The sequence below is a fragment of the Melopsittacus undulatus genome, chromosome 4 (genome assembly GCF_012275295.1).
Source record: "Melopsittacus undulatus isolate bMelUnd1 chromosome 4, bMelUnd1.mat.Z, whole genome shotgun sequence".
NCBI classification, from domain to species: Eukaryota; Metazoa; Chordata; class Aves; order Psittaciformes; family Psittaculidae; genus Melopsittacus; species Melopsittacus undulatus.
The window spans coordinates 5,533,312-5,787,359 of NC_047530.1; the positions used below are offsets into that span (position 1 = coordinate 5,533,312).

General features: G+C 42.6%; 10 protein-coding genes across 21 annotated transcripts; 5 read left to right on the forward strand and 5 right to left on the reverse strand.

Moving 5' to 3' along the window:
• The first annotated feature begins 64,874 nt into the window (after positions 1-64,874).
• Positions 64,875-84,183, forward strand: C1QTNF4 (C1q and TNF related 4). The gene is made up of 2 exons (XM_034062120.1): positions 64,875-64,920; positions 82,647-84,183. The coding sequence occupies exon 2, from the start codon at positions 82,655-82,657 to the stop codon at positions 83,741-83,743; it is 1,089 nt and encodes a 362-aa protein (XP_033918011.1). The 5' UTR covers positions 64,875-64,920; positions 82,647-82,654; the 3' UTR covers positions 83,744-84,183.
• Positions 84,184-86,928: 2,745 nt separating this feature from the next.
• On the reverse strand, positions 86,929-90,358 carry FAM180B (family with sequence similarity 180 member B). Its single transcript, XM_005154263.3, has 3 exons — positions 90,238-90,358; positions 87,954-88,033; positions 86,929-87,372 (listed from the first exon to the last, which is right to left on the reverse strand). The coding sequence occupies exons 1-3, from the start codon at positions 90,323-90,325 to the stop codon at positions 86,929-86,931; spliced, it is 612 nt and encodes a 203-aa protein (XP_005154320.3). The 5' UTR covers positions 90,326-90,358.
• A 5,268-nt stretch (positions 90,359-95,626) lies between these two features.
• On the reverse strand, positions 95,627-99,921 carry NDUFS3 (NADH:ubiquinone oxidoreductase core subunit S3). Its single transcript, XM_005154197.3, has 7 exons — positions 99,834-99,921; positions 99,661-99,726; positions 98,677-98,774; positions 98,264-98,413; positions 97,219-97,344; positions 96,814-96,933; positions 95,627-95,875 (listed from the first exon to the last, which is right to left on the reverse strand). Exons 1-7 carry the CDS (start codon positions 99,877-99,879, stop codon positions 95,708-95,710), a joined length of 774 nt encoding a protein of 257 aa, XP_005154254.1. The 5' UTR covers positions 99,880-99,921; the 3' UTR covers positions 95,627-95,707.
• Positions 99,922-99,984: 63 nt separating this feature from the next.
• KBTBD4 (kelch repeat and BTB domain containing 4) lies at positions 99,985-107,783 on the forward strand. 2 transcript variants are annotated; one of them, XM_005154198.3, is made up of 4 exons: positions 99,985-100,065; positions 102,330-102,950; positions 105,442-105,548; positions 106,125-107,783. In XM_005154198.3, exons 1-4 carry the CDS (start codon positions 100,047-100,049, stop codon positions 106,983-106,985), a joined length of 1,608 nt encoding a protein of 535 aa, XP_005154255.2. In that variant the 5' UTR covers positions 99,985-100,046; the 3' UTR covers positions 106,986-107,783. The 2 variants fall into 2 exon arrangements, with proteins under 2 accessions (XP_005154255.2, XP_030909408.2); XM_031053548.2 differs by lacking the exon at positions 99,985-100,065 and adding an exon at positions 101,539-101,625.
• A 136-nt stretch (positions 107,784-107,919) lies between these two features.
• Positions 107,920-110,334, reverse strand: PTPMT1 (protein tyrosine phosphatase mitochondrial 1). 2 transcript variants are annotated; one of them, XM_034061652.1, is made up of 4 exons: positions 110,122-110,334; positions 109,970-110,050; positions 109,223-109,414; positions 107,920-108,167 (listed from the first exon to the last, which is right to left on the reverse strand). In XM_034061652.1, exons 1-4 carry the CDS (start codon positions 110,290-110,292, stop codon positions 108,036-108,038), a joined length of 576 nt encoding a protein of 191 aa, XP_033917543.1. In that variant the 5' UTR covers positions 110,293-110,334; the 3' UTR covers positions 107,920-108,035. The 2 variants fall into 2 exon arrangements, with proteins under 2 accessions (XP_033917543.1, XP_033917544.1); XM_034061653.1 differs by lacking the exon at positions 109,970-110,050.
• A 202-nt stretch (positions 110,335-110,536) lies between these two features.
• Positions 110,537-173,718, forward strand: CELF1 (CUGBP Elav-like family member 1). Of its 8 annotated transcripts, none has more exons than XM_034062682.1 (15): positions 110,537-110,665; positions 128,690-128,730; positions 145,499-145,686; positions 146,425-146,507; positions 146,899-146,947; positions 150,150-150,284; positions 150,449-150,528; positions 150,936-151,097; positions 152,860-152,941; positions 155,314-155,442; positions 162,652-162,765; positions 162,940-163,125; positions 163,982-164,125; positions 164,857-165,025; positions 170,672-173,718. In XM_034062682.1, the coding sequence occupies exons 3-14, from the start codon at positions 145,509-145,511 to the stop codon at positions 164,982-164,984; spliced, it is 1,470 nt and encodes a 489-aa protein (XP_033918573.1). In that variant the 5' UTR covers positions 110,537-110,665; positions 128,690-128,730; positions 145,499-145,508; the 3' UTR covers positions 164,985-165,025; positions 170,672-173,718. The 8 variants fall into 8 exon arrangements, with proteins under 8 accessions (XP_033918573.1, XP_033918576.1, XP_033918577.1 ...); XM_034062685.1 differs by having other exon boundaries at positions 152,872-152,941; XM_034062686.1 differs by having other exon boundaries at positions 152,872-152,941; positions 162,655-162,765.
• A 4,544-nt stretch (positions 173,719-178,262) lies between these two features.
• Positions 178,263-187,844, forward strand: RAPSN (receptor associated protein of the synapse). Of its 2 annotated transcripts, XM_005154203.3 has the most exons (8): positions 178,263-178,707; positions 181,130-181,468; positions 182,678-182,836; positions 183,132-183,230; positions 183,328-183,450; positions 186,095-186,148; positions 186,769-186,968; positions 187,739-187,844. In XM_005154203.3, the coding sequence occupies exons 1-8, from the start codon at positions 178,492-178,494 to the stop codon at positions 187,809-187,811; spliced, it is 1,263 nt and encodes a 420-aa protein (XP_005154260.1). In that variant the 5' UTR covers positions 178,263-178,491; the 3' UTR covers positions 187,812-187,844. The 2 variants fall into 2 exon arrangements, with proteins under 2 accessions (XP_005154260.1, XP_005154261.2); XM_005154204.3 differs by lacking the exons at positions 183,328-183,450; positions 186,095-186,148 and having other exon boundaries at positions 178,516-178,707.
• A 603-nt stretch (positions 187,845-188,447) lies between these two features.
• Positions 188,448-196,184, forward strand: PSMC3 (proteasome 26S subunit, ATPase 3). Its single transcript, XM_005154205.3, has 12 exons — positions 188,448-188,608; positions 188,730-188,810; positions 191,870-191,995; positions 192,124-192,228; positions 192,313-192,375; positions 193,366-193,503; positions 193,642-193,785; positions 194,006-194,154; positions 194,624-194,720; positions 194,869-195,014; positions 195,185-195,266; positions 195,381-196,184. Exons 1-12 carry the CDS (start codon positions 188,582-188,584, stop codon positions 195,489-195,491), a joined length of 1,269 nt encoding a protein of 422 aa, XP_005154262.1. The 5' UTR covers positions 188,448-188,581; the 3' UTR covers positions 195,492-196,184.
• Positions 196,185-196,990: 806 nt separating this feature from the next.
• LOC101879611 (transmembrane protein 178B-like) lies at positions 196,991-207,260 on the reverse strand. Its single transcript, XM_034061913.1, has 4 exons — positions 206,846-207,260; positions 200,353-200,466; positions 199,002-199,139; positions 196,991-197,667 (listed from the first exon to the last, which is right to left on the reverse strand). The coding sequence occupies exons 1-4, from the start codon at positions 207,228-207,230 to the stop codon at positions 197,423-197,425; spliced, it is 882 nt and encodes a 293-aa protein (XP_033917804.1). The 5' UTR covers positions 207,231-207,260; the 3' UTR covers positions 196,991-197,422.
• A 2,607-nt stretch (positions 207,261-209,867) lies between these two features.
• SLC39A13 (solute carrier family 39 member 13) lies at positions 209,868-231,006 on the reverse strand. Of its 2 annotated transcripts, none has more exons than XM_034062356.1 (10): positions 230,897-231,006; positions 223,820-224,119; positions 223,286-223,399; positions 221,612-221,727; positions 220,157-220,309; positions 215,006-215,095; positions 214,640-214,690; positions 214,132-214,264; positions 213,895-213,994; positions 209,868-212,583 (listed from the first exon to the last, which is right to left on the reverse strand). In XM_034062356.1, exons 2-10 carry the CDS (start codon positions 224,085-224,087, stop codon positions 212,508-212,510), a joined length of 1,101 nt encoding a protein of 366 aa, XP_033918247.1. In that variant the 5' UTR covers positions 224,088-224,119; positions 230,897-231,006; the 3' UTR covers positions 209,868-212,507. The 2 variants fall into 2 exon arrangements, with proteins under 2 accessions (XP_033918247.1, XP_033918246.1); XM_034062355.1 differs by having other exon boundaries at positions 221,612-221,730.
• Positions 231,007-254,048: the final 23,042 nt, after the last annotated feature.

A 254,048-nucleotide genomic window follows, 5' to 3' on the forward strand; every position in this document is an offset into this window, starting at 1 on the left:
ATGTGCATGAGATAATTCTGCAGGTGACAGATATACCTACAAACCTTGCCACCTTCTTCCCTTGGTTACCAAATGTGATCTTGATACTACTTCTAGTTTCTAGCCACTAGAAAATGCATTGCCTAATCATATAGCAGACAAATATATGCCCTCAAGTAATCTAACCTTGAGAGAAAAATGAAACAATTGAGAGCTTACTGAAATATACTCCAGCAGGGACAGGGAGCCATTCCCAGCAATTGGCAAAAATCACTCAGAAAAAAAGCAATGTTTACTTTCATCTCACACATATCATCTCTATCTGCACTTTCTGTGATTATTCTGCTTAATTGGGTCTCAGATTCAGCTCCACACAAGAAACCCTAATCATTCTCTGATAGCCATCGTCAGAATGCACAAGCCTCTTTAAAGCTAAGTTTCTCCTTAGCAACATTATTCTCTTTCCCAGAATCATGTAAGAGGCTTGGTTTACATTTCAGCTAGCTGATGCCTCAGGATTGACTTTCTCCTTTATCAAAACAGTAACATTTTCCTCTTACCCCATTTTGAAGCAATTCAGAAATCCATCCTCTCTTTCTCCTTCCTACCCTGTTTAACCCTCTTGTTCTCTTTCCAGTATGCAAGTTGCATTCAGAGTCCTGTAGCACAGGGCAAACAATTCTTGACCTGCTGCACTTTGCAGCAGCCTTTGAAGAAAGTCTTTTTTACCCAACAGAGCGATAGAAAGGGCCAAGTTGTGCTCATTCATAAACATAAACAACATCCACCCCTCCACAGCCCTGCCATGGGGCTGAGGAGGGCAGGACAGTACCATTTGGGTCTCTCATAACAGCTTGCAGGTTCAGTACAAGACGCCAGGGCTTGGGTTACATGCATCTGATCAGGAAAAGGTACCAACATTTAATCTCCCTGCTACCTGCCTCCTGCAGGAATGCTGAGATGAGCTGCAAATGCAGCATTGGTACTGGTGCGGAATTTTTCTTAACCTTTGTCTCATTGACATTATGCTGTGCTAGAAAGAATGTTGTATTTATTTTACAGTTTAATTCTAAAGGAAGTCAAGAAAATTTTCCTGGAGAAGCACAGATACTCCTTCATTTTAAAAACCTGTAAGAACAGTACATTGTTACTCGTTGGAACAAGTACTTCCTATACATCAAAGTGTTGTCTGTTTTTATTACTACTTTCATTGTGATGCTCACAGAAGATACGCTGATCTAGAAAGCAGATAAAATATTTCAGCCATTACAAAGTAGCAACCTCAATTCATTACTTTTGAAACAAATGCAGCTCTTTTATCAGATCACAGCAAATAGCAGGAGTAACAGAAGATGTTCATTAGTAGTCAAAATTCTGCAATTAACTTACTCCGAACTAGTTTTTGTTGTATTCAGTTTTCCTGAGGAGTATTTGCTGAAACTTGTAAGTTCACAAAAAGTGTTCTTTTGAAACGTGTTTCTGACAAACTGTTTTAATTGCACTTTCTGGCCAATTCTATACTTCTGTAAGCTTTTCTGGCATGTTACTTCACAGATACGTATGTGAAGAAATCCTCATTTAGGTTTCTATTGTAATGAAAGCAGCTGTCTCAAACTTATAAGTTAGGCAGTGCACTAGAAGCTTAACAGCATTTTTGCCCCTTAAAGGCAAATCATCAGTAGCAGCTCTTGTCTCATGCCAGGTTCAAATCCAAGTACTGGGAAGCACCTACTCCCTACAGACACTTCTCTGAAGATGGTGATGCTCCCAGCCCTTGGTCCTGTAGCAGCTCTGCTCTGTACCATTTGAAGTATGCCTCCACACTCCCATTAGTACCCATCTTAGAGGCAGGCAACCTGTACTGGAGGTAAACTGAAGCATGAAGTATTTATCCTTCTTAGGTGGTAAACAATATCCTGAAATTCCAGAAGTTTAACAATATTAATGTTCTGTCTGGATGAAGATTTCCAAATTTGCTATCCCTTGCAGCTGGAATAGAGATGCAATCTTTGTATGTTCTCTAAAAAGTGCACAAAAACTGTAAACAAGAGCCTAAATATCAGGACATGTGGCAGACAAGGTGGGATTCAAGAGACCTACTCCTGCCTACTCGTATCCGTCTTCTTGCCCCTTAATACCTGGTCAATATGAATGAAACAAGCCCCAGACATATGTGAGGTTTAAACACTGTCTCCAGCATGGGACAGCTCAGGTTCCTAACACTAGCAGTCTGACTGTCCCTTCTGGAGGGCAGCATTTTCTTTACAAAACAACATTTAAATTGAAAAATTGCCCTTCATTGATCCCCAAATAGTTGATTGTAAACATTTTAGGCTCTACAATTTATGTTTGGACTCAGAGGCTTTCAAGTGGCCTCAATGCTCCCAGATTCACAGGTATGGAAGCAGCAAGCTGGCATAGCTTGAGGCCATAGCTCAAGGTCTTAGGTCTCACAGTGGTCTCACAGGACAGACCAGAGATAGACCAACAGTCTGCAGGGTGGGTATCTGAAGAGCCATATGACCAAGAAGGGGAGCCCAGTCTTTTTAAGCCGTCGGCTGTTTTCAGGGAAGACAACCACAGCCTCAGCAGCCTTAGCAGTAGCTGAGTAGAACTGGCATCCTTGTCCCTTATAGAGAAGTTTATCACTATGAAGGTTTTCAGAGGCCCTGCTTCTTTGACTGGGATATATCTCTGAATTTTTGCACTTTTTGAGTAACTACTAGTTGTTTTAAAACCAAGTCTCACTCCAAGGCAAAATTAGACTGAAGTATCCCAAGAGGTCAAAGAACTCATTCACTGGATGACAGTTACCAAAGCCTCTGTGTGTGGCTGCTCTTTTACCATTTTTAGGCCGGTTCCCTTGCCTTCATAAAGATCACTGCAGCTTCTATTTAATGTAGTGACCTTTACAGAAACAATGGTGGAATTTCATAAGGGCACAGAGACATTTTTGCTTTTAACCATTTTGTGAGAGTCTTGTAATAGACAAACTCATCGACCTGGAAATTAAAGAGTAGGATGATGTAAAGTAATATTAGCATATTACAATATATAATATATAATACATAAAATACATAATATATATAGTATGTAAAATATATAACAGATAATATATATAAAATATATATTATATAATATGTAATATTAGCATTCTGTGTCCTCAGAACTATGTTAATATGCTAAGTAACATTTTTGCCAGGTCATGGTGGGCTAGGGAAAACTTTATCCTCACTATGAGAAGAGGAATATACAGTCACAAACAGCACTGAAGGGAACTTTTCCACAGTAAGTCTGTGATAAAAAATGACTGGTTGCCCTGAGATTTTATTCTCAGTCAGTGCACTACTAGTCTGCAACTTTACATTTAAAATAGGTTTGTGTTGTGTACCACTACGAGGTTGTTTAATGACATTGGTCAGGATTTGAGAGGGGCTCTATATAAACAGAAAAGAATTAGGCCAGCAACTCAAACGTCTCTCTCAGACCTATGAAATTTTCTTTTTGCTGATTTCTCATTCACCAAATTACTGTTTTCCATGCTATTTGACGTAGGAGAACAGGAAGAAACAAACCACAATTTTAAGACAGTCAATTATTCTTTATATATCTCATAATAACTGTACACAGATTAAGAATCTATTACACAGCTTCCGTACCAACATAATTTATCATTCGCTTGTTTGGGTTAAGAATTAACTGACTTTCAATTCATAACATCACTATTAAATTTACCAGTGTATGAAGATGGAAATGTTACTAAGACCTAGATGGACTGCCAGTTCCTGACACTTTGAGTCTTTGTTGTGGTAGGAACAGCAGCAGTACAACCACAGAGTCACCCTGTTGATATTCCAGTTTACTAAAGTACAAATATGAGTCAGACTTCCTTCAGTCAACAGTGCCCTTGGTCATCCACAGGGTTTTGCCCTCACAGGAGTGAGAGGTTGCTTTGTTGCCTGACTTCCTGCTGGGAGAGGATATCATCTTATGAACCAAAAGCCCACTGGAGAACGTCCTTCTTGGTTGCCCCAGCCCTGGCCCTGGTCAGATCCCAGGCACTGCAGCACTGGTCTTGTTTTTATGCCATGAAAGGCAGGGGTTGATGTAATTCATGCTACAACCACTTCCGCTCCTGGGTGAGGTTTAACTGTCTTTGCCTGGTTCTACAGCTTATGTTGACAGAAGCTGACTTAACCAAGGCTTAAATATAGTTGTGCCTCAGCATGACTATTCACACATGCAAGGAAGGTGATGAAAAATAAATGAAGAGTGCATTATAGTTATTTTACTTTGTAATATATTTAAAAGCTGTCTCCCACTGCTGTTCCCATTTTCCAAATTTGACTGGAAGCTGGGACCTAATTCTCCACTGCTTTGCATTTCACAAGGAAAAGAAAAGCTACTATCATGATAAGGTGGGATTCTGCAACTCGCAGTTTTAAATATGTAAATACAAGGGCATCAAGAGAATCAAACCTAGACACCAAGATTTTAAACTGAAGTTAAATGAACTCCTGTGATTTACCTAAACTGATTACCTAGATTTGGTCTTTACTAGAAACTTAATGTGCTTCATGTTTGAACTTCCCAAAGAAATCTGACAGTAACTGACTGACAAGCCCAGAGCTGCGCAACAAAGCAGCTTGTGTGTTCTATTTGAAATCATACTTAGTTAAGAAAAGCAAATTCTTCATTCATATGAGCTATCCTAAAGAGGTATAGAAAAGCTAATACAAAGAAAATCATGGATAGCTTTTGCCACATAATCATTCAACTGTCACTTGAAGACAGAATCATGTCTAATTATCTCTACAGTGACTAATGATTAGTGTTAAATATTTTCATTTCAGCCTTCTAGATCATTTTGGGCCTTTGTCAATTGTGACAACTGACTGGGACAATTGACAATTGACTGTGTCAATTGTCAATATTAACCAGATATTTGTTCCAAGATACCAGACAGCAGTGAAGTCAAGAGCTTCCAGTTCATAAATACTTTCTTTTCCTTGTCAGTGCTCACAAATTCAACTTAAACAAAGCTTAACCACAGCATCATATATAATGCTTCGGAAAAAAATAATTTAGTTGTCTGTATATAAGATCAATAATTTCTCAGGTAAACAGCATGGCTTAATTTTGACATCACATATAGTTGCATTTTGTATTGTTTTTTTTTTATCTTATCCCATTTACCTGCCCATGGGTTTGAACTGGGTGATATTTAAGGTCCTTTCCAACCCAAACCAGTTCGTGGTGCTATGATTTTGTTTCTCTGGCTGGGAATAAGTGCTTCTGATGACCTCCCAGTCCTCAGACTATAGCAAGGAGCAAGGATATTTACAACTCTAGACTATTTTAGGAAATAAGATGAACAAGCAAATCAAGGTTTGTTATGCTGTGACGGGTAGTATGAAACAGATTTCAGAATGCCCTGATTCTAGTACAATTAAAGAAGCATTAGGTGAACCTCAGCAAGACAATGAAATTGGTAAAAACAAAGGAGAGGAGACTCTGGAACAAATGAATATGTTGGTAAATGCTATACAATGTTTGAGATAGAATCAGCTCCCTGGTTGTAAGAACAATTCACTCTTTGGTGACAGAAGGTTTGCTGATCATCAGCTTGTCACAAAGATGCTATTTTTAAACTTAAACCAAACATGGATTTTTTAAATCCAGAGTCTTATAGACCTCCTCCTTCAATGTAAATGAGAGAGTCTAAAATGCTGCGATTGAGAATTGTACATAATAATACTGACATGGGTGAAACAGGACCTGAAAGGCTTTATGAAAGAAAGAAGCTCTTTGATTAGTATAAAAGAGGATTTCTCCATATGGAATGGCACACCTAGACAGTGAAGAAGAAAACATTAACTGTTTAGCTATCAGTGCTAGGTGCTTTCTATTTTTGAGAAATTATTTGAGGAGACATTTTCAAATGAGGATCAAAATTAACTACAAAAATCTTATCCTGGAGGGGAAAAAAGATGGAAAACCAAATAGAAATCATTGCGCAGGAGAACAAGGTAAAAATGATCCTTATTATCTCCATGGTTTGATTTAGTTACCCCACCATTATCATTAAAATTCAAAGATACTGAATAAAATCATGAAATAAGCACAATAAGCCCAGAAATTGATCTTAAAAGGTTGTAAGTAATAGTTGAGAAAAAAACCCCTCATCAGATGTATATTACAGTGCTCTAATGTTGAGTCCATGAAACTAAAAAGACTGAACACTTGCTGAATGTAGTCAATAATAAAATGAAATATTTTAGCAGCAGTTCACTGTTTAGAGTCAAGACTAACTTCAGTGAAATATTAAGCCATTCATTAGAACCCTGTGCAGAAGCTCAGGTGGGTGGAATTACCTGCTAAAATCCAGAGACTTTAAAATGAACTTTTTGTCCCTCTCTGGTCAAAGCAAACAAACTGAGCCAAAAAAGCAAAAGAAATGTTTCAGAAATATTCCAATGGGGAAGAATAAGACACAATAACCTAGAGCACATAAAAGCAGGGAGGATAGGATGGAAGACCCAGTGGTAGCAGATTTCAAATAATACATTAGGGTTCTGAGTATCAGATCTCTGTGGGATGAGGCATTAAGAGGCAGCTATGACTGGATTGTAAAACAGCAAACTGATTCTCATTATAACAATTACAAGGCTTTTCCTCCAAAATTCTGGCACCAATGAAATATCACCTGGTAATTAAAATTGTATTTACTAATTAGTTACAGAAGAGACAAGCTATTGAGTAAAAATATATAGGTATATATATATAAATACTTTTATATGTTGACTGAAAGAAACTGTATCAAACAGATGGTTTCTTATCAGGAGGGAAGGGAAAAGGCACGGGAAAGAGAAAGGGGGGCATTCAATATAAATGTATACTGTTTGCTTACGTTATTTATAATATTTCCAGACAAGAAGCAAACCAGGCTAGCTTCATTAGAAAGTATAATGCAAGGGCTGAAGCTTCCATGATCAAGATTATGTCTAGAACATATGATTCATAGCTGGTTTTAAAAGACAAACTGCATAAAAACTATTAAGTTATTTAGTCTAGACTGTAAATATGAAATAACAGCAAAAGACTGAGATGAGATCATGCAGATGATGAATACTTGCTTCCAAACTAACTGTCACACAGGATTCAGCACTATCTAGTTTACAGAATGTGCATGTCTCCATCGTTATTTCACAAAATACATAATATTGCCCCAGATGTCTATATGAAATGCAAAACAGTCTGGTTTTCCTTCTTACACACAATATGGGAATACTAGCTGGTAAAAATATTTTGAAAATCCATCTTGAAAGCAATATAAAATTGGTTGAGACAGAGCTTGCACAGGACTTATAGATGTGTGTATTGGGATTCAGCCCATTCAGGAGATTTAAGACGGGCATGATGAAGCTACTCTTTTTGTTGCTCTTTGTAGGAAAAAAACAAAAAAGCAATCTTAAAACCATGGACCCAGGCAACATCTCCCACTATATATTGCTGGAAAAAATATTAGGACAGCATCTAATAGAGGAAGACTTGACATATTCTGTGAGAACAGTGCCAAGCAAACTCTCCAAAATGGACAAAAATGGTAGTATAACTTGCACAGAAAAGACAGCACAGCAGAAACACTAAACTTGTGGAAAAGCTTTGATAGAGGTTGTATCAAACAAAAAGAAGCAAAGAACATTCCACGGAAAAAATAATTGAATTGGGTAGCCCTTCTTTAATCATCTATACTGACTCCCTTCCAAAGCATTTTCACCACCTCCATACTAGCAAATGGTCAGTTCCATAATAAAGGTCTCAGAAAGCTTAAAGAAAAGGTTATATACTCATACCAAGTTGTATTCATATAATTTGAAACAGAGGACGGCTATATTCAATATACAATTGTGTAGTCTTAATCATGTAGAAAGTTGTCTTAATGCCTATCCTAGTAACTACAACAGAAATGTTTTATTGCAAAAGACTAAAAAGATATACTTTTATTTTGAAAACATTTTCTTTTCATTTCTCAACTAAAGCATTTTTTACTTGGTATCTCTGTTTCTTCTTCCCGCTCAAGTGCTTCAATTTGCAGTTAAAATGCAAAGAGATGTGAAGAAAAATGAGCTTAGTGGGGCAGATCAAAACCAACTTCCTTCATTACCCTGGCTACTCAGATTAATTTAGGACTGTGTTATCACATGGGTAAAATTGTTCAGAGGCACGACATCCTTATTTATTCTGTGGTTTGCAGGTGTAAATTGCAGTTGTATATGTGCTTTCAAAGTAGCTACTACAAGTCAAGTCATAAAATCATAGAATGGTTTGGGTTGGAAAGGACCTTAAAATAATTCAGTTCCAAACCCCAGCCACGGGCAGGGATGCCTCACACTAGAGGCTCTGTCCAACCTGTCCTTGAACACTGCCAAGGATGGAGCATTTACCAGTTCTTTGGGCAACCCATTCCAGTGCCTCACCACCCTCACAGTAAAGAATTTCTTCCTTATATCTAACCTAAATCTCACTGTTGAAGTTTAAACCCATTGCCCTGTGTCTTATCACTACAGTCCCTGATGAGGAGTCCCTCCCCAGCATCCTTGTAGGCCCCTTCAGATACTGGAAGCTGCTCTGAGGTCTCCACGCACCCTTCTCTTCTCCAGGCTGAACAGCCCCTACTTTCTCAGCCTGTCTTCATACAGGAGGTGCTCCAGCCCCTGATCATCCTCGTGGCCTCCTCTGGACTTGTTCCAACAGTTCCATGTCCTTTTTATGTTGAGGACACCAGAACTGCACACAGTAATCCAAGTCAGTATGAGTTCTGTAATTATTTAAGAAATTGAAATGTTAGATGAAAAGAAAGAATCAAACAAAGCTAGAGACATGCCAGGAGAGAAAGGGCTCTAAGTTCTATCATTTGAAAGCACATTTTACAAAACCTTTTGCTAACTTTTATTGAAATCCTCACTTTAGAGCTGACCTTCCCCAGCAGTGATTTTGCCTTGTTTGAATCAAAAGAGGCAGAAGTCCACATCTGGGCTGGAATGAAAGCAGAGATGAGTGGAAGCCTATTGTACCAGATTCAACCTCTCTACCTGTGAATTTGCTTCACAGAAGCATAAAGAGGTATTAAAACAGGTGAGGCACCTCTGATCTGCAGCTCTGGTCCATGCAGGCTAAAGGCCATGCTACTAGGATGGCTGCAAAATCTTGTCACCAGTGAAACAAGGAATTGGTATCCTCTGCACATTTGGAGTCTAGTTTTCTATACAAGAATGAGCTGCACTGGGAATAACAATCCCACACAGTATCGATGTAACCTTCCAAATGCCTCCTGCTTTTACAGTCTACAAATCAAGCTTTGAAACCAGCTTTTAAATGTCTCTTTTCACACTGAAAGAAACTGAGAAGAAGTCAAAAATAGCAATACAGTGTGGGACTAGCCAACAAAATATTTATCAATTTCAGACAGTCTTGAAGTATTGTGTTTCAAAGCATTGCCGAAGGAGCGGTATTAATGGTAAGGCGAAAAATGTAACTCTGGCCAATAAGAAGTTCAGAATTAAACTGTTTATGTTATAGTTTATGTTATATTTTTGTTATATTTTATGTTATCATTTGTTATTTTTGTTATATTTATGTTATAACTGTTTATGTTACAGTTTATGTTATATTTTCTGCTGTTTCTTTCTGCTCAGACAAGGCCAAATGACCTTGGCATTAAGACTCCAAACTATATTTGTGAGATCAGGTTTCCATTCCTAGCCTCTGCTGAAGAACTGCTGTATCATCTTGAGCAAGTCACTCTCCCTCTTTGTGGCCTCAATTTCCATCTGTACACAAGAGGTAATATGACAGTCATACCCAACTTCATACAATTTATTACTTTCTAAATTGTAAAGCAGAGACTGAGTCTTGATGCTTATTCATGTAAGCACAAAACCAGTCCTATTTTTGTCTTGCTGCTACTCTGCTTGTGCCTCCGTATTTGTGCTTAGAGCCTGAACTCCAAGTGCCAATATACTAGGATGAAAGCTAATCTCTCAGCATTGCCAGCCTGTCTAGAACTAGATGATACCTAGAATCATATTAGAAACTCTGTTCTTCTCTTTCCTTCTCTCCCTTTCACATGCTTGCACATTAAGCCACCTGTCTGCACCAGTCTGACAGCCAAAGGAAGTTCCAAAAAAGCTTACAAATGCTTCTGGGATTATCTGAACCATATTTTGTGATAGCTTGGTTTCAATAGTTTTATTACAAGCACAAGGATTTATGAGTGCATAAAATGCCAAGTTGCCTGCTACACAGCCTATCAAAAATAAAAGAGGAATCAAAAAGGTTTATGAGATCACCATCCTGCAAGCATAGCGCATTCCCACCTAAGCACAGAACTATCTGTGCAAGCCAGGAGATGTGCTCTGACACCATGGAAATTGCATGTCTCCCACACAAGGGATCTGAACATGCGAAAGGGCTGAGGAAAATTGCTGCAAACAGCAAATCAGTGTCTTCACATGTTATATTGCATGGTATAACACTGCACACTATGCTTTGGAAAACAACCCTGCCCCACCAGCTGGAGTATGCCAGCATCTTTCGTGCCCAGCTCTGCTATTTTAATGATCAGTGAAGGAATCTAATGCTATTATCACTCTTCTACTGTGTCATCCTCAACTCTTGAGCTAAAGCCCATCCATCAGCATTGTTAAAGAGAGGTACCAGTAATCCTGTTCTACACATGTTCTTGATGTACAGAGCTAAACCAAATACATATACATTTTAGAAATATCTAGACTAATCCCTAATATAATTAATTCAGCACAAACGTCCCAGCTATACTCCCATGCAAGTTACCAGCAGAAGACCTCTTCACAAGATTGCTTTGAGACAATTGTTTGGCAAGAGGGTGTATATAGGACTGCTATAGGCCTAATATTAAGGCAATTAATATGACGGGAAAGAAACCCCTTCTATCCAATAAACAGTCAAAAATGAAACAGAAAACCATTTCTATTCTTTTTCCTGCGGCTCTTTTCTGTTTAGAAAAGGCTGACTGACCTTGACAACAAGGCTTCAGACCATATTTGCGAGATCGGGTTTCCATTCCCAGCCTCTGATGAGGAATTGGAAGACATAAGAAGCCTCTGCTGTTGCACAAAGATTGAATTTCATTAACATGAAACAAACAACCCAGGGTTCAGAATGCTGTAAAGTAGATCAAAAGGTTAATTCTTCCTTTGATGGAACAAGAAAGAGCTTTTAATACTTCAGCATACCCACAATGCTGACAGTAATACACGATTGTCAGTTTGTCAGTCACAGACTGAAAGGTGATAGCATTAGAGGAGAGCTGGGCCTGAGTCCTGCCGGGTGATAAACATGGGATGAAGCAGTTTCGCTGACAAACAGCAGAATGCATAAACCACATGAAGATTTCATTGACAGAGCACAACACTCCCAAACAGAAATAATAGCTCTTTGAAAGAAGCTTTGTCCCGAGAAAACAGCCCCACTGGGTTTGGGTTACGATGCTGGCGCTCCGTTGGTGTCTGCAAGATTTCATCCCGTGCAAAGCCAACAAAACCCAATTACAGACCTCTTTTTTCCTTTTTCCTTTCATCTTTTTTTATTCTGTTTTTTGGGGGGAGGAAAGAGGGAATGAAAAGTTTCCAGACTCTTTTCTGAGACCTGCCTATTAGTTCTGCAGGATTCCCCACAGTGCTTTTGTCCAAGTTGCAGAAACACTTTCTGAAGGCTGCAAACCCTTTTGCTCATCACTTACTTGAACACAATCTAACTTAACACTCTCCTATTGGAATAAAGGCTGGACAGAATATTGTTCCCTCTTTGGATAATCTTCTACAAACATACTGGGGGTTTGGGGTTTTTCTCATGGAGAACTGGGACTTTCAGAATTGCCAGACTAAGAACATTCCTGCTTCTTTCTCCTTAGAGATGCGAGTATGAAGCATTTCAGTGTTCCCCAAGTGAAATCTGAGATTCAAAAACATGAAGCTGAAGCAGAGTATTTTGCTTTGTCTCAGCACAATACCAGACCACAATTCCCCAGACTAGCAGATGCTTCATTCCCCCATTCTCCCCTGGAGGCTGAGCTCTCCATCAGCCTACACCTTCCCTGAGACATGGTGACCTCCCTTCTCACCCTTTTCCACAGTGCAGGTACCCTCAAGTTTGACAGACAAATCCATGGACCAAAAATAATTTTCTAAATCCATTTTATTGCTTGAAAAAATGTTCAGCCATTTGCTTTTTTCCCCTCAATGAAAACTGTCTGCAGAAATAGCAAATAAGCTTGGCTAAAAAATTCTTTCTCCATCAGGTGTTTCATTTAGACTTCCTACTGGAGTCCTAGATTTATTTGCTTATTTCAAGCAAAATAAATTTTACTATATCTAGGTTATGTTATATGAAACCTATTTAGATATGAGTCTTAACTGCTAAGCTGTCAGAACAGCTGGGGGACAGGACAGGACAGAGAGGAATTCTGCTTTACAAATACATCAAGCTATTGGCACACAGAATAGTTAGACCTCACGTGCTAGTTTGGAAACCAACATGCAAGCTTCCATTGGGGTTATTGAAAACGCGCTTTTGTACTTAATGTGTGGTGAATGTGGCTGCTCCTGCTTGGTTATACTCCAAGGACCCTTCACTTCAACATGTATGTGATGCCACTTATTGGGAACTGTCGTTCTTGCAAACTGCACTTCATAAACACAGTGGGTCTTGCCATCTGCTTTATTTTCATTAAAAGCACTAATTCTTGCAAAGTAAAATATTAGTGTATATGCTGTCTGCCAGTCTGTGAAAAGGTAGAGAAGAGGGAACTTCTCAGACAACAGCTTCCCACACCATCATCTTTTTTGAGTCTTTAAGTGGATGGTACTATCATGCAAAGAGTGATTGTATCTGCATTCTTCTTCATGCATGTCTGAATGATCTCCACCTGCAAAGTGAAATCAAGATTTACATGTTCATTTAAACTCCCTGATAGCAATGTAACAGATACAGTTTCTGATGCTATTCCCAGTCACTGCTGAATCTAGATTGTAAAAGACATTAGCAAACATTTTGAGTTTTATCATAACTTAGTCAGAAACTTTCATCTCAGTTCTCAGTCCAGACACAAAGAAAGGAAAAAAAATAGGAATTATATCACTGAGGAAATGATATACAAAAAAGAATACACTGGGTTCTATTAGAGGGAAAGCTCCGAAGAAGAGGTTTGTGGGTTTGTTTCATTGGTAGCAGATGTCAGTTGTTATTAAACCTGATGTTTTTAAAGCATATAAAGCTACGAGCTATCGCCTATCAGAATCAGTTTTTAAACAATCACTTCCACCCACTAGGCCCTTTAAGTGCCGTAATAGGAAAATACCATTTAGGAAATAACCTGGTTCTAGTTGATGGTACATTTATAGCCAAGTACAGGCAATGAGTCTCTGCCATTTTAGCCGAACTATTGACTCTGCAGGTGCTGTTCTGTGCAAAATAGGAACTGGTTCTGAAATTAAAGGCTCTGGCTGTGTGCATCAGCTTTCACTTTGGCATGGGAATCAAAGGCAGATAACGCCTTTTCTAGCTTTTAACCTTGGAGTGGGCAGGGGTCAGCTCCTCTTCAAAAAGCTTCAGGGCACTCCACCCACAGATTCCTTTCAAATCATTTTTCTAACCTTAGGCTGCTAGACTGCAGTTTGTCCTAGCTCCCCTCACTGCTATCTTCAATGTATTCCTCAAGCCAAAGGCAGAAATCAGAAATTAAGTCTATTGTGCTTATTCAGGCAGTGATGGCACAGGAACTGCAGCTAGCTGGTGTGGAGAGCACTTCCATGTCACTGCTCTTGTTCAAAGGGATTTTGCTAGGGACTGAAAATCTGGTCCTTCCTTTTCAGGTGTAATTCACATTTGAAATACAGTATTTCCCAGTGGAAAGATTTCTTACCTAGATCAACCTTCACATTGCTGTGATCAAACAAACAGGGATCAGAAGAAGAGCTTCTTACCATAAGAAGGGCTTAACTCAAGCACAGTATCTGATCATGCTCCAAACTGTGCTCAGCATCTTACAGTACTGACCCTGTGCACCACAGGTTTCAGCTGTACACCGCATCAGGTATAGCAAAGATGAAGGAATCAGTGGGGAGCAAATAAGACAGGAAACAACAAGAATACAACAACAACCTATCAGACGGGATGTGGGCAGGCTTGTTGTTGCTAATGAACCATAACAGAGCTCTTGTTGCCTCCTGTTTGTGGCAGATTCTGTTCTCATGGAGAGGTTTGAGCACGACAAGCAACAACAGGAAGGTTTCTTGCCACACTGATACAGCTATCCTACTGACTAATGTTTAGCACAGAGATATGTCCAGGTTTAAAATTAGCTATGCTGGGTACAGCATAGAGTATTGATCTCACAGAGTGGTCAGAATGGGAGAGAAACTCAGCTAAGGAGCTGAAGAGAATGAGCTTATACTAGGCTCTGTGCTGCACTGGAGCAATGGCAAAATGAGGTGGTTTAAACCTAGCTAGGATGCACCTATGAACGTGCCACTAGTTTGAGGGCAGTGTAGATGTATCCTGGCTGAGGTACAGAAAGACTTCACTTCTTCCCCCTCGCACAATGAGATGCCTATGTGATCTGAGAAATTTCCATCTTCCTTCCATATGTGGCTCCTCCTGGGTCACTCCACACCACTTACCCCATAGGACAGAGCTCTAGACCAAGTATGTCTGGAAAAATAGGTTTTCCTCATATGTTTGCAGAGAGGTATCTCTGAGACTGAGGAGCCTTGCAGGTTTTTTCCTTGGCAGGTTTGATTAGGAAGGGCATGGAGCTATACCACTTCCAATTCCAAGGTCAGTATGGTCGCTGTTATGAACCCTGGAAGTGTTCAAGACCAGGTTGGATGGGGCTTTGAGCAACCTGAATAAGTGGAAGGTGTCCATGCACTTGACAGGGGGTTGGAACTGGATGAGCTTCAACGATCCTTCCAACCCATCATTCTATAATTCTAAGAACTGGGGATCTCTGACCACAGTCTTTTGAGTACGAACATATCCTTAGAAGCTTATTAAACAGGACCTCACACAGTATATGGGATACTAGTATTCCTGGTGGGTTGTGTATTTGTTCAAAGAGATTCATCTTTGAGCCCCCAATATCCTTGAGTTGTCTGTGCCAGCATAGCAAGTTATTTCTGCAGCCCTAAATCTGCCCAAATGGCAATAATTCAAGTAATGTCATCATTAATCTGAGTGGATTTTGGGGAAAAAATTATTTTTGCCAATAACAGCTAAACCTTGGTACCCAGTGGTGGTCTTTAAATCTCTGCGAAAGGCTTCTATATAAAAACAGCAAGATTTCCATGCAGCAGACTTCTCAAAATACAAGTGTAGGTTGCTTCGTGTTAGTTTCTGACTTGAAAAATACTGACCTTAGACTGAAAACTTGGGGGCACAATCAAAGCTAAGAGCGCAGTATTCACGTCTGATGAAGTATTCATGTCTGGACATTTCCTCCTGGCTATGGTATAGAAGTATTCTCTAGACTCTCAAGCAGTAGGACTACAGGCTTTTCACTGATTAATCCTGCAGGGGTTTGAAGGACACTGTCAAATAGTCATAAAATTTACAATACCTATTAATTAACATCCCGCCTATATGTCTGCCAAAGCAGGGATTATTTTCTTCATTCCTTTTTCTGGAGTTTGACTCATCCAGTTTTAAAATGGATGAGGAGATCCCATTTTATTGCAAAGGAGCTCTAATTAATGTTCATTTACAGCTCTGGAGAGTTCACTCCAATTCTGAGCCGCATCTGCAGCATTGCAGCCGTGAACTGAAGTCCAGCAAAAGACATTTGATCTCATGAGCTGCTGTGCCTCTCTCCATGATATTCCCCTGCTTTTCTCATTGTCTTTTTTCCTTTCTGATACCATCTATAGGAAAACAGAATCTGTTTAGCACTTTGTCTGCTCCTGGTGCATAATCCTTTGCAACACACTGCTGGCAGTTACAGGGATAGTTATGTGACCAGGAAGGTTCTGGCAGCGGGCACAGTGGCAGGAATGAAAATAATAGTTTATTTCCATACAGAGTCCTTCTAGAAAGACAGAGGATGCTGAGAAATCAGCAGGAGGGAAATTCTTTCCAACAAAACAACAGAATTTGCAGGCGGTATCCCAAATCTGTCCACCCAGCATTGCCACAGCACTTTGACCAAGCATTTAACTTTGCAGTATCTCAGGCTTTTTTGGCTGCAGAAGAGGGACAAAGTACTTCTGACAAGGGTGGTCTGTTTCTATGTCAAGACAGGGCTTATAAGCTGAGCACTGCCAAAGCATTTTCAGACTCCCAGAACTAGGTTTAAACGTTATTAAATACAGAAGACAGCTGAGTCTTCTCAGCACACAATGTGCTTTCAGCAGGGTTCAGTGTTTTCTTAAAGGGTCTTTGTATGGTAATGTAACATTTTACAGCCTATGTGTAGGCAATTATCTTTGAAAGAAAATGACCATTTTTTTTTGTGAGAAGAGGCTTTGATTAAAACACATTTCTGGGGGAGCAGATATGCAAGGATGGAATGTGGATACAGAGCTGATTCAAGAGCTGGAGATGCTATTAAAGTCACTAGAATGAAGTTGCTTGAGGATGCCTTAGATAGCATTCAGACAGCATCAGTTTCTGACACCAACTGGAGCCAGTGTAGTCTGTTGTGTCTGTGAAGTATTCAGTATCTCCTAGAAGGTCTTCCATAACTAGACAGATGCACTCCCACATGATTCTAAGTGGATGACAGGAAAGAATAATTAAAAGGCTTGTTGTTGCTGCTTAGCATCTCAAAATTGTTTGGACTACTGTGTATACAAGACATGCAGCATTAAACATAAATAATATCTGGTTATATTGGTTTGAGTGCAAATTTACTACTAATTCTTGTTGTCCCCAGAAAGAAGCTGTTATTCCTTGCTCCTGCAGCAATGAAGTTATCGGAGTTTTTACCACAGCTGCAGTGGGAGCAGGAACAGGTCTTAATAGAAGCTTTGAAGCTGCAGTGCAAAATAGGCATATCATCTCCATCCAAGTAGTACCTCTGCTGTGTGTGAGCAGAAATACTTCTTTTGCTTTAACTCACAACCAGCACCAGAAAGTTGTCATGCACAAAGCATTTCCATGCACTTTGTGCATTATGTCAGTGCCTACTCTGGGTACAAGTAATCAGTTGCATTCCCACATTGTTTGGTCCCTGACCAAACAAGACTTCAGGATGCTTGGCAATCTCCAAGCCAGGAACATACAGCCTGTATTCACAACTGTTCCTACCAAACCCATTTGCTTTTCCACCTACATTCTTTAGGCTATAATTTGACATTCATCTACCCAAAGAATAAATTTAGGTCCCTTCATATGCTTCCTTTCATGACTCCTTCCTTCCATACTCTCTTTCACACATAACAGTCATGCATTTATGAGTTTATGGTTGAGAGTGTTTGCCACAGGGATGTAAGGAGGCAGGAAGACAGGTTGGGCAGCGAACTGAAAAAACACAAATGGGAATGTCTTCAGGATTCAACATTCCAGTGTCTGTGCTGGATATCAGTGCTTTTGAAGTAATGTTTTCTCCATCTGTTTCTCTTGGTGTAAAGTCCAGGAGATTTGAAATATAACAGAGGCTTCATTTAAAAGCACTAAAAATGACAATGAGCTTCTGTGGTGTAGGCTTAGGACCATGTGAACATGAATTGTAACCATGCATTTGTAAATTAAAGGGCAGTAAGAGAAAACAAACCCAGAAGTGATTTTTTTAAAGGAGTTATTTTTTATTCACAGTAAGAATGCAGCCAGCTTCTGGGCAGCTTATAGAATCATAGAAGCGTCTGAAGGGACCACCAAACCTCACCTAGTCCAACCCCCCTGCAATGAGCAGGGACAGCTTCAACCAGATCAGATTGCCCCGAACCATCTTCCGCCTGACCTTGAATGTCTCCAGGGATGGTGCATCTACCACCTCTCTGGGCAACCTGTGCCAGTGTTTTACAACCCTCACTGTAAAGAATTTCTTCCTCACATCCAGCCTGAATCTTCCCTTTTTTAGTTTAAAACTATCACTGCTTCTCCTATCACAATAAGTCCAGCTAAAAAAATCTCTCCCTATCTTTTGTATAGGCCCTTTTAAGAACTGGAATGCTGCAATAAGGTCTCCCCAGGATCTTCTCCAGGCTGAACACTCACAACTGTTTCAGCCTTAAGGCTTCATTTATGAGCCTTTCCTTATAAGTAATAACCCAAGTCAAGTACAGTGACTTGTCAATTCCTTCTCCTCCCACCTTGTATTTTCCGGATTTTGTGGTTTTAGCCCTGAAGATGAATCATGAGCCAAAGAACAACCAGTACCACACTTCCTCTGTCAAGAAGGTAAGCTACCCACCTTTGTTATGAAACCATTTGCTTCTTCCTGTGCATCTGAAGAGCAAACCAGGTTGTCAGAACAAGAACTCCAGTGGGGAGCAGTAGGTTGCTTACACAATTTCCCATTATGTGCAAGTCTATCAGCAGTGAAGTGTTTATTCTACTGGAAAGCAAATTGGGTCTGATGATGCTTAAGCCTTCCAGCTGAATCACCTCTAACATAAGAAATCTATTCCCACAACAGCTCTGGGGTTTTGGCCTGGTTTTCGAAGGAAATGAGTCAAAGTCTTCATACCCATCTCTTCCAAAAACCTGTTACCCAGTTCCAACCAAATTCATCAGAGGGTACAGATTTCTTAGGAGCATTGTGAAACCAGGCAGCTAGGTAGAGAAATGCAGGGATGCCCCTACTGGGGGATAGGCAGCCAGTTGCCTCTTTTCAGACATCAAAGGGTCTACAGGAGAGTCCTACCCCAAGACAAAAACCTCTGGGAAACCAGGTTTCATTGATTCCACTGCTGCTTGAAACACTTATTTGATGTTTTAATGTCAGGTGAGAGATAAAGATGTTGTTAATGGTCCGTGTTATTGCAATAACTATATAATACAGCCTTCCTCCAAACTGATCACAGGTCATCGTAAAACCATTTGTGTTTCTTATCCCACAAGTCCATTTGAAAGGCTGCTGCAAAATGTCACTGCTCTGATTGTCAGAAGTTTGGAAATTAGAAGGAATTTCAGTTTTCCTTGGTGAGTTTGTATTATCAGCTCTAAAGCCAACAATAACCCTTTAATTGGAAGACCCCTTCTCTCACATCTGCCTTCCCCATATTCCACTGCGGGTTTCCAGAAGCTCTGTCCTCTCGTCCTTGGCTTACTGAGGCTAAACCAAACTCTGTTAATCCCCTTTGTGTTATAAACTGTCCATTATCCTCATCATGTTCTGCTTTAATTCTTGCCTCTTAAACATGCTTGTTCAGTAGTCAAAAAAGTCATGCCTTGTACCCTACTGCTAATACTTTATTTTTTTTTTCACTTGCTTTTTTATGGTTCTATTATACTGACAACTCAGAGATATCCTTCATCCTTCTCCCTTTTTATTATTTCCAACACATAAGCTCCGAGGATGTCCCAAACTTTCTGGTTCTTAGTTCTATACATAATCTTAACACTTCGAAATAAAGTCAAAATCAACCTTTTCCTCAGACACAGATACTTAAAGTCATTTGATTCTTTCTGTACCATATCCTAGTTTGTTCACCTGATGGTATCTCCCTACTTAAGGCTACCAATAATTTTATCAGCATAATTTTGGGTTCGTGTCAGTATCTTAGAGAAAACTTCAAATCAGACAGATCCCAGAACTGATCCTTTGGAAGCTCTATCATTAACTTCCTTTTAAGATGATTCTTCCATTACAATAACTTTTAATCTTGGATTATTGGATAAACAGCCCAGTTAACCAGTCTTCCTCTCTTGCAAAATTTTGTACCCTTCAAATAGGGTGTCACCCACAGGATTTCAACTCTCATCACCTTTCCTGATGTCCCTATACACATACTGATAGAGAAGCAAGGCTTTCAGGCTACATGTACAAAAAGAGGGAAAATTTGTATTGGTTATAATTTTAAAGCTCTGAATCAGGATAGTGTTGCTACTGTAGCTCTGATCCTATGGAGTCTGAATAAGAATGGGCAGGGAACAAAACAGAGGCAGTGTAGACAACTATCCAAAATGAAAGGTGAAAGCAAACATAGGTAAAGGATATGGATAACAAACCAACTAAATAAAAGCAGCATTACTTTCAACATTCTTCAGTATCATTCAATTTTAAGAGCACTATAAATGCATACTAAAGATTGTTGATTCAGCCTCCTAAAAAGAGTAGTAACTTTTGAGGTTGTCATGTCTGCCACCCATAAGATCCATACCTTGCTGAGAAAGAGAATAAATAGTTGCTCTTCTCAAAATTCACTAGAGGGGGAAGACAAAAGGTTCATCAGACTTCTTTAGATAGCATTATCTTCTAGCTAAACATACACAAGCATTTCTCGCACAGTAGGTGTTCTTGGGAATTTGCACAAAAAGTTAATTAAAGAAGAGGATCTATCATTAATACTTTTGGACAAAACCAGACCACTCAGAGGCTGGGATTATAAGGCACTTTTTGCCAACACTGAGTTTTCACTGATTTCTCAGTAAATGCTCTTAGCCTCCAACCTCTATTTGAAACCACAGAAGCTGACTATTATCTCTCTATAAAATGGGAGCTACACATGCATTTAAGAATTAAAGGGGGACATTCCAGTAAACTACCGTTGGTACAGGTTTTCAATGATCAGTTCATTTGGGATCGCAATGAAAACAGTTGGGATTTTTTTTCTCTAATAGGAAAACACATTAAAAGATGCCCAACTCCTCTACCAAATATAGTTCTCCAAATCTTTTAAAGCCATTTATGGTCACCAGCTTCCTCCAAGCTCACTGGCCTTGTCTTTTGTCCTAAGTAGCACTTACTTGTGAGCACTGTTGAAGACAGGATGTTGATCTATGTGGACTATTGATCTGAGCAAGTATAGCTGGTTTTATGTTCTTACGTTTACATTATTAGACTCAATATTTTATAGTCAGGCACAGTAGGATACATCCCAGAGAAGCAGGACCAATATTAAAGCTGGAATGCTGTAATACACTACATCAGCAAAAAGCCTCTTTGAGAGGAAGCACAGCAGACTCACAAACTGGGTTTGGTCATGTTGACAGTTATACTGATTGTCTGAGAAATTAATACACTTTCAACTCAAATAAAACCCTCTAACTTATGTTCTGGAGAAAGTCTGATTAATATTTTATGGTTTATTACCATTTTTTTGGTAAATTATTCAAAAGCATAGCTTGGCAAAGCACACAGGAAGTCCAGAGTGTCAGGTCAATTAGTTGTTTAAGCATTATGTAGAATTTCAAGTATTTGTTTCTAATTATAGAGTATAAATGTTACGATTGGGGAACAAAAAGTAAGGTGGGTTAGACATCTTCTGTTTTTAAGAGTCCATTTAAATATCTGGGGACTAGTACCCCAGTGTTTGACTTCTCCCTATCACTACAGTTCTTGTAGCAGTAAAGAAGCAAAAACCTATGCTGCTGTGTGCTAGCTGGGAGAAATTAAGACATGTAACCAAGGATGTAATTTCTGCATGCCTTTATCATGATTAGATGAGCAAACTGAATAGCTACAGGAGCAACTGCTCTACTAGGGATCATTTAACAGTCTCTCCCAAAATTTGTGAGCAGCTTGTAATTTCAGACTGAGAAAACATTCATTTGCTGACGCTTTCCAGCTCCCTGCTATTGTGAAATTGTTCTCTATTGTATGTTTCCAATTGATCCCTCCAGACCACTGAAGCTTTTTAAGTCCTATATATAATGAACAATGGCTCTATTTGAAGGCTGCTTTCAACAAGGCAGAGCTCATCAGGAAAGACACCCAGCCCAAGTATTACTCTTCTTAATTGAGTCTAGCTTCTCCTTTATGTGTCTACTGCTCTGGAAATGGTTCTAGTCTTCTGAGCTGTATATACATATAATTCTGGTATGTAAACACCCTCAACATGCTTAGCTTTTAATTACTCCATCGGTTTCGCTATAACCCTGGGTGCTCCAGCTTAGAGACATGAAATGTTTCAGCATTTAATGGACAAGATCTACAATTGTTCACAGTTTTCCTTAGTGACTGTTCTGATAGTCCCCTCTCAGTCCTTGGCTACTTCTTTAACAGCATATGAACCCCTACCTACAACCCACACTGCAATGAAGATTTAATAAATAATCCCAAACAGTAAAAGGGAATAAGAAGGTTCAGATCCTCAGTGTCATCCTTCAAAGCTACAATTATGCTCCAAGTAATTCTTCTAAGTGTTACTTAATGTTTTGCTATGTAACACGTGTCTTTGTCATTGCCTTGTCCTGGAATGAGGCAACTTTGCTTTTCAAGCTGGAAATCTGCTAATTTGAGTCTGAAAATCCTGGAAATCTGGAAATTCAATATAGAAATCTGAAGAAGCCTGCTAATGCACGTTGGATACATTGAATTATCACATTTTAAAATAGCTGCTCACCCTCACACCATCACAATCATCCCAGCTGAGTCTAGGAACCCTCCTTTCAGGCTTGTCTTTGCAGTTTAACAGAAGTCAGGGCTAAATCAGTATGAATATTCAGCAGCATCCTGGAAACTCCTGGATCTCCCAGGCTTCAAAAGCAAGAACATCTTGATTCCTGTCCTCAGTGACAGCATTTCCTACAGCTTTCTGCTTCCTCTACAGAGATGAGGGATGGAAAGCATCAGTCCTATAATGATTCTCTCTGTGATTACACAGTTGCGTTAATGTAACCTAAATCCATGCCAGTGCTGAAGGGGATGGTCTTTCCTACCTGCATATCACTAAACACTCCCACTATGTCCCTTGTCTTGTTATAAGAGCCCAAGCAAGCACACAGTGAGTTAGATCAAGTACCTGGTGCAGCAGAAAAAATCATGGCAAGGCAAAACAAGGGAAAAGAAAGGAGACAGAAGAGAGGGGAGAGTGGGAAAGGGTGGAAAGGGGAAAGACTTTAACAAGATGACTTTCCTCATTTAATTTATGTGGCCACACAAATGCTAGTCCCTTATTGAGGGGGACAGAGAAACACTTCCAAAAGCAGAGGACATAGGGGGACTACCACTCTCTGTGACAAGCATGGACCTGTGCTAGCTTGAACCAGAGCTTATATATCACCAAAGTCCAGGCTTTCTGACCAAGTCAGGAAACCCATTACACAGGAGCATCCTGACTTCACAGCTGAATCACTTTGCCTTTACCTCAGTGTCAGAAATGAGCAGGCAAATGACATTTCAAGTAAGAAGCAGGGAATGCATTTAAGACAATGCTTATTATAGGAAAACCTGATGAAAAAGAGGAAAGAGTATCAAAAATGAATGCTTTAAGGTACATTAGCATAAAAGCAAGCTAGTAATACCATTCATCAACTAACTAAATAATTTCCAGACATATTTTGAGCAACAGAAGCATGCAGATTTCACACTGTTCTCCATTTCCATTTAACGGGAACATTATATCTTGTTCTCTAAAGCATTAGGCAGAGACCACAGCTAAAGACCAAATTGGCAGGGCAATGGTGTGATAAAGTTATTCACCTAAGTATTTCTAATACCTGACATCTCTTCAATTATTCCAAGAGACTATCAAAGCACACGAAGAATGAGTTACAGTTCACCACAAGCTGATAAAGTACAAAACAACCTTATTGCACAGCTGGAAAACAGAGGCACAGAGCATTAGTGTCTGTAACCACATAATAAAGTAGTAGCATCATGTGGGTTACCCATCTATATCCAAATGTAAAATCTTTAATGTCAGATTTAACACCAGTAGCAATCATTATGGCAGTTGCCACCACTGGCCGTTGCAGGCTTTGGATGGACAGAGTTCATGCCACTCTGAAATGGCTCATCCCATCTGTCACCTTTCAGTCTTAACATTTCAAATACGGGCAAGAAAGCATTATCTGTGAGGCATGCAAAGTAACTTTATGATCTAATCTTTATGCTTTCCCCAAAGGCAGGCCCTGAAGAGATACTTGGTTAGCTACAGAAATGTCACTGAAATATGGAGCTTTCCAGGCAGCCCCTGATTAGCTCAGAGAACAAGAAAAGAAAGATAACAAATGTTCTTATGAGAACCTGTATATTTTTCCTTCCCTACTTTCAGAGCAGTACAACAAGCCACACATCACTTGACAGGCTGCTTTCTGCTCTGCACCAGGGTGAAATACATACATTAGTATCTGCTCCTAGGGTGTCAGCATTTCAAATTGTGGAAACGTCTTGATGAGATTACCAAAGCTCAGCTCCACTCTTCTCTTTCCACCCACAAGCTGCAGGCAAATTTATACATTAAGAGATAGTGGAAAAAGTCAAATTTCAATCTCTTCTGAGGATCCTTGGAGAAACTGATAGGCCTGGTGGCTCTGATCAGGTGAGTTCTGGGTTTCCTTTTTTCCATTGCCTGGGACTGCAGCAAATTTAAGTCCTTTCTAATCAAATAATAATACTGTTCAGTATCTCGGAGGATTATCTATTCTTTTTGGAACATGCAAGGGAACCAACCTTCCCAATATGCCAGTTCAGCAGCCTGGCTGCTGTTGGATAACTGTCCTTTACATTTTCTGTCTTACTGCCTTTCAGTGTATGTGGCAGCTGGTTTAAGTGAAACTGTTCTTAAACCACAATGAAACATGAAACATCCCACGTGAATGCAGCAGGGCAGAGAACCAACGCATACAAAACCAAGCCTTTGCCTTGCTGCAAAACACAGCTACTGCAACGTGTACCACTGTGGCTGGAGCAGACCAAGCTGCAGTGTGTTACATCACTACAGAAACCACCATGTGCCAGAAATGCAGTGTGCAACACTGCAGAGGATCGTTTTACCTATCCCAAAATTTCCTCTAACTTCCCAAAAAGAAGGACACAACTTCCATGATTTACTTTCCCACATTAACATTTTCAGTTCATTTTACCCTATACAAAAATAGACCTCAAGTTTTTGAGAGACCTGTACACAGTTATTCTTGACAGTGACTCACTGCAGCTCCACAGGGATGCACACCTTTCCCCACGGAGTCAGAGCACGCTTCAGACATAATTTAAAAGCAAGAGATCTTGAAAGTGTAAACAGGGTCAGCAAAAAGAGATTTATATTCTGGAAAAAGAAATTTGTTGATTTGACCTTAGGTTTTCTAATTCCAGATGCTTAGCATTGCAATTCTAAAGTTATTATTTATGGCAAATGGACATTAAAACAAAGATTGCATACGTACAGACATGCGAGTGAAACTGTAGTAAACATGATGGCAGGGAGAAAATGTAAATTAAAGGGTCCAAAAACCAAACTGTAGTTTTAAAATAGTCTACCAGAAATCTTGAGGGCACCAATGCAAAGTTGCTCAGCTCCAAATTTTCACATGGTTTTCATTTCGCAAAAAATAAAACCAATTATGGTTCTGCAAAAAACCAAAAGCCACAATATCCTCTCTAACACAAAGTGTTTGAAGTGTTTCTTAAAGCCCTTAAAGGGAGATGGTCACCTTGAACAGTCAACATCATGTTGCAAGACCAGACACATTACAGCTACTTCACTGGTTCCTCAGTATTTTTGTCTGCCTTCTGGCTTTATGGTCATTCTTCTCAGTACTTTGAAGAGGCTCACATAAATGTGACTTTTTCAAGTAACAAACAGCTGTGTAGACCAACCAGTAAGTCTGTGTTTCAAGTGTTACCAAACTGGATAAGGAAAGGATTAGTGAGAGGAAGTATATTGTATTAATAATCTCCCATTCAGTTTATGCATTACTTTTAGCACCAGGTGAAAGTGTTCAGGTAGAATTGTATAGCCAGATGTTCTTGCAGTGGGAAACCCCAGATCACTGGGCTCCCACACACCAGAAAAAACCCTAATGAGCAGTCAGCAGATCTTCCAGTTTCAGACCAGGGCTGTATGTGGGGAAATGATGATATATAGATACCCTCTTCATAGTCTCCCTGCCAGTATCCCCTGTCAGGATTGGCATCAGCAGCATGTCACAGGCAAAGCACAGCACAGATTCTTACAGTCAAGGTTCTTATTCTATAAATTCCTCCTGGAGCACTTGCCAGCATGTTCTCTGTGCTACCAAAATCTTACAGCTTTGAAACATCTGTTAAGGACTTTCCCTGACAGGTATCCTAAGCATTTTGGTTTTTACCTTCACGCTGCTGCTAGTCATCCTTCCAAGTTTAGGGACTGTGAGCAACTCACTTGCATCTGTTGTTATGCCTTATCATGTATACGTCACTTTAAGCATATGTGGTAGTTTGAAAAACCATAAATGCAATCCTTTCTCCACGGTTACAAAGCACACACGTGAAGTTCTTGTTCAGGTATAACTTCATGTATCACAAATGAAGTGAAGGGAGTAGTGAAGCCTTCACCTTTGGGGAAATATGTCAATTTTAAGGAATAATTGAAAGATCACATTTCATACGTGCATATGATAATACATAAATATATAAAATATAACCATATGTAATATATATATGTACATATGTAACACAGACGTTGGGAACCCTGGGATGGGGAGAAATCCCAGCACAAAAAGTCTTGTGTGGGAGAGACACAAAAGGAGCAGCTGAAAGACAAGTTTGGCAAAAACAGCATGTGGGCTTGTGGGCAGAAAGATGTGTGGGCAGAGTTGTTTACAGCCTTGAAGGCAAGGGCAGGGAATATGAATTCCATGTGGATTTTCAATCAAACATATTGAGATTTTTACAATTATTTGGTTAGTGTTTCTGGACTGTTCTACCCTCTAATGCCTTCTAGACTGCTTAGCATCGTCTGAGTCCTTGGGCAAGGGACTGGTACAAGGGAAGCAATACTGCAGTGGGAAGCTAAAATGCCTGGTATGTACATGGAGAACTCCATCGGCAGAGATTTCCCAAGCAATATGTGTCAGCCCAGATGAGATCTTATTTGCTCAACTTATTATTTTCTAGCACAAATATCTGGATGCAATTTTTTTGTCACCCAACAGGCAGGTATCAGAAGGGTAAATGACAGCGTTATTCACCCTTAAGAAACACATTTGATAAAGTTCTGGAAATAGCGATTCAGGTTTGTGTCAGAACGGGTGAAGGACAGGCTGCTGACACATGGAGATGAGAATTAGTCAGGCAAAGAACAAGGATCACACTTCCTTTGCCATACTCACCTTATAGAAAGTAAATACTGCAAAAGGACGCCGTGTCTCCAATGCATTAAATCACCATGTCAGCAGGGTACCACAAGCCATCTATTAGCTGTACATGCTGCTTCCCTGGCTACCAGGTACCAGGGTCAGAAGCCTGAGTGCCACCCTAAGGTGGGCATGACCAGGTAAATGTGTGCTCGTGTCTTACTTCAGCTAAGCATGGAGGAGGTCTCTTCATACAAATTAGGTAAACAATCATATATGCCTGAAAATACAAAAAGCAGAAGAGAGATAAAGATCCCTTTCTGCTGATAGACATTCCATTACACTGGTGTCAGCTTTTCAAGTGTTACAGGGAAAGTCTTTGACACATGGAGCAGGATCAAAATCTCACAGATGGATTTTGTCTTCATCAAAAACAAAGACAGAAAACTAATCCACGTCTCTCAGATACCGTGGTAAAATGAGGAGACCACACTGCTTCTCTAAACTTTTCCATGCTGAGACTTGTAATGGGTGGAAACTATTACTCTTCAAGCTTTGGGACCTGCTGACAGCTGCAGCTTGTCTTTGGTGGGACCACAATGATGGGTGGAAGAAAAAGCCACAAAAATGCTTTCTGCATTAAAAGCCCCTATAACCAGTGTAAGCCCAGCCTGCTAAATCTTCACCAGCTCCCTTGACCTAAGTTGGGAGGCAGAATGTGGCCAAGGTTAGAGAAGAGAGTATTACAGCAACTGCCTATTCCTGCAGGCCTGCGGGAAGCTTAGTGTGGGTGACAGCAGCCTCAAAGCAGTGCTTATTTATATCTATGGAGGTATCATGATTTAACCCCAATCAGCAGCTAAACACCACACAGCCACTCACACATTCCTCCACAGTGGAATAGGGAAGAGAACCAGAAGAGTAAAAGTGAGGAAACTTGTGGGTTTAATAAGTAAAGTAAAAGCTGTGTATGGAAGCAAAGCAAAACAGAGAATTCATTCACCACTGCCCATCATCAGGCAAGTAAGAGTTCAAGCCATTTGCAGGAAAGCAATACAAACATCCCACCTTTCCTTCTTCTTCCCCCAACTTCATATGCTGTGCATGATGCCATATGGTGTGGAATATCCCTTTGGTCAGCTGGGGTGAGTGATCCTGGCTGTGTCCTCTCACAACTTCTTGTGCATCCCCAGCCTGCTCCCTGATGGGGAGAGAAGCAGAAAAGGCCTTGACTCAGTGTAAGCACTGCTCAGCAGTAACAAAACATCCCTGTATTACCAACACTGTTTGCAGCACAAATCCAAAACAGAGCCCCATACCAGCTACTGTGATGAAAATTAACTCTATCCCAGCCAAAACTAGCACAGAGAATAAAGGCAACTGAAGTCTCCCTGCCTGCACACAGAGCACCCTCATTGCTATCAACAACACAGGCATAAAATAATTGAGATTGCAGGTTTCTGGACAAAGCAGGAGGTACAGGAGTCTAAGTTTGTCCACCATTGAGAAGCCCACCTGTCATTTTGCATGGCTAGCTTCAATGGCAAAAAAGCCATCCACTCTCCACAGTGCCTCGAAGACTTTTCTTGAGATAATTCTAAATATTGGACTAAATTATCAGACCTGTAAGACATGCATGTCTATCAACTGAAGCTCAAATGAAGTCACAATCTACTTGCTCTTTGGAGGCACATGCTGTGCCTAAGCAGCACAATAGCTGAGACACACTAGTTTTTACAGCCAGCAGCACAGAAGGGACCATTTTAACCACCAGTTTGTCCAATCAACTTTAATTTCTCCTTCTCCCCCACAAATAATTAAATACATGTCTGCAGCTGGGCTGGCAGGAGAGCTGAAACCCGAAGATAAATGTAGACTCACACTATACATCCAGACACAAGAAGCTGTAACTGTATCGGGTCTTTTTGCTAAAACAGTGAAATTACCAGCATCTACCAATGGAAATCAATATAAAGCTCTCCCACCACTGGCTAGAAGCCAGTCTTCCTACAGCATGGACATCTCCAGCCCATTGAACACAGTCCAAAATACCCCATTCACATGACTAACATTTATGTCCATGTCCTTATGTGGTTTTGACCAGTGGGTACACACCTCCATAACATGATGTGGGGCACATGCCCATATCCAAGGGGTCTTCAGGAAGGAAATGTTAGGGATGGGATCACAAGCCAAGTAAATTGTACTGAAAGGCTGAATCTGGATTGTAAATCATAAATGGTTTTGCCAACGCAGTGCTGAGCATGTTTTTGCTTATCAGTGCCAATCAACTGCACAAAGCTTGCAATCAAACCTTCAACTCAGTCTAGAAACGTTTTTGCTTTGTACCATAACACTGCCATGTTTTCCTCTCTGTAGGAAAGCAGCAGAAAACAGATGACAACTATTTTTTTATAGAAACTCATTTAATAGGAAGCAGCTACCTCTGCTAATCTCAAATTATTTGGAACTACTCTTTTGCTAGGGTTTTATGCGCAGATTTGCAACAGCTTAACTAAGTCCATCTCAAAATATCTATCCACTCTTGGCCATTCAAAGCGTGTCCTTCTTAACACGGATTATTATAGTACACTTTCTGTGGTGTCTCTCTAATTATACTCCTCCTCATAGCTGGAGAAGGGATGCCTGCCACACCAAATCAATGAATCTCATTTAATCCTTGCCCAGTGCACTCAGTAGCATGCAGGGGAGGTTGACCTGTTTCAGTCAGACACTGCTAGCCTGCTACAAGGGCAGCAGAAGCAGTGGTGCTACTTTGGTTGCATTGTTATAGGGTTAGCAATGAAAAGACATGTCCTCAGGATTTGTGAAGTGAATATCCTAGAGCCCAGAAGTAATCTGTAAACCACTCGGAAAGGCAGGAGGGTGGCCAAGCACATTTTGTTTCAGGTTTTCCTTAGAGAAACCTGCTACAGGAGCATCGCAAAGAGAGGAGAAACAGTAATGAAACTTCAGCTGTGGTTTTATTGTGGTTTAAACCCAGCCAGCAACTAAGCATTGCATCTGTCTGCATCTTTCTCTGTGATTTTTGCAAAGGGAAAATGTGATTTCAAATCCACTAAGAAGGGGTCAGGAGGTGCAACAAGGCAGAGGGGCTGGATAGAAGGCTCTCTCCCCTTTTGCCACACCAGCCCCTTGAGGGAAGGGGCACATAGTGCATACACCCACTCTGTTGCATCTCCCCATAAACTAGACAGTGGTCTTATTATTCCCACCCTACTCCAGCCCTGCCCTGTCTCCACATTCCCCTGGATGGTGCCCATGGGGTGGATGAGTTTTTCAACCCAGTGGTGAGGGAAGGGGAGCAGAAACTGCTCCATTGTTTCAGGGGACCACTCCACTCTCAATCCCTTATGCAGATTAAGTGGTTGGCTCTTCTCTACCTGTCACTGCCCTCTTCCTTTTCATCCTCTCCTCTTCCTCCCCACACACTGCCACATGACTGAGAGAAGATGAAGCATCAGCTTTTCCCCTCCCTCCCCTCTTCTGCTCCAGCCACACCATGGACACTGAAGCAGATGATGGGGAGAAGAGAGGCAAAAATGTGCTTTAGCTTGGCAGCACATCATGAATGGCTGTGCTGAGTGAGCCATAGGATGTGGGAATAGCACAACATAAATTGGAGAGCTGGTAGGAGTATGAAAGGTCTGCTGTGAGGCAGTGGCATGGCTTGGTCTCAGATGGGCTCGTGGCAGGGGCTGACACTACATCAGTTGCTGCATTTTTTCTGATAGTAGCACCCTGCCTCTCTTATCCCTCACCAGTGTGCTCCAAATTGCACTGTTCCAGTGAGAATGTTTCCTCCTGGGTCTCACTTTTATGTTCCCCTGTGGACTGGCTTCCCTGATTTAGGTGCCTGAGGATTTTGCACTGAACTGATCATGAGGGTAGAAAGGTGATGTTTGCAGAAGAGGACCCTTGTTCTGTATTTCACCAAGGAGACATGAGTTAAACTCCATAAAGATGTAGCTCACCATCAGGCCAAGTCACACCCGTGACTTGTTTCAGTGTTTGTGTGTGGAGACTTTTCAGAACTCTCTGTTGCCCACACAATAGCAACTCTTTATCAACATTTGAGATCTAATCTGTTGCGGGGTTTTTACTATGCAGTTATTTCCCATGGGTGGGGAAATCCCATTTTCAGGTTCTGAACAATACAGTGGCCTTCATTTCCAAGCAGAGTCTCTCCCTAGCCAGCCCCAGCTGTGCTGTGTCAGCCTGGAATCCTTCTGTGCAGACTCAGGATGCTCCAAATGACTTTTAGGTTTGTTATACAGGATAAATTGATGCCCTGCTCTAACTTCTGATATTATAGATTTGAGCATCTCATGACAATTCTCCTATAGATTTACTGTTCTTCATAAAAGAGGAAAATGAAAAGTATCCCCTGCACTACTCAATCAGTTTTCAATGCAGTTTGCGTTCACTATATATAATGTAAGGTAGGCTGTTTCCTATCCCATGGTGGCTGTCATCTTTACTTCTCTCTGGCGATGACATGCAATGATTTACTAACACCTGTACAATTGCAGTGTCAAATTCCAGCTCTTGAAAGGCTTAGCTCTGTGATATACAACAAGATATCTAAAAGTACATTTATCACCTCTACAAGAGCTGCCATGGACCAGTCCTTTATCAACTTAGGTATCAGGGCCCTTCATTAGTACAAACGGCTAATGGCTGAAGTTTTAAATAAGATTTGCTCTCCATTGTATAATGTTAACCAGTTGTGAACTTCCTTTATTTCCATTGGTGATTCATCTGGCAAATCCTGAATCTTTTTCTTTTTGGAGAATTCAGGAGCAATAGAAAAGGCTTCTTCAGTTAACTAAAGTAAGAAACTGAATCAGCTGTAAAAGATATCAGAAGTACTGACCCGTGGGCTGTAGAATGACAATTTATTAATGTGATATTTGACATCCAGAAAATTCATGTAAATTGTAACAATCCTGGTATAACGGGAAGGTAAGCAACATAAAATCTTCTTAGTACAAGTTCTTGGTCAGTCAAGCAATGTTGTGAAAGGGTGATAGGAGGATACATCCCACTACAAAATTCCTTAAATTTCTGTAGGAGTACCAGCCAAGGCATTAACTGATTATGTTAAACTCTTTCTTTTCTGCTCTGCCTGTTCTTTGGAGCAGTAGCTGTAGGGACTTAGCATTCATAGTCAGCATTTTTCAGTAATGTCCTTGGAGTGAAAAATGATCTTTGGCAAGAATGCGAAAAGACAAACACAAACCATTGGCACTTATTATGGCTTTTTATATTGTTATGCAGTTTTATAGTAAGCATTTTCACTGCTGTTCCTACAATCTGTTCCAAGAATCTCAGGAATTTCCAAAGTAGGCTGTTGGGTTTTTTCCTACAGTCAGGAATCTGAGGAATCAATTCATATTCCCCATGTACCTAATAATCCTTGACGTTCCCAATTAACAACAGGAGCAATAGCTGATATTACAATATTTATGGTGATCAAAGATTTTTTCCAACTTCTTCTTTAAGCTCTTTGTTTGTCTTTCATTATATAAGCTAGGACTTCAGTTTGGTGTCATCTGAATTTCAAAGACTGGTGGAAGTATGAAGGGTAATTATATTTCTGCATGTCCCGTGCTAGGCAGGAGAAACCCAAGGGAGAGGCAGGAAGAACTGAACTATTACACATTCTATTTGTCAGCAAACCTCTCAAAGCCATCTACTCCGGACAAGACACAAAACTAGGACTATTGCTGGGAGGAAAAGGTAGTACCTAGAAGTATAAAGTGTACAGATTCATGAGAAATCAGATTTGTTCTACTTATTCTGTAGCTCTTGGAAAAAATGGTTCTACTATTGTGCTTTGCTAAAAGGTTCGTTGTATCTGCCAGATAAGACTTGCAGGACACCTTTTTCTACCATTTTTGTGTACACATCTAGTATTTGGAGGTCTCCAGAAAAATAAAATCCATATTCATCTTGCAGATCTACACAATCAGGAAATCTGAATTTTGTATTTGGAGTCATGCAGACTCTGACTTTATCTCAGAAATAAGCACTCAATAGTTCTAACAGCATTCAATAGTTCTAACAGCTTTATGACTTTAGAATTTAATTCAATTAGCCATAAATGCATTTTTTTGTCATCCTCAAAATAAGCCCCCCTCCAGATTTTGCTCTGATTTGTGCAGGTATTCATTACTATAGATCAGTTCTTTGTTTATTCTTTTCAGAAGCAATTATGTGTATCATATTGAATTGCCTTGTATCTTACCTGATTGCTCCTTCCAATTGGAATGAAATGCTGCTTCTCATTTCATTACATTTTTCTTTTCCTAGATGGCTAGTTTATACCTCAGCAGTTACTTCTTTTCTCTGTGCTGTAGGATAATCGCTCACTCTTCTTTTAGTAATATGCCCACTTAATTATTTCTTCCTTAAAGTGCTGACATCATTCCAGTTTGTGCTCTAAATCTCTGCTTTCTTTTGACCAACCTTGTAAAATTTCTCTTTATGCTAAATAAAATCTCCCTATATAAGTTCCAGTGTGAAATTCTGTTAATCTTGAAATTATAAAAGGAGCATGCTTCACTACATAAATTTCATACCCATCGATATCTCTTTCATGTAGTATTGATCTGTTTATCACCCTACTCAAGAAATCCATATTTCCTCCCTTATTTATATTCTACAGAAAAAGCTTTCCTCTGTAGCTTCAGCATCATCCATACAACTATAGCTGGTGGTAAACGAAAAAGTTTCTTCAGTGTGAGCAAATATGGAATTCTTGCAGGCTTGGTTGGTCCATTTCAAACCAGCAAATACAAACCAGCTCTTACGAATTCCTTTTCAAACTTGAAATAGCTCCTTTCACAGCAAAAGAGATCTCAGGGAATATAGTCTGAGTGAGAACACTCAGATCTGCATTTCTGGAAGATGCCTTTTCTGAAAGTATAACTGGCAGGGTCAGGTTCTTTGCCTTTGCTGTTTGCTAATGGGTAATGCAAATCCTCCATCTATCTTCCCAATATCAACAAAGCTCCAAATACGCTATGTGGTGCCTCCATTCTATTCAAGGATATGAAGAATTACTTTGTTAAATGTGCTTAATATACGCACATGAGATTAATCAGATAAGTGAAGCTTACCCCTTCCAGTAGCCTATATGGCAGAGAAAATATATGTTCTTGTCAGCGCTTTCATCACTGGCTTACAGGCCATGTGAGGTTGTTACTCTTGCTAAGATTGAAGACTGCCCCTGCACAGACAAATGTGCTTCAGTATTACTTTTGTGTTATTTTTACTTGCACAAGCAAAAGGTTTTGAACACCAGGGGGGTTTAGGTGCTGCTCAACTACACAGAAGCTTCTAAAAGTACTTTGGCTGCTTGGATTCCATGGACAGAGCGACTGTCATTGAATGGAGCTGACTGAAAATAATTTCTCTGGTGCTGTCCCTGTGGTGAGAGCCAACTCAGTTACAAAGACGTCAAGGCCAGCTGCAGGACAGGCAGGGAAGAAAGTGAGGAGATACGTTAAACTAACAAATCAGAGGATGAGATTTCAAGAGCAATCACTCCCTCTTATCTACAGCTCTCTATTATTTTTCCTTCACAGCATGTAGAGAGCAACCAGCAGACCTAAGAGAAGAGATGCTGCTCCCGTAAGCCCCTGACTTAGTTTTAGATCAAATCTATATCTACAACATCATCCTATGTCCCATCTTTTTGTTAAGATCACAAATGCATTTCAACACAGAGGTTTAGTTAGCCAGTTGTAATAGCCCAAACTGTGCGGGTGTTTTTGCCACGTTGGTTTAACTTGGCTGAATAAGCCCCTACTACACAGCCAAGTTGCTATCCAAAGTCTAGCAATTGCAAGAAAAATTGAAGATACAATTAATACCAACCTGTATTAAGGCAGAGATTATTCTGAATGAGATATAAGCTTGTACTCAGTAGTATCCAAAGGAAGTTGAACTTCTTATGTAGACACTCAAAGTTACAGTTCAGACACACACAGGAAGCCAGAGATAATGTTAAAATATATTTCACTTTACCTTTGTTTTCTTTCCTCTGGTACAGTGAAATATAATAGCTACAGGCAGCTGGCTACACCTTCTGGATGACAATATAAAGCTCAGTGTTCTGGTAGAACGCCAAAACTTTGGTTCTGTAAAACCTGAAATACATAGAACAGTGTTTGGGAACTTATTCTTACTCTGTAATTCCATGGAAAGCTAATGCGGATATAATTTTCCACTGTGTTTGCAGCTGGTCCTAAGTGGCCTTGTCCTAATGCAAAAGAATGAAAAAGTGAAGTCTTAAGCAGAAGTGAAACTCAGTGGTCTATTTTCAGCATTCACACCTGAAGATGAGCGAAAAAAGAAACACTGCTAATGATGAGAAGTAAATAATCACCATTCTTTTAGTGCTAGCTGGTAACTTTAACATTTTAGTGTGATTTTTATAGTGATGGTATCCTCTTAAAATAAAATAATAGCTTAATTAAGAAAGTTAATGTGTCCATAAATACATGCATAAAAATTAAATGGCCCCATATTTCTGCATAAGTAGGAAGCAAGGAGAAAAACGTGTACAGCAAGAGGTTGAGTTGGACCATTTTGGTAAGTTGCTGCAAGGGGAGGAAGAGGAAAGTGCAACATTTCTATAAAACCCAGTGGACAAAAAAAATGCTAGGAAAAGAGTTTGTTGAAGAAGATCCTCAAATAGCTGGGGCTTTCATCTATAATGGATATAAATGAATTTACCTGACGTGAGAGGAATGTTTGATGAGGGTGGAAAGCATGCAAGGACTTTTTGAGTAATCTGGGTTTAAACTTACAGGAAAAAAGTGTAAACTTGGTAGAGGTCACTTCACCTCCATATGACAGGCATTCATTGCAGAGGAGGCACAGTCTATGTTGGGGGTAGTGAATGTTGTAAACGAACGGAGGGTTCCTTCTATTAACCAGAACCCCAAGAATAATCTACATGATAATGCATAGCTTTTATCAGCAAACAAACAGAGGTGGTTTGCATATAAACAGGAATCTAAAGGGCTTGGAATTGGAAATAAAACATAAAAAGAATATAAATGAAAGTAAACCTGCACCATACATTTATCATAACAGAACTGGAGATGAGCTCTGAAAAGGTTTTTTGACAGCAGTGAATTTAGCTATAGAAGTTATCTACTTGTTAGGGAGAATAGAAAGGCTTACAGAAGAAGAAACCCTGGGAAGCAAATAGATGGGGCAGTTTTAGAGGTGGAAGGAAGACAACCTGACAAAACAGGGAACAAAGCTTTCAAGCACTAGCTAAGTAATCTTCCTTACACTCACAAAGAAACATAAAATTACTAGCAAAATAGAGATAGAAAACATTATGAGCTCACAGATTCCAACTAGGCCAGATTTGAGTGCACAACCAAGAGTCTCTGTCCGAACTCCTGTCCAGAGATAATGCTTCTTATTCCTGTTAAGCTTCTAAAAATAATTTCCAATGATTTCAAGGTATACCATTTAGAAGTAAGTTAGTGTCAAGAAAGGTCACAGCCAGAAAGCCTTGGAGTTCTTTGCTTTTCATGTATCTATACTGTGGATACAAGACAAGAAATGCCACAGCATGCTTCCTTGTCTCAGAGATAGGAAACTACTCATGAGTCATATTTAGTCTTAGCCATGGATACATTAAGTGCACAGACACAAAAAGTCCATTTACTGATCCAAAAACTCTCAGGTGTACTGTGGCATATCTTTACCCCAAAGATACCCATACCTCTGATGTGCTTCGCTGCCTTTGTACAGCTATGACAGCTAGTTGCAGAACAGTACCACCCCACAAGCTGTTCACACTCTGCTGTTTTCGTATGTTTCTCCACCACAGACATAGACAGAAGTGTTCCAAGGCTTTGAAAAGAATAGGGGATGGCATCTCCAGGGTGCCCCACCAGGAAATCCTCAGGCTTTCCCTGCCACTGAATTAGAGAATAGGGCTCTTGAGCTGCTGCCTCCCTGTCATACTCCTGTGATGCAGGGACAACTTCCCATTTCCTCCAAAGGGCAGAGAAGCAACTAGGAGATTCTTTTCTCACAGGGTAAAGACAGCACCTACGGCTCTTGTGAGAAGTACTGATGCCTTCTGATTCGGAGACAACTCCAGGAACAAACTTGCCAACAAAGTTTTCAAGCTGACAAGCAGGTATTCCTTATTGCAGCACTGGGAGACATGGGGGATAACTCCTTCTAACGTGTGTCTCCCTATTGCTACACAAGCCATCCTTATATAGTCCCTGGGCATACATACATATTCATGAGGCTACATATGGATTACATCATTTTCCAGAAAGCTCCCCGCATGCATACAGAATTGTGGTGGTGGTCTCTGAGGGTCGTTTACTTCCTCCAACAACCTTCATCACTCCTGGCAGCCTCTGAAGCACACGCAGTAGATGCTTATACCAGTTTAATTGGTTCGTTAGCACCAGAGACATAATAACCCTCCTATCCTCCTACTTATCAGTTAGTTTAACCGTAGCCTATCCTGGACACCTGCTATTCCCAGATACTCCTTATCCCTGCGTCCTGTTTTTCTAGGCTGTTTTTCTTAAGACTACATCAACTATAACGATTTATCTTGTTCCAGTATGTTCTTTATCTGTACTCTATTTTTTCTTCTATGTACTATGCACCTCAGTAATTTTCCACTGCTACTGTTACAAAGCCATTGAACTTAACATTGCTTAAAACTAATTCTAAAGGTTTATATATTCCATTTTGTGATTTTGTGTTCCCCTTGTTTCACTTCTGGATCCTCCCTTCCACCTTGGCATTGGGAAGGGTTGTTAATGTCTTCTGAGTTCCAAGACAAGATAATGGCATAGAGAACATCAAAGCAAATGCCTCCCAGCCAATTATTGTGGCTGCTCCTCCATGTGCTCCCAGAGGACCTAGCTTGAATCTCAGCTTTCCTTCAGGTGACTCTGCCCCTCAGGATGGCAGAGCACACATCCCATCTTCTTCAGCCTTTGCACTGATCTAGTGAGATCACCTATAAAAGCATGAAACTATTTGTTCTCCAAGACCTGTGAAACTTCTGGCCTGTGCCAGGGGCTGATGTCTGTCTAAATAAAACCAACCTTGAACTTAGAAACAGGGCAGTGACCTGTCAGAGGTGTGAAAATGAAACAGGAGTTTATCAGTCCTTCCTCTCTGTAAATATGGTCCCCTCAGAGGAAGTGAGCCCATGTGCCACAGTCTGTAATTATTACCAGAGGAAGAGCAGACAGCTTTTTAAAACCTCAAAAAGTTCCGTGAGTCATTTAAAACACCGACAGATTCGGTTGTGCTCTGGCATAAGAAGCTGGAAACAGAAAAACTTATTGTAACGCACATTGTCCTCCTCTGACGGTGGTGTTAAATTGTGCACAATGGCAAGAAAAGCAAAGATCTCAAACCTACCGACTGCTGTGATAAGAGAGAAAACTCTGAAGTGAACAGGACTGCAGCAGGATTGTGACTTTTTAATGCTAGTTTAGAGGTACAAAAAATCTGAAGTAGACATAGTCTTCTATTCATTCTTTTGCTCTGTGGAGAGCAGTCCTGATGGAAGCAGAAGGTGAAATTCATCCCCTAGCCCCTCAGGTTTGTAGACACAGATTTAAGAAACTATTTTTAATCAGAAACAATTTTTATCCAAATATAATGTAGTGATTTTTACTTTTGCTTCTACAAGTATCTGTCTATAACCAGTGATACAAATATATTGCACGTGGCCCTGCTTGCTTCTGCAGTTTTTTCCTCCCAAGTTCACACTATCTGAGCCAGACGTAATGACCCATTGACCCCCAAAATGATGTCTTCCTGAATTTGAAAGCTTTTCCAGTAGACCTCGTGATGTAAGGTGGGAAATGCTGTTAAATCTGACACAAAGCAGTTATAATAGTCTGCTCAAGACAAAATTGTAGCTATCTGGCTAAATTAGTAACTGTTGTTTTGCAATTGAAATTGATGGAGTTATGTAGGTCGATCAAGGTGGAGAGACAAGGAGAGAATCTGAGTATAGGTGAGGAAGGTTCAGGCTGGAGAGAAAGATCACAACCAAACAAAGGAAGTAAGTTCTGTTGAAAAAGTGTTGTTTTGGTCAGTGCAGCCTCTAGGCTAACTTCATGTCTCATTAAGAAACAGTTCTCCCCACTTCCATTAGACCTTTAGGAAGCTAAGTGTTCTGAAAAAGCTTGTTAAATATACATCTTGTATCCAGGCGAACTGTAGTTTTGAGAAAGTAGTGGAAGAAGAAACTGTGGAGTAGAGGGTATTTAACATAGTGCCAAAGGAAAGGAATTAAATATGTATGTAAGGGTTTTGTGGAAGGATCTGTAGCATAAAGGCCTATTTGTGGAATATTTTATTTGCCTCACACATGGCTGTATCACAAGACTATTCAGTTTAGCTCAAGAAATAAAAGGTTTTGTAATATCTGGTTGTCTGATACATTTGTGTCAAAATAGTAAAACTGAGATAGTGGTACCTGGCCTGCAAATATTAGAAGGAATTAGATGACTGGAACCATATCTGTCAATAGGTAAAATTCATCTGGTCAGGCCCAAATGGGTTGACTTTCACCAATGAAAAGAAGAAGTAACCCTTTGAACAACACATGTCCTGGTCCATGCTGAAGGACATGCAAACCAGAATACACAAGGGCAATACACCAGAAGCTGGAGGTCAGGACAAGATATCCACGTCAGTTCCAGCCTTCCTCATCTTAGAGAATCAGAGAATTATATTATGGTTTTGGGTTGGAAGGAACCTTAAAGACCACATAGTTCCAACCCTCCTGTCACCCTAAGGATCTTGAACTGCACCATTTCATGGTCACTGCAGCTAAGGTTGTCCTTGAGGTTTGCATTCCCACCAGCCTTCTCCCTGTTGGTCACCAAATAGCTCTCAATCCAGGCTATCTTCATCTTGAAAAATAAGAACCAAGACAATAGCCTTCAAGCCATAATCACACCATATTTGCAGTACTGTATTCTGTGGACTTATCTAACAGGTCTGATAAGGGCTTGAACTTCAGTTGTTAACAGAGGAACTAGTTTTATTTCTGAGACTTCACAGTACCTTGGTCTCACAGGTGCTTCCACTGTAGTGGCCTCAATTACATGTAGCAACAGATTAAGTTCTGAGGTTTTGGGGAAAATGGCTCCCATATTTAAAGAGATTGTGAGGGAACCTGTGCATATTTGCTTGATTTTGACAGATAAACTTTAGAGTTTGAAAGGGCCTTGGCCAGAAACCTGTACAACTTCATTAGAACAGAGGATCTTAGGAGCTGAGAGAAGTACATTTTCACCTGTACAACTCAGTGTAGCAGTAGTGCCTGATTGTGCAACTCAGTGTAGCAGGCAGTGGCCAGCAGCTTCCTGAGCTAACAAGTCATTCAAACATTAATGGAAATTCAATAGTGTAATAAATGTGACTGTCACTGATTACACCTCCCAGGAGAAATACCATCCCTATGTGTCAGAAGCTGTTGAGGTCTGCCCTCAGCTCTACTCCATTGTATCATGTTAACAACTGTTCCTCAAATCATTCTCTTGTTTTCCAAAACCTCCTGCATTCTCTTGCTAAAGCTAATAATGCTAATAATACACTGAAGCTCTAATACATTTATCATATGGGATTTAAACAAAATTCCTCTTCTCCCAACCCCGAAAAAGGTTAGAGGAGGAGTAATCATGGCTTTAAACATTCATCTTTTGTTCCCCTTTGCCTAGATGAAATATATTACAGCTTCTTTGTAGCATATGAATGAGAACAGGTACCTTTCTGTGTGACAAAGAATATAAATGAAATATGTTTCTGCCTTCAGCAGCTGAGCAACAAAATAACCAAAACAGTACTGGGATCCTGGTTGGAAAACAGTGCTGTCCAGGATTATTCTGTTTATCATGGAGATTTATCAGACTCAGTCTAAGATGAGCACTTGTAGCAGCTTCTCAAGTGCTTTATTAATACTGATTTGCTCTGGTACACTGCTGAAAGTATGTAGGTTATTAGGTACAAGTAACTACACTTCCTGTAACAGGGATTATATTTTCATTTCACTGTCTCCCTGGAAAAGACCCTTAGGAATTGGCTACAGTGACCTGGTGTGAGGGAGCAGCAGAAGAGATCTGCTCCATGAGGGAAGGTGAGCTGGGATCTGACAGTGACAGCAGGGCATTCAGGGCAATGCCGTCTACCCAAGCAGGCCCGGTGATGCTAAGAATGAGCCAACAATCAAATGGCTGCTAAACAAGATTCCAGGGATGTAATGGATCAAAGGTAACCCAGGGATTCAGATCAGTGGATCTGGCTCAGGAAGGTACATGGCCAGACTACATAGCCACAACATAGCTGAGGCATAGTCTGTAACCCAAGGTTACAGCTGCAAGTACCAAGGGCATGGACACAGGCAGCCAAAGCCTTTGAGGGGGGCAAAGGCTGTGTCTTAGGAGCTGATAGAGTGGGCTTGCTTATCTACAAGGCTGCAAGGGTGTTTAACAGAAAGGGTGTTTTAGAGCCTTGTACTTCGGGGTGGAAAAGGTTTCTTTTGTACTCCTTATTCACATTAAACTAAATTTATCAGTTAAGTTTGCATTGGCAAATTTACAGTAACAGTCAATAACCAGGTAATCCACTTGATGGGAACTTCTGTTTATTCACAGGAAAAAAAGGGATGGTGACAGCTCTTCCTTTTATCCAGATGTTTATGTGGGTCACACCTGAGATAATTCATAATCCAGACAGTGATAAGCTAGAAATAATGGCATTACAGGACTTCCAGATTCAGTTAAAATAGCATTAATTTTATTCCTTGCCTGATTCCATATCTACACATTTAACTGCCTGTTTTCTCATAGTTTAAATCACCAGTGTTCAACTCCCCAAGCAATAGATGGCAGTTTCACAGGCTACACAGGGGTTCTAAGCATCCTCACTCTCTTCTATGGATATTCAGTCTTAAAGCCCCTGACCTCGGCAAGGACAAGCTGAGATGTTCAGCTGGTTGGGCAAAGAGCTCACACTATCAAACACACACTCGTCTCCTGTCAGGAGGCAGAGAGGAGTTGGGTGTATTGCACAGTCCATGGGCTGCCAGCTGAACCATGGACTGCCAGCTGAACTCAAAGAACTTCTTATAATCCTTGTTTATGTTTCTCTGCTAGATCCCTTTGGGTTGCAAGATGTAAGGCGCAACTGATTCTGAGAATGAACTTTTACACTCGTCATAGTTACACGTTTGCACATCACTTAAATCTTTAGGAATCTGGATTACAGGAAATAGAACATTTTCTTTCTATTAAACTGGGGGCAGTTAATCCTTTGCAACCGAATATTTGGACTTGTGCTTACTATGGTTAGCTCTGATATGTTCTTTATTTCTTTTCTTGTAGTGCCTTAAGCATGTTTCCCTTCTGCTGTTTGTAGCGTGAGTGAAGGTATCAAATGCAAATAACATGGAAGTAAATGTTTCACACGTCATAGAACCAAAGCCTTAAGTGTAGTTTAAGTTAAGAAATCTATGAAACTTGTCTCATGAGTCTCAGAACTCGTCAAAACAAACCCCTGAAGTACCAACACAATTTTGAAAGATTAATCTTTTAATAATACAAGTTACATTAAAAAGAAATAAAACTTTACAAAAGAAATATTATGTGCATTAAGAATGCCCAAAATGTAAAAAGGCAGTTGTAAAATTGTTTTAAATTAAATATGAGAATCTAACAAAGGTAAGTATGAGCAGCTTATTTCTTTCTATGTAAATTGTAGTGAAATTTTTTGATTGGCTCCTGCCATCTACTGCGTGGTGTAGGAAATGCAGCATAGAAATGTGAAAACCGTGTCGAGTGCACTTGCTGACAGCTCTGCGTAGCAGAAAAAATACATATTTTCTAACACTTCCAAAGTTTAAATTCCCTACATGACATGCTTTCCCCATATCTGTGGATTCAGAAAATACCTCTCCAGTGTCTCATCCATTCAGTGCATTAGTCACTCTGGTACCAGGTTGAACAGAGTCTTGGGTGACGTGATCTAGTGTGAGGTGTCCCTGCCCATGGTAGGGGGTTGGAACTGGATGATCTTAAGGTCCTTTCCAACCCAAACCATTCTATGTGAGGTGCAGCTCAGTGAAACCATGTAAAGGCTGAGGAATGGTAAGAAACTCTACACAAGTCCTGAGGAGAACAGCAGTAATCTCAGGTTATGCTCATAGTTCAGACTGACTGCACCTGATCTGGTCCCACTCTGACTTAACAGTGTAGCCTGGATAAAGCTGTCTTGAAAGCAGAACACAGAGAGCCTTTGGTGTAGTGAGGCCTCTTAGAGCCACATCTCTTCTTTTTGCCACTGGAGACAGAGTACGCAGGGGAAGAAGGAGTCCACTTCTTTTGTTCAGCAAGCTGATGAAGTTTAATTCCAGGTATCAGGCTCTAAGCAAATTCTCATGCTGCACATGATCTGCCACAGAAATGCATCAACTATTAAGGGAAGCATCTGTAAAATCAGTTAAATTTCCTTTGTTCAGGAAGCTATTGCCCTAGTGAATTCTGGTTTTAGGGAAGAAGGCAACACTTGTGTGCTGTTTAGGCCTGCACTATCAAAGCAAATGGTGTTTGCTTTAGGCATCCAAGATTCAATTTATCAATTTTTAGTAATCTAGATAAGGGTGATCCAGCCTAATACCCTTCTTGTAAGCAGCCTTTCCATAATAGTCCTTATTTGACACCTGCTCACTTTCAACCAGCTTTAACTGATAGTGTCAAAGACAGAAGATAGCTCCCAAGGCTGGTAGACTGATAACCACATGCACATGCAGAAGGATGCAATAGAACCTCTGTTGCCTGTATGCAAAGTGCTGATAAAAGGACACTTGTTTCCAGGGAAATACACTATATGACTCCTGTGTTGATGAGGTTAGTTTTGGGTTGGCAAGGCCAGTGCGCTATTAGACCCAGAGCTCTGCAGGTCTGAGCTTGCATTTAATCTCAAGCTTGGGCTTTCATTCCTGGCCTGGCCTTTGTTATAGATACGTCTCTTCCCAGTTTTGCCATAGCTATGCCTACAGGTGCTGTTGTTCCAGGCCCTGACCCTGCAGACAAACTTTCCAGCTCAGCTTTGGAAGCTCTCTTGTTGCTGTGAGCTTGCCCAGTGCTCTGGGCTCTCAGCCATCGCTCAAGATCTGACTCTGACCCATTTCCCTTGGCTCTGCCTTGGTTGCTTGGCTTGAGGGCTGTGAGGCTGGGCTCTGGCTGGTGAGGACTCTGCCCCATGGGTCTGTACCTTGTCGCTGTCCCATGGCTGCTCCACTGGGTCTGGGTCAGCCTTGCTGGGCTGCACAGGTCCTTGGAAATCGCTGTGCCAAGTTCCTCTGCCCATTTCCGCCAGGAAACAGTTACAGGGATGAGAGAAACCAGCTTCTCCCTTTTAAAGTTCAACGAAAGAAATGAACCTTGATTTGCTCAGCTTGGAGCTCAGAGAATTCACAGCTAACCTTTGTTAAATTATGTTATGCACGATGGAAATGCTCAGTGGTGATGCCCCCCATTAACACCAACTGTTCTGCTGTAGGTACCTCCTCCAAAAGTTTCCTCTCTTTGGATGAAATAGTGAAATATTTTGGCTGACTCTATCCCCTAGACAACAGATTCAGTTAGGAAGGGCTACAGTCTGGAAACAAGTACCATCAAGGTTCTCCTCAGGCAGAGATTAGACTCAGTCGAAGGCTCCATGTTGTCCCCTGGCTCTGGCAGAATTAGATCCTTAAGAACATAGAACAAAAGAGGACTTAATATCTCATCAAGTCTTTGCTATTGTACATAGCCTTGTCAGAAAAATCACATAAATAAACTAAGTCCCTCAAAACTAAGGAAGAGGGAGAGGTTAGAATTTGACACCTCCTGATTTCCTCTATGATTTGAATTCTTTTTTGCCATGAAATGGCATTGTAAACTAAATTTTAAGTAGTTAATTAACAGCACACCTTTGCTAAGTGAGTTTCTAAATGAGGAATCTAATGCTGAATCTTTTCTAACTTCCAAACTTGCAGGGACTTCTCCAGGTTAAAAGTTGTTAGACGAAACTGTAGTAATTATAAGTTCCTTTTGTATACTGCTCTTAAAATGTCAGCATTTTAAGTATTTAATCAGCCTATAAACTCTGTAAATTCCATAACTGCTTAAAATTACCAGCAGTTCAAGAAGCATTGCTGTAGTTTGTCTTAAAACCTATTGATCAATCTTATATAATTATTAAATCTATAATTAGTTGGGGCTGTTCAGCCTGGAGAAGAGAAGGCTGCATGGAGACCTCAGAGCAGTTTCCGGTATCGGAAGGGGGCCTACAGTGATGCTGCTGAGGGACTATTTGTTAGGGACTGCAGTGACAGGACAAGGGGTAATGGGTTCAAACTTAAACAGGGGAAGTTTAGATTGGATATAAGGAAGAAATTCTTTACTGTGAGGGTGGTGACGCACTGGAATGGGTTGCCCAGGGGGGTTGTGAATGCTCCATCCCTCGCAGTGTTCAAGACCAGGTTGGATGAAGCCTTGGGTGCCATGGTTTAGTGTGAGGTGTCCCTGCCCATGGCAGAGGGGTTGGAACTGGATGATCTGAAGGTCTCTTCCAACCTAAACTATTCTATGATTCTAATTATACAAAATTATACGATTGTATATAATTGGGAGCTGGTCACTACTAGGAAAATCAGTTTAAAACTCACCAATATGATAAAAAATGTAATTTAGCTCAGAAGTTAGCTACTGCTTTGATTCAGTGTATTAAATTCAAGCAAAGCCAACTTCAAGCAGTCTAGATGTGTTAGTGGTGCAGTAGTGTGTGCATGTCTGTGCAAATCCACCTGCATGAATGTACTGCCGTCCTCTAATGATGGGAGATCAAGTCTCACGTATTTTCAACGTATTTACCCAAAGAACTGGAGGACTGAAAGGAACAAAACACAAGTTGCAATGCCAAAGGGAGTTCACAGTAATTGTCCTGCAGTTCAAGAGGTAATCTGATTGATTGCTTTGGATTTTCTATATGTTTCTGGAGGTCAGTAAGGGCCATCCATTAAGCGCAGAACATTCTTTGCATTTCTACTCACTTCTCTACAACAAAGAACTCTAAAATGTGAGGGAAGCACCAACAAGACACTTTGGCTTGCTATCTTTTCAGCAAATGAGTTGTTTTACCAGTAGCAGAAATAATGGGGCCTGTGACCTACAGAATTGTGTCTCTGATTTTCCTCCTTTCTTCCACTCCCTTTACTTCTAGATAGATTGTTCCCCTTCTTTCTACTTGCTTAGCTGAGCAAAGGGCAGTGTGGTTTGCTGGCTTAGTAGTTTGCAATTACATTCAAGCCTCTGCCTCTGCTAAGGACCTCCAGGCTGACTCCCTAGCCAGCTACTACCTCTGACTGGGGTAAGGGGATGCTCTGTTCTCGTGCCATGTACTTTGTTGCATAAGAAAAACTGATTAAAAGCACAAGAGCAGTCACTGATTTGGAAGCCTCTATCTGAATATCTACCTGGAATTTGGCCCTTTTGGGTCAAATGCAGAAAACTTCTAGTTCCTATTTCAGTTAAAGGGAAAATCACCACAGTTTTAGACGGGTGTGCTGGGGAGAATTCCAGTGAGGCGAACCTCACTTGAACCTCACTTGGAGTATTTTGTATAGGTCTGGTGTCCTCAATATAAAAAGGACATGGAACTGTTGGAACAAGTCCAGAGGAGGCCATGAGGATGATCAGGGACTGGAGCACCTCCTGTATAAAGACAGGCTGAGAAAGTTGGGGCTGTTCAGCCTGGAGAAGAGAAGGCTGCGTGGAGACCTCATAGCAGCTTCCAGTATCTGAAGGGGGCTATAGGGATGCTGCTGAGGGACTCTTCATTAGGGACTGTAGTGATAGCACAAGGGGTAACAGGTTAAAACTTAAACAGGGGAAGTTTAGATTGGATAAAAGGAAGAAATTCTTTACTGTGAGGGTGGTGAGGTACTGGAATGGGTTGCCCAGGGAAGTTGTGAATGCTCCATCTCTGGTGGTGTTCAAGGCCAGTTTGGACAGAGCCTTAGGTGTCATGGTTTAGTGTGAGGTGCCCTGTCCATGGCAGGGGGATAGGAACTAGATGATCTTAAGGTCCTTTGCAACCCTAACTATTCTATGATTCTATGAAACCCTCATTTCTGTCCTTCAGAACACTCATAATATGTGACTTGAGAAATGTTATTATACTGACTAACATTTACATAAATAGGATTTCCCCCTCAAAGTCACCACAATTCTAAAAGACAAAGGAAAAGCACCTATCTATTGGCTGGATAATTCTCTGGGAAACCCTCCTTTTCTTTTACATCACACTGTCATCTGGCCATATAGTTTGACAAGAAATATTCACTGAGGCAGACAATAGGTGGGAGGGATTGCAACAATTTTATGTGGCTGCACAGGGTAGGAAAAAGGCACAAACTGTCAGATTGTGTGAGAATCTTCACCTTTCATTTCTAATACACTTTGAATTATAAACACCTGACACGTTTCTCCAATATTCTTATAGGTTTCATTGGGAAAAGGTGGTCACAAAGGAAGTTTCACCCTAGGATCCCTTCCTGGTAATTGTGAACAGGTCTTGCATCACGTGCTGTGAACCTGGGAAGGATTGGGGGATTTCTAATTTTGCCTGGCAGCTCATCATCCCGCAGCATTAATCCTGCTCATTGTGTGAGGGAGCTGGAGAGATGAATTTTAATGCAAAATGACCTCTCCTTCACCCTTCAGGAACCTGAAACCAATGCTCGTTTTAGTTATCTGTCTTGAGGAGATGCTTCTTAGACTTTATTCCTAAGGAAACAGCATGTGTGTAGGCACTGGGACAATAAGCCATTGTACATCAGCTGCTCAAAGGTAACTGAACTTCCTTTGAGAATAGATGTGAGGAACTTTGAGACAGCTTACCCCAAACTGATTATGTTAATATTTTTAGGGGGAGATTTGCAAATATGAAAGATATTACCTATTTTTTCCTAACCTAATGCTGAAAATGAAGTTAGCAATTCAGAGCTGACCTGCTTGTGGGTGTATGCCATCATTTTCTTTTGAAAGAGCTCACATTTGAATACACTTCCTGCTTACAACTTTGGAGATCTTTCTTTTTTTAGACCTTTCCAGTATTATGATTTTTTGTAACCTATCCCACAGCTCACTCAGTGTCTGATCTCTGTCGCTGAGTCACTCCATAGTTTCTCTCAGTCTACTACTGTACGCCTACCTGTATTGTGATACCAAATTCCCTCACAGAAAGACACACTCATATAGAGACTCTTTCAAGGGAAACTATGCATGCATTTTGTATAGCTGTTCTCATTCCTGATACCTGTTTGCATGTTTGCTTATTAAGGAGAAAATACATCTTCGCTTTCAGAAAACTTACTGAGTTCCTCTTCATGATCCAGAAGGAGGGAGTAGCAACAAAAGGAGAAAGGAAATTACTGACCCCTTTTGCAGGTGAAACACATTGCTTTCTGATTTAACCACAAGCTCTTCAAAGGCATGATGTAGCAGCAAGAATCAAATTTGTATTGCCCAAGATAAGTTTATGTAAATGACTGAGTCATATTTTAAGAGGTTAAGAGCTTTGACTCCAACAGCTCTGTGTACCAGAAGCACTGCCTTCAGCTCTATTTTTAACTTGGTATTTTTATTCTCTCAAAGCAAAAGAGATTACGCATCAATTGTACATCCTTTTTTCATTTCTGTGTATGCTGATGGCAAGCATGAAAGTTTCTTTCTGCACCCGGTAACTCATAAAGTTGTTTCACTGGTCAGACTTTGGCTTGAGATTCCCAAGGTCAAGCCAAACAATAACTTCCTGGGTTTACACTCAACATTCTTTTTCTTCTTGTCTCTAACAAGCTGGTATTTCAATTGTCACACATTGATTGAGTTCTCAATCAATCAATGGTTTTGATCTTCCACTTGAGTGTGTTATTGGCCCTTCTAGATGCCCATGGTCATCCTACCTCTCCTCTTAAAAGAAAAATGAGAGGCATTCTGGTTTTACATTCTACGGAGCTATGTCAGATGGACAAGTGATCATCTGTACATTTCCAAATCTAAAATATCGTCTGGTTCTAACTATAATCCTGAAACTCTTCCCTAATGAATTTATCCCTTAGGGGAAGAAAAAGAGATGGTAAAAAAGAAGGAGGCAAAATGTGAGTTCTCAGAGTTGCTCTTTGTTAAACGTCATCTACGTTGAAACCAAACTGAAAATTGGCAAAACTTCCAGGAAAATTTAGCAAAGGAACAGCTTGCAGTAGTGTAGCAACCAGGGTTGCTATGGCAATAGCAGTACACTGTGAAATTTGGTAGATATGATGTTCCATGATTCACTGTGTATTTTTAGCTATTTTTCCTTTTGTTCTCTCATGCTAATTGCCTTTCTGAAGAAAAAGGGAAGGACTGAATGGTTAGGTCACACCCTCAGAAAAGATAGAGAGGTGTCAGCTGGTGCTTAAGGGGAGCTTTTGTGTTCTAGCCTCAAAAGATCAGCCATCCCAAGGAAATGTTAAGGTCCCAACTCCTACCCAATTCATCTTTTCTTAAGCTTCTAAGGAAACCACTGCTCCCTGCTTCCTGTAAACCTTCCATCCTCTGTCCACCTTAATTTACTCCTCTAATGCTTCTCCCAGCTTGTTCACAATCTGAACTGTTAGAATAATCTTTTCCTTTCTTTCTTTTTCAGCTATTATCCAGCACGATTATTATCCATAACTTCACCTCTTTTCTTTGTGACATGGTTTCAACTCAGAGAACCAAAAATCTAGCTCCCATCTCCTGACCCCAATCCTTCTATGCAGTCCTTTCTTTGGCCTCTCTGTAGCTTGCTCATAACCTGAGCTGATCAAGACTTCACTATCTTTTCCCTGTGAATCACATCGTTTCATTCACTTTCCTAGCCATTCAGATATGCAGTCATGATTTCATATGGCTCTGACATTCAAGCTATCATGCTTTATTTACCTTGATAATATCTCTAAGATCTGCCCTCCCATTCCTTAACTATATGTCAAAACCTGTCATACGAGTCCTTTTCTTTTTCCACTACAAATAGAATCTCTGCTCCTGGGCCACACATGCTCGGAGTCATTCAAAATGTTGATGACTTCATGTTCCTCACAGTTTGCTTCTTCAGCTGCTAATCTCCTGCTATTCTCCCTCTGCTATACCAGGTTTTACTTCTGTTCCTCAGCTGTGTAAACTTTGAACTAAGTGCCCTTCTCCATAATGATGCATTTATCATATACCATCACTGATCAGCCCCTTCACTTTACCATTGTCTCCAACTCTTGTTTTATTCCACAAATTGTACTGCTATCTCAGCGCTTTGTTACATTGATCTTGATATGTGATAGATGAGTCATGGAAAATGTAGAGTATCTCCTTTAGCTCCCTTTCTACAATTCACCTTTGCCACGTTATATGAAAAAGTAGCATCTAAGTACATTAGGCAACTAGAAAACTACACAATCACAGGCTCAGAAAGTGCTCATGCTATTATTACTTGACCCTCCTTACTCTTCACTTCTAATCATTTGTTTGTTGAGTTCATTTCTGTATTGTCATTCTGTATGGTCAATAGTGCTCTAGGTGTTTAAAGGCTGAGACTCTCTGCCTGCTGTATTGCCATATATAAACAGCTCAAATGAAATTAAGCTCTGTGAAGCTTTTGTGAACTTTGGCAGATAAGCATAAATGGAAAGAGTGGAAAAAATGCTGAGAAAGAGCAATTCTGTAAGTCAGTTGTGGCTGGGGAGGCTTACAAGGATCTTGGGGTGACATAATAAAGGACCAGAACTTGTGTGCCTCCAATTCTCAACTGCTACAGATTTTAGTCCTAGCTGTTAATGTCAGCATATGTACACACAAATAAACACATAAAAAATACAGAAACATTCATAGAAATTAAAAGTTTAAAACATGCAGAAAAATAATTTTATTAAAGCATAATATATTTATAAAGTCAAGCTTCTGGCTGCAAGATACAGAAAACGGCTCTGTATTTGTTTATGTATATTCATGAGCATTGAAGACCACAGTGCTTCATCTCAAGACACAGCTGATCACAGGCTGGGGCTGTGGTGCAGTGTTATATAATGCAAGTTTATGACTTTGTAAGGCATCATTTTCCTTTCCAGCATTTATGGGTTTGCTTTTTTCTGTGTTTAGAAAATAAAGTACTTCAAATAAATGCTTTCTGGGATTTTTATACCGTGTAGGACATACTAGATGCAATCACAGCATAAAATACAGTCATAATAATTGTTTTCTGAAACAGATGATAGTAGGCTAAGATGTCCTAATCTGTTCTGTGGTAGCATCTAGCTACCTGAAATGACATTTTAATTCTCTCTGAACCTCCATGAGCCATAACTGTATGGGTATAAGGAAAAGTCAAAGGATAAGCATCTCTATTCTGAGTAACTCTCTATGCATAAAGAAGAAAATGCCCGATCCCTCAGAATTAAACAGGGAAAAACTTAAAAAGGGGAAGTTTAGTTTGGATATAAGGCAGAAATTCTTTACTGTAAGGGTGGTGAGGTACTGGAATGGGCTGCCCAGGGAAGTTGTGAATGCTCCATCCCTGGCAGTGTTCAAGAACAGGTTGGATGAAGCCTTGGGTGACATGGTTGAGTGTGAGGTGTCCCTGCCCATGGCAGGGGGGTTGGAACTGGATGATCTTAAGGTCCTTTCCAACCCTAACTATTCTATGATTCTATAATTACCCAATTTTAGGCACGTGATTAATGCGAATCCCAAAGAATGAGAGTTCCTCTCACAAGAAACAGCAGCACTGAGGCTTCGATGGGTCCTCTGTAACATCAGAAGTGCCTCATGCTGCAGCAGGCTCAGTGTGGTACCCGAGTTACCCGAGCGTTGTAACTTGTTCAGTCCATAGCATCACTGACTGCCCCTCTGTGAGGCACAGAGCCTGCTGCTGAGAACAAAACCCTGACCTTGCAAACAATTACACCCAGTAATAAAACATTCACTGCTCTGTGTCTGTTATAGCTGTCCATGATTCTCAACATCTGTTCAGTTGTGCAGAGATTCAGAACAAACCTTGTAGAGTTCTGCTGATGTTATTTTTAACAGGCTTTTCCACACACATGAAGAGCATCCCTCTTTCAATCTGCCAGATTAATGCCTGACATCCCTCACAGCCAAGGCATTTAATTTCCCACCATATTTTATGTTTTCTGGCACAATCCAATTTCGCTTTTCCTCTTTAAAGTGACTTGGACTGCTGCCTTCTGACTCTGAACTGTTTTTTGGGGTTTCTTTGTAAAGATGCTCAAATTGTTCTACAGCTGAAGCAATCAAGTCCCTTTTAGTAAGAGTTACCTTTGTAAATCCCAATGTAATTTCAGAATGTCTCCTGCTCCTAGCTACCACACATCACTTTCTGCTACATGAAGTTAGGGCTTTTTAGGCAGAAAATCCCTATTTCATGCTAATGTTTTAGAGATAAAAAGTCCCATAAAGAAAAGCAAATGTGAGATGTTTAAAAATTAACGAGGAGTTTGAGCTGTTCTGCCTCTTCTGGACTTGTCAAATACAATAATGCTATATATCATATTTAGTCTTGCAGCATCCAAACTGTATTCCCTGGGCTATCCAGCAGATGATGCTAATGTATTACAAACTATTCTCTGTTCAATTTCAGTCAGAGGAAAGGCCAGCTGAAAGAGGTAGTTTTATCACATTCCAGACATTCTAAAAATTTCCTATTACCCTCTTTAGCTCTTCTCATTTCTAATGTGTGTGATTCTGAGTATCAGGCTGTGTTGTTCTTTCTGAAGCAGTTTTGTTACCAAAGGTTGAACTTTCAAGTGTCTACCTGGTAAGCTTTCATAAGCCTCTGACATTCCATTGAGCTTGAGATGTAAGTTTGTCCATCTCCAGAAGTCCTTTGGCTGCATTTACCATCTATTCACTCATACTTTGTGACACACGACAGTAGGTTTTGTGCTGTGTCAAGCATTTATTCCTGTTTCCAGTCTGCAGTAAATACGTAAAGCCAAATCATTGCACTAAAAAGACAAAAGCTAGAAGGGCGAATAATATGTACCATTCACATATGTAAAGAAAAGGCAGAACTGAGTTTCCATGAAACTTACAGCATCCTCAGCTTTATAATCTGTTTCTCTAGTATAATCATACCTTAATTATAGACTATGAAAGGAAGCTTTACAGTCATTTCTACTTTGGAATGGATTCTGATTTGCTTACTTTTGAAGGCTTGCTCCTAATTCCACAAGAAGCCTCCACAGAGGTCTTTGGAATTACTTGCACGATGAGCATTCTACTAATCACATATATCAGAGTCCAAGATCTTTCAGTGACAGTTCCTGCATGCCACTTACAAGCAGCATTTATGTTTTGCTGAAGAAAGGAAATCGGGATGTAAAGAACAGATTTTCCAAGGTGGGTGTAGAAAAATCTTGACTTTTCTCTGCTTGCCTCACTCAGTCTTGACCTCATTCTCTGTGGTGTGATCATAGAATCATAGCCAGCCCTCTCCAGAAGCTTGGCAGCTGGTGACTGAGTCTCCTGTGCTGACAGATAAGCACTTGCAGGCCTTCCAGCCACTGCATCCTGTTGCATCTGTTACCTGCTTGCTGCCTTGCTGCACTACTAGAAGGAGAGGAGCCAAGAGAAACAACTTCCAATTTCTGAGGAGAAAGGAAAAAGGACAAAAGAGGAAATTAAACTGTTTTCCTTTTTCCTTCCTTTTTTTCTCTCTTTTTTTTTACCTCCACTCCCTTGGGAAAAGTATGAGCCCCTGGGGAGATGGAGAAAGAACTTTTTTGCTTCCTGCAGCAAGCAGGTCTGATGCCTGTCCTTTCCAGCCTGTGAGGCTGAGGCTAATTAGACCATTTGGCTTTTCTTATACTTTTTTCCCCCAGGAGGCCTGTGTTATATGAGAAAGTTGAAGCTTCTAGTGTCACTCCGCAGCAGGCTCAAGGACAGGCAAAACCCATTACTGATAATTGTATTGCAAGTGTTGGCAGCATAGAGCAGATCTAAGAATAGGCTGCCCTGCCAGCAGCTGGGACATGAACTAGACAGGACATGCAGGATTTAAGGTATAGTCCCTAGGGCTTGTGTGCCTTAAGCTAACAGCTGAGGAAAAAGTTGCAGAACTTACAAGTAAATCATCACTAAACACTTCAGGAGAAGCATATTTAGCCACGTAAGTCATACATAGTTGTGTGGTTAGCTGTTGTGTACTCCTTAAAGCAAAGACAAACAAGCAATCAGTGGATTTGGCAAATGGTTTGAACAGGGAACAGAGAGGAGTCATCCAATGCTTTTCTGTTTCCCTGGCATCAGTCACCAACAAACACACCTTTGTCCCCGTGTGCAAGGAGAAAGGGGATGGAGAGGGAGGATAAGAGGTACAAAGAAAGCAGAGAACTCCAGCCAATAATACATGTCCTTTCACTTAAACGGAAACATCTTGCTTGCCCTGCCTCAAACCTGGTTTTGTGATGTGTAAATGCCTTTGAATGTGAACTTTATGTGAATGTATCAGCAAACACTATATTAATGTTAGAGATAAATCATACAATTACAGAATGAAGGTTGGAAAGGACCTTAAAGATCACACAGTTCCAGCCCCCTGCCATGGGCAGGGACATATTCCACTAGATCAGGTTGCTCAAAGCCCCATCCAGCCTGGCCTTGAAGTACATAATAGTATGTATTGGTAAGTGTTGAACATCTATCTTTAACAATCCAAGTAAGGTCCTACCACATGAAATGCATGCTTTTCTCCACAGTTATATAGAGAGCTGCAGGGCTCAACAGAAGTAGTACCTGGGTTCCTCTGCTCAGCAATTGCCTCTGTGAAGCAAGAGAGAGAAAAGCATTTTACAGAAGTCTTAAAGAAAGGGAAATTATTGAGAAAACACAGACCTCACAGGGAGGTTGCCTTTGGCCATGGAACTGGAGAGACAAATATTGCAGAACTGATGTGTTTTGGTTTATTTTGAACTTCGAAACACCCTGGAGAGGGACAGACTTTTTATGTAACTGACAGGAATTTTAACATAGCAGTACAGCTGGATGATGAGAAGGAAGCTGCTGGTTGCTGCAGCTTAACTTGATAGAACTCATCAAGAATGACTTTGCTTCCTGTGAGGAGTAGACACGGGAGACATGCGATTGCTACTGCGCAGGCTGTTTTTAATTCATTGGAGACATTTAGATAGGGAGGCTGAGCTTTATGGGCCATTGTATGTAGGTAATTTGGAACAATAGTTTCAAGCATTATAGGAGAAACTAGGTTTAGGGTATTTTGATGATCAGAAAGAAACACTGAATTCAGCCTGTGTAAAACTTTGGTCGGTGCAGTATGCACAGCTCTGCAGGTACGCTTCATTGCACACATCAAGATGGGTGTTTTTTAGTTTAGTAGAACAGATTTGCCTTAAAACCATTTAGCTTTAGGGTATACAAACATGAATTTCTGGGCTCAATGCTTTGGTCTGGAGAAACCTTATGTATAATAAAGACACATCCAAAGAAGGTAGATAATGGGGATGAAATTAGTTTCCAAACAATTAACAGGAGTGCACTTGTCCAAGAGATGCCATCTAGAATACCCATAATGGGAAAGAAGTTTCTCTCCAGGTATCAGTCGTTTCTTTGAGATAAACTGATTTTTTACTGCGAAAAATGGTTACAATAAACACCCAGTTCATTCAATATTAAGCACTTAGCATTCTGAAGGAATACCGTGTTCATTGTCATTTTAAACAGTGCACAGTGAAAGTACACACACTTTAATTTCTATCACTTCTTTGTATGCACCCTCTGTATGTCCCAATAGCGTAGAAAATTGTATAGTTGACAATCTGAGGCTGCATGATTTACATGTGAGATTTCAGCTGGATTGGAGAATACTGGGTAAGGCATTAAACATTTGAATGTAAAGATCTGGGACCTTGAGAAGACCAGTAAATGTTCTAAACAGCTTAATGCAGGGAAATATTAAGTACAGAGTTAGAAACTACCAAATACAGGAAATCTGATAAAGCCTCCTTTACCTGTGGAGAAGTGAATCAAAAACATGGTGGTATTTTGCAGGGAGCAGGAACAGGATTGCAAAGGAATCAGGGCATGATGATGGTTTCTGTCCAGTTACGTACGGTTTTTATAAGAAAATGGAATACATTTTGTAATTCAATATTTTTGTTTCAATGAGTAACAAGACAAGAAAGTTATTCATGAACTGTAATGAATGGAATGTTTTTTAAGTTCATCCTATAATTTCAATTAGAGATGTGAATATCAGGAAAATATTTTGATTCAGAAAGTGAAGCTTGTTGTTTGCACACAAAGGAGCTGGCACAGATGGAAAGACAAAAATACCTGCTTGTGCCTTTTGAGTTAAATAATAAGTTTTGTCAGAGCAATCCCAGGCACAGCTACAGGCTGGGCAGAGAAGAGATTCAGAGCAGCCCAAGGAGAAGGACTTGGGGGTATTGGTTGATGAGAAAATGAACACGAACCAGCAGTGTGCCGCGTGCAAAGAGTTGTGATCAAGGGCTCGATGTCCAGCTGGAGACCAGTACCGAGTGGTGTCCCTCAGGGATTGGTGCTGGGACCGGTCTTGTTTAACATCTTTGTCGGTGACATAACAGTGGGATTGAATGCACCCTCAGCAAGTTTGCCGATGACACCAAGCTGTGTGGTTCGGTTGATACACTGGAGGGAAGGAATGCCATCCAGAGGGACCTTGACACGCTTGTGAGGTGGGCTGATGCCAACCTCATGAAGTTTAACTATGCCAAGTGCAAGGTCCTACACCTGGGTTGGAGCAATCCCAGGCACAGCTATAGGCTGGGCAGAGAAGAGATTCAGAGCAGCCCTGCGGAGAAGGACTTGGGGGTGTTGGTCGATGAGAAAATGAACATGAGCCAGCTTCAGTGTGTGCTTGCAGCCCAGAAAGCAACCGTACCCTGGGCTGCATCAAAAGGAGCATGACCAGCAGGTCAAAGGAGGTGATCCTGCCCCTCTACTCTGCTCTCGTGAGACCTCACCTGGAGCATTGTGTGCAGTTCTGGTGTCCTCAACATAAAAAGGACATGGGGCTGTTGGAACAAGTCCAGAGGAGGCCATGAGGATGATCAGGGGACTGGAGCACCTCCCATATGAAGACAGGCTGAGAAAGTTGGGGCTGTTCAGCCTGGAGAAGAGAAGGCTGCATGGGGACCTCAGAGCAGATTCCAGTATCTGAAGGGGGCTTATAAGGATGCTGGTGAGGGACTCTTCATTAGGGACTGTAGTGATAGGACAAGGGGTAATGGGTTAAAACTTAAACAGGGGAAGTTTAGATTGGATATAAGGAAGAAATTCTTTACTGTGAGGGTGGTGAGGAACTGGAATGGGTTTCCCATGGAGGTTGTGAATGCTCCATCCCTGATAGTCTTCAAGACCAGTTTGGACAGAGCCTTGGGTGTCATGGTTTAGTGTGAGATGTCCCTGCCCATGGCAGGGGGGTTGGAACTAGATGATTTGAAGGTCCTTTCCAACCCTAACTATTCTATGATTCTATGAAATACATATAACTTCCCACAGATAGCAGTTGTGCAGGAAATCTTTTGAAGGAAAACTCTTTTTTGAGAGATAAAACTGACTTGGAACTATCTTGCATAGCGCCAAACTCTCAAGAATGACAGAGAAGGTGGTTTCCATATGTAGATGTCCTCAAAAAATATGCTGTTCTTTTTTGATGAGTTGAGGATGATGCTGCCCTCTGATCTCCGACTCTTCAGAAACATACATGTAGTGAATGCCTGGGACATTGTTACAAAGTTCTGCAGTCCAATCAAATTTAGCTTTAACAAAGAAGGGAAAGAGGAGTCTGCAATTTCACAGCACTGTTTGAAACCAAAAATAATGAAGAAATCATCACTCAAGAAATAAGACCTTATGGCTGTGTTCTGTTGAGTGGGCAGGGTAGTGTAGAGGGGTGATTTATTGCAGACACTTCTGTTGTGTCGTTATTCACTCAAAATAATGTGATTATCACACATGCAGACTGGTAGCTTATTTCAACAGACACAGTTAAGTGCTAAATTGGGAACTGTGGAAGTGGAACAGGCTATCTTGAAGAGCTGGAGTGTTTATGCATGTTGATCACTGGCCTGTGATCAGATTTAGGTGAAGGGGAGTTTCGCATCCATGCAAGACAGTTGAAGGAACTACCTAAGCACATCCAGAAGGATTGTATAAGCCTTTCGATGACCTAAAAGTATATTTGCAGGGGGCTGTGCATGTGTTGGAGGATGCTGGTTGAGAACTATTTCTTCTATTGGCAACACTGCCTCAGGCTGTCCTTGTCCATGCCTAATTTCTGACAGATGCCAGGACAACAGCTTGTGAAAATGCACAATGAAGAGGACCAGAGAACTCATCCAGGAGATGAATTGAATTCTTGTTCTTTTCTTGGACTACTTTCCAGACAAATACATTTCCTAATGTGAGTTGCCACATGACAGCCTGAATTTTCATCCTGAAACATTTAAGAACACATGTGATGGACAAGAAAACATTGCAAAAGATGAGAGTTTACTGCTCAGACCATCACTGCTTACTTTTTGTTCAGTTATATTTGCAGGGGCTCAGAAAGCCTTTTTTATCAGCAAAAGTAGCTTGGCAGGGTGTTTATTTTAGAATTTCACCTAGTAAGGAGAGGTCCCGAATCCCAACAATGCCTAAAGGAGAGTTGGTAGGAATAAAAACTCATCCGTTGACAGGATTTAAAAAACATGGAAAATGAAATCTTAACCCCACAGAGGTGTGAGGAATATGGTGCAGTCCTGATAATATGCAAATTGTCGAATTGAAATATTGAAGAACTTAGTTACTGAAAAGATTGGTCTCTTCTCAGCTTCTTTCACTCATGTTCCAGTTAGTCTCTTGGAGTGAGGATGAAGAGTTTAATATTCAGATCCTCAGGAAAACAGCTCAGAATTGAAAAGTCATTTTAGCTTATGTGGATAAATACATACATAATTCAGAATCTAATGTAATAAAAGAGACTTGCAGAAAAACTAAAGGGACATATATATATGTACATTTAAATATAGGTGTATATATAGGTACATGTATATATACATATATATAAGTACTCACTGAGGACAGGATAACTTCAATATGATGGTATACCTAAAATACAGAATTATATCTTCATTTGGATATAGAAGATAGTTTTGTAAAAAGATCTTTGAGTCCAGCTGATATTGAGACAATCCTGTAAAATATAAACATTTAAAATTTGGTTATGGTATTCACTTGTATCCTATTAATATTCAGTGCAGCCCTGCGGAGAAGGACTTGAGGGTGTTGGTCGATGAGAAAATGAACATGAGCCAGCTTCAGTGTGTGCTCACAGCCCAGAAAGCAACTGTGTCCTGGGCTGCATCAAAAGGAGCATGACCAGCAGGTCAAAGGAGGTGATCTTGCCCCTCTACTCTGCTCTCCTGAGACCTCACTTGGAGCATTGTGTGCAGTTCTGGTGTCCTCAACATAAAAAGGACATGGAACTGTTGGAACAAGTCCAGAGGAGGCCACGAGGATGATCAGGGACTGGAGCACCTCCTGTATGGAGACAGGCTGAGAAAGTTGGGGCTGTTGAGCCTGGAGAAGAGAAGGCTGCATGGAGACCTCAGAGCAGATTCCAGTATCTGAAGGGGGCTTATAAGGATGCTGGGGATGGACTATTCATTAGGGACAGTAGTGATAGGACAAAGGGTAATGGGTTAAAACTTTAACAGGGGAGGTTTAGATTGGATAAAAGAAAGAAATTCTTTACTGTTAGGATGATGAGGCACTGGAATGGGTTGCCCAGGGAAGTTGTGAATGCTCCATCCCTGGCAGTGTTCAAGGCCATGTTGTACAGAGCCTTGGGTAACATGGTCTAGTGTGAGATGTCCCTGCCTATGGGAGGGGGGTTGGAACTGGATGATCTTAAGGTCCTTTGCAACCCTAACCATTTTATGATTCTATGAATACGAAAAAGTATTAAATTATCCAGAACATTTGTAAGCAAAACAGACAAAGACTGAAAGAGGAAGGGGAAAGGAAATACCCAGAAAGCTTTTGTATTCTTCTTTGGAAGCTGGATAAGAATTAGTTGTTAAGCAAACTGTTTTAAAGCAATTGTTGTTTGGGTTTTTTTGTTTTCTTGCTTGCTTGCCAATTTCTCCCAACTGAGTTAGATAGATTTGGTTTTGGTGCCAGTTTATCTGTTGTTGAGTATATACAAAGCCTGTCCATGTGTCTGTAAGTGTCCAAGTGGAATTCAGAGCTGTACACCTTTCAGACATGTTAACTTCTTCAGATATAAGGGAAAATACTTGATTTCTTTCAGGAGAGGGTTTTTTTACATTCTTGTCACATTTTCTCAAATCGAAATGCTTGACAGAACCTTAAATTTCATGGAATTATACCACACCCTCCTTCCTACACAGGTTATGTGAGCACTCAACATTCCAGTCAGGAGAATCGTTTTGACATTTTGGTGTTGTCAGTTATAGCAAATTCCTTTTTATCATCAAAAATGTCTTATTTTTTACCCTTGTTTCTCAGGCTCTAGCATCAGGAGACAAACAAGTGAAATATTCCTTATCTTTTAATTCTTTGACACTTTCTATGTGCCATACACCAAGTTCAAACAGTATTCTTTTCTACCTCTTTCTTCTGTTGTCAATTTTGTGTTTCCCTGGCTGCTTCTCTGGTGAAAAAGACCAACATTCATGTCTATCAAATACAGCAAAATTGCAGCATGCTGCCCTGCTGTCACTGTGCTGTTGGCTTCATCTGCCTTTTTTTGTCATGGAGTCACCAGCAGCTATTGCTCACCCTCTTGCAAGAGCTCCCATCACATATCTCCAGCAATTTTCTCTTACCTTTTGCCAGACAAGTTCCTCTGTAGGTACCTTGCTGAGGGTCTAACACCTTTTTGATAAGCTGAATACTTTCCAGGTGTTTTTTCACCTCATGTGATAAGTTACCAGCCAGTTGCATGGATTTCTGCTTTTCTGTGGTTTCCTGTCACTGACCATTTGGCTGTGACCCCTGCCAGCGATTCCAAAACTAATCATTCAAGGAATATTAATTTGCTTCTGTTGTACCCAGGATTACACTTCAATCATGTGAGCAGAACTTCTGTTGGATTCCTGCTGACTTGCATCGCATGCATCCAAAATCTCTTTCAATTAGCAAAAGAAGGAAAACGGCACATCCAGCACTGGTCATAATTGTCATTCCCTCCTCAAGCATATGACATAGAGCAACTCCTCTGCAGATGTAATCATAGTTTCCCTCTGACCTACCTTTCCAAGTGGATCTACTCCAGATTTCAGCAAACTCAGAATATCTTCCCTCTTGGCTTTCTTCCATTGCAACACACTCCAGGTACCTGATATGATTAATGACCCCAAGGCTCAAGCTTTGAATGCAGATCTCCTAAGCAGACTATACAGAATCACAGAACCCCAGACCAGGAAAAGAAACAAACCAAACAAAAGCTCACCAGATCCCTTCATTTCCAAGAACAGGATTTGAAGGTGGGCTCTCAAAAAATCCTTTTAGTTATTCACCCACAACAGCCATTGATGATGTCTTTTCTCTGCTGTTGACACTTCAGTGTAAGTCAAGTGATGCCATCTGTTAACAGCTGATTATTCCATTTCCAACTTAGTAACAAATACATAAACCAGCAGCAGCCTAATACAGAATTTTGAGGCATCTCACTGCTGTTACATCAACAATGGACCATGGATTTGTTTCCTTTAGCCTTATACTGTAAGTTGTTTTCCCTATTAGTGAGTCTTTACATATTCTTACTGTATTCTTTTTAATCCTGAGTCTTGTTTCAATCACTACTTGCTTTGACATTTCTCATGTTGACAAATACAAATCAAGGTCTAAAAATATGGCATATATTGATTACCAAGAGTACGATCAACAGCAATAAAACTGGTAATAAGGAATATGTATGCGTCAAGACCAGTAGGTCTGCTCTCCAACAAGGCCACATCAGAGATGACTTAGCAGCAGAAAGCCTGTGGTCTGATAGCAGTAGGATGGGAACAAGGTTTAAATATGTCAGATGGGCTATTTCTTTTCTCTGATCAGGAAGGCAGCAGTAAAGATACTCAGAAGGAGAAAACAAAGCCAAAATCAGTTTCATTTAAATATGAGCATTCACTTCCATGAAGTTTTGAACCGTGGTTTGTAACGTTGATTCTTACAATTCCAAAGCTACCATTTATTAATGTGTTACACTGTGAGAATTTTCATTACCCTAACACTAAAAAAAGCATTCCAGTATACTCATGGGGCTTCAAGGGATGTGTCCTGGTGAGGAAGACTTTCACCTGCAGTGAAGGCAACAGTAAGAGATGGCACCAGGAGGTCTAGTGCTTTTCCTTCTTCCTTCTTCATTTTTGGGAAATGTAGTCCCTTCCCCTCACAAAACTCCTTCTCCTGCCTCATCCTAGGGACTCACAGATACGGCAGCTCTGCTCTGTTTCAACACTTTTCCAGGCAAAAGGAGTAAATCCACTGGCTGCTACTGGGTAGAGCCCTCTGCCTCCTGCCAGCTGGGTCAGAGAAGGTGTATGCAGCACTATAGCCCCAGCAACTGGCAGAGGCACATCTGATAGAGGAAGAGCAGAGCACAGCTCATCCGGATTACACAGAACAATGCAAAACATATGGCTAGCTTGTAATCCTGTAGTATTTTAGTACTCAATCCAAACACATATGTTACCCCAGTGGCAACAGATATTTAGAAGGGCAATTGTATCATACCGTTGTTAAATTACTCATTGCTGCTAGATGATTAAAAGCAATGCATTTGTATAGGCTATGCTCAGGATGAGCATTCTCATCTCCTGGGAATCAGTGGTCCATTTATTCCTCCAGGAGTGGTACATTGGGTACTGAGTAATCTGTCCTTTGAAATGTGCAAAGAAGCTGTTAAGGGAGCACAAAATATGTTTAGCCAGCAGCACCAGTTGGATGTGAGCCCATCCGGGATACACTGTTCAGCTGACAGCTGTTGCTAGAACCACATGAGTGTTAGTCTCCAACTCTCTCATGTCTCATTCTGTTTATCATCCCTGCTCCGTAGGAGGGGAGAAGGAGGAAGATACAGCATAGGGACAATGCAGCCATTGGTGGGTAGAGAGCTAGGCAGGATTTGTGTGGTGGCAGGTATTTAATGTGATGTACACACCACATTACACAAGCTATTGGGGAAAAGAGTGGAAGGAAGTTCTTACGCCATAAACTGCATCCCTGCACTAAAAAGCAAATTACTTTCTGCCGTTCCATCTGTTGGTCTTCTTCCTCTGAGAAAAGCTATTCCTTCCTCCTTTTGTTCATTCTGTCCTTGCCTATTGTGGGGATTAGCCTAGTGGCTGCTACAGGAGTGCACCTGAGCTCCAACACCACATGAGAAAAGGATGGGACTGGAAATGGGTTATGTGAAAACAGATTCAAACGCTGTCAGTATACAAGTACAGCACTTGCTGCAACAGTCCTCTGCAGGCCATGGTGCATCCTACAAGATAATAAATGGAGGTGGAGTTTGGAAAGCAGAACATGCCAACACAGGGCAACAAAGGCTGGACCATCCTCTAGAAGCCCCATCTCTAGTTGCCCCATCTATACTCAGAGAGGAGCACAGTGGCGTCTAGATTCCTCCCATAGCAGGTGAGTATAGTAAAATGAAAGACCTTTGGTGTTGGAGAGCTGTAACTTTTTTTAACATTAAGATCTCTACACCTTCTCCTTGAAAGTCAACATAAGATTTTACAGGGCTAACAAAAAGCATGCTTTACAAGCCCTCAAATTTGCTCTTCAACATAGAACGGCGATGTGAAAAGCCTGCTATTTTGCCGTCAGCAAAAATCAATGCCAACCTTCAAAGGCATAGCAGCCTTGTTGTTAGCTGATGATCAAGCCAAGCTTTCTAGAGAGAGGGATGACCTTTTGTTGGACCAAATAACACAGCTGGTCTATAGACAGGCTTTTGGACTCACAAATTTCCAGAGCAGGAGCAGGTCAGAGATGAACACGGTCTTGGGCAGCCAAAAGCATGTCTAACTAATGCCCTTACCTCTCCCCATCAACCTGCCCTTGGATCGCCCTGCTGGGAGCGCTGCCCCGCAGGTCGCTTCGCCCATGACCCCACCGCGGCCCAGCCGGTCCCACACTCATCCCCCTTCCCTGCGCGGTCCCCCGGTCAGTGCCAGCCTCGGGCGAGGAGCAGCGCAGGGCTCCCGTCCCGCCTCCCTTCGCCTCCGTTGGTGCATATCCCATCACGCCGGTTCCCAGCAAGGCAGCGGGAGCCGGGCCCGGTTGTCTCACGCCGCCGGTCGCACTCCAGCGCAGCCGCTTCCCATCACCGACCTGTGACAGGGACTCCGAACCCCCCCTTCCCTTCCCCTCTCCCGCCCGCCTCCGGGCCCTCCTCCCGTCACTGATTCGGCGCCGGAGCCCCGGGTGCCCGAACCCCCTCCCCAGCCCCGGCCCTCACCGCGGCTCCCGAGCTGTCAGTGCGCAGCCCCGCGCCTCCAACCGCCGCCGCGGAGCCGCCACCGCGGAGCGGCCGCAGGTACCGTGTGCGGGGAGCGGGTGCTGCCGGGGCCGGGCTGCACCTGCGGGGCCGGGGGTGAGGATCGTGGTTCCCCGGCCGGACAAGGGGCGGTGGGAGGGGGGCCGCGGGAGGGCCTGTCCCCGGCGGTGCGGAGCGGAGCCCCGGCGGCTGCAGAAGGGTCGTCGGGGGCTCTCACGGCGGCGGCCGCGGGTCGGGGCGGAGAAGGGCGCTCGGGACGTGCTGCGGTGTCCGAGCCCGTGGCCCTCGGGAGCGGCGGGCAGGGAGCGGGGTCCCCCGGGTGGGATGCGCTCCAGCTCCGTTCCCAGGAGAGGCTGGGCAATAGGGGGTTATGCCCCGTTTACCCTTCCCACCACCTCTTCGATTTCCAGCAGAGTTTATGTGGGAAATGGTATGAGATTTTGGCCTCGCTTAGGATGGAGCCGAGGTTGGAGAACCTCCCGAGGCCGGCCGTGGGCAAGGGCATAGTGCAAAATTCCCACAGGGGCAGTTTCTCGGGTGGGAAATAGCATTGATCTTCAGTTTCCTGAGGGAACTGAGTCCCAAGGGTTTTCCCAAGAGTAGTGTAGGCGACTGACTCTGTAATGTGCGATTTTCTGTCAGATAATGCAGCTTAATCCTTCTCTGTGTACTTGGCATTCCCACAGTCATCTCCTCAACCCACTCCCTAAGAGCTCCCAGGGAAGCGGTTCAGCATCTCCAGATGATGTTTCTGTCAGACACTCTTGAGTTTCTGCACTGCTGGCTGACTAGAAGGCAGCATTGTGACCCTTTGGTTTATGCACACACTGAATGAGCCGTGCCTGAATTATTCATTCTGATGCGATTGCAACCTTCTGCAGTTTCTCTTCTCCAGGGACATGATGTGTAACAAGACTTTGAAATGCTTTGCCAACGAGGCTGCAGTCCTATCAAGGCATATGGCAGCTGTTTGCTTTCTAATTGTTCTTAAGGGTTAATTTATAGCAGTAAAAGACATGTTAAGAATGAGGATTCCCAGTAGGGCAGCATTATCCTCTACCTTCCTTCTGTTTCTCTCTAAAAAGCTATAATTCAGAGTACTGAATGGTTAGTGGACTAGGCTCTACAATTGAGTTTTGTATTTTCCATCTGGAAGAAGCAATGCCTTCAAAGTACATTTCTTCTCTGTGTACAAAATGCCTCCTAAGTATGTATGTTGAACCTATGGCTTTGACATGAAATTGATTTAAATCTGATTATTTGTCAGTGTCATAGATGTTTCTTATTTTGTAGGTAAAGAAACAGATACAGAAATGAAACACATTGGAACAAGGGATTTGCCAGCAACACTTGGAATCCTATTTGTTGTTATTTATGTTTTGCAAGTGTGATCATCTGTCTGTTGTGCTGTGCTCTCCAAAGAGTGCTCATTGATACACTCAGGACCATTGATATTTCCCATAGGAGGTTGGGTGGATGCACAATGGCAGCAAGCTATACTTATGAAAATACAAGATAACCATACTATGACCTGTAGTCAAGTAGGTGCATGATAGCTTTTATAGTCTCCATTTTAATAATAGACATATTTCCAAAGAGCAGATAAGCTTACTGGTTTTGGAACACTCACTCTTGTATCAAATATTAATCTGGATGAACACAGGCACATAGAGACATACTGTATATCTAAAGTGTAAAGAGCCAAGATAGTTTGAACCTATTGTGCTTAGCACCCAGTAATATGAAGACCATGATACAACAAGGCAAGTGTTAGTGGAAAAAGAACATCAGTCAGGCTCCAAGTGATGACTGTCATTCTGCTAGAATTTCCACATTCCTATGGTTAGTTATAGGCAAAAAGCAATGAAATGAACTAATGTGATAGATTTCCAAGGTGGAAAGTACCTCTGAGAATATAATATTAAGAGCTGAGAAATGTCTCCCTCCAAGAGATACTTACCACTACACAGACTATAAGGCATGAGAAAAGAGCAAAAAATAGGGCTTAAAATTGCTAGAGTCTTTAAAATGCTGATGTCTAGGTCTTCATTACCAGCATCTAAGATCAGATGTTAGGATCTGGTGGGTTTTACTCCTGAACTCTTCCATTCACCTCTCCTTTTGAATGCTCAAAGTATGAAGTGTATGTTCCATTCCAAGGTGCACAGTTAAGGGAATTGATGTTCCACTTGCCTTAGAATTACAGCTTACTGACTAGCCTGTATGGATGAGGATCTTTGTACAGCCTTCAAAGGCACGTTAAGGCTTGGCAGTTTGATAGTTCATCATACAATATTTGAAAGACTGGCTCTGATTTACACCCAGTAGAGATTAAAAGCTTCTTTTACTTCTTGAATGACACCCAGAAATTTAGTATACATCCCATGGCCCAGCAGATTCAAGCTGAAGTCAGGACTTAATTTTTCCTCTCAGTTTTCCTTTATCTTTTCCTTTGCCCCTATCCCAGGAAAGGAAATTTGCCTGATGTTCAATGAGATAAGCCAGCAATACACAACTGCTGTGTTGGTGGCTGTTTTGTCAATCCCTTGTCTCCCCCCTGAATGCTTTCTTGTCCTTGTAAAGCCTCTCTCTAGCTGCATATTTCCTCCATACAGGTTAGAGAACAAAGAAGGAATTCCTGCTGCATTTAATCAAAGGTCTGAGGTTTCCGGCAGAGGTAACACTGCCAGAATCAGGAGATGATCACAGAGCAAGCAGTAAGTGGCTACTCCAGAGGCTAATAATTGATTACTAGGATCTCACTGGGAAACAGTATGAATTCACAAAGTCCTATTTCTCCCTCTTCAGTCTCCAGCTGCTTAATTTGTCCCATGCATGTTTTCTACTGTGCTACAGCCTCAGCCACAGTGCCAGGGAAACCAGCCATATTGGGTTAAGGAATCTGGGAAGACTAGAGTAATGGTTACTGGAATGAGAGCCAGAGGCAGATGAGACAGTGAAGCCACTGTTGTCAGGAGGAATACCACATCATCTTTATTCCTATGTACACAAAGGCTTTCTATTGCTTATGTGCCTGCTTGTGACCACCACAGCTGGCATTTGAACTCAGAGGAAAGGAGCCTGGAGTCCTTTAGTCAAGGACAAATGCAAAGAAGATATTTAGTTCACTTAACCAACTGATTGGGTGCATCCCTTCCAGTGTGTGCTGCCGGTGTAACTGCAGTGAATGTAATAAATTACAACATTCCTAATATATCCCTTAGTCTATGAAGAGAGCTGGTCATGTCTTTCCCTTTCTTTATTTCAGTATTCCAGCAGGTTCTAACAGAAACTGCTTTTGTTCATTTTACCTATTAAAATATATTTGAGTAAGAGATTTAATTCGAGTTTGGGGTTTTTTTTAAGTAAAAGTTAGGATTCTTGGCTGTGGTTGCACATTAGTTTAAATATTTGCTTTGGTGAGGCACGAGGCATAGCAGTGAAGGAGACTATAAACTGGGTAAACATAATTTTATGAACAGAAAGGTCTTCTTTAAATAATATCAGAAGATTCAGAGCTCATAATCCATGTGCCAGCCCCTCAGAGAAGCCACAAGCTGCTTAAAACTGATATGATAGCTGTGTCAGTGTGACTTGGATCTGCTCTTCTTCAGTGTTCTCTTAGGTGACCTGGATGGTAAATATAAAGTGTGGGTGTATCACATTTGCCAGGGATATCAGACTGTGAGATTTGAAATATGCTGGAGGAAAGATGGGAATTCAAAATTATTCAAACAAATTGGAAGAATTGCTAGGAAAAGAACTGGGTGAAATTCGGTAGGGATAAATGTGAGGTACTACAATAAGGCAGGAATAATCAACTGGATAAGCACAAGAGAGAAGTATATTATGAGCTTGCAACTCTGCAGAAGAGGATCTGAATGCTATGATAGATCACAAGCTGAATATGAGTCAATGTCATGCTGCTGAAATGAAGGCAAACATCTTGCTAGGATGTATAAAAGACATATATCCTGAAAGACATGTGAAGCAATCCTCCTGCTCTGTTGAGCATTGCTAAAGCCTCAGCTTGGAAGCTGTGTGAGGTTTTGGCTATTACACTTTGAGATAGGTGTGATTCATCGGAGAGTCCAGAAAAGGGCATCACAGGTCAGAAAAACATGACCTGCGAGATGATTTGAAATAACTGAAAGCATTTAGCCCAAAGACCAGAAAGCTGCAGGGGAATATTTCAGTCTTCAGACACAAAATAGAGGAGGGAACGATCTTTTCCTTGGGCTTATGGGAAATGGGGCAGAAAGCAAGAAGGAGCAGAAAGAAAGATTTATTTTAGAATGCAGAAGTAATTTTCTAGGACATAAGATAATAAAAACTGTTGAATATTTGGTCTGGGGAGGTTGCAAAGAGTCCATCATTATAAGTTAGACAATTATCTGTGAAGAATGAAATTAGGCTAGATCTGTCATGGGAATGCACCTTGAACTGTCTGACATCCGAAGTTCTCTTCTAGACCATTCTTTTATCATTTCATGAAGGCTCTCTGCTGGCCCCGTTTTGGTGTTTTTCTGTTATCCAAGGGTAGCACAGCACCAAGAACATAGTGTAGCTCTTTCTAAAGAGAGCCTGAAAGAAAAGAAAAAGCTTAGTAGAAGGTGGTTAAAAAAGGTTTCTCTTTTTTGGAGAAGACATAGAGAACAGGGCATTCTGCTTGGCTGAGTCTATAAATGCTGAAAACAATTATATGGAAGAAGAAAAATGAATGAGGATTAGCAGTCAGGAAAATGATCTGAGCTGAAAATACAAAATCTTCTAGTATTTTACTCCTTGAATGACTGTAGTCCAAAAGTACTTTCTTTAGAGATAAAGTGAAATAAAATACTGAAATCAAAATAGGAGTAAAATAAAGCATAGTCTACAACTGATGTTCCTAGGCATTTCTTCAGGAAGAGAAAATCTAGGTCCTGTAGTATTCATGGTATAGCATATATTGTTTAATATAAATGGAACAGACTGTCCCCTGTGCATAGTGAAAAAGTGATGGATCTCTGTGAGAAGACAGGTAGAAAGAAATGAGAGCAGTGATCATTTCTTTGGATGCTGCAGTGTAAAGCTGCACATAAGATCCTGAACAGAGCATATTTTGAGTCCAACCAAAGGAAATTTTAATCCTCTAAAGGGAGAAGGATTTTCCTCTCTCCCCAGGCTTTAGATCTATCCACACAGGCAAAAGGAAAAGGTCTTGGAGAAGTTAAAGACATACTGGGAGGAGTGGAAGTGGTTTTTATACCAACCAGTAGCAGGGGATTTTTTCTTTGGAAACAGGTACTCTCCGGGATTGCAAAGCTGCAAAGCAACTGTTAGAAAGAATCTGTGTTGAATGAACAATGCAAAGAGAAAATGAAGAATTAGGCTGTGATGTTTAGAAGGCTGTTTTCATGGAGCTATTGCTCAGTGACCTGTTATGTATTAACATTATAATCTGGTGTCATTTAAACACACACTTGAATTATCCATAAATAGATGGAAATCTTCATACTTTGATTTACTCTGGGACATGTGAGCACAAACTGTGACAACATAAGCTCTGACTGATTTTTTTCCCCTGCCCCCATCTTCCATTGCTGCTTGAACACTTTAGGGAAAGAAACAATTTGCTTGGAAAGCCAATGCCCCAGATATTCTAAAGTAAATTCGCATTCCTTCCACCCAAGGGCTGCCCAGTGCTTCACATTAGCTTGTATTTCTTTGCCTGAGTTTATTTGATTGCTCCTTCTCCCATCCTTCCCTTTGCTTTCTTTACTTCTCATATGAATATATGAAATCCAGCCTTTATTTGGGAGACAGGGTATCCAAAAGAAGGCTTACTGTGACCCAGTGCTAAAGGAGGTTCAGATTTGGAACAAGGTGGTTCTGGAAGGAGATAATGTAAAAAAAGATCTTCCTTTTACTAGTAGGAGGAAGCAGCAAAGGAAACATGGGAGGAAATCTGAGAGAGCCTAGGCAGAAAACTACTGGAGATGCTGGAGGGGATTCTGTAGATATTAATCTCCTTTTGGAAGCTGTTGATAATTGCCTTGAAAAGGAAAGGTGTTAGACAGAAGTAGCCAGAAGGAAGGTATTTGAGTAGAGGGAGCACTGGTTTGAAATATGAACTGAATGTGAACATTAGGGTGCCTGGCTGAAGTTTCTCAGTGTGGCTGTGAGGAAATTGTGTAGGCTACTGCAAATGGCACTTCTGTCAGGATGAGCTGCATATTTAATGCAGTGTAATGATATCCAAGCCTGCTTTAAAAAAGCATCTGCATGACAGTGTTCAGAGCAGCTGTATCCTTCATTTCTTCTTCTTTCCTCATTTATATTATGTCCAGCTAGAGTCTAAAAGTCCTATAAATCCTGCCAGTGGGTTCCTGCACTCGTCATTTCTAGATGTTGGAAAAATCCTGTTCCTATAACCAAAAATCAGAGGCAGCAGCTTCAAGCTGTCAAAGGCAATTTTGCCTAGGAGGAAACTGGCTGGTCACACAGATGAGCTTGGAATCTGTGAACACTTGACAGGCTCTGAGCAGTTTCTCACTGTGAATGAGGAGCTGATGAGTGAAGAGCAGTGTCCAGCAGCGCTTTTTGATGGTAATGCCAGAGCCTTTTACCAGCAGCTTCCCAGTGCAGATGGAGCTTTACAGAAATAGTCACACAAGGATTTCTACTGCCATTAGGAGGGGACTGGAGGGTTTTTTTCAGTATTGGAAACAATATAGAGCCAGAAAGCAGATATGGGAAAACTTTGTTAAACTGTGTGTGTATGGAGGAGAAGCACGTGCTTCTTTCTGTCCCCCCAGCCAGGGCAATAGATTCTGCACTAGGGACAGCAGCACCTCTCTGTCAGACTGACACAGAAAAATCCAAGTTCAAAAGCACAACTGTGAAACCTTGATTCGTACAGGGCTTAAAGGAGGCTAAAAAATTGCATGAGCCCAGATTCCAACTGCTATAGGCATTCCTCAGAAAGGTCTGATTACAAGGGATTTGTCAGGAAAGAGCACTGCACATTGGTGATTGTGAAGGGTCAGACTTAACAAACATGGGGGTTACATTAGATGGTCTCCAGAGGTCCCTTTCAACCCTACAATTCTGTGATCCTGTGACAATGAATAACTTTGCTAACTTACTTTTTCTACCTTTAACAGTGTATCTGTAGACATAAAAGAAAGAATGCTACTGGGATGAGAATTTGCTATATTTGATTCATGACAAGCAACCAGTATTGAAGAGCACTATTTCTATTGCAGAATTCATTATTAATTGAGAACTTCTGTACCACCCAGAGGAAGTCTGGATCTCAAGATACCAGTGACAAATATTGGGGTGGTCACATACAATGATCATTCTTTGTGTGATTGTTTCTTGATCTGTCTACCAACTTTTATTGTCATATTGGACAATAAAAGAACAGGAGCAGAAAAAAGAATCATTTGTTGATGTGGAGTCTGACACCTCTCTTTCCCCAGATAGAGTTTGGCAGAGTTTTCATTCTGGAATAATAATACTGGCCTCTGCTTTGGTGCTGAGTGCATGATGCTTGGTTCTCCCCAGTTCTGCAGCTCCAGACCTGTGTCCTGACCCAGAAAAAGGAGGAGCAGAAAGGAAGATGTCAAAGCAGAGATAGAAGATGCACAGATCTTAAAGCCTTTAATCACCTTCTTCACTAAAGCAGAGCTCAGTGAATTTCCAAATTGAGATGTTGCAGCATGTTGGCAGTGAAGAGCAGCTCTGCAGTGCGATTCGCGGTGTTCTCTGAACATCTTCACAGTAATAAAACAGCAGGACATGAACAGAAATTAATGTGATTTTTTGGCTGAGTGTGGTGGCAGATGTTAAAAGACAGCATGCTTTCCTGCCTTACCTGTCAAGGCAAAAACAAAACTCCCAAGGAAAGCAGCATTCCTGTAGGGAAGTGCCCCAGTACCGATAGAGGCTTTATTCCGATGGATTCACAAAGCCTACTGTCAGGAAATACCAGTCAATAGCAAGTGACATTTTCTGAGTATGTTATAGTGCAGCCTTTGATGGACAAAAAGACCAAAGCAATTATGTCTCCATTGATAAAACATAATGTTACAAGTTGATCTGTCGAGGAAAGGGGACTGAATCTCACCCTTTCTGCAGGTTTTCTGTTAACTGCAGATAATCAAGAGGGGGACCAGAGATACCCAGCTTGTGAACATCTTTGGCTGCATTGCTCAATCAACTCTTAGTGAGCTCAGACATGCCTCACAAATGAAAATGTTTGTAATCCCAGATGGCATTCAGCTATTCATTAATTCCCTTAGGGGATGACTGCTGGACTCCACAGGCTCATGCTTGTGATTTGATGGTCAACAAGCAAGAACCAGCATATCCCCTCTATCTTTTACCCAGGTGGATATGCAGCAGGTCTTAAAGTAATGACTGGAGGGCAGGATTCCAGAGAGTGGGGGAATGGATTAGAAGCAACAACTGCAGGCACATTCTTCCAGGGGAAGTGAGAATTATGTGGCCACTCAAGTGAGAGAGGGGAAGAGTAGGTGTGGGTATGTAGCTAGAGAAGAAAACAGACATGAAAGATATAAACATTGTTCCTTTTTCTTTATTAGGACCTTACGTAACAGTAAAATAAAAAGCGTACATTGGCTGATACAAAGTGCAGGAACACAGATTCAGAGAAAGGAAACTGAAGGTATAAAACCATTACAGAGAAGACAATGGGCACACCTTCAGAGTACACCACAGGTTCCATTATGTCTTATAACATCTCCATAATCTTGTGGACAGGAGTCTTCAACAGGACCAAAGTTGCAATTCCTGTAATGTACCTGTAATGTACCTGTAATGTATAGACAGTTAAAATGACTTTCCTATTTAGTGCACCTGCATGGGTGTGAGGTTCCACAGGTTCCTATGAATTCCTTGACAAATAAGCCTACTATTAAACTGCTGGTTTCGCTCTTAATGGGGAGATGGAAGGAGAACATGAAAGGATCACTGCAGGATGTTTCCCAACTGGTTGTGCTGTACCTGACAGGTCTGCTGAACAACTGGACATGTGAATGGAAGTGGCAGTATGGAACAGGGAGGAAAGGCAGTACAGCCTGTGTTTAACTGGAGCACTTATTCGCATCCTGGTGAAATTTCCTTCAATATCTATAAGTATTCATTGTAACTAAGGATGAAAAGAAAATGGACAAATAAGGCATCGACTCTGAGAACAGCATAGGAACCTCCTTTTCTAGTCTGTATGGCTGGAGGATGCAAATACTCATTCAGCTGCATTGAAGAAAACTGCTGCCTAGATACATAAATTATGGTTTTTAAAAACCCCAAACAACCAAGAGCTACCTATACTGTAGATACCTACCTAGAGTAAATACTGTCAATAACTACCAACAGTCTCTGAAGTGTTGCTAGACTTTCGTCTCTTTATCAGAAGGATTAGGGAATATCCTGAGATCTAAACTTCCCTTCACTGGAAGGAAGTGGGGTTGAAAACATGAGCCACAGTATGTAGCAATGAAACAGAAAGAATAAACAGGTTAGAATATGAGCTGATTCCAGAGTACTGATTCTAGTGTCATTCTGCCTACCTGGTGTTTCTACTTTGTCACTCACAGCTCAATTTATACTACTGACTATAATGCAGAGATGTGTTTATATAAGGAAGAAATTCTTTACTGTTAGGGTGGTGAGGCACTGGAATGGGTTGCCCAGGCAGGTTGTGAATGCTCGATCCCTGGCAGTGTTCAAGGCCAGGTTGGATGAAGCCTTGGGTGATATGGTTTAGTGTGAGGTGTCCCTGCCCATGGCAGGGGGGTTGGAACTGGGTGATCTTAAGGTCCTTTCCAACCCAAACTATTCCATGATTCTATGATTCTATTTGGGGTGGGGGGGGGAAACACCACATCCCTAAGGATGTGAGCTACACAACCACTTCAGGAAAACCTAAGAACAAGCTTGTGTTCAGTGGGGCTGTCTAGACAGCCTTTTTGTTCTTTACCAGCCCTTTAAAGCCCCCATGTTTCACTTGTTCTTGGGAAAAACCATCATCTTTTTCCTGCCCAAACTCTTACAGAAAGAGAAAAACTACAGGAGTAGCCTGTGATGCTGAACCCATCTGCATCTTCCTTAAGCTCCCAGTTTTTGTGTCCAACACTGTTTATATCTGCAGACACTTCTAAACTCTCTCCCTCATTGACTTTTCAAAGAGTCCCTCATAGTCTGTATAGCCATTACCATCCTCTTCACATTCTCCTTTTGTGCTACTGTGATACTCGTGGTACTGCGGTACTTTGCGTTCTGTGATAACACTGAATCTTGGTTGTTGATTCCAGATGGTCAGAAATGAACCATATCACAATGAAATTGTACCATTTTATTTGCTGACCCTTTCATTTTAGCACCTTTAGTCCTGCAGGGTTTGTTGGGTTTTCTTTTTCCCCAGACTTTATAACAGGATAGTAAAAGTAAGAAATCTTATGCTACATTTGCTTGTTATTACCCATGTCTCTATATGATGCCCACTGGGCTGTAAGCATCTTTTGAAAGCTCTCCTACAGAGTGCAGCAATGTGCAGTTCAGCAGCCTACCAGCTTCTTTGCAGACTGCCACAGTTTAAATATCTTAAGGCACGTGAAAATTTAAAAATCAATGAATCTCTGTAATTAATTCTTATTAATTTTAAACCAACAATTTCCCATTTGCCTTTAGAATAGCCTGAATTGCGCTGCTTGTGCTCAGCATCCTTCCTCGTCAGGCGTCTGTCACTCCAGTAGGTCTGTTGCTGGGGCTGTCTGTCTGGCAGTATCCTGCACTTCCTATGGTTTTACCTGCACAGACAAAACAAAAATACCCCAGGACTTCTGTGAATAAGTCCTCCTGCTACATGGCTTCCAGCCCAGCCACTTGGAACAATGAAAGAATCCTCTGCTCCCTTCTCTGTGCCTTTTTCTTTAGAGCTAGCTTTTGCACTGGCCAGCCTGCCCTTTGGGTCTCTGTCTCTGTCTTGAGATCCTTATGGTATATGCTGCCAAAGTGTCAGTTACTTTCTTTTACCTATCAAAAAACCTCCTGGTATTCCAGGCTGGACTATCTCTGTTAATCCTTTATGCCAGTGTAATTTGCCTTTTGGTGCAGCAATATGGTTCCTCCAGAGAGATGGGATGCTTCAACAAAGCCTTGTTCCATAGGCTCAGCATCTCTTGCTCACAGCAGGAGAAAGAAATGCACATATAAATCAGGCTAAAAAAGGAAATTAGGTTGGAGGTGGGAAAAGAGATGGCTTAACTTTGACATTACTGTAACTGTAACTGGATCCATGCAAAAAATACTGCTTTTGAAATGGTCTCAGTGTTTTATGTCTAAAGGTAACTGTGTTAAACACTGCACAGCAACAGACTTCCAGCTTTCTGAAGCTGTGGTGTACATTCTTCTCTGGCCTCTGCTTTCACAAAACTCATTTATCACTGAACTCATTCCCAGCACTTTTCACTCCTTATTTCAGGTGTGATTTCACTGACAGCTTATCAACAGTTTGTTTAACTGCATGTGAAGAACATCTTTCTAGTATTAAACACATTTGATGAACCACAGTTTAAATTCAAGTTTTCTATCAATGCTTCCTGTTCTTGATCAAGTATGCTTCTTTGCTTTGCAGTCTTGTTTTCTTGAGGAGTTCGTATGTGGTGGAGAGTTGGGCATTCGCACTTTGTTCATTTAGAAAAGAATGCAAAAAAATCTATTACATATTAAAGCATTAGTCTGTTAGAATAATGCTTTTCTCCCATCTAGGGTTTATTCATCCATCTTCTCTACTAAAACACCACTTTGACTAAATCAATGTATTTTTAAATACACACAGTAGCCAAAACAGAAGACGCGGTGTGTCAGCTTGGCACTTCAACTGTGCATAACAGATTTCCTTGAATGATGCTACAGGAAGAAAAATCTTAATGTCAGAGCCATTGTGTTTCCATTTTGATCAGTGAATATACATCCTGTCATGTGTCATCATTAAACAGAGTTGTTAGAGCTTCGGTTGAAATGCAGCAGGTTTAATTAATATTCTGAAGTGCAGGCTAACATTAGAGGTTTGTGCCAGAATTAAGCCTCTCCATTTCCTTTGCCTGATTATGGCTAGAGTTGATGCACTTCAAAAGATTTTTTATCTCTCCACAGATCTTTGAGTACACAGAAGCTGGTTTATTATGTTAAAGGACTGCTTTGGCTTAAGAAAACATTTTAAATTAAGTACTTTCTATATTAATACCATACAGTTCTGTCATTCAAAGCATGGCTTAGTTTCCAAAAAGCTCTCTGAACACTTCAGACAGTGTTTTACCTCTCAGGATTGTTCCAGAGTTCAAAAAATCCACATTCATCAAAAGCAGAGAACAGCCAAATCCGTACATGAATCCCTCATTTTGTCACACAGTCTCTTTATACAGATTGTGCTTTTGAGGATCTGCTACAATTAATTTCTGCTTGATGTTGGAAGAAGTGGTGCATTTGCATCATTATCTGATGCTTTCAATCTGTATCGGATGAGTGGAACAGGCAGTATGTGGTACCTGGGGAAAAAAAGTCTTGCTAACTATAGTCCAAGAAAGCTGTTCATTACAGAGGCTTTCACTGATTCGAATAATAGAAACATCTGCAGCTGTCTTTAAATGTTAGAGTTAGAGCTCGGAAGAACAGGGCTTTGCTCTGGCAGCTTACAGGATTCTAAGGACTTTTACTAACAGTTCATCCAACTGCACTGCTTCACTTTGGTTTCACACTTCATTCTTCTGGGTAAAGCTCCCACTGAAATTAAAGAACTCTTGCCTCAGGTAGGACTAGGGCATCTAGCTCATTAATATTTTGGAACAAAGAGAAAACCCTTGTGGGTTTTGCAGGAAGATCTGGCCTACAAGTCCAGAAATGGGGTGACCTTTCTGTTATTGAAAGGCCTTTTGTAAACCCATGGATTTCAGTAGAAGAGTAAAGGTCTTTCCACTGGTGGATTGATTGTGTTCCAGGACAGAAAAATCACCTCCAGCAAGCACAAAGATATTAAAGTTTCCTGGGTCATGCAAATGGTGAATTCTGCCTTTCTTTTCAAAATAGATTTGCAACTCCTGTTCTGCTATCAGTCACTGCCATTTTAGCCCCTTCTTTTCAGGTCATAAATTTAATATCAGTGCATGTGAGAGCTGTTTAGCTCCATTATGTGTTTTGTGCCCTCTATTCCAAAATTAGATCCTTGACTTCTTCTGTATGTGCTGCTGTCCCTGTTGGTGCTGCCTAGTATAAAGGCAGCAACATACCTTGTTTATCCCTTGCATCTGCTTAGCTTCATTGCATCCTTCTGTGGTGTTAGGACAATAAGAAATGGTAAGGTAGGGGTCAAAGGGCCTTGATTCATTCATAAATGCAATAAGAATAACACAGTTGTTGTGTTATTATGTATGGCAATGCAAGACCCACTTTTCACCTCTAACCTGTGTCTTTCACGTCACTCTGAAGTTTCAACACTTATACCATAGCATGAAGTGAATGCTGATCCCACAGTGTCCATGGTCAGCCTCACATCCCTGGTGCTCTCCTCCCTGCTGGAAGAAAGCTATTTCAGTAAAAGACTTGAGCATCAGAAGCATTTGCAGGGGGAGCAACAGAGCATTTTGAAAGCTTTATCTTTCAGACTTAATGCACTAATACCCAAGTCCAAGAGTTGTCATGAGCTGCCTCTGTTTATGGCAGCCCTGTGCTAGCTGAATCTTCCTAATGACTGGCAAATTATTCTTAGGCTGGTTTAGTGTGAAAGGCAGTTCTTAGATGCTTTCTAAATTATTTTAAAAGATAAAGAACTTAAATAGTCCTGAAAGTGGTGAGTGGGAGCCGTCAAGGAAACAACTTGCTAATGGAAGAACATCATACTGCCTTATTTAAATGACTTGCCAGTAAGTTACTGGGAAGAATTGATAAATAAGAGAATGAAGCAGCAGAGAGTCTTGTAACTGAGTGACCCGACCTTTAATAAATGACCTTGTTACAGAGAAACTAGCTTTGGCACAGAAACAAGGATAGTGGTGGTTTGAAGAAACATAAGGTCAGATTCACTACAGAGTTTATTAAACTCTTACTTGGTTTTAAACTCTTCTTGTGTTTTTTTGGCCAGCACTGATGTGCTTGCAGTATATTCATTGATTCCTGGATACACTGAGAGCTGTGAAGCAGAGGCAGTGCTTCAGAACCAGGCTTGATACTGTGACTAAAAATGCAAATGCCAAATCCTTTCTTGTCTTTTCTTGCCTCAAGAGAGTGCAGCCATGTCACAATGATCCTGGTTCTCCATGCAACCACACCACCGTGACCACTGGAATAGCAATGGATGAGTATGAATCAGAAACATCTAATAGCCCTTATAAGTTTGCCTCTAGGGCTTGTTTTTCTGTGCTGGAAGCTGAAATGAGCCTGCCGTGCTAAATGTAGCACTCTGCTCCCTGCAAAAACAATACTGCTGAAGCAGAAGCTGAGCTCGCAGTGTGACAGTTTGGGGTTTAGCTCTTGGTGAGATGTTAGGGCCTTTTAGCATTGTTTAAATGGCAGCAATAAATAGCCAAATGCTCTACTGACATGGGAAGAGAGTCTTTGCCCTGAGGAGCACACAACCTAAATGGCCAAGTGAGGAAAAATAAAGACAGCATGGAAGCAGACACATGGCAATTAGCTGTGGCTTAATGGTTCTATTGAAAATGCTCTCTTGAATTAGTTTCTGGGTGAAAGATAAGTCTGCCAGACCTGTTGTTAGCTGTTTTGTCCCATGTAAGTGTCATGACTAGGGTTAGTAGCAAGTGATTTTCAGCTGTGAGGAGGCAGCAGCTATAGGAATCAGTTATAGAATCAGGAATCATGACTTAGGAGGTCTCTATTCTGACCTGATGAAAGCAGGGCCAATACTGAATGCAGACCACATTGCTCAAAGCCTTATAAAGCCTGGTCTTGAAAACTTCCAAGCATGAAGATTTCACAACCTCTCTGGGCAGAGTGTTCCATTATTAATTGCCCTCAGCATGAAATTATTTTGCTATTTCTGGTGTGAACCAGAAGCCTTTGTATTTTATGACCATTCTCTGTTACTCTCTCACCATGCACATCAGTGATGAATAGAGCTCTGTCATCTCAGTAACCTCTTCATAGGTACTGGAAAGTTACTACTAGATCCACCCGAAGCTTTCCTTTCTCTAGGCTAAACAAGCCCAGTTCCTTCAGCCTTTCCTCACGGGGCAGGTGCTCCAGACCTCAATCATCTTGGATAGCCTCTTCTGGAGTTTGCACTCTTCAAGTGCAAACTAAAGTGGAATAATCACTGCCTGTGGTTACTGGCTGCATTCTGTTGATACAGCCCAGTGCACTGTTAGCCTTTATTACTTGTAGGGCACAGCACTAAGTCAGGTACAAATTGTTCTCCAGGACTTTTACATCCTTTGCAGTAATGTTGCTTCCCAGTGTTAATCACCAGCCTGTACCAACACACATGGTTAATCTGCCCCAGGTCTATGGATTTGCACTCATCCATGCTGAACTTCCATTCACTCCATTCTTCCAGCCTGCCTAGGTCCCTCTGAATAGCAGCTGTGCCTGCAAGTGTATTGACAAACCCTCTGTTTCAGGGTTATCTGCAACCTTGATGAGTGGGCACTCTGTCTCCTCCAGGTTGTTGCCAAAAACTACTAAAGAGGAATAAACACTAGCCCTTGAGCCTGAACCCAGCCAGTTTTTGACCCATTCAGTAGCCCAGTTATCTAGATTGTAACATCACAGCTTGGATACAGGAATGCTCTGGGAGACTGTAATAAAAGCCTTGCTAAAAAGTGTGTGACATCCACTGGTCTATTCTCACAAGAAGGCAACCAGTTTCATTAGACACAATCTATCCTCAGTTGATCAATGCACACTAAATGTCACATCCTTTGCCTAGAAATATGTTCCAAGGAATATACTCCATGAGCTCCCCAGGGAACAAGGTGAGGGGCTAACTGGCCAACTGGCCTGTATTTCCACAAGTCATCTCACTTGTCCTTTCTGAAGATGAGTTCAACATTTGCCTTTCTCCAGTCACCAGGGACCTCCTTTGATTTCCATGACCTTTCAAAGATGGAGAGGGGCCTCAATATGACGGGAGTCAACTGACTCAACACCCTTCAGTGCAGCCCAAGGGGTTTCATAGATGTTCAGGAGAAGCAGGTTAAGTCAGGAAAAAAAAATCTGGGGCATGGAGGAAAATACTGAGATGTTTGTGAGTGAAGTAATCTAATGCAAAACTGGCACATGGATGAACAGTTCTTTTTGTCTTTGCTAGTGCATCCCTTTCATGTAATTAAGTGAGAATCTAATTAATTCTTGAGTTCATATCTATTGGAGCTGAATTTTGATTCTATTCCCAAGCATGAAAGAACAGGGACTTTAGGTCAAGCTGGATTCATGTTGGTTTGATGAGCAATTCTAGGTATCACATCTTGTCAGAAGAGGACACCATTACCACCTCACAGTCTATGTGGATTCCATCTGCTTTACTTTATTCCTCGGCCAACCCAGTTGATTCAAGTATGCACTCCTTTATCTTTTTTAATTCAGGATTTGCCTTCACCCCTCCTCCCGATCAGTAGCACGTTTTGCTCCTGTTCTGCTGGTCTGTGGATTCATTGTTTGCAGGCTGGCAAGCCCCCAGTTCTGGGGTGACAGATGGAGCAGACTGCAAACCAGGCAGTTGCCTCCCAGCCTGAATGATATTTTAATAAGCACAGAGAGGTGACAGGGAGAGGAGCTTCTCACTGGAATGACTGGCAGGTTTGTTTTCAGCCTGAAAGCACTAATAGAGGATTTTGGCCTCAGTCCAGAAACAAAAAAAATCACAGAAACTGGAAGCAGAAAATCCCATTAGCTTCTTATTTATCCCTGTGTTTTAAGGGTCAAAGTTTCTTCTTTCTGGTCTATTATCCACATACAGATAGTTCTCCTGTTTTGGGGATTTTAGCTCTCTCAGGGATTCTATACTTCGAGAGACTTGCCATTTATTTATCTTGTTTTATTTTTTCTTTTCCTTCTTTTCTTTTTTCCATTTAATTCATTTTCTCCATTGTCTTCTTTCCTTCCTTCCCTAAATATTCTCTTTTCTTCTGGTTTCTTTACACTCTTCACAGTGTAAATCTTTGCAGATTCATGGTAAAGTCTGCCTGAATAATGGAGCCTACCAATTTACTTGGCTTCCAGCTTCCACATCCTATGAAAACAGCCAGTGCAGTGCTAGGCAATGGCATGTGCATGGGAATCTCTAGAGCATATGTCCTCTCCTCCTGCCCTTCAGCTGTGTCTCAGTTGTATAATAGAGGGTCTGTGTAGGGCTTTGTTTCATCCTTGGTCTTATGAATAAAAGCACTACAAAAAGGAGCTCTGGCAAAGTCCCAGCACACTCTGAGATCCCTCTGCATTGTGAGCAACACAGTGTTTTGCAGACAAGCTGTAGGATAGCCAGGCTTTCAAATGAGAAGATTGTTTTTCTTCCTACAAGTACAGGGAATAAAGGTCCAGCTCTTGCTAGGAAAATATCAGAATGGTGCTTGGATCTGAACTGAGGTATGGTCCTACACGCTGATCAGAGAATGCACAGGAAACTTCCTCAGTATCTGGACACAGACCTTCATGTTGTTTATCAAACTTGAGGTCTGGGTTTCAACTGGAGAATGAGCTTTAAATTAATGGGATTCCTGCTAAAATGTGCTTCTTTTTCCTTTCAGATACAACAATGGCACTGAAGGTTCAGATTCTCTTTGGCTTCCTTTGCTGCATGATTTTTCTGCCTACAGATGGCTTCCCAGCGGACACCAGTATGGAATTTCGCTCTGCTTTCTCTGTGGCCAGAACCAGCAGCATGGAAGGCAGCTCCGAGATGGTCATTACCTTCGACAAAGTGTATGTGAACATTGGCAATGACTTTGATCCCAAGTCCGGATTATTCCACTGTCGGATCCCTGGAGCCTACTACTTCTCCTTCACTGTTGGGAAATACCCAAAGAAGAATTTGTCGGTCATGCTGATGAGAAACAAGAATGAGGTGCAAGTGATTGTGTATGATGAGCATCACCGCAAGGAACGGAAGGTAGCAAGTCAGAGCGCTATGCTGCAGCTTGACTACGGTGACACTGTTTGGCTACGTTTACATGGAGATCCCAAGTATGCTCTTTACAGCAATGTGGGCCCCTATACAACTTTCAATGGCTACCTAATCTACCCAGACACTTCAGCCTTCTTCCAGAATGCTCTTAGCTCTCAAGAAGTGGGGCCACACCATCACACTATTCAGCAGCTTCCCAGGGAGCAGAATGAAGTTTCACAGCCACACATGTTATCTGATCAACCAAGCAGGGAGCAAGACCCCCGCTCTGCATTCTCTGTTGCCCGCTCACAGAGTCTCCTGGGGACAGATGACAAGCAAACCCAGCATGAGCCCATCACATTTGACACGGAGTTTGTGAACATTGGGAAAGATTTCAATTCCTCCACTGGCATCTTCTCATGCCGTATACCTGGTGCATACTATTTCTCCTTCACCATCGGCAAAATGCCCTTTAAGACTATGTCAGTGAAACTTATGAAGAACCACAATGAGGTGCAGGCCATGATCTATGATGACAACCACTCCAAGAGGCGCGAGATGCAGAGCCAGAGTATTATGCTGCCACTGCAATATGGGGACACTGTTTGGCTCTACAGCCACCAGCATGACGGCTATGGTGCCTACAGCAACCATGGCAAATACATCACCTTCACGGGCTTCCTGATCTATTCAGAGGCTCAGCCAAAGCATCTTCCAGGTGTCAGTTCAAATAATTAAGGGTCAAATAATTAATTACAGATGTGAAAGGAGCACAAAAAAAGCCAAGGTGCCATGAACTTGGGTATAGCTCCTCTTCAATTATTGTCCTGTACTTTGAGCATGCTATCATGTGTCCAGTGCTTTCCTTATGCTGCACGCTTGTGCCCTCTCTGCAGGGTCACTACTGTGTCTGCCATTCATCCACAGAGAGGTCTTTATAGTTTGTATGTGTGTGTCCCGTGTCAGTGTTTGATTTAAGCATAAAGCATGAGGTAGTCTTCTGGGGCAGGGGTGGGCCAGTGTAGTGACATGCCAAGGATCAAAGAACCACTGCAGTAATGTTCCTGCAGATCCCCAGCATCCAGAAAGCAAAGGATACGGTGACTTCCTTGCATATCTGGGGAGGGAATAGATGTAATGAAAATGAATGTAATAAAAATACAAAATATGTAAAATTTTCTCAGATTGGAATTTGTTGTTATTTGTGTGCTTGTCACCAGCTGAGGTACCAGTTCAGGAGAGAAAGCAGCGTGGTGATTGTACCAGCTGCATGCAGTATGGGCTACTGAGCCAGTTTGCGTACACACTTTTTTATCATCCATGTGTGTGAAGTGTTGGTAACTCTTATGATATTAACACAAATGTCACAATATTTGGTGCTTTTCTTAATCTGACATCAATGAAGTCAAGAAGCTGTTTGAGAATCTTAGCTTCCATCTAATGAAAATAATACATTTAGAAACAAACAAGAAAGTGGGTTCTTGGTCTTGTAATAAAGAATGAAGGCTCAAATCTATGAATGGAGCATCCTCTGAAAGCTCAGAAACAAGGTAAGTAAGAAGAATAAAATATGTATCTTTATATCCCTTCATATTTGGGTCAGAAGCAGGCTCATAATGATAAGTGTGAGTAGTATCATGCCAAGCAATGGCAGTGTTGACTCCATGGGCATTGTATTCCCCAGAAATTAGCTCCTTGAACACAAGAACACAAGGATATGGCTGATCTGCCATATGCTGTATTGGTAACCTAGTGCAAACCGGATCAAAGGCACCATTAGGTGATACTTTCAGCATCTGTATTCAGTGGTTTCTTACACACTGTGTTTGCCGAACCATAGTGCTGGTGTAGAGGGACTGTGGCTGTCGAGAGCCCTGGCGTGTTCCCATAGGGCAGTAAGGACTGACAGCAGGATCCAGGGGGGGAGTAGGAAAGCAGGAGGCTGGAGGCTTCATCACAGTGTGACTGATGCTGTTTCCATTGAACCAGACCCTGGTTTATCTCCCCAGATGCATAAACTGCAAAGTGCCAGGTTGGAAAAGGCTTAGAGCAACCTGGTCTAATGGAAGGTGTCTCTGCCCATAGCAGGGAGGTTGGAACTAGATAACCTTTAAGGTCCCTTCCAACCCAAACCATTCTATGATTCTATGATCTTGAGCACGCACAAAACTTTGTGACATGACTCAAGTTTAGTTTATAATCTGCTCAACAGATAGTAGTGCTCTTAGACTGATTCTAACAAAATCCTGAATTCAAAACAGTGTGTTTGCATCTGGGTCACCAAGCCAACCCCATCAGCTTTTATCTACACATTCACATAGCTCAGATTGTATATTCTCCAACCAGACAATATTCCTTTCTTCCAGTGCCATCCCTTCTCAGCTTTTTGATGACACTCTCTGCTCTAACTGAGCTTGTCTGTAGCCACTCCCTGCCTTCATCACTACATACATACCTTAGACATTAAAGACTGGGGTCATATGTGGGGACAGGGTGAAGGGTAGTGATTGGAGGTATGTGAAAAACAGCATAAGAAAGGAAGAACTTTAGGTGGGACACTGGTTTACTGGAAGTTATACTTCAAATATAATGCTGCATTCTTTGGGAAAAAAAAAAGCCCAACAACAAAACAACAACCAACCTGCTTTATGGACTGTGTAAATCTGTCTCCTCCTGTCATACCCCTAACCTGACCTCTAAAACTATTCTCTGTAACGTCTCGCTTCCAGGCTTCTTATTCCTGCCTCGCCAATTCTCCTCTCCATCTGTTGGGCAACAATGGCTTGGAAAAAGATTAATGAAGGCAAAATCCAGCAATTCCCACTTTGAATTTCACACATGCCTCCTTTGTTGAGCATGGAAAATTAAGAGTATATTGATAGAAAGAGAATTACGGATGCCATCATCTAAGCACATGCAATGAATGTGCAGAGTTAATGTACCTACAATGGCAGAAGGAAACCTAGCAGAAACAAACAAAAAAACCCAAACTCTTAATTACGTTTATTTAATTCCACATTACAGTGTGTAAGACAGAGAAAAGTTAATGATCTCTTTCTAGAAAATAATCGTATTTCTCATTTTGACAATGGAGATTGCATATTTATTATGTTTGGCTTGTAAAATGCCATAGCTGCACAAAATAAACTTCATAGAAGAGGTAAAATCTGCTCCAGAAATAACTAGGTCACAATCCTTAGGAATATAAATGAGCCTTAAGGAAGTATATTCCAGATATATTCCTGATAACTGGCAGAAAGCAGACTACATGTGTAAATATGATATGCAAATGCTAGAATGCTTCATGGAATACATGTATTTTCAGGTTTCTTTTTAAATAAAAGTGAATACTTGAGATGGGAAATTATTATGGACACATAAAATGTGATGCCACATGAGCAGAAAGCTGAAATTAAATAGGTGACCTATATCATGAAACACAACAAAATCTGGGTAGCTGGTTAAAAGAAAGGAGAAAAGGTGCTGTATCTGGCTGAGACCACAGGAGGAATATAAAGAGGCTGAACTGACTGATCTGAAATGAAGTCAGCTAGGACAGCAGTGTGACTTCCTGGAAAAACACTGTCAGGGCAGCTCTCCAGTAAGCATCAGAGATGAAGGCAGATAACACATCTGAATAGCACTGCCCCCTTCAGCACAGCCCACTTAAAACCAAAACACAAGCAGAACAAAAGCAAAAAAGGAGTGAAATGTGCTTTATAAGGAGAGAGTGAAATGCACTTTATGGTTTTGTCTTATTTAACTTAAGAATAAAAGCTTGTGCAGAAATCCTTATAGAGCTGGCAGTGCATCATAGAGAGCAGGACAAAAAGGTGTGACAAAGTCCTGAATAATGTGGAAAACAACATAACCAAGGATGCAGCTGAAGTCAGATGTGTCCTTTCCTATGGTAGTTTCCCTTACTAAGCGTCTCTCTTGGTCCTGGCCAGGTTAGAGCGATAGAAAGGTTTCAGGGATGCTAAATGTGAAGGTTTCTCCTTCCAGGGCCAGGAAGCCAGGAGCAGGGTGGTATTTGCAGGGCAGAGCCCCTTGCACAGATCACGAAAGATTTCATCCACCAGCTGGGAGAAAAAACGAATCCAGAGGTTTTTATCCAGACCCTGCGTGGAGCGAACCTGATAGGCACAGTAAACACTGGTGAAAAGCAGGCGGTCAAATCCCACTGGAGGCAAGGGGGTATCGGTCACTGAATAGTAGCTCAGGTGCTGCTCAATCTCTGCTGGTGTTTTGGGAACTTCCTCCTCTAAAACATGCATGAACCACCGTGCCGGGCGCAGGGAGGCCAGCTCTTCATCCCGCAGCCGGACTGTCCCATTGGCCTGAATATCCAGCCCTCCCCACAGCATCTGGAAGAGAAGAGCAGCACGTGAAGCCCAGCACAACCCCTCCGCCAGTTACAACCCAGCTGTAAAGCCATCTGCAGTGCTGCCAAATCTCAGGCCACACCGACAGGCGGCTGCTCCCTGACTCGCTGCCGACATCCCGCCTAATCCCACTCCATGTCCTTCTTTGCCAGCCCCACACCCCTTTTCTGACCGTCCCACACTTCAGTATCCCTATGGGACCCATCCAGCTCTCTCCTCCCTCCCTACCACATCTGCCTCATACCCACCCACAGCGGCTCCCTAGCACAGATGCCTTGAGAGGGGGGCTTGGCCACTTGGGGAAGTCACCCATTCCATTGGGAAGGTCCCTTGTCCCACCCCAGAGGTTTGAGGTGCCATGGAGTGGATAAGAGCCCCCCTCAGCTGCACCCCACAGTAGGAGGGAGCACAAATGCATTAGGGCATCGCTGAGGTGTTCTCAGGCATTCCCGAAATCCAGGAGGGTTGAGAACAAGCAGAACATGTGAGGTTTTACATGCAGGAAGGTGAGACCATGGACACTAACAGTGCCTTGGCCCAAGGGCCCCCAACACCCCGAAGACCTCTAACACGATGTCAGAATCCTCTGGGTTGCGACGGGGAGTGTTGGCACCGGCACCATCCCTGTTGTAAGGATGTTCATCTGGAAGACATGAGGCAGAGTTTGGCAGCGCACGATCAGGGCCCTTCCTGTTTATGTTTGTCATTTGGTTCTCAATAACATCTTCAATGTTTCTGAGCTGTCACTCATAGCTTGCCAAACATGACAGATGCTGACCACGGGATTTTGATAAGCAAACCATGCTTTTTAAGAGAAAAAAGCACTTCTTTTAGGACAAGCAGAAGTGTTTAAGGGAGGCAAGTGTAACTTTTGGATATGACAGCCCTTAATCCTGCCAACAGAGCTAAAGCGATGGCAGCAAAGGCATTTGCTTTGACAGGCAGGAAGGAAGCTTTTCACACTGAGAATGGGTGGGTTTTGAACTGATGGGGTTTGGTTGCTTGGCAGCTTTTGCTGGAGAAAGCAACACTTCCCAATGGAAGGAGGGTGCTGGGAGGCTCCTCAACCTGCTGGTGGATACACCCTGATGCTTATCCTGGTTTTATACTTTGCTGAGCATCTGCTGCCAGCAGAGGCAAAGCGTGAGGGGCAAAGAAACCTGGTCGGATGCATTATAGCTCTGGTGTCCAGCTAATTCCTTGCTGGGCCACCCCACATAATTAAAAAGGGGAAAAAATTATACAAGGTGAGAGGAATGGGAGTTTATTAATATGAAAGTCACATTAATCCTGAGAATTCTTAATTTTCCCTTAAATAACACTTCTAATGTTTTAACTTTTTTGCCTTTATTATTTCCTTCTTGGTGAAAAAGGAGACACAAGCAGCCTCAGTCCAGGACTGTGACAGGGAGGCTGCATCCCCTCTCTTCTCTGTGTTGCTCAGCATAGTCTTGTAGCCAAGACCCTCTTCTACTTCTTACAGACTCATCCTTAAGGTCAAGAAACACGAAATGGAAAAGGTTCATATAAAATATAAGCTTTCAGAAACCTTTTTAAATATTATTTGTATATGGATTAAAGCTTTTTTATATAAAAAAGAGGGAGAATTTATATTGAAAACTCCAGAGTGAAGGTCAGCAGGTGCTTATACCCTTATACATTATAGAAGGTAGAGAAATCACTGAACACTCTATGTGTGTGTGATGACCACTAACAAACTGCACTTCCAACTTTCCATCCTTGGTTAAAGCTTACCAGGGAGATGCACAAGCTGCCTGAAGAAGTGCACTGCCACCCCCAGAGCTGCAGAGATTTGTTTCTCTGCACAGCTGCAGGCTCCCTGATCCAAGCCAGCCGTGGCTTTGGAATGCGAGCAGGGATGTAGCTGCTCTTTTCTACTCCTCCATGGATGAGCCAGGAAGGCTTTTAGCTCAGGTAAAAATACTGCATCATCTGAATCTGTCTTTGCAGGGCTTCTCTCTGCTAACTGATCCTCTAGGTTCACAGATCTCTCTATTGTATGATTCCTCTGCATACGATTGGATTCAAAGTCAGTGTATTTGGTGATTAGCTGCCAAAATGCTGTCATTAGTAACTGTCTCATAAGTATGTGCACTGTTAGATTCCTGAGTAGAGCAAAACAAACATCAAACAAATCATAACAAATAATGTCTTGAAATAATAACATAAATATCCTCTGTAGATGGGAAAAAATGTCCCTCATTTACTTGAACATCCAACAATTGTTTGTTTGTTTTTCCCAAAAAGCATCTAAAAATCCACAAAAATTCTTGCACAAGCAGATTTTTTTCAGTGCAGACCCAAGAAAACCTTCCCCCTGCCACTGAACATCACAGCAGGTCTTTATCCTACAAGTAGGTACAGGTGCCTCCCCCGGTGATCTGGGACTCCAGATCTCTCCCATGTCAGCACAGCCAGCTGGAGCATTTGACCATATTTAGAATCATGGAATCACAGCATGGTTTGTGTTGGAAGGGACCTTAAAGCTCATCCAGTTCCAACCCCTGCCATGGACAGGGACACCTTCCACTGGAGCAGGTTGCTCCAAGCCCCTGTGTCCAACCTGGCCTTGAACACTGCCAGGGATGGAGCAGCCACAGCTTCTCTGGGCACCCTGTGCCAGCACCCCAGCACCTTCACAGGGAGGAGTTTTTCCCTAATGTCTAATCCAAATCTCCCCTCTGTCAGTTTAAAGCCATTCCCCTTTGTCCTGTCCCTATCTGCCCTTGTCAAAAAGCCTGAAGAAACAGGCAGTCTCACATCACTGGCATTGCAGGAACATTTCCCAAGCCAAGAAGCCACATCCCGAGCAGGTTCATTTCCTACCTGTGAGCCTCTGGGATCCAGCAAACACGCACAAGATCAGCCAGGCATTGACCTGCTCCAGGGCCATAGCAGCCCTGCTCCCATCCATGCACGGACAGTGCCGTGCTTGGAGTGAAGACTGTTCACAGTGGTGTCCTCCCTTGCTGCTTCTGGTCCCAGCAGGCTCTGTTGGAACAGATCCCTCTTTCTGTGTTTCTGGTTACAGTCCTGGGAAGGGCTTGCAGTTCAACTTGCTGACCCCGAAGGATATTTTCCATCGTATTTTGGAAACTTGGAAGACTTTGTTGTGAGGTTTTTGGCAGAATCGTTTAAGCTTCTTTTCCAAAGACTGGCTTCCCACTGCAGTGTACTGTAGGAAGCTATCATTTGCACTACACAAATGACTCTGAAGAAGGGAGGTCCCTTCCACATCCACACTGCACCTCTGTCACATCTCTGTGACACTTCGGCTCTTTGGCTTCATTTTCAGTTTTCCTTTTTCCTGAGTTTGAGAATCTGCAACCTGCCCTGAACTGTCACAAACAGATAAGGCCAGCAAGCTTATCCATGATTCATGGAAGCAGATTCATGGAAGAGCAATAGCAGCCAAAACATACAAACAGGCAGAAGAAACGTCATTTGCTCATTTCTGTATCAAACCTCCCAGAGGGAGAACTTGGTATAGCAAACAGCAAGGATCAGAGCCAGGCAGGCTTTAACACCTCATCGTCCTTTCCTGTGACAAGACTTGGGGGTTATGATAAGCACAGTTTTCCTTAGATGTTGTGAATTACGAGGCTGAAACTACATCTGATTTCCTTCATAGCAGATCTATGTTCTCTACACATCTTTGCACTTTTCTTAGGGCCCAATCCACAGTCAAGCTGTTCTATGTTTCTATTCTGTATGGCACAGTATGGTCCTGGCTTCTCCAACAGTTTCTGGGATGCCAGTGTTATGCAAATAAATATGTATTTAAAAGTAACATTACCATCTCCCTGAGGTTAAAGGGGGAAAGAAGTCAACCCAGAAAAGAGAGGAGGTGGAGCTGATACTCACACCTTTCTCAACAAGTTACAGGGTGTCAGTTTGTAGTGACTACTGTCACCATGTATTTTGCTAAGGGTAGGGATGATGCTCCAGTTGGTAAGCTGTGAGCATGCAAGGCAGCATGCTTCTGAACCTTCCAGGGTCTGTAGCTGTACCTGGCAATATGCAGACCCACACCAGCTGTGAAGAAATGCAACACATAACGGAAGAGTCTAAGATTTGACTCTTATATACCCAGACCCCTCAATACCCAGTGCCATTCTTACCCTCAGTTTGGATGAAAATAAGACCTGTGTTTCTGTCATAACCCTGGCTATCTTCGGATCAGACTACATTTCTTTCAGTTTTCCTTATTTTCTCTTGCCTATGCTTTAGTTGCATCCCTTTCTTCTGGGATATGGAATCATATCTTTTATCAGGCTGTGAATCACATGCTACTCAAGAGGCAGACAGTGGTGACCCATCTGTGCAGTGAGATGGATGTGCCTTCTGTTTTGTGTCAGAGTCCCTTATGATCCACAGCGTACACATGACTTTAGCAGTCACTGTGCAAAAAAGCCCCTGCACCTCATAGACCATGAAATCGCTTCCTTTTGGCGTGCACAAGGAGGAGTTCGGGATTTTGGCCATCATCTGCAAAGGCCATATATGATTTTGTCCCCAGGATCATTTCCTAGGAACAGCTTGCAGCTGAAGTGCCTAGAGGAGGATACCCATGGTGGTGACACAGATTAGAGAGGAGGTTCAGAGGCTGTGCTTGGTGGACTGATACAGAGGCAGGCAGGGGACAAGAATCAGTGGTAGATACTGCCTTGGGCTAGGGGAAGTTTGCAGAATTTCCTCACTATCCCACGTAGAAAAGCAATTGCAGAGTGCAAAGTTATCCTTTGTTTGCAAGCAGCAGTTACATGGCACACAGAAACAAGTGGAGTTTCTGACAGATGCACATGGTCCCTGCATGTACTATTTCAATGGCAGTCAGCCTGCTCCTCCTGATGGATCTTGTCCTTGCCAGGTATTCACAGCTGAGTGTGCACAACCCTGCCCCTCTGCACCCCACCTGGCCATACCATCTGTTGTAGGAGCAGTTTCAACACATCACATCAAGCTAGGTTTCTGCAGGGGCACCTTGACTGGTTTCATTCTTTCCACCATAACCTCGGAAAGGGGAACAAGACACGAAGGATTGTAAACTGCAGGAGCTGTCTGGATGCTGGCTGGGACACAAGGTGTGGTTAATACAGTACCTAAAAAGCCTCTTTGGGAAGAAGGTTCCTTTGAGATCGGACTGCAGGGAGATGGGCAGCATCTTCATGAAAGGGAAATTACAGAATGGGAGAAATCTCTTGCTTTGAACCTCTTGCCCAGAACTTAGGGAAGACCAAGGTCCCCAGCCTGGGTCTGTCTTCCTCAGGGGAGGAAGATGAGAAGATGGTTGAGGAAAGAAGGGAAGGAAGAAGGATGTACATGGCTAGCAGAGAAGGTGAGGTTTGAGTCACTGGCAGGGAAAAGGGAAGAAAACCTTGAGGTAAGCAGGAGTGAAGCACTGACGGTAAACAGACATGACCTCCACTGTCATTTTCCAGGTATGGTGCTTCTGGTTCTTATGCAAATACTTTCCCTGACTTTCAGTTTGTGAGTGACATCCACTGCTTGAAGGAGTAATGGGCTGTGCATCAGTGACAGGGAAGGCCCCATCCCACTGCACCTACTGCACAAAAGTTGCTCCCCAGAGGCCTCACACAACTTGGAAAGATCATGGGATACAGTGGCATGGGTGGTATGCAGCATGCTGTCACCCAGCCTGTCCCTCAGTAGTCCCATAAGCTCTGTTCTGCAGGAGTGCAAGGCCCAGCTGAAATCCCCATCTGAGTTTTGAGTAGAGATCAGTTATAAGGTCCCATACAGACTGTGTGGCTGTGATGCAGGCGGATACCCTGACACCATCAATAGCCACATCCTCAGGGAGGAGAGACTGCTCGCCTGGCTGGAGGGAGAAATGCCAGAGTTCTGGAAAACACCAGCAAAACCCACCCAGCTGGGGAAGCTCAACATGGTGACTGTGAGTCATCTCCTAAAGTCTATTTGTCCCCACAGCACCAGAAAATCTCTCTTCTAAATAGTGTGTCTGTAAACCCCTACATCTGACTTACATCTCATCCAACATCCTCCTACAGCTGGGAAATCCAGCCCAGGCAAACAAGCCTCATGGTGAGTGGCCGTGCAGATAAAGGATTTGGAAGGCAGTTCTATGCTTGACCAAGGTGACCACAGCCTTGCCTAGCATGAAGCAAGTACCCACCAGCCACAAAAAACCTAGAGCAAGCAGGATTTATAGGCAAGAATGCCTTACAACACCCTGGAGCAGCGGAGGAGGTAGCGTGCCAGCATTGGCAGTACTTTGCAAGGCTGTGCAACCTCTTGTGCCCTGGGATAATGCATCTGTGTGAGTAAATTGCACTCTTCGTAATCTCCCAGGCTTCACTAATGAGAAGAGATTTGGGTCCATTAGCAACTATGCCACATATTAAAGACCTGCTGGAGCCATGCCTGTCCCCACAGGGCTAGCTGGATCTCCAGTACACACATTCTTCAGCAAAGCTTACATGTTTAACTTGACGGGGCATTGTGTCTAACATTTCTTGACATCAATCAAATTCTCCTTCTGCACAAACATCATGTTTAAATGTCAATTTTCCTTCTGTTCCTGCCACCATCAGTCATCTGACTTCACATACTGGGAAACACATATCTTTTACATGATACAGACCATGAGTCTTAGCACGGTGCCTCAAACAACCTGGGATGAGGGAGGGAGAACATGGGGGGAAGTATGCTTTAAAAAGAATTTTTATAGCAACAGAAGTGGTGCCAAGAACTTTTCTGTCTTGTGCAATAGGCATCAGCATGCAAGAAGAGCCACCACCACACCAGAAAACAGAACCAGCTGTGGAACATGTCGCAGCAAGGACTAAAAGTACATTTCCTATCTAATCAGTTCAGTTGATGGCAAATCCAAAGTGAAGCTGAGAATTGTATAAACCCCCATACTTCTGCTGATCTGTGTTCCTCTCTCTTTCCTGTAGAGCTTTAACTTTGAAGGTGAGTGGCAAATGCTATTAATTTTAACTAGAGACCACTGTTGTGAGTCACATCCTAAATGTTGCCTGCCACAGCAGCCTGAAGCAAATTAAACAACAAAAAAGGAATTCAAGGAACCCATCCTTACAAGGCTAGGGTGGAAAGAGACAAACATGAGACCTGATTCTTACCATACAGTTCAGCTCTTTGCTCTTGAAAACAGATCCCATTCTAGTTACGAGTACTTGTCCTTTTTTTTCCTTAATTGAAGTGACTATTGTCCTACCCCTTGCTCCATCCCATACTCTAACCTCCCCAAACCCGCTTTTTTAATTAATGCTTTTAGAATTTAAAAGCTTAAGTAGTGATTCATGGAATCTCTACAAACAGATTGTGAATGGTTTTAATGAAACCTTTTATAGAAGTTTTGAGATCTTAATGAGATCAGTCAGCTTCCTAACACAGAACTGAGTTATGCATTTTCTGGACTAAGGACAAGGAACGTTATTAATTGATGACTGCTGTAATGTTATCCATTCAAACAGGTGGTGGGTGGACTGAGACAGTGTTTTTCCAACTTTTTTTGGAGAGAGCTGAGATTTTCCACGAGCACAGATCGTGGTAATGCTATTATATCATACAGCTCAAAATAATTGGAGTAGTGACAAAAAAAGGCAGAGACTCTCATCTATGGCACATGGGAAGAGAGGTTTTTTTGACTGCAGGAAAACGCACAGTCTGAAGATGCTGGAGGACTCCTGATTGTGAAGAATAAGCCAGGATGAGAGTTGCATGTGAGAAGTTACCTGCAACTCTTCCTTCTGCCAGAACAAGCACTGACCTTATTCCCATGGCAACAATGCAGAGATTTCCACAATTGTTTTGCTCTGTATCCAGGTACATCTTGTGTTGTCCTAATAACTGTATTAGAATCATTTACAAAAGTTTTGCCTGTTTGGTATATTATTAGCTTCTTCCCAACACCCATCTTGGAGCTGAGATACTGCTGTCTCACTGCTTAAGCTAAACAGCTGCTTTCCAGCAGGTTATGGTTTATCTCTGCAAGGACAGTTAGCAGAAGCAGTGCACATAAAGCAATTTAGCCACAGAGAATTCCTGGATTCCACTCAATTTGCAAACCAAACAGACAAATCAAGTGTCTTACAACTTGAAGCAGCAGATAAACATCTACCAGCTGGGTTATCAGGACTGTAAATTAGCATCCCTCACCCTGTGCTTTTCATTGAAAACAACATTATTCATGTGACCACAACAGCAGGACTCTCATATCAATTTTTATTATTATAAATACTATGTAAGAACAGAAAGGATGGTGCTGTGCATCCGCTCCATTCTGCTGCTATTTTGCATCTTCTTTCTTGGCTCCTGCTTCTATTTTCAGGGTTTCTGGAGCTGGACGATAGGCAGGAAATGCCTCCCAAGGACTATTCAGATCAAATTTGCGAAACTCCTGAGCTAGCTCCACAGGCTCTGCCACTACCCGTTTCACTTCATCGTCATACCGCACCTGGAATAGTGCAAAGGACACAGGCCAGTCATTTTCACGCAGTCCCCACAGCATCTCTGCTATTAGCTGTACACAGTAATGATCCACACCACCCTCCAGTACAGGGAATCCTACTTCTTATGCCATGGATAGGCCACAGGCCCCTGCCACAGACCTCTGGGCTCTCCAGGAAAAGCCTCCTCTTTGCTACCACATAGCTCAGGTGTCCTGACTAATGACCCTGAGTGCCCAGCCTACACTCCATATGAAGTCCACATAGAATAACACATTCAATTTGTCATATGACAAAGGAATTTCTCCTGAGTCACCGAAATAAAGGTGGCTCATCCACCTGGCATAGCTAGGGACTACTCTCATGAATCATTGTAACAGAGCTGTTGGGTTCTTATTGTAACTGTTGTTCTTATCATAACTGTTGTTCTTATCGTAACACTCGGCACATGGGACAAAAAGACAGGGTGAAACACAGGTGAGTACCAACACTAATGACTGGCTTGCTTTATCAGTGAGGATACCTCAACTAGTTTTGTAATCTGGGCCTACAAAAACCCAACAAAGTGAAGTTCAAAACTGCATTAAGATCAGTTCAGTCCTTTATTCCTCTGGGAATCTCCAGTTTTGCAGTGGAAAGTTTAGTCTTCCAGAAGACATGCCAGAAGCAGAAGCACTTCCCCTGCCTAACAATTGTCTTTGGTACACATTACATGAAATCCACTCAATGTCTCTGACTTTAGGCTGAGACAGATGATACAGATTATTACAAATCATACTTTATGACAACTTCAAATTTGCATGGAAGACATCTATACAACTTTTATGGAATACACACAAGTGAAATATCCCTAGTGCTTTTCAGAAAAGGATTTTATATTACTATGGTCAGTAATAGCACAGTATTGGAGAGATTTGATAAATTTAGGCATGGGCATTTCTCCTACCTCCACATAACCAGAGAGTGGAAAGTCCTTCCGGAAAGGATGGCCCTCAAACCCATAGTCTGTAAGGATTCGCCTTAAGTCAGGGTGGTTGGCAAAGAAAACACCAAACATGTCCCACACCTAAATGAAAGAGAGCCAAGTAAGTTGAATTAGAGTAAAAACACACCCAAAATATCATGTATTACATCTATAAAACTTCAGTTACATGCCTGGCTTCGTGTAGTGCCAACAAAACTGATGCAGAAACTCATTCCAAAGCAAAGCAAACACCCTTTTATCTCCTACTCTGAAAATGCAGCCAGGGAAACTCTTCCTTTTCTTCATCAGGGCCCTGGCAATCAGTTTAATCAAGAAAACACAGCCCCTCTCCACAAAGACTCTGCTCCCAAGCACAGTGACACTCACCTCTCTTTCATACCAGTTTGCTGCCTTGTGCACAGACACTGCTGAGTCAATGGGTGTCAGCTCATCAGTGTATGTCTTCACCCGGATCCGACTGTTGAACCGCAGAGACAGGAGATTGTACACAATCTGAAGCAGAGTAAGAGAAAACATTGGTCTTTATGGCATTTATGGCTCTCTTTGCAGCACAGAATTAGCTAAGGAAAGGCACACAAAGACTATTTCTGTCCTGGGTTCAGCAGTAGCAGTCATTTTTTCTCCTTAGTAACTGGTGCAGTGCTGTGGTTTTGTCTTTCTGGCTGGGAACAGCATTGATAACAGCAACGTTTTAAGTTACTGCTCAAATGTTTAGACTGGCCAAGGACTTTGTGAGTCTCATACTCTGCCAGGGAGGAGGGGAAGCCGGAAGGAAGCAGACAGGACACCTGACCCAAACTAGCCAAAGAGGTATTCCATACCACAGAACATCATGCCCGGGATGCAACTGAGAGTTACCCAGAAGGGTTACTTCACTGCAGGGTTGGACTAGGTATTGGTCAGTGCTCGGTTGGGCAGGGTACGGCGATTTATCAGCCGGCGAGTGGTGAGCGGTTGTATTCTCTTCCCTTGTTATTTCCTTTATCATTATTATTATTGGTGGTAGCAGTAGTAGTTTGTGTTATACCTTAGTTACTGGACTGTTCTTATCTCAACCTGTGGGATTGACATTCTTTTCGATTCTCCTCCCCATCCTCTGGGAGGAAGGGGGGGGAGTAAGAGAGTGACTGCATGATTTATGGCTGATTGGGTTTAAGCCATGACAATTTCAAATATTCTTTATCAGCAGAAACACATTCAGTGCTGGTCACTAAAAGACAGTATTATAACTGAGGTTCCAATAGCTTACGCTTTGGTTCTTAGAAGTGCAACAAAAATCATGTGAAACTTACCGAGTGGATTTTTTTCCCCACTGCCAGAAAGCAAAAAATGTGATCAGATTTGCAAGAGCACCCACAGCCATCAGCATCTGTGAAACTCTCCAAATCCTGTACCTACAAGCAATCCTTACCTCAAAGCGGTACTGCCGAGAAGGGACATCAACTGCAGTCAAGTCAGCCAAGGATTTGAACTGGGCATTAGTGTGGTCTCGAAGGAAGGTCAGAACTGGAATGATCCCATCTGGATGGATCAAAAGTTCCAGCTCATTGAAACACGTCACCTGATGAAAGAGTGGAAGGGACATGAGTACAAACACCAACAGGATTGAGTACTACGCTGAATCCAGCAGAACACCCAAAGAGAGTATATGGTACAGCAGACACATAATGACAGCAGATAAAGTGGCTTAATAATGGTGGTAACTTTACACAATTCTGAGAGTTTTTCTTCCCTGGAACACCTTCTGAAAACAGCTAACAAAAAATTAGTATGCTCACCAAGATCTGTCCCCCCTACAAAAAGAACTTCTCAAACAGCACCTACCTGTGCTTGCTGGATATACTTGGGCATAATCTCAGCCACATACTCCCCAAAAGCACATAGCTGCTTCTGTTCTACTTCATTTTTTGGTCTGACAGTAGCTAAGGAGAAAAATAAAGTTCCCAAGATTATGGCAGGGAATACAGAAGGCTACAGAAAGAAGAGCAGCAACTCCTATCCCTGACTTACAAATCCCTTGTAGCAGTCTAGCTGTCTGTTAGTAGTTCCGGCAGAAACCAAGCAGCTTCAGGTTTAGGCACCCTGCAATGTTTATTTATGGTAAATCTGAAGTTAATGACAACATATAGCAGAATATATAGGATGCTGCAACAGAGACAAGACTATAGCTACATATATGTGTTGTGGTACACAGAGCATGGAACTAGTGACTTTAAGGAAGGAAGTCTGTGTTAGTGCTGGACAATTTTGTCTTGTGCACTTTACAGAAAAAAGACAAGGGGTGATGGGCACAAGTTAGTCCTGGGGAGATTCCAACTGGACACAAGAGGAATCATAGAACAGTTTGGGTTGGAAGGGCCTTTCAAAGGTCATTTAGTCAAACCCAGCTGCAATGAGTAGGGATACCTTCATCCTGATCAGGTTGCCCAGAACCACATCCAGCCTGGCCTTGAATGCCTCCAGGGATGGCACATCCACCATCTCTCTGGGCAACCTGTGCCAGTGTTTTACAGCCCTCATTATAAACAATTTCTTCCTCATGTCCAGCCTGAATCTCCTCTCTTTTAAAACCTTTATCCCTCATCCTATTACAACAGACTCTGCTAAAAAGCTTTTCCCCAGGCGCTCGTTTTTCCCAATGAGAACAACCAAAAAGGTTCCACCACCCAAGAACGTCCTGAGGTCAGACAAGCGCCCCAAGGCCGAGCAGCGGGGAGGTGACAGGGCCATGACATGGCCTCTGTCACTGCTCCCAACTCAACCAACGGCTCCAACCGCAAGGCCCCCTCCTCGTTCCCCCTCACTCACGGCGAGTCTCTGTGGCGGAGCTCCCCGTCAGCCGGGCCTGCACCGCCGCCGCCGGGCCTGCGCCAGCTGCGGAGAGAAACGGACACGTCTCATGCACCAACCGCCCTGCAGGCCGGCCCGACCTGCGGCCATGGGCTGCCCCGGCCCCACAGCTACCCCCGGGGAGCCCTCACCTCGCAGCGCGGCCCGCGCCAGGCCCCGCGCCGCCGCCGCCAGCATCCCTCCGTGACACGGACGGGCAAGGGCACGGACCGGAAGCGGAAAGCACCGGGGGACGGAAGCGCGACAGGAACTTCTCGGAGGCGCTTCCGGCTGGGTGGGCGGAAGCGGCGGGTGGCGGAGGACGAGGGGTGTGGAGCGCGGAGCAGGCTCCCGGTGGCGGCGGCATGAAGGGAGGCGCCGCAGGTGGGTGACGGTGGGAGGGTGCGGAGGGCCCCGGGCTGGAGCAGGGTTGCGGGTTTGAGGCCTCTTGCGGACGGTTTCTATAGCGTTAATGTGGCTATAACGGGGGGGGGGGGGGGGGGGGGGGGGGGGGGGGGGGGGGGGGGGGGGGGGGGGGGGGGGGGGGGCTTTGCTTTCCTGGTAACTGGCTTTTCAAGCTGACCCCCTCGTCCGAGCCTCCGAAGCGCGAAGCCGCTGTCGGCTGTGTACGTGGGTTCGCTGCTAGGAGCGAGGGGAAAGGCAGTAGGTGTGCCTGGTGTTGGTTATACCGTCATTATCACACTCTTGTCAAGGCACGTCTGGAATACTGTGTTCAGTTTTGGTCCCCGCTATGAGAAAAAGATGTGGACAGGCTGGAGAGGGTCACCGAACGGCCACAGTGATGATCCAGGGACTGGGAAGCCACATGAGGAAGGGCTGAGAGAGCTGGGCTTGTTAGCATAAAGAAAAGAAGGCTTAGGAGAAACCTGATCACCATGTTCCAGTATTTAGAGGGTGGCTATAAAGAAGATGAAGACTCGCTTTTTACAAGGAGTTAAAGGGAAAAGACAAGGAGCGATGGGCACAAGTTACTCCTGGGGAGATTCCGGTTGGACACGAGGAAAATTATTCATAATATGATAATAAACAGCCATTGGAATAATGTCCCCAGGGAAGTGGTGACTCCCGATGGAGTGTAAGATTTTGCTTTATGGGACACTTTACTGTTCCTGCACCTCTCTTCCTTTATAGTGGAGATGCCATGGATGCAAAGGGGAGCTTTGTGTTTACAAAGAAGGGTGTGGGGTTTACAGTAGTCCTTAGCTGCTGCTGGCATTTCCTTAGTGACTTGGCACCAGCCCTCTGAAAATTGCATAAGGTGGTGGAGGAAGCTGGCTTTGTTATGTCAAGAGGAAAGAATGGTTCATCCATGCATATCCTGATGCTCTGAGTGGTCACTCTGGCATGCTGGGCTGCAAAGCACCTTGACTTACTGGGATTGAGAGTCTTAACTGAAGTGGGAGCCCGTCTGCAGCATAGGCTTGTACTTAGTACCTATGTGTTCTGTGCTAATTGCAGTTCCTCAATCTCTTACAGACTAATGTACAGGTACTTTTCAGACAGACCAGAATTATTGTAAATTCACACTAAAGGCAGGCCATCATCAAGGATGGGATGGACTTATAGGGATGTAGACTTCTGTGAACAGAGCTCAAGCAAAGAAGGAGGAGCTATTGTAAAAAATTGCATGTTTGACAAATAAAGCCTGGAAAAGTAACTGTGAATCTCCTGGAGAAAAATCCCACCTTTGGGAATCACTGTACTGGAAATCATGTTCAGTATTAATTGAAGAAGTTTGTGATATGAGTCACCGTGGCTGACAGTTGAGGTGTAAAAATAAGATTAAAGTGGTTGAAGGCAGGCATGTATTTGCTCATAATACTTCCAAGACCCATGTGAAAAAGGAGCTCTTTACAGCAGCCCTTCTCTGGTTCAGAAGCTTTTCAACCCACAGTCTTCTTGGAGCTCTGCAAACAATCTCTGGTACCTCCTAAGTGTTATCTTTTAAACTGAGTTCTCCTTGCCCCTTGGGAAACGGTGGCTAAGAACATTTAACAGGTTATTTTGCATGTTAAAGGTGTCTGGCACATTAACAAAATGAGTGTAACCATCAGTTATCTCATTTGTTTAGCTTGAAGGATTGGTGGTTATGTCCAGCAGACTTCTCATACATTGTTTGAGTAAAACCAAGTTCACCTTACGTGATACCACTGCATCGTGTTGGTTCTGGATGGTAATTAACGCCTCTTGATGATATGAAATGCTGTCTGTGGTCTCTGTTAGTATGATACTGTAACCCTTTTTCCATCTAGCTCAGCTATGGTGCTGCCACGTGTTTTTGGCTTCCCAAGTTGCCTAGGGTGGTTGCTGGTCTTTCCACTTGAATAACTATTGCTGCATTTCTTTGTGTTAGTGAAATGGGTTGTGAAAAACTATGCACGTCTCCCAGTTCTGCTGGGACATGATGCTCACTGTACTGGAAGTTTGGTATATATTATAATTTTAATCATGCCAACTTCTCATTTGTTGTTTGAGATTCTGAAGCTCAAGCAGAAGTTTCTGCCTGCACTATTTATATTCAGCATAAATATGCTGGCCTCTTACCAATAGGTTTGACTTTCCCGTGTACCCTGAAGTACTGCATAATCTTGTTAGTGGAGAAAGACATAATTATTGTGATTTTACAGATTGCTGGAGGTCTGATCTGTGCAGCACCATGGATTCATCAGAAGAGACTGGAGGCTCCTCCGCAGAAGAAAACTACTTTGTGAACTACACCTTCACCGACCGCTCCCACTCAGGCCGTGTGGCCCAGGGTATTATGAAATTATGCTTGGAGGATGAGCTCTTTGCTGATGTTACAATATCAGTGGAAGGCAAAGAATTCCAGCTGCACCGCTTGGTCCTCTCAGCTCAGAGCTGCTTTTTTCGTTCCATGTTCACTTCCAACTTAAAGGAGGCCCACAACCGGGTGATAGAACTGCAGGACGTTAGTGAGAGTGTCTTTCAGCTCCTTGTGGACTATATTTACCATGGGACTGTAAAGCTGAGGGCAGAGGAGTTGCAGGAAACCTACGAAGTGGCAGACATGTATCAGCTGACTGCCCTTTTTGAAGAGTGCTCCCGTTTTCTGGCCCGTACGGTGCAGGTTAGGAACTGTCTGCAGGTCATGTGGTTGGCAGATCAACACAGTGACATGGAGCTCTACACAGCTGCCAAACACTGTGCAAAGTCACATTTGTCTCAACTGCAAGACACAGAGGAGTTCCTACACCTGCCTCTCCGCCTACTGACAGACATCCTTACAGGTAAGGAGTGCTTGGGACTAGCCAGGATGTGGATGTAGAAAGAGAGTGTATTAGATGGAAAGATCCAAGCTTTCATAATCACCGTCTATTCAGAGGCTTGGCCAAACAAAGCAAAGCAAAACATTCTGGATAACCTGATGAGAAAAAAACCTGTATTCATTGTTACTGGACATGAAGCAGCTAAGCTATAGAAAAGGGACACAGAGGATGCTGGTAATTCCCAGCAGTTCCTGAGTCAACAGGTCAGATGAATTACAGGCTTTTTAAACATAACTTAGTGACTTTCAACAATTTGTTGTATTTTGGTTTGCATTAAAAGTAAACTAAAGAAGCATTACCAGAAATTGACATTTTATTAAAGTATCATTCTTTAGTTTGTAATAATTTAACATAATAATGCAACAACTCAGCATTTGTAAGAAGGCTCAAGGACAAGCTATATTTTTAAGACTATGTTAATGTTATTAGCATTGTATATAATTCTTAGGATTCTTCAGGCTAGGCAGTCAGCTGCCTGAAATAGAGGCATTGTAACATCTTAGGTAATACGGTAATTACCCTTCTTGTCAAGGTAATAGCCTTCCCCAGTAATGATGCAGTGACTCAGTGCTGTGAAGAATGTGTTAATACATCAAAAACAGTCCAACTGCCACCAGTCCTTATAGTTTCTCTACTGCCACAGCAGGTACAGCAAGTGCTTGAAAAACTCTTTATGATGCTGCAGTTACAACTTCATTTTTGTGCATTTATGTATCATTGTTAGAGGAAGCAAGAATGTAGAAGAAGCTCAGACATTCAGATGTGCTGGACTTGCGAAGAGAGGTTGCCCCTTTCTTGCTTAAATAACTTTCTAAATGAGTAAACAGTTTGTGTATCATGTGTTTTATATGTTGTTATGACAATAAACCTGCCATGACTGGCTGCTTTGGAATACTGGCAGATCTGTCTGCAAGACTTAAAGTAGCCTGTAAAGTTGATGCTATGCATATGAAAGTCTTTACAGACACAGCATTGTATTATCCCTCTTGCATTTAAAGAAATTCACGGTCAGAAGCCTACTGAGAACATGTACTGATAGCTCAAAAAAACTATTTATAAAATTAGAGTAATTCTGATGACTAGCTGAATTTTTTGAACAATGTTGTGAGTTTATTAAGAAAAACTATAAATCCTAAAATCATGGAATAAAGCTATAGTTGTCAGTTACATTTTCATCCTAGAAATTCCATGTAGCAACCATAGTTTTAGGACTATGGCCTTTAGTTTTTGTAGTCCTAACTTAAAGTAATTGCTCAATAAAACTTCTTTCATGCATCATCTATTTCCATATACAGAATAACATTACTCACTATTTATGCCAAAACTTAGCTCATAAAATGGATTAAAAATGGATTGAAATATACTCCTACTGCTGGTAGGGAAAATTTTTCTTTCACAGTTCCTGCATCTTTGTTTAGTTAATGGTGAACTAAATAGAGGAAGCTATTAGTGGCAAGGATTAAAATTAATGAAGTAGTAATTTATTAAGCTTTTGTTGCACTCTAGGACCCATTACAAAATCAGAGTTTTTCCATTTAGCCACTACGTGTAATGGATAGCTTATGGAAATCCTGTTTACTAATAGAGTTGAAATACCTGCTTTTGTTCCACACTTTGTTCTCCTCCCTGACAGTATAAAGAAAAGTGTTGGAATTTGTCTGATGCCTTCAGCATCATTGAATTCAAGGTTTATTGTGAGAGCAGATTGCAAAATCAGAAAGCCATCATAGGGAAACCTTTCAATGAATAAAATATAATTGCTGGCTTTCAAGCTGGAAGTAAATACCTAAAATCTTCTAGGTAACATAATGATGACAATGATGCAATAGTTTGTGGCATGACCAAAGCTCCAGTTATGTCTGGAAAGACTGAAATCTGATGCAGTCTGTTGAGTGTTTTCTACAGTCATGCTGCTAAGGAAAGCTACAGTAGCTCATTGGGGATTTCCAAACGTTAAGAGGATAGCAGCAACAGCAGATGTTCAGTCTTGATGGTCAGCTGTCTGACTGCTCAGAGGAGGAAAATTTGTGCAGATGACTTGCTAGTTAGGTTTCTAGGACCAGCCAGAAAGAAAGGCAGCTGCTGAGATTCTCAAATAAGAGAATATTTTTGCTTAAATGCTTAAATAAGAAAGTATTTTTCATTATTGCAAAACATCTAAGTTCTCTTTCGTGCCTTTCCTCTTGGACACAGGTTCTTTTGTTGAAGCCCATTCGAAGTTTAAGATCTGGCAGCTCCATCTTCTGATACTTATTCAAACTAATTTCATGTAGACAGGCTAGCAGTGCGGATCATGCTTGCCAAAATCTATAGGTCTCTATATCCTTTTTCCCTCTCTAGAAAGCAGGGTTTGGGGTGGGAGTGGGGGAAGGGAGTCACAGGAAAAGGATGTTCCTGAGTACATACACCTTTGTCTAGATATCATAAATGCCTTTCTGTCCCCAAACCGCAGATGGCGTTCCATGTTCTCAGAATCCAACAGTTGCCATAGAAACCTGGATCAACTTCAACAAGGAGGAGCGAGCGGGCTTTTCAGAGACACTGCGATCAAGTCTGAAGGTATAAAAAGCTCTTCTGTTCTGGGGCTGGTGTAGCACTTGCTGGTTTCACACTTCCCAAGGCAGGGTATTCTGCTCACAGGTGTGACTTGAAAGTCCCAAAACACAAATGCCATTGAAATTTGTGGTGCTGTGTGAGGAATACTTTGATTGTCACAGATAGTAACCCCGCTGACAGCTTTTTTAGTATAACCTGAGGCTTTCAGTAGTGACTGAAGCAATGCCACAAATAACTTATTTCACCAGATGCTCAGTTACCAGAGAGACCATTCAGAAATCCTAATTGAGCATTCCCCTCATAACTGCACTCCCTCACTGATGTAACCAGCCGTTACCTAAACCACAGACGCTTGAGTTCCAGTGAAGTCTGTTGCTGTTTTGCTATGTCAGATATGACTGGTATATTGAAAAGACTTTGAGGCTCTGAATCCCAGAGCTGTTGTGTAGCAGGACTTGGGAAGTAGATCACACACCGCAGGCCCACAGGTGGGTCCTAAGCTGAAAAATTGTGTCTTTCCATCACTGTTGTTTGTGTAAACAGGTCAAGTTTTGCTGACACACTCCTTCTTTCTCTCAGGTGATAGGAGAAAATGTTCACATCTACCTGATTGGAAAGGAGTCATCACGTACACATTCACTTGCTGTCTCACTGCACTGTGCTGATGATGACTCCATAAGCGTGAGTGGCCAGAACAGCCTGTGTCACCAGATCACCGCAGCCTGCAAACATGGTAGTGACCTGTATGTCGTCGGTGGCTCCATTCCACGACGCATGTGGAAATGCAACAATGCAACCATAGACTGGGAATGGTGTGCTCCTCTGCCCCGTGACAGGCTCCAACACACACTCGTCTCTGTGCCAAGCAAGGATGCAATATATTCACTGGGGGGAAAAACTCTGCAGGACACTCTCTCTAATGCTGTCATATATTACAGAGTACGAGACAATGTCTGGACAGAGACCAGCCAGTTGGAAGTGGCTGTTTCTGGAGCTGCAGGTGTAAACCTTAATGGTGTCATTTACCTGCTGGGTGGGGAGGAAAATGACTTGGACTTCTTCACCAAGCCGTCTCGGCTAATTCAGTGCTATGATACCAACACAGAGAAATGCCACGTGAAGCCATATGTACTGCCTTTTGCAGGCCGGATGCATGCTGCTGTACACAAGGATGTGGTGTTCATTGTAGCCGAGGGGGATTCACTGCTGTGCTATAATCCCCTTCTGGATAGCTTTACCCGGCTATGCTTGCCAGATGCCTGGAGCTCAGTACCATCCCTCTGGAAAATCGCCAGCTGCAATGGCAGCATCTATGTCTTTCGTGATCGTTATAAAAAGGGTGACGCAAATACTTTTAAACTTAACCCAGCCACCTCTGTTGTAACAGTCACAAGTGGCATCAAAGTGTTGCTCACTAACCTGCAGTTTGTCTTGGCCTGAGCAGGAAAAACAGGCCCAGTGATAGAAAGGGCAGCAATGGTATTCTGCTGGGCAGCTCAGAGGCACCTACCACACTCAACACCAGTCCTGATTACTATGAGCTCACAACATCCAATAAAGACCCCATCCTCTAATACCATACAGAGGAAGTACAGGCTTTCTGGCTGTGGATCTCTTTTGTTAAGTAGCACTGTTAAAGTTAAATGGCTGCATCGTAGATTTCAGGTGGACTAAATGCCATTACTTTGATCCTTTGATGATAAGCTGCTTGTGTTTGAGGCCCAAACGGCAGCAAATGGCCTTTTTAGCCAGGAACCAATCTGCCAATACCAAATCCTATGGCATATGGACAATGTCTTCCTTGGCCCAGACTGCTGGTTTTAACTGCCTGGGAGGCTGTGTCTTGCTGCCATGTCAGTCACAGTTAGGCATCCACTGTGTCCTCCAGGGATGTCCCCATTTAAGCATTCCTCCCTATTTCAGAAGGAGGGACTGCAGAAATATTTACAGCAGATACCAGAGCTGACCCCAAGTAGGTTTCATTATTCAGCACTTCTCCTAGAGGAGTAGTAACAAACTGGTAACTTGCTTACTGCTCTGTCATCACCTAGCATAAAGACAGAGATGGTTTTTATGAGCACTGGCATCTTTTATTGTACAGGGAATCCCCACCTCTAATGATAATGTAGTGTTGATTAAAGACAGAATTAAGACCACTTTCTCATACCCCTCTGTTGGCACTGTAACCCTTTGGGTAGGAATCTGAATAAAGTCTCTGCTGAGACAAATTTGCATATTCCTTTGCTGCAGATATAGAACTTTCTGTGGATTGCAGATCAGCTCAGCACTGATACTGTGTGTGGAAGAGAACTATGGGGCTCCAAGAGAAAGATGGTATTTGCCATGAGGAAAGAAGACTTTCATGAAACTTTACTGTAATATATGTAAAAACTTCTTTATTGGTGGTCAAGAAGTTCAATGCATAAATCATTAGAACGTAAGTTTCTTTTAAAGCAGTCAAACCAGAGATTTTGGTAGATCTTACTGACACTATGAAGTTGTCCCAGTGATCACATTCCTGTGAAATGCCTCCAGGACCTGGACTTGCTTGTGCCGAATGAGGATGTGGGGACGGATCTTGGCAATAGCCTCTATTGCTTCCTGAGGGCTCCAGTGATGCAGCTGAAAAGGCAGAAACCCTGCAAGTGAAAATACACTCTCTCCCTGCATGAGTTAATGGAGCTTTTCTGGAGGCTACAGGCTGCTTTGCCCCTTCTGTTTACTTCACATTCCTCATAAGGGGGACATCAATGCAAGTTCATGAAATAAGTCACTTAAAAAGAGACAGTACAGGAACTCAGAAAACCAAATTCACTTCTCTTAATCCTGATTCCTATTTATTGAAAAGCTTAGAAGGGGTCACCATTTCAGCTAACCAAGGAGAAAATCTGAACAAAAATTGATGTTTATCTGCTCAGTGAACCTACCCTCACAGGTAAATTGCTATTCTCATCTCAATCTGTTCCTCCATAGAATTAGGAACAGAAGTATCGTTCAAAACCTCCATTTGCCACATTCTACAAATCATCAGTCCAAGTCTGGACATCTAAACTGGGCCTCCAGTCCAAACTCTATAAAATCATGGTACCTAGAGGGGAGGGAAGAAATGTAATATGTATAGGGCTGTAGATACGTATGTGCCTGTGCACACATGTAATTGAGCACCTCTCTGATGAGGAAAGGCTGAGAGTGTTGGGGTTGTTCAGCCTGGAGAAGACTCTGGAGAGACCTTACTGCAGCCTTTCAGTTCTTATAAGAAAAGTAGGGAGAGACTTTTTTAGCAGGTCCTGTTAGGATGAGGGGTGATGGTTTTCAATGAAAAGAGAGGAGATTCAGGCTGAATGTGAAGAAGAAATTCTTTACAATGAGGGTGGTAAAATCCTGGCACAGGCTGCACAGAGGTGGATGCGCCATCCCTGGAGACAGCCAAGGCCAGGCTGGATGTGGTTCTGGGCAACCTGATATAGACGAAGGTGCCCTTGCTCATTGCAGGGGGGGTGGAACTAGATGACCTTTGAAAGTCCCTTACAATCCAAACTGTTCTATGATTCTATGGAACATTAATGCACCTGCTTATTAATGGTCAGGCTTCTTAAGCAAAAGCAAACTGTAATGGTTGGCTGTATTTGCTGAGACTGTACAAAAATAAACCCCATTTAGCACTGAATGCTTCTTACGTGAATTAAATACGCTGCCACCATGGTGGCACTGCGGGAGCGTCCCGCCTTGCAGTGCACATACACACTGTGACCACAGGCTCGGTGTTTCAGAATGAATTCAACACCCTTGTGGAGGTTTTCCAAGGTGGGGACTCCAGTTAGATCCACGGTGCTGAGGCGCAGTTGCTCCACTCCCATTGCCTCCCATTCCTGAAATGGACATAGCAGATTTGATCAGTTAATTCTGGGGGGGTTTTGTGGTTGGTTGGTTTTAGTTCCAGAAAGAAAACCAGAACCTGTTGAGACAGTTGGGAAATTCAGCAGGGTTGTAAGCTGACTTTGAATGTCAATACAAACCATTCCATAAACAAGAACCACTCTACGTATGGCTCTAGGAATCCTTTAAATCAGATGTATGAAAACTTCAGTGCCTGCTATCAGAAATGAGAAGTTAAAGGAAACTGAAAAGGTGTGGTTCAGCTGAAGTAGAGGGGAGCTGGGATCTCGTCCCGAGGTAAAAGATGTTCTTGTACGTGCACAGTGAGGTACATAGATTCAATGCTCCCCTTCCCTCTCCGCCGGTGCAGCTCTAACACTTCCCTTCCATCCTCACTTTTTACCGGCCTCTCTCACAGTGTTAGAAGTTGGCTTAGGGACGAAGAAACCGCGTCTTCCCTGTCAGGATCCCGTCTAAAAGCCTCGCCAGCGCCAGGACGGGTGGACCAGCAAGAGACCCTGAGGGACACCGGCAGGCCCCGGGCTCACCTGGGCGGAGCAGCAGAGGAAGCGGGTCTCGTACTCCTCATTGAGGGTGACTACGGCGCGCACGTTCTCCTCCGCCACCAGCTACGGGCACAGCCACCGTCAAGCTCCGCCTGTCCCCCGCGGCCCGGCCCGCCCCGCCGCGCCCGCCTTACCCTGCGGCTGCGTCCCCGCAGCGGCAGCGCCCCCAGCAGCACGGCGCCGTCGATGCGGTGGAACCAGGGCCGGCGGGACCCGGGCAGCTGCGCCCTCGCCGCCGTGTACAGCAGCGTCGGGTAGAAGAGAAGCCGGGCCGCGCCGGCGCCCAGCGCCTCCGCCAGCACCATCGCGGGCAGCACAACGCTGCACCGCACCGCACCGGCTGAGGGGCGGGCGAGCGCACTGAGCGTGAGGAGGCGGGGGAGCCTGCAGCCGGAGTGAGGCGGTGTCGGGCGGGGCGAGGAGTACAAGGTCGGTAGAAGGGGGAGGGCGGGCGCACAGCTCCGGCCCCTCCACCTCGACCCAGCTGTGGTCTCTCCCGGAAGCGCCGCCATCTTGCGGAGCCGGCCTGAGGCGGCGCAGGGAGAGGAGCAGGGCGCGGGTGGATCCCCGGGGGCAGGTGAGGGCGGCGGCCGCCAGGAGGAGCTCGGGCCGGGCCGGGCAGGAGCAGCGCTCAGCCGAGCCCAGCCGAGCCGCGGAGACTGCGATCCCATCGCGCAGGTAACGGCTCTTCTTCTCACCCCGTTCCCCGGGGCTCCCGCCGTGAGGCCACTCGTGCCGGGCCGCAGGGGCAGCCTCTGCGGCGGGCGCCTCGCTCCCGCCCGCTCGCCTCTTCCTTACCCTTGACACGGAGGGGCAGAGGCCCGGCGGGGCGCCGCCGCCCTGTGAGTGCCACCCCGAGTGGGGTGGTGGCCGCCCCATCGGGAGCCCCCTCTGGGGCCCGGAACCGGAGGCCGCCGGTTGTATCTGATCCCAGCGCTGACAGCGCCTCCGGCGCCGCCGGGCCGCGGGGCGGCGGCGGGGGGCGCTGCAGGTACGAGCGCAGTCCGAGGTGGCGTCGCCATTGGGGCGGGGGGGTGGCGCGGGTACTGCGGCGGGCGCTAGCGGGCCTTGGGGCAGGGGAGAGGTTTCCCCGGGCTACAGCCGCCGTTAGCCCGCTGAGCTGGGCAGTTCGGGCGCTGGGGAGCGGCCGGGGGTTTAATCCGAAGTGCGTTACATGTCGTTGGGGGCACGTTAGAGGTCCGTCTTTTGGACTATTGAAACGTTTGATGGCATGCGAGGCAATTCGGGCGTGCGAGAAGCACAAGCAGGGGAATTGAAGTTAAGCGCAGTGTGAGGATTTGCAGTCTCAAGCGTGCGAAGGCATGATGGACACCATGGGAATGAAGTAAGAAGAGAAATATATAAACCAGGAGAGACAGAACGTAAAATGAATGATAAATACATGAAGAAGCAGGCAAGGTTGATAGCAGCTTGAGATTTTTATAGGGCTGCTCATGAATAGGTAGTTGAGAAGCAGCATTATAATGAAGCATTAAACCTTCATTCCTTTAAATTCCTAAAGAATTGTGGCCTAGCTGTGTTCACCTTTAAGACGGAGGCATTCTCTTCTGCCAGAAGCTGTCAGGGAGCATTTTTCAAATGTTGCAGCTTTCTTGTCTGTCCTGCTTGAGCTTGGCCATCGGGTGTGTTTCACGGGGAGTTTACTTGAGTCAGAAAAATGGGGGGAGGGGGGAGTATTTATATCCTTGAGTTATGTTTTGCTTCTGGCTTCCAAGAGCTTGGATTTTCTGAGTATCTTGAATTTGCTTGTTAATTTCATTTCTCTGTGTGTCCTTCCAGTCTTTGTATTGGTAATAGTTGTTATGTTATGTCCTGGTGCCTCTTGCATTCTTCTGTTTTCCTTTTCTGCAGATTAGTTCACGAGATAGATTTTGCTGCACTGACTTGGCATTGCATATCTATAATAAACCCATCGGATATTTTCTCCTTCCCCTCAGCTATGTTGTTGGCAGCTCTGCATAATATGAGATACTCTGTACTTTCTGAAGTTGTGTCTGGACCTAAGCCTTTAAAAAGCAACTTTGTGGAAATACTGTTGCTGTGGTAGATGCTTAAAAACTGTGCTTACATCTTTATGCTGAGATAGGAAATGTGAAGGTTGCTGCACCTTGAATCCTCCAACTGTAATGTTTAGTTGCATTCCTGCAGATGAAAAGTCCCCAGGGCAGGAGCAAAGATCTCACTATTCTTACATCTGCTCAGGGACATAGGTGCAGGTGTGTATATGAGTAAAATTCCTAAATAGGAATTTAAAAATACAATGAGATGAAGGATAATTTTTATTGTTGAAGATGATTAGTGTTCTCTTTCAGCATATGCTCACTTTCAGTATTATCGCTGACATTTATTCTTGGAAAGTATATGCTCTCTGTGGAGTGCGTTCATCCCTTCTGAGTCATCACTGAGTTCTTCCTTTCCCTCTCAAAGTTTCTAATGTTACATTAGAGAAAAATAAATCCCAGATCCTTCCTCCTTAGTTATGCGCTTTCCCTTACGTATCTGCTTCTTTTTTAATATGAAACAAAATACTAGATGCAGGCTTAGAAAGTTGTGTTAATATGCATAGAGATATGCAATAATAAATCCATAATTTGTGAGATTCCTTGCAAGTACCCTTTACATCATTTGAAGACTCACTAGATGAAACAAATTCAGCAGGTTGAAAGAGGTGATCCTGCCCCTCTACTCTGCTCTCATGAGACCTCACGAGGAGTATTGTGTGCAGTTCTGGTGTCCTCAACATAAAAAGGACATGGAACTGTTGAAACAAGTCCAGAGGTGGGCCACAAGGATGATCAGGGGACTGGAGCACCTCCTGTATGAAGACAAGCTGAGAAAGTTGGGGCCATTCAGCCTGGAGAAGAGAAGGCTGCATGGAGATCTCATAGCAGCCTTCCAGTATCTGAAGGGGGCCTACAAGGATGCTGAGGAGGGACTCTTCGTTAGGGACTGTAGTGATAGGACAAGGGGTTACAGGTTAAAACTTAAACAGGAGAAGTTTAGATTGGATATAAGGAAGAAGTTCTTTACTGTTAGGGTGCTGAGGCACTGGAATGGGTTGTCCAGGGAGGTAGTGAATGCTCCATCCCCGGCAGTGTTCAAGGCCAGGTTGGATGAAGCTTTGGGTGCCATGGTTTAGTGTGAGGTGTCCCTGCCCATGGCAGGGGTTGGAACTAGATGATCTTACGGTCCTTTCCAACCCTAACTGTTCTGTGATTCTGAATTCTAATTTTCAACCCTAACTATTCTATGATTCTAAATTAATAGAATCATTCTTCTTACTTATATCTAACCTGAACTTCCTATGTTTAGGGGGACCTGCTGTGAGGTCTCCACACAGCTTATCTTCTCCAAGCTGAACAGCCCCAACTTTCTCAGCCTGTCTTCATACAGAAGGTGCTCCAGCCCCCTGATCATTCTCGTGGTCCTCCTCTGGACTTGCTCCAGCAGCTCCATGCCCTTTTTATGTTGAAGGTGCAAGAAATTATGGCACTTGGACATAAGAGAAATATTTATAATACTGTGTAACTTTCCTTTTGAAGTATTATGTTGCATTTCATAAAAAATAGATGTTTATGTGAATCTTAAATATAGACTTTCATCGAGTTATTCCAGCATCCAACTGATCTTAAACTTTATTATGAGCAGGTTGGATGTTAACTATTTCTTGCATCTTTTTCTGAAATGCGTTCATCGGTTATTATGCTTCTTTATTTCATTTGTTTGTCTTCTGGGTCTCTTGCCACAAGTTGCATCAGAGGGGCTGCTCTAATTTTTTCTTTTGGGTTTCTTTAAGCTGGGTGGGAAGTGATACACATTCTCTCTCGTTTTGAGATTTCTGATTTTTAGTCTCTAACACTGGTACCTAGAAAGAACACAGCAATCTGACTGTTGAAATACTGTTATTCAGCAGGTATGTCCATGAGGCAGCCAGTTTTCCAAGTCATAATGCGAGTTTTGCACAGCATCAATAATCCAACAGACTCAGATTTCTATTTCTGCATTCTTTTGTATCTGTCTTGCCATGAATGTCTTAAATGTTTTATTTCAGTGTAGGCATGTTCAAGTATTGCTTCTTGTCCTTTAGTTTATCATTCACCAAGACTATGTGCAGAGTTATTCACTGCTTTGGTAACTGCCTTCAGGCAAGAAAGTATCATTTTTACCCATTGATCAGTTATTTGGCAGGAAAAAAAAAACACAGTATAAAAGCAGAGCAAAACACTTCAGGGTTTATTAGAATGGGAGTTGTTACTTTTTTCAGTTGATCTAGGTCCTCTAATGGGTATTTCTCCTAAAGTATCACAACACTATGTCTTGTGTTGTGATCTTGTAACAAGATTTCTTGAGGCAAGAGAGATGATACTGATTGGAGAAAAGTGACCAGTAGTTTTATTGTCCTTCCTCCTGTCATTAGAGATCCTTGTGTTACATGAAAAAAAAAAGCAGGATACCACCTTTTCTGCTGTTTCTGTCTACACCTACTTTAGATTGTCCTGTCCAGACACTTTATGTTTGACACTGAAAAGAGAGTGCTTTAGCATTCACATTTTCAAGAGATTCCCCAAATGTCAGCTAAGCATCATCCTGTTTGTACCTGATGTGACATTCAAGCATGTAAAACTAAAATGTGCATTAGGTCAAAGCAGGAAATGTGAATAGAGCAAGGGAGAAAATGTTAACTACTTTAAAGCTGCAGTGCAAATTAATCTGTAAAAGCTTTGCTGTAGGAATGAATAGCTCACAAGTCTGAAATGTGATAAACAGAGCAGGCTTATTTGTTTGACAGCAATGTAGTACAGCACAGTCATCATCCCAGGTAGAGGGAGTCTTCTTCCTGACATCTTGAGTAGCGTAAAACTTCCAGCCATCTTAGCTCTGTGCATTTTTAAAGAGAATTGTTGCTAACTGAATTCGGGATGAACAGTGAGCAATTAGATAACTGAACAGAAGTCTTTAGAAGTCTTCAACTATTAGTGAAGAAGTTCAGTTTAGGTGATACAGTTTGTGACACAGGTATACATGTATGAAAGCTTTATGCCAGAAATAGAGTCATCCTCTACAAGCTGTCTTCTCTGTCACTTGTATGCATATTGTCCTTCAGTCTTCTCGGTATCTCATTGTCTGTTTCTTTGTTTCATTTTTAGAAAAGGTATGCTGGTTGATTGGCTGCTCTGTTAAGAGGTGGGATACTAGTGGAAAACTGACAAACTGCATGTTTTGGTAACGAGTCAATTGATTTAGAGTGGATTTATAACTGATCTAATGATGTGGATTGCAGTGGTGAAGTTCAAGCAAGACCAACATTATATAAACTGGTTTTAAAATTGTATCTCTGGGGGATTTTCACACTGGTTTAATTAAATTACTTGTAAATGTAACTTGAAATAACTGGCTTAGATGCTGCCTATATTTGTGCCAAATGATCAAGCACTTTGGGTTCTTTGTCCTTTTCAGCAGCACAGCTCAAGGAGATGTGGAATGAGCATGTGGATAAAAGGATGAGTGTTCACCGAGTATCCAGTGTCATGGCAGTATGATACCTGTCAGGCTTTCCTTTGCAGGCAGTTTCGGGTTTTTATGCCTGCATGCTGTTTTCTCAGAACTAACTGCTCTCCCAGTTCTTACAAGAACTCAGGTGAAGTTCTGTGATGTCTTACATTCTTTTTACTTGAAATGAATTAGAGTTTTTCAGGACCTTGGCTTTTTTTCCCCCCTTCCATTAAAATTATCCTTCCTTTCACTTCTGTCCAAAGGCTGTTTCATACTGCACCTTTCACAAAAATAATGTAGTTCTTATCCACTACATTTCAGTATTTCACATGTCAAAGTAAAACTATTATTTTTCAAGCATCTTATCACTTAGAATTCAGGTTTTCACTGAATACATGAATATTCTCTGCTATTTTTGCCTCAAACTATGCAGTTCAAAAGATAATCCCACATATACACTTTATCCACAGATCCTTCAGAATCTTTTGGAAAAGGAGCATTCATGTTTGGTCTTTTCAAAGCAGAGGAGCTGGTTATTTATGAAGACTGTAGTTTGAATGAAGTACTTGGCAGACAGTGTCCAAGTCTACATACAAAAATGATAGCATCTTCCTTAATTTACTATATGTAGAGATTTGCAGGATGAGCACCAGGCATCTTAATATCTCTGCAAAACCTTAAAAGACATAGCTTTGATAAATGATTCTTCAGAGGGCAATGAAATACAGGTCTTTTGGGAAGCATAAGTTTTGAATGTCACATCTAGCTCTTGTATGCTATAGGCACAACACAATGTAAAAGTAATTTTCTCATTTATAGTCCTATATTCCTAAGCAGAGCATCATTTCACAATCTTGTTGCAGACTCACCTGTGCCTTCCTGTTATTTTCCTTCCAAAAATTCCTGGTTTTCATTTAAACTACTAAATAAAAAAACCCATACATCTTGATGACATGTCAGCTCAGAGGATTGTATTTCTTCTGGTTTTTTTTGTTTTGTCTTGCTTTTCATTATGACTGTACAATATCTAGCAAAGCAGTAAAGATTCCTTGCACAGTTGTGATGTTAGAAATGATATTACCATTGAAAATTATCAATATGCAAAATCTTTTTGGGGAAAAAGGGTTGTGTACTTTCCTGAAATGTGTTTGACTGTTCAGAAATCTGATCGTATGCTTAGTGACTTAAGAAAAATATGTGAGAATATTCTGATACTTATGGAGTAAAGCACCTATATTACATTCTGGAGAGGTACTTTTTAACAGGGACATGTAAGGCAAGGGGGAATGGCTTCAAGCAGAAAGATGATAGATTTAGATTAGATATTATAAAAATTCCTCACCATGGGGGTGCTGAGGCACTGGCACAGGTTGCCCAGAGAAGCTGTGGCTGCCCCATCCTTGGCAGTGTTCAAGGCCAGGTTGGATGGGGTTTCGAGCAACCTGGTCTAGTGGAAGGTGTCCGTGCAAGTAGCAGGGGGTTGGAACTGCTTGAGCTTTAAGGTCATTTCCAACCCAAACCATTCTATGATTCGCTGCCAGAATGTGATCACTATCAGAGACTGGTTCCAGGTGGTGGTCTCTGTATTTCACAGTGTGGAAGCTTCTCTGATGTAGAATTTGCTTTAGAACTTCTTTGGGTTTTAAAGTATTTTTCATTTAGTTCAAGACTAAGTTTAATAGGCATTTCATGACTGCTTTCAGGGGAGCTGGCTAGGATGCTATTGTTGGTCCTTTTTTGTGAGGAAAATAATTCAGAATATGCCTTGGCATCCAGCTATTTCTGAGTATGCTCATGATTTGCAGGGAGCCTAAACCATTACCTCAAGTCATGAGAAATTAAGAAAGAGTCACTGATTGTTGGTTAAAATACCAGCATGTTTATATGTATTTGCAAGTCACATTAAAGAACTACCTGACTAGTGCACTTCTCTGAGTTCTGAATTGGTTACTACATTTGCAATACAGCTGAAAGTTACAACTTCCACTTATTTGTATGAGAGAACTTTTCTGGTAGCTTCTGTAAGGTTGTTTCATATGGCCATGTAAATGTGAGATGCATGAAGTATAAGATACAGGCAGCAGAACACAGTAATAAATCTCCCATGAAAAATTAGGCTTTTATATATGAATGAAACTGCTTTCAAGTTTGCTGACTTTCATACGTGTGTACTAGAAAAAATCAGGGAGTGTGCCTTTTCCTTTTTTTTTTGCTTGGAATACCTGGGGATTTGGGTTTTCTTTCAATTCTCTCTCTCTGTGCCAGAACATGAAAAGGGGGAGGGAAGGAAGAGAATAGGATTCTGCATAGAAGTGGATTTCTTCTGCTTTTCAAGAATAAGAAATAGAAAAAGGTTTAGTTTTGCCAGTGTTTAAACACAAAAGAATTACTGGGAAAGCAGGCAGAATATAACAGGTCACCATTGTAATTTGTATAAGCTAATTGGAAAGGTCATTCTTGCTGATTTAGGAAAATACTTAAAAAGGAAGAAGGGTTTATAAAGTTTGCTCTAATTCCATTTGGGTCCAGAGGCAAGGTCAAACCAAGAGGTTAGTATGTGGATGTGTGTGTATCCAAAAGCAACAAGGAAGATCTGGCCAGTTCAGTAGTTCTTGAAATGCTGGTGGAGGCCACGAGCATAACTAGGGGACTGGAGCACCTCCTGTATGAAGATGGGCTGAGAAAGTTGGAGCTGTTCCGCCTGGAGAAGAGAAGGCTGCGTGGAGACCTCATAGCAGCCTTCCAGTATGTGAAGGGGGCCTACAAGGATGCTGGAGAGGGACTCTTTGTCAGGAATGTAGTGATAGGACAAGGGGTAATGGGTTAAAACTTAAACAGCAGAGGTTTAGATTGGATATAAGGAAGAAACTCTTTACTATTAAGGTGGTGAGGCACTGGAATGGGTTGCCCAGGGTGGTTGTGAATGCTGGTGGTGGTCAAGGTCTGGTGGTGATCAAGGCCAGGTTGGACAAAGCCTTGGGTGTTATGGTTTCGTGTGAGGTGTCCTTGCCCATGGCAGGGGGGTTGGAACTAGGTGATCTTAAGGTCCTTTCCAATCCTAACTATTCTATGATTCTATGTGGGGATTCCCTGGAAGGGAGATTTTTATCTTGTGTCTGAGTTGCTGCCCAGATTCTGTTGGATGAAGTGTGTTAGATGTTCCTGCATTGTTAAGGTGGGCTCAAGCAAAATGGGCTTGGAAGTAATTTCAAAACAGTTACTCCTAAAAGTCTGTACACTGATGCTTCTGATGCACAGTGTTACAGTGCATGAGAGGGTGCATGTGTAAAGGAACTTGTTTTAGCAATGGTCTCCTCCAGAGACCATGTATGGGTAAAGCAGTTCAGCTCCCTGCTCCTCCCTCTAAGAGCTGAGCAGAATCTCTTCTGCTGAAACGGTTGTTCTGCTTTCTGCTTTCTATATTTGTACAGCACAGCACGCTAGCTAACCAGGCAGTGTGGCCAGCCTTGTGTGCATGCTGTATTGGCTGGGCACAATTGAGAGCCAGGGCTCGCAGTTTCTGTTGTTACGTCTGTCTGCGTCTCTGGGGAGGACTGGCATTCCAAGTGAAAGGTGATCTATTTGTGGATGTTTTCCTTATTTTTGTGAAATGCAGTTCATCCAAGCTGGGAGTTTAGAGCCTGGGATTGGAGGAGGGAAGGCAGTTGTCTTTCAGAGAAACTTATGGTGTGGGTGGCATTGGCTTCAGATACAGTTTGATCCTGCAGACGAGCTGCTATCTGCTGGAATGAGGATTTTAATGCCCCTGCCTGCTTTGGGGAGTGATTAGCTAGTAGCTTTCCATAAAAGGTTTGTTGTTACTCTCTGCCATGAAGATTAATGAAAGCTAGATCCCGTCTTGGAAGAACTGAGTGCTGTCTTTGCTTGTTATGGGCAAGGGGAATTAATAAGGAGCTAGACCCTGGCCAGCCTTGTTTGGAATAAGGAGCTAGTGTTGAGGGATGAGGTTGTAGGAAATGCCTTGTTAGGGAGAGCTGGAAACTGTAACTGAGACTTCCCTGGCTGGTCATTTGCATAAACATTGTGTTAAAGCTCTGCATACATTGGTATGACTACTCACAATCGCTTTTCTTAAGTAGTAGATCAGTTGGACAAACAGTGCAGGGAGTCTGCTAGCTGCTGACACTGTAGTTAACTGTTGATCTGATGTTCTTTGACTAGTAGAAAGGTGCTCTAAATAGTGGCAGCAACTGTATCCACCATTAGCATTGGCAATACATCTGATGAGAGGGAGGAAAAGGGAAATAGGTTATAGGGTACTTTTTATGTCTTTCAGATGATGCTGGCCACTTGCAAATTCTGCTCCCTTTTGAATATCTAAGCAAATAATCTCAGTTTTTGATTTTAAAATTTGAATGAGGAAAACATGATTTCATTTGTGAAGCAGAAACAGAAGGCAGCATCTTGCTAAAATCATTCTTGAGGACCCTGTTCCATGAACTCAGTGTTTCTTTCATACTACTGCAATGTCTTCAATGTCTTTCCTCCCAAGGAAGCTGTGTATCTTGAATTTGGAAGAAGCAAATTCTGGAGGCAAATTGGGACATTTCAGCTGCTGGCAGTGTCCATATTGCACTCTGTCTGCAGGCAGGGAACTGTGAGGGATGTGTGACAGAGGGTCATCTCATTCTTGAACTGCTTGAACTCAAGCAACTTTGTTGTATGGCTGTTTTCTGATCATTCTTGTTTTAACGGGGACATGCTGTGGTAGCTGTCCTTATTCATCTGGAAAACGTATGGAATTCATTGTGAATATGCAGTTTTCTGAGGTCTTAAGATTGTTGTCTTCAGTGCCCCGATATGTTTCCCAGTTCTCACATCCTCTTAAAGCCTCTACCCGCCTTTCTTCCCACTATTCCACTTCCTGACTCTCCAGTTGACATCCTCTCACTTAATGCTAGCCAGAGCAAAGTGGCAGAAACATAATCTAAACTGTTCCTGAGTTTACAGTACCAGTTAAAAGCAAATCTTTGTACCCTTTGGTGCCAGTGATTTGGGTCATCAGTTCCTCTAAAGTGTTTTCTGGTGGCATACTTAACTGTCTTGTACTCTTGTGGCAGGAATATGACTAAGCAATTTCAAAGGCCCGTTGTATGTAAACCATTGCATGCTTAGAAAATAGTTTGTCCACTCTGTGAAAGATGTCATGATAAATGGGTAGAACACTAAGGAAATATTTTCACAAAGTGCTTTGAGTAGATGACAGATAAAGCCAGGCTGTAGAATGGCACTAGGGGTTTTAAATCTTTCATTTTGAAAGGATTGACTGCATTGTTACCCTGTTTGCAGAAAAGGTTTCATCAATGTTAGAAGCAAGTGAGAAATTCACTTTGTCTGACATCCCTTGAAGGTGCTGAAATCCCACAGGAAGGGGTAATTTTTTGTTTTATTCTTAGCTTACTGCTTTATTATTTATGAGAAGCATTCCTTATTTTTAATGTCATAGTCATGCAGTTGACAATAAAGTTAGGTCAAGTGTGACAAGATTATGGGTATTTGGAATTAAGTCCAGTGTCATTTGAAGTTAGTTAAACTTATAACTGTAAAGATGATAGATGCATATATTTCTTACAAGTATAGTGTTTTCCAAACAGAAGTAGTGGAAGCCTTATTTATAATTTGAGTAATTTAAAAAGGATTAAGCAGAGAATTAATGATGTGAAATTCAGCTCCTAAATCTCATCATGTCGTTTCATGAGTAATTTGAATGAGCATATGCCAGTATGGCTCTGAAAGAGACTTGTTCCATCTTTCATGTGTTTCCCCTTTCCTTTACACTGCCAAGAACATTTGTGTGGTTGTGCAGTGAATTGAACCAGGGAGCATGTCTGGGTTAAAACTATTATTTTCCTTTTGTTGGTAGGCTAGATCCAACCTAAATCATTTCCTCTCTCAGGCTTGTTATACAGAGGTGGGGATGGATAGCTCGTGATCAAAGAGTTGTGTTTTGTTTTTCAGACAAGAGCATCGGCTTAAACTGAATCTGCACTAGAAATGTCTTGATCTTTTCCTCTGTATTTCTACCTCATTTCTATCTAATCTTTACTGAGACCTTATAGCCAGTCCTCTCTAGTAATGCAGCCCCAAAAAATTAAGTAAGAATTGTTTGCATGTGCTACCTGTTGTGGCACGTATCATTTGCTTCTTAGGGAGGTACTGAATGTTGTCATAACTTTTCTTTACGAATGTGGTATTTGATACGTGCTGTGTTTGATGCTGCTGTACAGAGAAGCCTGTTGTTTGGGAAGAAATTGGTGAACTTTTCTGATGTGAGGCAGAGAGAAGATAATGTGCTACCTAGACAATTAATGTGCAGTTTTGATTCAGGAAGTGTAAGGTATCTCCAGAATCTAGATAAGAGGTATAGAAATCCTGGGAATCCAGCAAGATATACCAGAGGATTTTGTCTATTTTGAGACCTCATGCAGTCAAAACTGTATTTATAGCACTTGTTTTTGTCATAAAGTTTCTGGAGTCTTCTCCTGCTAGCAGTGGAAATGAGCTGATGTCATACTGTGCCTTCCAGGAACAGTGAATGGAAAGAACTGATGGAGAAGTGTGTAAGTGTAGAACGTCTGAAAATACGTGCATAAAACCATAAGCAAGTAATGAGCCTCTAGTTCTTGGCGAAGTGTATTGACACTCCTGATCCTTCCCACCTCCTTCTCCCTTCACCCAGCTAAAGTCTAAGATCGGGTGACTGATCCAGGCTTGTACAGCAGCAAGGGTTTCTGAGGCTTTGGGAAGAGAGAGGAGTAAGGAAAGCTGAGTTGGCACAAGCTGGTGAGCATTAATCACTACAGGCAAGCAGCCTGGAGGGGGTGTCTCAGTGTCACAAAATGGGCCATGAGGGTAGTTTGTGGAGTAAAAGGCTGCTGGTAGCAATAGGAGAGATGTTCTAATAGTCATCTATAGGTGTTCCTAACTAGGAAATAGTTAAGCTTCTTCAGACAGAGAGAAGTTCATGGTAAGGGTGGCATTACATTTGTGAATGGTATTCAGGCAGAAATGGTGCTTCAAGGTGCTCACTGTGTTTAGGCAATGGTGTGTTTTCAGTAAGTATTAGCTTGTAAAGTAATGCAGATTATATTTTCTGGGGTTTTCTATATTATTTACAATGTTTATGTAGAACCTGAGTGATAGAAACCATATTAGAGAGGGGTAAGTACTGCAAAATAAAGAAACTAAAGTATACCTTAAATGATGCTGCAAATGGTGACAAATGAGAAACCTTCAAAGAGCTGGAGTAGAAGCTTAGGAAGAACTGCTTTGCAGTGAAATGGTTAGATTTTCTTTCATTTGGGTTTTTGAACAAAAGTCAGGACATTCCTAAGTGAACATTCCCACATCAATGCCAGTGTTTGAAGAAAAAAATAGTACAGAATATTTTTTTAAGTTTCAGCTCTACACACCCAGTATTAAATCTCTTGAAGTGTTAATAAAAGTTATTTGCTGTTGGAAGTTATTTGAATCAATGTCCATTCCTTAAAACAGGGCATTGACTCCACTGTTTTGCAGAAGTAGATGAGTATATTTTGAGACTTGCACTTTTACTTATGCAAAGGATTTGTCCGTGTGCCTATTACAAAAATAAAAAAAAAAAAACAAAACAAAACCTCAAAATAAAAGTAATTGAGCATGTTTTTACCCTTTGGTTAGCAGGCGTAGCAACAGCAGACTCTGCACGGTAGAGTTCATGGCAAGTACTTGCCTAGTATAAGCCAAGCAAGAGGCACATACAAACTTAAGGTAAATCAGTCTTTCTTAGTTGTGCTTCTGAAATAAACTACAAATGTTTATACTTAAACATTTTGAAAATATGCAGGATTTCAAACCTACTCATGAGTTTGTTTCCAGTTTGATTCTAATCTTTCAAAATTGGGACACCTCAAAATGATGTTCCCTCTGACACTGGCAGCAGATGCTGGAAATTATCATATGTGCTGTATCCACTTCTGGTATTTTAGGTGTAAAGTACAGAATAGCAATTGCACTTGAGGATCTTTATGAGGAGACCTGCAATACATTGTTCTCCTTTTGGATTTGATTTTACTGTCTTTTGCACAATGAAAAGAAAGAAGTACCTTGATATCATTAAAAAAGACTTACTGTAAACTGTCTGCACAGGGATGATTTTCCCATTGACTTTTTTTACTTTGCCTTTAATGATGGGTAAGTGAAAGTGTTAGTGTTTAAATCTTGTGGCTGGGATGAATGAAGTTGTTAAAGTTCAAGTAGTGTTGTTGCTTCTAGAGCTAAGCTTAGTGGTTAAGCTGAGGGTATTGTTTTTGTTCTCTACACCTCAATCTCTTACCCAAAAAGAAGACAAAAACCTCTGTGCTACATTTGGTAGGTCTTCCTGTGGCAGGTATAGTATCCATAAAGCAAAACATGAATGTGTGTTTCCTGAATACTTTGGGTCCTCATTCAGAAAGTAAATGGAATGTTGTGTTGGTATCTACCTTCTATATTTGCAACTCTTGAGGTATTTTGAGAGGCTCTTGATGCCATAATCTGTCATTAACAGCCAAATGCTTTGTGGAAACTTTTAATGAAGATTTTTTATTAGGTTTTCAGCTGAGATGCAGCTATAACAATGTGATTATACTCTGGTTCTTATCGAATGCATTTGGTCACTAGTTCTCAAAACACCTTTTCATAGAGAAAGCAAATAAATGATAAAACTGTAAAACCAAAAACTCTTAGGACCATCAGGTGACTTGTCCAATGCTATTCAGTCCCATAGGTAGTAAGAGAATTGATGGCTTCTAAGCTCCAGTCTCATGTTTTCAATAGTAGACCATAGGATTGTTTTGCATTCTCAGTGTTTGTCTCTTGACACTCATTGTGGGTTGTAAGACTAATGATGGATCTTGGGAATGTTTAAGCTATAAGTACTGACTGGGCATGGAACAGGTATTGCAGATATGGTCTACATCCCAAATCTGAAGTATTTTACGATATCCTGGTTACAGTAAGTTGTAGCATGGCATTTACAGTGCTAACTGTGTAAATGTATGACATTACCCTAACCCTCTCCTGTTATTGTCTTAATCTGCAGTGGTCCCAAAATGTGCACCTCTTCTATTCATTCTGTTCTTACTATGTCTTAAGTTGAATAGACTTACATTCTGATAGTTGAACATGCTGTCGTAATTCAACCAATCTACTTAATTAACTGTACTGCTAATATGTATGCACATCGGTGCTTGTGCTGGCAGCACTGAGGGAAACACTGTTTGAAAGCTCTGTGCAAGTGAAGTGAGCAGTTGCAGTGACTGGGAGCTGTTGCCTTGCATTGAGTGAGTAGCTTCTGATGCTGAGAGAAGTTTGGGTGATGCAAAGATTGCAGGAGAAGCAGCATGTTTCTTAGATAAGGAAGTATGGCTGCTTCCTTGTCAAGGTTTTGGCAGTAAAGAAGTTTCATTTTGTCTTGCTGTCTCATAAGTATCATTTACCAGAAATTGACGTAGTTTTTGTGGGTTATGGCCTGAGCCCCTACAGTAATTGAAACCTATCTGATTTGTACAGGCTTCTTTAGTTGAAATTTGACTTTCCTAGTGCACTTGCTCCTTCACTCTCTGATGCAGTGTTACCTCCCTTTTACTGATTCTTCCACAGAAATAGTTACTTTTATATTTCCAACTTCTTGTTATTGGCCATAGTGGTACTTTAAATTAAACTGTGTAAATCCTCAGTGAGTCCAGACCGAATGTTGATTTATGTGAGAGACTGTTGACGCCAGGATATATCTGAGGTTGAGAGCTATTTGGTCTGTTTTATCTGTTAGCCTCCTTAATTGTCAGTGGTAATCTTGACATCCCACAAACATGAATTCCTGGAAAGTGTAATGAGAAATCAGAACTAACTGATCTAGACAAGTGCTGACTGCAACAGTAATATCATTGATCAGAATCCATTAAATGATCTGGTGTTCTCTTACAGATGGTCCTGGGTGCTGATGAGACTGGATTTATAGGGCTCATATCCATTGTCAAGTACTTAGTGGCTAGAGGCACTTGCCTTCGTTACCAGCTGCACTTCTATTTATATTATATTGCATACCAGAAGTTACAACTGTTTGCTCATCAGTGAGAGTGTATTTTATCCCTCTTAGATCTGGCAGTTCTAAGTGTTAAATTTACGTATTAGACCTTTGTTTTTCTACATAAAATTGTTGGGTGGTGTAATAGTTCCTCCCAGCTCTGTACAGAAGAATTTGGAAATTACATCTGTACTCAGATGCAACATTTTAGTCAGGGACAACTTCAGGAAGGATCTTCTTTGCAGAAGCTGTGATGAGATGGCCAGTTCACACTTGTAAATTGTTTTGCTGTCCCCACTAAGAACCTATGCTCATGTACCTACAAAAACAGTTCAGTGTCAGCATGTAATGTTGGAGTGGGGTGAATCTGCTGTTTGAAGAAATTCATACTGGAGGGCTGGAGCACCTCCCGTATGAAGACAGGCTGAGACAGTTTGGGCTGTTCAGGCTGCATGAAGAGATGGCTGTGTGGTGACCTCATAGCAACCTTCCAGTATCTGAAGGGCGCCTATAAGGATGCTGAAGAGAGACTCTTTGTCAGGGACTGTAGCGACTGGACAAGGGGTGATGGGTTTAAACGTAAACAGGGAGAGTTCAGGTTAGATATAAGGAAGAAGTTCTTTACTGTGAAGGTGGCACTGGTTGCCCAACGAAGTGGTAAATGCTCCATCCCTGTGTTCAAGGCCAGGTTGTACAGAGCCTTGGGCTACATGGTCTAGTGTGAGGCATCCCTGCCCATGGCAGGGGGTTGGAACTAGATAATCTTAAGGTCCTTTCCAACCCAGACTGTTCTGTGAATATATGCTACACACATTGCTAGCAGCATGACAGCTATATATAGCTTGATCTGAGGTATCCAAGTCCTGGTTTCTTCTCAGAAGAAATACAGATTTCAGGCTTTTGGCCTTTGGGACAGGTTTGCCTGATGTATCAATTTAGATAAAGTATTTGGTGTATTTATGTTCTGCATGCAATTAGATGAATCACGCTAAACCAGTTTTGTTCTGAGAAGCGTTTATGATTTAAGAGCATTCTCCCAGGCTTTCTATGGGTGGTTGTCAGATTTGCTGCTTGCATTTTAAAGTTTTTATTGTCCTGGATTTTGCCTTTGATTCAGTGAGGTGTGTATTTTTTGCCAAAGGTATCCAAGAGTTATGTGTTCCTCTGGCTATGTGAGCTGTACTTTTGGTTCCTTTGAAGTTTTTGAATTAATTCTCTAGAGTGTTCCATAGTTACATGTGCAAAGGGCATATTCTTTTTAATGTTAAGAAGTTGTTTACCAGTATATTCCTAAGCATTTACAAGATCAGCTTTTTCTGAAAGCTCATTATCAAAGAAATATAACTTGGCATTTATGACAACTTCCATAGGGCTAAAATACCTGGCAAAGATTGGATTTAAAAGGAAGAAAACAACAATTTTGTGTTACATGATGTTTTGAAGCCAGGTCTGTTAGCAGGAATCTGAGACCATTTTTTTGGCCATAAACAAATATTCTTTAATTAAACTTCAGAAAGGCAAAGGAATGTGGGTGAGGTGGAAGGAGGTGTCCTCAGGTTACATGTTTGCTTCACTCCCTACTAGGAGCTTCTTAATTGAGAGTGCTGTTGTGAAAAGGAAAAGTTTGTAAAGTGTTCTCTGGCCATTAGTCAGTTTGCACTAATATTCTAGAGAAGAGGAATCCATAACTTTGAAAATTCATATTTCAGATAATGGAGTTATTTTTCTCAGGATTCCTGGATTGAATTTTTTTCTTGTTCATATTAAATATTATAAGAAAAAAATCTGTTGTTGTGATTAGGATTCCATGTTCCTTTAGAGGGTGTAACACTTTATTAAATCATAGAATAGTTAGGGTTGGAAAGGACCTTAAGATAATCTAGTTCCAGTCACCCTGCCATGGGCAGGTATGCCTCACCCTAGACTAGGTTGCCCAAGTCTCTATCCAACCTGGCCTTTGAACGCTGCCAGGGATGCGGCATTTACCATTTCTCCGAGCAACCTGTTCCAATGCCTCAGCACCCTCACAGTAAAGAACTTCCTTATATCTAACCTGAACTTTACTGAACAAATCAGGAAGAAATTAGAATAATTGAAAATTACTATAAAATAGCAATGAAAAATTCTGAAGAGATCTCCCTGTGGAAAAGAGAGCGTTAGTACATGTGATAAATCTCCAAGTATATTGCAGTAAGTTAGATGAGGATATGGATCACTTATCCACACTACCCAAAGAAGATAGGACAGAGGTTATGAAGGGGCTTGCAAAGCAGTGAAACTGTGGGAACTCAGTCTTGTATAACATTTCCTGCAGACAGATGCAGTTTTTGGTTTGATACCTATAGATAAGTGAATGGATGTGGATTTTCTGTAAAATACTCCTAGATGACTATGAGTCTAGTTTTGCAAACTAACCTAGCAGAAAGGAGAGAAGAAATTCTTTGAAAGATAACTAAAAATTCAAAGTTTGTATGTAAGTATCTGCTAGCTTGTGTTATGGGGCCGTTTGGATCTGCAAAGAGAAGTCTGAAGCACAGAGTAGTGTCACCTACTTATGCGGTGTTTGTACAGAAAATCTGTGATGTTCCTGGTTGATGATTTGCTTAAGATGTAGAAATAACACCTCTCTCCTTGTGGTGTTAGTTCTTTGTGTTCACCAATTCAGAGCTTTCTCGTAAGTTTTCATCTTACATAAGAGTACCTGTGCAGGTTCTCATCTGTTAACGCTGCAGCTCTCAGAAGAATGTAATACAGGAGTTCAGGGTTGTGGGGACTGCTGTTGGTAACTCTGCTTCTGTCATGACAGCCAAAACGCCAGACAGGTAGGATAAGTCCACTGAATGTTATTAGGAAGCTACAAGGCTTCTATTTTCAGCCATGTCATGTTTGCAGTTCTTTCCTTTGAACCCTTTCATGTATTCTTTATATTTTTGAAATGTGCGACTTCATTTTTCAGTCTGATGAGGGTTTTTACTACCTCTTGAATACTTCTTTTATTAGAAATGTGCTTTACTTTCAGAGTCGTCAGCATTTTACAAGGTGGGATACATGTTGCAATGATTGTTACTATCTAATTCCAACTCCAGAGTACTCAGTGTCTGTTTTTTCCTTCTCTGTTTTAGACTGAAGACTGGAACAGCTAGAGGAAAGTGCATAGCTGCAGGTAGGAACAGTTTGTATCCCTCACTTATCTACTGGAGCTTCATTTCAGAGGTTTCAAGAAGGTGTTTTTACTTCCAGTGATGAAAGCAGTCATTTTCCACTGCAGTGAGCAGTGCTCCCTGAGCCTAAAACTCTTCACACTTTCCTGCCTTTGTACTGCTGAAAGAGGTTGGGAGTGTTAACAAGACTGCACATACCAAGACAATAGGCTGCTTTAGCTCCATCTCTAATATAATAGATCTAGAAACCTTACTAACTACAAAGTAGAAATGTGTGTTGTCTTAGCAATTTCTCGACCAGAGCAAAGCTGAGGTACTCTGTAGTACATGAAACACTAAAAGTGTGTGTTAGTGTAATGCCTCTTTTCATCTGGGACAGATTTGATTACAAATGTAGTCTGGTGTGAGAATCCTTGGAGCCAAATGTGGGGGTCTTATGGTGTAATTTTCTTAATGCCTGAAGTCCAGGAAGGGTGTGGTTTCATAAGACAAATGAGACAAGTCCCCCCTTACTCCTATTTGGTTTCCAACTAACTGTGAGTAGTCCTGTTTGTTTTGCTTATGCTGCTTCTTGCAGTAGTTTGCATGATAGACAAAATCAGCTTGACAACCCAATAGAAAGCTCTTCTGTGATTAAGTTGTTATTTCTGTGGGTTAGCAAGTTGGAACGAGTTGGTGTGTGGTCACAGGAGTACCAGAAGAATAGATAAAACTGTTTGTAGTTATGCACCTGAAGAGTTTGTGTTCATTTCTGAGGAAAATGACCTGTAACTGCTGTGTTAAGTAACACTGCCATGCTCAAAATGGGGTGATTGTTGCTTGTCTGATGAATCACCTCTGCTATTGCAGAAATATTTAAGGTGTGCTTTAATCTGTACACAACCAGGGAGAGTAGAGTTTGATGCTGTCTTGTGGAAACACTTGTTTTCTTCTCTGGTGAAACATTTTCTACATTTTTCATAAATACATTAGAAAGAATATAGTTATGTCTATGTTAGAAAGTAAATCAAATTTGTCTTTAAAGTGCAGGATATCCTGTCTCTCCATATGGTACTCATCAGGGTAGAAAGAGCTAAAGTTAGATTAAGAAATCCAGGAACACCTTCCTTTTCGGGGGATTTTTAGGGAACTGGTGATTGATATCTGTGTTTGGAAGTACTGGTTTGAGGGCATTGGTCTTGATGCATTGAGGGTGTTGTAAAACATTCAGCTTCTGTCTCGAATGACTGGTGATAGGTACTTTGCCCTTCCTGCTCCTTTGCTGCTCCAGTAGGACCACACAGAAGATAGGAAAGGGAATACTGGTCATTATGTTTATATTTTTGTCTGAAGAGTTTTTATCTTTTGAGACAGACTAATCTGTGATTAGACCTACTTTTCAAACTGATGGGATCCTGCCAATTACAAAACACAGGTCCAAACCAATAGGTTTGGATTACTTAACAAAATAATCAGGTTATTTACATAGCAAAATAATAAAGTTCTTATGGTTGCTGAAAATAAGTCACAAAACCACTTCTGTTAAGTGAAAGAGCTATGGTTTCTCATCTTAAAAGCAACATAAAGTTAAATTCATCTGCCTTAATGTGAACATAGAAAGGTGTCCAAAGGAAAGAGGATTGAGTGTTTTCTTGAACATCTCATAACGGTGTATAAAAATGTATGCATCCCAGTATGAAATGCCTCTTACAATGATTAATTCCATAAATTAATTCCACAGAAATATTTCAGAATAAAACTGATGGAATTCCATTTCTGGTCTGGTACAGAGAGTAAAATTGAGGAGTCAGCTTTGCTTCAAGATAAGAAATCAATCAGCCTTTGGTCTCATTCCCCACTTTTCTGATAACTGCTGTCTTTAAGCAGACAAGCTTTTTGTTTACTCTGAGGCCTCAGGATTGCTTCTTGGATTTCGAAATTTGTATGCCACACTTTGCCAAAACAGATTAAATGTTACTTTTCTGTCAAGTATTTCAAGTGCTTTATGAGAAATGCGAGGTTCAAGACTGAGGAACTCCTACCTCTCCATGTATGTACCTCTTGTCATATCCACATTCCCGGTGCTTATACTGTGCTGGAGGACAAAAATGCCTTTACACTGCTTAAATGCCCTGTGAATAGGGAGCACTCTAGTTTTCATGTTGTTCTTACAGCCTTGTCCCTCCTGTTGTTTTCCTGAAGGTAATAAGGTCTAATGAAAACATCATTGAATCAGATCTGCAGGAATGTTGTTTGATGAAGAATAGCAATTACCTGGTTTTACCTGGAAGTTGTCCATGTTCAAATATGATTTCTGTAGGTCTGAGCCCCTTCTGCCATGGAAAACGGTGGCATGGAAATGAAAATGGGCATTAAAACACTTGTAGATTTGTCTTAGAAGGAAATTGAGTGTTCTGCTGTAAGTTAATTCTTCCTCAATACTTCTAAAGCCATTATAGTTCTACGTTGATGCACTATGTGGAAATTATTACTGCAGTGATTGCTATTTTTAACTGCAAAGTGTGCTCTCCTGGAGCTGTCTTGGCTGCATTTGAGCTCTCTGCAGGTAACATGCAACAAAAAGTTTTAATTTGGATAAAATAAAAGCAAAGAGAAATAGCGAATTTTTAATGCAGTATTATATAAACTGATTCTTATTTGTGTCTGGTACTATTAGAAACAATTTGAGGTTAAAGGACTCCTTAAAATGGCTTGCATGGCTGTTCTGATGGCTGCAAGGAACAGTAACACTTGAGACTTGATGCTTTGTTTAGTCCAAAAGTTCCCCTGAAACTTAACAGGGGAAGGAAAAAAAGACTATTATACTTTAGAAAGATTTATGAACATGTCTGACTGCTATTCTAAGACATTGCAGTAAGAAGAGGCTTTAAAATCATAATATGACATTTGTTCCTTCAAGTTAAGATGGCATGTTATATTTCTTAAGTAAAAAAAGTAACTCTGTCCAGTTCTTAGGGTTTACTTTATATATGCATGAGGTGTTTTGCTTGCAATAAACCTTAAAGGCATTTTTGATTCACTGTAGTTCTGCAGTAATGCAACAATCTTCATATGTGGTATTGTTTTGGAATTGTATAGCTATTCTGTAGTCTCCCCTGAGTCCAATATGCAACCACACAGCAATTCTCTGTGTAAATGTAGTTGTTTTGCCCATGGTAGTGCTTTGTGGCATGTTTGGCTTGCAGACAAGCAGACTGTTCAGAGCTTTCCAGGACCCAGTGGATTTTCAGCTCCTTAGCAGAATAACTTCTGGCTCTGTTTCAGTGGCAGAAAACTAACCTAAAATGTGTAGTTGGTTCTTTAAAAACCTCTCAGGCAAATACTGCTGAGGTGCCAAAATGCTTGTTTTGAGTGCATCTTTCAGACTAAGTACAGATCTATGTTTTCCTCTAGTGTAGGAGAAGACAGACTTCAAATACAAGCCTATTTGAAGCCACATTTCTAGGTCTTGTGTTTGTATTTATAAAGTATTCTGTTCCATGTAATTGCTTGCAGGGTTGTTTCTTAACAACAAGCTCAAATAGCTGAAGGTAAGCTTTGGGCCAGTTGTAAACCTTGTAATTTCTGTAAGCTGAGACAATATTTGGGGAGAGAAGAGGAAAGGCTGTGTAAGCACATTGTACCTCTGCTTTCGGGGCATGATAACTTGCAAGCATTAGTATTCTTACTCTCTTCTACTGTAGATTTAAGTGTTGAAGTGCAAATGTGATTTGTCATCCATAGTTTCTGTGTCTCATAGTCTGAATTCAGGCAATAAACAAAAGAGGAAGTAGGGAGGGGGCAGGGGAAACTTCAAACCTTGCTGCTGCCATAAGTGTTCCATCCTGTCTGCTTTTAGTAGTTCTCTGTACTTTCACGGGATAGAAATCCATGTCCTTGCTTCTTGTACTCTCATTTCCTGCCTTGTCTCCTGTTCTGTGTCACACTGCTCCCATTATTTCCTCTCACTATTGTTGTGACAAAGTCACTTTTCCTCCTCAAGAACTTCTTTCTTTCTACAGTGCCAAAGTGTCTGCTGGTCTTTCAAGTCTCTTTTGGGTGCTTAAGATTTGCTCTTGCATAATATAAGTGGTGTTGTGTTCTAGCACTATGATAAGAAAAACTCAAAATGCTTCTCAAACTATGCTGGAATGTTGGCAGATGTTTACAGAAAATAGTAATTTTTAACTGATAGTTTGGTTTGCAAACCTTCCCATAGAGCTTAAGCAGTACCCCAAATACACATTTCGTGCCTATTTACAAACCTGCACAACCTACAGGTAGGATAAAAGGATTAAATCTTCTATAGGTTGTTCTGTTAGTTTTAAAGCTTATGTCTTCATAGATTGAGGGAAGGAAACCTATATGCTTCTGCTTTAAAAGCAGTTGTCCTGGGATTCATACATCAATGCTTCTTCCTCATATCAATTATTAATTGTAAAATGTCTTGCAAAGAGGGAAAAACATGTGATGATTCCTCCTTGTCTATGAGTAGCTGAAATGAATTATTCTAGGGAGCCTGCATTAAGGCTTGTTCTTATCTGCTCTACAAGTACAGATGCTCTAATAGGTTGTTGTGCATTTATTGTTCCAGATTAATGATTTGATCTTTTGGCAATTTGTTCATCTGCTTATTTGCTTCATGTCTAGTAACTTTCATACAGTATCTTCTCAGCCAGGCTTCCGCTCTCATTTTTGCATCACAGGAAGCTTTACTGTGTCGTGGGTTTTGGGTTTTATTTTTAATTCAATATTGCTATCGTTGCTACCAAGAAATGGCTGATAATGCTGAATTTCATCTCCCTCTCCAATCCCCTGGTCTGAAAAAAGCTGTGGAAATAAGCAAGATAAAGAAACAAAGTTTAGTTGGGAAACACAAGAATTTAACATACATTTCAGATCACTATTCTGAAAGTCACAGTTGGGAACTTTAAATACACAACTGAAGTCTAAAGCTAGCAAGAGAAACTGTTTTTCATGGTAAGGAAAAGACAACAATCCAGGTAGCTCTCATGTTATGTTTCTGTGAAGATTAATGAAAGTGTTTCATGTATTGTTAAGACCAGGCATAATGAAAAGATGATTAAACACCAAAGAAAAAATGGGCTTTCTAAGGAATTATTATAATTTGAAGAGTTTACTTACATGGACATCTCTTACTTATCTCACTGTGCTAATGTAGTAGACTGCTATCCTAATGCTGTGCAGGTTGAAGACGTTCCTACCAGAGCGTTAGCTGATTTCCAGTGCTGATGTTTGGACTTGAAACAAGGGTAGGTGAATACTGGCTGCCTTTGGAAAAACCCAAGTAAATACTTAGTAACATTGTCTGCCATTTTGTAAATGGCACTATTGCAAACTCTGATATTTGAAGTTCTTTGGAGTTTCTGACTCTGTGTAAAAAAGAATTAAGTAGATACAGGTTCTGGGAATAATAGTTGTGATATATCTCAGAGTATTGCAAAAATATTTAAGTAACCTCAAACTGTGAGGCTTTGGAGGGTGTCAGCTTCCTTATTCCTTGTTGTCATAGGGTAATTAGAAATTTTATGGATGGAGAAGGGTATCTGAGGTTATGTTCAGGAGATGGTTCCATTTCTTTCTCTTTGGTAATGCCTGTGCAAGTCTTTGTGGTATCATCCCTGAAATAGCAGCCACAGCTGCAGTGGGTGAAGCACTGGGTGAGCAGCCTCCTGCTGCTGTGTTAGCTGACAGCTATGCACTGAGACAGTAAAACTCAGGGGGGCATCATGCAGCTGTTCTGCCCTAGAGAAGCATATCATTGTCTGCAGAGCTGTAGGTCATCATATTGCAGAATTCCAATGCCCACAGCCCCACTAGCATATTCATGTGTCCCCTCTCAGGCAAGCATAAGAAGGGGCAGTATGTCAGAGAGAGGTGAGATGAAAATTGAACAAGTTTGGATGCCAGTGTCCTAAAGTTTGTGAACTTCATTCATCTGCTATAAGAGAAAGATAAGTCTGCTATAAAAATGCTAAATCAGCTGTTCCTGAGTTCTTGTTAGACATCCTGTTACTAGTTATTGTCAAAGCAGGATCTTGTTGCAGTTATTTCGACTTCTCAGACTTGAAGAGATGTTAAAACGTATTTCCTGGTAGGTAGGAGGTAAGCTCTTGTATTGCAGAGTACTGCCTGCTGTTTGGTGTAAGTTTTCCTCAGGAATGAGCCAGATATTGTGTATATAAGAGATTGAATTAATTCGTCAGTTACATAGTGGTGTATTAAAAGCAATTGCAAGGCATTTTAAAAAGAGGGGAAAGTGCGGTTTCTTTCTGTGCTGTAACTAGTTTCCTGTAACAAGTTCAGGGGTGTGGGTTTGGGGTTTTTTTGTTGTTTAGTTTTGGGAGGGTGATGGGTTTGCTGTTACTAAAGCAATTGAATATAGTGCTGATAACAGCTGAGTGTTTCTCATTAACATTTACCTAGTATGTGTACAGGTCAGTTCTTGAGTACTTTTAATAGGACGTCTCTTTTTGTTTTTTTCCCTAATGCTTTTTGTTTTGTCCCAGCACAAATGCATGCTCTTTGGCTTGTTCCAGACCTGTCTTTGCCAGTCATAAAGGCTAGTAATCTGTGGTGTTTGTTTTCACCACAAAACTGGTTCAGTGGTCTCTCAGCCTCTCTGTTTTCAGCTGAGGAGAACCAAACTTGTGATTTGTCTGGTAGCCTCTGATGGGTCTCTTCCAAGTACTTGTCCAGTCCATTCTTCCACTCGTTAAAGTTTGTTGTATCTGCTTTATCCTGCCAACAAGGAGTTCCAAAAATCAACTCTTAGTATGAAATAACATCTATTTTCCTCCTCAGAGGAATGCTGTTGTATCAGTCATTAAGATTCTGGGGTTTTAGCTGTCCTTTGAAAAGTGAGAGTCACAATGCTAACTGCTGAAGAAGGTAATAGCTACACAACCTTTTACGGTTGATTTGTGCATTCACTTCTTTGAAATAGAAGCAGGAGGGACATCTAAACTGGTCAGTCAAAGCAGAAATGTTTGGCATCGTGTTGGTATGTGGATAATTCTGTAGATACAAGTCTTCCTTACTTGTTTGTGTGTTGCATTAAGGTCAAAGATGTTTCTATCAGCATTAGCTGATTCCTGGACTTGACTTTTGCACTTCCAACAAAGTGATTGCTCAAGGTCACCGGCCTGTCTAAAGACCTGGTGCTCTAGACCACTTTGGTGCCCTTTGAAGTGCCTTTGCACTAATGCACATGGCATGGGGAACAAACAAGAACTGGATGCCTTTGTGCAGTCTGTGCTCTAATGTATAAGTATTTTCATTAATAGAAATAGTAGGTATCTGCTACAGAGAGCTCAGTTGGATATGTATTGGCCTGTCTTTAAAGGAAACAACACACCAAACTTATACTGTTATTCTTTCCTGAAAACTTCTTAATCCACTGTTCCTATTCAGATAAATTTATCAGAGCAGTAAATGTGTCGAGGCATTAAAATCCTCATCATTTAGCATTAAGTCAGGGACAGGTCAAAACAGAACATTCGGGTCTTGCCCTTGTCCATTGGTATCCATCTGGCTATGGTATAGCTAAACAGGCAGAAGTTACTAAAGGATCTTGAGACTCACTGGATTTATTGTAAGGAGATAAGACACATCCATGGGAACAGCTTTTTTCAGTACGTATTGGCATATTTGTGTTCAGTGTTACCTCTCTAGTGTTTAGATTTATTGCATAGCAGACAGTATTCTCAGTTCTTCATGTCCCAGGAAAGCATCAGCACATCCTGGTTTGGGCGTGTGACATTTGGAAATTGAGGAGCTAAGGGAAGTTGCTTGGTTTTTTGCATCAGTTTGTCATAGAGCTGCCACAGCTTTCAGTCCCCTGATGCCTCTCTGAAACAGCATGTGCAAGCAGTAGGTCTTTTCTGACCAGCTTAGTTAAGAACCGCTTTATATGGTGTCTTCCATAGCTATTTTCACATGAAGTATTGGCACTGGGTATCTTGATTTAGAAAGGTAGAAAGTTCTGACTAAAGAACTTGAGAGCTGCCACAGCGGACACAGTCTGGTTTGTGGTTTCCTTCTGGTAATGCCTAGTACTATGTACATTAGACAAATGGGTCTAAAATCTTAATAATTATTGATTAGTCTGTATTTAAAGCTCAGGTTGCTTCCTAATGTTCCTTTCTAATGTTAGCTAGAAGATGGTAGTTCTTATGTGCAGTATTTTCATGCATATAGCAATCTTTATATAAGCTCGAAATTGTTATTTTTTGCAAACTTTCATGCAAAGTTTTATCTCCTTTTCTAGAAAATTAACTTAATTCCCTCATTTTATAAAATAGTGTTTATATAACTTATTTTTAATCATTTGTCTTTACTATTAAATAAAAGGGTACATGTAGCTGCCATTTTATTTTTGTGCTTCTTAGAGTGCTTAGGCAGAGAAAATATCATCCTGTAAGCGAGAGGGAAAGGTGACTTGCTGCTTCCTCTACTGGCTGGGAGTCTTGGGATTCTCCAGGTTGGAATTCATTCCCTTTGAGATTTCAAAGGATTAATTGGAGGAGAAGTTACACCCTGTAAGCCAGCAGAGTATGTCAAAAATACATCGATACACCTCGTTCTTGTTGCAGAAACATTTTGAGGAAGGGGAGGAAAAAAGCAAAGTATAAGCTATTTTTAGAATAAAATTTACTTACCTGATCTGTGAAAATCCATCTAGGTCTGGAGGGATTAAATGCTCTCAAATAAATGCATAAGAGAGAACACTGTGGAACTTTGCTATTTCTGAGGTAAAAGCAAGTGTCATCCTCTTCTATCCTTTTTCTTCACCTGGGTACTTCTGAAAAAAATTCATATAAATAAAAATGGGTTTTAGTTAATCCAAATTGTAGGGAGCCCCAAACTTTATTTATCTTAATGATAAATTCAGCATTCTGAATGTGTCAGATTTGTGTACCCACAGTGCATAATTGTCGTGGAGACTGGCAAAAGAAGAAATTGCCATTTGGCAATTAGATGGAGTCTTTTTGTACCCAGTGAGGCATGGGGAGGCAGTTTGGATTTCAACATGGGCAGAAAGTATTCTGACCACAGGCTTGCTTGATTAGCAGTGAAACAACAGAATATTGACAAATACTTACTGGATTTTGATGCATGTAACTTAGAGGTTATCTGTTCAAAACCAAAACTGCAATTCAGCGACACTGTAGGGATCTGGATATGCACAGATAATCCAAGGGGAAGTTTATTCTAGGACCTGTCTCCTTCAGAGCTTCACAGTGTCTGATTTCCCCATAGCCTGCATCCTTTCCCATCGCTTGCTCTCACCATCCCAGTAGTCCCTCAGCTTCAGATTTGTGTATGTTGTCTGAGGTTCAGACTATCAAATAAAAAGTGGTCTTATCTTTAGCTTTCAGAGTTATGTCCTCATTGAAGTGACCAAGGCTTTCTTAGGAAAGAAGTTACAACACAGGGTTTTAGGGTTTGTGGTTTGTTTTTTGGTTTGGGTTTTCTTTTTTAGATTTTATGCCCCGGGATGTGATGTAATTCTGTAAATATAAAAGAAAAACTTTTAGCATTTGTACTCTACAGTCTGAGGAGCATGTATAGCAATAGATTCTGCAGCTTAATTTAGGACTTCAGAAGCATGAAAGGATTTAATCCGTAGTATGTAGAAATTTTTAATGTTCATGTTGTCAGATTAGCACCACGTTTAAATGTGTAGCTACAGTCCATAGAGCTTGGAATTTCAGACATTGTTTCTATTATCCTTTGAATAGAAACAGTCAAAGAATGGATCTGGAAGCCAGCAGGAATTTGACGTCTGAGCAAAAAATGTGTTTTTCGCTCTATTATTTTTCTTTCTTTTTTTGTGAGGAATAGCTGGCATGACTTTTGTGAGTTTTATAATTCCAAAGAAACATTGCTTTCTTCTTTGATTCTCTGTGCAGTGGTGAAATACCACGTTTTTACACTCTTTACAAGAATGAGAAATTCCTTTTCACCAGTGAATTCTGCAACTCTTTTAATTTCACCAGTTTGATGCCCTCAACTAAATAATGTTAAAACAAACCTGGTTGTAGTGTTTTGTCACTAAAACTGCTATCATTAGTGCAGAAGTATGGTACCCTGAGGCACTGAATCTTGGCTGTAACATACCTTCAGATATTTATTCACCATTACCCCAAACTGTACATAACAGCATGTGAAATTTTTGGCACTGCCATTAAAGTGAGCACATAAAAGGAGAAATTAAGTATAAGAAGAATTAAAAATTACTATGTAGCAGGATAGTTGCACAAAACTAGTATTTTTATTATCGAACCTGTAGACTGAATTCGACATGGAGTGTTATCACAATGCCTGAACTTGTTGGAGTTCTGTCTTAACGGAACAAGCAGATATGACTTCCATTTTGAGGAACAGACATACGAGGTCAGGGGTGTGCATAAGATCATAATAGCGTAGTGATTTCTTCACTAATCAATCTAAGTAATTGATTCACTAATCAAACTAAATAATCAATCTCAGTAACCTCTTTAAAACCCATTTCCTAGAGTGTCTGTTGCCAGCATCATCCTTTATCAGTGGGCATGGCCGCTGGGGTATTTTACTAGCTGCTTAAAAAACTAAAGGTGACCAGAAGGAACAAATGCTGGTCTTCACAACTAAGCTCAGAATTTAGGGTGTGGGTCTATAGATCTGTATGAACAGTGGCAAGAACACCACTGCATCTTCTGCTGTCCTAATAATGTAAATCTGAAGTGTTTCTCTCTGTGGGCTCATTTGAGACAAATCCACCAAGTGGGCTCTAGGCTTAGTTTAACGTTTGAATATGATGTGCTCTACCCGACATGGCATTTTTCAAGTGAGAAGGCTGTAAGATATGTCTGAAGATAGATATGAGTAATTTCCTGAAAGCTAGTAATTTGACCTCTGTTCCTTAGTGTTTATTTGCATGCTCTTTAACAGTGGTGCTTAGCAGATAGCTCACACCTTTTTCATTAAAGTTTCTTGTATTTAAAACATGGTAAGAGCCTGCATAAATCAGTTACTGTTGAATATCTAATGTATGATGACTGGAGTGTTGAGATGGAAGAATTAGAGGCTCTTCAGGAAGGACAGCCAGGAAAGATGAGGAGGGGGTGTTACCCTGTGTGTCAGTGAATGGAGTTGGAGTGAATGGGAGCTCTGCCTCGGGAGGGATGTGGAGACAACCAAGAGCTTATGGGTCAGGATTGAAGGGACAGGTGACATAGTGGGGGTCTGCTACAGGCCACCCAACCAGGAAGACTGAGTGGATGGAGGCCTCACATTCATAAGCCCTGGTAATCATGGGAAGACGTAACCATCTCGATTATCTGTTGGAGGGACAGTACAGCAGGGCATAAACAATCCAGGAGGTTTCTGGAATGTGTTGATAATGACTTCATTCTCCAAGCTTTAGAGGAGCCTCCAAGGAGAGGGGCTGTGCTGCACCTTGTTCTCAGGAGGAAGAAGGGGCTGGTGGGGAATGTGAAGCTCGAGGACAGCCCTGTCTGCAGTGACCATGAACTGGTGGAGTTCAAGATCCTTATGGTGGCCAGGAGGGTATGAAACAAGCTTGGTACCCAAGACTTCAGGAAAGCAAACTTTGGCCCTGTCTGCTTGGTAGAGTACCATGGGATAAAGCCCTAGAGGGAAGATGGGCCCAGGAAAGCTGGTTGATATTCAACAGTCACCTCTGCCAAGTTTAGGAGCAATGCTGCATCCCAATAAAGAGGAAGCTGGAGAAGAATGCCAGGAGACCTGCGTGGATGAGCAAGTAGCTCCTGGACAAATTCCAGCACAAAATGGAAGCCTATTTCCTTTTTGTGGAAGAGGGTGGAAGCAAGGACAGGTAACTTGGAAGGAGTACAGAGAAATGATGACCTAAAGCTCCCTTCCAACCTGAACCATTCTATAATTCTGTAATGTGTGCTAATTCATGACTTCTCTTATTTTGCAGTAGCATGCAGATCTTTTTATATTGCCAGGCCTAACTCCTTTTAATAACCTTTTAATCAAACCCACTATAGGCAGAAGATCAGAAATGTTTCTGTTCTGGGTTTGTTTTGTTTCTTTTCAGAGGTTAGAAACAGATCTTTATGAAAGAAATAACTGACATGCTGTAACTGTGCGAGCATAAAGCAAGCTGTATATACTGACCAGCCTAAATAACTGCAGGTACATGTTGCAGTCATGGACAGACAAGAAAGAAGTGATCGCAGCTGCCTCAGCATGCATTCCTTGATGCTTTTAAGAGTTTATTTTGTGGTTATATTAACTATATGTAAGGCTCATCTGGATTCATGTTGGACTTGAATTACTGATCCCTCCTGGAGTGTTCGGGCACACCCAGATGCCTCTGCGGCATTTGATCCCTGCAGTCAAATATTTCTGCATCTCCTAATGATTCCTGTATTAGTCAGGTTATTGCTCCAGTCATTTGGTATTGGAGAGTTAACAAGAGGTGTGTAATGTAAATAAATCTCACAGTTCCTTGAACAGCATCTTACATCTGTTATAAGATGAAGCAGCTGATGTAGAATCATAGAATAGCTAGGGTTGAAAGGGACCTTAAGATCATCCAGTTCCAACTCCCCTGCCATGGGCAGAGATGCCTCACACTAGACCAGGTTGCTCCAAGTCCTGTCCAATCTGAGCTTGAGCACTGCCTGAGATGGAACATCTGCCACTTCTCTGAGCAACCTGTGCCAGTGCCTCACCTTCACAGTAAAGAACTTCTTCCTTATATCTAACCTGAACTTCCCTTGTTTAAGTTTGAACCCACCACCCCTTGTCCTGTCACTACAGTCCTTAATGAAGAGTCCCCTTCCAGCATCCTTGTAGGTCCTCTTCAGATACTGGAAGGCTGCTATGAGGTCTCCACACAGCCTTCTCTTCTCCAGGCTGAACAGCCCCAACTTTCTCAGCCTGTCTTCATACAGGAGGTGCTCCAGTCCCTGATCATCCTCATGGCCTCCTCTGGACTTGTCCCAGCAGCCCCATGTCCTTTTTATGCTGAGGACACCAGAACATGTTCTGATCGGTGTTTTCAAAGATTAGAAGTTTTCAACAAATGACTGAGTTTTTTCCCCTTTATCACCTATAGGCTCTGTATATCTCTGGATTTATAGATACATGATAGGCAAAGCATTATTTCCAGAACAATGTACGTTTTACTTTTACAAAGGAGTAGGTTTTGATGTTCTGTGGTAGTTTTGAATAACTAAATTTTCTTAGCTGTGATTGTTGTGTCAGGTTCAGAGAACCAGGTAGCATTCTCCCTAGAAGTTAGGAGAGTATCAAAAATGGTGCACAAGGTAAAAAGAGTAAAATCAGCCACTGAAACTGTTGATGGTGAAGGTACTTCTTGGCTTCACACCTTAATTTTGTCAGTAACAGGAAGCGTCAGTCTAAACCTCAGGGCCTTGGACTGCCTTTTTGGGAGGCAAGGAGTTAGCTGGGGATGGAAAGACTGTAGTTTGTATTCTTTCTGCTCTGTTACCCATTGCTATCTTCATGGATCTGACACTCTGTTTATCTGACAGTGCACTCAGTACTGCTTCGCCAGGGAAAATTGCACAAAACAAGCCCAGTGCATCAGCACTTTCATTGTGTATTAAGCTGAGCCTCCCTTCACATGGTCACATCCCCTTTTTAATCTGGGATTCCATGTCCCTTTCCCAGTCCAGCCTTGTTTCTGTGGTGTCTATTGCTGGTCTCCCCGAGCTTCTGTTTCTGTGGTTTGAGTGTTTTTTGTGTGGCTGAGTGTTAAGACCTGCAGGACTTTTGGAAGTGGCGTTGTTTTGGGGTTAGGCAATACACTGATTTAGTGTGAGTAGTTTGTCACAGACTGAGGTGATGGCTGCGTTCAAGTTGGATTTCCTCCCAGAGATGATGGTGGACCATTGCTCATTGAATGCCAGCCCTGTGTAAGTATTTCTGTCTTCATGTATGTCTAAGTTTATAACTGAAGCGATAGTTGGAATTGCTGTCTCTGGAGCCTTTGTTGTTTGATGAACTCTCCTTGTGGGGAACAACATGGGTGAAAGAGATAGGAGAGCCTGCAGCTTGTTTTCTTGAAGAAATCCAACTGGATCTTGACTTGATGTTGGATCCCGCATAGGGGGAAAAATGATCTTACAAGTTTGGGGATGAGGGCTAAGGAGGAATAAAGCTATTTGTCAGTACTTTTTTTTGTATGCTACGTGTGCTAATGTTATAAAATTAGTTACATATATCAGTAGTTGAGAGAACAGCTTCTGTTCTTCCCTATTAATGACTCTAGACTAGACCTTTTAACTAGGAATGAAAGATTCCTTGAATACTGTAGAGGTCATGTTAGGAGTTGCCAAATTAATAAGAGCCATGCTAAGCTCTTGCTGCTACCCATGGTATAGAAGACGGCTGAAGATTATTGCTGAAAGAAGGTGAATGTTTCCAGTTTTTTTTCTTTGTTAAAGGTATTGTTTACTTTGACTGCTTGGAGATGTGCTCACCCTTTCTGGGTGGAAAGGTAGAGAAGAGTAAAAGGATTTATGATTATTTCCTTTCCTTCCAGTAAGGAGCTTTGTTGCTTTTGATCTCGGGGGAAACCTTACAAGTCTTTGAGTACCTAAAGGGGGCCTACAAAAAATCTGGAGAGGGGCTTTCTACGAGGGCCTGTAGGGACAGGACAAGGAGGAAGGGCTTCAAGCTGAAAAAGGATAGATTTAGATTAGGTATTGGGGAAAAATTTCTTCCCTATGACAGTGTTGAGGCGCTGGCAAAGATTGCCCAGAGAAGTTGTGGCTGCCCCATCCCTGGCAGTGTTCAAGGCCAGGTTGGATGGGGCTTGGAGCAGCCTGGTCTGATGGAAGGTGTCCCTGTCTGTGGCAGGGATTGGAACTGGATGAGTCCTTTCAAACCCAAGCCTTTCTGTGATTTTATGTCTGTTCTTACAGCTACAAAATTATGAGCTTTCCCTAGTATCAGTCCTTCCTTAGGCTCTGAAATTCAACTTATTCAGGGGGGGAAATTAAGTAAATGTTTCCTGGTTTGGAAATCTTGTTTTACTCAATTTTTTAGATTCTGTTCAAGGGAGGGACTATGATTGCAGATGAACAGTGAGCAGAACACTGTTTAATGTGTTAACAAGCCCTTCAAAACCTATCTTTAAAGTTAAAAAAGCAGTGATAAAGAGAGCTGACTGCTGTAGAAGGCCACCTGTGTTCTTCAATGAAGAGACTAGGGACAGTGGGGATCATTGTGTGGTTACTGTTCCACTTGCCCCACGTCTCTTCTAGACTATGCAGGGACTGGTCAGCAATTCTAACCTACTAATCACTACAGCTACAATAGGATGTCATTACAGTCAGTCCTCCACAGAGAGAGGTTCTGTGATATACTAGACTGTGTCAACTGATAACAAGACCTCACATTGTACTTGCCGAACAATGAGGGGTCAATACAGGCAGTAGTGTGTGGTTGTCAACAAGGTGTGTGGAATATAACACAGTTTTGTAATAGGCTGTAAACTGTTCATACAGTTAGAGCTAATGCCTTGAAGCCTGTTGAAGATTTACGTACTCAAAACTTCTGTATTGTTGTAGTCTAATAAATAACTTTTTCTGTATTAACACCCTGCCATTACTCAACTTGACTCAGTGTGTGGCTGACTATAGATTGTCCAACCCCAACCTCTTCATATACAACCTAAGCCTGTCTTTGCTTGCCAGATATTGCTGAAAGCTCCCTAGTTTCACAATGAGCTATTGCTTGGTAGACCTTTGAAGAAATTTCTCATCTGTTCAGTCGTACCTGTCTCTCTGTGTTAAGATGGATCTTCTCCTGGGGAATAGTTCCAGGTAGTCACAGTTAAAAACAATGAGGAAAATATTACCCTTTTCAGTGGTTACTGGTAACTTCAGGGATCTGTGGGTAAACTGAGTCCAGGTTCCTTCCTGTTCTGGTTTCTTTTTCATGTGAAAATTTACATGGTTCAACTAGTGATACTTTTTTAGTCATCTCAACAGATTTATGTTCTGAATCCCAGATGTTGACTACAAATAAGAACAAGCTTTAAGAGAAGTTTTAAACAGCTGTGTAGAGAGTGCTTGGTTTCCAAGTACACACCTTGCCAGTGAATGTGAATGATTGTCCTGTGTTTGGCTGGAATACGAGTTCATTTTCTTCCTAGTAGCTGGTGCAGTGCTGTGTCTGAGAACAATGCTGATAGCACACTTTAAGAAGCCAGGAAGGAGCGCAGCAAGGACAGCTGATCCAAACTAGCCAGAGCGGTATTCCATACTCTAGAACAGCATGCTCAGGATATAAACTGCACAGTGTTAGCTAGAAGGGTAGCTGCTCAGGATAGGCTAGGTATCAGTCAGTGGGTGGTGAGCAATTGTGCATCAGTTGTGTTTTCTGACTTTTTATTTCTTGCTTCTTGTTGTTCCCTGTTATTATTATCAGTATTGTTATTAGTGGTATTATTTCTATTACAAATTATTAAACTGTTCTTAGCCCATGGATTGTACATTCTTCTGACTTTCCTCCCCAAGCAGCTGCATGGTACTTACTTGCCAGCTGAGTTTAAACCATGACAGTGGTGTTTCTGAGTATTCTCTGGTATGCAGGACTGGGAATATGCAAATATATCCTTATATGTATATTTTAATCATGTATATTTATATATGTGTAGAAATTAATATTTTAATCTCACTGTAAGCATGCTTCTAGCTGCAACAATATCTAAAACCTACAGAAAGATACAAACCAGAAATTCATTCTTGATTTCCATAGTGCAAAGAAAATGAATGGCACACTGGATCACCCAGACCAACCTGATCTAGATGCTATCAAGATGTTTGTGGGTCAGGTCCCACGGAGCTGGTGTGAGAAGGATCTAAGAGAACTTTTTGAACAGTATGGTGCTGTCTATGAAATCAACGTCTTGAGGGACAGGAGCCAAAACCCTCCTCAGAGCAAAGGTGAGAACTTCTGTACTTGAGACTAGGAGTGCTAGCTGCTTTCATGTAGTTAGTCTTAGTTGTTTAAGTTCATTAGCTTATTCAAACATCCCTGTGAGGAGCTTTATGTGACCAGGTGTCTGTGATAGCTCAGGCTTTATAGTTTTAAGCCTGTGTGTCTGATTATATTTGGACTGCTGTCCAGGCATTAAGTGATCAGGGTGCTTGAAAAGTATGGATTATAATTGCAAAACAGAACTTAAAATTAATACTGTGTTGCTTCAGATGATATTTGTGATGCTACAGTATAGTGAAAATGTTGCTGGAAGCATCACAGTTTCAGATAAAATACAAAATTGTTGACTTAGTCATTTGTGTATCATCAAATACTTGTGTGCGTTAAATACGAACTGAATGCTGTACCTGGATTTGCAGTTCAGTTATATGCAATATCTTATTTCCTATGAAGCTAGGTAAATTTTTGGTACTAGCAAATAATTGTTGAGTTTGATAATGGAAGTAGTCAGCAGTTATTTGGCAAATGTCTCTAAACATTTGTTCTAATAGTGTATTGATGATGTTGTGTCAGTTCTAATTCTAATGTATCTGATGTATACTGATTTCTGTCAGTAGTACCTCCAGGTTTCAATGTCTAACCTCTTGTGCTTGTCTTGAGTTTTGCACTGGAAGGATAGAGGCAGGACTTGCATGTCAAAGATTCCTAGTTCTTTCTTGGCTAAAATCTTGTTTCCATTGCAGGGTGCTGTTTTGTTACATTTTATACCCGTAAAGCTGCACTAGAAGCACAGAATGCTCTTCACAACATGAAGATCCTCCCAGGGGTAAGAGAAGAGCCATGCTTTCTTCAGAACTCTGTTTTTCTGAGCTCTGGCACCACTGATGTACAAACATACATTATCTTGCCTTCAAATAATATTTTAAAAGAACTATCCAAAAGAGCAATGTCATGAGATTTATATGATAACAGATCTTATGGGAATTTTTGAGCATATGGTAGTGAAGTGGGTGGGCATGGATCCTATAATACTCCCTAAGGAGGAGTGATGGCATATCCTAAAGAAAGCTTTTCTTTCTTCTAGAAATCTGTGTATTGCTACATATGCATTTCTGTAGAGGCATTTTAGGCCTTCTTCCTCTTTCTTCCACAATTCATATGGGATGTATTTCATAAAGTGAATGTATCTAGGATTAAATAATCTTTTTACATTTCAGATGCACCATCCTATCCAGATGAAACCAGCTGACAGTGAAAAGAGTAATGGTAAGTTTTAGTATAGTCTAAATTAGGTGGCATCATTTGCAACAATAGGGAAGCTTGAGGATTTTCCTGTTGTTAACAGCTTCTGATGAAATCCTCTTGAATTGAAGACAAAAAATAAAGCTGTGTTTTTAATATAATAGCATAAGTGATGTCTCTAAAATTCCATGACTCTGTGTCTCCCACTGCTGCTGCTTGTGGTAGAGCCACATTGTCAGTTAGGGAAACATCCAGTGAGTTCTTCTTTGTACTAAGGTGGTTTAAATATGTGTTGGGGATGTGGAGAGTAGAATTGAGTGCACCCTTCAGCAAGCTTATGGGTGACACCAAGCTGAGTGCTTTGGCTGATACCCTAAAGGGAAGAGAGGCCATCCAGAAGGACCCTGACAGGCTACAGAGCTGGGCCCATGTGAACCCCATGGAGCTCCACAGGGCCAAGTGCAAGGTCCTGCACCTGAATCAGGGCATTCCCAAACAAATACATTCTTAGTGATGAGTGAATTGACAGCAGCCCTGTAGACAAGGACTTGGGGTATTGGTGGATGAGCAACTCAATATAAGCCAGCAATGGGCGCTTGTAGCCCAGCAAGTCAAACATATCCTGGTCTGCATCAAAAGAAGGGCTAATAGATCAAGGGAGGTGATTCTCCTGCTTTACTTCACTCTCATGTGACATCACCTGGAGTACTGTGTTCAGCTCTGAGGCCCCCAGCATAAGAAAAACATGGACCAACTCGAGCAGGTCGATAGGAGGTCTGTGAACATGAACAGAGGCTGAAGCATTTTCCTTAGGAAGACAGGCTGAGAGAGTTGAGGTTATTCAGCCTGGAGAAGGCTCAGGAGAGACTTTACAGGAGCCTTCCAATATCTAAAGGGGACCTATGGGGAACATAGGGTGGAATTCTTTATCAAGGAGTGTAGTGATAGGATGAGGGGTAACAGTATTAAACTGAAACAGCATAGATTTAGATTAGATATTAGGAAGAAGTTCTTTACTGTGATAGTGGTGAGGCACTGGAATAGGTTGCCCGGACAAGTTGTTGCTACCCCATCTCTGGCGGTGTTCAAGGCCAGGTTGGATAGGGCTTGGAGCAACCTGGTCTAGTGGAATGTGGCCCTGCCTGTGGTAGGGGGTTGGAACTGCATGATCATCAAGTCCTTTCCATTCCAAACTATTCTATGATTCTATGAAATCTAGAAGTGCTTTTTCAGGTGCTTGACCAATTTGAAGCAAGGCCTGTTGCATCTAGGGTGGGGGTCAAAACTTATTGTAGTATACAAAGGGGATTGAAAATTCACCACTTTTTCAGTAGAGATCAAAACTGAGTATTTCTGCACACTGGCCATTTCAGATGGATTAAGACATTTAGAATCTACCATTGGGTAAACAGTCATTTTCCCATGCAGTTCCGTTATGAGTTTATAGATATACATGCTCAAATGATTGTGTGTTTATATAAATTGCTGCACGATAAGCAAATAAGGTGTTTAACATCTTGTAGTTTCAGCCTTTCTAGGCTTAGCTGAATTTGTTCATTTGCCATAGTTAATATAAGATTAGCGTTGCATCATGGAGAATGCAGTCCTGGCTCCAGAAAACTTACATGTTAAGGTAATTGAAAACAGAAGATGGGATATATGGGTAACATCTAGTAGGAGTAATTCCATCTGCACATTCCTCTCTGTGTATACAGAATATGTTTCTGTGTACATATATCTAGAAAGGAGTAATTCTTTTCAACTGTTGTTGGGAGGAGAACAGAATAGGTTCTTCAAATTAAAACTGATCTTGCATCTCACACACACCCCCCACACACACAATTATCCTGGGAAAATAATGGAAAGAGCAAAAAAGTGTTTAATGGAATTTTAGGGTGACAGTTCTGAGGCTATTATGTAATTTCATGAGTTTTAGTGAATGGTGTAGGTGAAAATGTAAATTTGAAAGCATCAGTTAAAGTTATTTTAACTTGCCATTAATAAAAGGGATTCTGGGTCTCTTGAACTAAAATGGATGTCAGAAAGTACTTGAAAGTAGCTTTCTGCTCTAAACTTGAAAGAACTGGGTACAACATAAGATTTAATAATCAGTTAAAGTCATATTCATGGAATAGTTTGGAATTTTCCTCTTAAACACCATAGAAGACTCAGCAAATAAGATAATTTCCCCTCACCATGGCGCTTAATAGAAGACTTCCTTGAAGCTTCAAGTTGTGCTATGTTTTTCATGATACCATGTTCTGTATTGTGCTGAATCTTCTATTTTTAGACTGGTTTATATTTCCAAATGGTATTTTGTATAGTTTGCTTCAACCTTTAAAAGCAAGTATTTCAGAGGTGATTAGAATCCTTAAATAAATAAAGCAAGACACACAGTTCTGCTCTGGATTTGAATTTACCCCACACCCTTAAATGACCTTAAACTGACATTCATAACCACTAACTGGAAAGCTAAGATAAATGTCTTTCTGCACCATTTATTTTAAATTGGTCTTCACAGTGAAAGGTACTATTCAATTCTAATGTATCTGGTAACATAAGCATTTAGAGACAAGGTACAGTAGCACATGGTCCATTGTTCTGATTTGAGGTGTTATTTTCATGCTCTTGGTACAGAACAGAATGGATGGATCTGAAATAGAGCTAAAACTGTTCTGGTTTAGCAACAGATGTTGCTTCCACGGTTGAGACAGGGGCGTGAGAGAATAGGCAGATCTAAATTTAAGTGATTGGCATGATAAAGAGGCTAGAAAGAAGATTTCTGCATCTCTCTATCAGTTTAGATACAGTTTGGTATGTTGGTAGTCTAAAGGTAGGAGAGGCAGAAGCAAGAGGATGAAAATAGCCCAATAAAACACATACAAGTCTTCTCTCACTGACCAGGAACTGAATTTAGGAGATACAGGGAGGTGCTGAATCTGATATATTCTTTCATTATGTTCTTGAAGTTCACAGACTTGCAAGGGAGAAACAATCAGCAAAATGTAAACATAAACCATCCTAAAATGTGCATCTTTGAGGTTCAGTGAGGTATCTTATATGCATCCTCTTAAATTGAAAAGATACCATTATTGGGAGTCTGGTTTTGACAAGCCGTTACCCTCTGTACAAGGGAAGTAGCTGCAGCTGGTGGAGAAGGCTCAACAAAATAAGATCTAGTAAGCACATATTTGCTGGTAATACTCTTTATCTTTTGCTTTCTTAGCAGTAGAAGATAGGAAGTTGTTTATTGGAATGATATCCAAGAAGTGCAATGAAAATGATATCCGAGTGATGTTCTCCCCCTTTGGGCAGATTGAAGAATGCAGGATATTACGTGGCCCAGATGGCCTGAGCCGAGGTAAGCAGGAAGCTTCTCAGACAGTTCAAGGCTCTCCACTGGATGCTGCCTTTTGCAGCTCAAGGTGGCATTTTTTCCTGCCCACCACCATTTTCCTGTCTTTATTCATCCCAGTAATTGTGGGTGTAAAAGAATGACTTGGTTCCTTTCTGTTCTTTCCTCAGGTTGTGCATTTGTGACTTTTACAACAAGAGCCATGGCGCAAACAGCAATCAAAGCAATGCATCAAGCACAAACCATGGAGGTAAAATAAGTTAGTGGGTGTCAAGAGATGATATAGTTTGTCAGGCAGTCACTATGGAGTTTGGAGGACTAAAGGCCAGAGAGGAGGCTAAGTGCAGCATGTGTTTCTTCAAAACTGCTACTCCTGGACCTTTGTGTGTGTGTTCTGCTTCTATTTTTAGAGCTTGAGATAGAAACTTCATCTGCAGAGAAAATACACCAAAATAGAATATAGGATTAAAAGCAAATGAGATTTTGAACCTTTAGTGAAATGTGCTTTTTTAATATATATATATGTGTGTGTGTGTGTGTGTATGAATGCATGTAGAGGAAGGGAAGAGGAATGCTTCCAATGACTGGGTCTGAATGCAGTATTTTTGTGGCTGCTGGGAATAGCAAGTATGTAATTGTTTGAATTGCTGTTTGCAGGGTTGCTCTTCTCCCATTGTGGTCAAATTTGCAGACACACAGAAGGACAAAGAACAGAAACGAATTGCTCAGCAACTTCAGCAACAAATGCAACAGATCAGTGCTGCCTCAATATGGGGAAACCTGGCTGGTCTCAACACACTTGGACCCCAATACTTAGCAGTGAGTTTCTGATTTGGGTTCTTTTCATCTCTTCAGGGATTGCAGTGTCTGCCTGTCTTGTGGTGTTTAATGGATTAATTTTTTAGAAGGCTCCTGGTAGGTGTGAGCAGGGTTCTTAATCCCCATTTAGTGCATGAGGAGGCTGAAATTAAGTTATGTGCTAACAACTAGTCAGGATACATTTAAGTGAGGATTTCAACCCCATTCACTGTAGCCCTAACTATTGAAACTTCTTTGTTTCTTTCCTGTCTTCTGTAGAATGACTTTGCACTGGGAACATTTTCTTAATATGTTATGGCTTCACTGTAATATAAATGCCCTTTTCATATTTATGTGATTTATGTAGTTCTTGTATTCCTGTTCCAGCTTTTTTCAGTCTTTTCTCTCATCCATTTCCAGAGAAACTTAGAATAGTAGTTGGTGTTGTCTAGATAGAAAAGGTGACCAGGTTGGAAGTACCAATCAGACAGTGCACTGTAAAATAAAGAGAAGCTACTGTCTTTAGTAAAATTGACATAAAAGAAAGTAGTCTGTTTGCCACTGATTTGAGTTGATGTTGCTGGGTCCCTAAAGTGTGAGCTTTCTGTAAACTGATGTGCTCTGACTAGAGTGACTGTGGGAACTGTGTTCATACAATATAAGGTCTAGGGAACAGAAAAGGAAGATTTCATGGCATTCTTGGTATGGTGTACTGTGGGGGCATTCTGTCTTTTACTATTGATTTAGGTTTGGTAGTTTGGAATTTTTTTGTAACACTACCTAGTTAATGGAGGAAGGAATTGGAAATCCCTCTAGCTTCTGAGCTGAGGCTTGAAATTTGTCTCATGGCTGCTGTGCTTAAGGAAGGCAGAGTGGGTTCTCTCCCATGGTGTGTCTTTGGTTTTGGCAGAGGAGGGCCACGAGGTTGATCAAGGGACTGGAGCACCTCCCATATGAAGACAGGCTGAGAAAGTTGGAGCTGTTCAGCCTGGAGAAGAGAAGGCTGCATGGAGACCTCAGAGCAGCCTTCCAGTATCTGAAGGGGCCCACAAGGATGCTGAGGAGGGACTCTTTATTAGGAATGTAGTGATAGGACAAGGGGTAACAGGTTGAAACTTAAACAGCAGAGGTTTAGATTGGATATAAGGAAGAAATTCTTTACTATTAAGGTGGTGAGGTACTGGAATGGGTTGCCCAGGGAGGTTGTGAATCCCTGGCAGTGTTCAAGGCCAGGTTGGATGAAGCCTTAGGTGATATGGTTTAGTGTGAGGTGTCCCTGCCCATGGCAGGGGGGTTGGAACTAGATGATGCTAAGGTCTTTTCCAACCCTAACTATTCTATGATTCTGTGATTCTATGGTATTTGCCATTTGTTCTTTGCTGCCAGTGTCAGCTCTTAAGTCTGGCTTGAAGTATCGTATCCTTAGGGGTGGCAGTCCTGCCTGAAGTGCTTTGAATAGGAATTCTCTCACTACTGTTTCCACTGATTTTTGTCTTGGTGTATTAGCTATAAACTTCCCTCAACACTGATAATGTTGAGTGAGGAAAGCATTGTGCTGTTGCTTTGGCTGCAATCTGCATGGGCAGTGTGGATTTTCAATATGGTGGTGCTCTGGCTGTAGTGTGTAAGGGGAATTCTCTTTATGCTTTGTTATGGTGTGGTGCATGGGCAGTGGGAATTCCCCTTGTGACGGCGCTCTGGCTGTGGTGTGATGCAGTTTCTCCCAGAAAGCGGAGCCAGCCCTCACTCTCACTCTTGTTTTGTTTTTTGGTGTAATGTCTAGCTTTATTTGCAGCTCCTTCAGCAGACAGCAGCTGCATCATCTGGGAACCTGAACACACTGAGCAGCCTCCACCCAATGGGAGGTGAGTTTTTTCCACCAGAACACAAATTCAGTGCCCAAGAAAAGAGCATGAGGGTAGAGAAAGTAGACAAAAGGCTGTAGACATATTAACCTCATTTGAAATAAGTAGTCTTGAGTTTACACACTCCTCTGGAATGACAGGAATCAGTTACAAGTGTGGGTCTTCTTCCTTAATCTTAGTTAACCATTGTCCCCAAGGTAAGTTGTCATATGCTGCTAATCTCCCTACCTCTAGCTTTAAAATTGTCTTCCCTTGTGGGTGCAATAAGATGACTCTCTCATTTTATCCAAACAAGTATATATGTGAAGCATTGTGTTCTGAAGTAAGCAATAGTGCATGTAATAATATAATACATGTGATGGATATTTAGATTGCCCATTTTAAGTTCTTTGTTCTTAAATACTTCAAATTTGGAGATGCAATGTGATCTCGTTCTTCATTTAGGCTCTTTAATTCCTTCGTTTGAATCATGATTGATTATGCTATTGCTGTTAGGGAAATACCAGCTTAATATGTATGAGCTAAATTCCTTGCTGTGAACTGCTAGTCAGAACATTCATTAAGTATAGCTGTAAGTATGAGTGCAGTCATTAAGTACTGGGCTGCAAATTGATTGTCCCTTCTGTCTTCACAGGGTGGGTAATAAAAATCCATGTGTTAGTAACTCCATTCACCACATGCTCCAAATTCTGATGGCACAAAGAAACATATAGTTTTAGTTTTAATACTCAAAACTTTAAGCTTTTACAATTGCCTTCTGGAGTTGTACAGTAGATCACAATATCACGTGTCCTGTATGTGCAGAGGTTGATCTAGAAGTGGTAAGGAAGTGTCTTTGTACATCTGACTTTCTATTGATGGGTGTACCAACACAGAAGCTTTTGCAGAGTGTTATATTTTAGATTGTAAGAACTTTGATTTATACTTGAGCAATCATTGTAGTGGAAGATGTCCCTGCCCATGGTGGGGAGGTTGGAAACAGATGATCTTTAAGATCCCTTCCAACCCAAACCATTCTTTGATACTTGAGGTTGATTCTAACCTTAGCTTCTCATGCTTACTGTTTTCATATTAGACCTCTTCAGCTGATCTTTCTTGAAATTCACAGGAAGAAAAGTAGGTAATTAGATCCCAAACGACAATAGACTTTGTAGACAAAATTTAATCTTAATGCTGTTTGAAAGCAGATGGGAAAACAATGTGATGACAAGAGGGCACGTGCAGAGTGAGCATGCCAAACTGCTAAAAGGAAGCAAGCTGCTTTGTTCTTCACTAGCTTTAGGATTTGCACTCTTAACCCTCTGCATGTAGCACAATAAAAACAAAAAGTGCAACTTCTTGATTTTAATTTAATCCTTTTGTTTTACAATGGCACCTTGAGAATCTAAAAGGCAGAATCCTCTTGTTTCAGGCACTAAATGTAGTTAAGGAAACAGACTCTGTCACAAAGAGAAAACGATTGAAAAATATTGTAAAAAAAATGAACTGTGCTAATAGTGGAAGTCTTCTTTGGAAAATAAATAGTTTATACTTCGTTGCCATTTGCAGTCTTATGTTGTCTGCACATACTTACACTGCAAAACTGAGATTTTATTTATTTGAGATACGTGCTTTGTCACCACACACTTACAAACCATCCGAAAGAAGAGGTGCCATGTCTTGCCAAGGACATTTTGATGTTGTAAATTAATGGTAATGAAATTAATTTTGTAGGGAAAAATTAGTAGGGATTGTCTGAAGTCAGATGAAAAGAGGAGGAATAGTTAGAATAAATAAAGGTAGAAACAACAAAGGGAAACAAGGGAAGAAGGTTGAGAGGCAGAATTGGAAGAGTGGAGCTAGCCTGCCAAAGGATGGCTACAATACAGAATTCAGAAGACTGTTGGTATGGATGATAATCTCATGGTAGGAAAATAGGGCAAGCTACAATGATGGTGTGACTTTGTGGCCACTGTGGTGTGCAGGCCTTCTTGAAAGAATTCTGCAGTTATTGCTGTTCCTTTACAAAGAGTATAGAGCAGCATGAGAAAAGAGTATGTTATTGGCCTGATGTCTAGGCACGTTCTCTAGCTTGCACATGAGCTATCAGATCCTGTCTTAACTCAGTTAAACCTGCTATGTTTTTGTCTACATCTTGGGATAGTGACTACCTGGTCTTGTACTTAAAATCATCTACTTTGGCAAAGAAAGACTCTTTTTAGTTATAACAAGGAATATTAATGTGGAAAAGATCAGTGACTAGTATTAAGCCTCTTGTTTTTAAGCTTCTTTCCGTCTCTCCCTTGCAACGTGCTAAGACTACTGGATCTGTTAAGCTTGAATGATGGTGGCCTTTATAGGAGATACTCTGTGTATTCTTCAATGTGTTGCAGGACTGAATGCGATGCAGTTACAGAACCTGGCTGCATTAGCAGCTGCAGCCACTGCAGCTCAGAACACACCAAGTGGTACCGCTGCACTCACTTCCTCCAGCAGTCCCCTGAGTGTGCTCACCAGCTCAGGTAAGATACTTTTTATGGTGTGTATAAGTTGCCTTAGGAATTGTCTCAAGATAAATGTCACCTGTTCTGTCCATTCCTTTTTGTTACTTTCATGTTGATTTCTTAATAGAAAAGCAGTTTTACTTAGTAGATTCGCTTGCCCTTTTTTAGGATAGGTATCTTTGCCATCAGCCAAGGCTTTTTTTACCTGCTGTGTTCCTTCCTCCAAACAGTCAGATTAATTTAGAGTAAAAAGAGGTTTTGAGATCATGATGAAGCAGAAAGCTAGGTGACCTCTTCAGAGTTATGTCATTACAGTCTCATCACATGCTCCATTTATCTGTGATTTTAGGCAGATATACCCTGTTCTTCTGGACATGGAGATAGAAGATGCCTTAAGCATGAAGTAAGGCATTCTGTGCACTAGAACAGTACAGTTCATATTCCTCTGGCATTAATGAAGACAAGGATACTAGAACTACCTCACAGAAGTAGAATATACAGACCCCTAGTAGTTTCATTGGAAAGCAGAGATCTAGAACTGAGTGTACGAGTTACAAATAAAAATCAGTATCTTCCTTTTCTGTTTTGTTTTGGGTTTTCTTGTGGTGGTTTTTGTTTGCTTTTGGGCTATCTTGAAGGGATTTTTTTTTGTGTTCTTTGGGGTTTTTATTTTTAGTTGGTTGGTTTGGGGTTTTTCATTGGTCTGGGGGGGTTGGGATATCTGTTTTGTTGTTTGGTTGTTGTTGTTGCTTGTACATTATCCAGAGAGGCTAGAATGTCCAAGCAGTGCTCTTTTGCTGCCTTGCTAAATGTGATCGCTAAATACAACAAACAAGAAAACAAAAGAAGTAAATTAAATTGTGCTTACATCAGACATGCTCAGGTTTTACCACAAATGAGGATCAGTATCCTACTCAGTTATTTCTGTCGTACTTTCAGTCATTTCTATATCCTGACATGGGAAGGGAGGTCCTTTATTTTCAGGGTGTCAGTTTTCCAGCATCTATGCTGTGGTATGTGGGCTTGGGGTGGGATTTGGTTTTCATTAAAAGCCAAATTGCTTACCCAGTTTTGGAATCCAGCCTATGGAGTTGACATCCTCACCTGTGGTTGTGAGAGACCAAATGGGGGTTTCAGATTTCCAGAGGCAGCTTTTTGTATTGTATAGAAGGAGCAAAGTGCCGGACTAAGAGACTATAAAGAGATTACAAGGAAAAGCTGTTTAGAAAACCTTATGTCACATGATGAGGAGTTAAACCCTGTGTGCTTTGCACAGTTTTCTACTTAGAGAAATCCCCAAGAAAGACTTCACCTCAGAGGGGGCTCTGCTACTGGACAGGGGTTTTTTTTAGATGAAACTTTGTGGTCTGCAGTTCTTGAAGATGAAAATGTCAAAATTCATCTTGACTCCCAGCTACGTTATCCTATCTATAAATAAAACAACAACAAGAAAGAGTTGAGGCTACAGAAAAGCTTCATTTATAACCCACTAATGCTGCTTCATCATAGACAAAGCATAGAGATGAATATATCTGAGTTTTTCCTGTATTTCCTAATGTAGAAGCAGAGCTGAAATTGTCAGGTTAAAATTTGCTGTGACTGGCTTTTAGAACTAAGGTTTCCCAGTTGGCACTTTCATCTACTGACTGGAGCAAGTTGCTTCTCTGATTTGTTGAGATGGGGAAAGGGACTGGCAGGTCATGAAGTTCAAATGCCAGACGTGCTAGAAAAGGCAGAGACAGCCTCTTCTCAGAAGTGTACAGGGAAAGGACAAGGGCAGTGGACACAATTTGCAACAAAGAAGATTCTGACTGGATACAAAAGAAAACTGAAATGAATGGCGAGAGTGATAAAGCTCAGGAGCGAGAAGCCAGAGGGGCTAAGGAATCTTCATCATTTCAGTGATTCAGAATACAATTAAAAAGATCCCTGTACAGCCTGACCCAACTCAGAGGTTAGCCCGGCTCTGAGCAGACCATTAGACTATACGATCCATAAAGGTCCCTTTCAACAGAAGTTTGCCACTTTTCAGGGATTCTTTGGGATTGTTTTTACCTCCATGAATTTTAGCTGTTTCATGGCACTCTGTAGGTTCCTTTTCCCTTGAGGAGAGACATATCTCAGGATTTTTCCACTTTTGATCATACTGATGGAGGGCGCTGGGGAATGGAGCAGTCCATTTTTAAGTACCTTCTGTGCTGAATCCAAACAACTTTGGGTGCCAGTCATATCAATAAATGATTGTTGCCAACAGTCAGGTAGTCGGGATGGGTTACTTGACTTAATATCCTATACAGATGTGTCAGTCAGTTCACTCTTAAGGGGGGGGCAGGAAATCTCAATGTGTACAGACAGCATTCAGTCTCATGATACTTCCTGGAATTATACAGCTTTTTAACTCTTGAGGCTGAGCTATTATGTCTTAAAAAAGCAAACTCAAAATTATTTTGGTTAATATTTATATGTGTATTCACACTGTATATGTTCATATTGAAGGCTGTTGGACTCCACACATTCAGGGCATCCCTCCTGAACCATACCTAGACCTTGAAAAAACTCGGCATACAGCTGTTCAGTACCATCTGTTAGTAAATGCCTTCCTTGTCTGTGGGATGTATGGCAACATCTACTGTAACCTTTTAAACGTAACTGCAGATGGGATGACTACTACCTTGAATTCTATCTGTCATCCAGATGTTCACCTGATGCTTATTTGAACATCTCTTCCAGATTGTCCTCAAGTTGCATAATTGGTGGAAAATTCAATCATCAGGCATAGTTGCATTTTTTTTTTTTTAGTTTCTTTCACCTGCATTGATATCTTGTGTGTTTTGGAAACTTAGAAGTCTACACAATGCAGTCAGTAGTCTATGGATAGGTTACATGGCAAAATGGTTGAACTCAGAGGTGTTAAGTATCACTGGTGTGCAGTCTTCTTACTCATTTAATGTGATTTTGTTTAGATATTACCAAGCACTATTGTGTATGTTGATAGAGCAAAGCTTTGAGCCTTGCAATAAAGCAGCTACTCTTTGAAACTGAACAGAGAGCTGCTTCACCCACCTGTAGGTAATCCATACTACAGAGGCCTTAGATAAACTCATTTAAACTGATAGTTTGTGGAGATTCAAGAAAGTATTATAAGAAGTAGCTTGCAGTTGGAGTGTCCTGTCTGTCATCTTTTTTGACTCGGGTATCAATAAGAATTGTCTGCTTCAGAGCAAAACAGAACGGCTGCAAAAGCTGGTGTAAGTTAGTATTTCTCCTCCTCTGAAAGGCAACCATCAAAGGTCCAGCAAAGACTAGGAGAATTTGTCTGCCTTAATGTGTGCCCAGCAAAGTTGCTTTCAGAGAGTTTCTGAACACCTTTTCAGGAATTTTCAGCTACTTCTTGTAGAGTTAAACTGACTAGAACTCAGTAGGTGGATCTAAGAAGACGTAACTTCCGTAGGAACCAAAAACTGTCCAGAAACAATGTTAACATTTGGGTATGGAGTAAAGAACATGTATAAAGCTATACTGGTTTTCTATCTCTGTTATTTGTTCTGTTTTCTGGTCTAAAATGATACACAAAACCCCAGAAGAACAGAAAGGGTAACTGGAACTGTGGAACTCCTTCCCTATTAGGAACAGGGGAGCTTGAAAAATGGAAGACTGGCCCAGGGGGAGGATACGATTGAAGCTTACAGATACATTAGTGTTGTGATGGAAACAAATAGGGAAAGACCTGACATCAGCTCTTTCAATACAAGAATTATGGGTTCTCAGGTGAAGTTGTCAACTGACAGTTGGCAAAAGAGCTGTTTCTTTCATAGTGCATGATCAAATTGCAGAACTTGTGCCTTGGAACATAGTAGAGTCAAACAAGTTGGGTTTATGGACTAATGGAAGAAACTAGAAACCATCTCCCTGCTCTCCCCAGTCCTCAAAGTTATTTAACACTATTAAGGGAATTTTAGCGTAAAATGCAGCTGCTACTTCTGGGATGAAATGTAGTTAACATGTACAGTGTCTACCCTGAAACAGTTCTACAGGCAATCCTGCAACCTTAGCATATGAGAAGATGAACTGGACAGAGAGTGAAGCGGAGTGAAGACACAGCCACCAGGTTCTGTTTTACTCCATGCAGGTGTGGGAATGTGCAAATGCCATGTACTGATAAACCACCTAGTACCTGACAAACAAGGTGCTAGAATTTCACACCAAAATATGTATGACTAGAGCCACTCCAGTTCTATATGCATATGCTCAAGCTCCGTAAGTGTTTAGTTAAAGTTCCATAATCATATGCTTAAGCTTTATAATCGTATTTAAAATTACAGAAGTATTCAGTTAAGAAATTGAAACTTATGTGGCTATGAAAGAGCCTGACCAGATACAAGGGCTTCTTGTACCTGGTGCTGTCTCAGGAAACCTGAGAAACAACAGTGATTCACAGTGAAAACTGATAGCTGGAGAGGCTTTGGCCTTGTTGGCAGGCTGAGAAAAGACTAACAAACCTCTAATCAAGAAAGACTATCCTTGAAGTGTGCTGCATCCTGACAACACCTGGACAATCATCAAAATATGTGAGGAAAAACATGATCAGTTGTCCTTTTGGCGAAGTATCATCATTATAATGTTATTTTAATACTAAAAATCCCATTCACAGGTCAAAAGACCTCTGACCAGGTTGGGAGACTCTCCCCATAGCATGCATTATTAGGTATTTAGTTATGTACTCCATATGCAAATTAGCTGAGTTAGTAATAAGAATTAAGTCGTCTAAATATGTGTGATTAAGGAGGAAGGGAGGGAGGAAAGTTACAACTCCATTGTAACTGCTCACATCTGTTGATGGGCTGAACCTGTGTTCTCTCCCCCATAGGAATGCCTATTGGGTAAGAGCTATATGATTGATTTTTAGCTGGCTTTATATATTATTTTCATGCTTGTTCTTGCAGTTAGTATATTATATTGTCACCAGCAATATAATTCTCAGTTAAGATCAATTTTGTGGGAGTTACCAGAGACTTAAATTGACTTAAAAATGGCTTTAAAACTTCCTTTTAAAGTGTTTAAACTTGATGGGTGAATCTGCTATAATGTACCCTGAATTGGATGCTTGAATCATCCTCTGATGCGTTGTGCTGCTGCAAAGGGCTCTGGCAGCTAAGTGGGCTTCAAGGGTCTCTGGGGTGGTAACAAGCCTTTCAAACTTAGAGGTGAGGGGGTGAAATCTTCCCCCTTATGGGGGGGAATAAACCACTTACTCGGGTTAAGACCCTCTTAACATGACAGTGTTCAAAATGCACTGAAATTAATGAATGAAACTTGTAACTTTAATACAAAAACATTGTCCTTGGCTGAAAAAAAACCCTAGATTCACAAATTGCTGCTTTGATAGATAGACTATGCCCAGCGTATACTCCTGTATATTTGTCCTATGTTTCTGCTCTACTGTTACTTATGTGCCATTACTCATCATCAGAAATGGCTGCTGACTCAGTACAGCAATTTCTAGATACATATAATAAACTAAATGGTGTTAAATGCTCTTGGCATTTGCAGTACTAAAGCATATCTTGTTTTGCTTAAAGAGATTTCTGATAAAGTCAGCTAATTTAAAATAACTGTGTGCAGTTAAATTAATTTCTTTAAAATCATACCCTTTCTAAAGTGGAGAAGGTGTCTGCTCTCTTACCTTGCTCTTTAGCTTTGGCTTCATTCTTTTTTTCCCCATACCACTACTGTTTTATTGTGGGGTTGCCCTTTTTAAAAGGTGTTCTCTTTTGTCAAATGCAGCACATCCGTGTTGCAGAAACAAGTGATATTCTAAAATCAAGGCAGCTGTGTCATATCTGAACACTGGCTTTTATTCTGTCAGCTGTACTGGGGCTTTTTACCAAATTACGGATTATCCTGTTACTTGTTCTCTGTATTTTTCCATTATCCAATATGCTGCTGATAGTATGATGGGAAGGTCTCCTTTTCTTCAGAGTAAGCATCTTAAAATACAATTTGGGATACAGTCTTAATTTCTGACTTGATCAGAGAGTTTGTGTAAAACTTTACCTAGAGGAGGTTTGTCATTTCCCTCTGTCAGTTCAAACACTAAACAGTGATAAGAAGTGCAGCTCGCTGGGTTCTCATGTAGCTTCTGTTAGGTACAACTACTTTTGTTGGGTACAGCTTTTCCTGGGGCTCATTAGGCAGGTTTGCTACTACCTGCTACTACCTACTACCTACTACTACCATATTCCACTCCAGCGGAGATTTTGTGCCACATGTATGAAGTGGGGAATACATAGTGTGGGTGAATCTGCTTGAAAGGTGCAAACCATCCTCTTAAAAGTTTTAATGGATGTATGCAGCATAAATGAGAATCACAAAAACATGAAGGAAACAGAAAATGCTTGAATTTCATTTCTATGTGTACCCACTTGGTGAGACAGATAATGCCTCTTGAAACCAGACTACAAGATGCCTTTACAGCACTATTCTGCAGTGTCTTTTAAGCTATAGAAGCCACAGATATTTCCCAGTGTATCTTGTGCAGTAAATTTAAGCTGCATCAATAACTGTATCCATAGCTTTTCTTGTTTGCCTTCTTTAGATTTCTAAGTAGTCCACAAACCTCTTAGGAAAACCACTGCTATATAATCATAAGAAAACAATAGTATTTTTTTTGTCATATCCATAACTTTTGTAGATTACTTTAAATTTGTTTGTTTTGATATACCAGCATGGCAAACATTTTTCTTGTGGTTTCGATGTCTGTTTCTGTAGAACTAACTCTACCTGTTGTAGAATTTGGCAGGCAGTGTAAGCTGTTAGTCTGCTAAGTACTATACCTGTAGAAGTCTCTTACCGAGTAAACATGGTTGAAGATGTTAGTGGCACAGCCAACAGAGGATAGACTGTGTATTTTGGATGTACATTCCAAGACATCTCATGGCTCTAGCCCCAGCTGCTGCAGCAAGATTTTTAATTGGAAATCATTTATTGTGTCAAAATAATCTGGGCATTTGCTGTTCCTGCTCTGGCAGTATGTGGGAAAGGATTAGATGTAAGCAGTATGATCAGTCAAGTTGTGTGGGTTTGGGGTGTTTTATTATTGACATAAAGTATACAGCATTGCTTTGATCTCTTCCTTACCAGCCTTTTCCAGAGAAAAATCTTAATGAAGAAGTTGAATTATCAGGCCCACAAAATATGGCTTGAAGTCTAATTATCTTATTTTAATAGCAGGTTCCTCACCTAGCTCCAGTAGCAGCTCCTCTGTTAATCCAATGGCTTCTCTTGGAGCATTGCAGACGCTGGCAGGGGCCACAGCAGGCCTCAACGTTAGCTCTTTAGCAGGTAAGCTGTGTGTTGTAGTGGGCTGTGGGAGGAGCTGAGCATCATTCCTCAGGCTGTGCTGGTTCTCTGGGGGGTTTTCCTGCTCTCTGCTTTTTGTAACAGTACAGAGTATTTGAAAGGTAATTGATCTGGCTCAGTGGAAGTACTTGGTCATCTTTATTTTCTCTTGTACAGGAATGGCAGCCTTAAATGGAGGTCTCGGCAGTGGTGGTCTCTCAAACGGGACAGGTAGCACAATGGAAGCTCTCACACAGGCTTATTCTGGAATCCAGCAATATGCTGCTGCTGCATTGCCCACCCTCTACAACCAGAGTCTCTTAACACAGCAGAGTATTGGTGCAGCAGGAAGTCAGAAAGAAGGTAGGCAAAAAGGTGTAAAAACAACTTGAGGGAGTTTCAAAAGGACAAGCTTAGCCCTTGCAGCTACCTTATCTGCAGAGGCTTTTATTTGGCAGCATTTTTTAGAGTTCTAGAGTTGCTGAAGATAAGGAAAACCTGTAAGGTGTCTGTTAAGGGCTGTCCAAACTAGTTTTCATACAATGGAGTTCTCTCAGGATTTGTCTATTCTTAAATGCTTGTACTCCTCCACTTTCCTGGAGTACAGAAGAGTGTGATGTATCAGGATGCAGCCTGATAAATCCCACTGTCAATGAATCAGTTTGTGGTTTTGTTAACCTTGTTTTCCTGGTCCTTCCTTTCTTCCCGCACCTACTTAATGCCAATCTCTTCAGATTCAGAATCAATTTAACATGTTGTATAAAGTAATGAAGAATGTAGGAGTACATTTTCAGAAGAATGTAGGATGTTTAGAAAAGAACCTGTCAGATTACAAGTAATGCAGTTACTTGTAGTTTATATTGAGATTTACATAATTCTTTGAGCTGCAAGCTTTGCATAGCCATTTTAGTTGGTATCTGGGGCTCAAACTTACTCTTCAGCTTTCATTACAGCAAAGGCCTGTGAACCAGTTTTGATACAATGTAGAAATCTCACATAAAAATTATGAGAAAGAGCTGGAGTTATTTGAATGGTCAATCCCGGCAAAGGGTCATGCTGACTTATTCTGGAATCAAGCACTCCACAGGAGTGCAGACAGCAGTTTCATTGTTTCGCCTAGAAAATTTGGCTCAGATGGCTCTTTCACCCTTTTTTCTGTGAAGTGGGCCTATGTTATCCATGCTGTTTCTGAATTTCTATTCCTATTTGTTGTTTGAAGGTCCAGAGGGAGCCAACCTGTTCATCTACCATCTTCCCCAGGAGTTTGGGGATCAGGATCTGCTGCAGATGTTCATGCCGTTTGGAAATGTCGTCTCTGCCAAGGTCTTCATTGACAAGCAGACCAATCTAAGCAAGTGTTTTGGTGAGTCTAATCATTACCTATAGGAAAGGCAGCTTATTTCTAGTAATCTCTTTTCCATTATATTGTTTAGTCTAGCATTTAAGTCAAGTAGTGACTTTTTTCTCTATATTCCTAATAAATGAATCAATCCGAACTCTTCCAGTAATAAAACTGTATTTTCTCCCCAGTTACTGATTCCAGCCATTGACTGGAGTTATTTAAAATAGGTTCCTTCAAAACCCTGGAGAAGTTTATTTTGAGGATGCTCTTTTCCTGGAATTACATACAGCTTTTCATCTGAGAGAAATCTAAATATAATGGTAAACGTGCCATGCTGCCTTGACAGCTACTTCACTCCAAGCAAACCTACTCCCATATAACGCCAAGAGGGTGATTTCAGTCTTGTATCTTTAATGAGCTTTCATATATAGGTTAACATTCTCCAGGTTCGGTGTTCTCATGTATGAATTCTTATATATCAAACTCATTTTTGTTGGTAAACCAGAAAATGTTTATTTAACATCCTGAGCTTTGTATATCTTTTGGCCAAAGTTCCATACATCAGAAAGCAGTGCTTTGTCTGAGAGCCCTTTAGTAAGAGGTTCTTACGAAGAATCCGCAACAGTTGGGAGCTTTTGAATATAACATTTCATGCAAAGCTCTCTTACTTTGCAAATACCTGCATTTCCAATTGTGAGTACCTGTTCTGAAGAGCTTTGGCATGGCTTAATTATGGGCTTTCCTTTCTTCAGGTTTTGTAAGTTACGACAATCCTGTGTCTGCACAGGCTGCCATTCAGTCAATGAACGGCTTTCAGATTGGCATGAAGCGTCTGAAAGTACAGCTCAAGCGCTCTAAGAATGACAGCAAGCCATACTGAGCGCCCCTCCCCTCCGGGACTGGAGTGAGAAGGATCTTCTGGTAAGTTGGAGAGGAGCGCACTTAGTGATTCGAAGCCCTAAGGCTGTGTTTTTACAGTCCTGGAAGCTGATCCATGCCTTCTATCTGGCACATCTTCCCCTGAAGACTCGGCTGCAGCCTCTGCTGAGAATCCCGCTTCGGATGGAGGACAAGTTTGTGCTTTTGTTTCCAGTGTTTTACTTTGGAGTTTAGGTGCCATATCGCTGAGGTGTTTCTTTTTTATTTTATTTTATTTTATCTTATTTTTATTTCTCTTTTATTTGAAGTTTGCTGTGTTTGTAACCAGTGTGTGTTGAGAAGGACCAATGCCAGCTCCTTGGGGGTGGGGAGGCAAGGTTAAAGGGAGCAGCAGAAACTGACACCACACTGCCTTGGGCTAGAGAGGAGAAGGGGGAAGCAGAACTGACACCACACCACCATAGGCGAGAGGAGAAGGTTAGCAGAAATAACACAGAACAGCTGATGAAAACAAAAGGTGGGGAAAGAGAATTGAGTCCATCCAACTTTGGGTGAGCAAAGAATTGATTCCATGTAGCCAGTGTCATACCCCATCCACTCGTTGAAATTTCCACAGCTGTATGCAGTGGTTGGGGTTTAGTAAATCATCTCTAAAGCAAGAGACAGGCTAGAAGGGTGAACACATTAACAAGCCGAAGGAAAACTGCAGTGATTTTACTTTGCTGTCTATAAAGTAGTGTTTATATAGCACTGTGAATGTACACAGCACTTTATAAAACTATTAGATAATATCCCTGCCCAGAAAATTTCAGTGTCCATTTACAGTTGAATATGAATGAGATGCAGTAAATTACTTCATATTTAAGCAAACTTATTATATGTACTCTATCTAGGTTTTGTAGAAAGGTATAGAGAGAGACAGCTTAGTCTGGATGAATACATCTGGGGCTGGAAACGAGAAACTTTTGATCCCTGATAATCTACAGATTTTTTTTTGACGATTTTCTTCTTAACAGTTCATCATATTCCCCATTTCTGTGGAATTCCCCATATTCTGTGGAATAGTGTCCGTTTTGCAGAGTATTACTTTGAATTCATTCTGAAGCATGATATAAGTGCTGTTTGTTTCTCTATTAGAATTACTTCAACTGAGATACAAAGCCCAGAGTTACCCTAACACAGCTCTTGAGGCTCCTGTTTCGTACATGTTCTTGCAGGATTTGATTTCTCAGTCTTAACTCTTGCAAAGATAACTTCCTGTTGTGTTTTGTTTTCTAAACAATTTATGCAGTGATTTAGTCTAGTAATTAGGTATTTATTTATACTGCAGTTTTCCTTTAAGGTGGTGTGTACCAATGCAAAACAGGCTAACACAGGAGCTGTGGAACCAGAGCAGAGCATTGAGCCATTCAGTCTTACTCTGCCTTTTGGTACTAGCTGTTATCTTCCATATTGATGGAAAACTGAACACACCCCTTCAGTGAACACACACTTTCTCTGCACACTTGTGAAATTGCTAATGCGTTGCTAAGGGCCTTTGTTATACACTGGTTTTAGGGGGCTCAAAGGACTTTTGACACTCTGGCCTGAGTTGTTTTAAGAAATCAAGAGTAGAGTCCCATTTTATAACCATCAAATCCACCTCTGACACAAGAGGAAGTTTACAATTTTTGTGTGTCTTTAACAGAAGTTCCATTTACCTCATTTTTCTCCTTTTTTCTTGTTTTATTTGTATTCTTGGTTCGTTATGCTGTTTCCCAGTTAACACTGTAGTCTGGGAGCCAGACTGTGGGTCAGATGTCCGGTTGACTTCCTGTTCTGCTCCAGCAGGAGGAGCACTAAACCCATCAAACCTGAGATCTCGTGGACTCTTGGGAATGTCGATGGTCTGTTGGGAGTGTTGGTGTTCCCAGAGACAGGGCCTCTTGGGATCTCAGACCTCAGAAGTACAAGGCCTGACCCGTAGCATTCAAGAAGAGCCCTTTCCATTCTTAAATTGAAAATCAAACCATTGATGCCAGTCTGTCTGTACTGATGGCAGACAGTAAATCTATCAGTATTATCCAAATCATGTTGTGGTGGCAAAGGTTCAGAGGCCAGATTGCCAAATTTCCCAGTTATGCTGGCATGTGGTACCCTTCTATGTTAACTATTTGAATCTCTAGAAACGTGAACATACACTTAAGTGAACCGTGTACACTTGAATTCTGCATGATGGGAAAGATGTGTCCTGGTTTTCTGAGAACAGAGTGTTGGAGTGTGAAGGCCTCCAGGGTGATAATGGGATGATTTTTTTTTATTAATATAAATAATATACTTTTCAAAAAAAAAAAAGGAAAAAAAGAGAAAAAAAAAGAAAATAAACCAACAACATATTTGGGAGCAACTGCTCCAAGTGCAACCTGCTGTAACCAAGAATGTTGTTTCTATTTTTATAGAAGTTTTATACTGCTCCAGGGTGGAGAATATTTATTACCTAAATTATTTCACTGGAAAAGATTAAAAAAACCAAGGCCAGGGTTTTGTAGAATCCTGAATGTGATTGTTTTACACACATAATGATGTGCATGGTTGAAACTACTGATTTTCAGTGGCCTGTTTGCAGCCCAACAACTGCTAAAGGGGGAAGATGAATGCTGTGAACCAGTGGAGGAGAGCACTGTGCTCTGGGGTCTCTACAGTCACTCTTACCTTCTTTGCACCCTACCCTACTGTACTATCCAAGACCTTTGTCCTGTCTTTCTTTTAACCTGATGCTCTGGCCTCTTTACAAGTCATTTCAGTTGCCCCAAAGTAGATATTTTTAGCTCTGCATCCTATAGTGTGTCCTCAATACTGTAACTTATGGATCAAGCTTGGCCATTGTTGCAAATAGGTGCAACTCCTATTGACTTTAGGAGATTGACCAGTTACACTGTGGCTTAGTTTGATCAGTGACTCCTCCCAGACATAATCACCTTCAGACACCTAACTTGGGCTAGCTCTTGTGCCTTACTGGCATAACTATAAGTATTGCCAAAAAGCAAAAAGAAAACAAAAAACCAAACAAATCTATGCAGGTTAAGTTTTAAAAGGTGTGATCCTCAGATGGTTTGAATCAACGCAGTTCTGCTCTGTTCAGAAGAGCTGCATCAGTTTTCACCAGCTGAAGATGTTGCCCTTTTTGTGTATTTGTTTCAGATTTCCCTTTCTTGGTGTATCTATGTATATGTTGCCAAAGTTAATAAATGTATTGAATTTGTGACTTGGGCAGATTTTGTTCTGATGACAGAACTGATCAGATAAAGTCAACATTCTGTGTCTGTTGGGTGGCTGCCACTGACGCTGGAGATTCAGGCTCTCCTTTACCTTCCAGTCTTAAGTCAGGTTTCTTCCTCATTAGCAAGGAAGTCTGCTATTTTGGGGACTTGGGGCTTTTAAATTTTATTTTCTTTTTAATTCCTATCATGCTCTCATTCAAGTGCAAATCAAATCAGTGTCAAATGCTTTATATCCTGGATAGCAGGATAAGAGTTGGGTGAGTTCTAATGAACTGCAGAAGGATTGGCTTAAGTAGCCACATGGACAAAGTATTCTGTATGCTTACAAACCAAAGAATCTGAATTTTCTACAACAAAAGCTAGTAGTTCTTCTGATGAAATGGAATTCCATATTCCATGTGCCACCAGGAAATACTTAATATTTTTTAGAAACAAGACAAAAATGGTCTACTTCATACATTTTATTTTTCTCTCACATTGTTTTTACCAGATATGCCGTAATAAGATATAAGTATTGTGAGCAATTGAAGTCTTAGTCTGATGTCACTTAGTATCAAGTACTGTATTAAAGAAAATCAGTCTTCAGGCCCCTCGATACTCAACAGTCCAAAATAGGGTTATCTCTTTGTAGCTTAGTTTTTTCTTCCAGTAATACAAAACTTGCATTATTAAAAATGCTTTTCCTAATTAATGATTACATTTTAATCCTAAACAGAATGAGGACTGGAATTTGTCATAAGTACCTGACACAGTGATGGTGAATATCGCTTTATATTTTAATGGTGAAGCAGTTTCCTACCTGTGGGCACTACTCACCAGAGAATAGGAGCCTCAGAAAATTTCCCTCCTGGCAAATATATCTATAAGGAAAAAGCCTTTAATCTGAATACTGAGGATCACATCAGCAGCATAGATTCTGCTTGCATGCTAGAATTAGTTGAAGTGTTTCTTCTGTTAATGGTTGAGAGTTAGGGAAGAACAGCCAAGCAGAATGAAATTGTCCCCATTTCATTTGGAAATATCTAACAGCAATTTGGATAAAGCAAATTTCAAATAGAGGGTGCAGCCATGAACACGTAAAATGCTTTGAGAGCTTCTTGTTGCAGACATTTAAACACAAGGATGTTTATGTATTCTGGAGCATATCTACCACAAAATGTAAACCACAGAAGGCAGAACTATGACAATTGTGAGACTAAAACAAACTGGAATAACTTTTCCCAAGTCATTAAGTTCTTATCTAGCATCTCATGGCTCTGCTCTTGCAGGCCAGTCCTTCCTCAGGGCTTCAATGAAACTTTGTCTTTCTCCTCAAAGTTGCTGAGTGAAATAATTGGAAAATCTCTATCAAAAAACCCCAAACAAATCACACAAAGAATTTCTGTGGGACATGCTTAGATGTCACCTGATTTCATGCCTCTTGTTTCTCATGCCTCAGTTTGTGATGAATTTACCTTTCTGGTTTAGGATCTCAGAATGTTCTTTATTTCTTGCACAGCTCACAAGCTGAGGGGAGGAAACAAAGGTATTTATTACACTTAATAGAACAATTATATTATTTATAAACTCGTCAAGAAAGCTTCAGAAAACACATTTTTTTTTCTATTCATCAAACTGGCAACAGTGACTGTAGAGCTTCTCAGAGCCCAGAATCCCCTCCTCATGAAGTCAGGGAGCTGGGAGCAGAGAATCCCTGTGTAGGTCTAATGGCATGAAAACTGCTCAGCTAGGACAAGTCTTAACTTGCAGTCAAGTCTTAAGGAATTCTTCTCTAATATGTGGTTTGTCTTGTATAACTATTTCCCCCCCTCCCCTTTGTTCCACATCACCCACCCCAGTTTCATGGGCTCCCAGCGAATGAGAAGGGACTGTAGCTGAAGGAAAGAACATGATTTCCTGGGCTACCACCACCTAAGAACTTCCCATGTTAGGGTGTAGGAAAAGTCTCAGCCGTCAAACCACCTGTGAATCCCTTATGTCCTCTGTCTTGTCTCTCATGGTCTCAGTTTCTGTGGGCAAATGTTAGCCCTGGAGCTGTATTTTTTGGAGTTGGTCTCCTGGGGAGGGAGCTTGCTCTGTTCTCCTCCTAAACAGAGCTAGTGCAGACACTGGGCACAGGGCAAGGTGAATGCATGCTAACCAATGTGCCACTGGGCTGTGGAAAGCTCCCCAGACTGGGTGTGTTGAGAGGGAAACCCAGGCCTCTGCTTTGATTTGATTTCTGGCAGTTTGATGTTTACTTGGTGTCCTTCATGTACTTCGACTTTTACTTGTCCATCGTTGGCATGTGCTGCCCTTCCCTGTCAACTCCCTTCCCCAGGAGATCTCATTGTACAGTGCCCATTCTTGTTCTCTCTCTCCGTGTTTGGATGTACTGCTCTGTGTAACTCAGTGGGTCTCCCTCTTTCTGGTTTGTTTTTTTTTCTAGATTCCTGCCGTTTGTTCATCGTTGTGCCTAAAGCATGTCGATGTGGCGTTCAAGTACATCGTCCAAATCCTTGTCTCTTCAGCTTCTCTGATGCTTGAACTCTCACCTTTGACCTTGTGTTCACCTTTTGACGCTGATGTGTATTTTTATTACGTTTGTTTCTTTCTTTTTATTTTCTTTTGGTTGGGTTTTGTTTTATTTCCGTGCTGCCAAATCGGTTTTGCTAGAAAGACTGCTGCAGGGGAATATTTAAACTTGCATTTGAATATAAAAGAATTTCTATTTTTCTAGACCTTCGTAAGATAACCACTTGATTTTGTGAATCTGATTCTTTGTAATTGTCTTCAGAGCAGCCTTGCTAGCATACCTTGTGAGTATTTGTATCTCTGTGAACATACAGCCAATCACTTTCGAGGCTTAGGGTTGGTTTGTTTGTTTTTTTTTTGTGTGTGCTTTAGTTGGGAAAACCACAAAACAACACAGTTTCGAAGAGAAGGTCAATTCTATGGTGTGACTCAATCTTTCAGGAGACTTCCTAGTCACATTTTGCTGATGTGGTTTCTGGGCTTGAGGAGACAGCATGTGTTTTTATCAGTTCAGACTTGTGACTTGAGTGGCATCAGCAGAAAACACTTGAACTACATTTTTCCTCTGATTGTAGCTACATTTTTTTTGCCCTGATTTACTGATTTTTTTATTATTTTTATTTTTCCCCCCCTGCTTCCCTGTGTGATTATCAGTCTGCAGTGAAAAATTGATCAAAGTTGATGTTGTATTTTGTTAAGCTCCAGCATGCTTGGGTTTCTTTTTTTGTAACTACAATCTCCTCAGCAAAATGTGATGTTTCTGTTTTAATCTTTCAATCTAAGATAGTGCCCAGAAATGTTGTGCATGTTTCCTGCTGTTTTCTTCACACCCTCGTATATATCACCTTCACCTCTCTGTTTTCTATAGTTTGTGCAAAAACTGAGCAATTTAATGGGTTTCAAAGGTATCCTTTAAATTGGTGTTTTTGGTAATGACAATTATCTGATCAGAAGCCACCTGAGGGCATCTACCTGTGCACTTAGACTGTCTGCCTGACAGAGCACCTGGACCTTGCTCCATCTCCAGTGCTGTCAGAGGCACCCAGGGGGCTTGGCTGTACTGTTCCTGTGCTGGAAGTTTTGATGGAAGGAGATAGCTGGGGAGCAGGAAGGTGGGAGAACTTCACAGTGTTTCTGTTTCCAAAGTTATCTGAAGCTAGGGCTCCTCTGAACCAGCTTTTGTATCATTCAGGGCACATTAGTGTTAAATCCAGCCCCAGGTGAATACCATCAGTCAGACCTTGCTGGCAGGATCCTGGAAAGGAGGATCTGGGTTAGCTCTTGAAACAAAGTGATGGAAATACCGCAGAGAAAGCATTTGTAAACCTGATCCCACAACTGCTGGCTCTTTTCCCAAGCGACAAGCACAATACAACAGCCTCTGCAGCTGTTACCTGAACAGGGTACCATCCCCAGCTCTCTTCTCAAGGGCCTTAGCTGGGGAATCTCTCCGGAGACTTTTTACTTTTTGTTTAGTTTTTAATTGGGTAATGAGCTAAGCAGTTTGTTTCTGGATCGCAGAAAGAACTAGAACAGGTTACTGCTTTCTGGGTAGCAGGCTTTCCCCCTACCCTACGTACCATCTGCACAGGTAGAAACTGGGATGTAGCTTCTAGACGAAGAGCGTGTACTGTGATGAAGTTTCAGTCAGAAGGAGAAGCAAGCTTGTGTAGGTATCTTTAACAGTAGCAAATAATGTGAAATGAAATCCCAGGAGAAAGGGTTTTGCTGAGAAAATAAATCGTGTTTGATTGGATGGAAATCTCACTTTTGTCCAGTGCTTGGGAGAATGCAAAGTGCAAAAGGATTTTCTATCCTACTCCTGAGTTGGCTGAGGATATCCTCAGTAGATACTGGCTAGAGTTGCGGAGACAGTCCCTAATCTGCTTATAGGACAGACCACGTTTGGACATGGTACATACACCTGGGAGTAAAGCATGAGGCTGGATGAAGAAAGGATAGAGCCTTGTTTATTTGGGAGGTAGGGTTGTGGGCTGGCTGCTGTTAGTCCCACAGTCTGAATGCACAGGGCTGTGTGTCAGTGGGGGGCACTGGTACCCTGCAGTGTATTGAGTAACTGCCAATACGTTTCTGTACGTGAGCATTTGGTTCCATAAGGAACTTTGGAGAAACCTGTGGAAAAACTATCTGAAGAAAACCAAAATGCCAAACGTTGGATGTTTCTTTCCTTTCTTCTTTCCTTTTCTTCCTTTGGTTGTTTTAATTGTTCTGTGGTGGTTTTAATGGATTTGAGACAGTGGAGCAGCAGCTGCCTTTCTGATTTTTGGCTGCTTTTTGTGAATAATTTAAAAAGAAAATTTACATTTTGGAGACAAACCTGTGGGCTTTTTTATTGGTACAAACATTGTATTTAACACTAGGGGTTTTGTACAGTTTTTTGCCTTTTCTACTAGAAAACAATGTAAAGTGATTCACAATGTGACGAGAAAACAAATTGCCACTATGACCAAATGTAGAGTCTGTTCTGCAGTAATGGGATTTAATCAACTCGAAGTCGTGGTTCAGTCGTAGAAATGCTTTTCTTTACCTTGTTTTGAGCTGTTCCTTTTATTTTTTTTCTCTTGTTTTGATTTGCAAAACAAAAAAAAAATGTCTTTTTTTGTGTGAAATTGTGTTGTACTCTGTAGAGAATTACCGATTTTACTTTAATGGTTTAAAACGCAGAGGAGCACGCGTTGCTTTTCTGATCCGATGGCAGAGTTTGTGTAGTGGATTTCAAGATGAAAAGATTTGTTACAAGTTTGGAACGAGCGAGTATGTGTTAAAGGAATTTTCTTCCTTTTGTGTGTGTGTGTTTTCTTTTTTTTTCCTTTTTTTTGTCCCAAAGGGCAACTTAAAGCTGTTTTAATTGCACAGACACACCGACAACAAGTCATTTTGTATATGCCAAGTGTGGTACCTTCCTTTGTTTATTTGCTATTAAACTGTTTGAGAAGAGTCCTTGTGTGTTGCATTTGTGTCTCAAACTTGAGGTTCTTTCTGGGTGGGAAGATGAGGAGAGAGAGGAGGGAATCTTCCATTTACTTAGCTGTGAGCTTCATGGTCCAGTACCACTTGTTCTGGATGTACAGTATAGCCCTGGATGTAGATGAGCCTCTTTGAGTAGAAATGAGAAAAGTTTTGGGGTTGTATAGCTTCCATTTTGTAAGAGTTGGCACTGTGTAGCCACTTGCCTGGCCATGCACTGTGCTTCATGTGGGGCTGAATAACTTCAGTGTAACACCAGACTTCAGCTATATAGAGACAGCACATGTGCGTGGTGGTGTGTGGGATTAGACAGGCACCAGCTCATACTGCTCCTATGAGCCCCGTACTCACCACTGCCTCCTTACGCCTCCGGAACACTTCCAAGGTTGCTGAACCTGTCCTGGTTCTGCCTCAGTGCTTCCAGTCCTGGAAATACTATCCAGGGAAACCAATGGGTTGGGATTATTTCCTAGCTCAGGTTTTGTGATAAGGAGGAGTTTACCTGCTTTGCTTTTAGAACTATGATACGTTAATCATGTGAAATGAATACTAAACAAGTATTTGGTGTAGGCAAAGTACAATCCATTTAGAAACTTGCCATGAGTTTGACATGAATATTGCCTCTCTCAGAAGGAAAGTACCACAATGGCCATGACTCTGCCACATTTCTGAAAGCTCCTCAAATTCAGTGATGTTCCTCCTTCCTTTTCCTGTCTTGCATCTCAGAGACTGCAAGCGCTTTCAGGGCAGCTACGTTTCTCCTCTGTGTCCTTTTCCTCTGTTATCTGGCATACTCGGTTCCACCCCATTACTTCCTACATGATTGTAAATCTGAGAGCACTTGCAAGCATTGGGATTCAGCACTGCATTCCTGTCCCTGCAGCGCACCAATTGCAATGCAAGGCGCTGAGCCATCTGTTGCAGAGTGTGCTGGGATCCCTGCAGTTCATTTGCAGCTGTTGAGAAGGGAGGCTGGGGAGAGTTCAGCTCAGATATGTCTGAGGTGAAGGATGGAGACAAACAATTGAGTCAGAAGAAGGGGTTGTTTAGGCAGGGTGGAAGATGCTTGCTTATGCAAGAAGTTGGCAAGCCTTACCTCACACAAAGCTCTGTCAGCTGTATCTTACAGAAGTGACACTAGAGCCCTGTGGGTAGGTGTATCAAGAGCCAGTGTGTTTATCTCTGAAAAGAATCAGCATTTCACGTGAGTTGTTATATTTGTCAACATCAGTAGGAAAGACACATACCTGTAGATTAAGTCCTGATGCTGAATGTTTTAGGAGAAACAGTTTTTCCTCTCACATCCACCTCCACCTTTCACTACTTGTTTTGACTCCAGTCTCCAATCTTCCTGACTTTACCAGCCATGTTCTGCTGTCTTCATATGGCCAGGAGTCACCAGGATACATTACGAAGACCAGTGGGGAGGAGGACAAGCAGCTCAGCGTGGTCACTCTGAAGAAGTGACTGCGTGATTAGCTACACTGCGTGTATAGCTCCACTGCATGACAGGTGAGATGCCCTAACTTGGTGTTTCTGTGCACCTTCCAGGCTTACTTATTTGCAGTTCCCGAGAAGAAACCATGGACCATTTACTGTAGAAGCTGTACCTCAATCTTGCACAAACTACAGCCACAGACTGATGATCACTCTGCCATTACTCTCTTGAAGCAGCACAGGTAGTCAGGGTCTTGGTGATTCTACCCATTTATTTACCCTCCTTATTTAGGCAGCTGCACTGGGCTTGGGGTGGGATGTTCCATATCAAGAATATATTTCTGGTTCCTGAAAATGACCAGTATGAGCTTGATGGAGCTCAATCTTTACTAGGATAAGTTTTCATCTCAGTAAGCGAGTTGTGAGTTGATTCTTAAGACACTAAGCATGGTTTCATAGGAGAACTCAAGAACAGTGTGATCAACAAAATGAAGGATAGATGGATCGCTCCCCTCCTGTTACATGGGGTTTGTCAGACTGCAAGGCATCCTTTTCTCACTTGGCCTCCTCTCTGCAATCTGACAGTGAATACTGAGGGGAGAAGTGCTTTAGTGAAGTGGTCTAAAAGCATCAGGATGAGTTTGAGGTTACTTGTGGAAGGTCAATTTAGAAAGCAGTCTGTCCTGCAGACATGATGTCATTTCTGCTTCTCCCTTCCTTGAGTCCTGGCTTGATTCTTTTATGTAGCAGACTCTAATGTTTGCTGTGCCTGGCCTCTTCTCCAGTCCTGAAATGTGATGGCCTCACCATTTTCAGTATTTTTCATGGGGATCAGTGTTCTGCATCTTGTGTCCATCCCACATCCCCCCCCCCTCCAGGGAGACACATAAGAATTACTGCAGGGAGGAGAGACTTAAAATTCTGAACTGGACCTTTATAGAAGCCCTAAAACCTACAAAGTATCTTGATAATAACTTAAACAGTGCTGCCAAAGTGATTTTGCACAGTGACCAGCTGTGCCTCAGCACTTTTGTGGGGTTTTCCCACAGTTCCTACTTCCAAAGTCTGAGACTACATGGAGTTTGTACTGGAACATCATCCGGCACATCACTGCTCTGAAGAAATAATGCTCAACTTAATAATGCAAATGTCATAAGAGTATATGAACTCCCAAAAGAGAATCAGCCTTGACTGGAGCAAGACTTTTCTACCATTTAAAGTGTTTTGCTTCTAAAATATTTTCTAAGGATGTTTTGGATACAGGTATGGATGGAATCTCTTAAGATCCTGAAGATCATGACGATGATGTAAAGCCTTTGGGCAGACTGGTTTCTTACTCTTGCGTGTCCTGCTGTCCTTAGGGACATTACCTCAGGAAGGCTCCCTTGGGTTTGTGTTTCCTTAGGCAGCCATGATGTGGTGGCCTGTGGGATGATGCTGTTGTGTTGGTATTTACCTTTGCTTGTGGAAGAACCACCACTAAATTCACACAGAAGCAGGGAGGCAGCTGGAGACATCCCTGCATGTGGGTCTGTCATTAAAACCCTGATTTGCCATTTCCTCTCTTTAGCCTGTAAAGCGATCCCAAAACACGTGTGGGACTTGTGTGTCTGAAAAACACGAGACTTCCCTGAGGCATCTCCCCCCCTGCCCTTCAAGTTTGGTATCTCTTCATAGGAAGAACAGAGTAAATCTATAGATAACCAAGATCAGGCCCATAACAAATACAGCACATCAATGTCTGTATGAAACTGGACTCTTAGAGGAACCAGTCTACCTGGGGTTTTTTTACTCTTTCAGGTGTAGGAGAGTTAAAACTATCTCAGATTGAGCAAACAATTCTCATATACAATCAGAAGATGCAGAAATCTGTTGCTTTGTGTCATTAGAGTAATTTTGGTCATTAGATTCGTGAGAGTCCAGAAGAAGGCCATGAAGTTGCTCTGAGGGTTGGAGCACCTCTCTTATCGAGACAGGCTGAGAGCTGGGCTTGTTCAGCCTGGAGAAGGCTTTAGGGAGACCTTACAGAGGTTCCCAGGGCCGAAAGAGACTACAAGAAATCTGGAGAGGGGCTTTAGGGACAGGACAAGGGGGAATGGCTTTAACCTGACAGAGGGGAGGTTAAATGTTAGGAAAGAATTCCTCACCATGAGGGTGTTGAGGCACTGGGTGCCCAGAGAAGCTGTGGCTGCCCCATCCCTGGCAGTGTTCAAGCCCAGGTTGGATGGGACTTGGAGCAACCTGCTCTAGTGGAAGGTGTCCCTGCCCATGGTATGGGGTAGGAACGGGATGAGCTTTAAAGTCATTTCCAACACAAACCATCCTATGATTATTATCGTTCATCATAAAAGATCAGCAAGTTCTGGATGCAGAATTTCAGCAGTGCCTTTGGCATCTTCCGCTAAAAACTCCTGGAGAACTGTCACAGGTGTCAAAAGGCAACAACCAACAGTCAGTCATGAACAAAGCTTTTCAGGATGGTTATTGTTGTTCCTGAAGTTCAGAATTCAGTGCCATATCCAGTAAATCTGTGCCAGAGCTGACCTTTGTCCATGGAAAAGGCAAGCTGTGGTCATCAAAAGCGAAGCTGAATTTTGTGCCTGGTAAAGTAGCCGGCACATTGCTGCAAGTGTAATACTGCACATGTGTCTATGCTGGAGCCCCAGTTCATACCTTCTTAAAGGCACGTATTGTTCCTACAGCTACTCTCCCAGCTGAGGCTGCCACCTCCCAGCTTAGCCCAGCACCACCAGTACTTGGCAAACGGGATGGTTGGAGAGAGAAGGAGGAGACAATCAAGGCCTCCCTGTGGCTGCTCTGATTGTGTCCCCATGGGGTGTTTATAAGCTGTGTGCTGGCGGGCAGGCGTGGGCAGTTGGCTCACCATGACCTTGGGAGCTGGGAAGCCTGAGTAGCATTCCTGGGAGCCATGTGAGCCAGACTGGCAGGCGCAGCTGCAGCCAATGGGGAGCAGACCAGCACTGGCTGCTCGGGTTGAGTTTCACTCCTGTTGCTTGGGATTTTTCTCTTTCCCTCCCTGTTGTGCTTTTCCTCTTTGTTTATGGGAACGGACAGGCGGATGCAGTGATGGAGTCCTAGCGAACAAGGCATTTGCCCACTGGATTTGGGATTCTACAGTGCTGAGCAACCACTTCTTGCCATTGCCTACCACAACTCCAGCCCCCTGCTGTGGGTGGGCTTTTATGGCTCCAAACCTTCTGAGCACACAACCCGCCCTCCTCCATCAGGGCATTTCATGTTGTGTTCTCTTCTATGCACTTGTTTTTTGTTGTCCTTATAGGTTAGTGTATGAGGCTTTTTAATGCATGGGAGATGGGTCAGGACCAGACAAAGCAACAGATAGAAAAAGGACTCCATCTTTACCAGTCTAATCAGACCGAAAAAGCCCTGCGAGTCTGGATGAGGGTGTTGGAGAAGTCTGCGGATCCTGCTGGCAGGTTTCGGGTTTTGGGTTGCCTCATCACTGCTCACGCAGAGATGGGCAGGTACAAAGATATGCTGAAGGTAAGAAACTGGAGATGAATGCATGCCATGGTGTGGTACCCACTACGGAGAGTGGCTGGAAATCGGAATGTGAAATCAGGGGGGTTATTTTGTACATAGTAGAACATACCAGCTATTGAGTGTAAATCGTGAGCTGCTGTAATCACTGTGTTTATCAATAGCTCCAGCCCACAATGTACACAGAATACAACTTTTCATTGGATCTGGTCCCTCAGGATTCCCAGGTTATTGTGGTTCTCCAGTTAAATGACGGGGACCTTTCTTACTCTATTCCACATATGCAGGCACACCATACAACCAAGCTTCAGGAAAAGGGATAAGAACAGGGCCTTTGCTGCACTTGAAGCTATTTACAATGTGTGTGTCTGTAAAAAGAGATCTCCATGTGGATTCTGTAGAATAAGCAGCTGTCCACATTGTAAAGACATCTGTTATCTTGTTCAGATGATGTTTGATATCTAATATAGATGTTACATTGGTTTTATTACAATTCTTTCTTTGCAAGGGGGCTGGTGAAGAGGGGAAGGAGGATGCTTTTTTGGGAGGGGGATTGTGACATTCCAGGAGAGAATGTTGAGGTCAGATTGGGGCTCCCAGTTGTCAGAACAGCATAGAAGAAAGGACATACAGGGCTTGATGGAGAAGTGGTAAAAAGAAGCTGAAGTTGCATTTCAAGAGCATGAGGATAAATGTGTTTGATTAAATGAGCCAAAAAGCTAATGTGTGGATGTGAGAGCAGAGAGCAGCAGGCAGTGTTTGGGAGGGTGACTCAGGAATCTAGGAAACGAGGCAAGAGGATGTTGTAATAGTCTTAAGAAACCATCACAGCCTGAAATAGGGTCTTGCTAATGGGTCTTGATATTCTTGTCCTGGAGTTTTGGTTTGCCTCTTACTAGGTTAGTAATTATTCAGCATTTAGCACAAAATGTGGACAGGAGCCCACATCTCATTGAAAGGATTTTGGTAGCTCTGTTCAGAGAGGGGGAGAGCACATCTTACTGGTAAACCGTCTTAAAACCAAATACTTAGGGTGAAGAAGAAAAGAGGGTTATTAATACACTTGGAAAACATCTGAAGAGAAACAATTCTGATAATGATGTGGAATTAGGTGGTGGCAGAAACAACAGACTGATTAGGGAGGAGTAAAAAGGTTAAGATGTGGCTACCTGAAGGAAATAGTTGAAGACTTCTCAGGAAAGCAAGAAACAAGCAGAGGAGTGGGGTCAGTACAGAATCGTAGAATATGCTCGAACCTTAGTTTGTTATCAGAGAACAGAAACTGGGATCAGAATAGGTGAATTTCAGTTCTTCCCAGTATTAGGAAGAAAAAATGGCTTCAGTCAAACTGAAGATTTTATACCATGAGTGATAAAAATAGAGGAAGGAAAACTTTAGCAAAGGAAAGAACAGGAAAAAAGGAAGCAGAATTAAAGGCATGAAATGAACTGTGATTTAAGAACGGTTATGATGGAGAGAAAAATTACTTCACACCAAGGAAAGAGGTTGTGGTAATCAGGAAATAATGAACAACTTGTACAAAGGTAAGGGAACGTGGGGAGCCATGAGCTAATGCACAGTACTGTGTCCATACAGCAGCTTTCCTACAGTGTGAAGGAAACTAAGAATATACATCCCCTAATACATGCAATTGTGGATGGGTGTTTTTTTTGTTCATTTTGTGAAGAATGTAAAACGTTCTAGTAGCTTCAATTATTATGTGTTGGCACTATGCAAGAAAAGGAAGTAATTGGGAATTGTTATCCATAAACCTAATGGATAATCTGTAATGAAAATACATACAGAGAAAATTGCTATATATTTACCTTTGCTACTGGTATTAATTCAAGCCAGCAGTGTGCTTGGTTCACCACAGAACACTGAACTAAAGAGTTGCTGTTCAGAAGAGTGTGCAGTCTAAAAGAAAGAGACTTCAAGTCATTAAGAGAACTGTATGCAACGAATCCTGAAGGTAATAGAACAAAACTGTGAAAACTGAAATTTGTTAGTGGCAAAACTGATGAAAGTAGCAGCTTGTTTACTCTTATTAAAGGGTTCTTTAATATCTTAAGTATTCAAAGAAAGTGGAATAAATTAAAGTGAATGAAAGAACAACTGAGCAGCAGTGTGTCAGATGTGTCTTGCTTCTCCTTAGGGCTATCTAACAGCTTTCTTCTACTAACCAGCAGCCGAGTTAACGTGTGAAGAGAGGGAAAGGTTTCTTCAGACTGCTCATAGACCTTTTAAACCACCAGATAACTGCTTAGGGTAGATGATGCTTCTCAGTCTGTGCTGCTGGACTTTTCCCTGCTCAGAGATGAGCCATTACTCCAGTACAGGGTGCTATCCTGTGGGTGTTTGAGCTGCATTTAAGTCAACTATCTGCTTTTATAAACAGTGTCTACACTGTCTTTTCTACTTCAAGTTTGCAGTGGTACAGATTGACACAGCGCGGGAGCTGGAAGACCCGGATTTCCTTACAGAGAGCTACCTGAACCTGGCTCGCAGCAACGAGAAACTCTGTGAATTCCAGAAAACAATCTCTTACTGTAAGACATGCCTGAACATGCAGGGTACCACAGTGAGCCTGCAGCTGAATGGCCAGGTGAGCCTCAGCATGGGCAATGCCTTCTTGGGCCTCAGCATCTTCCAGAAGGCTCTGGAGTGCTTTGAGAAGGCTTTACGCTACGCACACAACAATGATGACAAGATGCTGGAATGTCGAGTCTGCTGCAGCCTCGGGAACTTCTATGCCCAGCTAAAGGTGAGGTCTCCTAAGGGACAGAAGGGTGATTGTGCCATGGATTCAGGAACAAATTGGATTTCAGGTTATTGCTTTGCTATAGGAAGTGAAGTGCTGAGAGAGCATTGTAAGCTAAAATCTCTTTGTAAAATCACTATCCTTCAGAGTAAGGATGGCAGGATTAGTGCAGTGTTTATATAGCACAGCAGAAGCAGCTGTGACTATTCCTGTGTTGAAAAGATCAAACTTAGCTACAAAGAAGATCACATCAGAGGAGGTACTGTCTGTACACAGGGCTGGCAGCCAGGACTCACAGATTATCTACTTCCACCACTACTACAGGCAAATAGCTATTGACGTGAGCAAAACCAGGCAGGAGCTGAGGATGGGGGTGATTTGTCAATTCTAACTTCTACTGCAAACAGCAACAAATAAGTTTTCCTCACAAAGTCTTGATTTTTGTCACTAGTGGAAAACTCACCCACTGAAGCATTGAGAACGATCTGTAAACCTCTCTCATAATACCAAAAACAAAGACAGTAACATCGTGCTGGATATTTTGAAGGTATGAAACAAGAAGGGAGAAAGGAAACTTTTAAAGTTGAGGTTTCCTATGTGTATCTTGAGAATTAAAAGACACGAGGACTTCTTCATCTCTGCAGTCTCATGTAACTTACTTGAGAATGGGTTTAGAAAGAGAACAGTTTTACCTAATTATTGTAAAGTAAGATTTCTTTTAAAAATGCTTTTAACGCAGCAAGATGCCTAAAAATGAAAATATGTTACATTATTACTTCTTTTGGATTTGGTGAGGCCAGGATTCTTTGTTCCTGTTTCCTGCAATATGATGGATAATCAGATTCTGACTTTCCATATGGAGAACATAAGGGCTCCATGTATATGTTGAAAGCAGAGATGATATCAGAGCAGAGGTGGTTTTCAGCCTTTGGTTATAGAGAAGGGTAAATTGTTCCTGCAGAGTAAGGCTCATGACATACCTTAGAACATTCATTTGCTCTTTCATCATCCAGTGTCCTGAACCCAGAGGGTAATATTAACTCAGTATATGGCAATTCCACCTTCCACAGTTTGATACCCTCTGAAAATGTCTAGGGAAATGCAGCATGTGGAAGAGGAGCAGCAGGAGTTGAAAGTATGGAAATATTAGTAAATGTTACTTTTTTTATCTTTATTTTTGCTGTAACTAGTGTCTGTCTGTCTGTCTTACAGGACTATGAGAAAGCCTTGTTCTTCCCATGTAAAGCAGCTGAGCTGGTGAATGATTATGGCAAGGGCTGGAGCTTGAAGTACCGTGCAATGAGCCAGTATCACATGGCAGTGGCCTATCGGAAACTGGGGCGCTTGGCAGATGCTATGGACTGCTGTGAGGTACAGGGTGCAGGCAGATGCAGAACTGTCAGAGGTTTCTGCAAGGGGATCTTGCCTACAGGACTGGCAGGAAGAGATATACATGGTGTTTGCACTTGTCTATACATGTTCCTGCTGCCTCCCAGCCTTAGAGTTGTGGTTTCAATAGCCCATGGGGGCTCAGAAGTTTGGGTCTATGAATTCCCCTTGGTTGAGAGCATACGAACAAGACTTTGTGGCTGCAGTGCACAGCCCCAGCCCTGCTGTTTTGAGCCAGGAATAAGCTCTTTTACTGACCAAAGACAATTTCTTTCAGGAGTCCATGAAGATTGCCCTGCAGCATGGTGACCGGCCTCTGCAAGCGCTGTGTCTGCTGTGCTTTGCAGATATCCATCGCAGTCGCAAAGACATACAGGTACAGCTCCTTCCTGCCAGGAAGGACAGAGAGGATAGCAAGAGGGTGTGCAAAGCAGGCCATAGCAAAATATGTGCTTTCCTCCCTGCTTCTACAGACAGCCTTTCCTCGGTATGATTCCTCCTTGAGCATCATGACAGAGATTGGGAACCGCCTGGGCCTGATCCAGGTGCTGCTTGGAGTGACCAAGTGCTGGATGATCCAAAAGGAGCTGGACAAGGTCAGTTACAAACTTCTTTATTAAACAAGATTGGAGCATAATGTCTTTTTCTGCACTGTGTGCCTATCGAGGTGCAGTAGAGACCTGTACCACTTGGTTCTATCAACAGGGTCTATTGCTTGTACAGTTACACTTCTCCAAATGGTTTTTCTCAGCCAGGAATTTGTTAATAACAGTAGGAACATCCATTCTGAGTCAGACTGCTAACACACCAGTGTCTCATCAGTCAATCCTCATGACTTAAAGCACTACACTTAGAAACCAGCACTAAGGGAAGGAAGCCTACTCCTACACTGTAGCCAATCAGCTTATGCTTATGCTCTGAAATAGATTCCACTGCCTACTTAACAGCTATGAGTTAAGCTCATTGTTGTAATAGTGATGATGTTTAAACAGCTCTACAGCTCCACCATGTGCTTCGCAGACAAACATGGCATCAAATTCCTAGAGAAACTTGGAGGGCATAGAAACTGTGATGTGAAACAGAGAATTGAGAGTAGAAAAATCATCTGGGAATAAACACCTGGTCAATATAATGCAAGGGGGTGACTTTACTTTGAAAATACATAGGCAGCATATATAAGTTAAAATCTAGACTGCACTAGATAGAGCAGATTGCATTGCAGGAACACTGCTGGGCTGCAGAATGAGATGCTCAAAAGGCTAACTAGTGCTGAAGAACTGGAATGCCTGTGCAGTGCCACATCAGGATTCTGCTTTGGGTGTAGATATGGTGAAGATTCACACTTATCACTCATATGAGACACAAAGAATTTTGGCTTAAACAGAGAATCCCAGATACTGGGAAATGAAGTATGTGTCTGTTAGAAAAGACTAGTTCAAAGTGCTGTTGGCATCTGTTTTGCCTACAGCAGGGAATCAGTTGGGTGAGATACACCTTGCACTCTCAGCAAGTAAACACTGTTTGCAATGGAAGAAGACACTGTGGATTTAAAACCTCTGCTCAGTGTAATCCCTTCCCAGCCTCATCTCATGTTCAAAAGATGGGACAGGACACAGCAGGTAGGCCTCCATGTAAAAGAATGTTCAGAGCACTCATCAGACCCCTACATCTGCTGATCGCACACCCAGCCATTGTCACCCTCTGGTATCACAAGTAGTTCTCACCTGCGAGAGCTTGGTGAAGGCTTTGCACAAGTCTTCATCTCACCAAATCCAAGAAAATGAATAGATGAATCTTGTATTCTGCTCCAGGCATTAATGGGAAATCTGCCCTCATGGGTCAGGGACCTTATTCCCATTTTCCAAATGCAACCTCCTCTGATGTCATAGCTCTGAATACTCACCCAAGCCTGATTCTCACCTTGCCAGTCCCGCTTTCCCTTTCTCATGCTACTCATTCTGATATCAGTTACCTAATAAAGCAGTTTGCTAACTCTCCACTTACAGAGTCCCTGTTCTTGTCCTAGCTTCCTCCATTTCCCAGTCTCCTCAGCCAGTTAATACATTTCCTTTCATTTGCATGTGGTTCCTGCTCATGGCAGGGGGGTTGGAACTGGATGATCTTAAGGTCCTTTCCAACCCTAACCATTCTATGATTCTATGGTCAGTACTATTGCAGAGCCTCTCAGGCTGCTCACCCAAACTCTTGTGCAGTCTCACATTGCTCTCCAAAGCAACTGTCCCCTGGGCTTCTCAGCATCTCTCCCCCATCCCACATGCTTCACTTTACTGCTTAGTCCCAGTCATTAATTTCAGGGTTTTCTAGTACACAGACACTCTTCCTAGGCAGTTATGTTCTAACTGGTAGCCTTCAGTTCCTGCTTCTCTTTTCTTCACATTACTTATCCTAGGCTGTTGCTGCTACCACAGGTCTACTGCCATCTCCTCTGTATTCAAAGTCCTTTCTTTCATCTCATCAGGTCCCCTTCTCCTAGTATAGTTAATGCCAAAATATAGGGCAGAAATTCAATAAACTACTGCATTACAAAGGAGACCTCTTCTTTCCCTTGGACAAATCTGAAGCAGATCTGAACAGTTCTGGAAAAAGAGGCTGATGATCAGAACAGTGAGGAACACTATGGCATGTAGGGGATGCTAAATACTTTCCTTCAGAATGAAAAAGGTGGATAGCAGTACCCTCCTACATCACACCATGTGCAAGTAGGACAAAGTGGGTATGTAGCAGCAGGGGGAAGACGGAAGAGCTTGGTGGGTTGGTGGTGCTGATCCCCTTCCTTCCCTCTTGTACAAGGGAAATTGGAGTTGCCCAATGACTATTGAACCTGTAGGGTTAAAGGGGAAAAAGGCTTGGTTTGCTTGTGCTTCATCCCACCCCCTGTGGGCATGTGTGACTGAGTTTAAGTCTGTATTCCTCCTGATTGGAAATGCCAACCTCTCCCAACATCATACCCCCACATTGCACCCTGTGGCTGAAGCAGAAATGCAGGTCTTGGATTATTTGTGGTCTTTCAGAAACCAGGCTTTTCTTATGGATGAACTCCTAGGAGAGGGGGGAAATCTGCCGGACAGCTGTCTTGCATCTCCAGAGTTTAGTGGTGCTTGTTTATGTCCAAATTCTACTCTCTAACTGTTTACCTCTCTGATTCTCATAGGACATTCACACAAGTCTGGGCTTGATATATCAGACTGAGAACTGATGATGCATGCTCTCCATTTACAGGCTCTGGAAAGCATTGAAAAAGCACAGGAGCTGGCAGAGGGACTAGGGAACAAGGTAGGATCCTACAGCTTCTCTTAAACACTTTATGTAGGTTTCAACACAAAGCCAAGTGTTGAAATATCCAGACTTGTTCTTCTTGACTAATGTGTCTGTGCTAACAAGTCAATGCTTGGAACTTGATTTGTTGTGAAGTGTTTATCTATGGGCAGTTGCATGGATGATCATCAGTGTGCAGGTCTGAAAAGTGAGGGAGGAGTCACAGTGGGATGAGCAAAGGGGAATGGGAAGCAGTAAAAATGGGATATTAAACAAGCAGAGAGCTACAGTATTGGGGGATCTCTTGAAAAACATTATTGTCCTGAGCAGCAGCCGAACTGTGTGTTGGCTGGAGGCAAAGGGAAGTGCAATGGATGTCATGGATCGCTGAGGAAAACCATCAGTGAAAGAGTTGCAGATGTCCTCAAACCTGGTGTCCCCTTCGGTGATACAGAGAAGCAGGGTTAATGGCAGGAAGTGCTGAGAGACCCAATGTCCTTATGTGTGATCCTATCCCTCAGAGAGGTTTCTGTGCTGGTGTTTCTGTAGCTGATGGATGGGGCTGAAGTGGCTCCCACTCCTGTTCCTGGTCTGTCTTCACCTTGTTCACTTCTCCTGTTTCCACCCTTTGTGTGCAGCTTGGCCTGCTGAAGCTCCACTGCCTGTGTGAAAGGATCTATCGCACAAAGGGGCAGCAGCAAGAATTGCGTGACCACGTCGTGAAGTTCCATGAATGCGTGGAGGAGATGGAGCTGTACTGTGGCATGTGTGGAGAGTCCATTGGGGAGAAGAACAACCAGCTCCAGGCGCTGCCTTGCTCCCACTTCTTCCACTTAAAGTAATGAGCTGGAAGTACTATGACATTAGTCATAGGAAAGAGCTGTTCATGTCCAGAGTAGGACAGCCCTATGCATGCTGTTCCCTAGGTCTTTGTCCTGCTTTGCCCTACAGGATCCCATTGCAGTGCTGTGAATCTCATGGCTTTGAAGGGTGAGATTTCATAGAATCATAGGTTTGGGTTGGAAGGGACCTTAAAGATCGTCTTGTTCCAACCCCCTGCCATGGGGGATGGATGTAGCCATACTGTCCATCTCACTCCTGACCCCTAAATGGTAGCTCAATGTCCTCACCTTGCAGGTGCCCAGCCCAATCCAGACTCTTACTGAATTCCTCCACACCCAGGGTAGTATGGATTTCATCCCCTGAATTCACACCCCCCTTTTCTCTCTCATGTACACTGAGGTGAAGGGGTCCAGTCTATTATTGTGCTGCTGCCATCAAGGTTTATCTCCACCATTATTTTATTTTAGGGGGGCCGTGAGTGTAACAGAACATTTGGTGCTGAAAATTAACAATGTAAAGACACACAATTGAAGAATTTAAAGCCCCCCAATGACACCAGCGTTAGAATCAAACTACGGGGTGGCGAGAGATGTTCAGCACTACAGCAACCTGTAAAGAGGGGCGTGCGGAGGGCCCTCCTTGGCATGGGTGGAAGAGGGATCATAACGGGAGGGCACGTTTTCCATGTGAGGTGGTTAATACAGGGAACAGGAGCGGCGCTGGGACGCAGAGCCCCCCCCCCCAACCAACCTCCTCCCTTTGCAGGTGCCTCCAGACTAACGGGACCCGGGGCTGCCCCAACTGCCGCCGCTTGTCGGTGAAGCCCGGCTACGTCTGACCTTGCCGCGGGGCTCGGCCCGAGCCTCTGGGACTGCGGCAGCTCCGCTGTGCTCGGGGCCCTGCGGGCTGCGGTGCGGGGTCCTCTCGCCCTCTCCCCTTCTCTGGGCCCGGCTCCGCTCCTCTGTACGGGCACTGACCGCAATAAAGAGCTCGGCGGGGGGGCACTAGGACCGCGCTGCCTCCGTCTGCTCTGAGGCGGGGGGGCACTAGGACCGCGCTGCCTCCCTCTGCTCCGCGGCGGGGCCGGCACTAGGACCGCGCTGCCTCCCTCTGCTCCGCGGCAGGGCCGGCACTAGGACCGCGCTGCCTCCCTCTGCTCCGCGGCGGGGCCGGCACTAGGACCGCGCTGCCTCCCTCTGCTCCGCGGCGGGGCCGGCACTAGGACCGCGCTGCCTCCCTCTGCTCCGCGGCGGGGCCGGCACCGCCTCATGGGGCAGCGCAGCCCTCGGCCGGGCCCCGCCTTTGCCCCGCCCCAAGATGGCGGCGGGGCCATCACTCAGCAGATTTACCCGTGGCACGTGACCCGCGGGGTGGTTCCTTACTAACCGCGTCCGCAGATTCGCCATAGCCGTCGGACCCCTTTGCAGGCGGCAGCGGAGGGGCTGCGGTGGTGGAGGGGCTGCCGAGGAGGAGGAGGAAGAGAAGGAAAAGGAAAGGACGCGGGGCCGCCGAGTGGCCTCCCCCGCCGCCTCCCGCCCTGTTCTCGGGGTGAGGAGCGCGGAATCTGCCGCCCGGAAGCCGTTGTGTTGTGCGGTCGCTCGCTGAAAGATGGCGTCGGTGTGGGATGAGTCCGAGGTGAGGGACCGGGACCGAGGGCCGGGGCTGCCGCCGGGCTTGGGGCTGCGGTGTCGGGGCGGGGAGCGGCGGGGCTCGGGCCGGGCTGTGCCGAGGGTGACGCTGCCGCTGTGCCCCGCAGGACGGTGTCGGCGAGGAGGTGCTCAAGATGTCCACGGAGGAGATCGTGCAGCGCACGCGTCTCCTCGACAGCGAGATCAAGGTAGCGGCCGGGGGCCGGCAGCCGTGGGGGGAAGCGGGGCTGGGGAGGGGACCTGAGCCGGGCCGGGCCTAGGGAGCCCTGTGCTGCTGCTGCATTGAGCTCAGCACAGCCGTGGGGGCAGAAACCGGGGCCATAGAAAATAAAACGCGGTTATCTAGATCGTGAGCGGTAGGCTGAGGTATAGTGAGCCTCGAAGGGAGGGTGGAAGTACTGAAAGAGCAGGGGGCTGACGGGTCGGATGTTCTGCAGAGCTTTGGAGGTACACAAGGCCTCCCAGCTCTTGCAGGCCCAGGGGATGGGGGTTCTGTTCCGCGGCCTGGTTCAGGTGGGATCATCGGGTAACTCAGGTTAGAAGGGACTTGAGAAGATCTCTGGTCAAACGTCCTGTCCAGAGCAGGGCCAGATGGAAGCCAAGCTGCTCAGGGCTTCATCTGCTTGGATCTTGAAAGCGTCTAAACAGAGATTGCACCACTGCTGTGGGTGTTGTGTGCCACTGCCTGACTGTCCTAAGGGTGAAGATTTGGTTTACATACAGGCTGAACCTCTCTTGTTCTTTGTTGTCTCATCTGCCCACCGTGCCCTGTTGTGGAGTGTCTGGTTCTGTCTTCTTTGTACCTTCTCCAGTAGTTTCCTTCTCCAGCTGAAGAAGCCTCAGGTGCTTCTCACAGGGCCTGTGCTCCAGTCGCCTTGGCCATCTCGGCGGCCCTGTGCTGCACTCAGTCCACTTTATCAATGTCTTTGCTGTAGGGGCAGGGAGAACAATACAGAACAGTTGCTCCAGATAAGATTGAACACATGTTGAGTAAAGGGCTGTGATCACTTTTCTCCATCTACAGGCTACACTCCTGTTTGTACAGCCCAGGGTGCTGTTTGCCACCCTTGCTGTCAGGGCATGATGCTGCCTCCTGTTCAGTTTATTGTCCATGGAGACCCCCAGGTCCCTTTCCTCAGAGCAGGTCAGCAGCCTGTGTCACTGCAAGGTGCTCTTCCTTCCCACGTGCGCGCCTCCTCTTCTCTAGTCTATTCATCAAGATGTTAGGTAGAACAGACGTGGGTAGACCTGACCCAAGGTAGACCTGTTTCACACAAGAGCTCTTTTAACTTTAGTATAAGCTTGTCTTTGCTGCCTGATTATAGTAGGATTGAGATAAATTGTTTCATGAATTCTAGAGAATAACTTGATCCTAGTGCTTCAGAGGCCACTAGCGATTCTGACATATTAACATACTTGGTTTTTAAAGGCAGCAAAGTTACATGAGTGTCTTATTTTGAAATTGCAGAAGATAGTAAGGAGTAAAAGTTGTCTTTATTTTATAATACGAGCATCGTAATGGAGAAATGTTTATTGGCACCCTCCCTTCATGCAGTTTTCCTTGAATATTTTTCAGACTAATTCTAAAGTATTCTAATCATTTAGAATATTATTATTGTAATTTAATTATTCTAAATGTTTTGCATTTGTATGTAACAGATACAGTACTGACTCCTGTAACAGTCCTGTCCTGTAAGTACATGTTACAGCACAGTATTATGCTTGGGTATCAAGAGTTTTAAGAAGATAATTTCTTAGAGAGGAGAGGATAGGACAAAGGGTAATGGGTTAAAACTTACACAGGGGAAGTTTAGATCAGATATAAGGAGGCAGTTCTTTGTTGTAAGGGTGGTGAGGCACTGGAATGGGTTGCCCAGGGAAGCTGTGAATGCTCCATCCCTGGCAGTGTTCAAGGCCAGGCTGGACAGAGCCTTGGGTGACATGGTCTAGTGTGAGGTGTCCCTGCCCATGGCAGGGGGGTTGGAACTGGATGATCTTAAGGTCCTTTCCAACCCTAACTGTTCTATGATTCTGTGATTGCCCCATTAAACTGAATCACATATGCCAGTTCAGATGTGACCAGTTCTCCTGAGATCATCTGGGGCTATACAGTTGCTTCATTGAGGATCACAAAACTGATGTGTTTTCAAACTCTTGAGTAACCAGGAAAGAGAGGAAATGTATGTGGGTGTCAGCCAGACGGCACTGAGAAACACCTGTATTGCGTGCATTAGTCTTGGGTATAAATGTACTGACTGTTGGATGTACAGAACTTCTTTTCTGACAGGTAGTAGAATCCTACAATCATAGAATAGTTTGGGTTGGAAGTTATCTTTAAAGGTTATCTAGCCGAGAACCCTTGCAGTGAGCAGGGACATCTTCAACCAGATCAGGCTGCTCAGAACCCTATCCAGTCAGACCTTGAATGTACAGTTGGCTTTCTGAGCTGCAAGCATACACTGCCAGCTCATGTCCAGTTTTTCATTCAGCAGTACCCCCAAGTCCTCAGCAGGGCTGTTCTCAATCCCTTCATCCCCCAGCAGCTATTGATATTGGGGTTGTCCTGACCCATGTGCAGGACCTTGCCCTTGTTGAACCTCATAACATTCACATGGGCCCACTTCTCGAGCTTGTCCAGGTCCCTCTGGGTGGCATCCTGTCCCTCAGCTGTCAGCCACACCACTCAGTTTGCTGTCATCTGCAGACTTGTTGAGGATGCTCTCAATCCCACTGTCTGTGTCATTGATGAAGATATTAAAACAGTACTAGTTCAATTCTTCTCTAAACCAAACAAAACATAACTTTAAAATAGGTGTTTGTATATGGATGCAAATAGATATGCACATGTATGTGTATATCTAGTCACCTGGGTATCTGTATGTCTGTATATATTAAAAACTGAAAACCAAAACACAGCTGCTTTATCTAGGTCATATCCTTATCTAGGTCATATTGCAACCCTGTAAGCTGCTGCATTGATCAGGGTAAGGTTATCCAGTGACACTGGAAAGAAACTGTTTCAGGATATTGATTAGTAAGAGACCAGAATGGATTGTGTAGCCTTGATTCCTAACCAGTGCTGGCTAATTTGCTGGATTTCCTCTTTTTATATTAGGTTTCCCTTTCTAATCACTATTTCCTCAGATTTAGGTTTTCATAGCTTTTACTTTTGGAATAATGTATGAATTTTATCTTGCTTTGGTCTTGTGCTCTGATCCCTACCTCTTTCATCTGTGACTGATTCCAGATCATGAAGAGTGAAGTACTGAGAGTGACTCATGAGCTTCAAGCCATGAAAGACAAGATTAAAGAGAACAGTGAGAAGATCAAAGTCAACAAAACCCTGCCATACCTTGTCTCCAACGTTATCGAGGTGAGAGCAAGGCACTCTTCTGTAGCAGTGTGACAAGTGTGTGCAGTATGGGCAGGAGGAGGGCATGGAACTCGTCAGTAATTTCAGACATTATATGTTCTTAAAACAACTGTCATTCTGATTTACAGCTGCTGGATGTTGACCCCAATGACCAGGAGGAGGATGGAGCAAATATTGACCTGGATTCCCAGCGGAAGGGCAAGTGTGCTGTGATCAAGACATCTACACGTCAGGTAAGATCCATGTGCCCAGCTAGGTGTGGGGATTGCTGAAGAGGACTACCTGCTGGCTTTGCTTACTTTGATCTTTTTCCGCAGACATACTTCCTGCCTGTTATTGGGTTGGTTGATGCTGAGAAGTTGAAGCCTGGAGACTTAGTGGTGAGTGAGGCAGCTGTGACTGTTAGATACAATGCTTACTAGAAAAACCTGCCTATATCTTGCCCTTCAGAAAGGAGACAAATCTGCCCAGATTTCTCTTAATACCATTTCTATGCTAAAATCTTAATAAAAAGATATGGTGTTGTGATTTAAGTGCAGTCAGTAATTCAGAAAAACCACATAGCTGTTTGCTCACTCCCCCTTTTCTTCCCCCGGTTCCCGGAGGGATGGGGAGGAGAATCAAAAGAATGTAATTCTCACGGGTTGAGATAAGAACAGTCCAGTAACTAAGGTAAAACACAAGTCACTACTGCTACCACCAATAATGATAAGGGAAATAACAAGAGCAGAGAATACAACCACGCACCACCTGCTGACCAATACCTAGCCTGATCTAGCCATTCCAGGTAACACTCCCTGGTTTATGTACTGGGCATGACATGCTGTGGTATGGAATACCTTTTTGGTTAGTTTGGGTCAGGTGTCCTGTCTCTGCTTCCTCCCAGCTTCCCCTCCTCCCTGGCAGAGCATGAGACTCAGAAAGTCCTTGGTCAGAGTAAACACAACTGAGCAGCAACTAAAAACTTCGGTGTTATCAGTGCTGCTCCCAGGCTGAAAGTCAAAGACACAATGCAAGGAGAAAAATGACTGCTACTGCTGAACCCAGGACATATGGGTTCAGTCATATCTGTAGTATAGAAAAGTAGTCTAAGGGCTGTGTTCTTTATACATACAATTAGGTGCTGAAAATTTGGATACCATCTAGTAAGCTTTTTAAATGCAGCCTTTGGTATTGTAAGTAGATTAGACTCCTCTTTTTTGGCACATGCTGAGTAGGTGTGGCGTTGTCCACTGTGCAGTGATTTTATGAGTACCAGTGTCACAGCTGATTATTCACACATCCTTGAGCTCTAGTGAATCATCTGTGACTGCATGTTTGTTAATTGTTATCTGAAGAGTCTGTTAAAGACAAAGGATTTGTGTTTACAGGGGGTGAACAAAGACTCATACTTGATCTTGGAGACTTTACCTACTGAGTATGATTCACGAGTGAAAGCCATGGAAGTGGATGAGAGACCCACAGAGCAGTACAGTGATATTGGGGGGCTGGATAAACAAATCCAAGAGGTAATACTTCATATTTAGTTCTGGTGTGACTGAGAACAACAGTCTTTGAACTACAGCTTAGAACTGCAGCTCAGAGCAGGCAGCCTGAATCTGTGAAGGAGAATGGCTTTATCTGTTAATATTTTCCTTCTGCTGTAGCTCGTGGAGGCCATTGTCCTGCCAATGAACCATAAGGAAAAGTTTGAGAACTTGGGTATACAGCCACCCAAAGGAGTCCTGATGTATGGGCCTCCAGGAACAGGGAAGACACTGTTAGCTCGAGCGTGTGCTGCCCAGACGAAGGTAAAAGAACCCTTTGAAAGCATGTGCTGCTGTAGAGTAGCACCTGGGAAAGAGTAAGAACATCTCCAAGGGGAGGGGGATCGTACATACAAGTTGGTGTTACAAGGCTGGGATCTTCTTGTCTGTTTTCTTGCTTGGTTGTTTTATTTAAGGGTTTTCTGTAGTACTCAGAACTGACCCTGTTGAGACACAAGGCATAGGATTCTTTTTCACTTCCCAGGCCACGTTCCTGAAGCTTGCGGGTCCACAACTTGTGCAGATGTTCATTGGTGATGGAGCTAAGCTGGTACGTGATGCTTTTGCTCTAGCCAAGGAGAAAGCTCCTTCCATCATCTTTATTGACGAACTGGATGCCATTGGCACTAAAAGGTAAGGTGTAGGCCATGTTGTAAAGCTCCTGGGAGCTGCTCAGCAGCCCCCTTTATCTGTGTGTGTGGGGAAACAGTGTAAAGTCCATGACAGATAGATAGCAGTTGCCACAATCCTTGGGCTCATGAGTGAAGTTTATGAGACTTGAGATCTATCTGATAGACTCCTGCTGTATAAACTGTTTTCTGATAACTGCATCAGGCACATAGAGATGATGTTCATCCTCACTTACTACTTGGGCCTGGACAACATTAGCTCCATTTAGCTCTAAGAGCACAATAAGACTTAGCCACTGCTGACAGTTACTTGAGTCGCAGTCCCCATCGGGGTAGAACTTCCTGTAGTTTCAAGTTGGAATTTGGAAGATCTTGGCCAGTGAGCGTGAACTGCATTCATTCTGTCTTCTTATGTGATTAAAAACATAGGGACAGGGTTCATGCTGATAGTTCTACCCTTGTTTTCTCCTCAGGTTTGACAGTGAGAAGGCTGGTGATCGGGAGGTGCAGAGGACCATGCTGGAGCTGCTTAATCAACTTGATGGTTTCCAGCCCAATACACAAGTCAAGGTTGGGATCTAGCAGAGAGTGCTACTGAGGCCCAGGGTGCTCTAGCTGGGGATGGAAAGCAGTGTCTAGGAGGAAGCTTGATGGATCCTTGTGGAATAGAGGCCTGTCCTCCAGGTGTCTCAGACTGATGACCCTACTTCTTACGTAGGTGATTGCTGCAACCAACCGGGTTGATATCTTGGACCCAGCTTTGCTCCGCTCTGGACGGTTAGATCGCAAGATTGAGTTCCCAATGCCTAATGAGGAGGCCAGAGCCAGAATCATGCAGATCCATTCACGCAAAATGAATGTCAGGTAGGGCAGAGGCATGGTCTTCTGAGGCTGTGTTTGTCACTCATGAGGGTGCCTCAGTGGTAGGCACTTTTGTTGAGAGCTCACTGTTGCATTTTAAGGCAGCTCCATACCTGTGTTTCTATTTGGTACCTATTCTCAGATTTACTGTTTTTTATCTCTGCCCATCTCAGCCCTGATGTGAACTACGAGGAGCTGGCTCGCTGCACAGATGACTTCAATGGAGCCCAGTGTAAGGCTGTGTGTGTTGAAGCGGTAAGTATTCCTCCTCTACAGCAGCAAGTACTGACAAGAGGGAAGGGTGAGAGCTTGTGTGGAGTAGTTATTCTGAGCTGATGTGGTGCTTATGTGCCCTCCCTAATCATCTAGGGGATGATTGCCCTCCGCCGTGGAGCCACAGAGCTCACCCACGAGGACTACATGGAAGGAATCCTGGAAGTTCAAGCAAAGAAGAAAGCCAATCTGCAGTACTATGCCTGATCTCTGCCCAGTCAAGGTTGTGGCCTTGGCAGAGGGACAGGACTAGACTGGACTGTACCACTTACTTTCTGTCTGGAAAAAATAAAGCATTTTTTCCCTCTAAAAACAAAGCCATGATGTGTTGGGGCTGTTGCCCTTGCGTGGTGGTCCTACATCTGCAAAAGGGAAGGTGAGACCCTCCTGTCATGGTGCCCATCATGCTGCCTTTTGGAGCCTCTTCCTAGAACTGGATTAACTCCTAGTCTGCTGCTTCTGAATGAGGACCAACAGGTTATACTGCAGTAAGTGTATGTTGAAATGGATGAACAGCAGCTCAGACGGCAGCCTTGGTTTTGCCTGTTGTCAGTGAACAGATTGTACAGCTTTGTTAGTCTTTGAAACTTCTGAACACCCATTTTGCAAGGGAGAAGTGACCATGATTCATGTTTTAACTTTATCATTTCACCTCAAGTCTGGAAGCTTTAACACCATCACTGATGTGAGATCTCTGGTGAATCACTTGGTAATTAGTCAGAAAGAACTGAAGGTTTCATCCACTGAACAAGTCTTTCAGTACTTTTAATACCAGTTGCGAATTACAACTTCCATTTAAAAATTACACTTTTCATAAATACACTGACTTTAGCATTAAGTATCTTACATGCCACTGTATTGTATTTTAAATACAATGTAAACATCTCCAAATGCTGGCCATCTCATCTTTACCTGTGCAGTTTTTGGACACTTGGGAGAGGGACGGGGATGTGAGGGAAGAAAGAATAGATGAATGAAAGACAAATGCACCCCAGAGTACTTTGGCTGATGTTCCTGAGTTAGGCCTAGTACTTGCACTGGTTCTTCACTGCTCGTTTTGGAGAGGGAGCTTGTTCCTGCAGCACGTGCATGTTCTACATGCGCTGTGCTCAGGGGGCATCTGGCATTAGAAAGGGCAAGTGGTGAAGTGAGCAGAAGCCACACGTTCCTGAGGAAAATACACTGTGGTTCCTTTGGATGTTAATAAGAGAGGGGGTTGTACATCTGCTGCTTTAGCAGTACTGCTGTTTGAGCTCGGGGGGAATTACTCATCTCCTTTCACAGAACAGGAGTTGCACCCACAAATTAGTTGGGGCTGAAGTTTAATCCCAGCAGCTCAAACTATGACATACTTTCAGAAATACACCCTCTCCAGTGGAATAATTTAAGCTGCATGTTGCATACATCTCCCTGTTAAAACGAGGGTATGGTAGTTAGCCAAGTGAGTAACCTTACCTGTGTAAGAAGCTGAGGATAACTTTCCCCTTCTTTCCTAAAGCCAGTAAGAGTTCTTTGACTGCTCAGTTACAGCCGGCTCCTTTTGGAAACAGCCTTAGTAGTGAGTAAATAGCTGATACTACAGCATGGAATAGAACAGATTTCTGATATAAATTAATACTAAGAATGGGCTAATTCTTTGGCCTAAACCTCGGCTTAGATCAAGGTTCTTTTGGGAAATGATGGCCTGAGCCAACACTAGACATGCCTGTTGCAAAAGTGTTCAAGCCAACTTCACATAGCTCCTTGCCCTAATTTGGGTCTGAATTACACAGACCTGCAGCAATAGAGTTGGTGCGTAAACATCCCTTACAACTGGACAATAACAGGACCATGGAGGTACAGTTCAAAAAACAGCACAAAAAAAGACACAGCCTTGGACTTAATCCCTTGTAAACAGAAGAAAAATTAAAAGAACTGTCCCCCTTAAACCATCAATGAGCAAATCACCAATAATTCAAACCTGGAGTTACTTGCAATGTCTGTGTCCGCGCCTGGAGGCTGTAGCAGCATCCCACAGGCTGGTGTTTCCACAGCTATGGCACTGCTCTCCACACGCTGACATTCTACCTCTTCCTGGTGTTAACCCACAGCTCTGCCCAGGCTGCGCTTCCCAGAGTCTCTCCTCACTCCTGCCGAGGTCACACAGCCCCATTTTCTTGTCTGGGTTTTTGTACAGATGCCCGCGAAGTGTTGAGGGATGGGGCCAATGTGCAGAGGAACCCAGCCAGCAGGGTGAGGCCCAGGCCCCCCCAGGCACAGAACATGGACCAGCCATAGCCATGACTGATGTCCTCTGGCAGCCCATAGACGTAACGAGGATAGCGAGATAACTCAAAATTGATCCCAGCTACGCATGTGCAGAGTGAGATGATACAGCATGTACCTGCAGGAGAAAAGCAAGAGGGTTCTATGCTGCCCTCAGACAGGTTAATAATACTGTTTCTTTCCCCCTAGATGTTTTCAAAGTCATGAGTTTTCAAAATTAAGAATTACCCAGGTTTTCTGGGTAGTCCTACCAGTCACTCTTCTTACAAGGTGGGGTGGTGGTGCTGGGATGAAAAATACGTAGGCCTCTACTTCACACATAACCAGTATTGCCTTAGCTCCCTCTGTTGCTATTTCAGACTCAAGTCATGTGTAGCTCATAATGCTTTGAGTCTCCTGAGACTTTATGTCCAATGATTAATGTCATCAGGTTTCAGACAGGACTCGGGCAGTCTGTCCTATGGAAGATGAATAGCTGAAGCCCAGGGCTGCAAAGTGCAGCTGTGCTTGGTTTCTACTTAGAACATCCAGGCTTGCTCCAAAGACAGTGCACAGGTTTCTGTCACCTGCTACACATTCCTTAAGCACACTGAGCACAGAGGAGCAAAAATAGGCTAAAGAAATACAACACAAGGCTCTCCAGTATGTCTAATATACACCAGGTTCAAGGTTGAAGTGATCATTTTATTCCATCCAGCTCTGGATCTCTGTCTAAATATTAATAACAGCTCTTACTGCTGATAGCAGTACTTATGCGTATTGTGCCCATCACTGTAAGTGCAGAGCACTCGATGGGGCCTCAGTCTACCTGTTCCACTTATGCTACTTTCCTCTCTCACTGTTCTGCTACAGAGAAATTAAAATGTTCCCAAAGGAACCTGCAGTTAAGCAGCACCTAAGATGAGCAAGGACAGCACAAGCCTAGCTTTCAGCCTTTCTAGCATCACACTGTGTCAGCAGGGTGGTTTTCTGTGCAGCTCCCCAGCACACTTGGCAAGCACTGAGCTCATGTCCTTACCCCTGCGTCAGTGCTCTCCAGGCTTGGCTGGGTTTGGACTTCACTGTTACCCAAAGATGCAACAATCTCTGAGCAGCAGAAAGGCACTCTACATTGATTGCTTTGTTAAGATTCCCGAAGGAAAACTGAGCTGAGCTGTCTGACAGGAGCCGGAGGCTCCACACACTCACATCAAGCAAGAAGACTATGCTCATTGTATCCCTCTGGCCACACATCACCCCTCCGGAGCAGAAGGCATGCGTGCATACAGTGGGGGTCTACACAAAGGCAGGCAAATATCCTTGCAAGCACAGGTAACTGCACTGTGCTGTTGGGTGCTGCACTACAGAGCTGCTTCTTGTATTTGCTGTGGGCTGACTTTACTTTTAAGAGCACCTCCCCAGCCAACAATACTGACTGTGGAGACTTCAAGGGTAGAAGTGAAAGGCTCTCACCTCCCATTAGGAAGAGCAGCCCAGCCACATACTGCATAAGCTCCTGCTGTTTGCAGCAGCCCAGCACACCAATGATCCACCCAAACAGGATGATGGACACTGCCATGCCAATGAAGCCTGCTGTCATCCTCCGCAGATCTGAGGAAAGAGAAAGGAGAAAAGCAAGAAAGAAGACATGAAGATAGTAGCAGCCAGACAAGACAGCCAAGGGAGAGATTTAGATTTGCTGCTTCTAACGTTTTTACTTCACCTATGAACTCCTTCTCCTATAGCTTCTTTGAGATAGATAGTGTGCCCATTACATTGAAACTCATGGAATCCAGCTAACCTGACTCCCTTCTGCTGGGCACTGTACAGCTAGAGGGCATTCCTGTCCTGATCAAGAGGAAAACTGTCTAAATACTCCCCAACATGGGACAGAAGGGGCCATCATGCATTCGATAACAATTTGTAACTGTTTGTTGATACTGCAGGGGCTTTGTTATTTCATGTGGTGTGTTACTTTGGGATGGAGTTTGTTGAGTGAGTGTCTGTAGAACATAGAAAAGTGAGGGCAATGCTGAAGAGAACTACAGGAAAGTGCATGGAGAGCAGATACTTTGAACGGAAAAGAGGACTAGTGGGAGGACAGCAGCAGACAGCAGATCAATGCAGTATGATGGGAACAACTCCAGTAACAAGGTTTAAAACAAACCTTGGGCACCACTGATATGACCAGCACTTTGTCATCCATAATAAAAGTGCTGTTCTTGTCTCCTAGTTCAGCCTCTAGCTGGATTTCCTCAGCACTGAGGTTCACATGGCAGAGGCTAGGCAGAGTTATGGGAGGCAACAGACCAGAAAACGAACATAGAGAGAAGCAGGAGCAGAAAAAAACTGATTAAATCACTCTCAGTGACAGGCTACAGGTCAGTCATCTGTGTGGGAAGGACTTGGGGATGAGGCAGTTTGTGGGCCAGGAGCTGATAACAGGAGGTTGCAAAGATAAACTGAAATGTTGGCTACAAGAGCTTGTTGCCAGGGAACTGCACCAGGTCACTGGTATGCACACAGAAAAATGCAACAGGATACATACAGACTATTTGGTGATTACCTTTGCTGTAAGCTGGTTAGGAATTGGCTGTTCCCAGATGATTACATTGTGCAACACACTAAATACATGCCTGTATTCCTGAATTCACCACTTAAGCCCCTCCAGATCTCATGTCCCAAATTACACTGTCAGCTGCTTGCCCTTCCTCACTAACAAATAGGTATTTATGCTTAGCACCCAGTGATGGCTGAGTGAGAGCCCACACTTGGCACTGTGTTACGGCATTAAGTAATCCAATCACTCCTATAGGTTACTTACGGAGTGCATGCCACTCATCCTGCCGGATGGTGTTGGTGATGTTGATGGGTAAATTGCGAGGCAGAGAGCTGGAGGTGTAGTGGTACTTCACAGCAGTGCAGCGCTGAATAACTCCTGTAAGAGAGACATCAGTATGAAACAGCATGAAACCCCTGTGCCTTGCACTTGCTGCCGTGCTGGCTGCCCAGCAGCACTCACACAGCCTTAGCTCAGTAGCAGAGCAAACTTAAGCCAAAAAAGAGAGCTATTTACATCAAAAGCCTTGGGGATTAGGAGGGGATGAAGCCTTGCTGAAAAGAGGGTGCAAGGTGCTGACCCAGGCAGGCTCCAGGAAGGAACAGTTAAAGCTAAACAGTAACAACAGTCACTAAAAACAGCTCCAGAAGCTTCCTAAAGTAACTGGTACAGTGTCTTTGGGATGGCTGAGGAGACAGGAACGTGGCTGCGTACTAACAAACAGCACTGCTTTGTCTATAAGAAGACAGAGTTTAATCAGTTTGAAAATTTTGAGTAAATGCTGAGAAGTGAGCTTTATGGGAGAAAAGTTTGAATTTGCTCCAGTAGCCAGTGGCTGTTTGCTTTACTTTTGATGAAGGGTAGTACCCAAATAGGCTTGTTTCCATTCCAAGTAAACTTGTTTCCATTTCCACAGCTTAAAGTGTACCCAGAGGGAAATGTGAACTTCCATCCACGCTCTTCTTGAAAGGGAGTTTTAGTTTAAAAAATAACTGATAACAGAGCAGATAGCAGGGGGTGGAAGGAGAGGAAGGTGCCTTTCCCTCCCTGTTAAAAATAAAGCCAGGGCCAGGGGGAAGAATAAACATGGGTGGTGGGATGGAAGAGACAGCCAAAAAGGTGAAAGAATGAGCTAAATAGTACAGAAAGTTCCCCTTAAACAATGGCTACAGGATCATTACCACTATTTGAATGCTGGGGCAGAAGAACCACTCAGAAACAATCAGTTGGCCAGTGAGCTAAGGAAGCTGCTGAACAACCACTGACAGGGAGCTGCAACCTCAGTGATGAGCTTTACAAAAGACACTAGAAAACCCAGGAGAGAAAACGAGCTTTGTGCTGCTCCCACAGCAGTAGAAATAGTTATTTTATCCTCTAACATTGTTCACTGGGATTGTACTGACCTGGTGACACATGGAGTTGCTGCCCTTCACCCTCATGCCCTGGAGTAATGCACCCTCTTTGTGGTTTCACAAGTCTGTAGTCCTGCCTGAGCAACCGGAGGACCAGGAAGACAACAGAGAATGCCAGTTCACATGCAAAAGCTCTATAAACATCTGCATGAAGAACTTAGGCCATGTACAGCGCATCACAGTATCTAATTACATCTCACCTGTACGTGTTGACCACATTCAGTTTCAATGTTGACATGATTTACATGTGTTGTTTACATGTATATGGTACAAACTAGTGACATGAGGTTTTAGATTACAATGCACTGTATTAATGAAAAGAAAGATCCACAAACACAGTCTGATTATAAAACACTACATATGAAGAAGTATTTTATATAAGAGCACAGATTATTACTTTTACAGCTCATTAAAGTAAAAATCAAAGACTAGAGATGTACATCCCTTATGATCAAAGCAATGGACTCCACAGTTAAAAGAGCATTGAGAAAATCTTTGCTCTGTATTATTACCATAGTTTACCTCTAAAAGGAAAAATTCTCCACCTTCTTATGCAAATCTAGTTATTTAGAAGTTTTCAAATATCAATTCATTCTGCCTCTGGTTTAAAAACTTCACTCCTAATCCTTTCTTGCCTAGAATTTCAAGTGCTAGTTACCTGAAACAGGCAGGGATGGGGGAAGAAGCAAAGGTGATGCCTCAGCTCAATCCCTATCCACTTTCCTAACAGAAAATCATAGCATGCACCCAAGCAACCATGGCCAGATTTTGAATCTGCAGTTCTTTCCTCTAGTATTCTCAGGGAATCTCTAATCCTTCACACAGATATAGTCACGTTCTCCAGGGGCTGCACTTAGAGTCATACAACACCTTGCTCTCCGAGTACTCAAGAAAAAAGGATTAAAAACCAAACCCAAAACCCCAGTCTCAAAATGACAGTCAAAGATATTTCAAAGGTACTCCTGTAAGTCCTTTGTCCTAAGCCCTTGCATACTTTAAATCCCAGCCTATAAAATGGGGACAGCATCCTGCCCTCCACTTCAGAACCCCACTAGCAAAGTCATTTTGCTTTGTTTAGGACACACACGAGAAGCACCATAAGAAAGCCTGCCAAAATCAAAAACATGGCCTTCAGGCAAGGGCTTGAATAGAATGGAGTCATGTGGTGAACAACAAGTAACTGAGCATTGTCCTTTTTGGCACACGAGTACGATAAGAATACAGGACAGAAGGGGGCAGGTGCTCATGTCATTAACTTCCATTAAGCACATGTACAAAGAAAAGGTTATCCAGGCAGCCTGATCCTGGCATTTTTTACGGCATTAGAAGAACACTATATAGATGTACTGTGTGTGCAATCTTCTTGATTAAAAAACAAACATAAGCAGCAATGAACTGCACCCGTCATTGTCACATTGACACTGTCATGACTGAGCCACATCCCTGTGCCTTCCCACTGACATCATTTTCTCACACTTTGTACTCAATGTGGGCTTTTCTCCCCCCCTCAGGATTGCAATGCAGAGATGTTCCCCTTCTGTACCCTCTTACAACTCTTGGTACTCTACATCTGAGTGTCCCTGGACAAGTGCTGCCTTATAACTGAACACAAAGGCTGGGAAAGATCAGAGGATGCTAGCTAGATGCATGCAGAGCACAGGCCCCTTGTCCCTGAGCTGCCAGACACCTGGAGACCCAGATCCAGGCCTGCTGTGATCTATTCCATTTGTAATCCTGGCTTCAGCACTCCCTAACTTTCAGTTTAGCTTTTGTCTCTCTCTGACTTTGAAACATGCAGGTTCTCTTCTCTACACTGCCTATGTGCCAGTATCATGAGGAGGAAATGGAGGGGTTCTCATTTTCAATTGTTCTACAGGCCCAGTCCTATCTTAGAGCACTTTGGCTCTCACACAGCTGGGAGAGACCCTCTCCTCCTCATCATGAGCAAGGCCAAGGAGCAGCCATGTGCAGTTAACACTGAGCTACCACGAGGTCTGGCCCTCCCTCCCCTCATGGCCCAGGACCAAGTGGCCACTGAAGCTCCCTGGCCTACTCCTACCATTTCTGCTCAGGACTGTGGAGAGTATCACAGCTATGGGACCACTCTGTCCACATCATCACCCAATGGCTACTAAATCAACCTTCCTTTAAAACACCATGATAACTCTTACAGATCATATTTCCATACAGATCATAGTTACTAATGGCTATTACCTAACAGACTACCTATTAAATATGTCACTACAATACATGTTCTACAGACCTAACAGTCACTCCTGTAACTGACCACCAGTTGGAAAGGATGGGAAAGACAGGCACCAGGACTGAGCAGTTTTCTCTCAAAGGCCTCACTACTGCCACAAATTGATGTGTTCCTCTGCTTAAGCATCCAGTGGTTCTCACTTTCTCAGCTACATCATAGTACTAAGCAGTCACTTCTGCCCAGTAAATGTGAGACATACCGTTCTCACCACAGTGTTTTCAGAGCAAGCTTGAAAAGCAGTGAAAGCCCCAGCTTAATAACAGTGTTGAACATTTTCTTTGTTAATTCTTTCCATTTGCTGGTGTTAAAATGCATATAGTTCAAGCTATCCAAAGCACCAAGCCCACCAAGTGATCCAAAGCAGCCTATTAAAATGAATCTTTCCCAATTAATCATTTTCTACTGTCACCATTTTGTAAGCAACGCTTTCTTCATATTAATAGAGAAGACCACTACACAGTACATAACAAATTCCTGCAGGACCTCGATGCTTCAGAATTCTCCATGCAAAAGGTTTTTGTTGCCTCATCAGTTATCCAGTGTGTAACCCACATAGCACAGGCTCTATAAGATGATGCATACTGCTCAAGTTCTTACACTCACAGTCCCTCCCTTCACACACACAGATCCTCTTGAGTTTCCCCAGCAGTGTTTCAGTTCTTTGGCTGCTATCTTTTGCTGCTTGCTAATCTCCATTTCCCCCATTTGGTTTGTACATTTTCTCTTCTTTTGCCTTCTTAATTGTATTTTTAAAATGAAACTCTCTATTTTTTTCACAGCTCCAAAATAGTGATTTTGCATTTTAAGAAAAATCCCACACATCATTGCCTCTTACATTTCACCATTTCCCACCTCCCAGTTTTGCACCACATTTTTTGACTCCAGCTTTTTTCTTTAAAATAGATGAAGTGAAAATATTTTACATTTAGAAATCACAGAAATGTATGCATGTATATGTGTCATCAGCTAAAAGGCTCAGGTATAAAAATTCAGGCAGAGCTGCTTTGTATTAACAGCAGCTTAGGACAGAAATCCATGGCATTATCTAAATGGATAAGGGTATTTATTAGTCATGTATTCAGAATTCATGAGAGACCCAGAAAGGAAAGAAGCCTTATTCTAGAGGTACTAGAAAAAAGGAGAATATAAATATAAACCCAAGCCAAAATTACCACAGGCCTGTCACCAAAAGATTTACTCCTCCGTCACTAAAACCCTATAAAAATCTGCAGTTTAAGGAATATTAGGAATATAAGAAGGCATCACACATCACACAAAATGCTGGCTGAAAACTTAGTGCAAATGGAGGAGAAAGTAGGTCTTTCAGAGGTGCACATAGTGATCTTCAGCTCACACAGGGAAAAAACACACGTTTTTTGACTTTCAGAAGCCCCAGCCCTAGTATTGTGCCTGAGAGAACAACTCAGGCAGAGCCGCACCTGAGTGTCAGAGGGAAAAGGCTGCTTAATCACAGCTGTCAGAGAAAAGAGACACACAGCGGGAATAAGGCAAGGCTGCTAGTAAAGCAGGTCAGGGGAAGGGATAAGAAGAGAGTTGTATCTATTTAAAGATCTGACTCCACAAGAACTATTATTAATAATTTCCCTCTATAAGATGACACATAAATCTTTACAGTAGCAACTGCAGACCCAATAGGCAAAGAAAATGAGGGAAGCAAGGCTTGTAGGGAAAGGCAAGGGCTTTTATTAGGGCAGCTATAATGAAAAAGAAAGTAGGAGAACCTTTTGGATTTAGAGTCCATGGAGTTTTACATATCAGACCCTGAGGAAGATCATCCACCACCCTGTAATGTCCTTGTGCACGCACAATGCAGGCTCTGGTGTCTCTGCCTCACCATTACCTTAAATGGGAAAATACCTTAAAAACATAAGTACTGAGGACCAAACTTCCTATTCCTTCCCCAGTCTTTGCTAATCTAAATGGGAGCTGAAGGCATTTAGCTTAATATGAAGCAAAAAAAAAATAGATAAATATTTTACATGACAGGCACAATTAATAGAAATTAATGAGCTGCCTTTTAGTGAAATGAGACCAACATGGAAATGAAAGTGCATAAAATGGATCCTAAGAGATTAAATAGAGAAGGAAGCTAATCACACAGCACTAGAGTTGCTAAAAGAGTCACTGCTGCGTACTGGAAAGAACGAACAAAGATGAGCTGAGCTTCACAGTGCCAGTCTATCCATCCTCTGCTGTGCAGGACTGGCGTCACAGTTGGAAGCCACACCAAAGAACTGCTCCCACTTTCTTAAGATAGCATTTCCATTTTGTGCCTCAGTGGAAGCACTTCTCCCAACTCCTACACTCCCTGTCCTAATATGTACCTGCTGGAACAATAAGTCCTGTTATTTATCATGAACCATACATGACGTTTCCCATCCTAAGCTAGTTTTAGACATCGTTTATTTTGCCTTAATGGGCCAGGCCACTACATAATTTATACCATCCAGTCTAGCAATTTTATTAATACTTCCTGAACTGCTTGGCTTTGTGCCATGTACCACAACAGAAGATCTACAGCTTTCTCTCCTGTCACCCCAGAAGCCCTGAGTGACATCTGTCACAGTGAAGGCCTGGCAACCCACTGCAGCAAGGAGCACTCACTCCCCCATGCTAGAACATGAACAACAGGTCCCTTTCCCCTAGCTGCAGGCATCACAGAACCATAAACAATACTTGTTTATATACAAAACTCTCAGTGCTCAGTAACACGAAGGTGTCAGGGGTAGGAAAATGCCCACCGAGCCCTCACTCAAGTGCCAGGCCCTGCCCTGGGCCACAGAAAGGGCTCTCTGAGGACACGGTCCCACCCAGCACTGCAGCATTTAAAGCAGAAAGGGACGCGTGTAAGACCCGGGATCGGGCCGGGGCTACAATCGCCGCTTCCCACACGACAGGCGCAGCCGGAGCCACCCGGGGCTGCATCGGCACCGTCCCGAGCAACCGCAGCAGCGGGAGCGCGGCCGCACCCGCAGACCCGGGCTGGGCCGAGCCGGCAGCGGCGCTCAGCACCACGGACAGCGGCAGGACCGGAGCCGCCGTGCCCCCCGCTCCCCGTCACCTTTCCGGATGAGCTCCTCGCTGTCCGGCTCGTAGCCCGCGCGATGGCAGCGCCTCCAGAGCCCCGACACGGTTGAGTTGAAGCGGCGGCCGCAGTGCGAGTCCAGGGCGGCGGCGGCCGCGGCGGCGGCCGGGGCAGGGGCCGGGGGCCGGCCGGGCAGCAGCGCCCGCGGGGGCCGGGCGCGGAGCGGCAGGTGCGAGCTGGGAGCCGACATGGAGCCGGGCGGGTCGCTGCGCTTGTGGCCGAAGCCGCGGCAGCGTTCACGGTGCCGCCGCGCGTCCGTCTCGTACCAGGAGTCGGTGCCGATGGCCACGGCCAGGAGGGCGAGGGCAGCGGCGGCCAGCAGCAGCCCGGTGCCGCTCAGCGCCTGAGCCGCAGCCGCCATCTTACCGCGCCGGGGGCGGCAGGGGCGGGCGCTTCCCCTGCAGCCCGGCTGGGGGCCTCCGCCTGCGGCGCCGCCCCCGGAAGGGAAACCGGGCCACCGGGAGCCGGTCGGAGCTCGGTACCGCACCGGTGCAGCCCCCGGGGCGCTCCAAGCGCCGGCTCAAAGGGGTCCCGGGGCCGCTCCTCGCCGCAGCCCCCGCGTTGCTCCGCGGCACGAGCCCCCTCATGACCTGCGCGCGGGGCAACGGCCGCGCTAACGGTCAGCAACGGCCCGTGTGGAGCCGTTGCGAACGGGGCCCGACCGTGCCCACGGCCTCCTCTTGCCCGGGACTCGGCCCTCCGAGGGCAGAACTGCCGTGTCCTGCCAGCACTGACCCCACGGGATCGAGCCGGTCTTAAAGCGTAGATGAAATACAAACACACAGCAGCACGGGTAGGGTATTGGGATTAGTGCTTCTCCTCAGCCCTTCGTTATCAGTTAGTGGAAAATCAGGCCTGAAAATGTCAATAGAGTTCATGCAATGAGAAGCAGGCTAAAGCCAAGCCATTACTTAAATGCAGCATTTCCAAGGGCACAAAATCCTTTTTGGTCCTGGTTTGTTCTGTGGGACTTGTTCCTCCAGCTGCAGCAGTTACCGGTCCCCAAAGCCAATTGTTTGGTTATTGCCTTTTCATTTCTGGCCTCTAGCTAAAATGATCTAGTGACACAGTAAGTCTAAATTGCAAATTTAATGTCCAGTGCTAAAATTATAGAACCATGGAATGGTTTGTGTTGTAAAGGACCTTAAGGCTCATCCAGTTCCAACCCCTGCCAAGGGCAGGGACACCTTCCACTGGAGCAGGTTGCTCCAAGCCCGTGTCCAACCTGGCCTTGAACATTGCCAGGGATGGGGCAGCCACAGCTTCTCTGGGCACCCTGTGCCAGTGCCTCAGCACCCTCACAGGGAAGAATTTCTTCCTAATAGCCAATCTAAACATCCTCTTTGTCAGCTTAAATCCTTCCCCCTTGTCCTGTCACTACATGCCCTCATGAAGTCCCCCTCCTCAGTTTTGTTAAAAGTACTTTAAGCTGTTCCCCAGAAAAGAGCAACTGTTCAACAATAGATTCAGAATCTCCCTACCCACCTCTTGTCACTTCTTGGTCTCTCAGCCTAAATGCCCCCCCCCCTAGCACTTCCCCACGGACCCTGCACAGAACAGAGTACTACCATTGTCCCCAGAGCACTAAGCCTAGTGGGAACATGCAGGAACCACAGCTAAAGCTTGTTTTAACCACATTTCAGCATGATCCTCTTTAGCAGTTTGCACTGGACAGATGAGATTAGCATCCATGCAGCTGCACATTAGTGCCTTCAAGGCAGACAAATTGAAAAGAGCTGCTGTCAAAAGGATTTTCTTACACATACCAGCTAAATTGTCTTCTACATCAAGAATGGGGGAAAAATAATCACATACAATCACTCTTCTAGATAATATGGACAAATCTTTCTATTATAACAGCTCATTCCTGGAAAAAGCCCAGTGTTCGTGCTTCCTAAATCTGCAATCCTATTGTGACACCCTACTCTCTACATTAGTTCCTCGGGCTATAGTTTTAGAAGACAGAAGCTTCAGCAAGATAATCACCCTATAATGTTCTCATGTGTGAGACTCCTTCCACTTGTTCTCCTCTCTGTGCTGCTGCAATTGTGTCAGAGCTGCTCTTTGTGGAGCCTGCAAACCAGGCAGCTGATTAATCCATGCTAATTTTGATTGCTTTTGAGAAAGGGGGATGGAAGCTCATAGCAGAGCGATGCAGGCAGAGGGACCAGCACAGCCAAAGAGAACGGCAAAGCCAGGGACAGCGATTCCAAAATGTAGATTGCTGGCAAAATCCCCAGATGGTTAAATCATGCCCTTGATCACCTACCTGTCTTCATCTTCCAGACCTTGGGTTATGGCTTTCCTCCTTCTTAAGGACAACTTCTGGTAAGAACCAAGAACCATGTACTACCATTCAATATTTACAGGCTGAAAATCTTCCAAATGAAAAGTGGGATAAAACATGCTCTGAATCCATTTTTGAAAGGTAGAGAAAATCCTTTTAGTTCTTCCTGGACTACACAGAACATTTGATGAACATACCTTTCTCCTACATGGCAGGTAACAGCTTAGTATTAACTGCCCATGGCAGGGGGGCTGGAACTAGATGATTGTAAGGTCCTTTCCAACCCTAGCTATTTTATGATTCTATGATACCAGATAGAGTAGTTTAGATTAAGAAAATAACCCATCACAAAAAAATATATTTGCAAAACTCTGGACAATCACCACGCAACCTCTCCCCTCAAAGAGGAGCAACTGACTTGGTGATGATTTTCAGGGAAGCCAGACTAGCAGCCAAGAAATACAATCAGACCACACTACTTCTGACTCTCAATGCCATGGCAGCAGGAACAGGAAACTGGATTAGACCCTTTTCTTTCAGTTGTGAAAGCCTGAGGAGTAGAAAGGAGGGCAAGACAGAGCCCAGACTTCTCTAGACTAACCCCGAGATATTGCTCTGTAATTCAGATGAAATTCAAATTGAATTTGTAATTCAAAGAAAAATATCTGCTTAAACAAAAGAAAAAAAGGAAACAGAAAAAAACCACAAACCCACACGGAAAACCATTTATTTCATCTCTATTGTCTCCATGCAGAGCAGACCAATACAGATGAAGAGGGAAAATGCATAAGAGCAGCTGAAAAAATAGAGCTAGAAAATACGATTCTCTCTGCATTTTCAAAAGTGACAAATGTGGTGGAGTGATGCTCCATTTCCTCCCAAGGTTCTCCATCCTCAGCCCTAGGGCTGATGTAGTGGAAAACCAAGGAGCCCCTCCCTCCCATAAGCCCTGTGCTACCCAGGAATCTTCCCAAGAACCGCAGACTGTCCAGGTCTGTTGTAGCAGCCAAGAAAAACAACTCAGAAATCCTTTCTTCAGTGTCATCCACTTCACATTCCTGAACGCTGAGCACTGACTGTGGTTTTCAGTCTTGGCAAGGCTGAGTGCTGATGCAACACCACCAACTCATGGGCACTCACCTGGCAATGCCTCAACTGAAATGCCAGCCTCCTCTTGGGAAACAGCAGGCACCTCGTTCCATGCAAACCACCTTCCTCCAGAATCTACTACAGGGTCCATTTAGCTCAGCTGGAGGGACACCCCCAAAGCTAAAACTACAGGGTTAGCATATTCCCCCAGTCCCTGCAGGCTAACCAGATTAATCCTTCCAGGAAAGCAGAAAGTGGATGCTACCTTCAGACTGGAGGGAGTAGTTGGCAAATGAAGGCAACTGTTAAAGAGGAGTAATAAAATTACACTAATCCTCCCTCATTGTTGCAGTGAAACAAGTTACTGGTGTGAGCCTGGGGTAAGGAAAGGTGAAAGCATTTTAAGACAGCAGTTCCTGGGCAGAGAGCACTGCGAGCATGAGCTCTCCAGCGCTCTCTGGAAACTAGGACAGGAGCTGTCATAAAAAAAGAACTGTGTCAACAGTTCAGGAATCGCTTCGGGAAGTAAATACCTCTGCTGCGGGCAGCACACCTGCCTTGTTGCTCTGACCCAAATCGCCCTCTCAAGGCACGATCCCCCTTGATAAGGCCCTTTGCAGACTGGAGGGCTGTGCCGATTTACAGAAGCTGTTTAAGGACAGAGCTGAGTTGGTGCAATTCCCATTTTGGCACCTGTTCTGTGTGCAATGACTCTGCTAGTTCAATTAGACCTGTTTTTAAATAGACTTAAGCAAAGATAAGATCTGCAGAAGGGATGATCTATTAATTGTGCACATCTCTGTGGCAACAAAACAGCCTGTGGAATGATGGCCTGGTCAACCCTGTGAGCTGGAATGCAGGAAAGCACTAGAAATGTCATTTATTTTTATTGGTCTCAAATTGCCCAAAAATTTATCCCAAGTGTCATACAATAGGAAACTCCTCTTAAAGCACACTTACTGTGACCCTTTCTCTTCTCCTTAGCACAAAGCTTTTTCTAGACCCATTTTTTAGCACAAAGCTCTTCCAGACCCATGTTTAAAATCTTTTCTCTAGCAGTTTCACCCTTCCCAATTCACTTCCCTCCAGCATTCTTCACTGCTGTGCCCCTTCCTTTAAGGGCTGTCAGTATTATTTCTTATCCATTCATCCCCAACATACTAACTCCACTGTGAGGTAAGAAGCCCAGAAATAGGCTACCATCTATATTTTTGGTGATAGCATGCTCTTAAACAGGCTACACTGAACAGAGGAAAAGCTATTGGCTGCTGACCAGGCTGTAGTATCCTGCTATTGCCCCAGATGCCCAGACCTCTGCCATGTATCATGCCAGGCAGGCCTAACATGCCACACTGCAAGAGAGCTCTGAAACATGGTGTGGGGCAGATGGTGGGTGACAGCAAGCTCAGCCACGTTCAGCTAATGGTTATGAGAAGAGGGAGCTCAGTCACAACAGCTTCCTTCCAGCTGTAGGGGAGCTGGTAGCATGGCAACAGAAGAAACATTTACTGACCATTTTTCAGACAAACAGGCTGTGCTGGTATTGGAGTGGTTAGGGCTGAGGCAAGTAATCACCAAGCTGAGCCATTTAATTATAGTGACCTATCCTAAAGTGCCTCAAGCTTTTGGCTTGATTTTAACATAAACAAATACAAAACAGACCAAAGATGTGGGCTGCTGAGGCTAAAACTACCTTTAGGAACATGTGATATCAATTAAAAGCTGAAGATCAAGTTGGAAAGGGTTCTTTCCCCTCTGTCTCGTAGCACCGTGAACTCCTCATGGGTAGGGAGTTCTGGCTAAAGCTGTTGGTTTATTGTTGCTTTGCCATCTCTGTTCTGCCTCCAGCCCTTAAAAGTGGTAGGAAAAGTCCTTCCTCTTCATCAGCTACAGGAATGACCTCTGTTGTTTTCACACAAGAGCTTGGGAGGTGCAGTTCCAACAAAATGAACCAAACAAAACATTGTCCATTCGCTGTGGAGCAGTTTTCAGTTCATTTCTGCTCACTGCATCTTTTGCTCAATAAAAATAATAAGAAGAAAATAAAAGGAAGCCCTGATGTGTGGATTTTAGCAGAACAGGGATAGGAGAGCCAGAGAATGAAGTCCTGCACATCCAGAACTCTTTCTCACCTGCTTCTCATACTAGCAGCCAGATCTGCGCACACACACATAGGAAATAACGTTAGTGTTCCTTATTGCTTTGTAACAGCTCAGAGTCACTGTGGTGGCTCTGGGAGGCATCATGAGGTCTTCACAGAGGTCACTCAGTTGTGAGCGAGAGTAGCACCATGACTGTAATGCCTGTACACAGGAGCAGGATTTGCTGCAGGGAGTTCCTGGTAAAGAAACAGCAAAATTAGGAGGAGCCATTGACAGTCCCAGTAGGCAGCAGTGTAAAGGCTCACGAATGTTCTTTGCCCTTCCAAATCCACAACAAGGAGAACACAACAGCTGCATGAAGCCACTGACACAGCTGAGAAGGCTCTTCCCCAGCACCTCAAGCAAAGCTGTCATTTATAAACTGACATATTTTTGTTCCACTCAGCTGCAAGGCCCAGATTCAAGTTTCAAAAATCCATCTAAGCTGTTCATGCAGCTACCCAGGTGTATATTCCTGTCCTTTCTCTCACAAGAGAACCAGCACTTCTGCAGCATGTTCACAGGTACTTTAGGGACCTCATCCAACTAACAACTAGTTATGAAAAATGAAAACAAAAGCTGATGAATTTTGCCCTTCTTTTAGCACCATCTCAGGTGTTAATGCTGGATTGAAGTGACTGTGTACACACCGCCTCTGTATACTCTGCCAAGAGCTCTGCCAGCGCAAGAGGTTATCAACCCAAAAGCAAGCTCCCAACTTGTCATGAACATTTCTCCACTACCACTCCTCCGTGCCAGCATATTTTAGAGTGCCTTTCCTATGGTACAGCTGGATTTGGACCTACTAAAGCCTTAATCAGACTGCAAGAAACTACAATAATACAGATAAGGGGAGGCCAAATATACCAGAACATATACCAGCTTAGAAGAGAGATGACTGAGGTGAGATACAGTAACAGACTATGAAATGCTGAATGATAATGAGAAGAAAACTATGATTTTCTACTCACACAGCGACATCTAATTAAAATTAATAAGCAAGAGGCTAAAAAACAATTAAGAAGCATCATTTAACATGTGCAGTCCAACTATGCAAGCTTGCTGCCAAAGAGACATCACAGAAGCCCAAAGTAATGGATAGGATCAAAAGGAGATGAAAGCATGTGAAGGGTAGGTTCATGTGTGGTTATGAGACACACACAGCTCTGAGGCCCTAGTTCAGACAGCCCCTAAGTCAGTACATGCCAGAAGCTGACAGACTGGGGAATGGGTCACCTTGCTGGACACTTGTGAGTAACCTGGTACATACTGTGCCAGCACAATCTTTGGGACTGTGACCCAGTTGAAGATTCTCATGTTTAATAGGGTCTTTGTGGTCCCATATAAAGGCAATACCACCCAGCACTGCTGTCTATCTAAATTCCAGCCTCGCCCATGAGATACGGAAAACTGTCACTCATGTGCTCCCAGAGCAGGCATGGGGAAGGATTGTATCCCTATTCCATGTCAGCAAGAACTGCTGCAGGAGAACAGGAGGGAGCACTTACCAAGGATTCTTTTCCTCCAAGAGATCAGGCACAACATTTACCAAGGCAATATACAGAAATCCTCCAGAAGTGAAAGGGAGGATCCAGGCTACTGTTTCCCCTGCACAAATACAGAAAGCTTTGGTTATTACTAAGACAAAGCCATGGGAGAAAAGACAGAAGAGAAGGAAAAAAGACACATGGGGACTAAAGCCCGCCCTCTTCCATTCCTACAGAGGTGCCATCAGGGAGCCCTACCTGCTCCTTTTGGCGACTGAGCACATATTGCAAAACAGGCTCCTAGAATCCCTCCCAAAGCTGTGGAAAGCTGCATCTTGGCTGCACTCCAGCGGTCAAAGCCAGCCCGAAGTAGGATTGCAAAGTCTCCAACCTAAGAAAACCAAGAGCTGACAGTTAATGAATGTAATGAATGGCTGCCCTATCCCTGGAACAGTTCAAAGCCGGGTTGGACATGACTTGGAGCAATCTGGTCTAGTGGAAGATGTCTCTGCCCACAGCAGGGGGCTGGAACTAGAGAATCTCTAAGGTCCCTTCCAACTGAAACCATCCAATGATTCTCAGTCATAACGGTCATCCATAACAAGACCAGTGCTTCAAGACTGTTTCTAGTTTTCCATGTTGCCAGTCTTCCAGAGGAAGCAGCTTTTAAAGGGACAAGAAAATGTTAACCAGACCCAAGCCTTCCTCTCAGTAGAGGAAACACCCCTTTAGCCCCCCATGACAGCAGAATACAAAGCCCTCTCACCTCATGTGGGATTTCATGCAGGAGAATGGCCATTGTGGTTAGGAATCCAACCTGAAGCAGAGGAGAGAAAGTGATAAGGGAACAGTCCCCCAGCTCTGAGAGATGAGGCTTTCATCAGCATGTCAAGGACCCCTTCTCCCACTTAAAGACTTGTTACAGTGCAAATGACTAACATGACCCAAATCAGAAGAAGCTCTCTATCAGAAGGGCTGCTTTTTACTTTCGTCTCCATTTCTCAGACAATTTTCTTCCATTTCTCCAGAAAATAGGAGAAAACTCCACACATCTTTAGGGGTTTTGCATGTTGTATCACACTTGAGAACAGGCCTCTCCAGTTTAGTACACAGCTGGTGACAGAAACCTTACCTTTCTGCTAACCAGGAAGCTGGCTGCTACTGCCAGGCCATGTGTAAAGTTATCAATGGTGTTGGCCAGCAGATTGAGGTATCCACTAATCTGCAAAGAGAAGGAAAAGCCCTTGATAAAGGAAGAGACATGGCAAGATAAAAGAAAGCACATGGCTTAGAAACAAGTTATATGGAGGCACGATGTCCTGGGAAAGGTCAGGACATGGCTCTTCTGGTGAAGATCTTAAATTATGTCAGTGCTCAAGTACAAATTCAGTATTATGTTCATTTTGACAGTAAGCTAAGTTTTAGGGTAGGCAAGTATTGTCTGAGATGAGGATAATCATCTTATGCACATGCCAGAGCTCTAGAAACAGAGACAAGAATGCGAGGAAAGCCAAAATACAAGAATGTATCTGATTCCAAGCTGAAAACCTTTTAGGTAACACTGACTAATTTACACAGGTGACTGGCTTCAGGTATAACCTGACCTTGTTTTCTAGTCCCGTACTTTAATATCCAACTGTTAAATACCTCTGCTTTAAAAAGCTGGCAAGAACAATTCAACAGAGCAAATGCTGCTGAAATTGCTTTTTATAACTAAACAAATCTTCAAACATTGTTCTAAAAAAGCTTGTGCCTGTGGGTTTGCTTTACCCTTAACAAAGAATAAAAGAGAAGACAGTGATGACAGTCACCAAAAAACACCTACTAGAGGGCTGGACAGCATGTCTCTGCATTTGCATATAAACACATTCTTAAAATTGTAAGCATAAAGCAGTTGCTGTCCTCACAAGCCCATCCCCATGTTAAGACTTCCCTATCATGCTGTGGTCATCTCCAGAGAAATTCTGAGTGATTTGACCTGAAGCTTTTCTGCTCACAGGTTTCTGGGCCTTTTTTCCCCATCCAGGTTTAACAAAAACTACTCTGTGTGGGTCCTGAGACACTGCAGTTTGAATTAGTATCAAATCAGGTGTTGGCCCACAGATCAGGCTCTCTCTGCACTGCAAGAACTAAGCTGGCATATAGCAAATGCCAGTTACATGGCAGCATCCAGTGAGTGGAGAGACTGTCTAGAAACTGTGTTATTGACCTCTTATTTCACCATAGCATGAGATGCCAAAGTTCAGCTGGAAAAAAAACACAAGTGCCAATGGGTTTCATGAGCCCTTTCTGGTCTTCTGCCTTTCCTGTCTCTATCAAACTCTGCTTGGGGCATCTTTTCTTCCTGCCATATGGGGCTTTCTGTCAAGTCTTTCTCTCCAAAGTGCCACTTTTCTGCAGGGCACTTTTACTGCATGATCTCAGGACATCTTCAGAAGCTGTAAACTTTACAAAACTGCACTGACAACTAAATTGATGACTAAGTATGAAAACAAAGAATTAAGCAAAGCCTACCTGCAGATCATGTTAAGTAAATAACCTAAGTAACATCTCCACAATGGATACCAAAGTTCCCTGCATGCTTTGGTAAGAAAGGGAACACAAAGGGATGTATGCAGGCAGACTCATAAACACGGCAGCTTTACTTCTCCCTCCTCATTTTTAGTCAAATATGACTGTAATATTCCTGCTTTTCATGTTGCGAATTTATGTGATTGCTTTTTCCCCACAAGCTAGTAATAATTATTCACAGAAGTTTTACACAAAAATGTTTTCCCATACCACTGTCGAGGGAAAAAATAGACCTCATGATTAAAACATTATGACTTTTTTTTTTGTCAGTGGCTTGGGCAAAAGCTGTCACTGAAAGAAGCAAAGCCTTGGAGAGCTCAGAAATAAATTGGGTTGATGTGACAGTTATGAGTCTCTGACATTTACATTCTGTGAATCCCTAATAGGATGTTCTCATTGCTCATAAAGAGCACAGCCAGATGAAGTGTTTATGTTCATGCTTCAGAATTAATGTCACCGTGCAATAAAACACACTTCTACAAACCAGCAAGGACCTCATGTGCCATAGGAAAAAAGAAAGAATATGCAATGCAGATGTACTCTACAATATTTTTCCTTGCTAAGGGAATGAAGGCTGCAATGCAGGGCAGAACTGATCTATGTTTGGGTGCAAAGGAAGCCTCCCACCTGCAGTTTTCAAGCTAGGACAAATTATTACAGCAGCAGCCATAGAGCAGAAGATCTAATATAGGTGGACAAAGGATGACCAACAGCTTACTAGTCATTAAGCCCTGAAAGGTGACTATTTTTGTTAAAATAGTATATTTCCCTTTTTGTTTTCTGAATGCAAAAAAGGGCCTTATAGAGCAAACAGTAGAACCCAAGAAGCTTGGCCTGCCACAGCTTCTGTCTTTTATTTGTAGGCACCTACTTTGCTCACTTCCAGCAATGCTGTTCCCTGTGTGTCCCTTCCCCACCCTGCACTGAATGACAGTCACTTCCCCAAACCACAGGGGCAGTAAGACCTATCTGCTGCTCTGCTAACCAGCGGGACCCACCAAGCAGTATCTAAGTTCTGCCCCACTCTGTCAAGAGGACATTAGTTTGCATTCCTCCTCTACCACCATGCTGATTTTGATGGAGCTTGCAGGAATTTGATTACCCTCAAGACTTCTCTCCTCTCTTGAACTCGAGCAAAATTAATTATGGGTTCAAAAGTTATTGAAAATGAAGGGCAGAACAGATGGACAGACAGATGGAATGACTGCTTATGTTGTTGCCTAAGGAAACAGGCTAACAACGGAGGAAGATCTCGGTGGTTTTGGTAATTTCCACCCTGCCAGAAAGACTATTAAAATATTGAGATGATATGCTCTGAAAGCAGAATGTTAAAACTACATGTTAACTCATTAGTTTCCGTTTCATGCACATTGACAAGAACCAATAGACTAAGGAGGGCTATCCATGGCTGTCTAGACCTTCTACATAACACAGCTGAAAGAATCTCATTCAATTTATGCATGAAGCCCATTGTTTCTTAAGCTATAGTGTACTTTGTAGGAAGCAGGTTAAATCACAGCTTAATGCCCACAGGCGACAAAGAATCTACTATGTCTCTAAAGTAAGTTGGTCTACTGGGAAGTTACCCTCAGTTACAGAGTTGCCTTTGCTTTCTAGTCTGCTACTGTTTGGTACAGCTTTAACTACTGAAATTTAGTCATGCCTCTTACATGGGTGTTAGTATCCTTTAAGTCAGCCCTGATCTGTTACATTTGCAGAGCTAAAGACTAAAGAAAGCCACTTCTTATCACACACAGCAAACCTAAAATAATTATTTCAGCTCCTTCTTGACCCCTTAAGTAGTATTTTGGATATTGTGAATAACACTACTGGAAAAAGACAGATAGCTGTTTCATTACTGCTATACAGAAAGAGGAACACTTGCCTCTTCTCTTAGATACTGTTTCCTACTCACCCATCCTCCTGGTTAATGGAAATCATAATGGAAAAATGTGTTCAAACAATTTCCTACTGTGATTCTCATACCTTTTTCCAAGGCATTGACCTCCTAGAAACTGGCCCTCTCTTATAAATATGATCTGCATTCTTTCTAATCTATTCCTTAATATTTACATGGATCAAAGCATGCTAAAAGTCCAGCTCTTTTGATAAGTTACTCTGTTTAGCCAATATCACTGACCTCATGCAGCCACAATATGCCACTGATGTACTAGGGTTTTTATAAACAATCACTTAGAAAAATCATAAACCACCAGTGAACAAATGTAAGGGGGGCTGCATTAATCCAGTCCTTGATAATACAGAATCACTGATTTTTAATAGAGCTAATATTGGCAAAGTTGATTTCATGCAGTACTAGTTTTATTAGAATGTGGGAGAAAGTTGCTTTCTATTCATTTCTCAGCATCAGTACCTTCATCAAACAATCTCACAACTGAATAAAAGGCAGGGAAAAAACGTTTGGTTGACAAGAAGTTCTCTTCCATAAAATCTTACCAATCAACACTAATTTCATTGTTATTTTTTTTTAATTAGGACCAATCCCTTAGCAATTGTCAGTGTTTCATTTCTACTTGCAATCACTGGTTAACTAATAATCCTCCAAGTCTCTGGTTCCTTATATAGACCTTTCTAAAATAATGGCATGGTGTTTCATAACTCAGTAATACTGGTTTCTTCTTCTCTATCACCTCTAGAATGCAGCACCCCACAGCTTGTGCAGTGTCTGTATAGGTTATATGAATGTGACAGACTCAAAAATTCCCAGTGACCTCAGCATACCTTCCATATCATGTAGTAAGAGCTATGAAATAACAACAAAATAGATTTAAAATAGAAAGACTGAAGAGCCTCTGACTGACCACATATCCAGTTTTGGGCTAGTTCATGCAACCACACTTTCTGTTCATAGTCACTCTCCTCCCATCCTGCACATTTTTATGGGCTTTCCAACTCAAATTATAGGTCCTCCTTCACCAAAGCGGCCGTTTATTCTCTTGCTTGTAAAGTTCACCCAAACGAGGGTTTCCACAGTGCAAAGATAGTACCATAAAACTGAAAGCAAAGCCAAGCTAAAGGTTAGCTTGATGGCACAGTGCTCCTTTTCCCTCCTGCACCTGCTAAGCTGATTCAAGAAGTTAGGAAAGAAATAAATCTAGGGAGAGGAAGGGAAGCACTAACTCTTTGCCAGATGAGGTCCAGTGCAAAGGAATTGATGGGAAATAAAGATCTGGAAGCAGAAGTGGACAAGAAGCCCTTTCTGGCCGCAAATAAACTGATCTGAGAAACTGAACTTCTAAGTTTTACAGTGGATAGCTTCAACTGTCAAAATGCTTCCAAAAAGTGCAGCTCACAACTGGTGCAATGGAGGCAACAGAGAAATCACAGCACAACAAATTAAGCAAATAAAGATATAATGACTGTAAGACATAGAGTAACCAAATATGAAAGTACTGTACTTTGGACTTAAGACTCAGCCAAAACACACATCATCAGACGTATGCCTTCACAAGAGTGATTTGCCTCTTTGGCATAAGCTGCAGTGCAGATTTCTCCCACATCTTCCATTTCCTCCCTGCTATGACCCACACAAACACTTTGACAGAACAAATTAAGCACAACTCACTCAAGCACTGAATTCCTCACTCAAGCTCACAGTTGAAAACTCAGTTTTTCCCACAGACAACTCCTGAATTTTAAAACAGGTGCTCCGATAACATAAGATGTGAAGGTGAGTTTGTGGGTCTCTTACCTTGATTCTGTTGTCTGTTGGACAGGACCGGCGAGAAGAGCCATTACACTGAGCTAAATCTGTTCCTGCCCTTTGGGATTGGCCTGCCACCTTTGGCAGTGCATAGCCACTTCCATTTGGCATCTTTCCAGCTGGTGCTTTGGAATCACAGACCTAAATTAGGGGAAAACAAGTTGTCACTCCCTTTTTGTCAGTGATGAATAAGCAGGAATCAGGGTCAGAAATCCAATCTTCACCCTCAAGCCTTTTGTCCTCCCAATGCAAATCAGCAGCTTTGGCACTCTACTTTAATAACAACTGTCAGAAATTAAACAGATTTCAGAGCGCATCGTGACACCTGCACTGGGAGGCAAGAACAAAGACTTCCAGTCACCCAGAGAAAGAAAGTAGAAAGAGAAGAGGAATTGGAATCACACCCCCTTGGCATAAGGCAGGTTCCTCTGGAAAGACAAGGGACTGAGCCTGCCTCTTCTGCTGGGAACTGCTGCCCAGAGAAATACACCTCCACTTGGGCAGGGGATAGAGCAAAAAGAGTTTTGCTCTCCCCAGTGCATCAGAATAACTAAGTCAAGAGAATTATTCTATAGCTGGGATTTGTCAGCTTCCAAACAACAAAATGTTCCCCTCAGACATCAGATTTACTGCAAATGAAAAAGATTAAGTTCCTTTCAGACATTAAAGTCTCATGTCAAGACAAAGTAACACCTAATTGCTCTTATGCAGTGCCTGACCTGGAGTTTCACCTCTCAAAAGTCATGGCACAGGAAGGACTGAACAGTTTGCAGGAGGTGCTGTTAGGTGTTGTGCAGATGTGTGAGGACTGACTGTTCTCTCTTTCTGATACCACTGCCTATACTGCCCCTTTGCAGATGAGTGACCTTCCTCTGAACCATTACTTACTATTACCTGGCCAACCATAAACATGTTTTACCACACAAATTTACCTAAACATTTACCTAATTTACCTAAATTGGGTCCAGGCCGTACCCAATATGGGCCACACCCATACTCATGGCAGTGAGGAAGGCTTCCAGAGAAGGCTGGTCTTTGTCCTGACTGAGGACCCAGAAGGTGAATGAGTCAGGATGGCTCAATGGAACATGCACCAGCAAGCTGTCATCCTTCAAACCTTGTCTGAGCAACAGTCTCATCTGCAGAGAGCTCCAGCTCCCAGTCCACATAACAAAGGAGCTCTCTTTCACACATACCACATCAAGAACAAAACCAGCCCCAAGGTGAGAAATCTCAGCTAAAACCACAAAACCAAAGCCCAGAGATAAAACCCCTTCTTCTAAGGCCCAGTGTCAAAGAAGTAGCAAAAAGCTCCCAAAGGGCATTGACAAGATACTCACAGTTCCAGGATCATTTGCTGTGCCTGTCAGATAGGGCAGATGAGGTGTTTAGTACCCTGCTCCAAACATAGCAGCACTCCCTCCCCTCCCGCTGCAAACTTACCGCACCAGGGCACTCCTTCTCTTCTTCCTCTAGGAAGATCTTCTCTAGCACCAGGAAGGTCAGGAAACCAATGATCACCCAGAGACCCAGCAGCTTCTGCTTCTGAAAGCTCTGCCCTTCTGAGGGACAAGAGAGAAATCTTCATGACACTATCAAGTGCACAGCATCTGCCATGTGTGAGCCCATCCTGCCCCAGACAGTTTCACCAGCAGTTCCAAGACATAAACAACAGAAAGACCTCCTATGAGGAATAATGAGCCAACATATCTCAAAGCAAATCAGTTTAACTTGCTCATTCTTAACCTAATAGCTATCCTCATCTTGGAAACAGAGCAAGAGCCCCCTTTTGCTTCAATAGTGCAATCCAGAGTATTGCCTGACAACAGTGGGAATTTCACTGAGCTCCACAGGCAAATGAAGGTTACATCAACAAAAATCCTGCAGCTGCATCTCTTGAACAGCAAGCCTTGACATGAAATCTGCCATTAGGGGAGCTACAGACCCACCTTCCCCTTCCTGCCACACCTGAGCAAGTTATGAAGCCCAAAGCTATAAACTTTCATTTCAATTACAGCCAAGCTGGTGAGATAATCACCCATTCAGCCTGGCTGCAGACATGGAGACTGCATGGCAATGGAAGAACAGAACGACTCTGTAATGGGGCTTACATGGGTCAAGGAAACCTTTATGCTTCGGGACAGCCTGGCAGAAGCAAACAAGCTAGAGCAGAAAAACAGAGTAATTTGGGAACCACTGTAGAAAGGGGGGAAAAAAGCACAGCAAGTTCTGCTGGCAGTGCTAGAGCCAAGGAAGAAAAGGACCAAAGGCTCAGCAGATTTGAAATCCCAGAACACAGGAACAAGGAAGCCTGAGAAACCCGGTACATCCTTTTCCCCTCTTTCACATTCTTAGTGGGGAAATGATTCCTTGGTGTCTCAACAGCTGGGATGCAGCAGCACTTGCCTTCTATGCCATCAGTTTGCTGAAGTGGACAGATACAATCATTACAGGTTTCAGCAACCCTTTTGATGGGTGAAGAAGATACAGACACAACAGGCTATGTCCCAACCCAAACAGTGTTTAGCTCATTGGCAGACAGAGATTTCTATCACCTGCATTTCCTTTTTTCTGTGTTTCCATTTTCCTTTTTACCATGGTTTTGTAGACAATTTTCCATGAATTCTCCTTGAGCAAAGACTGAGAGTGCAACACATTTGGGCTTCCACAGATGGAAGTATCCAGTGGAGAGGCTCCAGTTAGTCCCAATGAACAGTCTCCAGAAGCAACACTGTTATAGGGACTGATTTATAGACAAGATAGACCTGATGGGGCAGAACCCCTGCCCGAGATGGTGCATGTGTTCAGGTACCAGACCACTCACACATTTATAACTTCCCATCAGGTTAAAAAAGCATCCCCTTTCTTTACAGAAAGGACCAAGGAAAACCACCAGAGATTTATGGGTGTCTAAAACAAGATAGGAAAAGTTGACAGACAAGAAATTCATTGCAAGTTACTAAACATAAAGAAACCATGGCCAATTCAGGAAGCCTCCAATCTCAGAATCTTCAGAGGACAGCAGAGTACAAAGATGAAATATCACACGTGTTTTCAAGATGGAATGTAGCAGTAGGCATAGCACAGACTGCTTCTAGGCACATAAAGCTTTCATACCTGTCGTTGCACTGGATGTGTAGGCCCAGGCTTCAGGAAGCAGGTGCAGAAACACATTCCCCAATAGCCCACCAATGGCAAAACTCAGCAACTGCTTCAAACGGTGTGATCCAGCTAAAAAAAACACCCAAACCAAACACTGATCACAACTCAGCAGGAGCCAAAACATCTCCAGCTGAGATTTTGCACAGGGGGACCTATATTAGAAGCATCTGCAAAGCCAGCTTTCAAAGGAGAGAGCACACAACAAACAGCTGGAGTCCCTGCACCACTTGGCTGGGACAGCAGTGAGTGGGAGGTCCTGGACCAAGCAGGGTGCAAAACAAACAATACCCTTTGTACAAGCTCCATCCTGGGCTTGCATTTATCCAAGGACTCCCTATCAAATTTGCAGGTATGGACTAAAACATTAGAAAAGGACTGTCTGTTTTAGAGGACAGCATTTCTGTGACAAGGTCCTGTTTATCACCATGTCATTTAGTAACAACCCAGGACTTCTGGCTTCAGAAAGGCTAAGGCATGTAGCAGGCTTACCTTCTGATCGCAGAGCAGCTCCTGTCTCAAATGGGATCACCAGCAAGGGGAAGACCCCACTCAGCCCCACCATGAACGAACCGATGAGGGAACAGATCCAGGCATCCAGGCGCTCGACGCTGAAAAGGTTTCCTAAGGTTGGTGTCTCCTTCTCACACAGAGGACCAGAACTTGCAGCAACATGACCCGCCGGGAGCTGCTGAGCTTCACAGGCCACAATCAGGAACAAGGAGAGTGTCCCATCAAGCAGAAGCTTTTGCTTTGTCATCGCTAAGAGGTCTCAGCTGGGCTGGCCAATCTCTGAAGAGAGGAGAGGAAAGCAGGTCCTGACAGAGTGCTGGGGATTCCCTCCCGCCATCCCAGAGGAAAGGCCTTGGTCACACAGAATCATCCCCTCCCTCAGCATGCTAGCACAGGTAACAAACATCTGAAACTCTTCCTGATTTCAACACAGCACTAAAGAACAGAGAGGCTGCTTAGGTGTATGAAACTGCACATGAAACATCTTTTAAGCCTGGCTTTCAGCATCTCCCCTCAGTGAGCTGGAGTAAGGACTTCCTTATGAGTCCTGAGGCTTCAGTGAAAGGTATTGTCCAGAGATGCTACCCAGGTAAATCTTCTCTTTGCCGCAGAACAGCATCCATGTAACAAATGAGGATGCAAGACAGGCAACCTAACAGAGGTCTGTAAAAGCACGAGTGGTGTAAAGATGGTGAACAGGGGTAGGTTATTCACCATCTCTTCAGATGTTTGGTACTACCAGCCACCACGTGAAGCTAGTGAGGGTCAGTTTCATTCAAAACAAATGTGACTCTGCATCAGCACGTAGCTGGTGTGGTAGCTTCTCCAATATGGAAACTTTTACATGGATTACACAGAACACAGGACAAGTACAAAAGACAAATCTCTTGATTGCTCGTGGTTAGACAGCTCACATTAGACTCAGGAAATACCCTTATCTGAAAGGAGCTGGATGAGTAGCTGGAAAATATCATATATACTTGTCCTATCTTTATTCTTTTGTAGAAGGGTGTGGGTTAGATGGTCTCCTAGTCAAAACCAGCACAGCTGTTACTAAGAACTCTTCAGTCACAAGAAAACGGGAGAGAAGTGGGCATGTCAGAAGAGGTAAATAAGGATAATTACACTCTCATGGGCAATCAGGAAGGAAAAGCAGATGATGCAAAGGCTGAAATGCAAACACTCCTTCAGTCTCCAGAAGAAAGAATGAAATGTGACAAGCCAGATTAATTTGGAAATGAGAGAAAAGAGCAGGTTAGAAAAGAATGGCTTAAAAATGTTCACAGAACAGCTTTAGATTGAGAGGGAATAACAGCATTCACCTGAAGGCATGTAAGAAACCAGTCAAAGTAATCTCTGAAGCATTAGTGACCATCTTTGAATAGGGAAGGCTACAGGAGGCTGGAGAAGCATCATGCCTCACCTACCTTTATAGAAAGAAAAAAAAAGATGGCAGAAGACTTAAGAAGTTACAGACCAGTAACTTCAATCCTCTGACAGACTCTTGATCAAGATAAATGATCAGTTTGCAGTTACCTATAAGATAAGAAAGTAATAAAGATAGCAAAGCATTAAGTAACAGCCAGACAGAAAGGGGCCTGACATTATCAGGACAAAATTCAAGGTGCTGGAACCAATCTAAGGGCTCGCTGCAGCCGAAAAGGGCAGCATTGCCCCTTGTCCCCCACTCCCTCACGAAGCATCAAAGCATCCCCTCCCCATGCTCACACCTGGCTCCATGGGCACAAGAAACTAGCAGGAAAAACTATGTATTTTTTAAAGGCTTTTCCCAGTTTCAGTCCCTGAACTAAATCACTGCAGGAGGAAGGCCCTGCTGCAGTGAGCAATCAAATATGAAAGGACAGGACCCCGTGGCTCCTGTGGAGGAGAACAATAAGCTCCAAGCACAGTGAGCAGAGACATCAGGAGCAGGGAGGATGCAAGAATTTGGTGGCAAGATAATGCCTGATCAAGTGCAAACTCTACTGACCCATACAAACCCCATCACTTTTCTTAATTGTTATTATTTCACAAGGCAAAAATAATCTCTCAATATAGCAACTTCTGGGGGTTGTGGCATCTTATTGCAGTGTTTTGAACTGGCTGCAGGGAACCAACTACCTACAGCATACCATGAAACAAGCTCAGCAGAGATCATACAATACAGTATACTAATGCAGGGAAAAACAGTAACTCCAATGTGCCATCAAAAAGTGCACACATGCATTATATTGATTCAGAAATTAATTTCAAGCCAGTAAACAGGCAAATGACATCCTGAAACATGTTATTGTCCCTGCATTGTAGGTGTGACGCAGAAGCCGTGATTCCATTCCACTCCACACAGTTGAGACTTCAGCCAACAGACCATACCCAACCTCACTTACTCCTCTTTATAAAACAGATGAAAAAGAGCAGAGACACTGGAGTGGAAAGGAAAATCCGAGTGTAAAAAGCATGAGCTGGGAAAAACAACTGAAGGATCGGGGTATGTTTAGTCTTAAAAAGATAACACTGAAAAGAACAGAAAGGTCTGCATACAATAGAAGTCACAAGAAAGGGGGAAAGTGCTCAATTCTTCTTCCACATTGTAGCATTGGATCAAATGGTAAATGAGATTCAGCCCAGATATGAAGAAACAAATTTACATGGTGCCAAAGTGGTGATACACTGAAACAGGTTATCTGTGATGCAGAACTTCCAGCACCCGGCTGGATTTTGTTCCTTCTTTTGAAGAAAAGAGTAAATACCTGATGCAGATGCTATTTCATTGCAAAGACTAAATCCCTTCTTGAAGTCCCTCCAGCCCTACACCTGTAATTTGATGTAAACTGGTGGGATCCTTGTTCCACTGGCAGGACCCCAGGAAAGGGGGCAGGTTTTCAGCTATCAAGCACTATTGGTACAACCACTCCAGGCTCTGAGCACTGATAACAACTATGAGGGGAGCCCAATGGGTCAGAGATGCTGCCCTCTGCCCAGCGTCATCCTATGAATGTACCTGGGAAGCTACCAGTCCCTCTCACTCCCCTTACAGGGATGCAGGCTACCCCCAAAGCTATGCAGACACACAGCTGTGCCACAGAATCCTCCACTGGAAGCTCTTAAAATGTTACCTGTCCCCTCACATGGTACCTAATGGGTAGTTCTGTCCCAAGTACCAATGCAGGCTGAAGATGTCAGCCACACAGGCATCTGTACAGGGAGGTGATGGGACTCTTCAGGCACATTACAGCGGCCACAGCCTTCTCTTCGTTTACTACCTGCTGCATAACAACCTGCAATCAGAGAATTTCCTGCTTTAGAAAAAGACAGGCACCCCTTCCAACTCCAGAGCAGGTCTGATGGACGCCCTCTTCCTTTATGACTATTTTAGACCTGGAAAATGAGTAAGAATGGCTTCTTTGTAAGGACCAGAGAGAAAAGGATATTTAAAAATCAGGTTTTATACAACCACCACATGCCTGTGAAGAGGCAACAAACACATGCAGCAAAATGACTGCTCTCTGCAGCTTGGCAATGGTAGGAACTGGCACAAACTGGTCTCTTCCACAACCCTGTTGTCACAGCTTTTGAGACTCGGTCTGGAAAAGTAATCACTGCAATCGATTCAAGAAGTCTGTTCCTTTCATCTCCTTCTCCACACTCAGATCACATCTGCCCCAGGAGACACCTGAAAGACCAAATTCCTGGAGAGAGAGGCAGTAGCACACAGGACAAGGGGCATGCTCAGGGCTCTAAAACCAGGCTGCATACCTGGATCATGCCATTCTCCCAGCAGTGAAACACACCAGATTCCTCCAAAAAGGGACAATAAATGAGCATAAAAGGGTAGAAGATCAATTCCCCCAATCACATTTGTGTTGGTCAACCTTCTGTGGCCCACGGGTCTGTCTTCTCCTGTTACTCACACAAGGGAAAACCAGTACGTTTCTTGACACCTGTGCTGCCTGACTGTCATTACTGTTTGGCTCAAGAACAGCCTTTTATCTCATGCAATAAATACTTGATGCTTACAAAACATCTACCAGGAACTTGGGGCATCACCCAGGACACACCTGATCTGATCTTTACACCCAGCTAGTTATTTAGAGCATTATCCCTGCATTTGCTTTTTCCCTAACATATCGTAATCACTTGCTCAACAAAATGCACTTCTGATCTCTATAACCCCTTTGCTTCTCTACTGCATTAGTACACACTCCTCATAAGATACTAAGTTTACCTAATGTTTGTGAAGTCCCTAAATTCAAACCAGCTGCTCCTAAGACAAGTATTTAAAAGGAGGAAAAGGAGTGGTTGGGACCTACTCCTAGGACAAAAAAGGCTCATGGGAGACAATAATACCCTGCCACTAAAGTTGCAGAGGGTGGAAGCAGCCTTTACCCATGCCTGATTTTAGACAACAGCTTCTGGGTTTAGGAATTCAGCCAGGTCTGGAGAAATTTCTAGAGAAAGTACCTGCAGGTTCTCAGAGAAGTCTGTGGTCACCGAGGCAGAGACACAGGCAGGTTTATAAAGATACATCCTTCTCAAGAGCAGTATAGAATCATAGAATAGTCAGGGTTGGAAAGGACCTTAAGATCATCCAGTTCCAACCCCTTGCCATGGGCAGGGACACGTCACACTAAACCGTATCACCCAAGGCTTCATCCAACCTGGCCTTGAACACTGCCAGGGATGGAGCATTCACAACCTCCCTGGGCAACCCCTTCCAGTGCCTCACCACCCTCACAGTAAAGAACTTCTTCCTTATATCCAATCTAAACTTTTCCTGTTGAAGTTTTAACCCATTACCCCTTGTCCTATCACTACAGTCCCTAATGAAGAGTCTCCCTCCCCAGCATCCCTGTAGGCCCCCTTCAGATACTGGAAGGCTGCTATGAGGTCTCCATGCAGCCTTCTCTTCTCCAGGCTGAACAGCCCCAACTTTCTCAGCCTGTCTTCATACAGGAGGTGCTCCAGTCCCTGATCATCCCTGTGGCCTCCTCTGGACTTGTTCCAACAGTTCCATGTCCTTTTTATGTTGAGGACACCAGAACTGCACACAATACTCCAAGTGAGGTCTCACGAGAGCAGAGTAGAGGGGCAGGTTCACCTCCTTCAACCTGCTGGTCACACTTCTTTTGATGCAGCCCAAAAGTATAGGATCTATTTAAGGACATGCATGGGAGAGAAACAGCCAGTGCATCATTTATTCTTTGGTTTTGACACAATCATTTGGGATTACAGCTGGGTCAGATCACAACCCTGTCACCACTAGGTTAGATTTGCATTAGATATTAGGAACAAATTCTTCCCTGTGAGGGTGCTGAGGTGCTGGCACAGGGTGCCCAGAGCAGCTGTGGCTGCCCCATCCCTGGCAGTGTTCAAGGCCAGGTTGGACACAGGGGCCTGGGACTGGATGAGCTTTAAGGCCCCTTCCAACCCAAACCATTCTGTGATTCTATGATTCAGGAGTCAGATCTGCTCAGCTCCTTCGGCAACAGCCTCAGCACTGGAATAACCATGAGGTCTTCCCAGCTCAGGAAAAACAAACAAATAAGATTTGCCATTACAGCCCTGTGCAGGGGCAGGCTGCACACCAAAGCAGAGGAGCTCCTGTTCTCCTTCCTGGTGGCTCTGTAGCAGGCAGTGCCCGAGAACACACGGGCAAAACTCAACATGCCAAAGGAAAAACCTACTGGAAAAGAGAAAACATTGACACGACGATGATTCCTGCAGCAACCCACCTCCTCCCCTCCGAGACACTGCCTTTCCAGACCACACAGCTTTGTCTGTCTCAGCACAATTGCTCATTGCCACACAGTGACATTTTAGATGTTGTTAGGGGGGGAAACACATGAAAAAGAGAAGGCTTCTTTACAAGTGTTTTCCCTGGAAGCCCGATTTTACAGTTGCTAAAGAGCACTGCATGGAATGGAAAAAAGTTATTTTCCAGGGAGGAAGCATAATTTTCAGCCAAAAAATTCTCCACGAGCCACCTCCCTCCATTAGACCTGTGGAGAGCTTTGTGTTCCTCCTGGGAGCCCTGACCTCGGCTGAGGCATACGAGGTCTCCAGCTCCTCCCCGAGCATTCCTCCCTTAAACCACTGCCCACCTTTAGGACCGCACTGCTCTGGTGGGACCCTTCCCCTTCCCTCTCTCATCAAAACCACTCAGCAGAGACACTCGACTCCTGCAAATCACGCACATCTCTGCGGGCACTGCCAAAGGCTGGAGATGCACAGGATTAAGAACGATGGGGTGTCCAGATCAGAACAGAATACAGACCCCACGCAAACCTAAGAGCTGGCAAGGCAGGCAGTTCAAACACTGTTCAAACGTAGTTCGCGAGACAACGACTCCTTCCCCATCCTTCCCAGCACGAACGAGGAAAGTGCGATCGGGCAATGGCGTTCACCCCAGGGCTGGGTGGGATTTCTCCTCCCAACCTAAGAGTCGCGGTAGCCTCGGGCAGAGGCCGGGCATAACACCCAGCACACCTCCCACCCGTGCCGCAGCCCTGGCCCAGCCGGGCCCTGCTCCGGTCCGCAGGGGACTAACGGCGGCCCCGCTCCTGTCACTGTGGTGACACTACGGCAGTGCAGAGGCAGTGATTTACCCCCCGGGCCGGTATTTCAGCCTCCCCCCAGGGCCCACGTGCGGTCCCAGCGCCGAGACCTCCCCGCGGCTCCCAAAGCAGACACTTCCCAAACTTTCTCCGCCGGGGGCTGAGCTCCCGGCCCCGGCGCACCCGCAGCGGAACCCACACGGCAAAGGCGGCTGGACCGGGGGGGGGGGAATGCCGGTCCCGGAGCCCAAGGGGAGCCCACAGCTCCCGGCAGGAGCAGCCAGGCCAGGCACCACGCTTCTCAAACTTCCCCCACTGCTACGGGACCCGGCTCCCTGCGGGCAGCGCTGCGGGCAGCCGGCCCCGCTCACCCCATCCCACCGCTGCCCGGGGCTGAGCTATGCGGCCCAACCCGGCCCGCACCGTTCCCCCTTCCCCTCCGCAACAGCGGAGCTCGGGGCAGCCCGGTGACCCCCGGCTCCCGCTCCGCCAGCCCCGTTACCGTGTCCCGGTCCGCCGCTGCCATCCAGCCGCGGCTCGGCGCGGGCCTGCCCCGCCCGGCGGCCCCTCGGCTCCGCCCCCCCCCTCCCCGGCCGGCCACGTCGGTCCCGGCCTCCCCGGCACCAGCGTCGCCGCCCCGCCGGGGACCCGCTGCAGAACGCGCTTCCGGCCACCGCCACGGGGGGGCGGGCACCGGCCCCGCTTCCTGCCTGACCCCCCCCCCCGCCGCCCGCTGCGCCCCCCAGCGGCACGGGGAGGAAGGAGCGGACTGAGCCCCGCGGGGTCCCTGGGATCCCGGCCCGCAGGGATCACCCCCTCCCTCCCGCTCCGCAGAGGGGATCCCCAGCAGGAGCATGCGGACAGTGGGACACAGGCGCACGCTGCGGGAGCTCGGCCGTCCAGAACGTGTCTGTTTCCACTTTGCCTTTCTACTTTGATGTTGATTGACTGGACCTGAATTGTGTGGCGGCCTGCGCTAAGGTTTAGCCTTAAACATAGAATCATAGAAGAGTTAGTGTTGGAAAGGTGCCTTTAAATCATGGAGCAACTCTTTAACATACTCGCCTCCTCCTTACAGGTTTAGTGCAACCTTCATGGTGACACGTGTGTAACCAAGCTCCATAAGCACCAATATACTGTTAGTGGTGGAAAACACCCACGGTTCTGACGGAGGTCAGAGGAGAACAGAGATTTACTTTTACCCAGGCTGAGCAAGGTTAGAGCTATCTGGATTCCAGTATAGGCACTTTCCAAAACGTACCGAAAGACCTCTTAGTTCCATCTCTTACCATTCTCCCTGCGACACAGAACTTGTTTCTCACTCCGGTTTTCGGAATGAATCCTATTCCCCAAGGAGGCACTGCTGATGCTGACGCTTTTTCCTACGGTTTTGCCCTGGCCTCATTACATCATAACAATGTCATGCCCTGGAGCATGGGAATGAAGTCGGCTGCAGTCGGCTGCACTGGTTTATCTGCTCTTTCTGCACTTGTGTAACAGGAACACAACCCCATCTCTGACCACACTGCAAATGCAGCTAAAGAGAAGCTCTGCCTTTCTCACTTGCAAGCAGAACATTTATATAGAAGCTGAATTCTGAAAGGGAACTTTTAAAGAGAAAGTATTTTGCATGTCTGTTCTCAAATTGTGAGGGTCTCGTGTTCCACAGGGTCATACCCTGATTACCACGACTACAACAGGCTCCTCCTCGGGTAAACCAGTGCTGAGCATTTCAGACTGGTGCAATCAATGGTGGTAACATAGTCTCAGAGAAATCAGTGGGAGTTTGCTTTTGACTTCAGTGCTGCAGGGTTTCCAGTTTTATGGCATCCCACCATAAGCCAGCACAAGAAGAATTCAGGATGTAATGGGCACTCAGCAGCTCATGTCCCCAGATGGCAGCTGCTAACACACCAATGGAGCTTTCCATAGCTGGTGGCTGCACAGTGAATTTGCAGTGCTAGCTGAGAGATCAGTATGGCAAGATCAAGAGTCCAGCAGGATGGATCCATGAGCCACTAATTCATGATGACTGCAGCCTTCTTGCCCAGAGCTGCTTCAGCCTGATGTCTCTCTGTAGGGTTCTGTATTTGTTACTGAATTATTTCCTCAGCTGAGGAGAAAAAAACCCAAACAGATCAGATTTAAAGGCAGACAGACAAAACCAGACACCATATATCCATAATTCACTTTGACTTGCAACTGATGTTCTCGCCTCTCTAACATCTTTACTTGGGTGTCTCCAGTGCTTATCCTTGCTTACAATCTTTGTGGTGTCTTGTGAGTTTCTTGCTAGAGTAATGGCAATGATGGAATGGTACCAGCTCCCCAAAAGGAAATGTAAACCCATTAACACATTATGGTTCAGTGGCACCCATGAAGACAGAGGTGGGTTCAGCCACAAAAGCCCAGATATACCAGTGGAGTTTGGCACATTTTGCGGGTAGATAATTTGTTTATTGATAAAAAATCACTCAAAATTATCAGCTAATGAATGACAAATGCTGCAAATAGCTTGATTTTAATCTTTAAATTGTTACTAGTATTTTTAAAGTCCTACTTTGATAAAGTAGCAGCTATTGGCTTCGTCTCCTGTCCGAAAAAAATCTGTTTAGAGCATTCAAGCTGAAGACAAAAGGATGGAATGAATGTGAAAGGATAAATGGGAAATGCGTTGTTCCCACTCTCCTCCTGGGCTCTGTCTCGGGTTTGTGGCTCTCGGAGCAGCAGAAGCTGCATTTCTGCAGCGGCACCGCCCGGGGGTGCCCCCCGTCCGCAAAACGCGATGCCCGGGACCCGGTGCGGCTTCCCCGTCCCTGCCGGGGCTGAGCGGTGGGGAAGCGGAACTTCACCAGCTGCAGGAGATGCATTAACCAGATAGGTTAGATCTGATCTCTCTCATGGACACAAGCAGCTAAATCCACGGGTAACACTACGTGAGAGCTTGGTCTTGCCATTGCAGCTCCTGCTCAGCCTGGTGCCTGGGCTCTGTGTGCAGCAGGGATGGGGAATGAGAATGGTACTGCCGCACTAGTGGTCGCCTCTCCCCATTGAGGCGAGGCAGGACGGGAACACCCCGAGCTCAGGGATGGTGCCAAACCGTCTCCTGGTCACTGTGGAGCGGTGGGAGGCTTTCCCTTAGCCAGACACAGCCTCAATGGGATTTAAGCCCTGTGAGTCCATGAAAGCCTGTCAAACATCTGCTTTGGCGGAGGGAAGGGACCATTCAGAGCAGTCTGGCTCTCAAGCCACTGCAGGGGGAGCTGGACTCTTTCCTAAGAAGGCATTTTGGCAGCTGAATTTCCACCATAAAACTTGTTAATAAAGGGATCAGGGCGGCTTATGAAATGGGAGGGAATGGAAGTAAAATCATGCTTCCTCTCACCTAATAGTGCTCTCTGCACTCCATCTCCAGGATATTCTTAAACATATTTCTTCTTGTTGTACAGTCAGAAGCTTGCTTCTGAAAAAGGGATGGGACATGAATGGTGTCCTAAAAGTACACTAACTCCAAAGAGAAGGTACCAGAGCAAACTCTCTGGAGAGAGCACATAAAAACATCCCTGGAGGGCCTGAATGTGTAAGAGTGGATGTTGAGCACTGACAGATATTGCATCGGCAAGCAGAGAAATAGGGGCAGGCAGAATGTAGATAGGATGGGAAGGTTTAAAAAAGTTCTTCTCAGTAAAGGTGGTTGGGCACTGGAAGAGATGTCCCAGGGTTACTGTGGAGATTCTCAGAAGTTCAACTGGCCTTGACCTCAAACAACCTGATCTAATTGTGAAACTGAGCAGGAGAATGGACTGTGACCCCCTGAGGTCCTTTCAAGCTTAATGCTTTCCATGATCCTAGGATTCAGAAACAAACAGTACCAAGGGGTATCAAGTGAATCAGAGGGAGACCCCTCCAAGTGTTTGAAAGGAGCTACCCCAGCAGTAGGCATTTTTGCCTGCTGTGTGGTGGGAGCCGAATGCAGTAATGCTACTGCCTGGAAGTCCTGCTCTGACTCATCCCAGGACACATTTCTGCAAGGCAAGGCAGAAAAGGAGAAGTGACTGCTGAGCCCTGAATGGGGGGGAGGGGAGCTGGCCCCATGGATGCTCAGAACAGGGAATTTTAGTCTTACTCATCATATTATTTTTATATTTGGGTTTTCAGATGTAAACCTCAGTGTTTCTGTCAGCATATTAACTCTGTGTGCACCACAAGTTTGTCTGCTAAGCCCCAGTGACTCCTTTATCCCTGCTTCCATGCACAACCTCCAGCTGCGAGCTTGGTCTGGCCCACTGCACTTCACCAGTGTTTGCAAGGAATAAATGGATTGTTTAGTGAGTGCTGGTTAATCTGGGCAGATTTCAGTGTCATGGTGGGGAAAGAAGGGCCTGGTTTGGGAAAGATACAGCTAGAGAGGAGGTAGGGGCAGGTGAGTGAAATGTGGCAGATGAGGCATACAGATATACAGAGGTTAGAACTGAGATTCATCCTGAAGAGCTGCTCTGCCTGGTCTGAACAAAAGTAAGCAGGAAATGGAAGGGAAATTTATATGACCATGAAAAACAAGTAGTGCTAAAGGTCTAGGAGAATCTAAACCTCTAGCATGGGTTTGTTCTTTGCTAAGGTTTCAGACTTGAACAATGAGGCCACCGTATTACCCGGCAAGCTGGGTATAAGTATTGGTGACGTGTTTGATACATGGTCTTTATCTTGTATCTAAATGTAGTTAATGCTGGGTTCTGACCATGAAAGAGGGTTTTCTTACATTCTTCAGTGCTCAGTACTGAAACCCCTGGTTTCCATAACCCAACACATCTTCATATCTCCACTGTAGAGCCCAAACAATGGTTCCTACCCTTCAGTTGTCAGAAGACAGGCTGCAGTTCAGTATGGATGTTTTGATATCAGTGTTGCAGACATACAAATACTTTATAACCCACATTCACACTTTCATTCTCTGCACAGAGTGAGATCTACATCCTTCCCTCCTGAGATCATGTTCTGAATGCTGGTGCCAAGATTCACACTCTTGGCTATTGCAAGTAGTGAGACTTGTGCTGCGACTCACCATTGAGTGCTGCAAGCTCCAGACTGTGCAGTGCTGCAGACCCTGGAAGTGGAGCAGCCATCACTTGGCAGAGGTGTAATATTAGTGTTTACACTGTAAAGCATGGTGTGCAGAAAGGGTTAAATAGAAGGGGTTTATGGAGTTCAAAACGATCTCCAAAACAGTAATACCATGATTCAGAGCAATGTCCACCTCAAGCCAGCAAAGACAGAATTTAAGTTCTTCAGGTTCTTAAAAGCAGGAGGATCCGTTATTCATATTCACCACTCAAATTCTCAGTCCAGGTATTATAGCCTTGTCCAGTTTTCTTCTTATAAGAAGACCACAGCAGTGTAGTGTAGAGGTCAGTGGTTTCAGTCTCCTTCCAGATTCGATGAATCTGTGCAGCCTCCGTCTGGGTAAAATACAAAGCTATTCAGTAGGTTGGTACAAACAGGTCTGTAAGAAGACTGAAGAGAACATCTTCTGTTACACTTCAATCTGACATTCTGGTATATGGACTCAAAGACGGAAGAAATCTATGAGATCAGGGTTTTTCCACTTCTGTTTGTCTAAGGTGACAGAAGTTGTATACAGCTGGCACTAAAAAAAAGTGCAATTGATAGCAAAGTTCATCTGAGGTACTTCAAAGTAGGTGGGGGAAGCCCTTTTTTTTCTTTTCTAGTTGACAAAGCAGCACAGGACTGGAACTATAGTGGGAGTGCCGCAGGCAACACTGAAACCGAGTGGCAGACATTATCATGGGGGAGGAATCAGAACAATAGCAAAGAGAATTGCTACTGAAGCTCAACTAACATTCCCTGTTACCAGTAACCCCAGCTGTTGTTTAAACAGAACAATTCACATGCAACATCCAAGATGAGCAATCCAGCACATAGCAATGTTTTCCTGGTGCTATGATCAATGATGAAAAGGTGCAGGCAGAAGTGAATATAGTAGGGACATCAAAAGGAATGATTAGAAGAAGGAAAGATGCAGCCTAGGGCAAGAACGTTTGTGTAGAGACCAGCTCAAACTAAGTTTTAGGAGGAGAAAATTGGAATGCAGGCATAGCATCTCAAAGATGAGGTCTAGAAAGGTGATCTTAATTGAACCTGGACAGTATCAGATACGATAGCAATGGAGAAAAGATAGGTGAGAGAAGTTGTGAGGTAGAGTACAGCAGTGAGTATTACCAAATCCTTTTATCCGTGCACAACTCTGCACTAAGTGTTTTGCATTTTATCTTTTGTTTTGTGTTCTCAGAAGCCACTATCAGAAATGCTTTGAATAGTGCACAGCACATTTTTTCCAGCATGGGCATTTACTTACATTGAACAAATACATCTGCTGGTTGGCAAAGCCAGTGGCCCCACATAGATCACAAATCCTGAGTTTGAAAGCTTATCTACCTCCCTCATTCCTTGCTATTGCCACAGACCTCTCCTCAGCAGTCTGGGGCTTTGCTCCCCTAATGCTGGGCTTCTCCTCCACATCTGCCCACCCCTGATAACACAGCTGAGGAGCCCAGAGGAAGTTATACAAGATGCTTTTGTCAACACTCCTTCCCCCACAGACCATCTCCCACCTCCTTTGTTACTGTAAATCGACATCAGAGCTGCTGAATCATGATATGGGAGTCACAAAATGTTATTTATGCTGTAGAAACAAGGCCCCCTCCCTCTCATTGTTTCCTGCCTGTGTCAAAATGGAGTCACTGATTTTCTGTCCTAGCTCCTCTTGCACTGGCACTTCAGGTGAAGCAGGCTGAGTTCTCATCATTCAAGCTGCAAGCACAACCAAGATTCCATTCTGACCTGCTAGAAGGCAGCCTTACTGAGCAGACACTGTCTGGACAGTTCAGAAAGCCATTTGGAACCAATGTCTAAGAGATTTGCCTATAAGGTCAGAGCCCCAAGGGAAATTTTCAAGTGATAGAGTGCACATTTAAAAAGTTGGCCTCCCACACACACTAATATTTTGCACTGCAAAAATATTTTGTTAGGGTGCTTAGTTACAATGGGCTTTATTCCTAAACCTGTAGATGGAGCTGAACTGTGGTTTGTAATGGGATTCCTAACAAACCAGAGTGTCAAGGAAAGAAAATGGTATGGTACCTGGAAGGGGTGCATGGATTGACTATGATTAAAGGCAATGGGAATGACTTGGAAAGCATAGAAAAACACAAGGAGGACAAAGAAAAGAGAACAAAGAGATAGGAGGAGCCATGGTTGTAGTCAGGGAGACGCTGATGCCCAGAGACAAGAAGTTACAGAGAAATGAGATAGTAAAGATTTACAGGGAATGAGGGTGAGTGATGTCAAAGAGGAAGTCTGAGAAGCCTGGCAAAACACAAGGAAAGGGAGAGATTATTATCAAGCCATCCAGAAAACTTCATAATGATGAAAATTTTCTTTGTCATAAGCATTTACAATTTTTATGTGCAGATTAATGCTTTTCAAAGCCTTATTTTCATAGCCTACTATGAGATTTAACCTTCCTACTCTAAACTAGTACATTGCTTCATAAAGATTTGTGCAAGTAGGCAGGGAAACTTTCAGCCTTTGACTGTCTAAACAAATGTACCAGGAAAGCACACTTAGAGATCTCTTGCAGAAATTCGATTCAAAACTCTGCCATCACTTAGAGAAATCTAGGAAAATTCACAAATGAATCATGGAATGGTTTAGGTTGGAAAGGATCTTAAGATCATCCAGTTCCAACACCCCTACCATGGGCAGGGATACTTCACACTGGACAATGTTACCCAAGGCTCTGTCCAACCTGGGCTTGAACTCTTCCAGGGATGGAGCATTTACCACTTCTCTGGGCAACCCATTCCAGTGCCTCACCACCCTCACAGGGAAGAACTTCTTTATATCTAACCTGAACTTCCCCTGTTTAAGTTTGAACCCATCACCCCTTGTCCTACTGCTACAATAGAACTAAAAAAAAGGACTAATTTAATTCACAAACAAAAAGCAAGTTGTAATTTCTTTCACTTGAATGCCTTTCCTCTGCTGTTCTCTTCCAAACTCTTACTGTACAACCAGCTTACAAACAGACAAATCTATCCTCAAAAAGAAAATATGGAAAAGCAATAAAGATTTTAGTTCTCTATTTCCTGGCAGTCTTCCCCGGTAAGTATGACTCACCTTAAGATTATCAAAATACAGAATAACTTCAAAATAACAAACTAGCCAGGAGTTATGAAATAGTGATTGAAATCATTGATTTTAAACACATTACAGAATTGTTATGGTTGTTGTTAGTACTGTAGCAGTAGGTGAGAACAACATTTGGATGAAATGAAACATGTGTATGAACCTACTTTGAATTCAAAGGCAACAAGAGAATGACAGAACCTATAGGAGAAGTTATTGGAGAGAAAAGAAGGCAAATTTAAAACCCAGCTGGTGGCTTGCATTGAATGTGTGATTTAGGTCATGTGAAAAGTTTCTTTTTTAACAACAAATGACATCATCTCCCTTGCTCAGTTCAACTATCATTTGGATCATGGCACACTAAAACACAGGACAAAATTAAAAGTACTAACATAGTCATGACTAAGTGGTAAGTTAAAAACAGACCTTAAAACTCTGCTTACACTTCCCTGTCATGTGCTTTATGTTTCTCATGGTTTCAAACATATTCATCCCAATTCTACTGAGGAAAACATCCTGTTGTACCACTATTATTATATGCTATAATGTCATAGGCTATTCTCTCAACAGATCTCAAAAGGTTTTACTCTTCTTTAGACACAGCATTTTACTTCAAACAGGGCACTGAACATGTACCCGCTCCATGACCAACAGGGAAAATAAAGGCATAAAAAGTGCAAGTGGACAGGTAATGACTCAAGAAGCAAAAATCTAGCTCAGTATCCTAGGTTACAGACCCCAAAACACTGTGGACCATACACTTCTATGTTGAAGGCCAAGTTGGACAGAGTCTTGGGTGGCATGTCAAGTGTGAGGTGTTGCTGCCCATAGCAGGGGGATTGGAACTGGATGATCTTAAAGCCTTTTCCAGCCCAAACCACCCTATCATTCTATGATTCTATGTTGGAATTTGCAATTCCATTGTCTTTATGAAATCCACCTTTCCACTGAAGTGATTTGGAGGTTACAGGTAACTAAAGTGACATTTTTGCAAGTACCTGGGGATTGAAAGAACACACCAGACATAGCAGGATGGGAGCTCAGGATGGAGGTGACCAGAAAAAGGAGCACAGCAATGTGGCTTTAAGACAAGGACAGGTAAAGGCAAAGGAAATATTTGGGAGTTTGGACTGTGATATTATTGGAAGCCACAGATTAGTCACCTTTCATGTTGGGGAGGAGTTATTTATAGTTCTTTGTTTTCCACATGGTTTGCTGTGGGACTTTGACAGAAAACACATGGTTTTCTATGTTTGGCAATATGGGGAAGAGGATAGACTGGGCTTGGGAGGCAGGCAAGACTTCAGAGCTCTTATTTTGCCAATGCAATTAGTTTTTCAGCTGTGGCTCTTTGAAAAACTTCCATTGAGTATCTTTAGTAATTTGTGATAGGATAAAATAAAAGGTTTTAATTTTGGATATAATATTCTTTGGCACCAAATGGCCATGAAATTAATTCAGTTACACATGGAACATTTACTTTGGATTTAGTTCCTCAGGATTAATATGATATTTGTCAGATTATCACCAGGAAATCAGGATGACCCAAGTACAGACTCTTCACCAAGCCTCTAAAATTCAAACTTGTGTTTATCAACTGTTTAATGCTCTCCATTCCTGAGGGACCAAGAGGATAAGCAGATGGTCTGCAAAGCAAAACTAATATTTGAGGCTTGATGCAAGATATTCATTTTGGCCAAGAGGCATGTACAGTCTTGCCTGATGTTTATTTCCACAAAATAGCTGTTCCTGGTCATCATGCGCCTATCCTATCATGGGCTTTGTTATGCAATTGAACCTGCTGTAGAACAATAAAGGAACAGCCATTATTTGGATAATACAGAGCAAAATGGCAGTTTGACGGGTCTTTATATAGCATAGAGGATAGGCCTATTTCTGCTGCAGGAGGGACACAAGTTCAAATTGCTAGGTGAGACAGAGACTGATTATCTGAAAAGGCTTTTTCCCTGAGAGCTCATTTAAGCACCAAATCTTCAAGTCCCCCACATCTGTCATGAAGGAGCTGCTTCTTCAAAGCCTGCTAAAAGGGGGCTGGCCCTGCTAACAGGCGAGGAGATGGTCTCAATGCACTAATGGTTCTTTCCATCCAAATTTCCTGTGTGTGTCACAGCTGCTGGTCTGTGCAGCTGTCTCTGGTTTGTGTGTTTTTTTGCCTACCCCATCTCATGTTTATAAATGGCTTATCATTTTATGCTGCAGATGAGGGAGATGAAGAGTAAGAAATACTACTCTGATTTCTGATCACAAAAATCTCAACAAATAAATATCTCTCCTGTTTGTTTGTAATAGTAAATACCAACACATTCTTACTCAGACAGACTTTTACCCTTGGGCTTTAGATTTTCCTTTGTTTTCTTTTTGCTCTCCAGGCACATATGGTCAGGGATTTATCCCCTGCCAAAGGCTTTAGAAGGCCTCACTCGCTCTGAGCTCCAGTAAGCATCTCTCTTCCCTCTGTAGTGATGATTTACAGGAAATGCATAAGAGTACAATCTGTTTCCATATTTATTCAAGGGGTCCAACAAATTTCAAAGCAGATGTGGAGCAATGAGACCTTTTAGTGATGAAGCCTTATGGAAGCTGCCACCGGGCTCTGGCTACAATGAATACATACCCCTGGGGCATGGTGGGGGTCACTGGTTTTAGTCATGGCAGACTGAAGCAGGTGCAATCACCCTCTGATTCCTTCATCTTTCTCTCATTTCATTCAGCAGTTCTGAGTCAAATTAACTTCTCGTCACCTACAGGTTGAGGTAACAGCTTGAGACCTAAAGAAATGACTGATGAAAAGCCTATCCCAACCACTCCAATGCTCACACACTGTGGCAGGTAGTAGATTTGCACTGGTTTGTAAGAGCATTGCTCCATAATTTTCAGTCCTCATGCTGCCCACCCATCTTGTGTTCATGTCATCCTCCTTTTCCCTTTTCATTCTTTGGACAGATAGACCTCAGTTGCTGAGTGTTGCTTCAGTGTAAAATAACACATGGTGCTTGTGGTGTGGGAAGGAAGCTGGCTGTGAGAGATAAAGGTTGAGGTTTAGAGCAGACCGACTGTTACACTCTTGGGGCTTTGCTGCTCTTTGTATAACCTTGGTGTGGCTGGGTGATACAAATCAGCACTACCTTTTCTGATAAAATCCATCTACCAGAGGCAAGCAGCAGCCATACCTCCACAGCTTTTTTGTAGTTCCAAAGGGGATGCGTCAAAGGTTAGTTTTCCATTCTATTATTGAAAAAGAAAAGAGACCAACCAAGTTTGATTTGGGCTCAGAGACTTATGAAAGAAACTGAAGGGAAAAAAGAAAAGATATCAGAGGACCTGCAAGAAACAAAAGCCATGGGGGAAATTCCAAGATTGCCAAAGAAAAGAACAGTCCCTGCGAATGTCTGTGCAAAACCATCATCTTCTCCTTCCGTCCCACGAAGACTCGTGCAACTCACTTTGAAAGAGAAAGAATCAAGAGAACAAGCAGAACTTCACCCAGCTACCCCAGTGTGCAAAGCCCCACGGTTTTACTTCACCCAAACCAGCAGGCAGGCAGAAATGCAAAATCATGCCATTTGTGACCTGCAGAAACAAAGCCTAATGTTTGCATGGGTGGGGAGACAGAGAGTCAAACTTATCACCAACTGTAAAAGGTGCCAAGTAGAAATGTGCTGGTTGCTCTAGTTAGTTAGTTAGTTAGTTATCCCTTTCCCTTCATGCAAGCCTTCATTATTTTTTCTTCCCAGGAAATGCAAATTCTCAATGAAGCCCAGCTTCATTGCACATAATAGTAGAGACTGAGAGTTTCAAAGGCTAGAGACTAAGCCTAATGGTTCTGGAAGATGCTGCACCAAAAGCAATCTTTAACTCTTTAGTGGAAACCAATAATTGAAATTAAGACAGGAAGCTTTGAAAAAAACAGAAAAGATCTGAGTTTATCTCCTCAAAGCGGCCCCTAACCCATCTTAAAGGAAAATTCCTGCTCTTCTGCAGTGTTAAGCAGTAAGGAAAGCTCTTACATTCCAGAGGGCTACAGAGTAAGCAAGTGTGGGTTTATCAGGCTGGTATATGGCAGCTGCAGTCCCTTACTTTCCCATGTCCAGAGCAGAACAAACATTGTCCAACCATTCTGCCATCTGATTCAGACTCAAGCTGCTGCCTGCTCAAAGGGAAAAAGTACTGTGAGCACAAGCACAAAGTTAAACGAGGCTAAAACTGCTAAAACATTTCACAAAGAAGGGAAACAAAAATCTGCTCTTTCTCAGAGGTCCACTGTATGCTGAACTCTGGTTCTATCACTCACATAATCCTTACATAAGGAAGTTATTCCCTCTAAGAAAATTTGGTGGAATCAGAATGGAATTGGCATGTAGAAACCCTCTGTCATTCAAAAAGACACAATTTGCATATTTTAGATACTGATTTTATTCAAGCAAATCTAAAGTGTTTGCTTTAAGCAAGAGTAAAGCTAAACGATGGTTTTCTCCCTTCAGCTCTGATTACATCAAGAAAAGCTGAAAGTATTTTACTGCACTATTTTAACTTCAAAAGTATTACTGATTCTATACAATACTTTATAGATCACACACAACTTTGAAGAAGACTGGACTATTTATTGGCAAAATATCTAGTAGTCTAAGTGCTCCAGCAACTGCAGTTAAAATCAGGAGAGCTCAGGGGCTGTGAAAGGCAAATCTGAAGTGTGAAAGAGAAGATTATTCTGTTTCCCTTTCTTACTGTAAAAGCTGTAAACAGAGTCAGAGTTTGAATTCAACAAAATTATGCTTCAATTAATGCAATAAAAATATGTTTTGACCTGATGTAGCATTAAGAAACTTATGGACTGAGATATATGTTAGTCTGAAAGTGAGGAAACTGTGTTTTGCTCTTTCAGCCTTCCTTTCATTGTTCTCTTTCTGCATTGCTCCAATTCTTTGTCATTTTTTTCAGCTAACAAAAAATAATCAAATAAAGCTGACCCATATTTCACTAAATCAGTTCTAAAGAATTCTAGCTTAGCAAAATTAGGTAGTGAGGGGTTAAAAGAAGCTGCTGACAGCTGAAAATGCAATAGATATACAGCGTAACCAGATTTCCTTGCCAGTGAATTTAGGAGAATAAAGGGACAGAGCGAAATACACAGAATAATCTCCAAATTCAAGAAAAAATCAGAAGAGATGGTTTTGAAATAAGAACCGTATGTTATAGAATGGCTACTGGGGAAATGATCCCAGTAAATAAAGAAATAAATGATCTTGCTCCCAGTGAAGGCCTATAATGCTACGCATTTATGGGCTTTACCTGTGGCTTTCTATGCTCTGGGTAACAAGAGCTGGAAGGAAAAGCAGAGGAGTCAGGTCAGAGCCTGCTCAAGCAGAGTCACAGGCTGGAGGGATATCAGCAGCTTGGCACTTTGAAAAGGTTCTCTCTGAAAAGATAGTAAGGAATGATTGATTGAAGTGACATCAAACTTGGGGCAGGTTTCATTCTTCAAACCACTGATCATGTCCACATTTTAGTCTGTTTTCCATTTGCTAATCAGCACCCACATGATGGAGCTTAATAGAAGTTATACCTTTGTGCACAGAGGGAGGGTTTTTCTAGTTTAAAGGGCAATTTTGTACCTACTTGACTTGAAAAAGGCTAATTCAAAATGCAACCAATCAGTGCTTTCTCCACCGAGAGGCACGGAAAAAGTCTGACTACAAGACAGCTTCCTAAGCACCTAAAAGTCACCAGTCCTGAACACTTTCTGAGTTCATTTGCATAAAATGTACCCCTCTCCTTCTATTTCTTGCCTCACACATTAGATTATTTTCCTACTGCATATTAGACCACTAATAAGGTACAAATTTCAGACAGCATGATCTAGTCTAATAAGCACATGAAATTTAAGAGGACTGAAAACTCCTGGCTTCTGCACTCGTATTCCTTGGCTCTGTGATTTAGTGCAATGAAAATCAATGATAATGTGCGATTTTTCAGCTCAGAACATAAATTTGTATCTGCAGAAGGTAGTAATACTCGCTTTGGATAGGTCATAAGGAAAAAAACCCAATCTCAATAAATGTTAAGCTAGAAACAGGCTAAGACAAATCATCAGATCTCTGGAAAATGTCTGGAAGCAAACTGTGATTTGTAGTCAAAGCTGAGCAAAGTAAACGAGGAAGAACTGGTGGAATAGTTTGTTTCTGAATGTTTGGTTTCTAGGGTGGCTTTTCACAGTAACAGGCACGAAAAGGATCTCTGCTTTGCTCAGGATGAGCTATTTTTCACATTTACATGGCCAGGAGATGGAGTCCCAGAAGTCCAACCTTAAGTACATGCATGATATTCCAAAAGGGACAGAATTCTATGAAGACCTCAAATTTAAGTGAACTAGTGATTTTTTTATTATTACTGATTTTTTTTGTGGATGCAGGTGCTGAAACATATCTTGGAGATTAAGGATAAGTCGATTAGGCAAAAAAATATAATAAATCATTAAGTCCTTCATGGAAAATCTGTGACAAGTGTGTGAACTGGAACATTTTACTAAAGCCAAACAGAATCAGCCATATATTTTGCCTAGTTTGCCACCAAGAGGAAAGCATAACTGTATCATAGTTTTCAGGAGAAAAGGCATAAATGGCACAGAAGTATTCTGTCCAGTAAAATTAATTATTTTTTGTATATTTATAGTTTTGAAAATAGGCAATAGACAGAATAACCAGTGGAAGAGAGAGATGTTAGATCAAAACAAAGAGAATATGGATGTGTTAATATTGGAACTGGTTCTGTTACTAATCTCTGTGCACACTTGAAATGAAAACATATTTCATGGCAGGAGAAAAACCCCACAGTTACAAGCTTTAGAAAAATTCCAGTGTGTGTTGTTAGGAGAGCTAACATAATGAGGGGAGTTACAAGACAAACTGAAGTTGCCTGCTGAATGACTGGGCGAAACACAACCAATCTGTATATAATGTGTTCCTTCAAAAGGAAAGTATTGTGAGGTTTTCATCTCAGATTAAGTCTTTTCAAAGTAAACTGTGCTTAAAGTGTTCTAAGCTCCATTCTAAAGCAATTTGGAGAACAGAAACCTGGATAGATTATACTGCCTATAGTAACAGCAGCAGGTAAAATGTTCACTTTAATTTTGGTAGAACTGCATTTCCATTCGCCATAGAGTAAGATCAATTGAACTGTGACAGAGAAAGAAAACACATAGGAGCTAATGCTGAGAGACAAAGAGATAAAGCATTTATCCACTCTGCTGAATAAGGTATTTATCTGTAATCCACATCCAGGCAAGATCACTTAAAGATTCTATGTGCAATTTTGCTGCTCTACTTCCTAGGGATATTTGTTTAACATTCTGATGGCATTGGCTTCAAACCTACATTTATTCCCTGTGTAGGACTTCCAGCACTCTTGTAGTATACAGCTCTTAATATTCTCCATCTTCCTGTAACACTGAAGACCAGATTTCAGAAGCCTGACTGCTTTTCCCAGTTTCGTTGGAGTTGTGGGAATAATTGACAACTCCTGGCTGAATCTAAAAAAAGGGAAAAAGAGAATTCATTTAACTCTAAATAATTTTTACCATTTTCTTACACAAATTGAAATCCTCCTAGATTTAAATATGAGTTGCAAGAAACATTTGCTTCAAACCAAAATGACAGTTTTTCATGTCAAATCTCATTAAGTTTTGAAACAAGACCAAATTCTGGCTTTGAAAAGCTTCAAGTCTTGACAAAACAATTCAGAGAATTTAAGAAGAATTTACAAGGAGTTTGTTTTCCAGGATCAGAAAATCAGATCCTCAAATCTGCATTTAATGGACAAATGAAACAGCAGAAAGATAATGCTTAGCTCTTGTCTCGATAGCTAATGTCATCTTCCTGTCTCATTATTGTTGCATTTCTTTTGCATCAGCTTCTCTTATTCAAAAAACCCTGCTTTGTTTTAAGTCAAAAGCCCCTACTGGACTTTCACTTGCCCATCACGCAGCACATAAACCTGCTTTTTGTTTTTCTCCCCTCTGATTTTGCAGAACAGTTTTTCAAGGTGATTTTAGTACCCAAACACAACGAAACCCTGTGAAATTCAAACCCTTTTGCATGTTGTATCTCTCTGGTCTCTTTTTCTTCTTGTGGAACATCCTGTTCTTTGCTTTCAGCCTTTCCTATTTCTATTCCAGACACTCCCCAAGGTATGGTATTTTCCTACTTAAAGCAGTTCCTCCTGCTCCTCCTTTTATATGCAGAAGGCACCTCTGTTCTCTGAAATGCTATGGCACAGTCCTTTCTCTGCAACCATGAGAGCGAGAAGTATTTTTTCTTGTTCAGTAAGAAAAACATCCGAGTCACCAGATACCCATATAAATCTCCACCCTAAAAACACCCAGCTCTTCCATGTTGCCAAGGAAATGAGTACATAGTTAATCACGATGAACAAAACACAGTCCCCTCCACCTTCTCTATTTCTTTCAGCCTGTCAACCCTCCAGACAAGAAGCTTCTTACCTCATTTCTGTACAAATATGAGGGATGAAACAAAATAATTAAGAAAAAACCTCCATATTTTGGGTAAGAGCATCCTACTTTAGCAGATTTAAGCAACAGAGAAACATAGGACATGTTGGTGACTGAATTAGGTTACAGGCCAGAGAAACTGAAGCCAGGAATTGCACAGGCACCCGGAGGTCAGCAGATTTCTCCTCTCTTTCTCTGTGTACCCTGCAGTGTTCTGTTAGCATTTTGCAATAGGCTCAGCAGCTAAGTTTTTGGGGTGGGTATAAGAGCACACCACTTCTGCGGTGGCCGTTGTGCTTCCTGTTTTCTCAAGGCTGATGGAGACGAGCTGGCGGGGCTGCTGATTTTGAAACAGGGGCAGCTGCATGATTGCCTTGTGAGAGTTCAGAATGAATCACCAGCTCATCCTTATAGAAAAATCCCGAAGCTTTCCAGAGCTGGAACTCTAATGCTGATGGCATTGGGCTACCTGCTTGTGCATTGAGAAGAGGGTGGGGAATGCCTAGAACACCAGTCAAAAATCAAAGAGTCAGACCACAAGAGATCATGAGATTAGTTCATAAATCATACAACTTTTGGAAAAGATTTTTTTTCTGTTCATTTGATTTCCATTCTTTGAGATACATCCCATAATTCTGTATTTTTTATATATATTTATATATTTGTAATATAAAAACCATGAAGTATCATGGGACTTGAAATAAAACCACAAATCATTAATACTGGATGGGCAGGAAGGTGACTGAAACACAAAACTACCTTTACACACATTTTGACCAATAAATATCAAACCATTGGAGGGTTTAAGGATACACTAAATTCAATTTGTTGGTAAAAGAAGGGAGCTTTTTGGTGAAAGACAGGAAAGGAAGGGAAATTACATTAATAACATAAAAAACTTCTGATGTAGAATCAAAGATGAAGAACAGGGGGTTGGAACTAGATAATCTTTAAGGTCCATTAGAATCCAAACTATTCTCATACACTATGAATAAATCTATCCTCTTACAACTTTATCCAGTTATGTATCAACGTAAGACATTCCAGATCCGTTTACAAGTAACTACAGTATAACCAGGATCAGTGTCCCTGATCAGGACACTCTCAAAACTGAAATGAGTATTTGAAGCACCAGCTTGCAAGAACAAATCAAGCCAACCAACCAAACCAAACCAAACCAAAGCACCTAACCCTCCCAAACAAACAAACAAAATGCAGTTAAATTCATCCTGTACTTTGAGCTCCAGACTCAAACCAGCCCCTAGATTGTCTAGAAATTTGAGGCTAACACCTGTTAGCCTATGCTAATTAATATGCTTGAGAAACCTTGCATAGCCAAAGCAGTGCATATTTTACCATGCACTAAGCTCCATGAATTAAATATTAGACTTTCCTCTATGCTTTGTGTTGTTCATCACAGCACTAGCCATTTTTGGCAAACTAACATGACTCTTTTTTAACCTGTTTCACTTCAGATCCAAGTTCCCCAGCCTGCTCCAGGTAGTTTCATGATTAAAGCCTTAATTCATTAGTGCTGTCTTCAGTGCCATGCACAAAAGCAGCCCAGGTCTATATTTTGGAAACACGAGCTATGCAAAAGGAAGGGAAATAGTGAGACTAGAAAACCTCTCTTAAGGTTGAAAGGAGCAGTGGTCAAAGGAAGGACTGGTAGGACCCTCCTGCAGAGATATGTATGGTCAACTCCTAACATTTGGAGCCAGCTCAGAGAGGAACAGAGACTACTATTTAAACCAAATAGCTTCATTACTCCTTGATCCTTATTGTATGTCTCATGCCTCAAAGCGATCTATATGTTCAACCTAACTGACCATTAAAAGTTTGTATTGTGCTGGATACATTTAACACACATACTACTGAAAGTATTTCACTACCTGTATGCTAATACCTCTGCTTTTAACCATCTGTTTGAACCTCATGCTACAGAGTCTAAAATACCCCCAAATATTTGCACATCATTTTCTACTTCCTGGACCTTCACACCCTCCTACTCTTGCCTGGTCCCCCATAATCTTAGACTGTATTTTGCTTACATATTCAATATGGATGAATGTCCCTCTACTTTCTGAATTCTTGTTATAGGCCTGCCCTGAGTTTTCACAGAGAAGTGAATACGAAAGAGCTCGAGTTCCTCTCACCACACTGCATTTGTTTCACTTTCTCCACCTTTCACTCACTGATTTAATCTGCAGCTCTCTGAGCTCAAGAGTAGGGTTCCTGAATTCTGAGTTCGTAGGATGAAGACATTGGAGTTGCTGGAGGATGCAAGGAATGAGGACACGCCATTAGCTATCTCCCTGATCTGGCTCAGTGCCTCTCTATTTAAGAGTGCATTTCTTTACCCACATTCTTTACTGAAAATCTCATCAAACCTGCTTAGTAGTATCTACTCAGGGGTTTGCACATCAAACACTAGAATAGGAAAGGGCACATCCCAGTATCCCTACCATATTGCTGAGCAAAACTCTAAGAATCAGTCTATGGTGTATTTTAAGATAACTTACTGATTTTTCCTCCCTGGCTTCAGAAGTGGAATGACTGCAGTCTCCCCAGTCACATGCATCTTTGAGGGTCTGGCATGCAGCTCAGTTTGCAGCAGTATGGAGCTAGCATGGTTCTTGTGGAGCAGTTCTTTATAACCTCAACTGAGGTGTTCACAAACTGAAGCAGTGTAGACAGATGCAGGCAGTCTTGGAACTTGAGAGGAAATTCAGTGCCAAAAGATGTGGAATGGGATAAAATGGATGTAGATGGTGGTAAAAAAGGACAAAATCTAGCAATATATAATCTGTGGATTTACTAGTGTTCATCATTTTGAATGACATGATGAATACTAAATTCTTGAAAATGTACAACAGTATTTGCTGGAGCTGAACTAACCCAGAGGACCAAATCTCATCACTTTGCACTTCCTGGTGTACAACAGCAGCTCCAAAGCTAATGCATGAGGAAGGAGGCCTTACCAGACCTGTGTGATAAACCTGCCCAGTCCTTTGGAACCACATACCACGAGTGACAGAGCCCATACTGACCAGAAAGGCAAGCTGCTCTCTAGAAACTGGCTACCCCAGACTGCTCCAGGTCCGTGGCTAACCATCAAACCAACTGTCAGACTGCTAGGTGGGGGTGAGAGGGTTGCAGTGTTGTTATGAAAGTTGTTTATCCACTGATTATCAACAGCAAGAGCGTACATGAAGTAACAGCAGGCTTTTGCAGGCAGAGACGCTGAATTACGTTATGGCAACAGATGATACACTGTGCTTATGGTTTGTGTTCCAGCAGAAGCCCATGGATAAGTTAGCAAAATGCAGTCTTATTCCTTTCTTCCTCAGGGCTTGATAAACACAGATTGATCAAAACCAATGTGGACAGCACTAGCAAAGTGTGGCATGTGAAAGTTCTAGCTTATGCTTATACAGTGTTGAGCAATCTGGAACCTTATTCTTTTCCATAGAGATAATAATCAGCAGAGTCCACTCCAGACAGTCTTGTGCAGCTAGTCTGCAGCCTTGTCCTTTTACATAACACCGGTGTTTTCACTTCAGGTGGTCAGTGGTGTGGGCATGAATACAAGCTTGAGCTTGAAGCTATCAGATAATTCTGAAGTCTGTTAAAGAGGAAAAGTTGCGGTGACAGAATTTCCCAGAATGTAGCAAATTCATATCACTGCATAGAAGAATGTATCAGTGAGATGTTGCAAGGCTGGGCTGGATGACAGTTCAAGAATTCAGGGCTCAATTCTCATTTTTCAGGTAACAGCTTTTTTCTGCTTAGGACCAAGACCATGTTATATCAAACCTACATGGGTTTTTTTCAGTTTGGATTAAATTATGTGGAATATGGATGAAGAACAAGAGCTTCTGTTCCTATGTAAGAGGCCTATAAAGATACTACTGGTTTTAAGAAGATAAGTCCTTTTCTTTGTCTTGTTTTCACTCTTGCTCTTCAGCTTCCTTTCCTAATCAAACGGGAAGAAAAGCAACATGCTCTCGATGCTCTAATAAGAAACTAGTAAAAAAACCCACAAAACCTTCTTAGTGTGAGTGAAACCTCTTTGACACCCTCGTATAGAGAATTTTCTATATATGAACATAAGCAAGTATAGGAGACATACCACACAAGTCACTGTGGAATATGAAAGGAGTAGCCAAGCTCAGCAAGGAAGTGTTCCAAGGTGTGTTTTCTGATTGTCTTATGAACAGTTTTATAGATTTTGAAGAAACTGGATCCAGGGAAAAAATGACTAAATAAAAACTTTGTGGAAATTCCTTACATTTCCAATCCAGTCAAATACAATAAACATGCTCCATTGAAATACACACACAAAATCTAGAGACAAGTCATCTATGGATTTATCACTATCTAGAGAAGGATTGGCTCTGTTGTAAGAAAGGAAGCAAATTCCTCACCTGTTGAAGGCTGGTGAACATAGATCATACTTCTGGTGCACATGTATGTGTGTGAGGCCTTAAATTCTTTGACCAATAATTGGTACTGAACAGGATATGTGCCCTCGATACAGCTGGAAGAAAAATAAGGTAGTCCCTTGTCCTAATAGCCATATGTTCCACAACAAATACATCATCTCATTGGTAAAAGGCGTATAACAAACGTGAAGGAAGAAAGCGGATTGAGGATCCATGCATTGAAAGACAGAAGGACCAAGAACTGCAGAATTACATAATGACTTTAAAACCACTTCAGATGTTTTGCTCATATTGGTTTCAAGTGGGTTCCCTAATGACAAATTAGCAGTCTCTGATGATACATAGATGACCACCAGAGCAGTCATTACAGATTCTACAAGAAGACTTCTGCAAAGCTAACATCTAATCTGACAGTCAGGTCACAGAGTAATGTAATGCAAATGCCATACATCCAAGACAGGCTGAGAAAACAGATTTAGCCTCAGTGGCATGTGCTCAAATGCTAAATTAAGAGAAAGGTCCTGCTGGCTGACAGGATCTGGGAGAAAATTGTCCTAGGATTGAGACAAATTCTCTGGGGGAGATTTCATTCAGTGTGCTACAAACTGTCATAAAACAGGTCTGTCCTGAATAACATATTATTGTGCAGAGATCTTCAATACAGTGGTATGGCCAGACCCACGCCTGATCTGAGGTTTTCTCTTAGTGCCTTGCCGAGTAGGTATATCAGTTTGTGGGGGGGATCTTGAAGATGCTGCTATATTCTGGGGTGTGGATAATCCTCCTGTGGCATTATCCTGAGACTAGAAGGCCCTCATTGTCTAAGGTGTGTATTTAGCACCATAACACATAGGAATAAAGCTTAGGGGAAAATCCCCAATAGATTGTAAGATCACTGACATGTAAATTAGCAGCTATTTTAGTTACTCTTGTATTAGGCACTATTGTCACTAGAGCATCCTTTAAGGAGGGTCTGCCAAGAGTGATTATTTTGGGGCAACTTACCTTTTCTGAAGCAATAGCAACCAAAGTTGTTGATGAAAAGGTTACAAATAAACAGACTATCACAGATTTGACAAAGTTTGACTCAGATCTTGGGGCTTCCAAATGGAGATGATTCTCTATAAGAAAACAAACATGAATCAGACTTAAGAAGAATATAAAGCCTTTTAAACTTACAGGGACTACAGCCTGACACATCTGGTTTCAAAAGTTAAGTCTTGTTTCAAGAATGTAAAGAATAAATCCATCTGGGATGGATGAAGACTTTCAATGAAAAAAAAACAAAAGAATACCACCGAAAATTGTTTATATTTAATTTTTGTTGAAACAACATGACAATTACTTCCTAATTTGGGTTATTTTTTGTATTTCAGTCAAGTTCTTTCATCAGTGATGTTCCCAACACCAAGTCAGATGTAGTCCTTTGGGGTTAAAGTGAAAACCCTGTCCTTGTTTCTTTGAAAGCACAAGTAGACCATTTGGTAGTGAAGTGACTATGGAGGTGTCAAGCATCTGTTCATTACTCTTGTCTCAGGAGTTAGGGATAGCAGGTAACTGTAATAGATGCATCCAGTTTTTATCTTCCTAAGAACTGATTGGATCCAGAGAATAAACAGAAAGATTTTTAGGCACTTTCTTTCCATGGTAGCAGGAAAGCAGCTGGGAGTGATCCCAGGCTTGTGCAAAGTGCAAAGAGCTAAGGGTATTTGTTGGATGGGAAGAGAGCTACCCAGTGTCTCTCTCCAAGCCTAGACATACTGGCCATAAAGAAAAGCCTTGTCTCTTCTGACCTCATGAAAAATGGACATGGAAAGAAATGAGGAATGTTCTCTGCAGGAGATTCTGAGGAAGAATAAGGTCATCCTTTCATCACCAAGAGGTAACTTGTGAAAGGTAGTAGTTTTAGTGTTGCCTCCCTTGAAGGTTTGATGTTCATGTTCCAGCAAGAATAAAGAAACATAGAGCACTGCAAATCCCACTACCAATTCAATACTGTTTGCTAAATATAAAGCGCTCTGTCACCAGAGGTGAAAACACCTTGGTATATACTGATATCTCAGGGACTACAAGCAAATGAGCTGATAGTTTGGTGCCTGAAAGTCAATGATAAAGGGAAAGAAATCATTATTATAAAGTTTGAGTCCTTAAACAACCCTTTGCAACTTTGCTCAGCATTCTAGCTGGCAGGAAGTCATGGGATCCACGTGTTGTGTTACTGCTTTTTGCCTCCCACTTACAGAGGAGAGTTGGCTAAGTGTTGTGACCCATACTGCAACAATATAGGTTGATTGCAGATTAAACATGTCTTCAGTTGATCCTCAAGGATCATACCCAATTCTTCTAGGTCATTCCAATGGCAGTCCTCTTCTTAGGACTAGCAGAAGTTATAACATCTTTGTATGGTTTTCATTTTCATTCTTCGTGATCAGATACAGAACAATGAAAATGCAGGGACTCTGCCAGGTCCTTCCTTCACA

Excerpts from the sequence above, each read along its gene's own strand:
- C1QTNF4 (XM_034062120.1), top strand. The coding sequence starts at position 82,655 with ATGGCACTGAAGGTTCAGATTCTCTTTGGCTTCCTTTGCTGCATGATT.
- FAM180B (XM_005154263.3), bottom strand. The coding sequence starts at position 90,325 with ATGGATGGGAGCAGGGCTGCTATGGCCCTGGAGCAGGTCAATGCCTGG. Across the intron at positions 88,034-90,237 it reads TGGATCCCAGAGGCTCACAG|ATGAACATCCTTACAACAGG; the intron begins GTAGGAAATGAA and ends CATGTCTTCCAG. Across the intron at positions 87,373-87,953 it reads ATTCTGACATCGTGTTAGAG|ATGCTGTGGGGAGGGCTGGA; the intron begins GTCTTCGGGGTG and ends CTTCTCTTCCAG.
- NDUFS3 (XM_005154197.3), bottom strand. The coding sequence starts at position 99,879 with ATGCTGGCGGCGGCGGCGCGGGGCCTGGCGCGGGCCGCGCTGCGAG. Across the intron at positions 98,775-99,660 it reads CTCCGCCACAGAGACTCGCC|CTACTGTCAGACCAAAAAAT; the intron begins GTGAGTGAGGGG and ends TTTTCTCCTTAG. Across the intron at positions 98,414-98,676 it reads AGTATATCCAGCAAGCACAG|GTGACGTGTTTCAATGAGCT; the intron begins GTAGGTGCTGTT and ends CTCTTTCATCAG.
- KBTBD4 (XM_005154198.3), top strand. Across the intron at positions 102,951-105,441 it reads ACTGACAGACATCCTTACAG|ATGGCGTTCCATGTTCTCAG; the intron begins GTAAGGAGTGCT and ends CCCAAACCGCAG. Across the intron at positions 105,549-106,124 it reads CACTGCGATCAAGTCTGAAG|GTGATAGGAGAAAATGTTCA; the intron begins GTATAAAAAGCT and ends TCTTTCTCTCAG.
- PTPMT1 (XM_034061652.1), bottom strand. The coding sequence starts at position 110,292 with ATGGTGCTGGCGGAGGCGCTGGGCGCCGGCGCGGCCCGGCTTCTCTTC. Across the intron at positions 110,051-110,121 it reads TGCGGGGACGCAGCCGCAGG|CTGGTGGCGGAGGAGAACGT; the intron begins GTAAGGCGGGCG and ends CTGTGCCCGTAG. Across the intron at positions 109,415-109,969 it reads TCCTCTGCTGCTCCGCCCAG|GAATGGGAGGCAATGGGAGT; the intron begins GTGAGCCCGGGG and ends TGTCCATTTCAG.
- CELF1 (XM_034062682.1), top strand. The coding sequence starts at position 145,509 with ATGAATGGCACACTGGATCACCCAGACCAACCTGATCTAGATGCTATC. Across the intron at positions 150,285-150,448 it reads CCCAGATGGCCTGAGCCGAG|GTTGTGCATTTGTGACTTTT; the intron begins GTAAGCAGGAAG and ends TTCTTTCCTCAG. Across the intron at positions 164,126-164,856 it reads CAATCTAAGCAAGTGTTTTG|GTTTTGTAAGTTACGACAAT; the intron begins GTGAGTCTAATC and ends TCCTTTCTTCAG.
- RAPSN (XM_005154203.3), top strand. The coding sequence starts at position 178,492 with ATGAGGCTTTTTAATGCATGGGAGATGGGTCAGGACCAGACAAAGCAA. Across the intron at positions 183,231-183,327 it reads GCAGTCGCAAAGACATACAG|ACAGCCTTTCCTCGGTATGA; the intron begins GTACAGCTCCTT and ends CTGCTTCTACAG. Across the intron at positions 183,451-186,094 it reads TCCAAAAGGAGCTGGACAAG|GCTCTGGAAAGCATTGAAAA; the intron begins GTCAGTTACAAA and ends CTCCATTTACAG.
- PSMC3 (XM_005154205.3), top strand. The coding sequence starts at position 188,582 with ATGGCGTCGGTGTGGGATGAGTCCGAG. Across the intron at positions 194,155-194,623 it reads GATGCCATTGGCACTAAAAG|GTTTGACAGTGAGAAGGCTG; the intron begins GTAAGGTGTAGG and ends TTTTCTCCTCAG. Across the intron at positions 195,015-195,184 it reads TCACGCAAAATGAATGTCAG|CCCTGATGTGAACTACGAGG; the intron begins GTAGGGCAGAGG and ends TGCCCATCTCAG.
- LOC101879611 (XM_034061913.1), bottom strand. The coding sequence starts at position 207,230 with ATGGCGGCTGCGGCTCAGGCGCTGAGCGGCACCGGGCTGCTGCTGGCC. Across the intron at positions 200,467-206,845 it reads CGAGGAGCTCATCCGGAAAG|GAGTTATTCAGCGCTGCACT; the intron begins GTGACGGGGAGC and ends TCTCTCTTACAG. Across the intron at positions 199,140-200,352 it reads GGATGAGTGGCATGCACTCC|ATCTGCGGAGGATGACAGCA; the intron begins GTAAGTAACCTA and ends CTCTTTCCTCAG.
- SLC39A13 (XM_034062355.1), bottom strand. The coding sequence starts at position 224,087 with ATGACAAAGCAAAAGCTTCTGCTTGATGGGACACTCTCCTTGTTCCTG. Across the intron at positions 223,400-223,819 it reads AGCTGCTCTGCGATCAGAAG|CTGGATCACACCGTTTGAAG; the intron begins GTAAGCCTGCTA and ends TGTTTTTTTTAG. Across the intron at positions 214,691-215,005 it reads GCTTCCTGGTTAGCAGAAAG|GTTGGATTCCTAACCACAAT; the intron begins GTAAGGTTTCTG and ends CCTCTGCTTCAG.